A 246466-nucleotide genomic window follows, 5' to 3' on the forward strand; every position below is an offset into this window, starting at 1 on the left:
CTCTCTCTCTCTCTCTCTGTCTCTCTCTCTCTCTCTCTCTCTCTCTGTCTCTGTCTCTGTCTCTGTCTCTGTCTCTCTCTCTCTGTCTCTCTGTCTCTGTCTCTCTGTCTCTCTGTCTCTCTCTCTCTCTCTCTCTGTCTCTGTCTCTGTCTCTCTCTCTCTGTCTCTCTCTCTCTGTCTCTCTCTCTCTGTCTCTCTGTCTCTGTCTCTGTCTCTCTCTGTCTCTCTGTCTCTCTGTCTCTCTCTCTCTCTGTCTCTGTCTCTGTCTCTGTCTGTCTCTGTCTCTCTGTCTCTCTGTCTCTCTCTGTCTCTCTTCTCTCTCTCCTCTCTGTCTCTCTGTCTCTCTGTCTCTCTGTCTCTCTCTCTCTCTCTCTCTCTCTCTCTCTCTCTCTCTCTCTCTCTCTCTCTCTCTCTCTGTCTCTCTGTCTCTCTCTCTCTGTCTCTCTGTCTCTCTCTCTCTCTCTCTCTCTCTCTCTCTCTCTCTCTCTCTCTCTCTCTCTCTCTCTCTCTTTCTCCCTGTAAGACTCTCTTTTGAAATTCATATATATCAGTTAACTAACCAGGTTTCTAGTTTTGGATATGCTATATAGAATTGCATCTTGAAATTCAGACATGTGTGTATATATAATTTCATCTTGAAATTCACTTCTTTATAAAACAACAACAACAAAACCAAAACAGAAAAAACAGGTCCCAACAATACTGGCCCTCCCTCCTTCAAAGGGCCAAATGAGTCAGAGAGGTGGAAGTATGAGATTGCTGGACTTAAACTCAGGAGATCTAGCCTTGAATCTTGGCTCACCACTTTCCCAACTTTGGGCATATAACCTTAGTCTCAGTCTTCTCATCTGCAAAATGGGAATAAATACTATTTGCACCTACTTATTCCATAGAATTGGTGAAAAAGTAATGTCTTCGCCAACCTTATAGGACTATATAAATGTGAGTCATAATGGAGGTAAAATCGATTTTTTAAACCTCATGCCATGTAGATGTAAAGGTTTTTGCTTGTTTTGAAAGCCTGGTATGGTAGCTAGAAAGCCTTGAAGTGTGGAAAATCTGGGCCACAGCCACATCTGACAACTTATTCAAGTATTCAGTGCACTGGCTGCTCTCAAACTATAAATTGTCAACTTGTTTTGGGAGGAATCTCTTCACTAGGGAGTTCTTGAGTATCATTGAAACCATAGGTCCAGAGAAATTCAGGGGCTATGCCCCAGAAGGCAAATATCAAGAGAAGGTCTCTTAAAAACTCTTTCTTCAATGAAGTTGTCTTCATTTTTCTCCTTATCCTTTCTTAGCAGGAACCTGGAATCCTGTTACATGCCTCTACATCATGCCAGGTCCCCCATTGCCTTCGAAACTAAGAGTCAGGCATTATCCAGGGAACATGAGCAGTAAGATTTTGATTTGAACTGCTTTGCCTTCCATATGACAAATTCTCACCTTGCACAAAAAGTGGAATTCTGAAAAGGCAAAGTGGACCAGGGAGAGAAGCCTGGCCCAGTTAGTGGAGCTGGAAGGAGATGGTTTGAGGGGGAGAAAGGGGAGGGAGATAACTCCCAGACTCCAGATCTAGGCCAGAAAGAAGACAAACCAGATCAAATAACTCTCAGGTCCTTTCAAATGAGGCTGTTGGATTAGGTAATCCAACTCTGAAATTTTGTCATTCTCAAATAAAGGTAAATAAATTTATTTTAGTTTGGGAATGATTGAAAAATAAAACACTCCAACTGCTTCCATTCCCTTTCTCTCAAAAGAAAAGCATAAACACCAATCCGCAAAGCCTTTATTTGGTTAACTCCTATTCTTCCGAAAGGAAAACTAGAGAGGGAAAGAAAGGGGGAAGCTCCTTTCTTCATGGAGAGTTCTCTCTAAATCTACCTGTTGTAAAAGGAGGGAATTGCAACTATGTCATTTGGTCTTTGTTCTGTTTAAATGAAGAAAGCTACCCTTCTCCACCCATCCAAAACACTAGGCAGGTGGGAGTAAAAATTGGGAGACCTGGTCTTGGTCTTTCCATAGATTTGCTCTGTAACGTTAGGCATCACCTTATTTTTTATTTTTTATTTTTTTGAGACAATCAGGATTACCCAGGGTCACAAAGCTAGTAAGCATCTGAGGTCACATTTGAATTCAGATCCTGCTAACTCCAGGGCTGGTGCTTTATATAGCTGCCCTAGCTTTTGTGCCTCAGTTTTCTGCTCTGTCAAGTAAAGAGATTGGGCTGGATGAGCTTTGAAAACTATCCAATTTTAGCAATCTTTTATCATTATTCTATTTTTATAATTTTTAAATGTTAATATAGGTAACAACCCATAGAATAAAAAATACTAATTGGGGAATCTTAGGCAAGTTGTTTTACATCTCTGAGATTATAAAATATAGATAGAAGGTTCTCAGTATATAACTGGCTAACCAGGACATTTAAATTCAGAGATGTTAGCAATGAAGTTGGAACCAAGGCATGCCTACTTCTAACATTCCATACAGTCTAAAGAGCAGCTTCCAAGGACTTTTCTAATTCTGATATTCCCAGGTTGAGGGATTTGCTAGGATATTCATTAATCTTTCCTTATTTTTGGTAGCTAGAGACAAACTTCCTCCCTGCAATGATTCCCAAATTCTCAACTCCCTCTAACATTAAGAAGTAGATATAGGAAACAGGCAATTCCAGGTTCTCTTTGATTTTCTGAAGAAAAAGATGAAGCTCAGTAGAGGTACTAAAGAGACACTTTCTGTGCTCTTCATTACTTTCCTCCATTTCTAGATCAGTTTTTCATCCTCAAATTTGCTTTCATATTGGAGCTCTCAGGTTGGTTCTAGTGACTGGGTCCTCAGGAGGTCACTGAAGTTCAAGAAAAATTCTTTAAAGAGCCTAGTATTAGCAAGATATTCTGTTAGGCTCTGGGTGCATGGAGAAAGCATTTTGGTATAGCTTTCTCTCAAAATGTTTACAACTCAGTATGGCTTTTGAGGAGAGTGGAGAAAAGATGATGTCATATACTTCTAACATTTTGGGCCAACCATAACTATCATTCATATTTTGTTTCATATAATATAATAGAACAGATATTTATAGTGTTTAATGTTTCAAAGTACTTTCACATTAGCTCACTATTGCTTATACAACTCTATATACACATATCTATGAAGTGACAATAATACTAATGCCTTTATTTACAAAGAACATTAATGAACCTTAGCACTTTGATCCTCCTAATTCTAAGAGGTTGGCAGGGGAAGTATTATGGTCCCCTCTTTACAGATAAGGAAACTGAAACTGATGAAGTGACTGCCTAATGATGGAGTCAGGGCCAGAACTCAAGGCTTAAGTTCATTGCTCTTTCCTCTGCAATCAGGAAAGGCACTCAAGAGGGAAAACTAAATGTGGTATAAATAAATTTTACACACACACACACACCACATACACACCACACACACACACGAATCCTGATTTTTATTACCCAGGATCTTTGGAAAATGTAATCTCTCCTCAGAGCTAGATTCATGGCTGTGGAGGTCAGCTCAGTGGAATTTAGAAATGATTTGATTTTCGCTCCTGGAAAGCACATCATTTTTCTATCCCAATGTGTATTTGTGTATGAAGGAAAATGTGGGACAGTGATTTAAAAACCACACCATCTTCATTCCTTTTCAGAAGACAATCCCAAAAGAGAGCAATTTGGTACCATTGTAGTCCAGGGTGGGAATATATCTACTTCTATGTTCCCACCTCATTTACAGTCATTATTATTACAGTTATTATTTACAGTTATTATTATTTCAGTCAAGTTAAACTTTTTTCAATTTTTTTAAAGGGAAGAAAAGAAACATGTTATTTTAAAAATGATGTACAGTCATATTCTACAACTTCCTCTGTCTCCTTCCTCCTGCCTCAGCCTCTCCCTCCCCATCTCTCCTCTCCTTTCCCCTCTCTTTCCCTCTTCTCCCTCCCCATCTCTTCTCCTCCCCTCTCCTGTTTTCCCCTCTTCTCCCTCCTCATCTCTTCTCCCCCTTCATGTTTTTCCCTCTTCTTCTCTATCCAATCTGATGATTTCCCCCCCCAATCCCAAACCTGGGGGGGGCAGCCACTCCTTCCTTCCCTTTTTCTTCCTCCTTCCCCTCTTTCCTTTTCTTCTAGTCCACTCCAGCTCCAGGCTCAGAGCCTTTTGAAGAACTTGAGTTGCTCCCAAGACTGATTTAGTACTTGAAATGCAACTAGAATAACTTGGAGCAGGGACCTTAGTCTGCCTGCTCCAGCACTGATGGGAGCTATGGGCATCTGAAGCCATTCATTTCTCCATACCTGGGATCACAACTCAAGCTGTGGGTCCACTGGCCAAGTTGGGATCTCAGCTCCCTCTGGCGGCAGAAGCCTGGTATTCACCTTCCAGCCATGATTTATATCTTGTCCAAAACAACTTGGGCCCCTTCTCCTTCACCTGGGCAAACTCCCTATTCTGAGAAAGCAGTGTCACCTGGTCTAAGGAGATCCACCCGAGCTGGGTTCAGGGCTTCATAGGGGTATCGAGGGTCATATCTAGGAAAGCACTGATGCCACAATGCCTGCTACAAAGATTCCTCACTGATGAAAAGGTATTGATTTCAGATTATAGACATGACTGCCTCCAATTTATGGGCATTAAGCCTATCAGTGTAGCTCTAAAAAGTGCTGAGTATTTAACCAATTTTAGGTGAGAAAAGGGAGAAAATAAATTCTGGCAAAGCTAAGAAGGGCGTGAAGTGGAGAGGACTATGAAGTATGACATGCTATGTAAATGTAAACTATCATATGTAAATATTTATAATATCTATATTTAAATAAATAAAATATATTTATATATTAATGTATTTGACATGTATTTCTATATAACATATATTTTAATATATGATGTAAATATATTTATAATATGTATATAATATGTTTATGTACGTTAAAATATATATTATATATATATTTAAATGATCCATTTTCTTTCCAATCTTCCCCCTTATTTTCTCTCCTTTGACTTTGCTTCCTAATTGATAATTAATGAAATCAAAAGGAAAAACTACAAATGAACCAGCAAATAATACCCACAGCTGCCATCATAGCCATTGCTTCTTTATCCACCTTCCACAATCATTGCATAGTTAGTTTAATATTTGAGAAATTAAAGCTAAGTCAAGGCTAGGACAGGATTAATTGTTCTCCAGACATCATCACTGGTGAGAAAACCTACTGCTTGTGTCTGGCACAGAATACACCTCAATCTTTTTGCTGGTTGCTCCCCATGTCTAGAATGCAGTCTCTCACCTCCATCTGCTTCCTGTCTTGTCTAATTTCCTGTAAGTCTCAGCTCAGATTTCACATGTTCCCAAAGCTTTCTCCTTTTCTCTGAGATTAATTTCCATTTTCAGTGTTGTGTTGTCTCTCCCATTAAAATACGAACCCTGTAAGAACAGAAATCATGTTTTTGACTTTCTTTGTATCCTTAGTATTTAGTATAATGCCTGGAACATAATACTTGTTGACTAACAGGAAAAATTGGTGGTAAAAATTCCCTTGTGGAATCCAAAATACTTTTTAATCTTTTTGGGATGCTTACTTATACTATATAGAATATAAGTTTGCACATACAGCAAAATGCCCTTTATTTAGCAAAATCACATTCCATTAAATGTACTAAAGTTCTAATTAAGTGAAGGATAGAAAACTCTTTCTTGTTTCCTGTCTGGAAGAAAACTTTTGGATATTAAATTAGTCCACTTTTGAACTTAGTAAACGATGAAGACAACATTGTTTAGTGAGAAAGCATGCAATAGCGAAAGATTGTTGGAATGGACAGACAACTTGGATTTTTTGTACCAGTCTTACCACTGCCTAATTTATCTATAAAAGTGAAAAGTCTTGAGCAGATTACAAGCCAAGAACCCTTCCGGTTCTAAAGTTAATTTAGATTAAAGGAGCATTTATTTAGTGCCTATTGTGTGCAAAGGCATGAGGGTTTATCCTTTTAGACTATTGACATTTTGAGGAGAGGGATTAGGAGTGAGAAGAAAGAACTAGATCTTTTATTTCACTGATATTGAGAACTCCCATCAATGAAAATCCTTTTACCAATGTCAATGGACATCTGTTTTGAAATTTTAGTTTTCAAGAGTTGTCTAGAGCATCAGTAGATTAAGTGATTTGCCTAGAGTTCCAAGACAATCCTTCACAATTTTTGGCACTCTTGATCATATTCTAACCCTGGGTATTCTGGCCTCCCTTGGTTTTTGTGACTCCACTCTTTCCTAGTCCTTCTGTTTCTCATTATTTTTATCCCCCATTCCCTAAATTTTGTGATTTCCCCAAACCCTTGTCTTTGGCTCTCTTCTCTCCTCTGCTCATCGATTTCTATAGATTTAATTATTATCTTGATGCAAATTATCCTTAAATCTATTGATCTAGCTTCTCTTCTGAGTTCTGATTTCACACCATAGACTCTGCTGGAAGTCTACACCTGGATGTCCAGATATCTCAAATTCAACATACTCAAAGCCAAAATTCATTATCTTTCTCCCCATGCCTTCAACATATCTCTATTCCCAAACATCTTTATTTCTGTTAAAGATACTACCATCTTATCAGTTACCCAGGTTTATAGTTTAAGGATCATCCTCAATTCTTCCATCTCCTTCTCTCACACAGAAAAAAATCAGTTACCAATCTTATTGATTCTACTTTCATAAAATCTTTCAAATTTGTCCTCTCCTTTGTTTTTGCTACTTCCTTAACTCAGCTATTCATTATCCCTTTCTTAGACTGTTAAAATAGCCTCCTATTTTATTTCCCTGTTTCTAATCTTACCCTTATTCAGTCTATGTTATACAGTTACTAAAATTATATTTAAGTCTAATTCTGATCATATCACTTTTCTGAAAAAAAAAAAAAAAAAGAAAATAAAAACTTCAGTGGAGTGGTTCCCTATTACCTTTATGATAAAATACAACCCTTTCTGCTTAGTATTTAAAGCCTTTGGCAATCTGCTTCCAGGCAGACCATTTCCAGTCTTAATTCTTATTACTTCCTTTCACATGGTCTACATTCTAGCCAAAATGGCTTATTTCCTATTCTTCTAATTGTCTATTCCATCTCCCACCTCCATGCCTTAATATAGGCTTAGCTGCTAGCCTATAAACCACTCTCTTACCTCCATTTCTTAGAATACATATTTTTTTTCAATGCTTAGCTGAGATACTTAATTTACTTAGTTTAATCTCAAGGAAACTTTTCCTCATGCACTTTCCCTTACTTTCCCTCTTCCTTATGTATTTTCCCCATGTTATATTCTTTCTCTCCCCTTGTTACCTCCATATTTTCTTAATCTGTATAATTGTTGCATACTAATTTTCATACTCACCACCAGTAGAGGGACATGAATTCCTTCATGTTGGATACTGGATTTTGTTCATTCTTTAACTTAATTTGTTTCTTTATCTAGGAAATGAAGGGGGAAAGGGTGGACTGGATGATTTCTACCATTCCTTCCAACTCCATACTTCTATGATTTATGATTCAGAATCTTTTCGTCTTTTAGATCCATGACTCTGAATGTGACCCACTATAACTACAGTCAAGAAAGTGACTGGGCTGAATACTGAGTAATTTTAGGATATACTCTAGAATTTAGGTTTTTTTTTTTTCTGTTAAATCCTTGATATTAGCTTATTTTATTGTCATTTGCTTCCATAAAGTGGAGGCTAACTTCTGGCTAATTGATAGTGCTGATAAAATAATTGAGTTTCTGTTAATGGGGGCTTTATTGAGTATTCTTGGTTCTCACCTCTTTTAGGAGATTGGGCTTGTGCACTGGATAATTATTATGTCACTGTCTCATTCTAGATGGTAAGTACCTAACTCACTGAAGCCTTAATGAAGAAAGAGTACCTGGTTGGGAGTCAGTAGACCTGGATTGCTGTCCTTTTCTCAGTGACAGTGTGACCTTGGGGGAAATCCCTTCAACTCTTAGTCTTAGGCTCCTCTTTTATCCTAGGATTTATCCTAGGATTAATAAATTAGCAATAACTTGCTTTGGTAGCTGGCCTTTTCTTAGTCACCTTCAAGGCTGCTATGTCCCTGGGGCTACCAATAATCCTGCAATAACTATGTGTCAAGAGGAGGATGAACCCTTCTTGCCTAGCTCTGTCCTTAGTCACACTTAGCCCATTTTCTTTAAAGCTCTCCTGGAGAAAGCCAAACTGTCCCAGGTCCCAAATGTGGCATTTACACAACAATGGGCCCTGAACACACCTATCAGCAAAGGACCTTGCAGAACTGTGTTTAGGCTTATAAATGGTTCTAACGGGGATCAACAGCCTATAATTAGAATTTAACAATCCAAGTGAGGAGTAATATGCACTCTGCAGGAGAAATTGGAGCCTTTTTCTTTACTTCTGCATATTTGGTGTGTAGATTGGCTTCCAACTTGCCTTCTTCAATGACTGTCCCACTGAGGTAAACATGTCACAAATAGGAACAATGAGATCAACAATAATATAACACTAATACTATAAACAAAAGAAACACCACCTTCTGCTCTAGAGGAATGGAAATCACACTGTAGACAAACTCACATAGCTATTTAAAAAACAAATTACTTGGCGGAATGCTTCCCAGCTCTCCAAAATGCTATTTACCGCTAACTCCATTACATGCTGAAGCCTGTCCCTGAAATGTATCCATCTCTGCCATTTCATGGCACCAGTTGTACAGAGCCAAGGCGCTGGGACAAAGAATGGAAGGCCTCTCTGCGTAGGAAGCTCTGCCTCCTTGTTCATTCACAATGTCTCTTTGATGTGCCAATTCTTTTATATTTTCTCCAAGATCAAGACATTGTTAGGGGCAGATGTTAACATAAATGGAAAACAAAGCTTGTTTATTAGCTCCCCAATCACAGAATTTCCTGACATCTCACATGCCCCTTAGTTCTCTGAGAATGTGACAGACAGTGTGATAAAGTGGATAGAGTACTGAACTTGGAATTGGGAATACCTCAATTTAAATCTCACCTAATGCTGTGTAACTAGCTGTGTAACCTGTGGATGAGTAATCTAATATCAAAGAATATCATTATTAGCAAAGTGAGAGATTTCACTCAGGGACCTCTAAGGTCTAAATCTTTGATCCTATGAGCTTTTCTTTGAAGATTATATTTTTTCTTCTTTTGAAAAGGGGTGTAAATAAAATCAAGGATTTCATGACCAGGAGGTCTCTTAGAGATGTAGTCTCTTCAATATACAGAAGCATAAAAGAGATACACAGAAATAAAGTGACTTGTCCAAATGCAGAGTAAATTAGTCCCCTAACTCTAAGTTTTGTTCTCTTTCCACCATATTACCATGCTTAATGGAATCCATTTGTCATGGTCCATGCTAAGACTTAAGGGATTTGCAGAAGAGTTAGAGCAGTTGGTCAAAGCTGACACTTGTTAGTCCATATTCCATTTGCCATATTCAGGGGAGGGCCCCAAAGAAAAGACCATGGAGACACCCAATGGAGTGGGAAGCAGGGATAAGACAAGAATAGCCCATCACACTGCCCATCTTCACAATGGAGCCAGGATTGACATCTCTCATCTTGGCCAACCAATCTTACTCAGGGACAAGTGCTAAGCCCTCCAAAAAAGGGTTCAAAATGGGGAGGGAAAATGACAAAATGATAAAATCATAACCAGGAAGCCTTGGGTACAATGGTCTCCTGAAGTTCATTATGCTCTAACAAGAGGCTGCTCCTAAAACTTGGTACAAGGTTATATAAAACAAGCTCTTGACAAGACTCTTGAGTCTATCCTTCCAAGAAGTTTAGGTAGTTCTTTGTTTATGGCAGCTCCTTCAACTCTTAAGGTTAGGGTCATTCCAGGATGAGAAAAGTTCATGTATTTTGTAGATAAAGACAGATCCTACTAAAGCAGATCTGATTGGTTTCTCTAGGATCATGGGCAGAGAAAAACCAGTTAGGTTTCTAGCCTGGAATAGAAGATTTGGAGAAAGAAGGAGGGGTAATGGGGGAAGGAAGTCCCAGAAAAAAAGTAAGATAGAAAGAAGAGGATATAACTAGGGATTACAAAAGACTAGGACAGAAAAACTATGACACCATTATTTACTCCTTTCTAGCTGTATGACCTGGCATAAGTAATTTAACCTTTGTAGCCTTCAGTAAGATATATGGATCATCTATACAATGGGAATAATAAATACCTAATAGTGCAGGAACTCTGTCTTCCCAGAAATCAGCTGGAGTCAGGATCACTAAACATCTTTATTCTTGATCTTTTACGGTCAAGGTCAGGGGGTTAGGCCTAGCAACCTCACACACACCTTCCTCTCTCAAATGCCAGGAGAGACTGACTCAGCGTCTGCGTCTCAATTCCTCTTCCTCCTCCTCCTCCTCCCACACATGTCACTTCCCCCTTTTTGTCCCACCAATCAAGTCAGCACAGAACAGCTGGGGAGGGTCAACCTTCAAACAAGTTAATAGGGAACTGTCTAATTGGCAATTAGTCTCACATGCTTCATTATCCAAGTGCATTGCTCAGTTCTAGCCCTTTACATAATAGGATCAATTCTGATGGAAGTGACTGTCTTTGGCAATGAGAGGATCCAAATCAGTTCTGATTGATCAGTGATGAACAGAATCAGCTACACCCAGTGAAAGAACACTGGAAAATGAATGTGGACCACAATATAGCATTTGCACTCTTTCTGTTGTTGTTTGCTTACATTTTTGTTTTTCTTCGCAGGTTATTTTTATCTTCTTTCTAAATCTGAACTTTCATGTGCAACAAGATAACTATATAAATATGTATACATATATTGCATTTAACATATACTTTAACATGTTTAACATGTATGGGACTGCCTGCCATCTAGAGGAGGGGTGGAGGAAAGGAGGGAAAAAGTTGGAACAGAAGTTTTTGCAAGGGTCAGTGTTGAAAAATTACCCATGCATATGTTTTGTCAATAAAAAGCTATAATAATAATAAAATTCTAAACAAATAAACAAGCAATCAATCAAACAAACAAATAAATAAATACCTCATCTACCTGAAGCAGTCTAGACCATGTGATGCTTGAGCTTGTTGTGAGTTCAAATTTATGATTTTATATATCACATATTTGAGTGACCAAAAAGGTTTAGGAAAAATGTCAACCAGATGTGTAGATCTTGGGCATCTTTCGAATGAGGAGTTTAAATTAGATAACTTTTGAGCTTCCATGTAGCTCTAAGTTTAGTTTTTCTTCATGATTCCAGTATAAAAGATGAACTTGACAGATCACTCACTGACTTCCCAGAGATCACAAAAGGACAGATCCAGTGACAAAGCTTTTTGATCAGAGATGAAAACAATTTAGATATAATAAAGTAAACTTGTGCAATATTGATTGTGTGTGTGAGCTTGGAGAAAAGCAGATTAGTATTTATTTGGTAAACTTTGCTTGCTAAACAAATTTTCATGAACATAGGTGGTCTACTGGAATTTTACAGTTGTCTCTTGGTGTAATTTATAAGTAAGTTTGCTTTGTTCCTTTAACTTGTTATCTGTAAAACCGGGGGGAAATGTCTTTTTTATACTGCATAGAATTATTATTTTAATGAATCTACCATATCATCAATATGAGTATTCCTTTTTGTCAGATAGATCGCAACATATGAATCTCATATTATTTTCACCCATGATATCCTGAAAGTTGTTTGTTTTTTTTTAAGTGGGAGCAATGATCTAATATCCAAAACTTTGCTGGTCAGATTAGTTTTTGGTTTGCTCAGGGGACTAAAAGCTCAGGTTGTTGATATTATTTCCTTATCATAGAGTACAAAATAGCCATGAGGAGTTCTGGGTTCTTTGATGCATGGCTCCTATAAAATGATGAGCAATTCAGACAAAGGAGTCTTGCCTAACGAAATCAGCTCAAGATCCTCCATGCCTGTCCTTATTGAATATTCTCCTGTTATGGCTAGGTAAATCTCCTTTTGTTAACTATTGAATGACTTAGGAGTGTTTCGCTTTGTTTCATGATTGAACATGAAGTAACAGGGAACTGACTGGCTTAAGTCAGACTCAGTTCAGAACATCTTTCAAAAAATATCAGTCCAGTTTTCTAGAGGTCTTCCTCTAGGTCTTATTTTTTAAAATTGTATGTTTTGTTTTCATCTGATTGATAGTTTCCAACGGATTCCTTCCCCTCTGCCTCCTAAAGAACTAATTCTCATGATAAATTAAACAAAGCAAAATTAACACATATATTGAAAAAGTCTGGTACCACATGCAATGTTTCATCTTCATTGTCTCCTACTTCTGTTAAAAAAAAAAAACCCAGGGAATAAAGTTGTACTTTACAACCATCAGAGAGAAAAATTGCACAAAAAAGAAAAATGACAAATGTTAGAGGGGCTGTGAAAAAAAGTATGTTAATATATTATTAGTGGAGCTATGAACCATTCTCACCATTTTGGGAAAAAATTGGAATTATGTTCCTAAAGCTACTAAACTTTGCATATCTTTTGACCCAGTGATTCTACTACAAAGAGAGTACAAACTGAGTTAGTTTTGAGGGAGCATGGCTAATGTAGATAATTATTTTGAATAACTGTATTTGTGTTTTTTTCTTCAGCGATTGGTCAGGGAGACAGAAGGAAGAGAATGTAGATATGGAAATAAATTAAAATTTAATTTAAAAAAAAAGAAGAAGCCAGAGATTCCTTTTAGTAACTTTTCTTTGGGGCCAAATTTGGTTAGTTACAATTGCAAGGTATTCAAGTTGGGTAGCTAAATGACACAGTGGATAGAGCACTGAGCCTAGAGTTGGAAAGACCTGAGTTCAAATTCAGTCTTGGATACTCATTAACTATGTGACCTTAGGCAAGTCATTTATCCCTGCTTACCTCATTTTTTTTCCAATCTGGAGAAGGAAATGGCAAACCACTTGAGCATCTTTGCCAAGAAAATTCCAAATTGAGATCTTGAAGAACTGCATACATTTTATTTTAGATTGTTTTATTGTTGTTATTTCCTTTTACATTGTTGTAGTCATTGTTTATATATTGTTTTCCTAGTTCTACTTCACTTTTCATTAATTTATATCACTCTATGAATCTATCACTGTATGAATCAAATTCATTGTTTCTTGTACTTTCTTATGCTGTATGTAGTATATGTTCAGGGACAACTTGCTTAGTCATTCTACAATTGAGGGACATCTACTTCATTTCCAATTCTTTGCAACTACAGAAAGTTTCTATGAATATTTTGGTGTCTATGGGGCATTTATTTGTCATTGATTTCTTTGGAGGGGGGGTCTACACCTTGATATAGAATCTCTAAATTAGAAAATAACTTTCTACACGTAATTCCAAATCACTTTTTAGAATGGTCAGATCAACTTAAAGCTCTATCTCTAAAGATCTCTTAACATGTCTTAGTTACTCACACAGAACTTAAGCTTTCTGTCTGTTATCCCTTGATGTTCTATTCTCATCATATATTTCCTTAATGATATGTTTTTATACTCCTTCATAAATGCAAGTTGACATTACTGTCATGTACTTATACTCACTATGCTCTCTGAGTCAACCACAATTTCTCTGATTTTTATTCTTAGGCAATTATAGTACTTTATAGTTATATCACACTACTAGGGAAATATTGATGTATTCAAATAATATGTGTGTATGTGAGAGAGAGAGAGAGAGAGAGAGAGAGAGAGAGAGAGAGAGAGAGAGAGAGAGAGAGAGAGAGAGAGAGAAGTTAAGAGAAATAAACAAGAAAAAGAAAAACAATTTGGGAACATTGAAAACAGCACGGTTTCCTAAATCCAACCTAATCTTTTTTCTCATTCAATTCTGAAACTAGGCACAGTAAACTAGGCACTAAGATGTGTTTTGATGGAATAAGTCACTGCACTGTCCATCTGCCTGTATTTTAAAATTTGGGCAATAGTAATCCATCCTTTCTCATAGTTTGTGCTGTTTGAAATATTATGTTAGTCTCTATTAAATGGTAGTGAATTTCTCTGAAAAGGATCTGTAGTATTTTGGGGCTCGATATCATCAACACAATGCTATCTTGAGAAGAGAAACATCTGGTGGATCTTAAAAGCTGTAAAGATTCTCTTTTCCATTTGATTTAAGGATTTAGGACTATATTTCTCAATCCTCTGTTCCTAAATTCTTCAAAGTGTCTAAATACCTCAGAGTTTGTTGTCATTACCTTATACTGTTGTGTTGAAAGAATGGCTAAATTTGTTTCATCTAACATGCAAGATACATAGTCTTAACCATCTCCTATAAATTGTTAATCTCTGGGTCTAATTTCTGGTAATGGAAGTAAAAGTACTGTGATGACCTCCCTGCATGTAGGTATGAAGCCTCATGGGTTGTCATGGATTCAGATAACTGCACCAAGTTGTGAATTTAATAACTTCATCTTAGGACAAATAAGGAAAGTATCAGATCACATGGAGGGCAACAGCTCCCCACTGACTAGACTGTGAAGAAAGTCTAGCCATGTTGTTTGGTCCAACCCTAAGTGGTACAGAAAATGCATTATGTTTGACCAACCAAAGGTCAGAGTAGAGGGCAGAGAGGTAAACCAGATATGCTTTTCAGTCAGACAAAACCTTTTCCAGAGGAAAGGGAACACCAGGAGTTTGTTTTCATATGCCTTGATTAACTGTATCTATAGCAAGGTGCTTTTTAAAAGCAAAAGTTAATGCCTGGGTACTCTAGCTTTTCAAACATTTTTCACGGCTCTGGTCTCATGTGTACAAGGAGAGAGCAGAGTGTCTTTCCTTCAAAGCAAGTTATCTTCACTTGTCTTCTAGCTTGCACTCCCAAAATTGATTTGTGCTGAATGTTGAACCCAGAAAGTCCCCCCTGGAGAATTGCTGCTGAACATTTCTACCAAGTCATCTATCAACTAAAAAGCAAAATAAAATAAAACAAAACAACGAAACCAAAGACTAAAATATTGCAGGATATCTTACTGAATTCTACTTTTTCACATCACCATCATGTACTCTAGAGCCTGAAAAACAAATATTCTTAAATACTATAATGATGATGATAAAATTATAGTAGTTATGTAATTTAGCAAAATTTTATTATCTATATATAATTTTTAAAGCACTGTCTTATCTACTGGGGGATTTAAAAGTAATAACCTTAAGTTTACATTCTACTAGATGGGAATACAACTTATACACAAATAAAGAAATGGAAGATGGCTTGATTTGGTCACACAAAATATTATGTGGGAAAAATTCCAGACCTTCTCTTCTTGTTTGCCAAGTGCATCTTTTGGTGGGGTGGGAGACCTCATTTTAGTTTGCAGAAATACTCAGTTTTGGTGAAATAACTTTATATTATTGTAAAATTTTCACTTGATGACTTTCATATTTATGGATTATTCCTGAACCTCAAACCTTTATTCCATTATTTTAGGACATTAAAAAGCAGAAATATTCCTTCTCTAAAGATATTCTTTGTTATTACAATTTCTGCTTAAGAAACAACTAAATGGACCAAGAAATCCTAACATCAGTTATCTTCAATGATCTGTCCTTAGAGCACCCTCTTGTGGCAGTTGGTGAAAACAATCTAGTTTTTAAGAATTGTCCTTACATTTAAGCACTAGACTAGATAGCCGAGGGTCATCTCCAGTCGTGCAACTCTGTAAATCATCACTGGACCCAGGTAGTTCTAGAGGAGAAAGTGAGGCAGATGACCTTGCACAGCCTTCCTTCACTTAAATCCGATTCACTTGCAAATCATGATATCAATTCCCTGTTGTCATAGTTGTCTTTGAGAACACAGCTTGAATCGTTCCTTTCTCTCTTGCTCCCTCATTTCTTCCCTTCTTCCTCTTTCCTTTCTTCTGTCCCTCTCTCCTTTCCTTTCCTTCCTTCCTTCCTTCCTTCCTCCCTCCCTTCCTTCCTTCCTTCCTTCCTTCCTTCCTTCCTTCCTTCCTTCCTTCCTTCCTTCCTTCCTTCCTTCCTTCCTTCCTCCCTCCCTCCCTCCCTTCCTTCCTTCCTTCCTTCCTCCCTCCCTTCCTTCCTTCCTTCCTTCTTTCCTCCCTCCCTCCCTTCCTTCCTTACTTCTTTCCTTCCTTCCTTCCTTCCTCCCTCCCTCCCTCCCTCCCTTCCTTCCTTCCTTCCTTCCTTCCTTCCTTCCTCCCTCCCTTCCTCCCTTCCTTCCTTCCTTCCTTCCTTCCTTCCTTCCTTCCTTCCTTCCTTCCTTCCTTCCTTCCTTCCTTCCTTCCTTCCTTCCTTCCTTCCTTCCTTCCTTCTTTCCTCCCTCCCTCCCTTCCTTCCTTACTTCTTTCCTTCCTTCCTTCCTTCCTTCCTTCCTTCCTTCCTTCCTTCCTTCCTTCCTTCCTTCCTTCCTTCCTTCCTTCCTTCCTTCCTTCCTTCCTTCCTTCCTTCCTTCCTTCCTTCCTTCCTTCCTTCCTTCCTTCCTTCCTTCCTTCCTTCTTTTTTCTTCCTCTCTTCTTTCTCTTTTGTTAGGATTACTAGGTGAGAACTCAGGTTGTCTTTCTCTTGCTGATATTCTACCCAAAGGAATATAAATTTTTATCTCTGAAACCTTTAAATATACCTTTGGGTTCATGAGCTAGATTTCTCTCTTAAGAACCATGTCTTAAACCCAAATCATTCTGGCTGTCATTGATTAACCAACAAATGGTTCCTGATCAAGCCCACTTTTGGTCTTTCTTTAGGTCCTGGTCCCTTATAATGAAAGTAAAAAACATTTGTTTTATTTTGACCAGAAACCTTGAGGAACTTTCCTCTCAGATTGATTTCAGAATCATCTCTAGTCATCCAGATCTATATCTGGCCACTGGACCCAGATGGCTTCAGAGGAGAAAGTGAGGCAGGTGACCTTGCATAACCCTTTCTCATTCAAATCCAATTCATTTGCATATCATGATATCACCTCCCTGATGCAATAGTTGTCTTTGAGAGCTAAGGACAAATAACAACAGGACTACATAGCTTCTATCATCCCTTTCAACTCTGACATTCAGAACTTGAAGTTGATGAACTCCTGATGAGTCCCCTTGCATGATGCCATGCCTTGATAAATGCAACCAAGTCAAAAGTGAGTGCACAGCAAATCCCTCCTCTGACCATGAAAGAAACAGTATCTAGGAACATGATCTGTCCATAAAAAGAAAATTTTAGGAAAATATGTTGAATTTTGGCTCTGCTCCTGACTTGGAAACTATGACTCAATTGCCATTTCATCTTGGGACTTCCCATAACCTCTGTAGTCTCACCTTATAACATCTTTCTGCCAAGTGGGCCCCCTTCTCCAAATAGACAGTACTCCAAGGGCTTCCATTTGGGGGGAAGATCAAGCTGGCCAACCCTCATTCCCCACTAGACTTTACTTCTGACGTCCTTGTATATTGTCTTCTCCCCATTGGAATGTACACTCCTTAGGGCAAGGACTGACTTTCTTTTTGTTTCTATTGATATTAACCAGCACCTAACAAGATGTCTGGTATGTGATAAACGTTTAATGAATGCTTATTGCTTTATATCTTGAGCTATATGGGACTTTAGAGACCATTTAATCTTATAAATGTAAGATTACATTACAAAATGTAATTTATCATTTTGCAGATGAGGAAATTGAGTCTCAGAGAAGTTAAGTGTCATATATGTACTTTGAGTCATACAGCAACTAAATATCTGAAGTAGAATTTGAACTTGTCTTCCTGACTGCAAGCTCAATGCCTTATCCATTCTTTTATCTCTTGGTGTTTTCCTACTTCTGACCCTGATTTCTTGGCTTGAGAATCTTTGACCAATAGTTTGCCCACATATTTTGAGTCTTTGGATTTCATTGTGTCAGACACCTACCAATCTGACTTTATTTTTCAGGTTATACTTATTTTTCCAACTGGGTCCTATTGCTTCTACCCAGAAGTAGAATTCTTCTTGTTCAAATTGAGTATTTGCCTCATTATCCACATTGGGGATATGATAGTTCCATAAACAGAGTATTTTATAATTTGATAAAGGGAGAAGTCCCTCCCTTGACTGCAAGCAGAGGATTCCAAAGTTCTTCACAAAACTGCAACAACGACAGACCAAAGCCACTAAGAACTTAACAATGACTTTGGTGCTCAAAATGAAACAAATTCTGGGTGAGTGGCCAGTAGAATCATTCTAAACCTCAAACCTTTGCTAATCAGGCATATGACTTTTTAGGATTTCCATCTAGTTTTTACTTTTTTATAGAGCCCCTCTCACGAGAACTCCTCACAGTCTCTGAGAACATCACCTTCTTGATATCTCAAGTAAACTCCTCACTAAAACAATTCCCTACTGGACAGTGTAGAAAGGTTTTGTGGGAACCTCAGAAGAATTTCTTTTCCATTCAAAGAATAAGCACTCTCCCCTAGATTAAAAGTTGAGAGGGCTAACTAATCATTTTCTAGTTCCAGCAAGGATTTGTGACAGGAAGAAGGAATCCATAAACTCAAAGTCAGGACTTGATATGAAATATCCATGACCTAAAAATATCATTTTTGGGAGGATCAATGCCATTCATCTATAATGAATTAATCTGGGTGGATGTAGCTAGGATAAGTACTGTAGAAAAACTGTCTCATCTTCAGTCTTGAAGAAGTATAGTTTATGTAAAGTTAGACTAGAATTAGGACAGGAAAGACTGGGAATAAATTGTTGTACAGCACCTATTATATGCCAGGCACTGTGCTAAGTACTTTCTCATAGATTTTCATAATAACTTTGCAAGGTGAATACTATTACCATGCCATTTTGAAGAAACTGAGGCAAGTTGAGGTTAAGTAACTTGCCTGAGGTCATATAGTTAAAGTGTATAAAGCAGAATCTGAACTCAGGACTTGTGCTGCCACTTGTCTCCAGAAAGAGTTGTGTTTTAATCCAGCCTCAAACTCTTACTAGCTGTATGTTAAATAGATACCTATATCATTACCTTGACAAAATTGTTGTGAGGTTTAAATGAGATCAAATATGTTGAGTGCTTTTCAAACCTTAAAGTACTCTATCAACCACTGTTATTTTTGAAATTTTATTTATTTCATTTGGAACTTAAAACAAGCATATACATAACATAGAATAGAAGAAAAGATGATTGCACATGAAACTTCTAATCTATTTTATACAACTTGTCATTTCTTTTAAATATAAAAGAGCATCATGTAATTTTCTTTTCTTTTTTTGTTTTTTTTTTCTCCCCTTTAGAGATAGTTACCATCAAATTCAAATTTGCATTAATATGTAAAACTATTCTCTACATACTTCTATTAGCTTTTTCCTCTGGATGCAGCTAATGTCTTCCTTCATATGTACTTTTTAGTTAATTTGGGTATTTATAATAATCAGAATGACTTAGCCACTCAAAGTTGTTCTTAAAACAATATTGTTGTTACTGTATATAATATTCTATCGGTTCTGCTCATTTCACTCTTCATTATTTCATGCAAATCTATCCATGTTTTTCCCTAACATCATTGAACTCATCATTTCTTCTAGCACAGTAGTATTCCGTTACAATCATCTACCAAAACTTATTCAGCCATTCTTCAATTGATGTCATATTCTCAATTTCCAGTTCTTTACAACCACAAAAAGAGCTGCTAAAATTATTTTAGAACATATAAGTTCTTGATGCTGAATGAAATGAGCAGGACTAGGAGATCATATATATTTCAACAACAATACTATATGATGATCAATTCTGATGGACGTGGCCATTTTCAATAAAGAGATGAACCAAATCAGTTCCAATAGAGCAGTAATGAACTGAACCAGCTACACCCAGCAAAAGAACTCTGGGTGACGACTATGAACCATTACATAGAATTCCCAATCCCTCTATTTTTGTCCTCCTGCATGTTTGATTTCCTTCACAGGCTAATTGTACACTATTTCAAAGTCCGATTCCTTTTGTACAGCAAAATAACTGTTTGGACATGTATACATATATTGTATTTAATTTATACTTTAATATATGTAACATGTATTTGGTCAACCTGACATCTGGGGGAGGGGAATGGGGGGAAAGAGGGGAAACATTGGAACAAAAGACTTGGCAATTGTCAGTGTTGTAAAATTACCCATACATATATCTTGTAAATAAAAAGCTATAATAATAAAAAAAGAACATATAAGTTCTTTTCCTTTTTCTCTAGTCATCTTTGGAAATAGAGCTAGTAGTGATATTGCAGAGTCAAAGGTATAGGTAGTTTAATCATTCTTTGATCATTATAAATATACAAACTTCTCTATGGATTATGAACTCTTTGGGTTCCACATGCATGTTTACTTCTCTTAGGTTTGTTTTGGCAAGTATGTTATCAGGTATTTCATACCGTCTCAAGCTATTTTAAATAGGGTATCTCTTACTATCTCTTCTTGAAACGTTTTATGATGTACATGGGAATACTCATGATTTATGTGGATTTATTTTAATATTGTGCCACTTTGTTAAAATTACTGTTACAGCTAACTTTTTGGTTGAGTCCCTGGGATTTTCCAAGTATAACATCATGTCATTTGCAAAAAGAGATTGTTTTATTGCCTCATTGTCCATTTTGATTCCTTCTACTTCTTTTTCTTCTGTTACTGCTATTGCTAGGACTTCTAATACAATATAGAATAATATGGGTGATAGTAGAAATCTTTGTTTTATACCTGATCTTACTGGGAAGACTTCTAGCTTATCCCTATTACAAAAAATGCTAGCTGATGGTCTTATGTAAGTTTTTTTGAACAATTTAAGGAAAATGCATTTATACTTATTCTTTCAATTCTTTTTAAAATAAAAATGAACATTGTATTTTATCAAGAGTTTTATCTGCATTTATTGATCTAATTATCTGATTTAAAAAATTTTATTGTTGATATAATCAATTATGTTAGTAATTTTCCTTACCTGCATTCCCAGCCTAGATTCTACTTGGTCATAATGTATAATCTTGGTAATACATTGTTATAATCTTTAGCTAATATTTATTTAGTATTAGCTAGTATGGAGGAGAGGATTCAAAATGTGTAACAATAAATTTTTATTTCAAGAAAGTATATAATAAAAGTTATTTCTGAAAAATTGTCCATCTTTTTTCTATTTCCTTGTAGATTTTCTTTTGTTCTTGCCTATGTACTTTTTACTTTATTTTTTTCTCCTCTCCTCATTATTTAGGATTTTTTGCATCCATATTCATTAATGAAATTGGGCTATAATTTTCTTTTCCTGTTCTTATTCTTTATGGTTTAGATATCAAATTTGTATTTGTTTCATAAAAAGAGTTTGGTGGGATCACTTCCTTGCCTATTATTCCAAATAATTTATTTAATACTAGAATTAGTTTATCTTTAAATGTTTGTTAAAATTCACTTGAAAATCCATCTGATCCTGCTGGTTTTTTGTTTTTAGGAAGCTCATTTATAACCTATTCAATTTCTTTTTCTAAAATAAGTCTCTTTATATTTTTTATATTCTCTGTTGTATATCTAGATAATTTATAATTTTGTAAATATTCTTCTATTTCACTTAAATTGTTAAATTTATTGGCAACTACTTTGGAAGATTTGGCAAAAACACCTTATAAGTACTTTAATTTCATCTTCATTATATTATATTATATTCCCCCTTTTCATTTTTAAATACTAGTGATTTAGTTTTCTTATTTCTCTTTCTTAATCAAATTAATCAAGTTTAATCTTCCTTTTTCATAAAACAAACTCTTAGTTTTATCTTTAATTTAATGGTTTTCAACACTCAGTTTTCATATGACCTTAAATTTCTAAGACTTCCAATTCAGTGTTTAATTGAGAATTTTTAATTTTTTCTTTCCCTAGTTTTTAAAAATTGCATGCCCAATTCATTGACCTGCTCTTTCTCTATTTCATTAATGTATGTATTTAGAGATAGGATAGGAACTAGGGTTCTTTGGCACTGAAAATTAAAAATTTGCTGGCACTTGCATTTTAGAGCCTGGTTTCCTTGACACTGGTAGTTCAGAACTGCTTTCAGTTTGGTGTTTTGGGGTCATAGTCTCCAGCCAACTTTGCTCCTGAAAGGCATTGGTTAAGATGGTTGTCAAAATCTGAGATAACTTTAATAGTCTAGAGCCAGAAACTCTAGAGACCTGAGAGGAAGAAAGGACCAAAAGATGGATTTTGATGAAAGCCTATGTTATATCCTTGGATCTGCTAGTGTAACTTCAATGTTGGTGTAGCATGGAAGAGCTGGATTTTGATGGTTTTTTAAAAAAAACATTTTTAAAATTTTATTTTTGATGTCCTAGATCATAGAAAGAACTAAAATTCTCAAGATGACATGAGAAGTCATAGGATATGTCCATCATTTTGTTGCTCACATGAACTGAAAGAACCATGGAAAAGAGAAGAGAATTATAATATGAGAGAACTTAATAGCATAAAGCATAGCAATTATCTAATTCAAACTTCTCATTTTATAGTTGAGGGAAAAAACCAACTCAGAGATATGAATTATCCTGTTCAAGAACATGCAACTGATTATTGGTAGAGCTGGGATTTGAATCCAATTTTCTTGATTTCCCATTTTATATATTCATCAAATTGTTACCATTCTATTGAAAATCCTTTTAGTTGGTTCTCCTGTTTTGTTAAGTAAAATGGAGTAAATGTGATTCCAATTAATTGAATTTCCCAATTAGTGGGACTCTAGTCAATCAACTTTTCCTTAGATATGCTGTACCTGGGCTAAGAACAACTCCAAAAAAATCAGGCTTCCCTCACAGAGACAATTCAGACATTGTGAAACACTTTTGAGGTTACCATGACCTGCTAGAATGTTACAAAAAAATGAAAACCATTTATCTTGAAAAAGTTCAATTAGATATAAAGATGTTAGATATTCATTTACCACCAGCTGTGTACTATCAGCTACCAATAGTTAATGGAACCCCTGCCCAATGCAATATTTGATTCAGGAAGTACACAGCATTTTTAGCTCAGTTCTAATAAATAGTAAGTAGACTTACCTTCTGCTACTCTGCCCTTTGAGTTCTAGGAAGGAATTGGTTTTAAATTCTATGACAGACTTAATTGTAAAAATTCAGAAAAAAAATTGTAAACACTCATTCATTTTCTTATCTTCCACTTCTGACTATTCCATTGTAAACTCCTTGAAGGCAGGAACTATCTTTTGCTTCTTTTTGTATCCCCAGTACTTAGTAGAGAATCTGGCACATAATAACCATTTATAAATGTTTATTGAATTGAATTAAGTAAAAAATTTGTTAAATGAGCCACAAACAAGATATATCGATTGTATGCTTTAGAGTTGCTCGAAGGAAAGTGTTAAGGGACAGGTCAATTCTCCAAGAGCCTCCATAGCTGTGGATCATAACATCTAAAGGAGTTGCAGGGCAGCCTTTGCTGCTATTGCAGGTGTTGCAGACTGGGAATGAAATAAATTAGAGGCAGAGGGAAGAGGAGAGAGGTCAGACAATGCAATGGCCTCTCAGTGAGAGAGGTAAGGGTACAGTAACTGCTCCTCAATCTCTTCGTATCATCCTCTATCAAGAGGAGATCCATTCTGTAGGTATGGGTTGGATCTCCAGCAGCCACTGTCAGGTGACTCTCATGACACAACAGGAAAGACTCCTTGAGTAATAGTCATTTGGTGTCAGAGACAAAAGATTCTCAGAATTTAATTAGTTCAATGTCTTAAGCAAGACACACATGAAAAACTAAGTATCAAATTTTTTAAAAATGTTCCAAAATCTTCAGTTGAGGATGAACATCCATTCAGGAATTTTATGAAATAAACTCATACTTATCTATGTTTCCTAGAGAGCTTGGGAATATTAGCTTGATGAATATTTATTGAATGAAGACATACTTTTTTCTAGAGATGCTCTAGGCACTACACATACTAACAGCTGGTCTATTGGGAATCACCTTTTCTCTCACCTCTGTTTTTTTGTTGCCATTAACATAAAAATGAAGCAATACTTTACATTTTCTAAAGCTCTCAATCCCATTTAGCAGAATACTAGGGGGTGCATATAATTTGCCAGTGTTGATTTTCTCATAAGATTTCTTCCACAAAACCTAATATGGAGAGTCTATGAAGTTGGGTGATCACTTCAGTTCTGCCATTCACTCTTAGGAAAACTTTGGTCAAGCTTCTTTATATCTGTTGTCCTTGATATTCCCACCTGAGCAATGAGAGTATTGGCCTAGACCAATTCTTAATGTGGAGACCACTTATTTGGGGCAACGTGGGATTATATATTTTTATAACGCTACATCAGTATAATTGGTTTCCTTTGTAGTCCTATGTACTTTATTTTATTCATTTAAAAACATTATTCTAAGGTGGGATCCTTAGGTTTCACCAGACCACCAAAAAGATCTGTAACACACACAAAAAAGATTAAAAATCTTTTGGACTGGATTGTTTTTAGCATCTTCTAACTCTAGTTCTGTGATTTTTATAGACAGTGGCAGAAGAAGTTCAAGTCAGATATATTTGTTGGAACCATTGTTCCAACCTAACTGGGTCCTTGAGCTTTAAAAAAATATCTAATGAATAAAACGTGATACCCTCATCATTATGTCAATAAAATAAAAAATTGATTGCACAATTTTGCCTATAATACTTTTAGTACTTCTGAATGCAACAACAAATACAGAGCTAGACTAGGATGCTGAGGAATAGTGTAGTTTAATGCACAGAGAGAGACATATTAGAAATCACAGACTTTAGGAATGAGTGTTGCCAGGTGACAGCTGTGTCTTAGTGCAATTCACATCCCTAACAATGCAAAGTCTATGAGGTCACTATGCTATTCTGTGTTAGGTGTAATGACACTTTCTAATACATCATTTCTGCTGGCATCTCTAGTGGTCTCATGGTCATTGACATACCCAACTCCCCTCTTCTTGGATATAATAATTTTGGAACTTTTTTCCTGATAAAGTAAGTATAAAGCTCATTTAGAGCCAAGTCCAGGAGTATGATTTCAACAAACTAATTCAGACAACCAGAAAAGGATAGCTAAGGAAGATTAAGTTCATTATTTTGAGTGATTTTCTTCTGGTGCTATCTCAAGGTCCCTGCCTGTTGCCACTTAACTTGGGGTAAGAATACTCTTTCTGACTCCTATCAGATCCCTGATAATTAGACTTCATCTCCAAAATCCATGGAGAGGACTTTCTTTAATAAAAATTCATAGTAGTTGTGAAAGGGCTGGAGTAAAAAGGTTCCCTTTAGGTAAATTGATACTCTCCGATTGACATGCAAATGGACCTAGGGACAAGAACAAAAGGGGTAAGCAGAACTATGTTTTTGCTTTTATTATGAATACATGCAAGCAACAAAATCAATGATTTTGGTCATTTTTGGCCAATACAAAATATTCTCAAGAAAATGGATCTTTTTATATACAACCACGAAAGTTACTCCTCCACAAATTTGGGAGATTATTTCATCTCAAATAAAAGAGGTTTTAAATATACCTACAAAGCTTTTTCATGATTGGCAATATTTCTGGCACATTATTCCATTCTCTTTAAGAAGTTTTGACTGAACCTTATCCCACAAATGTGGCCATGATCAATCAAGAGGTCAAAATAATCCAAAGCTTAGAAATGGTGACAAAAAAGAAAACATCTCATGCTTTAAACGCTGGAAAATCCAAAGCAAAGATTGAAAAGCAGGTCTTCCAGAGAGACCTTCCAAATAGAAAAAGAAATAACAGAAATTCATAGTTAGACTTGTTGCCTTTATATTCATAATTAAAGTAACCTACACCAGCTGGCCTACAAAGGCACCAATACACACACACAAAGTATACACAGTTTACTAGGGCCAGTATGCTGTGGAATTGTGTGTCCTTTGTGTGGTTTACAAGATGAAACAAAGGGCATGAAAGTAAATTCATAAGAGGTATGACTAAAGGAAGCATTGTGTTTCAGTCTTTAGTTGATCTCAAAGAGACTGATTGCACTATTTACCTAGATAAATCTTGACATGGTGATTGACCATTTCTTAGATGTTATGTCACCACTCCAAAACAATATTTTATCATCAATTATCAAGTCCTTTCAATGATAGCTAATCAATTTTCCTCATTCCCAGTTGCTACCACCCTCATCTAGTTCCTTATAATCTGTTGCCTAGACTAGAATAGTAAACTTCCTGTTTTCCCTGCCTCCAGATCCCACTCCAATCTGTTCTTCATATGATTTCCAGGTACAATCTTATTAATGTATAAATGTGATCTTATCACCCTTCTGCTCAAAATCTTTCCATGGTTCCCTATTGCCTGCTGAATAAAGTCCAAGATTCTTCAGTTTATCTCCAATCTTATCTCCTCCTCCTCCCCTTCATACACTTTTCCTTTAGCCAAACTGCTAATCCTCAAATGACTTTTGGGCTTTCAATCTTCAGTCTCTTAGGTTTATGCTTATTTCTGGTATTCCTAGGAAATTGTTTTATTTTGCTTTGCTTTTCTCCCACTCTTATTTTAGAGCTGAACTTTTCTGACATGTTGTTCCTGTGACCTTTGATGCTTTACAGTATTTTTCATCTATCTTTTCCCTTTATTCCCTGGTGAGAAAGTCACTCATTTCTTCATAATATAAAAAACATTTATAATCCTTTCCCTGTAGGGTGCCAACCTTAGTTTCCAGTAAACAGGCAGAGATGGTCCCAATTAATTTCCAAGTTATCATAAGGACCCTATCAAATCCCTACTTTGAGGTCGAGCTCCAATCCTTTCTTTGTTAAGCTTTCCTAGGCCTCCCCAAGCATAAGGTGCTCTATTGTCCCCTGAATTCCTCCAGCACTTGTTAACTTTATCAACCAAGCCAAGTCAACAATCATGTATTACTACTTGACATATTATTAAACCAGGGACTGTACACAGAATTGGATGACTTTGCAGTATTGATCATTCTGTGATTTATCAGGCATGGCCTGATGACACCTTTTGTCTTGATTAGTTTTTCATATGCTTGTAGCCTTTCTTCCCAACTGAACTATAAGCTCCAGTGACTCTGATGCCATCTGAATGAGCTTGGGATAAGACATTTAACACTGTGGGCTTCAGTCTGTTCTATCAAATAAAAGGATTGGACTAGATAGACCTCTGAAGTTCCTTCAACTGAGAATCTAGGATTCTAGCTTCTTAAAGGATAAGAGACTATGTCTTATGCTTCTTAATATTTCTCTTCGTGGCCCTGTTCCTTTGTCTGGACTTCAAAATAGTGCGTCTATGCTAAGTACCTTTGGTCTCCCCTCCAACTTCTCCCCCAGCCCCACACTTTTTAGTTCCCCTTTTTTATGTGCTGTATTCTATTAGAATGTAAGTTCCTTGAAGCATAAAGAGGTCACCAGGAAAAGGAAATCATAAGGAACTTAATAAAATTTATTTGTTTACATTCCTACATGAAAGAATGATACTTGTAACTCACAAGAACTTTCTTATTATGGCAGTGAGAAGGCAAATAAATATGTATATATTTAGAGAGAATGTACTGGGAGGAAAGGAGAGAGGTGGAATCATGTAAAATATCTGCCATAAAAAAGGCAAGAAAAAACTTTTACAATGGAGGGGAAAGAGATGGGGGGAAGGAGTGAATCTTATTCTCATCTGAATTGGCTTAAAAAGGAAAAAAAATACATGCTCAATATGGATATATAAATCTATCTTATTCTGCAGGAAAGTAGAGGGGAAAGGGATAGGAGAAGGGGGCAAGAGTGGTAGAAGGGAGGGCAGATTTGGGAAAGGGATGGTCAGAAGCAAAACACTTTTGAGGAGGGACAGGGTGAAAGGAAAAGAGAGAAGACAATAAGAATTGATTGGGGATTACAATTAGTAATAGTAATTGTGAAAAGAAATTTGAAACAAGTTTCTCTGATGGCCTTTTTTCTTAAATGTATAAGAAACTAAGTCAAATTTATTAAAAAAAAAAAAAGAACCATTTTCTAATTGATAAATGATCAAGATATGAACTATGTCCAGAAGACTTTAAAATCATGCATCCCCTTTGACCTAACAATAACATTACTAGGCATGTATCTCAAAAGATTTTTTTAAAAAGAAATAGAATCTTTATTACAAAAATATTTATAGCATCTCTTTTCTCAGGGCAAAGAATTGAAGACTGAGAGGATGCCCCCCATCAACTGGGGAAATGGCTGAATAAATTATGATATGTGATTATGGAAATGATGAGCAGGATGCTATCAGAAAAAAACTGGAAAATACTCCATGACCTCATGCAAAATGAAATGTACTATGTACAAAATAATAGCAATATTGTAAGAGGATCAGCTTTGAGAATATAAGCTCCTTGAGGGCAAGAACTCTTTTTGTTTTTATCTGAATTGTACTATTGTACCCCCAGCATTTAGTACATAATATGTTGTTATTGTTCAGTCATGGCTAATGTCCAATGTTCATTGTTCAATGAATAATAATCTATGTATTGATCAATTTGATCCCCTTGCTATGCAAGGGAGTCTCAATAGTCTTCTTTTATACTATAATTCAAAAGTATCAGTTTTGTGGAGATTAGTTTTCCTTATATTCCAGCTCTCAGAGTCATCCATTATTACTTCTGAAAGAACTATAGCTTTAACTATATGGCCCTTTGTGGCAAGGTGATATCTCTGCTTTTTAGTATGCTATCCAGATTTGCAATTGCTTTTCTTCCAATGAGAAATTATCTACTGATTTCATGATTGCAATATTTGTCTGCAATTATCTTTGAGCCCAAGAATATAAAATTTGACCCTGTTTCCATTTTTTCTTCTATTTTCCAGAAAGTTATGGGACTAAGTGTTATGACCATAGAGTTTTTTTTTTCATATTACTCTCCTCTTTCAACCCTCATCAAGAGATTTCTTAATTCTTCTCCATTTTCTGCCATCAGAGTGGTATCATCTGTATATTTGAAATTGTATTTCTCTTAGGGAACCTTAATTCTGACTTTTGATTCATCCAACCTGGCATTTTGCATGATGTACTCTCTATATAAATTAAATAAATAAGGTAACAATATACAGCTTTGTCATAATCCTTTCCAAATAAGTTTCTCGTATTTGATTCTAAATTTTTCTTCTTGATCCATATACCGATTTCTCAGAAGACAAGTAAGATGATTGTGATTTCTTTGAAGGCCTGTCACATTTGTTATGATCCACGTAGTTAAAGGCTCTCAGTATAGTCAATTAAGCAGAAGTAGACTTTTTTAAAACTCTTGTTCTTTCTCTGCCAGTGAATTCATGCCACTGAATGTTGGCAATTTGGTCACTAGTTCCTCTACCTTCTTAAAAACCAACCTGTTCTGGGAACTGTCAATTCACATGTTACTGAAACTAGCTTGCAGAATATTAAGTATAACATTGTTAGTGATTGAAATGAGCATAATTCAATAATTTGAAAATTCTTTGGCATTGCCCTTTTTTAGAATTTGGGATGTAAAATGATCTTTTCTAATCTAGTGATTGCTATTGAGTTTTCCAAATTTACTGGCATATTACATACTGCACTTTGCTAGCATCATCTTTTAATTTAAATATTTCAGTTTAAGTGTTCATCAGAACCATTTTGCTTTCTTGCTCTTCTTTTTCTTTGGGATTATTTTTATTGCTGTTATATAACTTCTGTTCATAGTTCTTCAGGCACTCAGATCTAAATTCTGTAATCTATTTATCATCTCTAAATTAATAACAGATGTTATGTTGATACCTATATGGTTTAATGGTTTTCTCTACTTTCTTCAATATGTCTAAATTTTTCAACAAAAAGCTCATGATCCAAGCAATAGTCAGCTTCAGATATTGTTTTAACTGAATGTATGAAGTTTCTCTGCCTTTGGTTGCAAAGTGTCTAATCACATTGATTTCAGTATTTGACTATCTGGTGATGTCCATGTGTAGAGTTGCCTTTTGGCTTGTTGAAAAAGAGTATTTGTGAAGACTAGCAAGTTATCCTGATAAAACTCCATTAGACTCTTCCCTGCTTCATTTTGTACACCAAGGCCAAACTTATCCATTATTCCAATTATTTTCTTTTCCATTTTAACTTTCCAATCCTTTATGAAGGATGTGACATTTGGGGGGGGGGGAGTGGAGAGTTATTTCTAAAAAATGTTATAGGTCTTCATAGAACTGAGCAACTTTGATCTCTCAGCATCAGGGGTTGGAACACAGATTTATATTACTATGATGGTCTGCCATGAATTCAAACATATCATTCTGTCATTTTTGAGATTCTATTCCCATACTGCTTTTCTCGTTCTTTTATTGACTATGAGGGCTTTAAATTTCTTCTTAGGGATTCTTTCCCACAGTAGTGTATGTAATGATTGCCTGAATTAAATTCACCCATTTTAATCCATTTAAGTTCACAGACACCCAAGACACCAATGTTTAAACTTTCCATCTCCTGTTTGATCATGTCTAACTTGGTTGGTTCATAGATACTACTAGGTTCCTATGCAATACTGATTTTTATAGCATCAGATTTTCCTTTTGTTGTCACACACATCCACAGCTGAACTTCCTTTTAACTTTAGTTCATTCATTTCATTCTTTCTAGATTTAATTGTCTTCTGCTCTTCCCCAGAAATGTTTTAGACAAGTTCAAAACTGAGGGGCTCATCTTCCAATGTCATATCAATTATCAGTTTAGTGTTGTCCATGGATCATTCTTAGCAAAGATTCTGAAGTGATTTATCATTTCCTTGTAGAGTTGGTCACCTTTTATCAGAACACTCTATTATGACTTGTCCATCTTGAGTAATCCTACATGGTACACTTAATAGTTTCAATGAGTTATGTAAGCCCCTTTGCTACAACAAAGCAGTGATCTAGGAGGGGAAATAGTAAGGACTTAATAAATGTTTGTTTCTTTACTTTGTTCCTTCTTTAAATTTTCCTTAGTGCTGGGCATATAGAACCTACTCAATAAATACTTGTTGGTTGCTATTTTGAAGGATGTCATTAGGTGTGATTAGGATAGAGTATCAGAAACAGCCTGCTCAGGAGGAGCTCTTATTTGTCTTCCATTCTCTTAAAAATGGTCAGGATGTCCCACAGGTCTTTAACCTAAAAATGCCAACTATCAAGGCTGATTCTGTTTTAACCAGCCTGGTTTAGGTTTCGAAGATCTTTAACTCATAGAAGATCTGGTGCTTGATTTGTTAGGCCACCATGCATGATGACTGAATGTTAATAATAGAGTTCTTAGATGGAAAGTTGAACAAATTATGTCTACCTTCAAAGAGGGCCCTATGTAAAGTGAAGGCTGGTAAAGCATTATAAATAATAATAAGCATACATTTATTATGCACCTATTAAATTCCAAATTCTTTACACATATTATTTCATTTATTCTTTACAACATCCCTGGGAAGTAAGTTCTAGTAATATTCTCATTTTACAGTTAAAACTGAGATTAAGTGGCTTGTTTAAGATTACAAAACCAATTAAAGTATCTGAGGCAAGATTTGAATTCAAGTCTTCTTAACTCAAACCAAGGCACTCTGTACATTCCCCTACCTAGCTGTCCAGATGTTGCCAACAGAGAAAGGTATAAAATAGATAAACACAATGTCTGCACTGTCCCTCAACTTAATGCCAGAGGCCTGAATTGAAGACAGTGTCCCAACCATTGATAATCTGTAAATAATAGTAATCCCACTGAACATTTTGAGAGTTGAATTATAGACACCACCAATTAGAAGTTAAAGCTGAAAAAAAAAGCAAACCAAAAAACACACCAGACTAAGCCTATCCTTCTCAAGTCACAGCTGTTAGCTATAAAATGTCAGCATGATAGCTGCTAAAATAAATAGCAATCTGAGTCTGTGGGTCATGGGGGGCTGGGGAGATAAGTGACCAAATCTTCTTGATCTAATTAGTTGCCAGAAGCTTCCTGATTTCTCTGGGATATTCTCAAGCAATCTATGAAAGTGGAAAACTCCCTCATTCTCCTTCATCTTTGAAGATGGCATCACAAGAGGAACAGCCTGCTGCCAAACGCTTTTCTTGGACTCTGGTCCCTGACAAGAGGAAAATCAGTATTGTAACTGAGGAACAGGCTGCCAAACGACAAATTTCCCACTCTCCTAGCTTTGACCTTAGAGTGTTATTCAACCCTAACAAGAAGACATCAAAAAAGCATTTCTGCCACAAATGCTTGGGGAGAACCTTCCCACATCTCTTTTTCATCTCTTGCTTGGTAATCTATGCCTTGCTGGGAGCAGCCCTCTTTTCTTTTATTGAGGGCAATAGGGATGACAGAAATGGTGAATTCGAGGCATTTTTGATCAAACTCTGGCATAACTGTGACAGCAATGAAAAAGGTATGTGAAATTCTGCACTGAGAAATGATTTCTAACCATAATGAACTGGTTAAGTAACACTTGAGTTTTTAAAAGGTATCTAAAGCCATGGTATTTAGAAGATTTTTAGTTGATTTTTTTAAAGATACATTTTTTTGTTTTCTTTTGAAGAGTTTGGCTTAAACCTCCAAAAGGAGATTAGCTTCTCATTGCCTTTAAATCAAGTGACTACTGTGGCATTCAGCTGGTAGGATCCCTCAGGGATCCAGTCTTGGAAATGTTGCCAGTCTCATCTAGTAGACACAACTTGAAGGAAGTGGGACTACTCCTTTAGAAGTGGGGAGTTGCAGCTCCTCAACTGCTACTTGCTTAACTTCTTGACATGAGAATTTATTAACTATTAAATTATCTCAAGGATTTTGCAAATGTCAATGCTGAAAAATTACCCATGCATATATTTTGTAAATAAAAAGCTATAATAATTTTAAAAAACAAAAAAAAAGTAGATTATCTCAAGAAGAGTTGGAATGGATCCCAGGAAAAGATGATGTTCTGAATGAGCAGCCAGCTTCTGGAGGGAATAACCTAATGAGGCTGACATCTTGAAATCTCAAAGAATTTATGTGCTGAGGTTTTGGTGGGTAGTTATAGCTAGTGATTCTGGTGCCCATAAACAATCCATTTAGTGGTGTACTTGAAGAGATCTTCCAGATTGTTAGAATTCAGTTTTGTAAAGACTTCTAGTCCTCTAGAAAATCTACCTTGGAACCCCTCCTGTCTACCCCAATTCTGGACAGTAACCCTTGACTGCCAGCTCTTGAAATGAGGCAAAGTGCAGGGAGGGAGAGAGGAGAAGGCAGCAAGCAGAGATGATGACAGTGGAAAAAATCAGATCTTTTCCAATTGCACTCTTAACCAGGGCCAAGCAAAAGAGTGATTATTATAAGAATAGAGGATGTCAGGTAGAGGATCTCAAAATATAGCATCAGAGGGCCTATATAGGGATAAAGCTCCTCTAATTTCTGCTTTAGTTAGGGTGCTGAATTTTGGTGTAAAGAAACTGATCAGAAATGTTTTTCCCTTGCTTAAAGTGTTCTACCCTTTTTTCTTTGTTGAGTTCAAGGAAAGATTTCATGATGAAATAAGAAGGCAGTCCTAGTTCCATTACTGATTTGCTAATGACTTATGAATCAGCTTTTTTGTTGATTTTGTTGTTGTTGTTTTTTGGTGGGTGGTTTTGGTTTTCTTGATCATAGTTCCCATTAAATACTTTGGATTCAGAAAAGATAGCATTGTGTGACAGAAACAAAACAAAACAAAACAAAACAAAACAAAACAAAACAAAACAAACAAACAAACAAACAAAATGTTCTAATCTTATATCTGCCGTGATGGCCAGGACAATAGTTCCCAAAGTGGTAAGGTCTTTACAGAAGTCTCTCCCACCCATCCTTCCCCTTTACTATGACTCCATTTTACAGATGAGGAAACTGAGACCTAAAGAGAATTTAAATGGTCTTACCTACAGTCATACAGATAGTAAGTAGCAGAATTAGGAATCATAACCAAAGTCTCTGATTCCAGATGCGGGACTGGTATGTTTGTTTATTTGTTTTTCATGTTGATTTCTTTTTTATGTTATATCTCCTGCCTCTAACTAGCATTCTATAACTTAAAATACTCCCTGAGCCTCCTTACCCCAATCTGTCAAATGAAGAGTTTGAACCAGAGGGTTTCTTTGGACCCTTTCCTTTTCATGTATCTACAATGTATGTAAAAGAACTTGGAATAGGACTGCTCTACAGATCTCAGTTCTTGTCAGAGTTACTACACAAACAAATCTTTAGAGTGCTTCAGTAATGCTTTTTTGTCCCCCTTGGGAAAATAATTGATATCCTTTTCTCTAAGAGCAGGACTGAATAGCCTCAGGTCACATGATCCAAGCTGTGACCTTCCCCTTTCGGAATAGGGGAGTGGTAAAAGTGCCTTGGGAAAGAGTTGGGGAATGAATACTGCTTCTGGATTTAGATGATGGGTTGAAATTCAGCTCTGTGATGCTTGGGAAAGACCCTAAGTCTCGATTTCCTAATCTGGTCAATGAGGAAGGCTGGCCTAGAAATAGGTCCTTCCAAGTTATGATAACAATGATCTCCCTAGGGCAGAAAAAAGAATCTGCTTAGAGATAGTAATGACCCTTGGGGGATCCAGTTTTGTCTTGAATCTACACTAATTGGGTGTCCTTGGTACATTTTAGCTGACCAACAAATGTTCAGGAGAGTAGAAGTAGCCTAATTAATAAACTCCAGTTTTCTAATGTATATTTTCAATTCTTCAGCAGCTTGTAGGCTAAAAAAAGTGCTTGGAGGTACTATAAAATTAAATAATTTGCTTAGGATCACACACTTAGTGTATATCCAAGACAGTACTCAACTCATCCCAATTCTAAAATTTTCTTGTTTTGTTTTTGTCAGTATTATATATTGTCTGTTTCTGTTAATTATATTCATTCTTTGTAAATGATCATTTTTTGCATCGCAATTCCAGGCCTCTACCCTCAGTCCTATTCTAACTGCTTAAATGAGATGGGAATCATTGACTCTGGATACATAAGCAATTGACTTTGCCATCTATCATTGCTATCCTAAGGTCATCCAGCCCTTGCCATCTGACCTGACTCTTTGAGCCCAAACACAATTATCTGACTGACCCTACCTATCTAGACCTTTCCACTATCCTTGCAGCTGGACTTTCATATATGGTCTCCCTCATATAGTGTATGAGCTCCATAAGAGCAGACAGTGATTTTGTGTGTGTATGTGTATGTGTGTGTGTGTGTGTGTGTGTGTGTGTGCGTGCGTGTGTGTGTGTGTGTGTGTGTGTGTGTGTGCTTGTTTTTATAGCTTTTACTTCTTTTAGGTGCTTAATGTTATTCCCCAATCATTCCTTCATTCATTGAGGCTGGTAGGTGGTACAATGAATATAGTGTTCAGAAAGACCCAAGTTCAAAACCCAGACAGTTACTAACTAAAAAAATAAATCTAACTGTGTGACCCTGGGCAAGATACTTTATCTTAATAAGGATGATAATAGAACCTGCCACAAAGGGATGTGGTGAGAACCAAGTGAGATAATACATATAAAAACACTATTTGGTATATGGTAGAAGCTTAGTCAATCTTTCTCTCTCATTTGCAGAAATTATAGAATTTGGTGATATATATGAATATATATGTGAATATGTTCACATATATATTAATAAATGTTTGCATATGTGTGAATATCACCCTTCCTCATTTTTAGAAATGCAAGGGACTTGATTTTTTTTGATCCTAACAACCTCATTGAGGAAAGGAGAAACTGTGTTCAGAACAGGCTTCCCTTAAGGTTCCTTAAGGTCATATAGCAATGTCGTGGCAAGGCAGGGATTAGAATTTATTCTCCTGATTTTGACCAATGCTCTTGACATTAATCCTTGGGATGATTCAAAAGTCAAGAACAACATAAATTGTGTTACCATTTTCCCAGAGTCTCAGGGAACTGCAATGTATGGTCATTGTGTTGTCACTAAGGTTTGAGTCTCAGGCAAGTGGAACATATTTTCTCAAATCGAGGCAACAAACTTCTGTCCTGCTGCTGTTAATAACTGTTACGGTACATTTCCCAGTTCAGTAGCTAGGAAACAAGCATTTAACTGTCCTGAGGAGGAGGAAAAACTCATTAGGAAAATAATCTGCTTCTTTTCTTAAAGTAGATCATAAGTTGACTGTTTCATTTCACTTGTCCCATTATTTCCTTTATAGAAACAGAGACAGAGAAAAAATTGCACTTCATAATGATGACCAGAAGAATGCTAAAGAGTGAACTGCAGCATGAATGGCTTCTCTCCTCTGCAGAGTGGTCATTTCTAGGATCCTTGTTTTTCTGCTGTACGGTATTTACCACAGTGGGTAAGACTAAAGGCCCTGGGTTATATCTTCTTGGCTCAGCTCTCACTTTTGAAAAAGAAAAAGGGAAAAAAAAACCTCATAAAACTAGGATTTCTCCTTGGGAGATGGCTAGGTAGCATTTATTCAGTCCTTATTATATTCTAGACATTGGAATGAATGTAAAGATGAATAGAAACTGAATTTGCCTTTTAAAAGCTTATATTTTTAATGGAGAAACTTATACTTAAATAAGTTTTTAATTCTTGTTTTGTGGCCAATATTTGTGATGACATTGATGTAGGGGATACCCAGAGAGGAAAAATTTCTTTATCAGAGCAGTTCAACAAAATATAGACTTAGAAAGTTTCATGAAGGAGGCCCTGAGAGATTAAGGGATTCATCCAGAGATATATAGCCAGTGTGTGTCAGAGATAGGACTTTGAAATCAACTCTTTCTGACTCTGAGGACATAGATCCATTATACTCTGTTACTTAAAATTTTATTGTTAGTGCTGAATTCCTTTAGCTAAAAAATGTGATTCTTATTTAAAAATAAATGTTCCCCTTTTTGTTAGCCATTTATATTCTAGTGTCAATGTGTTTCTGACCCTCTCTTAAGAAGAGTTTTCTTATTGCTGGGAAAACTGGAAAATAGTATGGTCAAAACTAGGCATTGACCAACATCTAACATCCTATAGCAAGATAGGATTGAAATTTGTTCATGATTTAGATACAAAAGAGAACAAGCGATTGTCTATTCGGATCTGTGAAGGAAGGAATTTATGACCAAAGAAGAATGAGAGGACTAGAGAATATTATGAAATGCAAAGTGGATAATTTTGATTATATGAAATTAAAAAGGGTACAAACAAAACTAATGCAAGCAAAATTAGAATCAAAGCAAAAAGCTGGGAAAAAAATTTTGCATCCAATGTTTTTTCTGATAAAGCACTTAGTAAGAACCTAACAGATAAAGGCCTTACTTCTAAAATATATAGAGAATTGACTCAAGTTTATAAGAATATAAGTCATTCCTCAATTGATAAATGGTCAAAGGATATGAACATTTTTAGTCATATGAAAAATGCAAATCACTATTGATTAGAGAAATGCAAATTAAAACAACTCAGAGGTACCACTTCACTCATCTCAAATTGGCTAAGATGAGAGAAAAAGATGATAAATATTGGAGGGGCTGTGGGAAATTGGAACATTGTTGGTGGAGTTGTGCACTTAACCAACGATTCTGGAGAGCAATTTGGAACTATGCCCGAAAGACTATCAAACTATATAATCTTTGATTCAGCAAACTCCAACAGTAGGTCTGTACCCCAAAAGATAATAAAAAGAGGGAAAGGACTCACATATGCAAAAATGTTTGTAGCAGCCCTTTTTGTGGTGACAAAAAACTGGAAACTGAGTAGATGCCCATCAGTTGGGTTATGTCTGAATAAATTGTGATCTATGAATGCAATGGAATATTATTATTTTATAAGAAATGATAAGCAGGCTGATTTCAGAAAATCCTGGAAAGATTTAAATGAACTGATGGTAAGTGAAATGAATAGAACTAAGAGAACATTGTACACAGCAACAAGATTATGTGATGATCAATTATGAGGGACTTGGTTCTTCAACAATGAGGTGATTCAAGGCAATTCCAATAGATTTGTGATGGAAAGATACAATACAGAGGGAGGATTATGGAGTGAATGTGGATCACAGCATAGTATTTTCACTTGTGTTATTGTTTTGCTGTTTGCTTGCTTTTTTTCCAGTTGGTTTGATTTTTCTTGTGCAATATGGTAAATGTGGAAATATATTTAGAAGAATTGAAAATGTTTAACCTATATTGGATTACTTGTTATCTAGGAGAAGAAGGTGAGAAGAGAGGATAAAAATTTGGAACATAAGGTGAATGTTGAAAACTGTCTTTGTGTGTATTTTGAAAAACAAAAAGCTATTATTATTTTTTAAAAGAGCAGTTTTCTGGAATGAAAAAGTCCTATCAGGGAAATAAAAAGACAAAATTAGAAATCTGAGGGACCTAAAGATAAACTTGAACTGTGAACTTGAAATTTCAAAATCAGATGTCATCAAATTAGGCCTTGGATTTGTTCCTGTATTTATAAATTATTTTAATACTGGGTGAAATATTTGAAAACTTGTTAAAGTAATGTTAGGGAGGCCTGAATTTTTAATCCCAATTCAGGTATCTTCTTCTTGTGCAATCTTTTGTTAATCTGGTCCCTTCTCTAGGATTCTTTTCACTTCCAGTTCTGGAGACTATGTTCCTGGAGCCATTTTGTGGCTCTACTTGATATCCTTAGCTCTTTTTTTTTTCTCTATTTGGTATCCTTAGCTATCTTCTGAATTAATCTGACCCTACTCACAGAATCATACTGTGCTTTTCACTTTTCACTTTCCATTCTCATTTTTTTCTTCTTCATGGCTGGTCCTAAATTCCTTCCCCTCCCACATAACCCTGACACCATCTCCACCTCCCATTTTTTCAGTAACTGGGAATGTTTTGATAGACTGCTATCTAACCTTGCCTTCAACTTGGGGGAAAAATTATGTTCAATTTTGGAATGCAACTTCAGCTTTGGAAACCTCAGCCAAACTCCTACAATGCTGGGAATCATTAGAGAATTTCAAGAAACATGAACAAAATTTTGAAGATGACATAGCTTGTCTTTGTCATCCATTGATTTATGACTTTCAAGATCAGTGCCATCTTTTCACTGATATGTCCTCTGCCTCTCCCAGAAGACATTTGCTGAATCCCATCAGCAGTTGATCCAAGTGTTTTAAGTCAGGCAGCCTCCTAAGGGTGTTTACATTTTAAAAGGAGACTATTAAAGATGAAAAGTTTTTTAAGACCCCAAACTAATAACTGGCAATCCCTAGTCAGGAAATTGATGTTTGGGGGTTGAAGTTCCCCCTATCATGGATATGACAAATACTCTTCAATGGTTATCTGTTCTGCCTGTTTGGAGAGTGGAAGTATAAGACAGTCAGATTTGTCCTCACTTGTTGAAAGTATAGACTTTACAATTTTCTTCTAAGTTACCAATCACTAGAATGTTGCTCAATTCAATACTGAGACAATATGAGCCCATTTCCTTCTTCTCTTTCTGTTAAATATAAAATCATAGAGCCACAGAATCTCAAAACTGGAAGGATTCTTAGATATTATCTAGACCAAACCTCTCATTTAATGGTTAAGGATCTAAGACTTCGAAAGATGGAAAATCACTTTTTGAAAGTTATTTGGTTAGTTAGCTTAAGAACTGAAGCCCAAGGTTTTTGATCCACAGTCTAGGAGTTAATTTAGGACTTCCTTTGAGCTGCTACTCTTATTTTTCAAAAGCACTTATTAGTTAGATCCCTAGATAAACCCTGCAACTCTCATGTTCTGGGAGTATATAGTATATATACCTTCCTTAAACTGTAACACTTGACCACCACCCCCCAATCAATGTGCTTTCCTTTAATATTCTACTAGTAGGAACAATCAACTTATAGCAGAGACAGCAAAAACAGTATCTATAAAACATGCCTGCCATAAACCTACATTATACTTTTCCACAAATATAGTATCTATAGGAAGAGTGGATGCAATATTATATTACAATAGTGATGAGGCATACAAATGAGGAACTCACATAGTCCAGACAACTCGGGTACCTGGTCCCGCAAAGTTTTGATATGTCCTTTATTTTCTTGTAACATCCTCATATAATCTATGTGTTGGGCAGATTGCTAAACTGGGATTCCAGGATCTGCTTCTCTATTGCTTTTTATTTGACTCTTAATTGCTAGGTTCAGTTCTCTCTCAAATCCACCATTCTCTTTTTTACTGAAAAGGTCACAATTCCAGAAATTGCTACCGCTTTTGAGTTTGCTTCTGTAAGTCCAGATCTAGAGAGTGTATCTCCTCCAAAATGAATTGTATCTTTTATTGGTTGAGTAGTTTTTCTTCAAAGCATAATGACTGATGAAGATAGGTGAAGAAGTGAAAATTTTCTTCTGCCTATACCTCTAACCTGGACATAGCAATCATATTCTATCACAAACCCTGCTCTTTTCTCAACACATCCCCCCAAATAGTGAACATAGCTTTTTAGGGACTATCATGGATGTGACAAATCCTCTTCCTGTCATTCCTTGTTCTTTCTAATACAATCAAAGAAAAAATTCCTACTTCCCAAGGGTTTGATTGGACATTGATTTCATCTACTCTTCTAATTGCATCAAAAAGAAACATTTTTTCAAATTTCATAAAGGATTGATAAGGAATTTTATATCTTTTAGCCTATCAATGATTCATTACCTTTGGTATCTGCTCCTTCATTTCTACAATTATATTAACTGTATAAAAAGGAAGTAAGGAGGAATCAGTTATACACTCTATATTATTAACTATGTACCCTATACTAACCATACAACTTATGTGCCCTATACTAATCAACTATGTACCCTGTACTAATGTACAAAGGGTCATAGAAGATATTTGCTTTTTAAGGGCCTAAAATTGTTTTGAAATGATAGTACTCCCAAAAGCCATTTCTTGGTAGGCTAATTTTCTTGCTCATCTATTCACCTAGCAGAGGCTTTGGGGGAGGCTCAATAGCTGTGAAGAACATGGCCAATTGTGGGCAGGGTTGTAGTACTTGGGATGGGTGAACTCCTAGTAAGTCACTAAACAGAGATAAAGAGGACATAAGCCTTATAGTCAAGAAAAACAAATGATAAGAATAAGAAGATTTATATAACAAATATTATGTGCTAAGCATTATACTATAAAGTATTATTCCATTTATATATTGCAATAACCCTGAAATATGTAGGAGCTATTATAATTATTATTTTATAGGTGAGGAAACTGGGGCAGACAGAAGTGAACTAACTTTACAGTGGATCCAGGTTGTATTCTTGTCTAGCACTAGTGGTTTACTCTTTCTTTTAACCAATAAAAAGTGCCCAGGTATCTTTAATGAGTGGGCTTGAGAGAGTATTAAAGTGATCCTGACCCTCGGAGAAAGATGAGGCCTTTCAGAGGCAAAGTCTACTAAAGAATTATGGAGTTTTCAAGATTTGACCTCTTTCTCTCTATTTTCACCCCTGTGTCCATGATAGAGAACCTCATTATCTTTATTCCTATGTTTCCTAGCCTGCCTCTCTCACTATAGTCTCTCCCTACTCCACACTGCATACATATTGTTGACAAATTAAACTTTTTAAAACATGGACTTTTTCATGTTATTCCTCCTTATGTCAGAATATTTTAACTGTTCTTCATTACCAAGGACATCAAGTCCAGGTATCCCAGGCTATTTTTCAAGGCTCTCCCAAATATGGCTCCTACTTCTTCCATCTAGCTTGATTCTCTATTTCTCACTCCCCCACACACTCCACTGCAGTTAGCTATCTTACATAAACTCATTCTTCTCCTCACTTTTGCTCATGCAAATATCTCTCACCAGCCCCAACCCATTTGGAAGGTTTTCTCTATCCATTTCACTTACCTGTCTTTCAGGTAAGTGTCAGTTCTACTTATACCTTCTCCAAGTATTCAACAGGAAGAATGTTGATTGGCTACAATGCCTGGGTGACTTTAAAAGTTAATTTAATGAGCCCATGCAAAATTCAGCCTCAAAATGAGATTCAGTTTCCTTGTGAAAAACATGGAGTTGGAGAAGAGGAAGCTATGAAAAGCTATGTGATGCCATCATCACAAAGGCAAGGGGCCAAGACTCAGGAAAGGAGCAAGGCTCTAGCACTGGAGAGTGTCAGGACAGAAAAATCTCCTACTTCAGACTACAGGCGCCCAAGATGGTAATCCTAAATCTCCTTTTCCTGCCTTAGGATCCCTCATGAAAATTTATTTCACTGGGCTCCAGAAAAGTTTGTTCATCTTTCCTAATTTACTTAGCATATAATTATCTTTGTAGGTAATATTAAGTGTAGGCCTTTGATAATCTGGGCATATCTATTGGAAATGTAAGTGAAAAGACACAAATGTATAAAAACTTCTGAGAAGTTATCTTCTGAGAAGAGATGGAAAGAAATCTAACATAGAGCTGTTTTGCCAGAAGCTCTGTCTGTGGGTGGGGGCCCAGAGATAAAGAGAGATAGAAATAGACAGAGAAAATTACAGATATTTTGATACAACTTTCTACCATAGATGAGCTTTTATAGACAATATCCATATAGAAAATGAGTTAGTCATAAGGTGAGTGGCAAGAAAATAGGAGAGATTAAACAACACTGCTCTCTACCACTCCCTACCACTGCTATATTATTAGGCTTTAGAATTAGGAGAGACCCTATCAATTACCTAAAAACGAATGCCTTTACTTTATATACAGAAAACAAAATTGAGTTTCAAGTCAAAATTGATTTGCTTGAGATCATATAGTTAGTTCCAGAAAGAAGGAGAGAGAGACAAGGTTCAAATCTGGATTCTTCCTGACTTCAAGTATAGCCCTCTTTCCATTAAATTGTACTGTTTTAAATGAATTTATATTGGTACATAATAATCATCACTTCTGTGATAAAGTATTTTATTATTTTTTATTATAGCTTTTTATTTACAAAACATATGCATGGGTAATTTTTCAGCATTGATCCTTGCAAAATCTTCAGTTCCCACTTTTCCCCTCCTTCCCATCCCCTTCCCTAGATGGCAGGTAGACCAATACATGTTAAATATGTTAAAGTATATGTTAAATACAATATATGTATGTATACATATATATATATTTATACAGTTATCTTGCTGCACAAGAAAATAGACAAGCCCTTAGTAAACCTGATTAAAAAAAGGAAAGAGAAAAAGCAAATTGTTAGTCTTGAAAATGAAAAGGGTGAACTCACCACTAATGAAGAGGAAATTAGAACAATAGTTAGGAGCTACTTTGCTCAACTGTATGCTGATAAATTCGATAACTTAAATGAAATGGAAGAATACCTTCAAAAATATAGCTTGCCCAGATTAACAGAGGAAGAAGTAAGTAGTCTAAATAGTCCCATCTCAGAAAAAGAAATAGATCAAGCTATTAACCAACTTCCTAAGAAAAAGTCCTCAGGACCAGATGGATTTACATGTGAATTTTACCAAACATTTAAAGAACAACTAACTCCAATGCTATGTAAACTGTTTGAAAAAATAAGGATTGAAGGAGTCCTACCAAATTCCTTCTATGACACAGACATGGTACTGATACCTAAACCAGGTAGATCGAAAACTGAGAAAGAAAACTATAGACCAATTTCCTTAATGAATATTGATGCTAAAATCTTAAATAAGATATTAGCAAATAGACTTCAGAAAATCATCCCCAGGATAATACACTATGACCAAGTGGGATTTATACCAGGAATGCAGGGCTGGTTTAATATTAGGAAAACTATTAGTATAATTGACCACATTAATAATCAAATTAATAAAAACCATATGATCATCTCAATAGATGCAGAAAAAGCATTTGATAAAATCCAACATCCATTCCTACTAAAAACGCTTGAGAGTATAGGAATAAATGGACTATTCCTTAAAATAATAACAAGCATATATTTAAAACCTTCAGTAAACATCATATGTAATGGCGATAAACTAGAACCTTTCCCTGTAAGATCAGGAGTGAAACAAGGTTGCCCACTATCACCATTACTTTTCAATATAGTACTAGAAACTCTAGCCTCAGCAATAAGAGCTGAGAAAGAGATTCAAGGAATTAGAGTAGGAAATGAGGAAATCAAATTATCACTTTTCGCAGATGACATGATGGTATACTTAGAGAACCCCAAAGACTCTGCTAAAAAGCTATTAGAAATAATTCAGAATTTTAGCAAAGTCGCAGGATACAAAATAAATCCACATAAATCCTCAGCATCCTCATACATTACCAACACAATCCAACAGCAAGAGATACAAAGAGAAATTCCATTCAAAATAATGGTCGATAGTATAAAATATTTGGGAATATATCTACCAAAAGAGAGTCAGGAATTATATGAGCAAAATTACAAAACACTTGCCACAAAAATAAAGTCAGATTTAAATAATTGGAAAGACATTCAGTGCTCTTGGATAGGCCGAGCGAATATAATCAAAATTGCAATATTCCCTAAACTAATCTATTTATTTAGTGCTATACCAATCAGACTTCCAAGAAACTATTTTAATAACCTAGAAAAAATAACAACAGAATTCATATGGAACAACAAAAGGTCGAGAATTTCAAGGGAAGTAATGAAAAAAAAAATTAAGTGAAGGTGGTCTATCGGTACCTGATCTAGAACTGTATTATAAAGCAACAGTCACCAAAACCATTTGGTATTGGCTAAGAAATAGACTAGTTGATCAGTGGCATAGGTTAGGTTCACAGGGCAAGATAGTGAATAAAAATAGCAATCTAGTGTTTGACAAACCCAAAGATCCCAAATTTTGGGATAAGAATTCATTATTTGACAAAAACTGCTGGGAAAACTGGAAATTAGTATGGCAGAAACTAGGCATGGACCCACATTTAACACCACATACTAAGATTAGATCAAAATGGGTCCAAGATTTAGGCATAAAGAATGAAATCATAAATAAATTGGAGGAACAGGGGATGGTTTACCTCTCAGACTTGTGGAGGAGGAAGGAGTTTGTGTCCAAGGGAGAACTAGAGACCATTATTGATCACAAAATAGAAAATTTTGATTACACCAAATTAAAAAGTTTCTGCACAAACAAAACTAATGCAAACAAGATTAGAAGGGAAGTAACAAATTGGGAAAACATTTTTACAGTTAAAGGTTCTGATAAAGGCCTCATCTCCAAAATATACAGAGAATTGACTTTAATTTATAAGAAATCAAGCCATTCTCCAATTGATAAATGGTCAAAGGATATGAACAGACAATTTTCAGATGATGAAATTAAAACTATTTCCACTCATATGAAAGAGTGTTCCAAATCACTATTGATCAGAGAAATGCAAATTAAGACAACTCTGAGATATCATTACACACCTGTCAGATTGGCTAAGATGACAGGAACAAATAACGATGAATGTTGGAGGGGCTGTGGGAAAACTGGACACTGATGCATTGTTGGTGGAGTTGTGAAAGAATCCAACCATTCTGGAGAGAAATCTGGAATTATGCCCAAAAGGTTATCAAAATGTGCATACCCTTTGACCCAGCCATACTACTACTGGGCTTATACCCCAAGGAAATACTAAAGAAGGGAAAGGGACCTGTATGTGCCAAAATGTTTGTGGCAGCCCTTTTCATAGTGGCTAGAAGCTGGAAGATGAATGGATGTCCATCAATTGGAGAATGGTTGGGTAAATTATGGTATATGAATGTTATGGAATATTATTGTTCTGTAAGAAATGACCAACAGGAGAAATACAGAGAGGCTTGGAGAGACTTACATCAACTGATGCTAAATGAAACGAGCAGAACCAGAAGATCATTATACACTTCAACAATGATACTGTATGAGGATGTATTCTGATGGAAGTGAATATCTTCAACATAGAGAAGAGCTAATCCAATTCCAATTGACCAATGATGGACAGAATCAGCTACATCCAGAAAAGGAATACTTGGAAATGAGTGTAAACTGTAATTTTTACCTTCTGAATCCAATTCTTCCTGTGCAACAAGAAATTTGGTTCTACACACATATATTGTATCTAGAATATATTGTAATATATTTAACATGTATAAGACTGCCTGCCATCTGGGGGAGGGGGTTGGGGGAGGAAGGGAAAAAATCTGAACAGAAGTAAGTGCAAGGGATAATGTTATAAAAAAATTACCCATGCATATGTACTGTCAAAAAAAAGTTATAATTATAAAATAAAATAAAAATTAAATTTAAATAAATAAATAAATATATAAATATGTTAAAGTATATGTTAAATACAATATATGTATGTATACATATATATGTATATATATTTATACAGTTGTCTTGCTGCACAAGAAAAATCAGATTTAGAAATAAGGTAAAAATAACCTGAGAAGGAAAACAAAAATGCAAGTGGACAAAAACAGAAGGAATGGAAATGTTATGTTGTGGTCCACACTCATTTCCCATAGTCCTTTTGCCAGGTGTGGCTGGTTCTCTTCATTATTGAACAATTGAAACTGATTTGTTCTCATTGTCCAAGAGAGCCACATCCATCAGAATTGATCATCATATAGTATTGCTGTTGAAGTGTAAAATGATCTCCTGGTTCTGCTTACATCACTCGGCATCAGTTCATGTAAGTCTCTCCAGGCCTTTCTGAAATCATTCTGTTGGTCATTTCTAATAGAACAATAATATTCCATAACATTTATATACAACAACCTATTCAGCTATTCTCCAATTGATGGACATCTATTCAATTTCTAGTTTCTAGGCACTATGAAAAGGGCCGCCACAAACATTCTTGCACATACAGGTCCCTTTCCCTTCTTTAAGATCTCTTTGGGATATAAGCCCAGTAGAAACACATGACAAAGTATTTTAATAATGAGGTCTAAAACATTGACTTGAATGGTCCCATTTATTTGTGTTTGTCAAAAATCATTGATTCTTGTTTCAGCAGGCATGGGATGGTTGTGATCCTTTTTATTGGAAGGAGTACCTATAACAATGAGATCATGCATCTATTAGAGTCTTAGATTACTGGACCTTTAGGAATCATATATTTTTAGAGTTGGAAGCAACTTGGCCAATATTACATGGCTAATAAATCTCAGAGGCAATCTATCTTCTGTCAAATTTCATTGATACATCAGTATATCATGGGATAACTAATTTAAGAGCTACAAGATATAGATCTGGTCCCAGTTCCATTTATTTGCTATACTGCTTATAGCAAGCCACTTACTGACTTTATTGTTGTTCAGTCATATTAGTCATGTCTGATATTTTGGGAGGACTTCTTGGCAAAGATATCGATTGTGGTTTGCCATTTCCTTTTCCAGTTAATTTTACAGTTGAGAAAACTGAGGCAAAACAATTGAGGAAAATTGAGGTAAGTGAGAAAGTGTAAACAATGATTATGGAGAGTTTTTCATGAAGTTAGGGAGCATTGCATGGGTGATGATCCAGTAAAGGGGGCTAGGAATGAGCAGTTAGGTAGAAGGAAAACCAAGACAGAACAATGTCAAGGAAACTCAGAAATGAGAGAATATTTTTCAAAGAGAAGAGGGGTAATCAAAAGATAAAGGTCAGAAAAGATGAATGAGAAGAAGCCATTAGATTCACCAATTGAAAGGTCATTTCTAACTGAAGAAATAATTTCATCTGCCTAATGAGACAGGAGCCAGATTTCAGAAGATTTGAAATAGAATTAAAAGAGAAAAAGTGTAGACAACAAGTTGTGTGATTTCAGTTGTTTATAATTCTTTTTTTAAAACTACATTTGGGTGTTTTCTTGGTTAAAAAAGACCAAAGCAATTAGGTTAGTTTTTTCAAGGAATTTGGCTGAGAAGAGATAGAACTATAGGACAATAGCTAATAGGGATGAGAGAATCTAATGAAGGTTTTGATTTTTTTAAGGATGGAGGAGGAGATATAGTTGTGTTTATAGGAAGTAGTATATAGGAACCAGTATATAGGGAGAAATTAAAGGTGCGTGAGATGGGAGTGGGGAAGGAAAGGGGAAAAGATAAAGCAGGGGAGAAAGAAAGAGGGAGGGAAAATGGAGAGAGGAAAGGGAGGAGTGAAGAAGAAGGAAGGAAGAAAGAGAGGGGGAGAGAAAAAAGAAAGAAAGAAAGAAAGAAAGAGAGAGAGAGAGAGAGAGAGAGAGAGAGAGAGAGAGAGAGAGAGAGAGGGAGGAGATGGAATAATAGTTACACAGCAGCTTCACAGTCTAGGACTCAACCTCAGCCTGTTTTTCCTCTCCTTTATTTTATCCCCAATATCCACTCAATGACCAAATCATGCTAATTGTACCTCTATAAGATCTCTTACATCCATTTCCTTCTCTATGATGATGTGACCTCTACCCTAGTACAGGGCCTTATCTACTCTTGCCTGGACCATGGCAATAATTCTCCTAATCTTTGTTTCTAGTCTCTCTTCTATATAATTCATTCTGTTTGCTACAGAAAGCTCTTCCTTAGCTTTAAGCTATCTTTTCAGGTTGGTTACACGTCACTCACCATAACACACTACATTACAGCCAAAATGTTACCTATATTCAACATTCCATCTCTCAGCTTCCTGACAGTCTCCTTCCATACCTAAAATGTTGCTCTTCCTCTCTCTCCATCTCTTGAAATCATAACTTCCTTAAAAGTTGAATTCAAGTGCCACCTCTTAAAAGAAGCCTTTTCTGATTCCCCTTGTTATTAGTTTGTTCTCCCTACCGCATCCCACATAAATATTTTATTTCATATATACTTATATTTAATTATCTGAGAACATCATGTGTTTTCTTAATGAAATGTAAGCTTCTAGGATTGTCTTGCTCTTTTGCTTTTGTATCTGAAGTGTCCACCTCAGTGTCTGGTACAACATACATCATGTATACTTATTGAATGTCAATTACCAACATAAGATATTATTTATGATCCTGAAAGGATTTCTTTTGAGTTCAGGGCTCATTCAGCTGATACTAATACAGATCCAAACTTTTGTCCTTGGGTCTCCTTCTCTTCATTCTTGGCTTTCCATAACTCCATTCATTCCCATAGTTTCAAGTGAATTGCATACTTGAATGCAGAAACTCTTGCTTTCTTCAATAAAGTTCAAACTCTTTTTTACCCAGTGCCTTTCTTCTCAACTATTTTGTCTTTATTCTTTATATATTCTAATTTTTAAAATGTCCCAAAAGTCTTAATGTAATTTTAAACTAAAGCTTGAATATATGATTAATATAATATAATTATGTATATTATTAGTGTGGCATTATAACATTATGTAATATTTGATGGAATGATATGTAATAATAATTACATGATAAGTGTATCAATACTTTAAAGTTTAAAGCTGCACTGAGACTTTTTGATATATCCAGTACACATACGAGTGGTCTACCTCTAATAGAATATAAACTCCTTGAGAGTGGGAACTATTTCATTTTTGTCTTTAGCTCTCTAGGACCTAGCACAATACCTGGTATATAGTCAGTGGTTAGTAAATACTTGTTGATTTATTAACAAATACAAGATTTATATTTTCATCCTTGTCTTTTATACTATAGATTCATCTCCCCAAGTGCTTCCAGCACCTCTAGGCCTGGAGGTCCCACAATATCTCCAACTCAACATATTTAAAGCTGAGCATTGTTTCCTTCTGCACAAAGCTGCTCCTCTTGCTTTTCCTGTGCTCCCTTCCCTTTTCTCTCTCTTTCCTTCTGTTTCCATCTCCATTCCTATTCCGGACACAGACACTCTCTATCAGTCTCTCTTTGGGTGTCTCTTTGTCTCTGTCTCTCTCTCTATGTCTCTCTCTCTCTCTCTCTCTCTCTCTCTCTCTCTCTCTCTCTCTCTCTCTCTCTCTTTCTCTCTCTCTCTTTCTCTCTCTCTCTAGGTTGGTCTCTCTCTCTCTCTCTCTCTCTCTCTCTCTCTCTCTCTCTCTCTCTCTCTCTCTCTCTCTAGGTTGGTCTCTCTTTCCTTTTTCTCTCCCAGTCTCTTTCTCCCTTCCTTGCTCCTATGGCAAAGAGAGTTTTGTTACCTGGGAGTTCTCCTACACCAATGAAATCAGAGGTCCATCCCTATTCCTTATATTATAATACTTTGTAGTTTTTGATATTGGTCTCTCACATCTCTATTTAACTATAAACTCCATGAGGGCAAAGACTATATCTTGCTAAATTTTGTATCTTCTCTAGCACATAGCACAGTCCGTTGTACACAGAATATTAAATGCTGAATTTTTCAGTGAAACCTATATCCTTAATGGAGAGGATTGCACATTGGCTAAAGAAAGAATGATTGTTTAACAATGATTATTTCAAAACAACCCACTCAAAAAGCAAAGGTCATGTAGATGGGAAAGGGGATGCATATATGCATTTCTTTTCTCAAAAATAAAAGAACACAAGATCGAAACTAATTTTCCTCTTCCCTCTAATGGAAATGCATGAGTGTTCATCTTAGTTTAAAATATCAGAATTAATGATACATCTTATTGTAAATTCAACTAAGATATATAACTTAACATCTAGTAATCATCCAAAACCAGATGATGTGGATCATTTCCTGTAGTGCTTAACTAAAAATCAATATTTGTCCTTTTAAAATCTCTCTGATACTTCCTCCTTTTATGCTTTGGACCACATTTCAAGATTGCTGAGATATAGTACTGACATTAGTTTGCAGACAGAAGTCCCTGACAGGTATAGGAATAGTCAATTACTATTTATTCCCTGGTTCTGAAGCCGCTTTGCATTAGGAAATTGTTTTCTGGATCCAGTCAACTGTAAAGGCAATAGTGAACAGGAGCAGTCTAAGTGGGGTGGAGAAAGTGAAAACTCTGGAATGCATCCATACATTCAAAGAAATTATCTAATTTTCTTTTATGCACTTTTGCATCTAGCAGTTAATTATGTAGCTCTTTCCAAAACTTCCTGCTGAATTTTTAGGACTTTAGCCAGGGATTTTGAAAAACAAAGCCTTATTAAAAACCTGTTTATTTAAAATAAACTATATCTTCCATCACTTAGGGTTGAGTGACAAGTCCAGGCAGTGGTGTCAAACAGGACTGCTCAGTGTTCCAGAACTAGATTAAAATGTATTCGGGAAATACTTAACAAAATAAATAAAAATACAATAATATGTCAATATTGTTCACATGTGATTTTCAAAGTCAATATGTACCTTCAGAGATCCTTATGTACAGTTTAGAATCCTCTATTTATACATGAGTTTGATGTCTCTGGTGCAGTGAAAAGAAATAGAATTTACTGTTAGAAAATCTGAGTATTAGTCCCAGCTCCAGCTTTTACTATCTGTGGGTCTAGGTGCATATAACCTTATATGAGATAATGTATATAATGTACATGAAACTCTTTACAAATTGTAAAGTGCTATATAAATATGAGTTTATTGTTATTATCATCATTATCCTTTGAGGCTCAGTTTTCCTTACCATAAAACAAGGATAAAAAAGACTTAAAATGCTATTTGGGGGGAAAAAAAAAAACCTGCTTTGTAAAGCTGGATAAATTGAGATAATGTTGTTTATATTGTTATTTAAATTTCAGCCTGGTAGAAAGAGCATGGATAAATTGAGATAATGTTGTTTATATTGTTATTTAAATTTCAGCCTGGTAGAAAGAGCATGGAAAAAGTTGTTGGTACAGCAGATAGAATACCAGCCTGAAGTTGGGAAGGTCTGAGTTCAAATTTGGCCTCAGACACTGGATAAGTCTCTAAATTTCTATGTGCCTTATTTCTTCATATGTAAAATGGGGACCAACTGGAGAAGGAAGTGTCAGGCTACTCTAGGTTCTTTACGGAGAAAAGCCTATGGACAGTGTCTGTGGAATCATGCAGAATCAGACATGATTCAATGGCTGAACAGCAACAGGAAGACTAGGTGTGGGTCAACTTTAACTTCATCCCATCTCATCCCACCCCTTTACATTATACCTGTATACTAGTTAATTAAGTGCTTTCCTATCCATTATTTCATTTGCTTCTCATGACAACCCTATAATATAGATAGAGAAGAGATTATTCCAATCCAGAGAATGAATGGATGTATATATTAACTACATACTATCTACTGATCAGTAAACACTAGTGTGGACACAAATAAAAATGCAAGACATTCCTATTCTAATAGGAAGAGATAGCATACGTGGGGAATGAATGGTGAGCAGAGAAAGGAGATTTGGTTGAGAAAATCTAAAGAATGTTAAGGTGAACATTAGTCTTTACATCTTTTTCAGAATCAATGGGAATGTTGATTGATAATAGTTCCCAGAGCAAAAAGTGAAAAAAAGAGGTTGGAAGAAGGCACAAAATGGAAAAAGATCAGGGTGGTGAAGACTGGTAGAAACTGTGGCCTGCTAGAGAGAGAGGGCTTTCACCAATCAGAACAGCACTCCTTCAGAATTCAAGTTCTAGACACAGCAGCAACATAAATAATGGGGGGGGGGGGCTGAAGATGGCTGGAGTTAAATATTTTTATGCATCCCTACTCATTCCAATGTACTAAGCCTTGGTGATACAAGCAATAAAATGAAACAGTCCCTGCAGCTAGGTGGTGTAATGGATGTAATAGCTGACTTGGAGTCAGCAAGACCCTGAATTCAAGTATGACTTCAGGTACTTACTGTCTGTGTAATTCTGGACAAATCACTAAATTCTTTTTGCCTCAGTTTCCTCATCTATCAAATGAACTGGAAAAGGAAATGACAAATCACCCCAGTATCTTTGCCCAAAAAATCCCAAATGGGAGTCATAAAGTCTCAGATATATTGTCAAGAAACCTCTAGCCTACTGAGAAGATATAACATAGGCTCATAATATTATAGATTTATAGCTGAATAAATATATTCATATTTATATATTTACATCCTACCTTAGAAGCCTTCCAGTCCCCTAATTTTATATATGAAAAAAATTGAAGCACATAAAGATTTTAAGTGTCTTGTCCAGGGGTCACAGAATTAGTAAATGAGGTGAAGTTTAAATTGAAGTCGTCCTGATTCATACACTCTTACCTGCTGCTTCTCTATATAGATAGCATATGAGTAGGGATGATGTACTAAACATGGAGCAGTATCAGTAAAGACTTCCTAATGGAAGTAGCACATGACCTGACCCTTGAAGGAAGCCTGATGATCCTGGTTCACTTATCTCTTTCACCCTCATTGATATAATATGTCCATACCTTGTCATCCTGATTTGTAAGCTCCTTGAGATCAAATGATGGCATCTTATTTTTCCTTGTATCTCCTCCAACTTAGCCCCACATAGAACCTAACACAAGGCTTCACACATGTAGACACCAGTAAGCAGAGGCTACATAAATGACTCAACTGTAATCACTGGTCTGGATTCCAAGATTTGTTTCACATGGGAAACAAATTTTTTAAGTTTAAATTAAGTTTCTTCCAATATATTTTATAGAAAATAATTGGATACATTTTCCATGAACCCCCCCTTTTCCTCTCCTCCTCATAATCTATCACTCAAGTGCTTTCTTCCACTATCTCCTTCAAATTTGTTCTGTTTAATGAAGTGACTACTTCTACCACACTACCACACTAAGACCAACCCATCAGCTTGTTCATGTAATCCTACTCCAATCCCATTCGTCCACCAAATTGTTCCCTCTCTCCTCCCCATATATATAATATGTAATTTTATATGTGAATATATATGTTTGCACATGTGTGTGTAGTTGTGTGTGTGAGTATGTGTGTAGATCTATCGATCTATCATTGGCCTGGGAAATAATTGAGAGGTGGAGAGATTGAAGAATGAGTTTAGGAATAGGAGGAGATAGAAAGAAATAGCATGTCCAATTAACATCCAAGTAACAAAGCCCAGAAGACAACTAAGCGATATAGAACTGAAGCTAAGGAAAGAGATCGCTAAGAATTATTTAGATTTGGGAGTCATCTGTGTAAAGATGATCATTACACCTATGGGAGCTTATGATCTCAACACTGAGAGAGAGAATAGGGAGAAGAGGCGGCCCATAACAGAACCATGTCTACAATAAGGAAATTGGGTTGCTTGGGATAAGAAAATTGAATAAGAAATGTTTAATCTGTCAGAAGGGATCACAATGGCTTCTCCTAAAATATCCTTGCACATCTGCCAGAGATTGTACTGGAGAGAGGGACAGAGAACAGCCCAATGTGGCAGGTCTTAGATTTTTATATTACTAAATCATTCTAGTACTGTTCTCCTTATTCTGTCCAGGACAACCTGTTAATATATAAAGACTTTTTCCTGTCTTAGGCTGTAAAATAGCAACTAACTTTTGAACTATAATTATCTTTACCAAAGTGCTCATTGGCTGAGAAATTCCAAATTTGTAGATCTGAGCAAACCTATTAAAAATAGCATGCATGTCCCTGGAAGTAGCACTAATGAATGCCATCATCTTTGAAGTTTTAGAACTTATATCTTCAAGGTGGTCATCTTTTATGTAATGAAAGGAGGTTGAGGAAATGGTAAAGGATTCTCTTAGACATTTTGTAAGATAAGTTTCATATCTCTTCTGTTTTTAGGTTACGGCCAAATGTATCCCATAACAGCACTTGGAAAAGCTCTGTGTATCCTGTATGCTCTCTTTGGGATACCTTTAATGTTCATAGTTATGACAGCCCTTGGTGACATCCTAGCTTCCATACTATCTACAATTTACAATAATTACAAAAATCTTCAGTTCCCTCGCCTTAGACTAGCACAAATCCGAAGGCGTAGTCCGAAATGCACAGACTCTGATCTTGTCAATAAGTCCTTACCTCATATTGTGGTAAGAAAATCAAGCCATAAAGTCGCCATACAAAAAGACAGTAATACAAATTATAATTACTCGACGGAACAAAGCCAAAATCTGGAAACATTTGAAAAAACTGCAATGAAAGAACGGAAAAATACATTGTTTATTCCTTCACAAATGCAAAGAAGCCATTCATGTCCTGAGCTGGAGCATGGGAAATCACAACGCTTATACAACCACAGAAGCTTAAGAGATTTAGGAAGAATAGTTGAAAACTTTGATGTTCCCATCATAATAATTGCATTGGTTGTACTTGCCTACATCTCTTTTGGAGCAGCAATTCTACCACTTTGGGAAACTCATTTGGACTTTGGGACTGCATTTTATTTTTGTTTTATAACATTTACCACAATTGGGTTTGGGGATATCAAGTTGGACCGTACCGTTTTATTTCTCTTTTGCTCCATGTATATTGTCGTTGGCATGGAAATTGTCTTCATCGCTTTCAAACTGCTCCAGGACAGATTGTTCCATGCTTACCAAACCATCATATTGTTTGTCACAAAATGGGATGTAGAGTAGCCAATGGAAGAGTGCTGGGGTTTATTTGCATAAGTCTATAAGGAATTTGCTGTTCATTAAATCCCAGAACTGAAAGGGACTTTAGAAATTGTCTTCATTGCTTTCAAACTGTCTCAGGATGGATTATCCCATGCTTACCAAACCATCATATTGTTTGTCACAAAATGGGAAGTAAAGTAGCAACCGAAAAGTGAAGATGAGGCTGGTTCATTTGCATAAATCTATAAGGATTTTGATATTTATCAAATCTCAGAGTTGGAAGGAAATTTAAAAGTTATCTAGACTCACTCCCTGCCTAATGGAATAATACTCCTCCATAGTACCTCAAGAAGTACTAATAACCTTTGTTTGAAAACTGTATTGAGTTGCTAGTTACCTCACCAGCTAGTCAGGCCATTCTATTTCAGATAGTGTTATGAGAAAGTCCATACGACGACTATTTCCTACAGAATTAGTTTTATCTGTCCTGTAATATGATTCAAATGTTTGAAGCCAATGATACTGTCTCCCTCAAATCTTCTTTTCAAATAAACCTCCCTTGCAGCTAATTATTCATCATACAGCATAGTTCTTTATCTGGCAAGATTGTGGTTTCCAGTTTACAATATGCCAATATACAATACAACAACTTACAATGCACCAATATATACGGTATCCCAGCTTACATTTTGTTTGGATCTATGTTGATTCAGTGGTATTGTAGAGTGACATACCCTCTCATAAACAACAGATGGTGTGTCTTAAACTAATATTTGTGTCTTTGTGTCTCAGAAATTTGGAAAATAACATGCTTACAGTAGTGAAAACAATCAAATTAGAGTTAGAATATGTGGATTCAAATCCCAGCTCTTTTATTTTCTCTCTGTATGGCTTTGAACAATTAATTTTCCTCTACAGTTTTTCTTACCTTATGTGTGAAATAAGGGACCTCTAAGGTCACACTCAAATCTAAATTCATGACCTCATGATCCCTGTTTATCAGGATATATTAATGATTATGAACTCAAAAGACCACTCTTCATTCTCTAAAATTTAGTTGGTTTCCTCCTTTCAGAAACCATTAGATGAAATTACCTTTACCCTTTTGCCTTTAATATGAAGGAAATATTTTCCCTATTAATTCACTTGGATTATGAACTTTCATTTAAATTAAAATTTATGTAAGTAATTTTCTGTCTGTCTTTTTAAAAATTAACATAACCAGTTAAGGAAATGTCTTCTTTTGAATGACCTGCATAAATGCATGTAATAAACCTAGCACCAATTGTATCATTTATAGGCTATCACTGATTTCACTGAGTAGAATTATTATTTCCCAAATTAATACATAGATTTCATACAAATCAATAGTCAGGGTATATTAATAGCACTGAGATATGTTTTGACATTGAGGACAAATATTATGCTTGAAAAATTAAGAGAAAAGCACTTTTTAAAACAATTTTTAAACATATCTTTTGATTTGCTCATTTTTCAAAAGAATGAAGAGAAATTGGCACTTTTCAAAGATACACTCCTTATATATTATGAGACTATTAATAATCTTGAATACAATACTTCACATGATATCATGCTTCAAAGAGCTCAAAACACATAGTCACCAAACTCAATAATGCAGCATAGGCATCTGGGGCCAAAGGCACAGTCTTCCATTTTTTTATTCAAATAGTCTTGGTCTATGTTACAAAGCATTTCCTGTCTCTGAGATAACATTTTTCAGACTTCATTCCCGCCCCCCCCCCCCCATTTTGTTGCTGAGTTTCACATATGTACTTTGCATTATTAGGGAATTGTTAGCTTACCCTTATCTTTTTGGGTATTGAATCCTGAGGGAATCCTGCAATGACTGAACTTCGCTGCTATCATAAGTGAAAAGAAAAACCCTATGAACAACATACATGGGTTTGTCAAATTGGCCAATGCATGGGTAAGTACTGATCTTTGCCCTGAATTTAAAATAAAATTACATGTATAAATGCCAATAAAAAATACCCAGTTTAGGAAAGAAAAAGCAACAACCTTTCTATATTCTTTCTTTGTTGATCTCTTTCTATTCTAGGCCTTATTAGTAAATATATACATAAATATATATATATATATATATATATATATACACACATATGACTATTAATTTAATATTTAATACATTGAAAGATAAATGATTTCATACATATGGGTTTCTCCTGTAATGATGCAGTTTGCCACCTTTATTTGACCTAATACCTAAACTCCCAAAGAGTTGCTGTGACTAAGAAAATTAAAACATTAATGTTGAACCTTTCTGAAACTAGCTAAACTGATTCTTAGACAAAGAGTTATAATGCAAAATCCTGATCCTCAGAGCAGCATCATGACACATTTACTAAAAAAAACCAATTTTATCCATAACTGGCATTCACTAGAAACAGAGTTCATAGCAGATACTGAGGAACTGGGAGGCCATAGGATTCTAAGAGGACAAGGATTGGGGTGGAGAAAACAATGGTAAGTCAGAATATAAATGTATTGACAAGAGAAAGTAACCTGAATATTCGATGATTCTGACAAAGTGAATCTGGGCAGAAGACAGTGAACCTCACAATTACTCTGTAACCTTCCTCCCTCATTTGTTAATCTGTTGTTAGTCCGGGGGAGCAAAGCAAGGCAACTTAATTTTGTTCTCTGATTGTTAAAGCAGAGTAAATGGGGATGAACTAAGACATAAAAATGATGGTAGTGGTGTGTGGGGCTGCTTATTTTATAATGATATGGAAATTGGCTTAAATATAATCACTTTGTCAATAGAGGATAGATAGATAGATAGATAGATAGATAGATAGATAGATAGATAGATAGATGGATACATTTCTTTTCCCTCACGCTCCCATACTTCCCTTAACACCTCAATTCTGTATCTTTACTAACATACACATTAAATTACCTCCTTCCTTTAAACCATTTTTACAATGATTTGCATGCTGTCTTGAGTTATAATTGACTGCATAGCAATGAGAATGGATTGCCAAAAGAAACACTAGAGATTATTTTCAGGGAGATCTTAAAAACTTAAAAAACATTTTTTTCTCTTATAGTGAATGATACTATTTAAATCAAAGGTATATCACCTTTTTGTGTCGTAGATCCTTTTTACTATCTGAAACAGACTCATCAAATATTTTTTTAAAAAAGTTCATGGACCCTAATTTAAGAACTTTGACTTAAATTGAGTCCTGCTTTGACTTAATGAATTCTAGAATTAATATGTACCATAAGGGAGTCAGCTTTTAAAGTTAATTAGTTTTCCTATTCATTACCAGGCCCATACTTTAATTATTCCCAGGTTAATAAGCCTGTCAGGTCTTGTCTTCTGCTGGTGAAGCTTTTAAGAACCAAGGGGCACCTCCATACTATGGCGAGATATCAAAATAAGACTTGACTGTTCCAGCTCAGTGATGGATTATACATCTGCTATTTGAGAACCATTCTAGCAAAGTCCAGAGAGAGTTATAACAGGGCACTGAATTTATTCTTTACAATAACTCTCAAAGTCTATCCAGTATGTTGTACAGAAGTTGCGGTCCAAGAACGTGGCGAGAGTATGCACACTAATGAAATTGCACATTCTTAAAGTGTCAAAGTTTTGTCTTTGTAATTCTTAACCTCCAGCACAGTACCTAGCATATAACAAGGACATAATAAATGCTTGTTGAATGAATAAATTTCCATTACTCATTGGCACAACTGCAGCTTTCTATTCCCATGGCCTAAAGTCTTACTCGTGAACACAACTTTAAGAAATTTGAAATAATGAAAAAGAAGTGCAGAATTAGATAAAGACAGCCTAATGAACTCTAAACTCTAAACTTTGGAAGAGAAAGTCCTCATTGTCCCATGCACCTTTCCAGTCCGCTTTTCTCAAGATTTGCATGAGACTCATCTTCCATTTTATATGCTATTGATAATAAACAATGGGATTGATTAGTCACTTCTCTGTCAATTTCTATTTCTTTACTGGTATTAGTGGGATAACTTTATTTCATATTGTAAGTGACCTATCCAAGTAAGGTGTGAATGTTCATATAAATTGTGTAAATATATAGGCAAGTAGCTCAAGAGGCGATAGTGATATATCTAGAATCTTGCCTAACTTCTAAGAGAGACACTGATTCCTGTGGCTTAAGAGGGGCAGCTTATTAGAGAGGGGAGGAAGGGAGGGATAGAGAAAGATGGAGAAAGAAAAAGGGAGGAGAAAGAGAGAAAAAAGAGAGATCAGAAAACATTTTTGTCTATTTTCTACATAATGCTGGTAGAGGAGTAAATTACATCTAACATAAAAAGTCACAAGTTTCCCTGGCACTATCTTTTGAAAGATAGAAGGTAGCCCTTAACTTACACTTACAAATGTAGCTACTTCCCACTGAATGCTAGTTATACAAAGGATCACTACAAATAGTGAGGAACACATAAACCTATTTATCCAAGCAAACAACTCAAAGTTATACAAATCAGAATATAGATGAAAACACACAAATTGAATGAGCTCTTTCTTTCTCTCTGGAAGATAGATACCTCAGATAAATCATAAAGAGGCTTAGAACTCACACAAGCAGAAAGTCCTTGAAGCCTTTAGAGAAGCAAACTGGAAATCAGGGATAAGTTAAGGAGATACTTTTAGTAACATCTTCAAACATGGCTTTCTATTGCTCATTCCTGAAATAAGTCCTAAAGATAAGCTGTAAACCATATGTTTCTCTCTTGAAGAAATTAAGAATGTATCCTCTTTCCAAAATGTCTTGTGTAAACCCTATCCCTCACACAGGTATACAGTATTGTTTCAACATTCTCTCAATAAATTATAGGGCAATCTTAAGCACAATGCTTGGCTGGAAACCTGGATTACAACATTCTTTGTAAATACAGTAAGAAATTAACATTTACTTGCATAGTGTTTTATTATATATCAATTTTAATTCATGCAAACAAAATTTAGAGCTGGAAGAGACCTTAAAGGTCATCTAGTCCAAATCTTATATTTTTAAAAAGAAACTGAGATTCAGTGAAGGTGATTTGCCCATGATCACATAAGTAGTAAGTGATACAGCAAGACTTTGAACCCAACCCCTCTAATTTCAATTCCTGCCTCTCATCAAAGATTTATTGAGCACCTACTAGGTACAAGTCTTTCTTCAGTTTACAATTGTATAGAGAAGATTTCAGGATAGAAACCAATAAAAGACAAGAGGAGCTGTGCCAAGTGCTCCACAAAAACATTTGCTTCATTAGGGTCAGGATCATTAACAGAGGCTGAACTGAGACTAGATGTTCTAAGCTTAAATTTAATGATCTAACTGCACAATATTAACTAAATGCAGTTATCACTCTGGATATCTGTTTTCTCATCACTCAAATGCATGGGTTAGTTTCAATGATCTCAGAGGTTCATTTGTATACTACAAGAATATTTGTCATTTAGGAAAATGAATAACTACTATCCTATTAGGGTAATTGAAGTCCCACCTATCATAAATTCTGGTTGTGGGATTTTCAGGCAAACCACTTAATGACTCAGTGATCAGGGCAAGTCCCAGAGAATATAAATTCTGAATATAAATATAAATTCTGGAAAGGTTTTGCTTTTTTTTTTTGCTTAAGCAGAGAGAAATTCCTCACTTGGATCTCCTTATGACAATTCAATTACAGTTCCAATTTTTATCTTATTTTTTAAATTAAAGCTTTTTTATTTTCAAAACATATGCATGGATAATTTTTCAACATTGACCCTTGCAAAACCTTGAGTTCCAAAATTTCCCTTCCTTTCATATAGCTGGAAAACCAACAAAATTGAATTTAACAAGTGGTACTCTAAATGTGAGCTTCTTATATAATGGCTAACTAATGAAGATATTGTGGGAGGAACTGAATTATATTAATCTCCACATTCTTGCCAAACATTAAACCAAAAGAAAAAAATGGAAGGTGCAGCTATAATGAAGCTATAATATATAATATATAATATACCATGTAAAGAATAAAAAATGCATTTTAACAGACAGGGAAAGAAAGACTTATTAAAAGTCAACTATCTTCACATAGTGAGACCATCAACTTGTCAGAATTAAACTTGGAATAAAAGACTGGTTATTTTTAAAAGCTTTTTATTTTCAAAACATACACATATATATTTTAAACATTCACCCTTGCAAAACCTTTTGTTCCAAATTCTTTTCTCCCTCCCTTCCACCCACTCTCTCCCCTAGACAACAAGTAATCCAATGTATAAGATTAGAGATTTAAAAAAAAATACATGACATGCAATTAAGGCCATTTAATCCTGAATTACTTGAAAATGTTATTGGAAAGTTGGAAATGGGCAACAGAAACAACATCAATACTGACTATAATAATATCCAGAAACTAAGCCAATGTTAATTAATTGCTAAAATAAGGAGATCAAAAAGAGCCCCCAAAGTACCTTAGAAATAGTTATCTTGCTTGCAAAATGTAGAAATTTGGTGGCCAAAGAAACATAAGCTTAGAATATAAACTCATCTGTAAAAGAAGGATGATAGGTAACTATGAGCAGTATCATATCATAAAACAGGGAGGAAAAAAATGGAGGAAAAACCAGCCTAAAGAAAATGTGACAAGGGGGCAAAGATAAGATGGCAGAGTAAAGGTAGGGATTTGCAGGAGTTCTCACCAAGCCCTTCCAAATATCTTTAAGCAATGACTCTAAATCCAAAATGCACAATAAGGTGGAGTGAAACAATTTTCCAACTTAGGACATACTTGGAAGGTCAGCAGGAAAGGTATGTCATACCTGGGCAAAAATGGAGTACAGTCTAGCACAGGCTGCACCAACACAGCTCAGGCTTCAGTAAACCAGGAGCAGGCCTTGAGAACCACTGAATTATCAATGACAGCAGCAGCTTTATGGTAAAGAGGCTGAACAACTATCAGACGGAGATTTTCAGGAGTCTCTTTGCTAGCACTGAGGCAAAACTCTGTTGCTTTGTCCATACTTGGATTGGGGTTATAGTCCTAGGTGAAAGTCCCAGGGCAACTAGCACACCAGAGCTTGCAGCCAGAATGATACCTGGTATCTTCCTCTTAGTTCCAGGACAGAAAAGAATATTTATGGTCACTCATAGACCAGAGCACAGGCCAAGAGAGTAGTAAAGGCACTTGTCCTTAGATCATATCACCTTGGAAGAACTGAAAACTTATAGGCTCCTAAAATTTCTTTAAAAAAACACAGTTGCACAAAAACTCTAATGCTTGGGACAATGCACTCTCCACCCTGGAGGCAAAGAGTGAAAAACCAATTAATAGGCTGGGGAAATGAGTAAACAACAGAAAAGAAAAAAGATTCTGACCATAGAAAATCGCTAAAGATTAAAAAACACACTCAGAAGGTAACAAAGTCAAAGCTCCTAAATCCAAAGTCTCCAAGAAAAATATTAGTTTTAGATCATGTAAGAGGTCAAGAAGGATTTTGAAAATCAAGTAAGAAAGGTAGAGAGAAAATTGGGAAGAGAAATGAGAGTGATAAAAGAAATATGAAAAATGAGTCAATGGCAAATTGGCAAACTTGCCATTTGGCAAAATTGCCCCCAAAAAGGCAAACTATAATAAGAAAAAAAAATCTAAAGAAAATAACACCTTAAGAAACAGACTAGATCAGCTATGCCAAATCTAAAACGATATTATAAAGCAGTGGTCATCAAAACCAGTTGATACTGGCTAAGAAATAGAATAGTTGATCAGTGGAAGAGGTTAGGCTCACAGGACAAAATAGTCAATGACTATTGTAATCTAGTGTTTGACAAACCCAAAGACTCCAGCTTTTGAAATAAGAACTCACTATTTGATGAAAAACTGCTGAGAAAATTGGAAATTAGTATAGCAAAAACTAGGCAATGACCCACATCTAACACTGTACACCAAGATAAAGTTGAAATGGGTTCTAGATCATAGATCTAGACATAAAGAGTGATATTATAAGCAAATTAGAAAAACATAGGATAGTTTACCTCTTAGATTTGTGGACGAGGAAGGAATTTGTGACCTAAGAAGAACTAGAGGTCATTACTGATTACAAAATAGATAATTTTGATTATATTAACCTAAAAAGTTTTTGTGCAAACAAAACTAATGCAGACAAGATTAGAAGGGAAGCAATAAACTGGGAAATATTTTTACTTCCAATGATTCTGATAAAGGCCTCATTTCTAAAATATATAGAGAACTGACTCAAATTTATAAGAATTCAAGCCATTCTCCAATTGATAAATGGTCAAAGGATATGAACAGACAGTTTTCAGATGAAGAAAATGAAACCATTTCTAATCATATGAACAGGTGCTCTAAATCACTATTGATCAGAGAAATGCAAAGTAAGACAGCTCTGAGATACCACTACACACCTCTCAGACTGGTTAAGATGATAAGAAAACAATGATGAATTTTGGAGGGAGTGTGTTGGTAGAATTGTGAATGGATCCAACCTTGGAAAACAAGTTGGAACTATGCCCAAAGAGTTATCAAACTGCACACCTTTGACCTAGCATTGTTTTTACTGGGCTTATATCCCAAAGAGATCTTAAAGGAGGAAAAAGGACCCATAGGTGCAAAATTGTTTGTGGCAGCCCCTTTTATAGTGTCAAGAAACTGGAAACTGAATGGATGCCCATCAGTTGGAGAATTGCTGAATAAGTTATGGAATATTATTGTTCGATAGGAAACAATCAGCAAGATGAATTCAGAGAAGCCTGGAGAGAATTACCTGACCTGATGCTAAATGATTAGATCCAGGAGATCATTCTAAACTGCAACAACAAGATTATACAATGATCAATTCTGATGGACATGTCTCTCTTCAACAATGAGATTTTTCAGACCAGTTACAATGATCATGTGATGAAGGGAGCCATCCACACCCAGAGAGGGGACTGTGGGAAATGAATGTAGTTCATAACATAACATTTTCACTCTTTTTGTTGTTGTTTGCTTGCATTTCATTTTCTTTCTCATTTTTTTCCCTGTTTGATTAGATTTTTCTTGTGCAGCAAGATTATTGTATAAATGTGTATGCATATATTAGATTTAACATATATTTCTACCATGTTTAACATATATTGGATTACTTGCCATCTAGGGGAGGGAGTGGGGAAAGGGAGGGAATTGGAGCACAAGGTTTTGTAAGGGTTAATGTTGAAAAATTATCCATGCATATATTTTGAAAACAAAAAGCTTTAATTAAAAAAAATTTTTTTGAGAACCAAGTAAAGAGATATATTGCTGATCCTCCCCACCAAAAACAAACAAACAAACAAACAAACAAATAAATAAATAAACAAAACAGACTAGGCCAAATGGCAAAGAAAGAACAAAAAGAAGAATCAGGAAAATGGGAAAAAATTCATTGAAAAAAAACCAGCTCCTTTAAAAGTAGAATTAGACAAAGATGTAGTGTTCTTATTTGGTTTTCTGGAGGTCTTGGAGCAGTCTTCTTTTCAGTAGATTAATCACCACAAGAATATCCAGGTGCTAAAGTCCAAATCCTTTATTATCTCCTTCACCATCTAGTTTCCTTGCCTGGGCCCCAGCTAGCTTTCTTGAGAGCCTTTCAAACTGGCCTTGGTCTCAGTGGAGGAAATGCAAGAGGCCAGGCCAGCCATCACAAGCTGATGAAGATGGTGTGAATCTGGCTCCTTGGCTCCCAGAGCTTATGCTCCTGCCTCCAGTGCATTTGTCTTCTCTGATTCTGAATCCCCGTTTATATGCTCTATACTGAGTATAAATCAATCATTATATCACTAGGAAACCATTATTTGTTTTAAGATTAAATCAATCATACTGAACTAGAGAACTATTAATCACCATGCTAAACTAGATAACCATTGTCTCATCAATTCCACTGAGTTAACAATTTATAAGAATCGTTGTTTTAGATATAGAGTTCTGGCCCATAACACAAAGGAAAAAGGAGGTACAAAAACTCACTGAAGAATACAATTCCTTAAAAATTAGAATTGAACAAATGGAAGCTAATGAATTTGTGAGAAATTAAAAATGAATAAAACAAAACCAAAAAAAATGAAAAAAATATAAGAACTTGAAATATCTCATAGGAAAAGCAACTTCGCTGGAAAATAAATCCAGCAGATAGCATTTTAAAATTATTTGGACTATTTGAAAGCCATGATAAAAAAAAAAGCCTAGACATCATCTTTTAAGAAACTGTCAAGGAAAACTGTCCTGATAGTCTAGAAACAGAGGGAAAAATAGAAATTGAATGGATTCACTGATCACTTCTTGAAAACTCCCAGGAATGTTATAGCCAAATCCCAGAGCTCCCAGGTAAAGTAGAAATTATTGCAAGCTGCCAGAGATAGAGAATTCAAGTATCAAGGAACCACACTCAGTATAATACAAGCTTTAGCAGTTTCTATATTGAAGGATTGGAGGTCTTAGAATTAGAATATGATATTCTGGAGGGGGAGCTAGGATTGCAACTCAGAATCACCTATACAGAAAAACTAAGTATAAGCCTTCAGCAAGAAAAGCTGGATATTTAATAAAATAAAGGATTTTCCAGCATTCTGGAAAAAAAAGATTAGAGCAGAATAGAAAATTTGAGGCTTTTAAATGTAAGACTCAAGAGAAGCATAAAAAATGTAAACAGGAAAGGGAAATCCTAAGGGACTTAATAATGTTAAACTGTTTCCATTTCTACATGGGAAAATGATACTTGTAACTAAGGTAATATGAGGTAAATTATCCCACATAGAGGCTAGAACAAGTTTTCATAGTGGAATGAAAGACTGGATATTAAGTGGGAGTGACTCATTTTCTAATATGATGTTTCACCTCTTCATTTAAAGGTAAGTGGGGGGGGAGGGATGGGATAAAAGAAGGTGATAGAAGAGAAGGCAGATTGGAGAAGGGGCTAGTCAGAAGCAAAATACTTTTGAAGAGGTGTAATATTCTGTTTCTCTTTAAATTGTAATCTTTCTCTTGGGGGCAGGTTTCTTGGGGAGCTTCTGGAGGCAGCCTTAGTTTCAGTTCAGTTCAACAATCCCAAAATGCAGCCAGGAGTTAAAGTCCAGATCCTTTATTGTCTCTTCCAAAATCTTATCTCCTTCACTTGGAGTTCGGCTAGTTTTCTGGAGGCCTTCCTCTCTCTTTGGTTCCTGAGAGCTCTTGTGCAAGTGTCTCTAGCCAGCACGAAGGTTGAAGTGAGAATGAATCAGGTTCTGCCTTCAAGAATGTGGGATTGTGGGTTTCTGCCTTGTGAATCTCCCAAAGTCCCTGAAGTTCTCTCCTTGACTGAATCCTGACTCTGCATCTCCTCCCAGAGAGTGGGCTTGTACTTTTATATGCTCTCTAAAGGTATGAAGTCTTATGTGTGAACCAATGAGTGAACTCCTTTAAAAGTGTGAACTAAGTACATAAGTACCTTCTCTCAAGTTTTGGCCCATAACATCTCCTTGTAGGATCAGATCAACCATGCTAAATTAAATAATTATTGTCTCTTATCCATTCCAGTGACTTAGCACCATGTAAGAATTCTAACAAAGAAGTACAGAATATAAGGAGAAGAATAGAATAAATGGGGGGATACACTTAGCAAGAGTAATCGTGAAAACTAATTTTTTTTTTTGCTGAGGCAATTGGGGTTAAGTGACTTGCCTAGAGTCACATGGCCAGGAATGTGAAAACAAGTTTTGAAGCAAATATCTCTGACAATGGCCTCATTTCTGAAAATATAGAGAAATGGGTCAAATTTATAAAAATAAGATATTGATAAATGATCAAAAGATATGAACAGTTTTCAGAGAAAGTAATCATGATTATTTTGGAGGAAAACAAATTAAAGCAATTCTGAAACATACAACATAGTTATTGGATTGGTTAATAGGACAGAAAAAGAAAATGACAAATGTTGAAGGGGATGTATGAAAAATGATACATTAATGCACAACTGGCAGAATTGTGAACTGATTCAACAATTCTGCAGAGTAATTTGAAACTGTGTCCAAAGGGTTATACTTTTTGACCTAAAATACAACTACTAGGTCTGTTTTTATGGACCAGAACTCTGAACCTGAAACAAAGGATTTTACAAGGTAATAAGTCAGTGGAACTGATAGAGACAATGGTTATCTAGTTTAGCATGGTTCAATATGATTAATTTAATCTTACAACAAATAATGGTTTCTTAGTGATGTAATGATTGGTTTATACTCAGTATGGAGCATATAATCTAGAGGCCTTAGCCAGGATTCATTCAGAGAGATTCAGAGAGCAGAGAAGACAGGTGGCAGCTCAAGCTCTCAGAATCAAGGAGAGAGATAGGCCTCTAAGAAAGCTAGCCGGGCCCCAGGAAAGGAGACAAGACTTTTAAAGAGATAATAAAGGATTTGAACTTTACCCCTGGTTACTTCTGTGGTGATTACTGAATTTCAATGAAGGCTGCCTTCAGCCAATCAAAACCAAACAAAAGAACATTACAGTCTGTGTTTCAAAGAAGTTTAAAAAAAGGAAAAAGATCCATAGTATAAAATATTCATAGCAGTCTTTTTTGGGGAACAAAATTGGAAATTGAAGGGGTGCTCATCAATCGGGGAATGGCTGAAAAATTGTGTTATGCGATTATGATGGAATGTTATTGTGTCATAAGAAATAATGAGCAAGATGCTCTTAGGAAAATGACCATGAGCTGTTGCAAAGTGAAATGTACTGTGTACAAAGTAATATCAATATTGTAAGCTCATCAGCTGTGAATAGTATAATTATTCTCAACAATTCAATAATCCAAGACAACATGAGGGATTTGTGATGAAAAATCCTATCTATACTCAGAGAAAGAACTAAGGGGGTATAAATGCATATTGAAGCATACATTTTTTTACTTTTTTCCTTGAGAGATTTTTTTTTTTGGGGGGAGAGGGAGATCTATGTTTTCTTGAAGGGTGTCTTTTTTAATCTTTTTCACAACATAATTACACTTGCATAATCTTTATTGAATTGCTTGTATTCTCAATGGGGAGGATGGAGATGGAGGAAAGGACAGAATCTGGAATTCAGAATTTTAAAAACTAAAAGTAAACATTGTTTTTACATGTAACTGGGGAAAATATAATTTTTTAAAAAAGAAAGCTTGGCAAAATATTCAATTCAATCTGGTACTCCAAAGTCATTTAAGGATGAAAACAGAAATAAGAATACAAATTAAAGTGATTTACAAAATCTAGTACAACAAACTTTTTTTTTCAATCAAGAATGATGGAGCCACTCCCTGGGCCCTAACTTCCCAGTCTCTCAAGTGCAGAAAGAGGCAGAAAAAATAGTAGTATAAAGAACAATGATGGGGAAAGCAAACAGAATCAAATATTATTAGAGTGGAGATCTGTGAATGAGGTGATATAATTGTGGGGATAAACAGATCTGTTTTTAAAAGTCTATTGACAGATTTCACCATATATCTGAATGGATATCCTAAAAAAACTTGTCTGTTAATAGGCATATCTGGGAGAAGCAATATGGATGGATAACCAATTGGTCACAGAGTTGAAAAAATGGAGAATGAGTCTTATGGACGCTTTGGCTTTCAAGAAATTAAAAAGTACTATATATGCACATTTATATATTTGTAAGAAACATAAGGACCCTCTGTTTATTTTTTTAAAGTTTGAAAGCATTTGTCAGTGATATAAAATACAGTCTTAAAATCATTCTCAAATAAGATGTCTTCAGTACATGTATTAAACTCATACTAAAATCTTAGATTAAAAAATAACCATAAAAATAACTATTTGGTTATCCTTTTTTGATGTTTATTTTATTTAATTTTTTTTTCAATTTTTTAAAAAAGCTTTTATTTTGAAAAATACTTTAAAAGACATCACTTTGAAGAAGATTTTGAGAGGATGGCAAAACAAAACATGAAATACGCTCCCTAAATTTCTGTCACAAATAAGATGAAATATTGCCTCAAAATGAAATATGAACAGCAGAAATAATTAAAAGCCAGGGTAAAGCAGTTGTCCTCCTGGGACAATTTAGAAGGACCTCAGAAAAGACATGACCTTCAGAGGCAGAGATTTGGCTAGACTGAAATGCAAATTCCTCCTTGCTGACTTGACTCAGCTGAATCAACAAACAACAAGCCCCAAAAAGCCAGCAGCAGCGTTGGCTCCGAAACTTTCACCTCATGGACAGTGTGGAGATTGTGCAGCTGAATTGGGGAAGATTAAAGGACCCTCTTTGTCATGGAACACTGAGTTGACCAGACATGGTCCTAGGATGCAGCAGTAGGGAAGAAGGAGAAAGCACTGGCTTGTTAAGTGTGGTAACAAAATGCAAGGATCTTGTTGGTTGCGGGCACCTGTAGAAAAATAGAATCTCTGGCTTCAGTTCTAGGACTGAGGTGAGGAGAATTAAATTTTGCAGCTGCTAGAGGGAATGAAGTGATTAGGAGCATTTGTTGTTACAATGTGATTAGGGGCGCTAACTGTGGCTCAATGATGGAGAGGAGTAGCTGAAGTTAGGTCATCAAATAAGAATATAACAAAAATCAAAAAAGAATATGACAATAATCTACTAAAATAAAAATAATGAGTAAGACAATTAAGGTACTCATACTTATATTCAGAAGATAATGAGGTTTGATAAAACACTCCTAATTCAAAGAAAAATATCAAATACATACATGCCTAAAAAGAGTCCTTGGAAAAGCTTAAAAAACTTTACAAATCAAATGAGAGGTTGAGGGAAAATTAGAGGGGAAAATTAGGGCAAGCCAAGAAAAACAAGAAAATTGTGAAAAGAAAGTCTACCAATTGGAAAAAGAGATCCAAAAACATATTGGAAAAAAATTTCTAAAAATTTAGAATTAAGTAAGGGGAAACTAATGATATTATAATTTACCAAGAAATAATAAAACAGAGTCAAAAGAGTTTTTTTAAATGAAGAGAAGGTAAAACATCATATTAGAAAAGTAAGTAATCTAGAAAACAGATTAAGGAGAGACAATATAATAATAGTTGGACTATCTGAGAGTTATGCTAAATTGATACATAACAAGAAACCATGTTCAAGAATGAACCGTAAAACAGAAATAGGAAAAAAATATCCATAAATCACCACCTGAAAGAGATCCCAAGATGAAATTCACAGGAACATTATAGCCCACTTTTGAAATGCCCAGGTTAAAAAGAAAATATTATCACCAACAAGGAGAAAGTAATTTAAATATTGTTGAGCCACAGTCAGGATAACTCAGGATTTAGCAGCTTATATATTAAAAGACCAAAGGGCTTTCCAAAGCAAAGAGCAAGGACCTGAGTTTGCAAGTGAGAATAAATTATTCAGCAAAGCTGAATGTAATCCTCAATGAAAAAAATGGGCATTTAATGAATTGAAAAAATGTTTAGGTAATTGTGACAAAAAGATCAGAACTCAATGGAAAATTTTATATATAAATTCCAAGAGTAAAGGTAAATATTAAAGACCAATTATAAAAGATTCAATAAGATCAAATTATTTACTTCTTAGAAGGAAAAAAAATTGCAATTTGAAAGAGCCAAAATAGATAAAAGGCTTGGAGTTGAGTTGATATTAAATCCAATATATGTATATATATATATATATATATATATATATATATATATATATATATATATATTTATATTTATACAATTATCTTGCTGCATAAGAAAATCAGATCAAAAAGGAAAAAATGAGAAAGAAAACAAAATGCAAGCAAACAAGAAAAAGAGTTTTTGTGTTGTGATCCACACTCAGTTCCCACAGTTCTCTCTCTGGGTGTAGATGGCTTTTTTCATCACAAGATCATTGGAACTGGTTTCAATCATCTCACTGTTGAAAAGAGCCACATCCATCAGAATTGATCATCATATAATATTGTTGTTGCCATGTACAATGATCTCTTAGTTCTGCTCATTTCACTTATTCATCAGTTCATGTAAGTCTCTCTAGGCCTCTCTAAAATCAGCCTGCTGATAGTGAAGAAGGAATTATTTAAAATGGTGCAAACTGGGGAGGGGGTAATGAAATGTAAACCAGACTTTGAGGAGGGATAGCATTAAAAGAGGGTAAGAAGGATAAAAGGAGAGGGGAAAAATAGGATAGAAGAAAGTGCATCGCTAGAAATTAGAACTTTAAATATAAGTGGGGGGGGGGGGGGTAGCTAGATGGCTCAGTGGATAGAGCACCAGCCCTGAAGTCAGGAGGACCTGAGTTCAAATCTGGTCTTAGACACATAACACTTCCTAGGTGTGTGATCCTGGGCAAGTCACCTGACCCCAATTTCAGATCTCAATCTGAAACATTCTGAACAATCTGAAAACATTCAAAAAGGGACTATGGAAATGTTAAAAACTAATTGGAGAATAAACAACTTAATATTAAATAATAACTAGATTGAAGAACAAATCAAAAAATAATCATTTCATTAAAGAGAATAAAATAATGAGACAACATATCAAAACTTATGGATATCAGCAAAAACAGTAATCAGGAAATTTTGGATCTCCAAATGTCAATAGAATAGAGAAAAAGTAGACCAATGAATTGTATGCAATTTAAAAAATCACAAAAAATAACAAATTAAAAATCCCCAATTAAATGACAAATTGGAACTCTTAAAAATTAGAGGCGAAATTAATAAAATTGAGTGTAAAAATTAAATTAATAAATAAAACAAGAGTTGATCTTATTAAGAAAATGAAATAAATTGGTTAACATGATTTTTTTTAAAAAGAGAGAAAGCCAAATTACTAATATTAAAAATGAAAAGGGTGAATATACCACTATTAAAGGTGAAATCAAAGCAATTAAAAGAAGTTATTTAGTCAAATAGTATGCCAATAAATTTAACATTTAATTTTTCTGATCATTTCTTATAGAACAATAATATTCCTTTACATCCATATATTATAACTTAGTCAGCCATTCTCCAACATGAGCATATATAACATGTAAAGTGGATAATTTCAATTACATTAAATTAAAAAGGGTTTGTAATAGTAAAAGAAATGTAGTCATGATTAGAAGAAAAGCAAAAAATTAGAAGAAAAATTTATAGACAGTTTCTCAGATTAGGGTCTCAAATATAAAGAAGCTTTTGAAATCTATAAGAAAATGAGTAATTCCCTAATTGGCAAATGGTCAAAATGTATTAACATCCAGTTTTTCAATAAAGAAATAAAAACAATTCATAGTCAATATAAAAATGTTCTAAATCATCATTGATTAGAGAAACACAAATTAAAATAACCTTGAGATATCATTTTACACCTATCAGACTAGATTAAATGATCGAAGGGGAAAGTGACAAATGTTGGAGGGAATATGGAAAAATTGTAACATTAATTCATTGTTGCTGAAATTGTGATCTGATTCAACTATTTTGGAGAGGAATTATGCCCAAAGTGGTTTTAAATTGGCTAAACACCCTTTGACTTAGCAATGCTAGTACTAAGTCTATTTCCAACAATTATTAAATAAAAAGGAAAAGAAACTACATATTCCAAAATGTTTATAGTAGCTTTCTTTCTAGTGGCAAAGAACTAGAAATTTCAGAGATGCCCATCAATTGGGGAATGGCTAAACAAGTTGTAGTATATGATTGTGATGGAGTAGTACCATGCTATAAAAAATGATGAGCTCAATGATCTTAGAAAAACATGGATAAGTTGATCAATGATGGACAGAAACAACTACACCCAGAGAAGGAACACAGGGAAGTGAATGTAAATTGTTAGCGCTACTGTCTATCTACCCAGGTTACTTATACCTTCGGAATCTAATACTTAATGTGCAACAAGAAAATTGGATTTACACACATATATTGTATCTAGGTTATACTGTAACACATGTAAAATGTATGGGATTGCCTGTCATCAAGGGGAGGGAGTAGAGGGAGGGGGGGATAATTTGGAAAAATGAATACAAGGGATAATATTATAAAAAAAATTACTCATGCATATATACTGTGAAAAAAATTATAAAATTAAAATTAAAAATAATAAAAAAAGAAAAACATGGATAGACTTGCATGAAATAATGAAGAGTGAAGTGAGGAGAACCAAGAGAATGTTGTATATATTAACAGCAATATTAACTGAAGAACAACTTCAAATGAATAAGTAATTTTGGTTATAAAACTACAAATGAACTACAAAGGACATATGAGAGAAGACATTACCAGCATCCATAAAAAAACTAATAATTAGAAGTAGGTATAGAATGATTTTGCATAAATGTATGTATGTTATGAATATATATTATATATGTGTGTGTGTTTGCATCGAATGGTACCCATCTGTAGAGCAGAGGGGAGAACAGGAAAAGAAAAAAAAAAAAAAAGAGAGAGAGAAAAATGTTATACGATAACTTTATTATATATTTTAAAGGAAGATTTGTACTTTCATGTGAAATCAGCATTTTATTATACTGAATTACGTGAAAGCTTGTTTTATTCCACAAATTAAAAAAAATAAGAAAATCTTCAAATCTTATTGAGATGGGGTTAAACAATATTTTTACTCAGAGCAAACATAGTTGTTATACTCCGAAAGAACCACTAGATGGCAGAGCCAGACCTTTTAGACATGAAATCATAGCTACCACCAGATGGCACTTGGCTGAATCCTTGAAAGAATCACCATCCTTCCCATTGAAATAATCAAAAATAGGGGGAAAAAAAAATCCCTGTTGGCTAAGACAAAATTGTGTCTGACTTTCTGTGCTATATTGTGGAAACAGGAGACTCCGATTGACCATCAATACTGGTGTCTACAAGTACAAACATACTACCTGTCAACAAATCCATGTGTCCCCTCCCCTAATACGAAGCAACCTTCCAGAGAGATGACTGCAAGAGTTGAGCATCAGGAGAAAGAGAAAGTATGAAGGTAGGAAAGCCCACTCCCTGGAGCCCCTAGAGGTGAAACTAGAAGATGTTCTTGCTGAGGAGGAGGGTCTCTGCAGCTTCAGCAGGAAAAGCTATTGCAGAAATCAGTTGTTCTTGACTACCAACATTAGAACACTGGGTATGTGGACAAGAAGACTGAGTTGAAATTTGACCTCAGATATTTGCCAAAAGAGCTAAGTTTCATTGCCTCTTGAGGAGATATCCTAGCTCTATGACACTGGGCAAGTCAGGCAAGTCATTTGACTTCTACTTTCCTTAGTTCCTTATTTGTGAAAGGGAGATATACTGGAGAGGAAATGGCAAATCAAGAATACTTCCTGTACAAGTTTGTGTGTGGTCACATAGAGTCAGACACGACCCAGTAATTGTACCACTGCAATAACCAATATTAAAAACTGGATCTTTGGTGTCTCTAGAAAAGAAAAAAATATTATTTAAAGATTTTGCTGTGTTCTGAAAGATGGTAGGAGGTAGTATGAGGGAGTGGAAAGATAAACAGATTTAGAGTCTGGTTAAAGTCAAAATCAGATTCAAATTCTGGCTCTGGTATTGATTTATTACATGACTGGTAAAAATCACTTAATTTCTCTTCTTCTGTGAAATGACAGGAATGCATTCTATGAGATCTAAGATTCCTCCATGTTCTAAACCTCTTCAGTCAAAACACTAAGAAAAAGTTACCTTCCTACTTAATCCCAAGAATCTGACTTATCTGTTGACATTTGTCTCTAAAGGCCAAAGAAAGCCTTATTTACATGGCAATGGGAATTTTCCTTTTGAGATGTTGTCAGTTTCCTGGCTCTGTTCCTTTAAGATTATTTGCAGTACAATGGAGTGAATGAAACACTGAATGGGAATTGAGACATCTGAATTTTAGTCCCATACCAACTAGCTTGTATGATGCTGGGCAAGTCACCTGATCTCTTGGGCTTTGATTTTCCCATTTATAAAATGTAAGCATTGGGTCAGGTATCTTTCTGTCTCCTGACATGGGACTATAGATTTAAAGGTGAGTCCCTTTTAATGTGAATCCCATCCGTTCATTTTACTGATGAGGAAACTGAGATTTAGTAAAGTTAAAGGACTTGCCCAAAGCCATAAGTTTTGTATACTCTATAGTCATTCATGAAATGAAATTTATTCTTGCCCTCACAAAGCTTGCTTCTGTTCTATTAGCAATTCCTTTAAGGTTAGGGAGGGACCCATTTCTGTATTCTCTATAGCCTTGCACAGTAGAGAAGCATAGAACCAAAAATCTTAGATAACATACAAAACAGGAGTTTTTAATGGATTGCAGAGGGTTCATGGATAGCTACCAGGAGGTCATTCCCATATAAGATGGGAATAACATGATTTCTTTAATTTCACTAACCTCTAGTTTCCTTTGTAATTCTATATATCTTGTTTTATGCATTGAAAAATATTATTCTAAGAAATAATTCCACAAATTTCCCAGACAGCTAGAGGAGTCCATCACAAACACACACACACACACACACACACACACACACACACACAAGAAACACATACACTAAGAACCCCTGATCAGGAAAAGGGACCCATATGTGCAAAAATATTTGTAGCAGCTCTTTCTATGGTAGTAAAGAATTGTAAAATTATTTAAAAAATGTAAAAAAATTTTGTAAAAATAGATGTCCATCAGTTGGGGAATGGTTGAACAAGTTGTAGTATATGAAGATAATGGAATATTATTGTTCTATAAAATAAGATGAACAAGCTGATTTTAGAAAGGACTGGGAAGATTTACATCAACTGATAGAGTGAAACAAGCAAAATCAAGAATACATTGTACATAATAACAGCAAGAATGTGTGATGATCATATATGAAAGACTTGGTTCTTGTTCAGTGATTCAGAGCAATCCCATCTACACTCAGAAAAAGAACTAAGGAGACTGTAAATAAGCATATGCTATGTTCACTTCTTTTTTCTGTTTTTTTTTTTTTATCTCTCCCATAGTTTTCCCCCTTTGCTCTGATTTTTCTCTCCCAACATGATTCATAAAGAAATGTGGGCTAATTAATTAATTAGTTAATTAACAACAAAAATGAACCCCTGATCACGTCCAAACACTATACCTGAACTATGAATCTCCTTCATCCCATTGCCCAGTAAGGTCATCAAGCACTGGTCTAATGATTCTTAGTGATGGAAAACTATTTTTTTAGATTGCACATGCCATTTTAGAATAGGTCTAATTGGTCTTAAGTTCTTTCCCAAGTTGCCCCCAAAATTGTTAGCTCCTGAGCATTTCATGGAGGCTTTTACCAATTTAATTGAGGAAAACTAAATTGTGATTGGCAAAGACTCAGGGCCTGGCTTCTGAAGTACCTGAATGAGCCCTCCCCTAGAATACACACTCTTCCAACTATTGGGATATTTACTGACAAGTCCCCAGTCATGTGCCAGGCTCAACATCAGACAGTGGTTTTTATAAATGAATTGGAGTACCAGAGGAAACAGAAACATCTTCCATCGGCCCCAAATCACCAATCAATGTGACTCTGTTGAGAGCTATAAAACAGATAGAGGAAAGACAGCCCAGAGGGGAAGTCTGTCCAAAATATGTCTTGTTCTGTATTTGCCAAGTTCATCTTGTATGGTCAAAGAATACAAATATATTTCCATTAAATATTGCTCCCTTCCCTCCTTACCCTTATCCCACATACACAAATTAAAATAACATTAGGATAGAGCCATAAAATAATTAGGGAATTAGGAGATACCATGGTAACATTGCACCTTTCTTTTAGTTAAACACACACACACACACACACACACACACACACACACACACACACATGCACATACACAAACACAAAGATTGTTCAGAGATGCTCAAATAAATAGTGACAGATTGTATTAGTACAGCTGCCTTTAGAAAAGGTAGAAGGAACCTGCTGAGAAGTGAATTTACTGTAGACCTCAGGAATAAGAGAATCAGTGCAGGAGGGAACCTAGTAAAAATGGAGGTTGACATTTACAAAGTGCTTTAAGGTTTAACAAAATGCTCTGCTTTCATTATCTCTGTAATGGGGTGCTGTGTGGTCCTGAAGAATAGGGAGGACCTATTTCTCTTATGACATCTCGATCACATTATCTCCTGTTGTTCTCATACAGGAAACTCACCTCAGATCCAACTATGTTAACAAATTGCAGAAAACCCTCAATGAAGCAAAAAAAAAAAACTGAGTAGCTTTGAAAACAATATGTAGTATTTATTATATAGTATATTATATACATATAAACATCTCTGTGTATATACTATCATATATAGTATATTTATTATATAATTTTATGAAATGGAAAGTATTATAGAAATGGAAATGTATTATTTTTTATATTGAATACTCTCATGTTCCACTTCATAAATGGCAATTTTTTCTTTTCTCATTTTGTATTTAAGTTTAAATGAATAAAAATAAAAAAATAAAAATAATTTAATTCCTAATACTTCACATTATAATCAAAAGCAAAAGAATTAGGGAAATGACAGTGATGATGGCAGTGCAAGTAGCAGAAAATCATCTTAATCCCTTGAGCTAACCCTTCTTCTTCATTGATGCCCCTGTAGTCCAGGGAGCTTTTTCCTAGTTTCCTAATCTTCTTTCAGGGAGAGAAATGAAGGAAATTATTTGTTGTCTGTAAAGTTCCCTCCACGGAGGGAAGGAAAGGATGGATGTAGGAGGCATAGGGATGATTTCAATCACTCCTGCCCCCCCTGCAGGATTACTGCACTAGGTACTATGTTTCTTCTCCTGGTTCAGGCAGCTGCCAGATCAAACCATGCACTTTGCCACCCAGAACTACACTCACTTTTTTGAGTAAGGCAATAGCCATAGATAGTCACAGCCACAGAAACCAATTCGAAAGTCACTAGACACAATAATTTAGTTAAGACGATAATAAGGACTATAATAAGGAAATCATCTTCCCCAAACATAAAGGGATAGAAGCACTCTCCTATAGGGTCCCATATCTCTAGTGAAAAAATAGACAACTCATATCTAGGAATGAATCCTTTCCTATCTCTGAAGCTACTGCTTATTGCTTCCTTAAAGAATTGGCCCTCTGGGACCTGTGTGTGCAAGAATGTTTGTGGCAGCCCTCTTTGTAGTGGCCAGAAACTGGAAACTGAGTGGATGCCCATCAATTGGAGAATGGCTGAATAAATTATGGTATATGAATTTATGGAATATTATTGTTCTGTAAGAAATGACCAGCAGGATGATTTCAGAAAGTCCTGGAGAGACTTATATGAACTGATGCTGAGTGGGATGAGCAGGACCAGGAGATCATTATATACTTCCACAACAATACTATATGATGATCATTTCTGATGGATGAGGCCCTCTCCAACAATGAGATGAACCAAATCAGTTCCAATAGAGCAGTAATGAACTGAACCAGCTACACCCAGCGAAAGAACTCTGGGAGATGACTATGAACCACTACATAGAATTCCCAATCCCTCTATTTTTGTCTGCCTACATTTTTGATTTCCTTCACAAGCTAAATGTACACTATTTCAAAGTCCGATTCTTTTCGTACAGCAAAATAACTGTATGGACATGTATACATATATTGTATTTAACTTATACTTTAACATATAAAAAATAATACATTTCCATTTCTATAATACTTTCCATTTCACAAAATTATATAATAAATATACTATATACGATAGTATATGCACAGAGATGTTTATATGTATATAATATACTATATAATAAATACTACATATTGTTTTCAAAGCTACTCAGTTTTTCTTTGCTTCATTGAGGGTTTTCTGCAATTTGTTAACATAGTATTGGTCAATCTGCCATCTGAGGAGAAGAGGGGAAAAGTTGAAACAAAAGGTTTTGCAATTTTCAATGCCGGAAAATTACCAATGCATAAAATTTTTGTAAAAATTAATTTAATTAATTAATTAAAAAAAAAAAAAGAATTGGCCCTCTGCTTCTTTCTTTGTAAAATGAGTGGGTGAGATATCTATGCTGCTGTCCAGCTCTAAATCCCGAGATCCTGTACTCATACCTCTGTCTTCCAGTGGGAACAGTCCATTCAGTTAATAACCTTAGAACAGTAGCAACAGATCAAAGAGGAAAAGATAAGGAAATGATAGGAGTGAAAGCTGGGGCCTTTCAACTTTGACTGTTGACCAAGGGAAGAAGACCCTTAGACCCTAGCAGATAAATACCCTACCCTTCCACCTCCCCTACCCCACCTCTTGTTTTCTCCCATCTTGTTCTCATCACACGCATGTTTTGTTTTCAAGCTATTTGATTTTCATGAACAACTCATGATGTCTTTCACCAGCTGTGGAAGGCTCAATTGGTTGCCATGGCTACAGATGGGCTCTTCTATTCAATCAGCAAACTTTGAAGTTGACTTAGGCTCACCAGCCAGCAAAGATTCAGCCTGATAATTGCAGGGGCTTAGGATGCAAATTAGTCCTTTCTTTTATTCCTAATGAAACCTTTGTCCATCTGCTTTTGTCCTCTTCACTTAGAGAAGGACCCAAAGCCTAGACAGACACTGCATTCTGAAACTCTGGGGAAATGGGTGAACTTTTATGAAGTCCAAACCCCCATTAATTCCACTGAAAAATCAGAAACTGCAATAGATGGAAAGTATAAAGAGAAGTGGCTAAATGAGAACATATCCCAAAGAACACTGGACTGGGAGGAGAGCTGGGTCCAAAGTTGAACATGAGGTAATTGAGTGACTCTGTCTTGATTATTTCCCACCTCTGGATTTTGGCTTCAGACAATTCCAGAAATCATATTCTGAAGCAGAAGGGGACTTTCGAGAGTCCCCGAGCCTAGTGTCTCTTATATTATGGTTGGAAAAAACTGAGGCTCAGAGTCAGGAAGTCACTAACCAGAGAAAATTAATCAGTGGCTGATTGAGGATCAAAAAAGCTGATCCTCCATGACTCTTTTCATTACACCCCATCCAGGTGTGAAATATATCTTTTGGACTGGACAACATCTAAGGCCCTTTCCAGATCAAAACTCTTTAAGCTAATTCCTGTGTTTTCTGTGTCTTGCCAGATCTAAAAGTATGACTTTGGAGATTAAGGGTAAAGTAAATAGAAGAGCAATTCGATGAAATTCAGCAAACGTTTGTTGATTGCTCCTATTAGGAAAAGAAGGAAGAAAGAAAGCAAGGAATTAAGGAAGAAAGGAAGGAAAAGCTAATAAAAGAATGAGAGAAAGAAGAAAGAAGAGAAGGAAAGAAAGAGAAGTGAGAAAGAAGAGAAGAACAAAGGAAGAAAGGAGGAAAGGAGGGAGGGAGAGAGAAAGGAAGGAGAACATCCATTACCTTTAAGGAGTAGCATTCTAGGAGGAAGCTAAATGGTACGCTGGATAAAGCACTGGTCCTCAAGTCAGAAAAACCTGAGTTCAAATCTGACCTCGGACACTTAACACTCACTAGCTGTGTGACATTGGTGAAGTCATTTAACTCCAGTTGCTTTGCCAAAAAAAAAAAAAAAAAAAAAAAAAAAGGAGCATTATTCTATTATAATACTATATATATCAGGGGTTCTCAAACTACGGCCTACAGGCCGCTGAGGATATTTATGTGGCCCGCCAGGTTATAGCAAATGGGCTGAGGGGCGGAGACAGAGTGTGAGGTTTTATTTTTATTATAGTCCGGCCCTCCAACAGTCTGAGGGACAGTGAACTGGCCCCCTTTTTAAAAAGTTTGAGTATAATTAGCCTAAGCTAAAGACCAGGCTGAAGAGTTCAGTTTCCTCAAACATTTTCCTTAGCTCTGTTTCCTCACCTAGGGGACGCCTTCCAATTTCAACCAAAATTGTTCATCTCTAACTCTTTATTCAATTTATCCAGTTTTTTACTTCACTCTTTCCATTGAACTTTAGCATCCTGCTTTCAAAGACTGACTGCATCCAATCACCCGCATTCTTTCTTCTACCACCAGGCTCTAAGACCTAGATTTAGCACTCACTACTTCTTTTCCTTCCTCTGACATATTCTCCACTACACAAGTACTACATATAGTAAGAGTTATTCAGGGCTGTTGGTGGTGCAGTGGATAGAGCACTGCGCCTGCAATTAAGAAGACTTGAGTTCAAATTTGATCTCAGACATTCTGTAGATATGTGATCCTGGGCAAGTCAATCATGTTTGCCTCAGTTTCCTCATCTGAAAAATGGGCCAGAGAAGGAAATGGTAAATCACTTCAGTATCTTTCCCAAGAGAACTCCATATAATGTCTCAAAGAGCTAGGCACAGCTGAAACAACTAAAGAACAACAAAAGAGTTATTTACAAGAGAAAAGAGTAAACTCAGAATATGGGGTAGGCGATGGACAGTAAGAAATTCCTTGACAAGCAGTGGAATAGTCACTGACTCTGAAAGGATTTGGATTTGAATCCCTATTTACTATTTATATCTTTTAGGCAAATCATTTAACTCTTTGGTGCTCAGTCTTCTCAACTAGAAAATGAGAGAGTTGGATTAAATTATTTTGAATTTCCCTTCCATTTCTAGATCTATGATCCTATGCCCTTACATGGAGAAAACATCTTTCCAAGACTGGTCAATTCTTTTCTTACTAATTGATCTAAACTTAGTAACTTAATAAATAAAATCAAATGAAATAGTATTTATGCAGTGCTTCATAAATAAATGCTAACATACTTAAAAATTTCAGCTTTCGTTGTTAATTATTAAATTATTTAATTAGAATCCATGGCTCTGCCATGATTCTCTAGAGCCTGACCATGTGGCCTATAGATTGATTCCCATATAAGCTAAAACAAAATGGTTCTGATTCCATTTTTCCTCCTGTTTTGGGATTGACCCCAGCTGAGTGATCTGGAGGAGCCTATTAATCCATTCCACAATATCAAATTAATCCATAACCATTACTGCTTACTACATCACTGATGAACACAACTCAACTTGAAACAAAAGAAAGAAAAGGCAACAAAGGATGAATCTGTAATAGAAATAAAGGCATCCTAAGTGAATATCATTTCTCCTTCAGTAATATGTCTGATGAGTTCTACAACCTTCCTTCTTCTTTCCTACCTTCTTTCTTTCTTTCTTTCTTTCTTTCTTTCTTTCTTTCTTTCTTTCTTTCTTTCTTTCTTTCTTTCTTTCTTTCTTCCTTCCTTCCTTCCTTCCTTCATTTCTTTCTTCCTTTCTTTCTTTCCTTCCTTCCTTCCTTCCTTCCTTCCTTCCTTCCTTCCTTCCTTTATTTCCCTCCCTCCCTTCCTTCTTTTCTCCCCTCCCTCCTTCCCTCCCTCCTTCCCTCCCTCCTTCCTCCCTTCTTTCTTCTTCCTTCTTTCTTTCTTTCTTTCTTTCTTTCTTTCTTTCTTTCTTTCTTTCTTTCTTTCTTTCTTTCTTTCTTTCTTTCTTTCTTTCTTTCTTTCTTCCCTCTTTCTTCTTTCTTCTTTCTCTTCTTTCTTTCTTTCTTTCTTTCTTTCTTTCTTCCTTCCTTCTTTCTTCCTTTCTTCCTTCCTTTCTTTCTTCCTTCCTTCCTTCCTTCCTTCCTTCCTTCCTTCCTTCCTTCCTTCCTTCCTTCCTTCCTTCCTTCCTTCCTTCCTTCCTTCCTTCCTTCCTTCTTTCCTTCATTTCACCTCTCTCTCTGTGTGTCTGTTTTTTCTCTCTCTCTGTATATGTCTCTGTCTCTCTCTGTCTCTTTGGCTGTCCCTGTGTTTCTGTTTGTCTCTGTGTCTCTGTGTCTTTCCCTCTCCTTCTTCTCTCCTCCAACTATCCCTCTCCTTCTCTCCCCTTCTGTTCATTCTCTCTCTCCCTCCTTCTCTCTCTGTCTCTGTCTCTGTCTCTCTGTCTCTCTGTGTCTCTGTCTTTTTCTGTTTCTGTCTCTCTTTCTCTCATTGTCTGAGACTGGATAAGAGTTCTACAGTTTTTTCAAACGTGCTTTGTACATTTCTGCTGCCCCTTTGTCATAACCTCGACTGCCATAACCTGGAATACCCTTCTTGTTCCTTGCTACCTATCTGAAAAATCTATCCATCATTTAAGTATGATTCAGGCTAGTCTAGTAGTTCATACTCAATATTAGAATGAAGTAAGGCCCTCATAGTCCATCTAATACCCAATGTTTGCTTAGCTATCACTTGGAAAAGACCTTGGGCAACAGTATAGCATTGATTCTATTGGATACAAATTCCTGCTTCTACTTTTCCATGGTGGCATGTAATTGGCAGTATAGTTATGCCTGAGATTGGAACTGACTCCTCTTTCTCTGTGTTTTCGGATTTAGGGGACTAGGATTTAAGCCTTAGTCACAAGGATCAATTTAGGCTCAGTTTAAGCATTAGTTGCAAGGATCAATTTAGGCTCAAGGATGATTCCCTTACATTAATAGGAGAAACTATCCCAGTCTGCATGAATATTGCTCCTGTTGAAAAGCAACATTTCAGTACCTACTATGTGTCAAGCTTTGTGCTAGATATAAGTACAAAGAACAAAACAATACCAATTCACAAAGAGTGTGTAACAAAGGTCATGTCAAATCTTTCCTCCTCTAAGAAATTAATGATCATCTAGCAGCATCTAGCTGTTTCCTTTGCGTTACTACAAATATATTTAATAGTAATAACTCACATTTAATTTACTATTTTTAGGCTTTCCTTATAAGATTCACTCCCATTTTATAGAAAAGAAAACTAAGGTTCTCAGAGGTCAAATAATTTGCCCATAATTATCACATGGCTAGTGTCTGAGGAAGGATTTAAGCCCCATGTGGTAGTCAAACATTGAAAGAATCTATGCCAAAAGAACCTGAATGATAATTACCCCCTCTAAATTTGTACAAAATCAAAGAAAGCCCAAGATTTATGTGCCTTGGGAAAGAGAAAGATAGAGGTTCCAGGATGGGTAGCTTCAAGGAACATAGTACCTTCTGGGGCAAAGCAAACATGCTGCTGGGTGAAAGAAGAAGTTCAAGCCAAGCCAAGGATTGCCAAAGTCATAAGAATTGATGGTACCATGTTAAGTGTTTCAGAACATACAAAGTCACCTTAAGAGAAATGAACATGAACTGAGAGAATGTGTATAAGTGAGAGGAAAATATAAGGGTAATAGATGAAGAAACCATACAGATCCCAGGAAGAAGAGAGTAAATTAAAGCTTGGACCAATCAGCACATAGCATAGCAGTTTGGAAGACAGGAACTTAATTAACTGGTGTTGTTAGATTGTAAGAAGTGTGCAGAATCACTCAGAGGAAGAGAGGTAGTGTTTACTGTAGAGTGTTGGAAAGGAAACGATATTCTACACTCTTGCTACTTTTTTCTTTTAAAAAACCCTAATTTTAACATATCTGGTATTTGCTGCCTTTGTTAGCCTATGTGCTTGCAAAGGATTGGGGGACCCTTGAAACATATGGATGAATGAATAAAAAACATTTATTAAACCAAAAAGCAATTACTCTATGCTAAGTTCTGTGCTAAGCCCTGGGGAGATAAATAGAAAAATAAAGAAGACCTTGATCTATTCCCATTCTAATGGTAGAGACAACACATTTGGGAGGTTTCAGATACAAATCAACTGGGAAAATCCCATGGTACTTAGGATACAGTGGTAAAACAGATGATGATTCATTTTTCTTAGGTTTCCACTGATAAAAAATCATGTCATTTTCTGATGTTGAACAATATGACAGCGTCAAGGTCTCTGGTAACAAGAAGTTTCCTTTCTGGCTCTTTAAGAGAGCTATACCATTTACAGGAGTTGTTGCCAGGCTGCATCTCCACAGTGATTGCTTCCTAGGATGGTGACTGCAGTACTGTCATCAAGGTCTTTGGGTTCAGGATCCTTGATATGTCATCAAGGTCTGATGGGAGATGGAGATCCAAGTGATGAGTGTGGTTTGACTTGCCTTCACATGCTGCCTTCTCCCTCTCCCTCAGGCTGCTTTGTTACTTCATGCTCATAACATGATCCTGAATGGGATGTTTTCATGAAGGAAAAAATGAGCTGACCAAATAATTATTTTATTAGAGAACAATACTATCCCTTCCCAAATTCCACCTGGTCCACCTGTTAGAGACCAGGCGTTACATTTGCATCCCCCAAGGTAGTCTGAATGAATCTAAGCACTCCATGACACAAACCCTTTGAATTCACAAGGATGACCTCCTTTCACATATTCCTAAACCATAGTTGAAAAATTGCTATTTCTTTATTTTTTTTCATCCAGGGTAGGATTTCCAGTGACTAGAGAACATAATTCTAAAGCCATCTAAAGGATATCCCTTATTTCCCACCTGATGTCTTGCTGTTCTAAAATACTTTTAATAAGATCCATGGGAGTTTCTTGAAGAGGGGCTACCTTGGAGTCAGAAGGAGAAAAGACATCATGAATCAGCATTCTCCCCACATCCTCTCCCCATAGTTACCTAAGCAGGCTATGTGCACTTAGCTATACTTTAGGACCAAAGCAAGATCTGGCTTTGAAGTAGCCTTTGTTTTCTCTCTGAGTGGTGTTCTGTTTGCTTTAAATTACCATATGACATTTTTTCCTTCTCTCTCTCCCTCTCTCTTTTTCCAGCCTGGATGATTTGTTCTCTTCCTTTAGTCTCTAACAGAAAGAAGCTCCTAGGACAATGAGGACAAATTGCTTGATTGAATCAAAGTTAATGAGAAGCCAGAAAGACTGATCTATTTTGCCTAAAAAGAAAGTCTTTGAATTGGGAAAATGAAAAAAAAAACTTACTTTTTATAAGGACCTATAGAGGACTTAAGAGAATATAAGCATCCTAATGGGGCCATATAAACTGAAATTTATTAACATTTTGGGATAACTTTAGGCTTCTCTGTTTCTTTTGCTTCTTTGATGGGTCTCAAATACTAAGGAATTTTGGGGGAAATTGAGCCACTAGATGGGTGAGAAGGCAGTGCAGTAGAGAGAACATGACCTGGCTTAAAATTCTGGCTCAGTTACTTATTATTTGTGCAGCCATTAATTAGTTATTTAATCTCCTTGGATCTTGGTTTCTCCATCTATAAAATGCAGGAATTGTATAAGATAGTCTCTAAAGTTCCTTCCAAATCCATATTCTATCATCACCTTATTGCTTCAAAAATCTCCTAGTTGGAAGTACTTTGCACCACTATGATTAAGGGGGGGGATGCTTAACTAAACAAGGAATAGAGTTGATCATAAGAGATAAAGCAGACAATTTTGACTATATGAAATTGAAAAGCTTTTTTGTGCAAGCATAATCAATAAACTTTTAATAATTTCAATTACAAAAAAAATCTCCTCAGCGAGTACTTCTGATGAAAGTCTGGTATAGGTCCAAGATATAAAAGAAATTGATAAATTACATATGAACAAAAGTGGTTTCCCAGAATGATCAAACATGATCAAAGGCTATGAACTTGCAGTTTTCCTGAGAAAAAAATGCAAGATATCATCAATCACATGAAATAATGCTTCAAATCACTAATAAAAAGAGAAATTACCATTTAAACACCTAGAGGATTTATTTCATACTCATTAGATTGGCAAAGATTGCAAGAAAGAAAAATAATAAATGTTGGAGTGTTTTTTCATTCCAAGAATATCCCTTTTGTCCTCCTCCTATTGGAGAGTTCTCAGGGCTTCCATTTTGGGAGGAGACCAGGCTAGCCAGCTTACATTTTCTTCCTATCTGTCTCCTTCCTGATCTCATCCCTTGGATTTCCATTTCCTTTTCTGCATTGTAAGACCATTAAGACCAATGTAAATTCATTTCTAGCAATACAAGGATCCAAGACAAGTCTGAAGGACTTTTGATGAAAAAATGCTATCCACCTCCTGAGAAAGAGTTAATGAAATATGAATACAGATTGAAGCATGCTTTTTTAGAATTTTTCTTTATTTCTTTTGAGGGTTTTTTCATTTGTGTTTTCTTTTACAATGTGACTAAAATGTAAACATGACTGCACATATATAACTATGTTATATATAACACACATATATATATATATATACATATATATGTAAGTATGACTGCACAGATATAACTGTTATAAAAGCTCAATAAGGAGGGAGAGGAAAGGGATCAGCAGAGGATTTGGAACTCAAAATTGTTTTTTTTAAAGGTCAAAAATTGTTTTTATATGCAATTGGAAACATTAAATATTTAAAAATTTTTAAATAAATGTTAGCTCCTCAAGGGCAGACTGCTTTCATTTTCACTTGTATTTGTGCATTTTAGCACACTTCCTGGCACATAATAAATTCTTATTAAATGCTTTTTCTCTGCCTGTGTGCCTGCTTTGGAGAAGCAGAAGGAAAATTGGGACAATAATGAACTGGTAGCTGAGTCACTCATTAGTTTAACCATTCTAGAAACAGTTAGGAATTATATGTATATTTTTTAAAAATACCATTAAACTATATTTTCTTTGTGACATAGGGACACAACCAGTACGTTGTGTCAGAAAAGATCACAGATAATGGTAAAAGTTCCATGTGTGCAAAAATATTTATAGTAGCACTTTTGGCAGTACAAGAGAGTAAATACTCATCCACTGGGGAATGGCTGAACAAATTGTAGTGCATAAATGTTATAAAGTATTACTACACCATAAGAAATTATGAATTTTTTTGAATTCAGAGACATTTGGGAAGATTCTTATGTACTGGTAGAGAGTGAAGTCTTCAGAACTAGGGGAACACTTTATAAGATGACCTGAATAGTATAAAGGAAAAGAACCCTGAAAGCTGTCATTATTTAGGCATTTTCAGATGTGATCAATTGGTTTGTTTATTGGTTTATTTTTTAGTTTGGTTGATTTTTTCTTTTGACCATGCTTATTTGTTACAATGGGCAGCTAGATGGTTCATTGGATAGGGTGCTAGGCCTGAAGGCAGGAAGACTCAAATTTCTTAGTTCAAATCCAGTCTTAGACACATTAGTCATGTGAACCTCATCAAGTCACTTTACTCTGTTTGCCTCAGTTTCCTCATCTGTAAAATGAGGTGGGAAATGAAATGGAGAATCTTTTAAGCATCTTTGCCAATAAAACTTCAAATGGGGTCATGAAGAGTCATATACAACTAAAAAGTAACTGAAAAAAAAAAACCAAAAAATTGATAAGGGAAAGTTTTAGTTGGAGGAGAATCATTTGGAAATGGTAGGTTTTAAATGGAGAATAACAAAAATACTAATAAAAGTTTATTTTTTAAAATAGAGAATAGGATCAATAAGAAAAGTAGAATTAAAACAAACATCTTCTAAGTTGCCCTTCTTAATTTTTGGCTTTTCCTTTTTTAATATTCATCCCTATAACATTAGCAGACTAAATGTTCATGGATACTCCTTTAATCATATTGCTCTCTTGCTCAAGAACTTATTGGTGGCGCTATTTTGAAACCAATTAAATCTAGTCTTCCTTATTTTTGAAGGCCATTTCTGGAGAGTATTTCATAATTTAGCAATTAATCATTTCTAATCATATAATTTATTTATTATTGACTCATGAGATTGCACATTGCTTCTTCCTACAGTTCTTCAAGGGAAAAATTCCTAATTTCATATTTAGGTAAGATGACCTTGGAGATCACTTTCAACTGTGAGATTTCTGTGATTCTATGACTTCTTATTTCTCCCCAACTAGCTTATACTTTTGGGCTCATTCTGCATTATATTGGTAAATGCTTAACTGGTTTTAAGGTTGTATAACTCACATTTAAGTTTAATCTGTATTCACATTTTCTTTATCATTGTCTTAAGTCTAGACAATCAATAAATATCACTTGAGAATTTCTGAAGTATACTCACACTGAATTTAAAATTTTTTTTTATTTTTTATTATAGATTTTTATTTACAAGATATATGCGTGGGTAATTTTTCAGCATTGACAATTGCAAAACCTTTTGTTCCAATTTTTCCCCTCCTTCCCCCCACTCTCTCCCCCAGATGGCAGGTAGACCAATACATGTTAAATATGTTAAAGTATAAGTTAAATACAATATATGTATACATGTCCATACCGTTATTTTGCTGCACAAAAGGAATCGGACTTTGAAATAATGTACAATTAACCTGTGAAGGAAATCAAAAATACAGGTGGACAAAAATAAAGGGATTAGGAATGTTATATAGTGGTTCACACTCTTTTCCCAGAGTACTTTTGCTAGGTGTAGCTGGTTCTATTCATTATTGAACAATTGGAATTGATTTGGTTCATGTCATTGTTGAAGATGGCCACGTCCATCAGAATTGATTATCATATATATTGTTGTTGAAGTATATAATGATCTCCTGGTCCTGCTCATTTCACTCAGCATCAGTTCATGTAAGTCTCTCCAGGCCTTTCTGAAATCATCCTGTTGGTCATTTCTTACAGAGCAATAATATTCCATAATATTCATATACCACAATTTATTCAGCCATTCTCCAATTGATGGACATCCACTCAATTTCCAGTTTCTGGCCACCACAAAGAAGGCTGCCACAAACACTCTTGCACATACAGGTCCCTTTTCCTTCTTTAAAATCTCTTTGGGAATAAGCCCAGTAGTAACACTTCTGGGTCAAAGGGTATGCACAGTTTGATAACTTTTTGAGCATGGTTCCAAATTGCTCTCCAGAATAGCTTTATGTGTTCACAATTCCACCAAGAATGCATCAGTGTCCCAGTTTTCCCACATCCCCTCCAACATTCTGCATTATCTTTCCCTGTCATTCTAGCCAATCTGATAGGTGTGTAGTGGTATCTCAGAGTTGTCTTAATTTGCATTTCTCTGATTAATAATGACTTGGAGCATCTTTTCATATGGCCAAAAATAGTTTCAATTTCTTCATCTGAAAATTGTCTGTTCATATCCTTTGATCATTTATCAATTGGAGAATAACTTGATTTCTTATAAATTAGAGTCAATTCTCTATATATTTTGGAAATGAGGCCCTTATCAGAACCTTTGACTGTAAAAATGTTCTCCCAGTTTATTGCTTACCTTTAATCTTGTCTGCTTTAATTTTATTTGTACAAAAGCTTTTCAATTTGATATAATCAAAATTTTCTTTTTTGTCACACTGAAAATTTTAAAATAGGTTCTGAGACTGTCCATACTGACTTTAGCATACCCCTGGACTCATCTTATACTTCTTTAGCATGAAACTTGGAAAGATTTGTATGAATTGATTCAGGGCAAAGTAGGAAGAACCCCATACTAATTCAGACAATATGAAACATATAATAGTTACATATAGGAAGTCTGAATTCTGGTTCTTACTCTGGCACTACTGAGATGCAAATAAAGCAGCTCAGTTCTCTAGACTCTTGGACAAATCAGATGATGTCTGTGAGCCTCAGTTTCCTTCTTTCTCAAATGAAATGGTTGAGCCATCACAAAATCACAGTCTTGGAATTGAAATAAATCTTAGGGAATATCTAGTCCAAACTTGAAGAAAATCTTTCTCTGTAAAATACCCAATTAACAATCATCTAATCTGTGCTGGATTTCCAGTCATGGAAAGCTCACTGTCTCCCAAGGCAGCCTACTTTACATTTCAGAAAGCTCTCTAATTAATTATTAGAAAGTCTTTTCTACAATAAATCTTAGCCAATTGGCAACTTCTACCCCCTACTTCTAGTTCTGCCCTCAGGGACCAAGCAAAACAAGCCTAATCCCTTTTCTATGTGACAGCCCCATAAATAGGTGAAGACAGCTAAACAATCTCTCAGGTGCTATCTAATTCTGTTATTGATTTTTGTCAGTCTTTAACCATGGCTGAACTAGTAATGACACTTCCCCTACATGGATGGTAGCAAGGACTCACTGTCACAGATTAAAGGTGTTCTATGAAGTCTTGGGAAAACTAGACATTGTCTCTTATTACCAACGCTGGCCCTTTGCTATCCTATCCCAATTGCTATTAAAAAAAATCCCTGCGGCTAAGGACTTTTATTTGGCTAATCAATGGTCCAGTAGGGCTGGCTACAGTGTCCTAAACTTAATTACATTGTTTAGAAACGTGTCTTTAACTAAAAGGTATCCAAGATATTGCCTTCCTTGTCCCTGGAGGGTTGAGGAATCCAAGTCATTCTATTTCAATTGGGTTTGCATTGACTTTGCTGCTGATGGCTGTTGTCTCTCAGTCTGCTGACAGTCAACCCTCTATGCTAGACTAATCCATGGAACAGAGTTGTGGGACAGCCTTTTTCTTTCTAAGAGCACATTGTTTTTGTAAGATCTGTATTTCACCATTTTGACAATGGTTTCCAATTCTCAATGGAAACATTTGCTTAATTGATATTTATTTTAAAGGTAATAATAACAATTCAGACTTATACCAGTCAATTGCCAAGAATCATTGAGAGCCTACTATGTATAAGGTACTGTGATGAAACAAGATTCTTTCAGATGATAGTGATTCACTGATAGAAATGAAACAGTTTTTTCTCTTAATGAGCTAATGTTCTTTCAAGGGAAACAATAGGTGCATTTATAAATATATATGACAAATGAACAAAAATAAATGCAAGGTAATGTGTGGGGGAGGCAAATCAGAAAATAGACTTGTGACTTGAATGTTTTCAGGGCTTCTATGTGCTTTCATCATTACCACCCAGTAAGGTAGTTAGAGAAGTGAGTTTCTTGGGTCACATAACTAGGAAAATTTTGGAGCAAAGATCTGAACTTAGACGTCCTGATTACAAATCCAGGGTTATTTTTAGTACTGTAAAAATTATGATTAACAGTTCAGATTCTATCAGAGTATGCTGAATATGTGTCTTTATTTAACACATTTATTCTTTTCCAAAATTCTTTTGAATTCATTCTATTTTATCCTTACAACAATCCCATGAAGTAGGTAGTCCAGGTATTATTTCCATTTGACAGATGAGGAACCTGAAATGGAGAAATGATTTATTCGGGTAACACCCAATCTTCTCCACCAGCATAATTCCATTTAAAGTTACTCCTGGTTCAAAACATACTGTGGGTCAGAATAGTCTCAAAAACTATAGTTTTGGAGCTCCCATCAATGTGTTTTATTTAATAACAAACCAGAGGATTCATTAGTTCATAACAAACTATATTTAAATAAATAGTATAGTAGAATAAGTAACTTCAGAAAAAAAAAACCCTCATGTCTACTGAGATTCACCATCCCAGAAATGATCATATCAGAAATGATAGAAGGGACACATGTAGAAAATACATATAGGGAAGAAAACATTTATGGAATTACACATTCACAGTGACACCAGGGAATGCATATAGTCTATGACAACCGGTTCCTAACTTCACTAGCTAGAGAAGCTCTTAGTCATTTATCTGTCTTTTTTCATTTTCCCCCCTCCTCCTGTCATATTTTCTCTCTCAGGTCAAACTCTTATCTAACATACAGTTAATGAATCTCCTTTTACTCTTATCACATCTTTAGTTTGGAATCATCTGTAGCCTTACCAATTATTCATGGAACTCTATTTAGTAACTGTAAAAGAGCTAGGTGAATTGTGATAAAGGAAACTTCTAGTTCCTATCATACTCCTTGACCATGCAAATTGACTTAGGAGAAATATTTCCAAAAGTGGAACTAATGAAGCTGGCAACCTTTATCCCATTTCCTCTTAATTCTCCTAAATTCTCCATAAATGAATTCTCTTATGGAATTATATATATATATATATATATATATATATATATATATATATATATATATATATATATATATATATATATATATATATATATACAATGTTGGGATTAGAAGGGACTTTGGAGTCATCTAGTTCAGCCCTCTCATTGACATAAAAAGGGATCTGAAATGTGCAGCATTTTGTCCAAGGTCACTCAGTTAGAAGATCCTGAAGAGAAACTCAAAACTTTCTCACCTCACTGTCACTGAGTACCAAAGACCGAAGGGAGATACAAATATTATACATAGGAGACCGAAAATGTTTTTAAAGTGGGTCCATTTCCTAATTTCATCTTGTGGAAAACCATTAATGTAGTATGACAGGAAAAGAGCTGGGTTTGGACTGAGAAGACTCAGTTATGAGTCTTATCTGTTTCGTACAATTTATGTCATCTTCAATAAGTCATATCACATGCTAGGCTTGTGTTTTTCTCATTTACTATATTAGATTATCTCCAAGATTGCTTCAAGCTCTACATATTCTATGGATCTCATTGACCTTTGAACTTGGCAATGTGACTTAATGGATTGGATGCTGGACCAAATTCACAGAGACCCAAGACACTGTGCTATCTCTGACACATACAAGCTTGTATGATCACAAGTAATCAATGAACCTCAGTTTACCTCTAATACTTATTTCAAAGGTGGTTATGGAGCTTTAGTGAGATAATGTGTGTGAAGTACTTTGGAAACCTTAAAGGCACTATACAAAGGTTAGATTTTCATTGTCATTATTCAAAGTTATCAGCAAATGTCTCTGAGCTTATTATCCTTCCCTTTCTTTCAAGCTTGTTTTATCTGTAGGACTTAAGTCAACACATCCAGGAAAATGTAGAATTAAAAAATGAAGTGTGAACCATAGAAGCTTCTTCTTCACATAAATTTGGATTCCCTGCTGTTTAACATTGGGCAAATCAAATCCGGTAGGATATTTCTTTTTTTATTCATTTTGAACTTAAATATAAAAAGACCAAAAAAAAAAAAAAAAAAAGAACATTTCCATGTATACAGCACAATATAAAGAGAAGATCATTATAAAACCACAAATTTCTATTTCAGACTACCTTAAAAAAAACTATGTAAGTAATACTATACATTGTTTTCAAAGCTACTCTGCTTTTCTGTGCTTTCTTTTAAGTTTTCATTTATTCCCTGCTGTTCACTTTTTATTTTTTTCTCCCTCACTCCCCTCTGTAGAGAAGGCTATAATTAAGCACAAACAAGTGTGTGTGTGTGTATATGTGTGTGTGTGTGTGTGTGTGTGTGTGTGTGTGTGCATATTTACTTCTATTTATCAGTTCTTCCTCTGGAGGTGGATAGCATCTTTCTTCAAAGGCCCTTTGTATATGATTTGAGAATTTATGATAATCACAATAAATTAATTATTCAAAAATGTTTTAGGACAATATTTATGTTACTATATACATTACATATGTATATTGGTGCTGTTCATTTCACTTTTTATTATTTCATGTAAGGCTTTCCATATTTTTCTAAAATCAATCAGCTCATCATTTCTTACAGCACAGGAGTATACCGTCACAATCATTTGCCACAACTTGTTTAGCCATTCCCGAATTGCAGGGAATCTATCATTTTAGCTAATCTGATAGGTGCAAGATGATATCTCAGAGTTATTTTAATTTGCATTTCTCTAATCAATAATGATTTAGAGCATTTTTCATATGATATATAATTTTTATGTCTTCACTGAAAAACTTCCTGTTCATATCCTTTGGTCATTTATCAAGTGAGAAATAACTTATAAACTTGACTAAGTGCTTTATAGATTTGAGAAATGAGCTCTTTATCTAATAGACTGTCTATAAAATTCCCTCCCCCTCCAATATACTGCCTTCCTTCTAATCCTGACTACAAGGGATTTGTTTGTACAAAACTGTAATGTTCTCTTCTTTAATATATAATCGTTCTCTTGAAGCAGGTTTGTTGGGGAGCTTCTGGAGGCAGCCTTAGCTTCAGTTCAGTTCAATAATCCCAAATGCAGCCAGGAGTTAAAGTCCAGATGCTTTATTTTCTCCTTCAAATATTGTCTCCTTCAAAATATCCCGGTTAGCTTTAATAGAGGCCTATCTCTCTCCTTGGTTCCAAGAGCTCCCTCCAAGTCTCCAAATCCAAAGGTTTGTCCTTCAGCCTCCAGACAGCTTCAGCCTCTCATCCTCCCATGTCTCCAGCCAGCATAAAAGGTGGAAATTGGGATGAATCTCGACTCTGAATCTCCCACAGTCCCCCCGAAATCCTCCCAAAGTTCTCTTTGGCCCTGAGAGCTTCTTGCTTATATGCTGCACACTGAGTATACACCAATCATTACATCACTAGGAAACCATTGTTTGCTGTAGGATTAAATCAATGCTAAACTAGATTTAACCACTGTCTCCTCAGTTCCACTCAGTACCTTGTTTCAAGTTCTGGCCCATAACATCTCCTTGTAGGATCAGATCAATCATACTGAACCATGCTAAATTAGATAATTATTGTCTCTATCTATTCCAGGGACTTAGCACCTTATTAATTCCAGGGACAAAACCTTATTAATTGAATGTAATCCAAATTATCCATTTTATACTTCACAAAGCTCTTTCTCTCTCTAGTTTATTTATATATGATTCTCTTCTTCATAAGTCTGATAAGTAATATGCTTCATGTTTTACTTTTCTTGTGATATTTCTCTTTATATTTAGGTCATATATTCATTTTGATCTTGTCTTAATAAATGGTTTAAGTAAGATATTAGTCTTTGTCTAATTTCTGCCAGACTTGCTTCCCTGATTTCCCAACAATTTTTTATCAAATAATGATTCTTTTCTCTAAAACTTAAATCTTTGTATTTGTCAAATACAAGTTTACTATGATTATTTACTACTGTTTACTTCTTGTCTACTCTGTTCCATTCAGCAGAATATATTCAAAGACCACATTCAAGTTCATGAAATGATTCCAGGTTCTTCTCAGAGACTAACAGATATAGATCTGTCAGTCTGGAAAAATTTCAGACCACTCAGGTAATCAGTAAATAAAGTTAGGCATTTATTCAGGAGTTGCCTAAAATTCAGGAATTTATTCAAGATGTTCAGGACAATACATACATTATTCAGACAATGAGGAAAGGGAAAGGGAGATTCTTGTAGACATTGTTGTGTCTTTGCACAGTAGGAAGGGGTTTGGTTTGGATATACACAAGAGCTGAGCTACAAGAAGATGTAGAGGGATTCCAAAAACAAGGTCAAAGAAATGTACTTGTGATTATCTCTACCATGGAACAGGCAAAGTTAAAAATGCTTGTCAGAACAAAGTAGAAGCCCAGAATTTTCTAGGGGTTAATAGGCTCTCAGCCCCCCACTTTGGAGGCAGGACTTCCATAGGCTGATCTTCTTAGATCAGGAGTGAAATTTGTTACTAACAATATCAAAAACAACTCGAATTTGTAGGATATTCTGTTTACCTCTCAAAGCCCCCCCTTTTTTAAACTATAACCAATCTAATGAGGTCCTGAAGAGTTCCCCAAGATTCCAATTTGGTGAACAAAAAAGCAGTTATAGCATCAGTGGTTTTTCTAAGGTGAGCAGCAGCCACTAGAGGGCCTTGATTTTTTTCTAGTTGCATCAAAACATTTGGATGTTATTTTACTTCAGAAAGAAAATTTATAAGTAATTTTATTTAATATAAAGTTTTAAACATAGTATAAGTAGTAAATAAATATGAAATTTGCAAAATAGACAAATTTGACTGTTTACCCACATGAACAACCACAAAATACAGATTTTGAATTTGGGAAGAAACCAACAAAAACCGGGCTATTTTGAAGGAGACAATATTTGAAGGAGAAAATAAAGCATCTGGACTTTAACTCCTGGCTGCATTTGGGATTATTGAACTGAACTGAAGCTAAAACTGAAGGCTGCATATATATATTCAAGAGAATCACAAAAAGAAAAGCAAATCCAGAGGGAAATAGACCTTGTTTCCTGATACTTTAATGATTTCTATGTAACTCTCAACAAATCATCTCCCATTTTCTATTTCAATACTTAGCGATTCCATCTCACTATCTTTTAAGAGGGTCTGTATCATGACTGGATAGTTCTAATTGCTCCCTTCTGATTCTTAACCCAGTATAATGTAAACTTTTTGAAGGCGGAATTCATTTCATTTTTGTTTTTTTTGTTTTTTTAAATCCTAACATTTGTTGGCACATAATAGAGATGCCTATTGAACTGAAATTAATCAATTGGTCCTAGTTATCTCTTCTGGAGCCAATCAAAATAATCCATAGAGTTTGGGGACTAGATAGGACCTTAGAGATAATTATCTTGTTTTGCAGTTTACAAGGTCACACAGTCAGTGCTGGAACCAAGACTTAATGGTGGATTTATCTCCAAATCTGGTCTTCTTTCCCCTTCATCATGCTATCTATCTATACATACATGCATACATGCATATATATATATATATATATATATATATATACATACATACACTATCTTTTATACAATCTTAAACTTTTTCTATTTGCAATCCCTTTTTACCTGAGAATTTTTTTCAACTTTTAATAATAGCTTTTTATTTTCAAAATATATGCAAAAATAGTTTTTAACATTCACCCTTGAAAAATCTTGTATTCCAAATTTTTCTTCCTTCCTTCCTCCCAACCTTCCCCAAGACAGCAAGTAATCCAATATATGTTAAACATATGCAAATCTTCTATACATATTTCCACAATTATCATGCTGCACAAGAAAAATCAGATCAAAAAGGAAAAAATGAGAAAGAAAACAAAAAGCAAGCAAACAACAACAAAAAAATAAAAATACCATGTTGTAATCCACATTCAGTCCCCACAGTTCTCTCTCTGGAAGTGAATGGTTCTCTCCATTACAAGTCTATTGGAACTGATCAGAATCACCTCATTGTTGAAAAGAGTCATGTCCATCAGAGATGATCATCACATAATCTAATTGTTGCTGTTATAATGTTCTTTTGGTTCTACTTACTTGACATAGCATTAATTCATATAAGTTCAAGAAAGTCCAGGCCTTTCTGAAATAAGCTTGCTAGTTATTTCTTATAGAACAATAGTATTCCATTACATTCATATACCATTACCATAACTTATTTAGCCATTTCCCAACTTATGGACATCTACTCAGTTTCCAGTTACTTACCACTACAAAAAGGGCTGCAGAAAACATTTTTGCACATGTGGGTCCTTTTCCTTTTTTTATGATTTCTTTGGGATACAGACCCAGTAGAGACTTTGCTAGATCAAAGAGTACACACAGTTTTGGGCATAGTTCCAAATTGTTTACCTGAGAAAATTTTCCACAACCCTAAGCATATAAGTATATAAAATAGGTATCCAAATCAAACATCTGCTAGTAAAAGAATCATAATTTCACAATCTCCACAGTCAGTTATATGGCCATATATAGAATGGTGACCCATAGTTTAGGAAATTTTGCTTTATACAATGGAGATGCATTATTTGCAAATTTACCTCTGCACCCTTGGGAGAAATTAAAAAAAAAAAAGAAGAAATAAAAACACATTTTAAATAGTGTGGACAATTCCACTCATCTTTCACCAGTCATTCACCATTCTATTTAATGAGTTTGTGCCTCAGAATGAGAATAAGATGGTGACTGAGAGATAGGAGATGTGATCTATTGCTCCTTTAATCAGGTCTCAGTTCCAATGTGCATCTCATAATGTGAACATCTTGTAGTCCTAAATTTGATTCTGCAATCTCTCTTTATCATATCCACAGACAGTCTATTCATTATGCTTTTATATAAGTAATGCTTTACAGATATTATCTTATTTTATCCTTACAACAATCCTGAGATGCTTTTATTATCCCCGTTTTATAGAAGAGAAAACTAAAGAAGCAGTAAGTTACTTGCCATATAACTGGTAAATGTCTTGAGGCAAAAGTTTGTTAGTATCTTTCTTAGAACATTATGCTAAGATTTGAACATTGTGTGAGGGAGAACAGCCTAGCCTAGAAGTGGGGATAGAAAAGAATCATGAGGAATGGGGGCAGAATAATAGAGTGGTACAATGAAAAGTAAACTAGATTTAGAGTTAGGGGTCTTGAATTCAAATCCTAGTTCTGTGTGACCTTGCATTAATCAGGGCCTCAGTTTCCTCATCTGTATTAGAAAATTACCCTCTAAGGTCCCTTCTTGCTTTATGGTACTCTTATAAACAAAGGGATCATGGTGGGAAATTTAGAATAAAGTCCTGAACTATAGCCCTTTCCAGGTGACAGGGCAGGCCAAGTAGCATGGTATAGGTTAATTTAATACTGCTTTTTTGCTCCTGTGCCTGGTACCTAGCAGCTTTCAATTACAGTAAATGTTCTCAGAAAGGTTAGTAATGCTATTAAAGTAGCCAAACCTTAAAACTAACATTTAGTAAATACTGCTGCATGAGAACTGTTATCTCAATGATTGAGTTATTAAGTCAGAGCATCTACATCTTAATTTCCCTGGAAGTCAGGAAGGCATTGTGTAGTTGACATTTGTTTTCCTATTAGTTCAGTTTTGTTATGAACATAGAACAGTATAATTCAGGTTAGGGAAAGGTCCCTTTTTGCAGTAAAGAAATTGAATAAAAAAGATCTGGAAGACAAGACCTTGAAACACACTTGTCCTATCATTGTCCAGAGAAAATCAAATTGATTATCTTTCCTTTTACACCTTCTTTCCATCTGTTTTCACTATTTTTCCCTTTGGCACTATAATTCACCAAAGTCCTCAAGGTTCGGACCTCTGGGCTTTGATTCCTTCTCTCTCTCTCTCTCTCTCTCTCTCTCTCTCTCTCTCTCTCTCTCTCTCTCTCTCTCTCTCTCTCTCTCTTTCCTCTCTCTCTCTCTCTCTCTCTCATATTCAATTAGTTACCATCTCCTAGGGATTGAGTATTGACAACACCTCTCACTTTTCCATCTTACCCTATTCTCCCATCTCAATGTTCAAGTACTCGCTATTACTCTGTTGGGGTATAGAGGGTGTTTAGAGGAGGACTAGAATTTCTTACATGAGATCTTAGCCCTTTTCAGGGCTGTTTTGTCTATGTGGCACTTATCTCTCACACATGATTCCACCACCTTAGCAGATGGGCTAAACCAGATTAAGGGCAACCAATGGGCCTCAAACCCATCAATGAGTTAGTGAGTATCTACTCCAAGTATTTGAAGAATTCTCCAGATGAAATGAGCAGGTGAGAACAACTTGTTCCAAGAGCCAATGAAGATGGCTAAAGCAGGTACTGTGGAGTGCTTAGTGCTTGGAGACCTTAGTGCCAAGGTCATCCATTGCATCCCAGGCCATCGCCAGTCACCTTGACTTTTATCTCGCTACTGGACATCAGGAGACAGAGTGAGGCTGACAACTTTGTGTAACTTTGCCTCACACATCTAATTCATCCGTGAGTCACATACTCCCTGATGTCATTGGACCTCTACGAACTCAAAGGATAAACAACAGCTACTCTGTGCTATCATAATGTAGGCTACTTAGGATAAAATAAATTATTGACTTCTACATTAAACCTTATAAATTTTTACATTTTAAAAACATTTGGATAAACAATATTCTCTTTTTGTTGTTCGTTTCACTGCAATCTCTTGTTTTATACTACTTGTCTCAAGATTTTGCCACATGTTCTTTAATTCTTCATGGTGAAAGAATATGAGGCAGTTTTCAAAAGAAGAAATTAACTCCATGATAGTCACATGAAAAGTGCTCTAAATCACCAATAATTAGAGAAAAGCACATTAGAACAACTCTGAGGTATCAACCTACACTATCAAATTGGCAAACAGGACAAAAAAAGGAAAATGGCAAATGCTGGAGATAATATGGGAAAATGAGTGCACTATTGGTGAAGTTGTGAAGTAGTCCACCTGTTCCGGAAAACTATTTGGAACTTTGCTCAAAGGGCTGTAAAACTACACATTTGATCCAATAATATAACTATTAGGACTATATTTCAAGAAATCAAAGAAAAAAGGAAAAAGACCCATATGTAAAAAAAAATTATAGCTAGTCTTTTTGTGATGGTAAAAAATTAGAAATTAAAGGTATGCACATCAATTTGAAAATGACTGAACAAGTTGAGATATATGATCGTGATTTAATACTATTGTGCTAAAAGAAATGATAAAGAGGATGGTTTCAAATTCTTTCATAGTAAGAATTAGCTATATTTTTTGCATTAATATTCTCTTTCTTTTTGGACTTCAAAGAACCTTTGTCAGTATCATATGATTATCAAAATCGAGGACTAGACTTTTATCCAATACTAGGCTTATATTCCAAGACAGTATATTGATAAGGAGGCCATTGATAAGAAAAAAGTTTTATATACACCAAAATATTTATAGTAGAAATTTTTGTGTAGTAAAGAATTGTAAACAAAGACAATGCTATTGAGTAGAAAATGACAAAACAAATCATAGTACACATATATAACAGAATATTACTGTGATGTAAGAAATGATGAATGTGCTAAATACAGTGAAACATGAAAAGATATACATGAACTTATGCAGTGAATTAATCAGAATAAAAACAAACCCAATATATACAATGATTACAATAATGTAAATGAAAGAACAATCATAAAAAATTTTAAAGTGAATAATAAAAAATTATAAAGAATAAGTAAGGCTCCAAAGAAAAAGTGAGAAGACATATCTACCCCTTTTTAAAGGTGTTACATTGCAAATATTTCCAGATTTTTTGATGTAATGATTAATTTTGATGATTTTTCTTTTTTCTTTTTTATGTTCAAAGATATTACTTGTCTGTATTGGGAGATTGCTGGCAGGGGGAGGAGAGAATGCTGGGGAAATCTAGGATTTTTAAAAAAAGACTTTCTAAAGTATTGAAAATAAGAAACCTATGTCAAGCTGTTGAGGAATCAATAACAATTCTCCAATTTCCTGGCACCTTTAAAAGGCTTTGCTCATTTTCTGAGAACTAACTATCTATTTTACGAAATAGTTTTTCAATTCTTGACATTATTTTTGACCACATTATTTTGAGTTTTGCTGTAATTGATCATTTTTTGTAAGCTTTAATATTTAGTGTTTGACTTCTAGCTATAGCTGCTTTAATATTTTAAAAATATTATAAATTATTTAAAATGAAGGGAATTTACATTCAACTAATGAAGAACTAACAAAAATTAAAGAAACCTGCTCAATCTGGTTTTATCTGTTGAAGGTCAGATTTTTTGAAGCAACTTAGTGTCACTATGATCATCAATGACACAAAATGAAACCATATTCCAATTACTGCTTGCTTATAGTAATTTTCTTACCAGTTTAGGGTACAACCCAGCTAACCACCTGACTAGATTATTGAAATATCTTTTAAAAATTAGATACTTATTTTTCCAATTATATGTAAAAACAATTTTTAGCATTCATGTTTTGAAATTTTGAGTCCCAAGTTCCCTCCTTTCTTCTCTTTCCCCCCCCCCACCATTGAGAAGGTAAGCAATATGAGACATGTGAAGTCATATAAAACATATTTCCATATTAATCAGGTTGTGAAAGAAAACAAACAAAAAGAAACATACACACACACAAATAAAAACAGTGTGCTTTGATATGCATTCAGACACTATAAGTTCTTTCTCTGGAAGTTGATAGCATTTTCCATCATAAGTCCTTTGGAATTATTTTAGATCTTTGTATTGCTGAGAATAATTTAATCTCAATTGATTATTTTTTTCCATATTACTATATAGCTTTAATTTCTTCATCTGAAAACTGCCTCTTCATTTTCTTCGACCATTTGTATCAACCAGGAAGTGACTTACATTCTTATAAATTTGAATCAGTTCTCTAAATATTTAAGAAATAAAGCCTTCAGTTCCAATGATATTGTGATGAAGAGAGCCATCTACACCCAAAGAGAGAACAGTGGGAACTGAGCATGGATCACAACATAGCATTTTCACCCTTTTTGTTATGGTTTGCTTGTATTTTGTTTTCTTTCTCTTTTTCTTTCCTTTCTGATCTGATTTTTCTTGTGCAGCATGATAGTTGTAGAAATATGTATAGAAGAATTGCACATATTTAACATATATTGGATTACTTGCCATCTAGGGGAGGGAGTGGAGTAAAGAGAAATTTTAAAACACAAGGTTTTGCAATGGTCAATGTTAAAAAATTATCCACGGTCATGTTTCGAAAAAAAAAAAGTTGTAAATAAATAAAGCCTTTTTCACATAACTTGTTATAAGTAATTTTCCCCAGTTTTCTGTTTTCCTTTTAATATTGACTGCATTGGTTTTGTTGGTATAAAAACTTTTAAATTTAATATAATAAAAATTATCAATTTTATAGCCCATAATGTTCAATTTATTTGGTCATATATTCTTCCCTTATGCATGGATCTGACAGGTAAACTATTCCATACTAAATGATATCACCTTTTGAAATCACTTCTTAATGGAACTTTCTGCTTATATTCTCATCTCCCATCCCAATCCATATTTCCTACCACTGCCAGAATAATATTTCTTAGACACAGATCTAATCATGACAATTCCTTGCTCAAAACTCTTCCATATATTTCTATTGTCTCTTAAGTAAAGCTCAAACTCCTTTCCTGGCATTTCAGTTCACCCATCTCTTTATATTACTTTCTCCTTTGCACTCCATATTCTAGACCTTCTGTGGACTACTCCCTTTACTCCATATTTGTACTATGCTTTCTTATCATCATATCTTTGCTCACACTATTCCTCATGAATGTTCTCCTCTTTCATCTCTTCCTTCAAAGTCTAAGTCAAATGTCATCTTCTTTATTAAAACTTCTTTGATCTCTAAGCCACTAATAACTTTCTTCCTAGACCTCAGGTAGCAATTTTTTTTCACATTTCTCTAATTCACTTAATCATGTGATGTAATTTATTAGAAATATCTATCATATCTTTCATACACACACACACACACATATATATATATATATATATATATGTATGTATTAGCCTGTAAACTCCATCAAAGTAAACACTTTGCTAAAAGCTAGGTATACAAAGAAATGCAAAAACACTATCCCTGACTGCCAAGAGCTCATATCTAATAGGGGAAACTATGCAAACAACTATGTACATACAAATATACATAGATAGATATAGTTACATATGTGTCTGAATGTATGTATATTTATGCATATAGATAGATATACATGTATGTAAAGAGAGAGAAGAGATTGAGAGAGGGAGAGAGAGATTTTAATCTTGGGCAAGTCACTTAACTCTGTTTGTCTGTTTCCTACACTGTAAAATGAGCTGGAGAAGGAAATGGCAAACGCCTCCAGTATCTATGCTAAGAAAATCTCAAAAGGGGTCATGAAGAATGGGACACAATTAAAAATGAGGAAACAACTACCACACACACACACACACACACACACACACACACACACACACACACACGGAGACACATATATGTGGAAGATGGAAGGTAGTCTCAAAAGGAAGGCACAGCAAGGAAAAGGACCAGGAAAGAATTCTTGAAGAAGACAAGATTTGAACTGTTTCTTGAAGGAACCAAGTACATTATTAGGAAGAGGTGAGGCAGGAAAACACTGAAAAGCACAAAGTTAGGAGATGGAATTTCCTGTGTGAGAAGTAGCAAGGAGGTTGGTGCTAGATCACAGTATGTGGAAGGAGTAAAGTATAGTATACTGCAAAGATAGGAGGAAGGTTGGAAAAGGCTTTAAATGCCAGGTGAAGAATTTATATTTTATTCTGTGGGTACCAAGAAATTCTGTTTAAAAATCCTGGATAGCAGTACTTGCACCTTTAAGTGCTATATAAATTTCAGTTCATTGTTATTCACTCCCATGAATGAAAACAACAGCAGTGATTTCTAGTTATTCTTCTTATTGCCTTGACCTGAACCTAACATTAAATCTCATGTATTCTAGAACATCTTAGAATTGCTGCATGTCTTGCTGCACTGACCTAGTTATCCAACCATCTTCCTCCAAATCAGCAGTAGTAATTATAGGCAAATGGCATCCCAGAGGGAGAAAGAGGAGCACATAGAGTTGCTGAAGTGAGCTATGATCTTTTTGCCTTAAGTAGCCTCAATCTCCAAAGAGATCTCAGTGTCTGACCTTCTTCTGTTTATGAGCTTTGACATACAAGCCAGGAAATGACACAGACTAAGAAAATAACTCCTCTTCCTCCAGGCTGGCATATCTGCAAGCCAATCTTAAACTTGGGTCCTGTTTTTGCTTCACAGAACTGTCCCCAGAACAAGCTACCATTTGGACTTAGATTGGAAGTGCTGAGGAATCATCACGCTTATGTATTCAAATGTGAGGAGTGGATGGGGAGAAGCACAGAAACCCAGAGATTTGCTTTTTATTTGCTAAACTCAAAAGTAAAATTCTAATGTTTTTTAAACTAAACATGGCCAAAGAAATAGACCAAAATATGGAAAAATACTGACAATCAGTCCCTCTGGTGACTATTTACTCTATCTCTGCTTTCTCATCTATCTAGACATATTCTCTAAGCTCAGTTGCATCTACTGTATTGTAGAGTACATTGACTTCTTTGAGTATCTCATAAGCTCAGATCTGATTTGAAGAGCCTAGAAGGCCAGATACCCCACCTCTGTAAGCATGTCCTAGTTGTTAATCGTCTGATGTAGTACTTTCTATTTAAATAAAACTCAGGTTTACACAGAGCTCTCCAATTTTCCTCACAGAAAGCCTTGTGGAGTGGGTGGTATAAGTATTATTGCTCCTTTTATACAGAGGAGGAAACTGAGGCTTAATGATATAAAATACATCCTAAATAGCACAATCATGAAATGGCAAAGCCTAGATTCAAATCCTGCTCTTCTGATGTAAAGTTTCTGTAGACTTCTTCCTTACAGAAATAAATAGATGAATGAGTGAATAAATAAATAAATAGAAACTAAAAAATTAAACAACTGACAGTTATGAGTCATTCTAGTGGAATGAGTATTGGGCTGAGAGGCAGAAGACCCGAATTCTCCCTATGTCCAAGTGTAAGCTGCTTTACTCTATCTGGATCTTAGTTTACACATCTGTAAAATGAAATTAAACTACTTGATTTCTTGGTTTTGGTCTTCTTGTAACATTATTATGATTCTATATGGTGCTGAAAGAATCTACCTGACTAAATTCTTAATAGCTTGTACCAGACTTTTTGTCCTCACTTCTAAATTAATTGCAGAAATGGATTTTTTTTTTGTCATTTTCTCTCAATTTTCAAGGCATCAATTTTTCCCCCCTGTGTTTCCAGGGGAAACTTATCAAGCCTGATTTTTATTCCAGGAGTCACTTAAGAAGGCAGAGGCCCCAGCATCCTTTTCAGGGAGATTGGAATATAGAACAGGAAAGCTGCCCAGGGACTGATTGGCTACTTGAAAGATTGATTATCCTAAGACAGATGTATTAGGAGCCCTTTATCCTTTTAAACCTCTTCCAGATGCATATATTTCCCTTATCACAATTATCTCTGAGAGGCAGGGCAGGTGGTATTGAGACCATTTCATAGAACAGTAACCCAGAGGCATTTGGCTAAGGGCATTGAAATAACCCTGCTGGAGGGTATCTACATGTCAGGCAGGTCTGTGGTCTTTTCCAGCCCCCTGTTTTTGTTTTTTTTTTTTTTTGTTTTTTTTTTCTTTTCTGATTCTCCCTCCCCTTCTCCAGAGGTCTTGCCTATCAGAAACACAAAAGAAGGCAGGACAGTGGAAACCAATTAAAGAAACTCAAAGCTGTATTCCACAGCTCCTAGTCAGAGTGAACAGACTGCAAGTGTTAAAGGACTTGCTCCCCAAATTCTCTATCTCTTTTTCTCTCTTTGTCTCTCTGTTACTCTCTGTCTCGATCTCTTTCTCTCTTCCTCTTCCCTCTCCTCTTCTCTTCCCCCTCTCCTCTCTGTCTCTGTCTCCTCTGTCTTCTCTCTGTCTCTCTTTCTCTCTTCTTCCTCCCTTCCTCTCTTTTTTCTCCCTTTCCCTTCCCCATCTCTGTCTCTCTCTATCCCTCTCTATCTTTCGGTCTCTCTGTCTCTGTCTTGTCTCTCTCCTTTTTCTCTCCCCTTCTCTCCTTCTCTCTCCTGTCTGTCTCTCTTTTTTCTCTGCTTCTCTTCCTCTCTCTCTCTCTCTCCCTCTCCCTCCCTCTTCTGTCTCTCTATCTCTGTCCCCCCTCCCTCTCTCCTCCCCTCCTTTCTGTCTTTCTGTTTCTGTCACACACACACACACACACACACACACACACACACACACACACACACACACACACACTCACACATCATCATCCAAGAATTAGTAAGCAAAGGCAGCTCAATTGATGTCTGGAGAGCTGTCCACGAAGAGTGGTGATGGAGGAGACGGGGCGCGGGGGAGGCGGGGGGGGGGGGCGAGGAGAGGGAGGGAGGGAGGCCGAGGAGGTGGGGTGAGAGCACCATCCAGGCTTTGGGCCGCCTAGGTGGGAGAGGACTGCTTTCTCCTCCTCACCCCCCTCCTCTCATGCTCGGGTCAGGTTGGTTGGCAGAGCAAGGGTGATAAGGATCGAGCCGTGACGTCAAAGGAGCAGACCCGCTAAAGCCGAGCCTCTGGAGGGCATCGTTGAGAGGTGGAGACACAGACTCCGACCCAGACCCGGACGGAACCCGAGAGCACAGCAGCCGCGGGCTGGTGCTGCTACAGACCGATCCAACTCACTGGGACAGCTCCCTGCTGGGACTTGCGCTCGGAACTCAGCCCCAGCACAGTCCCTAGGTAAGGCGCACGGAAGAAGTGCCTCACCACCTCCCCTCAAACACTCCGCAAGCTTGGCTTGCCTAATTTGAGAGCTCCCTCCGCCCATATAAGGCGGGGGTGGAGTTGTAGGGTGAGACCTGGGCATAGAAGAGATGGTGGGGAGACCAAATGGAAGGAAGGGTTAGTTAGGGCAGAGGATATGAGAAAAGACTCAGAGAATTGGGGGATTAAGTCGGGAGTGGGATGGGCTGGAAGAGGAAAGGGTTTAGGATCAATTTTCCCCAAATGACAGCTCAAATCCATGTATTCCCTGGGTTTCTCCCGAAAGCGGAGACTGAATGAAGCCTTTTATCAACCTTGGCGAAGACATTAAAAAAAAAAACAAAAAAAAAAAACTGAAGTCACATACATGCTTTCCCTCCTAATCAGGACCAGAGATAGAGGCAGGTTGCACAGTGGGTTAGTCTTTGTAAACAAAGTGAGTCCCGCCGCTTCTGGGCTTCTCTCAAAGAAATATTGCTGGAATTAGACTCACTCCATCGCTTTTCGTTTTCATTTTATTTTCAAAAAGTCAATCTTGTCTTGTTAGCGAGAGCTCAAACGAGGTCGACTTGGAAGGGATGCAATTGAAAAGGGATGAAGATTCAATTAGTTCACTAACATCTCTCATTTCCTGGGTTATAAGATGGAAATGGAGTAAGAAGCAGGGATGTTTGAGGCTGAACAGAGCAAGAGTTTAACTATTTATCCTTTGTATTTACAGCAACAGTCACGCCCAAAGGGTCGAGGAGTCATGGCTCTGGCTGAATTTGGTCTCCTCACTTGGCTTCGGGAGAGCCGGCAGTCGAGGAAACTAATCCTTTTTATAGTATTTCTTGCTCTCCTCTTGGACAATATGCTGCTCACTGTTGTGGGTAAGTGGAAGTCTCTTTTCTTAGCTTTTAGCTTTTTCTTTAGCATTTTATGTGACCTAGCTACCCCATGCTTTTCTGGTAACCCTGACCCTTGAGATTTGCTTCTAAATAAATTATAGGAATTTGACATGTTCCTCAAAAGCACATGGTTAGAAGTTGGGACTCAGAATCATAAGCTTTTGTTTCTGCTACTGAGACATTTGTGGCTTCATTTTCCCTGGTGGTAACATAAGACTCTCCAGATAAGCAGCAGAACTTATGTTTCCTCTTGATAGTACATCCCCTCCCCATTTCATTGTGGTGGAAAAGATTTCTGTTGCAGAAAAGAAATAATATCTAAAGTTCTAATAGTTTTCTGGCTTTCAAAAAAATTCAGCATCAAAGAAGATGCACTTTATTGTAGGGTCAACCCTACAACAATGAGAAAAAGTAACATTTCTCCCCAGCTCCAAACCAAGGAATGAGTTGAAATTATACCATTGAATGTGTTGTGCCAGGAACATTTGCTGACCAGCTTCCAAGGTAATTTTGACAGGATGTCAACTTCAGACTCAGACTTTATTAGATTACCTCATTTGAAAAATGGAAAACTAAGCCTCCTGAATTAACCCCATTAGTTTAAAAAAAAAAAAACAACTAACATCTGATAGGTTTTCTTTTCCCTGAAATGCTTTAATTTTAAGTGGATCTAAGTGACAATTATTACAGAGGGTTGGTTGGTTCAGTATGAGGTGGCTTCTGTTATTTCCGTTTGCAGACTTGCCGGACACATCTTCTGAACCGCAGATAGATCAGATTCTTGTATAAGAGAGGACAGAGGATGCGGTCTCTAATTTGATCTTGGTTAGAAACTATCCTGGCTCTTTTATACTGATGGTCTAACTGGATATATTTTACCTGGAACTTCAGTGGAATCATGAATGTTGCTTGTACTCTCTGAAACCCTTTGGAATTGTGAATTGACTAGATTATATAATAAATGCAAAATCCAAGTTTTAAGCTTATTTCAAAATTGTAATTTCCTGTGCTGTTTTGCATTTTAGATTTCTATTTTCTTGTTTTATTTACTTAAATGTCCTTAAAGCTGAATACATTCTATGTTTGGAGAAACACTGAAAATTCTGGATAAATACTGACCACATTTTGCCTTTTAACTAGCCTTCTTCTTGGAAATGATGGCTTATGGTGAACCACTACGAATTAAAGGGCTTTATGGAGAGAGTAAAGGATATAAATTGCGATTCACTTTCTTAACTGTCCTTGAGTAGATTGAATATTAATAAGATAGGTTAAATAAAGTAAACTTGTTTTAGTAAATTACTTTTCCCACTCAATTTGAAGAGAACTAGTTGGTTATGGCCAACCACTTCTCTGTTTTGCTTGTGTTTCTAGTGCCCATCATTCCCAGTTACTTATACAGCATTAAGCATGATAATAATGCCACAGAAATACAAACTGCCAAACCAGAAACTGGGTCTCCCACCTTCAGCAGCATCTTTTCCTATTATGATAACTCCACAATGATCACTGGAAATACCACTAGAGCACGTGGACAAGGACAGTCCTATAAAACAGTGACACAGCAAATGGTGGTCAATGCAACCAGCATCCCATCTGACTGCCCCAAGGAAGACAAAGACCTGCTTAATGAAAATGTTCAAGTCGGCTTATTATTTGCTTCCAAAGCGACCATACAACTCCTCACTAACCCTTTCATAGGGCCAATGACTAACAGGTAGGTCATTCCTTGGTGAAATCATGTGTTACCAATTCCTGTCAAGAAATATCTGCTGAACTAACTTCTTACCTTTTACTGTATCTTGCTACTATTTTTCTTAGGATCTATCATTCTTTTCATCATGAGATAATTTCAATGGAAGTCAAATGGACAAGCCAACTGCTACCATATCTTTTACCTGTTATCTTTACCCATGATCTCTTCTCTCATGTCAAATTAAAGATGCATTCCTATATTTGTCTTTTTTTCTTATCCTCCAAAATAACTTTAGGAGATTTTTTAAGGTGAGAGTAACCAGCATCTTTGATCTGCCATTCTGATTTCAATCCTGGGTTTGAACAGTGAACAGCTGCAAAAATAGCCTTTGTTTAGTCAGCACTCCACAGTAACCACTGCCTGTCCAGAATTTCTAAGTGTCATTTAGTTTTGTTTCTTCCTCCTTTTCCCACACCCTGGCTTCATACCTCTTTTTGAGAACTTCTTTTTGGATTACATGACTAAGAGGGAAGAAATGTGAAAAATATGAAAAAATGACACATCTATGAGGCTTGCTTATAGATAGCATTTTAAAGGCAACTTTGGAGCAATGTGGTAAGTCCTTCCATTTTCTTAGTTGCTAGGCTTATGTTTACAGATAGGAGATTAAATGGCAAATTAAGGGAATCATTCAATCTCTATCCCCTTAAAGACATCCCTGATTTTAAGACCTATTATCTGGACATTACTAGCAAAAAGTGTTTTCTTGAATTAAATTTTCTAGATAATAAAATCAGCTCTTTACTTTTTATGTGAATTGATAAATCAAGTATTTAGTGGACAGTAAACATTTGTCCAATATGATTCCAGGTGCTACGGGATACAAAGTCATAAACTTCACCTATAATTAGTTTATCATTTTGGTGGGGTGATAGGACTCAGTTTCCTCATCTGCCTAATAATTCAGATGTCTCAGATTCTAATAATTTATAATTTTAACAAGATATATGCATAAGAAACAATGAATAAGTAAGATTGTTTTATATACATGCATTTATGGACATCTATAGTCATACATGTCAGAATTTTAATTTCAACTGATTTCATTTCATTTCAATAAGATTTCAATTGTCCTATCTGATAAAGGACTAGAATAATATATTATAAACATATATGAGCATTACCAGAGATGTAGAGATCTGGCTAAGCCATTTATCATCTTTGGGTAACTTAAATTTTTTGGACTTGGTTTCCTTATATACAAAGTCAGACATCATTCTATTGTAGATAGCCTCTAACATGTCTCCCGTTCAAAATTATGATGCTACAAGCCTGATATAAATTGAGGTCATAATGGAAGGCTCTACTGAGGATGCTGGTCTTGAGCTGAATCATTGATAGAAGTGTAAGATGGGATTGGATGATGGAAGATATTTTATATGACCGTAACAGTGTGAACAAAGGCACAGAGAAGGAAATGAATATGGTAGTGAGTGAGAGGGATGATTAAAGGAGAACTGTCTGGTAGTTGGGGTAGGTTATGGAAGGTCTGGAAAACTCAGAAGAATAATTTAGACCCCAAAAAGCAGGCAGTAGGGGGGATCCTTACAAATTCTTGCTCAAAGCAAGAAAGAAAAGACACCAGAGTATTAAGCCCATATTAGTGTGCAAATGAATTAGAGCTGGGGAAATCAAGCAGCCTAATGATGCCGGATATAAAGGGAGGAGATGCACAAGTGGTAGCATTAGGAATGAAGAAGAGATGAAAAAGACGTTCCGAGAGTACCAGGGAAAGACTAGAAGATCTTATATGTTATGAAATGCTTTTTGTCTAAAGCAATGGTCTTCAAACTTTTTTGGCTACATACCCCTACCAGTGAAAAACAAATAAATGTGAGTATTTATTTATAAAATATACATGTCCCATTGTACTTATAGTTATGTAAATTAAGAACTTGCCCCAAAATAGAAATGAAAAAGAGGAAGTTGAAATAACATTTTATTGATTAACAATACAAACCCTTTTTTATTCTCACTAAACTATTATTATTAATAATTGTATTTAGTGAAAGCAACATTATTGAATATGCTTTGCTATTTTTAAAAATCTTGGCTTAATGCCTTTTTGTTACATTGATTCAAAGATCTGGTTCTGAATTCAGTTTATTACAATATTTGATATTAATGGTTGTCATTGCTGAAAAAAATCTGACACAAAGATATTTGGCTCTAAATGGAGGAAGTTCATTGTTACCCATTATTAAATCATGCTATTCAGTTTTTCAATCCTATCTGGCAATGAGGTAAAGATTTTCATTGAAATTTAGCTAGTAAATATCCATCTTCAAGGTAGCTAAGTGGCATAGCCGATAGGACACCAGCCATGGAGTCAGGAGGACCTGAGTTCAAATTCATCCTCAGACACCTAATATTTCCTAGCTGTGTGACTCTAGAAAAGCCACTTAACCTCAATTGCCTTGCAAAAAAGGTGAAATTTCCATCTCCTTTGATGTTTATCAGTTGTTAGAAATTTTTCAGAGGGAGTTGACTTTTTGTATTTTAACAAATGTATTAAAACTCACTTAAGCCTTTTATTTGGTAGGTTTTTAACAAGGTAAGAAAATTCTGCTCCTAAGTTTTTATATGTAGATATAAGAGACATCTTTCTAGGCGACCCTTGTCATTTTCAGCATCCCAAAGAGAAGGGAATAAGTATTGCACAAAAGCACAATCCACAGCATCAAACTCAGCACTAGTTAAGGAGGATTGAAAAAAAAAAGCTGTTGAAGAAAACAGTTCTAATTGAGTGACATTCAAAATAAGGAGGGAAGTTGAGAACCTGGAAGACAAGGAGGCTAACAGTACCCTCTATGGAAATAGAAAAGTTCAAAAAAGAGATGGGATTTGGAGCAAAAAATAATGTATGGCCATTGCCCAACACCTTTTGCAGCTGTCACAAATGGAAGAGTGAAGGACAATACAGGGGTAAAGGACAGAGAGTCTTATCTGAATGGGTATTTGGGTTGAAGTTGATGTTATAAAAAGAAGGGATTCAGAGGGTATCTAACTGGTGCAATGGTTAGAGTCACCTCCTGAATCATCTCCTGAATTCAAATCTGGCTCCAGACACTTAGTACTGTACAATCCTGGGCAAGTCACTTAACCTTGTTTGCCTCAGTTTTTTCATCTGTAAAATAAGTTGGAGAAGAAAATGCCAAACCACTCTAGTATCTTTGCCAAGAAAACCCCAATTTGGGTTTCTTCTAAATAAAACCTTCAAAATAAAAGTTTTTTTGAATCCATTAAATATATATATATATAATATATTTAAATATATTTATTATATTTATATATTATATATATTTACATATTAAATATAAAAAGTGAACAACTGATAACATCAAAGAAGAAGAAAATTTACTGTAAGCTGAATTTTAATGAAAACACTTGTCTAACTGGTAGATAGGGTTGAAAAACTGAATATCATGATTTACTAATAGCCAACAATGCACTTCCTCCATTTAGAGCTAAGTATCTTTGTGACAGATCTGTTTTCCCAAACAAAGAGATTCATGCCAGCTGAAAAGTTGGACTTAATCCATCTTCCCAGTGTTTGTTTGATTGATCACATATACATTGTGGGATCGTACTATTAGGAAACCATAGATCTAGAAAAATGGCATTGCTGACCCACAGTCAGGAAGACTTTATTCACATTTATAACTTGTCTCCATTCATTTCCTAGACTTCTAAGTGGCAGACTGCTAGGTCATATTAGAGTCATGATAATGGCCCTGAACCACATCCTGCCCCTATTCTTGTTAATTAGTCAGAAAACTATTTTTAGTGGTAGGGGGCAAAATATACTCACAAAACTAATCCAAGGCTGGTTTGAGATTATGACCCCACTAAGATGTATCATTATAAATACGACAACTCATCTTCTTGTCAGTAAAAAAAAAATCAAATAAATTTAACTAGTAATGGTTTCAAATATGTTTGAGTCTCTATGTGTGGGAAGACCAAGTAAGAGCACTTCTCGAAAATACATCTAACATAATTATAGAAAACTGCTTAGGGTTTTGTGTTCTGAGAAAGCAAAGAGCTCATCTAGCACACAGCAAATTGGAAGACATTATCATAATAATGCCCTTGCCAGACACCTGGTGGGAGTGGTGTTAAGACACTGTGCAGTTCTAGGAGACTCAGGAATCGAAATGATTGAAGCTTCAACAATTCTCCAAATGCAAATGGAAAATGAATGAGTTTTTAAAGCTGGTTCATATTGTAATGTTTTGCTTTTGTCAAGGGAAGCAGCTTGTTTAAACACAGTGGTTTTTTCACTATTAAACATTCAGCATGAGACTAATGCTTTAGTTGCCTATGGTTGGGGTTTTATACATACACTGCATGTAATATACATGGCATATATACATATTTCTGTGTGTTCTCATGCAAATACAAGCATAAATATATGTACATAAACATGTGCATGTGTACATGTCTATACCCATAGATACATTTTTCTCCAGAGAGAAGCCTTGTTTAACTTTGCTGTTTTTTAAAATAGGATTAATTGATCATTCCATTAGCAGGCTTTTATGAAATACCTAACTAGTACTTTTCAGGCATTTTGCTGATTGATGAGGGATGCAAAGACAGAAATGTAATAGTTCCTGCCTTCTAAGAGCTTATATGTAGATATATACAAAAATTTTAAAAAGATAATCTTGGTAGGGGATAGGATGATGGGTAAGAAAAGTACTTACCACTGAAGGAATCAGAAAGAGCTTGATGTTGAAGGTAGCATTTCCAGATACATTGGCTACTAGAGACAGTCAGGTAACACAATGGAGTTAATGCCAAACCTGGAATCAGGAAGACCCAAATTTAATCAAAACCCAATTTCCCTACTGGTAAAATAGCATGACAATAATAGCACCTATCTCTTAGAGTTGTTATGAGAATAACATGAGATAATATCTGTAAAGTTCTTTGCAAACCTTAATACTATATAAATACTAGCTTTTAAAATATTGCTCCCAATTATCTATAAGAGGTTCATAGAAACCTAGAGAGGATAGGAAGGGTTTGAGACCATTTGCTCTATCTCCTCCTTGAACCTTATATTCGCTTTACAACACTCTCAGTTTGCCAAGGAACACCGCTTCAAACCTGGACTTTGATAGGGAATTTTCTACCCCAGAAGTCCAGTTCATTGATGTGATTTATCCTTCAACAAAATTTCTTATACCAAACTGGTTTCTTTCAGACATCTAGTATCTCCAGAGGTTACCTCCCTCTTCTAAAACTTTATGTGTGATCGGGGATCATAGGATCACCAAATAATAAAAGTAGAGTGAGGAGGACCTCAGATGTCATCATAATGGTGTCAAAATCAAATAGAAATGAACCTGTGGGGCATATATTAACTTAGGAAAGCACAACTCAACATTATCTATGGTGTATTGTATTTATATTTGTTTTATTAAACATTTGCCAATTATGTTTTAATATAATTCTTGTAACACACAACCTCAGAATTTCAAGACTAATTCAGGTAGATAGTGCTTACTTTCTGCCTTCAACATCTTTCCTTTTTCCACATATAAGCACTTAATTTCATAGAATTTTAGGACTAGTCTAATCTCCCATTTGACACATGAGAAAATGGAGGCCTGGGAGAGGAAAGCATCTTGCCTTCAGTGAAAAAATATTTGCAGAGATGGTAATATAGCAATAAATAATAATACTATTTATAGTAACATTTAATATATAAGTAAAATCTCATCCTCATAACAACCAAAGAAATTAGGTACTATTATTATCTATATCTTATTGATGAAAAAGTGAGGCAGATAACAGGTTAAGTAATTTGCCCAGGATGATACAACCAATAAGTTTTTGAGGTGGGATGAGAATTCAGGTCTTTGGAGCTGTGGGTTGAGCACTCTAAGCCCATGCTGCTTGGTTACCTTTACATTAGGACATAGGTCTTTTGGGCTGTCTTCTTTCCACTATACCATACTGCCTTTCCTTTTCCTTATTTTCCTTACTATGTTGTGTATTCATATCCTTTATCATGATGACAGACTTTTCTGCATCTGAGCAGGGTTCTCCTTGTTTGTACCAGGTTGAATTGAACAAAATCAAGACTGCAATTGTTTGTCTGTTGCTAACTATTGTAGTATTGGTATTATTATATGTAAATCAGTACAGGTTAGTTCTTGAAGGTTGTTCAAACATGAAAAGTAATATGGCTTATCACAAAGTATTTTATTATCATGAGTTTTGGCTAGCTTAACTAAGAGATTCCTAAATATTGTGGGAAGAATGAGGCTTGGAGGTATGACTTGCACACAGATTCAACCATTTTATGCTCTTAAGTGATGTACTATTTGGAGCAAAATAGTCAACTTTGTAGAATGTTAGAATCAGAGTTGTCATAGGATTAAAAGAAAGAAAGATCCTTAGAAATCATTTGTAACTGAGTTCTGAGCCTTTTTTGTGTGTCTCATGAAGTCATGGGAATCTCCTAAAGACCATGACCCCCTTCCTAGAATGATAATTTTTAGATGCATAAAATAAAATATAGAATATGGCAAAGGAAGCCAATGGAAACAGTTCTCAACATATAGAATAAGTTCGTATACCCCAGGTTACAAACTCTTTAGACTACCATGTTCATTTATCAAAGGTGGAAAATATAGAATTCAAGAGAATTGTCTAAAGTCATTGGACTAGGCTTATGATTTCCATAGTGTAGGAAACTCTTGGAAAAGAGATTTCCTCTACCAATGCTGATAGGCAACTGTTTTCCAAAGAGTTGCCTAGGATATAGAGAGATTAAATAAGTCTCTCATGCAGCCTTAGCACTTGAATTCTTGATTTTGTGATCTGTTTTCCACTAAGTCCAGTTTCCCAATATCATATATGTAATAAATAACAGAGCCAGAATTCGAACTTAGAACCTTTGGGTTGCATTGTTTCCAAAATAAGAATGAAAATTTCTTCCCATGAGACTAAGCTTCTTGAGGACAAATGAACTTGGATAAGTTCTAGGCAGATTGAAAATTGCCTTCCCTCTGTGGCACTGGCTGGCAGAGGATTTGTGCCTTCATGATAATGCATGATTTTAATCTATCAAAAATTTAATTCCTATGGGTTATGAATGGAGAATTGAATTTTATGACATGAACAGTATGTGCATTTATAAAGAGTCATATTTTTAAATGACTCTTGTTGACTCTGCCCTAATATGCCCTCCTCCCCTTGTCTACCTTTGATTCTGGGTCAGTGGTGGGGGCAGGAAGAGATGGGAGTGGAGCAAAAAATGTGTTTTTCATCTTTGTATTTCCCACTGTGCCTAACACAGAACTTTGTAGATAGCAGGCTTTTAATAAATTAGGAAGATTTTAGTCTGACTTCCAGTTTGGACACTTACAAGTTATTTCACCTAACCCCTGAAGTCGCTTAATTTCTTTTGGTCTGAGTTTCTTCCTCAATGAAATAGAAATTATAATGACACTGACTTCACAGGGTTGTATCAAAGAGCATTTGAGATAATGTATATAAAAAGTATTTGCAAACTTTAACATACTAAATCATTGTGAATTATTATTATTATTGTAAAGTTTGTTCAATAAATAAATGGGTGTGATCAAGTGTCCAGATTTGAATCTCTCAACCTTCTCTTTTTATCATATAGTAGGTTCAGAAACAATCCGTGAACCTACCAAAGCCAGAGAATGCCTTTAGTCATTTGAATTATATTTCTAAGAGACAAGTAACCAGCTTCATAGTAGGTTTCATTCAACTAGAATGTGAAAATGAAAAGTATAGTAGGTTTTTTCAGCATTTAGTTACAAAGATGAATTTCTTGAATAAAAACACAGAAAAAATATTTCTTGGCAAGACATTGTGAAAAATCTCTTTTCTGTCTTTTCATATTGAAGTTAAGTTGCTATTGTTAAAAGTGACAATGGATATAGTGAATAGAGCAGATTTCATTTGACAAGTGTGAGAGTCAATATTACCAGAATTTTTAGAACAGGAATATATCCTAAGGAGTCCAGACTCAGTTTGATTTCTCAGTTATTTCCAGGAATGGGGCATCTCCTCCAATTTCATCTTAGGCTTCTCAGTGTCTCAAAATTCTGTTTTTACCAAATCCATATCAGTAACTAGGCTACTATTCTGGTCCATGTTAAATAATGATTTAGCATTTTCTCATATAACTTGAAATTCAGGGACTTTTCCCAGAGAAACATACAATGTACACTGAAAGGAGGATTTCAGAACTCATCTACTTTGACCTTTTGATTTTATCAAATTCTGAAATAGGTAAATGAAAGTAAATGGAAGAACCAGCACTAGGCCAAAGGTCTCCTGACTTCTGCTCCAGTGATTTGGACAGCCCAAACACTGTCATTTTAGCTAACATCAGGCTAACAAAAACAAATTTATTTTAAAAGATTTTGTACGTAGGATATAGAGGTTTTCTATTCACTGTCAGTTGGTCTGAAGTGAGCCTTCTGGTAATAAGCAATGACCTTTTCAGTTTCACACTTGGCAGGAAAAGCAGCTGTTTGAGGAAAGCCTCTCTAGTTGGAAATGTTGTTAACTAAAGTATGCAGAAAAGTCAGAAGATAATGGTTAGAAGATTAGGGGTTTCTTTACCCACTGAATGATCAAGATAATGTATTTTCAGAGAATAAAGTCAGTGTTAACAGAAGAAGCAATCTGCACTCCAGTGACCTATAGGACACTTAATATGTCACTTGAAAAAAAAACTGATATGTGGAAATATGGATTTATAATACAAATAACTAACTAACTTGTAATGAATCTTTTCATAATGAGAGTGAGAGAAAAGTCACAAAATAGGATGCCCTCTAAAAGCAAGCTTCCCTGGTGCATTTACAGATGAATTTATAGAAATTCATTGTATATGCTACCTGTTTGCATATTTATTTCTGTAGTGAGATCTATCTGCCTTCTTAGGAAAGAATCTAGAATTAAGATCATTTTGTGAGTATTCCAGACATTTAGCCTATATTTAGGCCTTTCATGTCATGGAGGCTAATCGATCACATTATAGCAGGGTTTCAAGATTTTTTTTTAAATTGCTCTCCACAAACTGAACTAATAGTAAATAAAAGGGACTGACAGCAAGGAAAGCAGGCCACATCTCCTGGACAGCCTTCCACAGAAGTAACATAGGACAGAGTCCTAAGTCTCTATCAGTCTGTATGATAAGAATGACGTCCTTTGCTAAGATGACCAAAATTGCACATTCATAGACTTTGATGATTCACTGCCTTCTAGTATAATTGTGTTAATAAGCATCTTCTCTGACAACCAGTCCCACTGGATTCACTGGGTCCCTGGCTCTGAGCAATTGATATATAAACACTTCCTCTTTTTCAGGCTATTTTAGGCATTTTTAATCTCAAGTTGATGCTTTTGTTATGTGTAAAGCCCCTTGGATGTAGACTGGATCTCTTGGCTACCTCACAATCTAGAAGTGGGATTCTTAACCTGGAATCCATGGACTCTCAGGAGGACTATGGATAGATATCAAAGGTTTCATTTAAACAACTATATTAATATATACAATTCACATGTATATGATTAATGATACTGATACAAATAATATACTTACAAATATATCAATGTATACTTATATATGATATAAATTTTCATATTCTATGATAACTTACGTGGGAAATTTTCCTTTTTATTTTCACTCATTTCTAACTAAACTTGTATTTTATTCAATTATGAAGATAAGCAGCAAAACAGTCTTTTTTAAAAAATTATTATGGCTTTTTTTTCTTTTACAAAATATATGCATGGGTAATTTTTCAACTTGACCCTTGCAAAACCTTCTGTTTCAAATTTTCCCTTCCTACTCCCCACTCCCTTCCCTAGAAGGCAGGTAGTCCAATACATGTTAAATATGTTAAAATATATGTTAAATCCAATATATGTATGCATATTTATAGTTATCTGCAGCAAAACATTCTTAAGAAAAAGGAGTCCATAGACTTTACCAAAAGAGTTGATAATATTAAACAGGTTAAGAATTCATAGAATAAGAATAAGAAATTACCTTCCCCACCCTGGAAAGAATTTAAAAAAGAGCGAGTCACCAGGATTCAGAGTGCAGGTCTGTATAATCAGCAATAATCAGCTTGTTCTGTGATTTTTGAAAAGGGCAAAGGAAAATATGGCATGAGCAAGTATGAGAAAAGAGATTCAGATTTTTGTTAAATGTCAAAGTTTATTAGCATTTGATAAAATTACCATACTCTAAAGACCATTAAATATTGGAAAGAGGAAAAATATTAGGGGTTTGTATGTGTGTGGATCTTAAAAAAAATCTATTTGGACTAGCATCAATGCAAATACAAGGACTGTCAGAACCAGAAGGATCCTAATCTACCCTTTTATTTCACTGATATGGAAACAGACTCTCAAGCATATTAATGCTTTCCCCAAGATCATAAATTGGAAAATGGCAGAACCAGGACTGAAACTCAGTTCATCTCTTAAAAAAAGAAAAAGATTTTTGGTTTTGTTTATTTTTACAATGTCTACATTTCCCACTGGAATCCTCTCCCAATTCCTTTTAAAAAGTTATCTTTCATTGCAAGAGTTCTTAACTTTTTTGAATCTTGGATATCTTTAGCAATCTAGTAAAGCTTCTGGATCCTCCTCAGAATAATGTTTTGTTCCCTATCTTTTATCTAAAAGCTAAATTTCAGTTAAAAGTTAGTGAAAACAAAAATAATTTTTTTCCCTTTCCAGTTCACAGATCCCCTGAAGTCTAAGCTTTGAGGGCCTATAGACCCCAGTTCAGAATCCTGATATAAAAAAGAATTGTAAAAAAAAACCAAAGGGTTATACAAACTAATTGGCATATCAGAAAAGTCTGACATTGTACAAAGTGTTCCATACCCATGTTCCCTCACCACTCTGACTAAGTAGGGAAATAATTTTTTACATATCTTTGGGTTTAGTCTTGGTTAATTATATTATATTGGTTATATTATATTATATTATATTATATTATATTATATTATATTATATTGTAGTTTCATAGCACTCAATTTCTATCAGTCTGTGATTCTTCCTATTTACATTGCTGTTCTATTTATAATGTTGTGCACATTGTTATTGTTGTATATATCATTTCCCTAATTTTTCTTCCTTTATTCTGAATGCATTTTTACATTTTCTTTGCTTCTTTGTATTCTCATATTCATCATTTCTTACATCACAATACAATCCTATTACAGTTACGTATCATAATTTTCAGTCATTCTCTAATCAATGAATATCTACTTTGTTCTCAGTTCTTTTTTACTACAAAAAGTGCTGCTATAAATATTTGATGTCTATGGGATTTTTTTGTCATTGACTTTCTTATAGTATATGCCTCACTGTAGAATCTTTTTAGTCACTTTTTTTAGTTATTCTGTTAGCATAATTTCAAGTTGATTTCCAGAATGGTTGGAATAGTTCACAGCTCTACCAACAATGTATATAATGTATACATTTTGGCACAACTTCTCCATTCCCATCTTTAGTCAACCTTTGTGATTTACTGATGCTACTCTAAGTGTAATATCCTGATCCAGGAATGGATAAATTAATTCTATAAATTTTGATATCATTACTAAATGAAACCAAAATTCAAAAGGAACTTGTGGATAAATGGAAGGATGAGTCACAGCTTCTGGTTACTTATATTTTTAAATCTGCTGTTTGTATACTGTCAGGTCCCCAATTTGCTAGAACAAAGATCAAAATCAATAATAAATTAGAGGAAAGGATGTGAATATGAGGTACAAAACTCAGCCTATTGAGATAATCAGTTGAAACTGAAAAATGGACAGAGCTACAGCTATTGACATAGACTGTTATCATTTCTTAAGAAAGTGTAACCATTATATATAATTTGTCACAGTAATGATACCAAAAAAGCCTTAGACACTCAGTCATCAGATATGTTATTTCTTGGTCATGCAGAAAGAGATGGCAGACTGTAAGGGAAGCATTAGTTTAGGATATAAGTTCATTTATAATCTCTTACAAAAGGAGGATGCCATAATATTAAAGCAATAACATATATAAAATGTCAATAAAACAGTATAAGGCAAGTCATCCTGAGGTTGTTAAGGTAAAGATTAAGGTAAAACTGGATGTAAAATACAAAAAAAAATTGAATGGGAAAGATTTAGAAACATTTTTATAATAAATTTATCTAGTCACTATTAACTAACATCACAGTTCCCAAGGTACTCCATGAGGCAGTAGAGTTGACACTAAAAAAATAAAGGGAAGAGTCAGTTATGCACAGAGTGGGACTGTACTGTAAAGTTTCAAAGAAATTAAGAAATTAGTTCCCAAAGTATCTGAAATAAGGGAAGATGCTAAAGTTCTGGGAAAATCATGGATGTTATTGTTGCCAAAAAAGAGAGATTCAAAGAATATCAGTTAATAATGACTCATATGCTAACTTCTCCATTTCTACAAACTTTTTTTAGGAAAATAATATCTACAAACATTGAAGACATACTTGATGAGGGTAGGGGAAGGAAGTAGATAGGCTTCTATACATATGATATTCTATAGCAAACAATGTTTTTAGTCATGCTTTTGATCAAAAGATAAAGAGATAATGAAAAGTATTTTATTCAGAAAAACAAAATATTACCTTAAAGGTTTTCTTTTGACAAGATGTCTCCCATGTATATTTTCAAATAAGAAAAAGTTATTTGAAAGATACAAATATAGAGAACTGTTAGATAATCTCCTGATTACTAATATCAAATGCGACTTAATAAAAAGAAGATGGGTCCTCACTGCCAACATGGAGGTTGTTCATTATACAGTCAAAATAGAAGACAAAATTTAATCTGGGCCCCATGATCTTATTTTAAAATATTTTTATAACTTTTCCCAATATAATTAATTTCACTTATAATCCCATGTATTTTATTTCATTTAAAAACATTATTCTGAAAATGGGTTCATAGTCTTCATTGGGCTGTCAAAGAAGTTGTATACAAAAGGTTAAAGGTTAAGAACTCCTGCTATAAGTGAATGATGAAGTCCTTCTGTTTGCATTGTATTGGTTGCATCAGATACCTGAACATTTCAGAGCTTCTATAATTCTATAATCATTTAAAATAATTCACCCTAACTATCCATGGTGCATAAATCAAATAGATAAAGATTGGCCATTATTCAGGGCAATTGGATGGACAAATAAAAAAAGTGGTCTTTCAGTTACAAATACCTTGAGCTGATATTACATATTGATAATGAGTTTGATTGGGAATTGATCAGAAGCAGAAGATGAATTGCTTTTGGAAAACATCATAATTCTTTTTATTACTCCAAGTTTCTCCCTGAAATAAAGGTTCCTCTTCTTAATAACAATAGTCTTTAGATAATTCCATATAATTCTGAATCATGGAATGCACAATCCCCAAAGAATTTAAGTTAGTCACCCAAGAGAGGTGGAAAAACTTATGCTATGTGCTAGTAGGCACATACTGCAAACTAAAAATTGAGCAAAAGGAACATAATGAATGCCCAGAGAAGTGTATGACTTCAAAAGAAGCCAGGAATAGAAAAGAGATTTTTTAAACTTAAGTATAAGATAACATTTATCCCTAGTATAGTTCATCTCATTGGAGTTGATTCAGTGTTCTAATTAGCCATGGACTAGAAGCTAGGTTGATTTTTATAATAAATGAATGATATTATTCTTTATAGTTAAGGTAAGTCAAAAATTATTTGCTACTCTGATTTTGGTACACAAGTGGGAGAAGAGAGGAGGGAGAAAAGAGAGAGGAAGGAAATGGAGGAGAGAAAAACAGAAAAGAGAGAGAGGGAGAAATAGAGAGGGAGACAGATAATCAGAGAAAGAGCCACAGAGAGAACAATGGATACCTTTTGTACTTCATTGGTACCCAGTGTGGAAGTGTAAAAAGGTCACTAATACAAAGGAGGACCTTCTATGGAGGATTTTAAAAGTTTCATAGATTTTAGATACAGAAAGAGACTTAGAGATCATCTTATCTAATTACTTCATTTTAACAGATAAATAAACCTAAAAAAATTAATTCATACATGGGGTACCAAAGCTCAATTTTTCTGACTTGAAGACCCTTCTCTTTGCACCATTGCAAGATGAAAGGGCATGGATGGACTGTAATTTTCATTGTGAGAGGAACCTCCCATCTTAAGGAGAGCACAGATCCATTAAAATATCAAAGTGGTCAGCCAGCATTACTAGTGCTGAAATACAAATGGACAACCCAACAGATGGTAGAGCCACAGTTGGACTAGTGGGAATTTTTGAAGGAAAGTAGCAAACTGTTCTGTGATGGTGAATAGTGTCATTTTGAAACCAATGCTACCCCCTTAAACTTCAGACCACTTAGGGGAACACTGATGTTTCATTTGGTTGCAGAAATGCTAAATGCTTTTAGGGTTGAGAGGGGTTGATTTACAACCAACATAAAGGATTAGTGGAATTGGAGTTATACCAATAATTCCAACAGCTTTGAAAAATATATTAGCTCTCCAGCTACTGAATTTTTCAATGTGGATGCTGAAAGGAAGGAAGTTTATTTTGTTCTGTGGAGCTAGAGGCAATTTCAGTCCTCACATAACCATCCATTCTTGCAACATATCCTAGTCAAGTGGTAATATACCATGCAAGTCTTTACTTAATGTTGAATCCAACCAGCAGAGAAACCAGTAACAATTTTCACATGAGAAATGCTTCTTTGTTACTGTCTTGGATACAACCAACATGTTTTGGATCCACAATTACATAGTATTGAAATTAATTGTTTTTAAATGTTTAGTATAGAATTAACTTATAAATCCATCTTGTCCTGGAGATTTTTTTTCCTTAGGGAGTTCATTAATGGCTTGTTCAATTTCTTTTTCTAAAATGGAACTTTTGTGCATTTGTGAGGTTTTTATTACTTAATAAATGAGCAGTTTTTGTGTAGATGCCACATATTGGATGAAGGGAGGGACATATTTTATTAAAATTTTCAATTAAAAACTTTTTTTCTCTCTTGTCTAGCCTCCATCCCATGGCAGGGAGGAGCAAGATTCTTGTAAGAAGCATACAAACACATTATCTTTGGTCATGTCTAGATGACTAGATGGCCAGAGCGCCAGAATCGGAGTCAGGAAGACATCTTCCTGAATTCAAATATGGCCTCAGACACTCACTAGCTATGTGAGTTTGAGCAAATCCTGTTTGCCTCGGTTTTCTGATTTGTAAAATTATCTGAAGAAAGAAATGAAAAACAAATTCCAATATCTGCCAAAAGAGCCCCCAATGGGAAAAAATTTCAGCTACTGCTAAATGACTGAACAACAACAAAAAACATATGGCTCATTCTGTACCTTGTGTCCATTCCTTCCTTGTCAGGAAGGCGGGTAGCATGCTTCATCATCTGTCTTATGGAATAATGATTGAACTTTAAATTAATCAGCTTTCTTAAGGCTTTCAGGAGGGCATCTTGATGTACAGTAGATAGAGTATTAGGCCTGGATATTAATCTTCGTGAGTTCAAACTAGTTTCAGATATTGACTGTGTGACCCTGGGAAAGTTACTTAATCCTATTTACCTCACTTTACTGATCTGAAAAATGAGCTGGAGAAGCAAATGGCAAACTACTTCATTATCTTTGCCAAGAAAACCCTAAATAGGTTTCAGAACTGTCTGAAATGACTGAACAATGTAAAAAGACTTTCATAGTTTTTTATATTTGAAATATTGTATAAATTGTTTTGTTTTGTTTTGTTTTGTTTTTGCTTCTGCTCAATTCAATTAGTATCAGTTCATACTAGGATTCTCGGGTGTTCTCTGAAACTGCACTGTATTCTTATTGCATTCCATTATCTTTATATGCTATAACTTGTTCAGTTATTACCCAGGTGATAGGTATCTGCTTAGTTTCAAGTTCTTGCTACTACGAAAAAGCTGCTATAAATATTTTTGTGCACACAGGTCTTTTTCATTTTTCTTTGATCTTTGAGGCATATGTCTATGATGTATCAAAAGCCATGTGTGTTTAAGGTGTATGAAGTAGAACTTTGGAATTTATTTTATGTTGCATTTCTCTAATTATTAATGATGTAAAGCATTTTTTCATATGGTGATTGGTGACTTGGAATTTTTTCTTAGAAATTTGACAATTCATATTTTTCAGTCACTTATTGATCGAGGAATGGTTCTTATTCCTATAGATTTAAAACATTCTTTATATATCTTAGTTTTTTTTAAAAAATATATCTTTGAAAGAGACACTTAGCAGGGAAATGTGATGCAAAGATGTTTTTCCCTTCTAAAGTTAATTGCATTCATTTATGTATGTGTCCAAAAAACATTTAATTTTATGTAATAAAAATTATTTGTTTCCTCCTCTGGGATCCTCCTTATCCCTTGTTTGCTCAGGAGCTCTTCTCCTATCCATAGATCTGACAGGTAATTTCTTCCGTGCTCCTCTAATTTATTTATAAAGTCATCTTTTATGTCAAAATCAGTAGTAATTTATCTTGGTGTGTGCAATGAGACGTTGGTCTTTAACTAGTTCCTACCAGATTGCTTCCTAGTTGTGACAGTGGTTTTTGGCAGACAAAGAGTGTTATCCTGGTAGAATAGGCCTAGTCTGTTCCACTGAATGATTCATCTGTTTCTTAATCAGTACCAAATCATTTTGATGATTACCACTTTGTAGTTTGAGATCTGCTAGGCTTCCTACTTTCACTATTTTTCATTATTTCCCTTGAGAGACTTGACCTTTTATTCCTACAGATGAATTTTATTATTTTTTCAAGATATATTTGATACATGTTTGCTAAATTTAATTGAATCCTTGGGAAAAGACAAGGCTAAAAAAAAGTTTAATCACCTAGTCACATTTGGCTTCTAGAAGAGCTACCTACTGTGGTCCTTAGAATGAAGAGCAGTATCCTACTTTCTCTCACCTCCATCCTACACACAATGGCAATGCTACAAGGTCTACTTCTGGCTATAGGGGTGACAGAAAGAGAGGGAGGGAGAGAGGGAGGGAGGGAAGGAGGGAGGGAGAGAGACAGAGACAGAGACAGAGACACAGAGACAGAGACAGAGACAGACAGAAAGAGAGAGAAACAGAGACAGGGACAAAGACAGAGACAGAGACAGAAAGAGGAGAGACAGATAGGCCAAAGTGTAAAACATGGGGCAGAAAAATTCAGTCCAATGATAGGATTGAAGACTTGGAGATGGGGCAGAGCAGGGGGTGGGGATTTGGGAGATAATCTAGTTCAACCCCCTCATTTTACAGATGAGGAAATCAAGGCCCAGAGAGTTGAAAAGATTTCCCAGATAAGTAGGTAGCAAAACTAAGATTTTAATCCAGAGCCTTTGATTCCAAATTCAGTATTCTTTCCATTATACCACACTATCACCTAATTCAATAAAGCCAAGCCACCATCTAAAAGTACTGGGCAGCATCCCAAGGAGAATTAAAATCGATAAACATTTATTAAATACTAGCTATTGGCAAAGCCTAGTATTAGAACTTCAAAGGTAAGGGAGCCACCATCTCTGCCCTCAAGGAGTTTACAATCTAGTAAGGGAAAGTGCACAGATAAGACAAATGAGAATTTCTAAGTGAATAAGAAGTACAAAGTCCTTTGAAAGCAGATGGGGGGGGATCATTTTCAGTTGGTGAGGATGCATGAGGACTTCACTGAATGAAGCTGTTGGTATTTGAATTGGACCCTAAACAGTGGGTAGGATGCTGGTAAGCAGAGAAGGGGGTGACATGCAGTTAGGGAAGTTCCAAGTACTATAAGAAACATGGCTTGGTAAAGGTGGGAAATTTGAGACTGTATTTTTTTAATGCATCAAATAAATAGTATCATTGTGCATTCCATAGATATAACACACACACACACACACACACACACATCCCTACACACCTGAACATATTATTATGACAAAAAGATACATTTATCTCTCAACTCCTTGTCTCATTTTCTTCATCTGTAAAGTTGGGATTACCATCACAGAATCTCAGAACTGGAAGACAATTCACACATCATATAATAGAACCCATTCATTTGACAGATGAGGAAACAGAGACCCAAAGAAGTGATTTACTCAGTAATAGATTAGGACAAGAATGCAGGTGGTCTTCTGATTCTTAATCTACAGCTTGTTTCTTTTATTATTGTTTCCTTTAATAGGAGCTAAAGGGAGGGATAGATCAATTTTTCACCTCTTAGGTACAAACTTAGTTCTTAAAATTAAACAGATTTCAGGGGGTTTTTATATGGTTATATTCCTTCTAATAACATAATAGTCATTGTGTTTATTTTTTTAATATGTCTGGATCTCTATTACTATATACCATTGTGTATATTGTCTTTCTGGGTTTAATGTCTATTTTCTTTCTTTTTAACATTGTTTTAGTTATTGTGTATATTGTTTTCTTACACTATTCTGTATTGATTCATATGTCTTCCCATGTTTGGCTGAATTCTCCATGTCTGTTATTTCTTTTGAAATAGTAATATTCCATTTTACATTATATAGTCATTATATGTCTTATATAACCACTGCCCATCTGATAGACTTCTATAGCACCTGTTAGTTTGCTAGGCACTGACAATACAAAGGCAAAAAAGGAAGCAGTTCTTACCATCAGGAAGTTTACATTTTCTTGGAGCAAACATTGCTTTTATATTTATGCCAAAGAACATTAGCCACAAATGAATGAATGTATACTTGAAGACAGTTAAACATGGAAAGATCAAATGCTATGTCAAGTAAGGTATGTTAGTGACTGATTATTTTTCCCTTCCCTTCATCCAAAAGAAAATTAACTGGAGATAATGTTGGGTTGCATTTATCAAGGAGTCTTACATGATTTAAATATTTAAGTGTAAGACACTTTGTTACTGATAAGTTTTTAATGGCTGCATTTTGCCCTAATGAATCAAATGCTTTAAAAAACAGTTAACAATGAATTTCTTCTTCTTTTCTCTTTCTCTCTTCCCCCCTCCAAAAAAGAGCACAATTGAGTAGCCCTGAATGTTTCTATGGCTTTTGTTTTACAGAATAGGTTACCAGATCCCAATGTTTGCAGGATTCTGTATAATGTTTGTGTCCACTATAAGTAAGTATATGCTTTTTTTTTTTTTTTTTTTTTTTTGGTACTGGGTCGGGGTTAAACAACGGAAGCTGGGCTGGAGGCAGAAATTTTGTATTTGTAGGAGACCCAGAAATAAAGGACTACTCCTTCTCCGAGTGTCTTTCCAACCCTTACTCAACTGAGCTCTTAATTAGCACCAAATCATCCAGAGATGGTTTTAATTGGCCCTTTGCCATCTATAGCTGGCCTAATGCTAACTGACAGCCCAGTCAGTCAGTAACAGGAAACTCAGAAGAATGGAGGATATTAAAGGAATTCTGTTATCCAACCATGCACTGAGTCCATAAAAGAAGAGTTTCTGGGCAGCCAACTATCTGAGGGAAAAATGTTATTTTAGAAAGCATGCTGGAAATCTGAGTTCTAATCTCACTTCTGACATTTACTAACTGTGTGATCACGGTGAATCATTTAATCTTTTTGAAATTAAGGATCTCTACAAAGTTAGGTATCAGAAGATTTATATCACCTGTCTCACAAGGTTGTCATGGGGAGGAAATGTGTATCGCAAACAATAAGTAAATATGAGCTAATATGATTAGGGCTTCTATTACTGCTGTAGAAATGTTAGCATAACAAGATGCTATTGAATCCTTAGGTTGTTGCTCAGTGTCTTCCTTCCCACCTTATAAGTAACCCAGGAATAGGGTTTGAGGTGAAGGACTTTAGCTGGTGTTCCGCTATCCCCAGCATCTCCCTTTGGTCCCATGGACCTCTTGCGCAGTGTAGTAAAGCCTAATGTCCCTTTCTCAGAATTATTTTAATGCATAAAATAAAATATGTAGGATTCCAAAGGAAACCAATTACACTGAAATAGGTATCAATTTTTTTTTTAAAGAATTCATGGACTCCAGGTTAAGTGCTCCTGTTCTATACAGATTTAGCAATTACAGAAGAAAATCAACATCCCTAAATGCAAGCAAATGAAACCGTGTTATTATTAGCACCAAGCATGACAACCATCATGCTTATTCATTACTTTGAGAAATTATCTCAGTTTAGACCATTTTAATTCCCAGGGCAATGAGACTAGAATTGGTTTATTTTGTGCCTCCCCTCTGCTCTCTTGGCAGTGTTTGCTTTTTCTAGGAGTTACACATTACTCCTCATAGCAAGATCCTTGCAAGGAGTGGGTTCTTCTTGTTCTTCTGTAGCTGGTGAGTATGGAAACATCCTCTTAATTTAATGAACTACAGTGTGTGTTCAAACCTCTTCTCCCACCCTCTCCCAATGATTCTCATGTTCCTACTTTCTGCTTGCTTATTTAATTAGTGAGGAATAATTCAATTCACTGTGGCATTAGATACAAGGTGTCTAAAGGCTACTCTGACATGGTACCAGGAATGCTATTTAATTTCAAGATCTAATTCATTGGGCTGTTTCTAAAAGGCCTCAGATCTTGCTTATCATAAGCATATAGAAAGAACCTAGGACCTCAGAGAATTCAGGATCAACGATGTAAAGCTGGCAGGGGACTTAATGCTGTATTTATCACATAGTAAAGCCTTAATAAATTCTTATTGACTTGTTTATAGACCAAGGCAAAGCTTCCTAATTGTGAGTCATAATCCCTTCTGGGGGTCTCATAACTGAATGTGGAGAGTGTGAAATTATGATTTATTTTCAGTAAATGTTTGATTTGGATATCTATTTTATGTACTTATATATACCTGAAAAAATGCAAAAAAATTTTTTTCAGGTCAAAAAGGGTCATGAGTGAAAAAAATTTAAAAAGCTCTAAAACTAGGTCACCCCCTTCAGTTTACAGAAAGGCCACACAGGTAGCAACTGACAGATCCTTGTTGTACACTCAGTTCCTCTGACTCTCAGCAAAGTCCTCTTTCTATCTCATTCCATCTAAATATACCAGATCAGTAAATCAACCAATCAATCACAAACATTTATTAATCACTTACTTTGTACCAGGCACTCCACTAGGTGCTGAAGACATAAAGTCAAACAAAGCATGCTGACTAAAGGGGGAAAAAATCCCCTTAATACATTGCATTAAATATTTTTTTAAAATTATTTAGGGATGGGTATGCTGGCCAGTGTTTACACGGATGATGAAGAAAGAGGCAATGCCATAGGAATTGCCTTGGGAGGACTTGCCTTGGGAGTGCTAGGTAGGTGAAACTAAAGTATTTAAGTGATCAAGAGGAAAATGCTTGAATGGATTGTATGGAGCTTTCCTTTCCTCCTCTCTTTTTCTGATAATCATGATGCCTTAACCAGCTAGAGGTATGATACCTTCCCCAAATCTATCTCTAGGGAGGAGTCATTGGACTAGAGCTAGCTGGGTGCACATCAACTGAGTGCATGATTTCAGGACCAAGTGAAATCAAAGGCTGTATATGCTGTTAATACTGGCTCTAGAAATGAGCTTCCCCGAATATTCACTGGGTTGCATGGAGGTTGAAGGACAAAAAATAGGGGAACATTGTTAGACTATGAAGTGGAGCTCAAGGAGAGAAATCCCTTTTCCTGGTTGATTGGGAGGTAGACCTCCACTGGCATGTGAAGAAAAGGTCCACCACGAAAATCATGTTGCTCCTTCGAGTCACAGTATACCAAGTCATCCCTTTGTTGCTCAGCACTTGTTACTAGCAAGCTAACTCCTATAAAGAGAAAGAGAATGCAGAGATTTGCCTCTAACAAGAACTGACTGGTGTAACCCAGTAGATATAACTCACATTGACAGTGTGGTTCTTACAACCCTTCCTCTTCCTATCTCATCTGTAAGGAGCTTACTAGTGTCTGGGTGGGGATAATGGGGAGGGTGTGTGTGTGTATATGTGTGTGTGTGTGTGTGTGTGTGTGTGTGTGTGTGTGTGTGTGTGTGTGTGTGTAGAGAGAGACAGAGACAGACACAGACAGAGACAGAGAAACAGAAACAGAGAGATCCAGAGACAAAGACAGAGAGACAGAGACAGAGAGAGAGAGACAGAGAGAGAGAGATAGACAGAGAGAGAGAGAGAAAGAGACAGAGAGAGACAGAGAGAGAGAGAGACAGAGAGAGACAGAGAGACAGAGACAGAGACAGAGAGAGACAGAGAGAGAAAGAGACAGAGAGAGACAGAGACAGAGAGAGAGAGAGAGACAGAGAGAGAGAGACAGAGAAAGAGACAGAGAGAGAGAGATAGACAGAGAGAGAGAGAGAAAGAGACAGAGAGAGACAGAGAGAGAGAGAGACAGAGAGACAGAGACAGAGACAGAGAGAGACAGAGAGAGAAAGAGACAGAGAGAGACAGAGACAGAGAGAGAGAGAGACAGAGAGAGAGACAGAGAAAGAGACAGAGAGAGACAGAGAGAGAGAGAGACAGAGACAGAGACAGAGACAAAGACAGACAGAGACAGAGAAACAGAAACAGAGAGAGAGACAGAGACAAAGACAGAGAGACAGAGACAGCGAGAGAGACACAGAGAGAGAGACAGAGACAAAGACAGAGAGACAGAGACAGAGGTAGACAGCGCCAGAGATAGACACACATACACAGAGAGTATCACTTGCTGGCTTTCATGAACAGGAAATTCAGGATTTCAATTTCTTTAACTCCTCTCTTTTCTTTTGAATTTAGAAATCTAAAAGGCACACCCTTGTCTATTTCTTTCATATATTCCCTTGTGCTCACTAGATCTGCTTTTCCAAGTCCACATTCCTAGTTTAATATCTGAGATACTGATTCTCTCTGACTGACCATCCCTTTCAGGATTAGGCTTTTAAAACTGTTTACAGTTTTTGCATGTATTAGTCTTATCCCCAGAAAAAATCGATCACTAAGACAACTTAAACTTATAAATGAATAGGACCAGTCTGTGTCCACCCTGGCTCAATCAGTTCATGGAGATTAGGACTCTTCCATTTCTTATTTCTCTTTCTCACAGTGGGGCCACCCTTTGGCAGTGTGATGTATGAATTTGTGGGGAAGACCGCTCCTTTCCTGGTTCTGGCTGCCTTAACTCTGCTGGATGGAGGTTAGTAGAGATAATAGCAAAAACTATAGGGCCAGGAATCTTCAAAGCTTTCTTTCCTAAAATGCTGTTTGCCTTTTTCTTTTCTTTGCAGCTATTCAGCTGTTTGTTTTTCAACCATCCAGAGTTCAACCAGAAGTAAGTCATGCTACAACAGCTTATTGGGAATAAACCTGAAATGTGCCTTCTTGTAACCTTGCGTTCTCTCTTTGGCAGAGTCAGAAAGGAACTTCGCTAGTCACCCTGTTGAAGGATCCCTACATCTTAATTGCTGCAGGTAATTAATTAATTAATTGAGGTTTTTCATAATGATTCTTCTCCTTATCAAAAGTGCATTTTACAAACATATATATATATATGCACATGTGTATGCATGTGGACATGTGTGTATGCATGTGTGTGTGATATACAGAGAAAGTGATATTGTAGTCTGAGGGTCATCTTTGGAGTCAGAAACACCTGCTTTAAAGTCCTGTTGCTGACACATAGATAGCAGCTGTATGACTGGCCAAGCCATGTGATCTCTGAAGGACCCCAAGCAACACTAAGACTCTAAGCTACTAATTGCAGATCTGTATCCTCAGAGAGAGTTTCTGCATTAGAAATTCCCTTAACTAACTACATCAGTTTCCTTAACTATATATGGAAAAACAAATGGAGAAACACACACACACACACACACACACACACACATACACACACACACACATAGAGATAGAGGTACAGAAAAAGAGAGGGAGAGAGATTGAAAGGGGGAGGGAAGAAATATGTATACTCCTATATACACACAGATATATGCATTAAATGTATATGTTACATATATATAAAACAGCTTTAATAATTTTAAAGTACACTAAGACATTTGAGAAGCTATATAAATATATATATATAAATATATATATATATATATATATATATATTGACAGATATGTACACAGAGATAAAGACAGAGGGAGAAAGGGAGAGGGAAAGAGACAGCTAATGGTATAACAAATGAAGATCTACACTAAGAATCAAAACGACTTGGATTCAAATATTGCCTCTTACACAGTGGCTATGTGATCTTGAGCAAATCACTGAACTAGCCTCATTTTACCAAGCAATTCTCTAAAACTGTAAATTGCAAAGCCAAAAGCCATTGCTGTCTATCCCTGGAACTTTCGGGAAATGAGCAGTCAGACTAACTGCAGACATCTTGGCTAGTCAACCTAATTTATCTTGACATATTTGAACCAAGGCAGACAGCAATCCCTGAGAATGCTGAATGGTACGGTGAGAGGAGGGATTTTCTAAGGGAAATAAGATATCTAAGAAACAGCAGAAAGGATGGACCTTTTTTTTTTTTTTTTTTTCCCCTTAAGGTAGACACTGGTTAACTTACTCCCTTGTACCTCTGAAACAAGAAGACTAAAAACAAACAAACAAACAAACAAAACCTTAGGGACTTTATGATTCCTGCAAATAGTAGTGGGTTTCATATTTTCCGAATGGTTGAAAGTTGGCTTCTTTTAGTTGGTCCCAGGTATGACCAAAAAAATAAATAAATAAAATAGGCTGATTATCTTATATAGGAACAAGTAGAGCCAGAAGATGGAAATTATAAGGAGACAGTTTTAGGCTTTAAGAAAAAAGCTTATTGATAATTAGAGCTGTTAAAAAAAAAAAAAAGAAAGAAATGATTGCCTTAGATGGTAGTGAGCTCCCCACCAAATGATCCTTAATTGAAGAGAGAATTCATGTTTTAGGTTAAGGGTTGGACTAGATGTTTAATGTAACTTCTCCTACTGGATCAAGTTGATGGCCCATCCTTTCCAAAATTTTATAGCCAAGAGGAGACACAAAAGCTATGCTCCTGGCAGCCTGGTTGTATTCCCTGAGGTCAACCTTAAAGCACTGTCCAGTTTCTCAGTAGCCATTCCTGCATCTGCTATGCATAAAATTAGTCCAAATCCTTTAAAACTTTGTTTAGTTCTCTTGTCATTACTTCTTGTAGGTAACAAGTTCCATAAAATCATCACCAGCCATATATGAAGTAAGGTTTTGCTTTTATGATGATTTTCTGCAATGATTATTCTGTATAAGGATTACCAGGATAGGGGGCAGCTAGGTGGTGCAGTGGATAGAGCACCAGCCTTGAAGTCAGGAGGACCCAAGTTCAAATCTGGTCTCAGACATTAACACTTCCTAGCTGTGTGACCCTGGGCAAGTCACTTAACCCCAGCCTCAGGTAGGGGAAAAAAAAAAAAAAAAAGGATAACCAGCAACTAGAATGCTTCTTCCTTATTTGTCCATAAACTATTCTAGGGATATTAAGGAAGTTCCTTGGACCTTGGTTTTTCCATCTGTGAAATAGGGATATGGAATAATTTCATTTCTTACAGGAGGAACAGACAGGCCTTGAAAATAAACAGACCAATGAATGCTTTGTGAAACATAGAAAATCCTTGCTAGGGACAGCAGTTAGGCACAGTGAACATAACTGAGGCTGACACAAGAGACTTGGGGCAGAACTCCAGGCAGAAAGGAGGTACTTTGAGCAGATGCTGGGGAAGCTTTTGTGCATGGGGTCTTCTACATTATTTTCTCCTTTCTTCCAGCCACAGAAAGGGAAAACAATGGGAATCAACACTAAATGTCAAACTGTTGATTACTCCAGGTGCTGCAGCTTCCACATGGTCAAGAGAAGGGAGATACATCTGTATTTTTATGTTTGAGCATTGTTTGTACAGATGGCCTTTAAATGTCATGAGAGTGACAAAATCCTTTCTTTCTCCATTATGTAAATATTATAATCTTTACCACAGTGGTTCTATGAACACTGAAGTCTAGCAGATAGAGAGTGGATGGTAGTGCTGACTGAGGCAATCAATATTCTTTGCCCATCTAATCAGGTTCAAAGACTAGTACAGGAAGCTCCTATTTACTCGAAATGATTAGGGAATGAATGGGGTGTTCTGTTTAAATGAATATTTTGATTCCCTGAGGGTTACCATAGTGACCCAATAGAATTAGAACTTCAAAGCATTTAGCATTAAGATGATTTTATTATTATTTTATTTATTCTGTGTTTGCCCAATAACCTCTCATAGAGGTTTTACCCAAAACATTGGGAATTTTCCCTCTGTTCTTTGAACATCTGACAAGCCTCAGAACAGGTGGTGTTGTCAATATGATGTTTTTCTTCCTGTTAGATTATAAATTGATTAAGAGCAATCTTTTGCCTCTTTTTTTATCCCCATTGTTCAACATAGTGCCTGGCACATAGTAGGTGCTTAATAAATGTTTACTGATTGATTCTTCTTCCATAACTAGCAGAGGAGATTGATGTGCACTGTACTGATTGAAAAAAATATTCTCTGGACATTACTTTAAAGAAAAAAATAATTAATTATTGGAATCATCTCAGGGGATAGGGATGGAAATTGGGATGTCATTGTTAAAAGAGAACTCCCAGGGGAAGAAATACATATCAACCAAAGCACATTATCATCTTTCCTGAAACTTTGAATGTAAAAGAATTGTCTATGACTTAGCCAGGGTCACACAGCCAGTATGGGGCAGAGTCAGATTTTGAACAAGTATCATCCTGATCCTGAGGCAGCTATTCTGGCTCTCTGATTACAATTTACTTATCTCTTTTTCAGAATAGTGTGGGAAAGAAGGAATTTGGCCTGATGGTTCTGAATCTGTTTGAAGACAGTTTTTGTTATTCAGAAACACTGGACCTTTCAAAGCTCAGCTTATATGCCATTTCATTTCAATTCAACAAGTATTTATAAAGCACCTATTATGCACAGTTAGCTTCAGAGATATCAAAATACATGTCAAATAGATACTGTTCTCAAGAACTTGATCATCTAGTGAAGAAAAAGGCGCATACATTCATAATTAAAAGGCAAAGTACCAGGGGATAAGTACAAAGGGAAGTCTCAGGCAAAGTGCTATGAGAATTTGAATAGGTGATCACTGCTGGCTGGGGCAGGGGGTGTGGGAAAAGGAGGATACCAAAAAAGGAAATCTTCATAGGATGGGTAGCATCTGAATTAGATCTCAAAGAGATAGAGAAACTCCAACAGAGAAATATTAGAATATTGTCTAAAGGCATGGATGACTGAGAGGGGTATAATTTGATGGAACCATAAAGAAAGTCAGTTGGAGCCAATTTGTGAAAGGCCTCGAATGCCAGGATCAGGAGGCTATGCTTTGCTCTGCTGCTGTTGCTTGTTCATTTTCAAAGTCCATTTCATCGGGGAGGGGATGCCATGGCAGGCAAGTGAAGAAGGGCTGGGCAAAGTCACCTGCCTTAGTTTCCCCATTAGAGCTCGGGGTTTAAAGGCCAGATCTAGGTCAGCACTGGATGCAGTGGGAAATTTTGGCCTTTTTAATTTAAGCTCTTTAACCGGTCTCAGTTTGCCTGAGGCAATACCCATTCAGTGAGAAGGTATCACTCTTAAGGTTCTGCATATCAGATTAATACATTAAAAAGATTATATGGGACAATAATTTATAAGATGGATAGTGGGTAGACTAAGAACAAGAAGATATCACCTGGAAGTGATATTTTTCTCATCTGATCACAGAACATTTAATGTTTATTTTACATACAAATGGAATCACAGTCCATTTGTATAATAGTTATTGTATACATGTCTTGTCGCACATTTGAGATTGGAAACTCCTGGAAGGTATTAACTGACTTATCTTTTTCATCCTCCCAGAACAATAACAAATAATTAATAAAAATTTGTTAAATGAAGAAGTAGAGACTCCAAAGTCCAAATGAAAGCGAAGTAAATTCTCTTCTTTATTAAAGGGTCAATCTGCTTTGCAAACATGGCTATTGCAATGCTTGAACCGGCATTACCAATCTGGATGATGGAGACCATGTGTTCCAAGAAGTGGCAGCTGGGTAATGTACTAGAATCAGCTTTTCTGTGACCCAAGGCTTTATACTGGACTTTCTCCCTTAAGGTAGTCACGGAGGGTTTCTCACATGAAAATGAAAGCTATTTTTGTTATCCTAAGAAATAAGAAGTTATTTAAGCAAAGAGGTTTTGGTAGTATTTACCTGCTCATTCTTCTCTGGACAAGCTAGATTTGAACCAGAAGTTCATACAATAATGGATGAGTTAATATTTTCTCTATACTTCTGGAGTTACCAGAAAAGTGGTCATCTAATCTCTCCTTGAAGATCTCTAAGGCCATGATGGGATCTGAGGGGTGATAGGAAAGAAGGGGCAGCTACAACCTTTTCAGACAGCCTACTACATTTTTGAAAGTCAAAAGGCCTAGGTTTTAAACTCAATTCTTCCACAAATTAGCAATGCAGTCTCTGCCCAATCATTCCAACTCCTGGGGGCTTCCATTTCCTCCTCTGTTAAAAAAGGGGCAGCTAAGTGGTACAGTGGATAGAGCACTGCACCTGAAGTCAGGAAAGCCCGAGGCTCAACCACTTGAGTACCAACTGTGCCACTTTGGACAAGTCACTTAATCCTGGCTTTTCTTGGTTTCCTCATCTGTTGAATGTACTGGAGAAGAAAATGACTACTCACTCTAGAATCTTTGCCAAGAAAATCCGAAATGTGGACAAGACTGAAACAACAACAAACAAACAACAGGGTTGGGTTATATAAACTGTCAAGTCCCCTTCAGATTTAAATTTCTCTGATATCCATGAGAGCTTTCCTGATATAATGGGAAGAACACTGGATCAAAAGGCAGGAAAAGTCCAAAGGTCTTGTCTAACTTATGCGACCTTAGGCAAGTGACTTAAATTCACAGAGCCTTAGGTTTCTCATGTGTGAAATGGGACTAATAATTCTTACCCTTCCCAACTCACAGGGTTGTTCTGAAGAACAAATATTTGTAAAGGAGTTTTACAATTTAAACAGTGGTCTTCAGGGCTTCAATCCAAAGAAATGTCACCCCTTGCACAATAGTGGACTAAGTGCTTTTAATCTTTCTTTTGTTATGGTGGCATTTACAGTATCCTGTAGACTGCTTCTCAGAATAATTCTTCATTGCCTACATTCATAATTGAAGGAAATGCTAAGTAAGAGATTGGTGGAAATATAGATGTAACATTTTCCCCAGACACCCTGAAATCTTTCCATGAACCCTGGGGAAGTGGGAATAGACTTCTGTAGAAGACATTTAATATTTGTTAAGTGAATTTGAATGAACGCTAGGAAGGGCCCTATGGTAATGCTTTTGGGAACTATGCGAGGGCAGTGGGTGAGGTATTTTATGGAGAAGGATGTCTTACTCTTTCACATCACAAATCCTCTGATAGTCATCGGATCAGCCTTGATTAGGCTCCGTTAAGCATTCATAAAGCAAAGTTTATGTGTTTCAGTAGGTCTACAAAAGAAGACAGGAAAAAGTAGGCTATGGTCTAAGAAAACAGGCCTCTGTATAGACTGCAGGCTATCATAGACTTGACTTAAAAGCCTTCCTGGGTTGAAATGGTTTGGGGACATTTCTGATGACTCCACCTAAATGATTTAATAATCTCACTAATTGAATGTATCCCAGTCAGCTGCAAAAACCAGCTACTCAAGCAGGCTTGCTTCCCCACCTCCCCCTCCCATACTCTGACTTGGGGCTTTCAATAAAATAGTCATTAAAGCTCTCAGGAAAAAAAGGGGGGGATAATATGGTATAGACATTAGGCAGGCAGGTGGGCTGCTTGGATTTATCAAGAACAGAACCATGTAGGGAAGTTAAGAGGTCAGATGTAAATCTGTGAAGCAAGCAGAAGGAAGATTTATATATAAGTGGAAATGTGTACAAAATGCCATAAAGGCAAAATCAGAGTCCCCATTGGGAAATAAATCCAATAAATCTATTTTTTTATTTATTATCCATAAGGCTTTGGGAAATGCCTTGATTCATGCTTTTGGATTCAATAGGACTTGATTGAACTCTACTATTCTATTCAGCTAAATTTCCACTAAATCTTTCTGCTCTTTCATTCTATTATTAAAATCAGCAAACACATATGTACCAAGCATTGTGCTTGGAACTGGGACAGGTGTATGTGATATAAAGATTGTATACCTTAAGTTGGAAGAGACCTTATCTAGTGCAACCACCTCATTTTACAGATGAGAAAGCCGAGGCACAGGGAGTTTGTGACTTACCCAAAACTGAGCGTAAACATGATACATAGGATTCAAACTTAGGACTTTCTATCACCGAATCCAACATATTGAGTTCCATATGACTTTTATCATCTTGATACTAATCACATGACACAGATGGTAATGACTTGCATTATAATCAGATCAATACAATGCTAATAGCATTTCATTTGACCCTAATAACTACTAGCTCCAGCTCTAATTTGGCAATATTATCACTGTAGGGAACTCTTGGTGAGGAATTTCTGCTATCATTACAGACTGGATTTTTCCTTGCAATTTATGATATGAAGCTGCTCAGGAACTAAGAAATTCAATGGCTTAACCAGGCTGACAGACCATATCAGAGAATCCAGGTCTTCTTGATACTTCTATCCAACACATTGCATTGCTTCTCTGGCTTATTTTGCAGATGAGGAACAGCTAAAAAAAAATTGTCCAAATTTATAATTACAGTACGCAAAAGAATAGAGGCTTGGATCTAGGTTTTCTAAGTCTTTTCTTAATATACCACACTGCCCTTCATATATTGCATCTTGTTGAATGTGGGGAAATATTTCTCGAAGCATGAAATTACATTTCATGTTTTGGTTCCTCTGAGCTCCCAAGTCTTGTATGATGATGTTTAAAAATTTAACTTGGACTTAAACTTTTGGTCTATGTTAAAATGGCCAGTGGCTTCCTTGGGATATTCCGTAGTAAATGACTAAAAATATTTTAAAAGAATCCAGTAGAACACAAGCTCCTTGAGGACAGGGAATTGTTAATTTGTCTTTTTATTCCTCATGTCTAACACAGTGGAGACACATACCAAGTTCTTCAAGAATTATGTATTGAACTAACTTGAAATGGCAAACTTCATTTATATGTGTGCTTATAAAGCCCTAGCAAGGAAAGACAAAGTTTTAGTAATTTGATGTTGGGCAGCACACCAGGAACTTTAGGTTATACATTTAAATTTTTTATTGTCTTTGGGAAGATTTTGTCAGATCTTATTTTTTTTTGGCCCATAAATTATATCAGAATGGATGGAGACCCACCCTATCTTTAAGGAAGCATTATCAGAGACAAAGCTGGGTAGACACCAGTGCCCATGGGCAAAATCAGGGTGGGACTTGACTAATGCAGTGTTTTTAATGAAGCCTTTGAAGTCCTCACTAGTCAAAATGCAAGACTCCAGAGGAGGATAACTAATGTCTTTTCTCCTCAGAGTATTATTCTGAAATTTTCCAAATGACATGGGTTCCCATTAATATTTCTGTAACTAGCATACAGAGCCAGACATTCTGCACTCAGCTCTCAGATCTCGATAATCCAGAGCTGCCCATTTTGACCCTCTGTGTAAAACTTACTTCCTTTAGTAGACCTAAATATAAAAATTTCAGAGAGAGATTATTCAGTTGATAGTGAAATAAATGTCTTTCATTTCTATAGCATCACAAGAGTTTGTATTTGATGGATAAATGGTGTGGAGCCCAGGCTAGATGTGTAACAGACCGGATATTAGATGCTTGGGTGCAAGGCTACAGGGTTTCATGTGATATGCTCTAATCAGAACAGCTGTGCTACATTTATTAGTTTTTCTAACATTTGACTGAAATCAGTACTGATAAGGTGTCCCTTTCATAAATTTTCAGGCGTTGCTTTCCTACCGGCTAGTATCTCTTATCTTATTGGAACCAATATTTTTGGGATACTTGCACACAAAATGGGAAGGTAAGATTAATTTTTTAAAAACCCAATGCACTTCTAAAGGAGTTCCTTACATTTGTTTTTAAGCATTTCTAGCTGATCCCAAAATGTAAAAAAATTTAAGTCTAAGACCTTTTAGAAATCTCAAATAATAGCTTTTGAAAAAGCAGAAAACAATCTTTCATTGATCTCTTTGGGCTTTTTTCCTTTGACAGGTGGCTTTGTGCTCTCTTGGGGATGATCATTGTTGGAATCAGTATTTTATGTGTGAGTAAGATAAGACGTTTTTAATAAGAAAATTCAGTTCTGTAAATAAAATATGAAGCCTTCAGCTTTGGGCAAATGTAACCCATTGCCACCAAATATTTTTGCTTAATGCTACATATTCAAGCCAGCCAATTTCAACATTTTCCAATGAGTTTATTTTCATGGACTTAGTCATTCTCTCTGTGCAGATGACACCTAGATAAGCTACTTTACCTAATTCCTCATTGTATCCTTATCACCAACTATTAGCCATTTCAACCTGGACATCCTATTGGCATCTCAAACTTAACTTTTTTTTTTCAGAAAAGAACTAATTATGTTTTTTCTAAACTTATTCCCTATTCCTACTATTATTGTTCAATTGTTTCTCAGTTGTGTTCAACTCCTCATGATCCCATTGTTTTTCTTTGCAAAGTATTACAGAACTTTGCCACTTCCTTCTCTACCTCATTTTGCAGATGAGAAAACTAAGGCAAACAGGATTAGGTGACTTGCCCAGGGTCACATAGCTAATGTGTCTGAGGCCAGATTTGTATTTAGAAAGAGGCACGTCTCAAAACCCAATGCTCAAAATCCATTGTACCACCTGGCTACTCAGCATTCCTGTTCAAAATGTTATTTTTCTGACCTCCCAGGAATGCAATCATAGAGGCAACTATTTGGTTCAGGCCCTCAAATCCTGGCACCTGGACTGTAAAAGGTCTTCTAATTGGTCTCACTGCTTCAAGTCTCCCTTCTCCAATCTATCCTCCATAGCTGCCACAAATTCTTTTAAGCACAGATCTACATAAATTCTAGTGGCTCCCTATTGCTTGGGATATCTGTTTGGCATTTAAAATTCTTCACAACATAATCCCATCAAATCTTTCCAGACTTAGTTTACATTACTACCCTGCATATTGTTTCAGCCAAATTGGTCATTTTATTCCTCACACAGAACAATCCATTTCCCATAACCATACCTTTGCTCTTACCATCCCCTATGGGTAGAAACACACTTTTCTTCACTTTTGTCCTTAGACTCTCCTTTGACACTCAGCTTAAGCACTTTCTTCCACATGAAAATCTTGACTCTACTGCCCCAGCTGCTAGTGCAACTTCCTCCCAAATCTACTTTGTATTGATTTCATAAGAGTAATGCCTGTGTTACCATAGAAATGAAAGATTTCATATTCTGTATTATCACATAATCATGCTGCCTACCTAAATAGAAAATAAGGTCCTTTAGGTCAGTAATTATTTTTGTGCCAGGGGCAGTTTACTATCTGGTACCTAGATGTTTAATGTTTATTGATATGAGTATACTTTTTCTGTTAAAGTATAACATTAAGCTATCCTCCCTTTGTAGGATAAAAGTTACTAATATTACTAACACAGAGTTTAAATGCTCTTGTTAGAAAACTAGAATTAAGTTGATCTTTTAAATCTTGCTTTCTATATTTAAACAGCTGAAAAGTGTCTTATTTATAAGGCTTTTTCTAGCTCTCAACTGCTATGATTAGGAATTTGATAACTATGTGATCTTGGGCAACTAATTTTACCTGAATGGATTTTAATGGACTTATCTGTAAAATGAGGAAGGTAAGCTAAAAGACTAATATTCAGATCAGTACTAGGATTCTTATTCTTTCATAATTGCCTTATAAGTAAATAAACATATCAAATTTCAAAAGAAATGTCAATATCTCACTAAAATAAGCATAATGGTATAGAATGAAATTGGATGATTTAAAAAAATGTAACCAAATTTTTTTTCTTTGGAGGTACCATTTGCAAAAAACATTTATGGACTGATCGCACCAAATTTTGGAGTTGGTTTTGCAATCGGTAAGTCACATAAGCTTTGCGCTCAAATATGACATTTACTGGTTACCTGTGCTTGGAAATATTTGTTCTCTGATAGCAGCCTGAAACATTATAGAAGCTTAAGATTAGATGAGCAGCAGCTTATGGCTCAAATATAATGTGTAGCTTACCCATATTAAAAGGCCCTACTTCCAGATTTTAGTCATTTTCTTTGTGAAAACCAATTTTTGCAAAAGCTGATATTTACAGAAGGCAAACTGACTCTACTGTTGACTCTAGGCAAACAGGCTAATATCCTCCACAGAGTATATGTATACACTGCATATCTGTGAACAAGCTTACTTTTATGACTCCAGGTATCAAAATTGTGTGTTTCATGGAAAGATTTAGAACTAAAAACAGTATTACCTCATAGAGAACCTAGTCAATGAATATCTTCATGACCAAAGACATCCAATTTTTGTAGCATTAACATTACAAAATATTAACTGAAATATTAGGGAATTTCTGACACCAATAATTTGGAAGAATTTTATACTCAGTGGGCATAATCATATAGAACATTCATGACAACTGCACAGAAAAAAACAAAAATCCTGGGACAAGAGCAAAAAGATCTGGACTATATTGTAGTTTCATTTTCTATAGGAGTGATATGAAAATTCATTACTAACAACCTGGCATCTATCATATAGTCTAAGTGCCACACAAGGGTGAGGATGGGAGAAAGTTGAGGGAACCCCTTACAGAGCTGAGACGAGGCGAGCAGGGTATGTGCACAAAATGAAATTCAGAAATGAAGAAAACTGAGGAATGAGGACATCCATCTGAAAAATTCATTCAACATCAGAGGCAATGAGGGAAATGGGGAAATATAGAACAAATCAAAGACAAGACAGAATAATAGTTGTGTTTTAAGCTCTCCAAAGCACAATTCCAGACATTATTCTCATTTGATGCTTATGAAAACCTTTTGGAATGGGTAATCTTATCAGATGCATTTTACAGATCAAGAGAAATAGGACCACAAAGATGTCTTAATTACTCAGGATCACAGGTCTTCCAAGCTCTAAGCTCAAGACTCTTATTGCCTCAATTAGCTTCCTCCTGAGGTTAAAATCCGAGAGAGAAGATTCTTTGTATAATGCATTTCTCTGAATTATTGGCAGGAATGGTGGATTCCTCAATGATGCCCATTATGGGCTACCTGGTAGACTTACGCCATGTCTCTGTCTACGGAAGTGTATATGCCATTGCAGATGTTGCCTTTTGCATGGGCTTTGCATTGGGTAAGGATATACCTTTGTCCTAAGTATTTAAGATGGCCTAAATTATTTAATAGTTTAAGATATAACTTTTAAAATTGTACTTCTCATTGAGTACATTTTTAGGGAGCTAATTTTTTTATTTCCTAAAAGGTCCTTCTGTTGGTGGGGCCATTGCAAAAGCAATTGGGTTCCCTTGGCTCATGACAATTATTGGGATCATTGACATTCTCTTTGCCCCTCTCTGCTTTTTCCTTCGGAGTCCACCTGCCAAGGAAGAAAAAATGGTAAGAAATTTCCATTAGAATGTGATCAAATATTTTCTAATTGTTAGCATGAAACTATAATGGAAGATATGCTATAGGAGTTGTGAGAATTGGGTGATAGTTCTGTTCCGTAGCTCTTTGTAAGAAAGAGCTTTTCTCAAAAAAGGTTTAAGATAGCATTCGCACTATTTTTTATTTTTATAATTCATATACAGAGATTGACACAACCATAGTCCAATGCTTTCTACTGGATCATACTTATTTCCAGCTTTGGTGACTATGGGCAAGCCCATAGCCTCTATGTCAATGTTTTCTTCATCTGAAAATAAAAGGACAAACTTGAATAATGATCCTAAAAGGCAGTTCTCCACTGCAATCTCTTGACTCAAATGTAAAGCGCATTCCATTTCCTTTAGAATGGAAACCTCCATAACATGAATTGGCCTTCCTGCCTTCATGTAGGATCCAAAAGCTGAAAGTTCCAAGGGAAATCTCATTTTAATGTTGTATCTTACCGGAACAGTTCCCAATTATTCAATCACTTGTATCCCACAAGAATGTCATTTAGACCTCAGTAGTAGGAGCATTGAATAAAAAGTAGGATACAGTTTTCATCCTCATATAAAGAAAAAACAACCAACTACTTCTTAGCAGGTAAAGCTGAATAAGTAGACTTGTTCTGAAAGTAAAAAGGGAAGACTTGGAAATGGTTTCCATGTGTATATTATTTAAATTCTTTTTGTTCCTTCACAAAAGACTTTGAGGGCATGGATAGGTTTTGTGTGTTTTTTGCAGGGGAAGATCTTTATGCACTTAGCACAATATCTGGCATATACAAAGCACTTAATGTTTAATGACAAGAACTCGGGAACGGAGGCTAGTGCTTTCTACCACACTGCCAGCTACCATCAACAAACCTTACGGCACTATGTGCATGGTAGCAATTATTCTTCCTGTATTCTTTCTCTTAGATTTTGTAACGATTCATTTTAATCCTGAACATCTAAATTTGACATTGGATTTTTTCAAGTGTTTTAATAATCAATTTTTCTGTGGCACTGCCGTCTCCTCCTCATTGCCCAAGATCATTATTTCCTGTCATTCTCTACTCCATCCCTTCCTGCCGAGATGCAAGTTAGCAGCTGTTGAGTGTGGACCCAAAGCTATTATACTAGATCCAATTATGGGCAGTAAGTGGCACACCTCCAGTCTTGCTAAGCATTTATTTAGATTTTTGACAGATTAAACTGAAAAGGGCTTTTTGGGAACACTAATGCCATTTCTCCCCCTCCCCCTTTGATGTTATTGTCTTCTGCCTCCAAAAATCTATTTTTAAAAAAAATGAAATATGATATTGGCCCTCCATGAGAAAATGGGGCATAGCAGACATAGCCCTGGCTTTCTGGAGTCAGAAAGACCTGGACTCGCTCTGCCTGGCAAATGCAATCCATGTGACCTCTAAGAGCCTCTCAATTCCCCTGGATAACTTCTTACAGCTAAGTTACAGATGAATTGCTTGATGGGGAAAGTTTCCATACCACTAGTAGCTAGCATTAAGGAAATCACAGGTGGAATGAAAAATAAAAATGGTAATGGTCCCAATATATGGTAGCTGGATATGCAGGTTAGTCATCTACAGCCGGAAATTGGCAGTGTGATGGAAACTAGCCTCCAGAAATTTCTGGGTTGTCATTAAGGATCTCCTCTGTCACACTGTGAAATGCTTTAAATTTATTTTCTCATTTGATCCTCACAGTGACCCTGTGAAAGTTACTATTATTCCCATTTTACAGAGAAGTAAACTGAAGCTGATTAGATGAGTGACATGCTCATGAATGATTGTTTGAGGCAGTATCCAACCTAAGATCTAACTTGAAGACCAGCACTAAAATTACTATGCCATGCTGGACTTACAAAATCACAAGTCATCTTGCTAACATTCAGTGTGTATTTAAAGCAGCAAATCACTGCCCTTTTTGGACTTTGGTTTCCTCCAAGATTTCACATTTCATGATGGCTGTTCAATCATTTCTGACTTCATAACAATTTTTTTTTTTTTTTTTGACAAAGATACAGGAGAGGTTTGTCATTTCCTTCTCCAGTGATTTAAGGCAAACAGGCTGAGACTTGTTCAGGGTCACATAGCTGGTGCCTGAGGCCCAAATTGAACTCAAAATGAATCTACTGATTGCATCACCTAGTTGCTTCTCTAATTCTACCATTCTAAGTAAACACATCTACTTACCTTAACTCATATTGCTAAGTTATCTTACTGTTTTATTGAGTTGTTGACCATCAACCCTCATCTTGATGAGTCATATGAAAAGCTTTTTCTGGCTCAAGAAACTTGTCTAGTCTTTGAACTACTTTTGGAGTGCACTTATTAGAGCATTAGACTAGGGATAAGGAAGACAAATTTGAATCCTGTCTCACCTAATCATTAGTTTCCTTTCCAATAAAAATGGGGATATCATGTAATCTCACAGACTATCATGAGGAACAACTGAGTTAATATCAGTGCATTACAACCTTAAAAGTCTAAATGAATGCTATTATTTAGGGCACATCCTTGATTTGAGCATTCACTGACTGCTAGAGCCACTATCTAGCTGGTTACTAAAAATAATTTGCAAATGTGAAGTACTTGTAAAAATCATAATTAAAATAGCAAAAACTGGTCTACAGAACAAAGTAACCCCCAAAATTAACACTACATACTTTTTTTAGGCAATACTCATGGATCATAACTGCCCAATAAAAACAAAAATGTACACACAGAACAACATTCAGTCATATCCTACAGTGGATGATGAAGAATCTGAAAGTGACTGACAACTTCAAAAGCCATAATAAACATTCTGTGGTATACAAAGCAGTGTTTCCTGTGAAACAGCTCATCAAAAAAAAATTTTAGTTGTACTGTATGCTAATGGTGTAGTAAAGAAACCAAAGGTTAAATACATTTCCCTCCCAATGTTATGAAAGATTGCTAACAGCCTTATAAAGAAGATGATTTTCTAGGGGTTTGTATAATGTTGAGAAGTTTATTTTATGTATTTAATTTTATTAAATATTACACAATATATTTTTATTAAGCTGTAGTATAAATCTGTAAAGTTGATTCAAGTCTAATTTTTTAAACTTACATTCCTGAACACTTAGAAAAAAATTCTCTATTTTTTCTGAACCATTATTGACAATGTGTATGAACATATGGCACATTATCTAGTTGCAAAAACTATTCAATGGCCAAAGAATAGAACCAATCCAACAATTATTCCAAAAAGATACCCTAAATGATAGTGAGTGCTGAATTATACTCGAACTTGTAATATACACATACAAGTTAAAAACTGGTTGGGGAAAATAAAGTGAAAATTATTTATATGTCATTTTTGAAGCTAAGGTTGTTACCAGAACTTGTGAATCACTTTTTGGGCATATATGTGAAGTGACATTGTCATTACTTTCTTATGTAACTAGCATTTGGAGAAAGAGGTATTAAGGTAAAGTTTTTTATTCAGTAAGATTTTGATGGTAATCATAAGACAACTAAAAAATTGTTAGAGGCGCAAAAAAAAAAAAAATCAGCAAACATACACTGGCATTTAAAAACTTCTGTTAATGCTTATTGAACTTTTGTTGGATAAAGACTTCATGGAGGGTATTGTTATGTATGTACTCAACTTACACAGTTCAGATTGTTCATCCATGCACTGACCGATGAATTTTTGGTCCAAAATACTTAAAAACAAAACAAAAACAAAAACAAAAACCAAAAAAAAAAAAAAAAAACAAAAAAAACAAAAAAAAAAAACCCTAACAACAACTTCAAAACTAGCCAAAATCTCAGATATCTTCAATCTCTTTAGAATAATACTGTCTTGTAGCAGCAGGATGTTAAATCTTGGGTTGCTTATAACTTTAGTAATTTCTATATACACAGAAATGTTTACATTACTGATTTGTTTTTTTGGGGGGAAAACCGAAGTAATTTAAAATGAAGGTGAAATAAAAATAGAAATGATCTATATCCAAAACTCCATTGTAATGAAGCAAGCACAATTAGGTGCAGATTAGATTCTAGTCATATATCCATTCACACAACTGTAAGAAACAAAACCAAGCTGTCTAATAAGATTCAACAAGTATTGACATTCATTTCATGTAGTGTAATGTGGAATTTCATGTGTGAACTCAATTATGTGCCTTTTTTTCAAAGTAACAGCACATTTTGTGTAGCAGTGGAGACTTGTTTACATAAGGTTTTGTAAAATGTGCAAAATGTATTTAGAGCACTGTATAACAATGTTATGGTATACATCTGAAATGAGGGTGGTGGGAAATTTTATAGTTTTGTGATTATAAAAACAAAAATATCCAAATCTTAAATTATGGATTGCTATAAAACATGTGGTAGAGACATATCAAAGGGCAAGTAGTTAAAAATAAAAATTTAAGTCTGATCTCATCATTTCTTATTCTGTAGATGGGCAATTACACTCATTGCCATATTTCTTATGGAGATCTTATAAAGGTGGTTCCATAAACTAAAAGTTCAGTTTCAATCCAAGTACGCACTGCCAAAGGGCTATCCATGTCATTTCTGATATTGTATAAGATAGCCCTGGCAAACTTTAGTTAGGGCTAAAACAAAAGGTCATCATAAACTCTCTAACTGTACATGTGTAAATGGCAAAGAATGGATCAAAAAAACCCATAAACTTTCATAGATTATGTAAAAAGCAGCACAAAGACAAGGAATGATACTTTTCTTAACAAAACAGGTCTACTAGGGGCAGAAGATGGTCATTTGAGAATATGAAAATTTTCAACTAAGAAAGCAAAAGAATTCAGTTAATTTAAAATAATTCTATTTCAGGTTAAGACCTAAAATTTACCCCCCATGATTCTAATTGTTTATCAAAACAAAACAAAACTGCACCAAATACACATTTAAGCATAACATATCCATGTTAATTAAACAAAATATTTCTCTCCCTCTGACTCTATTTGGAACAAAAATAGCTATCATGACTGTAACTGATTAAAAAAAATCATGTTAACCAAAGTACAAGAAGCTTACATTGAGGCAGTAGAGCATGTGTCTTTTGAGGGACAAGTATACATGTGAAATTCATGTTTCATTCAACAAGAAATAAATGGGCTCTGAATTCCATATCATGCTTGTTTGTATTTGTTTTGGATACTGAAACAACTGAAGATTTTTTTTAATGAGTAACTTCATCATATTTCCTTCTGGGATCTCTCCTGCATGTGGGTGTTTTTGGTTTACTTCATTATTTTAGGTTTTATACAGTCTGATCATTAAAATTTGATCCAGTTAATAAGCAGCACAATAAAGGCAAAAGTTGAAGCAAAGGACAGTTACTCATCTGACCATATTGAAGGATTGTTGTCAATACAGACCTGGTAGAAAACATTTATTAGTTGTTAAATGATTTTGTGATCATACTATCTTTTAATAAAGGGGAATGCTAATCTGAGGGGGAGATGGCAATAGGTTTTAATTAGGAATAGGACATTTCTTATGATTATCATGATATAATAACATTAAAAATGAACATTAGGGCTAGGCAGAATGACACAAAGCTTTTGAGATCTTTTGGATAAATTCTTTAGATACTAACATTCAGAATAGAAAGGAAAAAAATAAAATCCAGATTATTTGTAGCCAAATATCCAGTACTTAGAGGAGTCCGTCCTCTGCTGTAAAATGTTTTTATCTTGGAACCACAGGAGCCTATTTACACACCTCAAGTAGAGTTAAGGAATATAAATACTATGCAAAATTAGTATTTGGAAGCCAAGCAAATGAACAATTAAATTACAAAAGCTTTGAATCCAAAGATAATGTGATTTATCTGAAAATGTAGTTAAAATTTCATTGTTGTTACTTGGATTAAATAATACCTTAGAAAAATTAAGCTAAATATTCTCCTCACTTGTATATAGTGGAGGTATACATAAATCCTCCAGTATTTCCGGATTTAGATAGTAATATATTGTACATATTAAAAAACAAAAACAAAAAAAAAAAAAACTTAAGCAGCTTAAAAATGATAGCTTTATTTAAAGAAACAAAGAAATGCTTGTTTTCATGATAAAATTTTAGTAAGAAGCGATCTCTGAAATATGTAACACCTACCAACTCTCTAGATGTCACGAAATTAAAATATTCTTGTTTTCTGTGGTAGTCTTTATTATTATTATTTTTAGCTATAGATAACATAGCACAGCAGCAAAGATTACACATCAGTAATGTAATGTATTATAAGTTTTCCCTCTGGAGCCTTGTATTATATGATAGATTAACTGGATTGTTGCTTTACCCTCTTCTCTTCTATATAACAACAGTCCCCTTTATCCAGTGTATATTAAAAAAAATTCAACTACATTGAATCTATATCTTACACCTATCATAAGCAGCATTATATAAATAAGGTTTTATTGAGGCTTTCCATAGTCACCATTCTAAATGATTAAATACTTTCAAAACCTGAATATATTTTCAGGGAATCCAAAGTTTTCTGTTATTCCTAGAGCTCTCTTAAAGCAGGCAGAGATCTGATGAAGCTTTTAGTATTACAATAATCAGTCACTAAAAAGACCCACAACCTTCTTGGTTATCAGTGATTTTAAACTATATAAACCCCAAACTTGCTAACTATGTAGGATAAAATTTCATTTTAAATGAATTACTGAGTAATTTATGTTATATGTGACCTTTTAAGAAAATTTGTTTCTGCAATTTATTTTTTTAAAGAACAGGACTTTTAAAAAAATTGGGATTTTTTTCCACACAATTGGCTAACAAAGAATTTCTTGCCCTAAACACCTTGCAATTATTAAAAATTTTGTGAATGGTACCAATTGTTCACTGTGAGAGCAAAGTAGCAGTCTATAAATTCCCTCCCCCAGATTTCTGCCTTAGGTTAACAATAACCATCTTGCATTTGTATACTTTACTTTTAAATATTCTTCTAAACACAAAATTTTCCTCACAACAATCCTGTGAGGTAGATGGGTTTTATAAACCCATTTTACAGATGGGAAAACTGAGGCACAGAAAGCTTATGTGACTTGCCTAAGGTCACAGAACTTACTAGTTGAAATAATTGGACGAAAACTCAGATTTCAACTTCTCTGCCAGTGATTTTCCATTAGGCCATGCCCAATTTCCTCCATACTTAAGCTATCATAAATAAACTATTTGTAAATTATTAACCTGCTTTATACTTGGTTTAATTTTCAATATGCCCTAAAAAACAATTCTTTTATAAAGTACCTATTGACAGGAAATAAAATATGCATATAATTTCTAGGTATGCAAAAAGCTAAAATATTCAAAATATTTTAAGAGAGAGAAAGGGAAAGGTAGGGAGGAAAAGGAAGAGAGAAAGAGCGAGAATATAATACATCTCTCATTAATTACATGATAGTAAGAATGGATAATCTGAATCCAGGATCATCTCAGATTTATGTTTTTTGAAAGTGGCCCCCTTTTTATCTGTCTCTATATTACCTAAAAGTTTTCATTCATTCTGAATGAAAACACCCATTCCACTGGTCTAAAAGCAAATTTGTAATAAGGGAGACAAACAATGAATCAAACATTTTTATACAATGCTCTTATCATCAATACAAACCTGTTTCTAAAACAAAACACAATTACCAACCCAACTGCTTTACAATCTTCTGAAATTTGATATCCTTTCATATATTTCCGCAGGATAAGTATTTTTAAGTGTCTAAATGTTTAGAATTTTAAATGCTTTTTTAGCGGATACACCAAAGGTTAAATACCAAGGATCTACTGGTTATATTTTTTATAATTTTAAAATTCTTAAATTTGCAGGCAAAAATATGTTAAGTGGTCTGGCTAGAATTTCTTAACTCAATACAGCAAACTATATCTGTTGCTTTCTGTATTTCAACAGTGCAAGCTCTTCAAAAGAGGCACTGAATTGGGTCTTAACACTTCCAGAATTCAATTGAGCAACTTTTGAAATGAACATTTTTTTAAACAAAAGCATAGAAAGCAAGCATCATCATATGTAACATTTTTACTAAACCATCATAGACAAAATAAAAGCCACAGTACTTGCTTTCATGTAATTTTTGGCTGCCCTCTTCCTCCCCAAAAACCCCCAATCCAAACCCACTTTCAACAAATATAACCCATTGTTCCCCTACCCACCCCTGCCAAGAAAACATCCTACAACCAATTTGAGACAAAAATCAATGCAACATGATCAAACATTTCAAAACCTGTTTCCTCAATGATTGCTGTATTGTCAGTTTGGGCATGCAGCAAAGTTCATAACTATCACCATGATGTAAATTAAAACAATTTTAAGAATTTTTGACAGTATAATACTATTTAACACTAATTCAAAAGCAAGAAAAGAAAACAACATTAAATGTTAATTTCCATTAATAGAAATAAATTAAAAATAAATTAGTAAAAATAAATTCCCAGTATTAACCCCAAAAGCATGTTATAATACAATCCAAATCAACCAAGTTAGCTAAGTCAAATGATCATACTTTCTGCTGGAAAAAAAAAAAAGCAACTTTTTTTTCTTTTTCCTTTTTTTTTTTTTTTCTCTTAAGATGGGCAAATAAATGTGGAGAAGCAGGCCATACATATTATAAGGGGGGTTTAAATGGGGGTGTATCTGATGTATTTTAGTAAGTATAATTTCTTTCCTGCAATTGTTTAGAAGGTTAAATAGGCAGTTTGCTACAGAGGTTCAGGTTGGTCAAATATTTCCTCTGACAGACTGTCAAAAGGTTGAGCCTCCATTAGTTCGCATATTTCATTATCGAGTTCTTCTTCTGTATCTTCTGTAGTCACTTTTTTGGTTTGATATAAAGATAGAGTTTCTAGTTCTAGATCTTCAATACCTGCTCTGTAGTGTATCATAAGAAGTGTTAGAGCTTGTAGTCTTTCACCTGATTTAGTCAAAGCGGTTGAAAGAAGTGTTTTTTTCTTTGAATCAGTTGCCTCTTTCTCTTCCCTGACAATTGAATTGTTGTGTTCCAGCTCCTGATCAATTTCATTCTGCAATTTATCTAACATGAATTCTAGCTTCTGGAATCTTTCCTCATTAGGCAAACCCCTATAAAGGTCACGACCAATTTCTTTAACTGCAATGAAGACACTGTCATCGAGTCCTCCTTCTCTCCTTGCCAATTTGATTCCTGCAATGTTTCGCCGTCTGGAAGGGCTTGGAACACCAGCCTCTGAATCACTGCCTTCATTATCAGAAGTATTTGGTGTTGGCTTGGGTGAGGGTTCTGCCAATTCAGCAATCTGTTCAGCTTGGCTTCTTCTAGTGCCTTGACGCAAGTTTAAGATCCGAGAGCTAGTGTTCCATAAATGTCTTGTTATACCTGTACTTTTACCACCTGATTTGTTAGAAGGCATTCCTAGAATATTTTCTTGTCCTTCTATGCGTAAGTTTTTCAAGATTCGGTCCACTCGCTTTTCAGGTCCTACACAAAGTGGTGTTTCAGCAAAGCATTTTTCTTGACATTTTTTGTGGCAAACATAAGCACAAAACATGCACTGGGAAGCGGCCTTAGTCCAAACTTTCTTCTTACAGTAGTCACACCATGTTGGATTCTGAAACTGAGTATCTTGGAAACTATGTTTATTTTCTGTCAAATTCATCTGTCCAACAAAATACTCCTCTTTATTAGGGGGAGGGATGTCCTCTATCACATTGCTTTCTTTTTCCTTCTCCATAAGATTCATGTATTGTTCCTGTTCTCCTTCCTTCAAATACTTGAAATGTATAGTAATATCACCAAAGCAAAATTTTTCATTGAACCCTTTTTGCACACTGATATTTCGCAATGCAGTTCTAGTAACCATAGCTTTTGGTTTCGGAGCATTTAATCTGAATTTTGTGAGATATTCTAAGTTTGAAGTAGCTAAACACCCTAAAGCAATCTCTTCAAGTTTTATACTAATATGCCCTAAGCAGATAAGACTGCCCACCTTGAAAGGATCTCTACACCACAACGCAATATTCAAGTACCTATGAGAGCCTTCTATGTTAAATATACAAGTTCCCTTCACTCTTGTCCATTTACCTACTCTATGATGATAAGGAATTTCTGCTGATTCCCATGTTTGGTCATCTGCACTGTCCTTATTAGCACTTTCTGAAATTAAGTCTTTTGCCACTTCTTGCTTTGCCACATTTGGCTTTGACAAAGATGTATCTTCTGTTTGATTAATATTTGTTACTACCTTTTCTGAGGATTTTTCTGTTTGAGGAAGAGAAACTGATTTCTCTGTTTTTTCAACAGTTGTATCAGTTTCTGCTTGGCTTTGAGTATCAGTAGATGGTACAGGTTTCATTTGTGGCCTTGGTGGCACAGGTGGCTTCAAAAGATTTGTTTGGGATGTTTTTGTTAACTGTTGTCCTTGGTCTGAAACTTCAGCAACCTTAGTTGTCACTGCTTTGGCTGAATCTTTGTTTACAGAATTTCGTGGTGCTACATAACTTACTGATTTTCGATTTACGAGTGGTGAGGCAGGTCCATAAGGCTTAAGATTATGTATTGAATTGCGCTTGGGACTCTGACTCAGTGATGGAATCTCATCTCTGGACTCATTTTGTATCTTGATATCACATGCCAAATCTTCAAATTCTAAATCTAAATCTTTGTTATCAATATCCACTAAAAGGCCAGTTATGTCCTCTTCAAAATTTGTTTGACTTGTGTTTCCCAGAAATGCACTATCTTCCAATTGTGTAAAACTATCCTGTAGTATTGGCCCTTGATTACTCTGACCAACAGGCCTTTCATAATACACCATCACTCTGTCACCTGCTTGCTTGATGAGCTTTAACACTTGGATTGTAGATGTGATTTTAACTCCTATAAAATAAAAACAAACAAATAAACAAAAAATACAGTAAATTATTGCCACAATAATCATTTAAATCTGTTGTAAATGCTATAGTCAAATTTTGACTACTTGCACTGATGGAGGGATTCATAGGCTGGGATAATAATAATAATAATAAAAAAAACTTAATTGGCTTTGGAGTAGATTTTTTTGAAATCATAAAACTGAGTGCCATGCCAAATACCAATAAGTCAATAGTTGAGAATTTATACTCTTTCAAACCAAAAAAAAAAACAAAAACAAAAGAACAAAACAAAACAAAACAAAAAAAAACACTCAGAATTATTTTACTAGTTAAATTGGAATTGAGAAAAAGGGATAAGTGATCAAAGGATGTAAACAAAAAGTTATCAAAAAAAAAAAATTACACACTATTTATTATACACCATATAAAAGATTGCTTTACATCACTAGTAATAAGAAAACAGCAAATCAAAATATCTCTTGAGGTTTTATCCAACATTCAGAATACTGATAAACATCACAAAAGATGGTTGAGAGTCAGTATTGAAGAGGCTGTGGGAAGATAAGCACACTAATCCAGTATGGTAGAGCAATGAATTGGTGTGATCATTTTAGAAAGAAGCGTGAAATAGAGAGTTGGATGGAATAGGAGATCTGGCCACTGAATCTGAGAGGCTTAAGTTCAAATCTTACCTCTGACAGATGCTAGTTATGTGGCCCTCCACAAGTCACTTAAGCTCCCAGTACCTCAGACAATGCTCTAAAACTGTAATTGGAAGAGCAGAATCTTTGGTAACTGGTTATGCTAAGGAAATCACAGGTCTCTTCTAAAAACAGAAATTGGAATTATGCCTTAAAAATGTGATGAAACTGACCCAATGATCCCACTGGGGATGAACAGGAGGTCAAAGACAGAAAGAAATGTGTCACAAACAAGAAAGGATCTATATCAGAGCTTTTAGGAGTAACAAAGAATTGGATACCAAGTAGGTGCCATGATAAATTGGTAAATAAATTGCGGTGCATTAAAAAATGGTATATGTATAAGAAATAATTAACATGAAGCATTGAGAAAAACATGAGATAGCATATAAACTAATAGAGTAAACAGAACTGAACAAGCAACATATAGACAATGACTACAATAAAGAACAACAAAAAAAGAAGAAACTGAATATATAATTGTAATGACCAAGACTGTTCCTTGAAGAGATGGGAAAACATTCCCTTATTTGAAGATATGAAGGATTATGAGTGTTGAATATTGTATTAGTCAGAGCAAGATGACCTGTGGGTTAGTACTGCTGAGAGAGGACAAGGTGGGGAAGATAGAGTCCAAAAGACTGAGCTCCTGATAGTAAGTTACCATCTATGTAGTCTAAGAGAAGGTAGTTAAATAAACTTTAATCTGAAAGGAGATTTTTTATTCAAGTCAGTATGGGAAAAGGACAAGAAGCCCACACTGTGAATGGGTACAATGGATACCTCATGGATTATGGAAGAGATAAAAACTAATTTACCTGGAAATAAAAGGATTAATAAGGTACTATGGAAAACAAAAGTATCATGACTGTATTTAACTTTTAAAACTAATTTACTGGAGTCAAAAAAACATACATTAAAATAAGGTGTAGTTTTCTTGACCAATTTGTTCCTGCTTGTCATTAGGTCTTACTCTGCTAAGTACCATTGTTTAAGCAAAATAATTTATTATCTTTCTTAGAAAGAGAAAAGTGGTAGAAAGGTTTTTGAAAATTGGGTATACTTTTGGTACTTGACCAAAGTAATACCTTCTTCCTCTTAGCTTGTTGTTTTATCCTGATGTCTCAGGGCTATTCTGAATAGGCCACAAGAATAGAGCACCCATTTAGCATGTAGGGAGTAGAGAATACAGAATGGGTTTCAATTTCAGCTATCATTTGTGACCTTGTTGTTTGTCCTTCGTTTTCAAAGAGTTATCATGACATCAGGGAGGAGATGCCATGACATGCACATGAATTGGATTTAAGTGAGGGAGGCTGTGCCAGCTCACCTGCCTCACTTTCCCCTCCAGAGCCATCTGGGTCTTATAAATCAGGACGATTGAAAATGACCCTGGATGCAGTGGGAGATTTTGGCCTTTTAAAAGCTAAGATCTTCAACAGGTCTCAGTGTGATTGAAACCATACCTAGTCAGTGATTTAGGCTAGATAGCAACTGAGGCAGCACCTAGTCAGAAAAAAAAAAAAAAAAAAAAAAAAAATTTCCAAGTAACTGACTTTGAAAGGCAAGTTCCTGGATTCCTCTGAACTTCAGTTTTCTCATGTATAAATTGAGGGAGCTGGATTTGATGATCCATATGTTGTAGGCTATAAAATATGGTCACCAGAGATCTTCAAATAAGCTATACTCAAGAACTTTTAATTGTCAAGCTCAAGTTGCATACTTTAGGTCTTTAGCTGATGTTTTCATATAAAAATACGGGCTAAACATTCTTTCTTACATAAAAATTCAATAGGATGATTTATAGAATGGTCACTGAATAGGATTATAAATAAGGAAAATGAAATAATTTCTAAATTAGATAACTTGATCTTTCCAATATAGACAATATTGATTGGCATTCCTTTACTGTTTTGGTAAATACAAAAAAAAAAAAAAAAAAAAAAAAAAAAAAAAAAAAAGTTTAATGTTTAAACATGAATGAATGTTTATCAACATACACAGACCACATGGTACTCTCAGATAACCTATGTGAATGTTATCCCACTGTATTCAACAGCATCTTTTGCTACATGGTCAGCCATTTAGTTAAGGCCTGTAGCCAAGTAGTATTATATCCATTTATTCTCCTTATCCCCCCATATAGTAGTAGTGATGGGAGTGGGGTAGTGATAGCAGCAAGCAGCAATAGCAATTATGATACCTTGTAATTATATAGCATTTTTATATTAAGAATTGGATATATTCCCATTAACTTTATTGGCAGGAGGGGAGTTAATTTTGGGGGAAGGAACCAGAGTCTCTGGGGGCAGGGAGAAAGAGAATGGGAGAAAATGATACTGCAGGGAAAGAAAGAACTGTGCAGTCAAAAGCTGATGAGGTGCAAAGGGGAGAGAGAAAGGAGTTGTAATATTTTGGATATAAATCCAGTATTGGATTGTTGGATATCCATATCCATGGATATCAAACCATGCACTAGTTTAAAAAGTTGTTTTTCCTAGTCAAAATCATTTAAGTTTACTGTAAAGAGCAATAGCAGAAATTACCTCCAATGGCTATAAGTCTGTCCCCCCGCTGAAGATCTGCAAGTGCGGCTGGGGAATTTGGGGCCACGGTCTCAATTACGACGTGTCCACCATATCCATCAGATGACTGAACCAGGCGAAGTGTAAGTCCAACACTTTGTAAGTTTCCTTTTACTAACTCAGCCTTGATAAAGAGAAAATGTTCAAGAATGAATATTGATACAATGGATTTGTTAATAACAACAGTTCATGTTTTGCAGCAGTTAAAACAACGGTAATCATCTTCATTTGCAGATGAAGAAACTGAGACTAAATACAAAGCTTTAAATAACTGGGATTTAAACTTATGCATTTCCAATTGTAACTATTATTTTTTCCATTACACTTTTTAAATAAATTTAATTTATATTAAATTAAGGGCATGGAGGGGGGTGTGGAAAGACAATGAGCAGAGCTTGTCTTCAACTGAAGAAATAGAATTCTGGATGAGACACGTTGCAACAAACATTGGGGCTGAAGGTGAGAGGAGAAAAGACTTTACTGTAGCAAGACAAATGAGCCTTGACTTATGAGATAAAATAAGTGGGCCCAGAGTAATCTGCACAAACTATCAAATTACTTTTTGATCAAATTATCTTCAATGAACCATCTCAACCTAAACAAGAGAAGATTTGGAAAGGCACCAAGGATGTCTATTTTATTGTTTGGGGGAGAGATGTATAGGAGTATGTATATATCTAAATAGATGTGAGCATATTTAGTCTCTGTGAAAGGTTATTTGGCATCATGTCAACTGAAATTTTAAAGAAAACTAGCTGTAAAAATAAACTATCAATTTATAATTGAAAGGTATAATGATAAATTCTTCATATCTGTAGATTGTGTAACAAAAGACACGTATCTTAACTTTAACAAAAGTAGTCCTTTAATTTCCCTTAGTACCGGTAGCCTGACACCATGGCTTGGAGGGATGGCCCTGTCACACATTAGCACTATGATTTTAGATAAGTTAGTTAACATATAGCAGTTTCCTCATTTTTAAAATGTGGAAAAGACTGACCTTGCCATCTTCCCAAGACCACAGTGAAGATGAAATAAGATAATGGATATAAAGTACTTTGAATTATCAACAAGTGGTCCACTTTTTTCAAATTAAAGGCTAATAAAAATGTGGTATGTATGTGAACTTCTATATTTAGGGATACTTTTAAATAAGTTATGGTATATGAACATAATGGGATAATATTGTTCTATCAGAAATGAGTAGGCTGATTTCAGAAAAACCAGGAATGACTTACATGAACTAATGCTGAGTGAAGCAGAACAAAGAAAACATGGTACAAGATTATTTGATGATCAACTGTGATAAGACTTGGCTTTTTTCAACAAGATAGTGATTGAAGACAATTCCAATAGACTTAAGATGGAAAAGTGCCATTCGTATCCAGAAAAAGAACTATGAAAACTGAATGTGTATTAAAGCATAGTATTTCCACTTTTTGTTGCAGGTTGTTTGCTTGATTTTTTTTCTTGTGATTTTTACTTTCTTGATCTGATTTTTCTTGCATACCATGACGAATGTGGAAATATGTTTAGAATTGTACATGTTTAACCTATATTGGATTGCTTGCTGTCTTGGGAAGGGGAGAAGAAGGGAAAAAAATTTGGAACACAAGGTTTTGTAAAGATAAATGTTGAAAATCATCTTTGCATGTATTTACACTATTAAAAAAAAAAAGTAAACAACAACAACAACAACAACAAAACCCATTCTTTTAAAGAGCTAAATAAATCAATGCTCCTGGACTAAGAATCTAGAAGAACTGAGTTCAAATCCTTTTTCAAAGGACTTACCTGTATAACCCAGGGCAAGTCATTTATCCTCTCATCCAACATTTTCTGAAGTGTAAACTTTTAGGGAATAAAAAGAGCTTGTACTTCACAAAGTTGTTGTGAGGATCAAATGAGATAAAAAATGTAAAATGTTTTACAAACCTTAAAGTGCCATGAACTGTTAATTAGTATTATTATCATTTTTAAAATTCAATCTTAACAGAATTCTACTTTTTAAAAATCACCCTCAAATGCAATTTAAAAAAATTATCCAGTTTCAAATGATTTTAACACAAATGTTAGCTGAAAAATTTCAAGAATAAAGTTTTCCAGAACAGTGATTCAGTTAAAAGGAAATAATAAATGAAATTGCTTTTGTATCAATTTTTATTAGATACTACTAGTAAATTCTCTAAAGCAAAACTTGAAAAAAAATTAGTTATATACAGACTATACATTACAACCTCTAATTATACATACTATACTACTGTTAGATTGTTATCTTTATTTTGTTTCCATTTGTCATAGGTGAATTCACACATTAATCTAAGAATCAATAGCACTACTAAGATCATAATTATAAAAAGGCAAACAAATCATAGCTGAAGGCTAGCTAACATGACCTCTTTCCAGGACAGAAAACACCAGATTTATGTCACCACCTCCTAAAAGATGGAGGAGGAAAAAGACTAATAAACAAAGTAGTCCTAATTAAAACCTTATTTGGTCTCTCAAACATTTTCTGCATTAAAAAGGCTTACTTAAAATAATATGGTATAGTTCTTATCTGCTGGCCAGCTCCTCTCTCACATTCATAATAGAAGATAAATAATGGATGGCATATATTCAATAGAGAATGAAGATACAAGAAGCCATTCCTACTCTCAAGGAGTTTGCATTCTACTTGGGAGACATAATATGCCCACCAATTTAAATATATAAACAAAATGATTTCAAGAAGGAAAAGATACTAACAATCAGGAAAGGTCTGTGAAAGGCCTTTTGTGGAAGCCTTTAATGAAGCTAGGGATTCTTGAAAAGATAACTTCAGGAGCAGAGATTGCATTCCAAACATGGAAGATGACTTATATAAAGGACTAGAAGTGGCAGGAATTAATGTCACATAGAAAATACTGCTAAGTAGAATGATCCAATTAATATAGAGATTGTGAAGAGAATAATAAGAAAGATGACTAAAAAGGCAGAAATGAACTACTATATTATGGAAGTCTTTAAATTCCAGGGAATTTGAGAATAATAACCTAGTCAGATCTGTGTTTACTGAATACAAGGTACAAAGTGGATTTGAGAGACCTGAAGAATGAGGGTACCAAATAGTACATAAATGCTATTATCCAAAGAAGAGGTAATGAGGGCCTAAACTAAGATGAGAAGAGCTATACAGATAGAAGACAGATGATATGAAAGATGCTGTAGAGGCACAAGCAACAATACCTAAAATGTGATTCAATTATGTGATGTTTCCAGGACATTCAGGTAGATATACTAAGTAGATGGTTAGTAATGTGGTGCTGGAGTTTTAAATAGAAATGAAGGTTGAATATATAGACCTAGGAATCCTGGTATACAAATGCCCCATGGCAACTCAAACTCCATATATCTCAAATTGAAATCATTATTCTCCTCTCCTCTCAACTTTCCTATTTCTAATAAAGGTTCCAGTGAACTAAAGTGACCTAGATTCAAGGTCCATGGTTAATCTTTTACTCTTCACTTTCATTTACTAACCACGTATCATCAGTTCCCAAATCTTATACACCTTTCCCCCACAATAGCTCTTTCCATGTCCCATCATCTCTTCTTTTCTACTTACAACTACAACTATTCTTCTCAAGGCCTTCATTAACTCTTTCCATTTTAGGTAATTGCACTAGTTTCTTAAATGGACTGACAGCATCTAGCTCATCTCCCATCTATTCTCCACCCAACTGCAAGGTTGATATTCCTTAAAAAAAAGATCTACACATGATACTCGCCTGGTTTGAGAAATTCAAGGAGCTTTTTATTTTTTTACTTCAAAGAGAAAAGATGAATTTTTCTAGTTTGCTAATCTAGTTTTCAGGTGTAGTCAGACTTGTGGCTTGCCTTTCCAAGTTTTCTTCCATGTACTCCATTCTAATCAAAACTGGCCCAACTCTTGTTTTTTGCACAACATATTCTACATCATAACCCGACTCCTACCCCTATGCTTTGGAATATGTTGGGATCAATCTAGAATGTTTTCTTTCTTTGCTGCTACCTCTTGAATTCTATAACTCAGTTAAAAAAGTTGCATCCTATATAAAGCCTTTCCTATTTCAGCATATGATAGGGACAACTAGGTGTCACATTGGATACAGCACCAGGCCTGAAGTCAGGAAGGACGCATATTCCTGAGTTCTTGAATTCAAACACTAGTTATGTGATCTTGGACAAGTCAATAAAACTTGTTTGAGATAGAGAAGGAAATGGCAAACCATTCCAGTCTCCTCTCTGCCAAGAAAACCCCAAATAGGGTCATGAATTGGACAAAGCTGAAATAATTGAACAACAAAAAAATTTTATCAGGCAATGGTACCATATCATCTGAAATTACTTTATATGCATTTTACATTTATTTCCCTCCATATATGTCTTTTTAGTTAAATGGTAAGGTGGGAATTCAGCCTGCAGGGAATGGAGAAATGAATGAGAGGTGAATAGTGGATGAAAAATTGGACACAGAGGCAGGAAGACCTGGGTTCCAATCCTACTGCAAACACTTAGTAGCTGGTAATTTCTAGTTAGTAATATTAGCTAATTTCCTCCATCTCTACCTGAAAATCTCTCTGTAAATGAAGAGGATGTATTGGATAAGCTCTCAAAGTCCCTTCCAGCTCAAAAATCTAATACCTTGTAATCTCAAAAGAAAGATTAGTACTAATGATTCCAAAGATAACAATATGAATTGAACATACCTGCTTTTGTGTGTACATTATTAATCTTAAAGGAAAAAAAAACATTGGAAACATGATTTAAGGAAATATTAAATCTTGATTCAAATGAACATGTATGTAAAGGGAAGTCAGTAATCACCTTTTCTCCCTTCCTGACTCCTGACTTCTCCCCACAACTTTTTATTACTCTTTTAAGTTGGAAAAATGCATTTGTTAAGCACCTAACTATATGCAATGTACTAAACAAGGATTGGGAGACTATAAGGGAGAAAAATATCCCATAATCCTTGCCCTCAAGGAGTTTAAAATCATTACAGTCTAGTAAACTTTCAAAATACAAATCGGAATACAAGAGCATGAAACCATAAGTTTAGAAACCAAGAAGTACTTCTAGTTAAGATAATTAGAGAAAGCTTAGAGTTTATCACTTAGATTGGGTTTTAAGGACAGAATTTCAGTAAGCAGAAATTGGAGAGAGGAAGAATGTTCTGTATTTTCCCGGAATATTCTGGGCATGGGTTAAAAAAGGGTTAAGAAAAAAACAGAGATTCAAAAGAATGGAATAAAAAGTAGCCTTATTTACCTGAACTGTATAGTGTATTTGGAGAATTAGGGAGAAATTTGACTGAAATGAAAAAGTTAACTTAGAGCAAGACTGAACTGGCTAAGCAAGGAGTTTGGACTTCAGTTTATAAGCAATGGTAATCACTGAGTTTTGACATATAAAGTGACAAACACAATTACATGTTCTTAAAAATAATGATAGCTGATATTTATATAGTGCTATAAAGAATATAGAAGAATGAAGGATAGAGAAGATGACACTGGAGGCATAGAAACTGGTTTGGGAACGATTTTAATAGTCCAGATAGAAAGAATAAGGTCCAGATTTAAGATGGTTGCAAAAGAACAGAAAAGAGATAATATTGATTCAGAATTCACTCTAAAGGACTGGCTGAAGTTGGGGAGAGAAAGAGTCAAAGACAACTCTTAAGTTCAGGACATGCATGCCTTGCAGGAAAATGGAATCACAGACAAAGAAACAGAGACACAGGAGCAATAGCCGGGGACAGAGTTGGGGGGTTAGGTTTAAGGATAGATAAATGGATCATGGGAGTGACTGTTTAGTTTTAGATAAAATGGGACATCCAGGTAGGAAATAGAAATCAGATTGAAAAAGGTTGATATTGAGGTAAAAGTAAAAATTATAAAATATACTCTCTGAAGTAGTTTGACAGTTATTGTTGTCTGTCCTTTGTTCTCAGAAAACATCATGACATCAGGGAAGAGATGCCATGACATGTAAGTGAACTGGATTTAAATGAGGGAAGCTGGGTAAGGTCACCTGCCTCACTTTCCCCTCCAGAGTCATATAGACTAAGATGCACTGGGAGTACCTTGGCCTTTTAAAGCTAAGGTCTTTGAACAGTTCTCAGTTTCACTAAGGCCACACCCAATCAATGATTTAGGTTAGGTAAGCAACTGAGCCAAAGAGTTTCCTCTTTCATCTAGTCAAAAAAGGAAAAAAAAAAAAAAAAAAAAATCCAAATAAATCTGGGAGGGGAAAACTCTCAGGGTTTCTAGCCAAAGTAGAGATGATTACTATTTATATTCAATCTGATTCAATCAATATTCAAACAATGACCAAGTGGGGCTTTGCATGGGTCCTAAAGTGGCCAATCAATAAAAGTCAGAGACGTTTTAGTTTAAGGCATGGTTTTTAAGAAAGAAATCTAGCCCATAAATCCCAAGATATCTTAAGAAGATTCAGAGATCCAAAAGCCAAAAAAAAAAAAAAAAAAAGCTTTTTAGAGTATCTGTATATAAGAGTTTGATACCCTATGTGGACAAAGGGACAGAGAGAGGGAAGAAAAGGATTACTTACCTTGACTAAGAAACAGAATCACATTTTCACATTTTTCTCTCAAACAGGAATTGAGTTTTAAAGGATAGGTAAGAAGACAGCTTCATGTTCCCAGAGTCCTTTGTAGCTTTGAGGTAGGATCTGAATCAGAGTTCAAGCTAAATAGCCTTAATATGCTAAATAAAATAGGCAGTTAGGTCATCTGCAGAGAACAGGAGATCATGTATGCATAACTGAGGCAACATATAAAGGTCAGCAAAGAGGGCTATAGAACAATCAATTAGTAAACTCACGAGATAAAGAGGCGATCCTCAATAGGCACCAGACCAAGAGAAAAGTGGAGAGAGGAAGACAGAAAATAAAGGGGATCACTTTCTATTTGTCAGTACCAGACACCCTGATTCAGCAATCAATTATATCTAATTTGCATATAATTTTCTGTATACATGGATTCTGCTATTGATCATCTCCAGAATATATTCAATGAGAATGGAAAGTGTGGCCGGTAATTGTTTTTACCTTTTTTGACAAAGAACAGTTGTCTTTCACTGAGACTTATTACCTAACAAGGAAACCCAGAACTATACATGAATTCTGACACTCGAGGGCTAAACGGTTCCTTCAGTCAACTTTTTTTTACTAGGAAAACACAGCACATGCTGGGTCTTTCCTTCCTAGTCTATGCAAAGTCTGATTTCAATCCCAATCCCCTGATGACTTTTCTCTAGGCAAGACATGGTTACCTGAGTAACTCCATTTTGAAGTATTTACCTGCTTTCCTTTTGAATTCCCCATCTGTATAAAAGCTCTTTTATAATACTAATGCTAACAATATATAATTAGCTTCACTTGTACAACTCCTGAGGTTTTCAAAACTGGCTTTCTGCTGGTAGAAATTATTTCTTTCACATGTTTTTCCAAGTTTTCACTCTTTCTAAATCACTGAAATATGTTTTTCAATGTAAATTAGAAACTACTCATAGCTTCCTCAAACTACTCCACAGAATTTACAAGTCCATATATGACAGATACATGTCCAGCCAGAAAGCAACCAAAAAAAAAAAAAAAAAAAAAAAAAAAAAGAAAAGAAAAAGAAAAGAAAGACAAGCATTCCAACAAGACTGTCAAAAATTTCCTGTAGCTTCTAATAATGTCAAGGAACTTTTCAAAACGAATTCCTATTTGTCCAATTACTTCTTCCTAGAATGAGAGGCAGCATGTTATAGTTCAAAGAACATGGCATTAAGTATCAAAGGAGATGGATCCCAGTTCAGCCACTTGCTATCTTCATCTCCTTGGAAAGGCAATTAAAGCTTCTGGAGCTCTTTCTTCATCTGAAAATCAAGGATGTTGGCTCAAGAAGTCCCTGCTAGTACTAAACCTATGATCCTAAGGCCTTGTTTTGAATATTACCTACTTGTGACCTTGCAGAAGCTATTAATCCTTACTTAACTTTGGTGAGACTGTCATCTTCTAAAATAAGGTGAGATTAAATGATTTCTAAAGTTCCCCAAGGTAGCACAATAGGCCTGGAGTCAAAAACTCATCTTTCTTGAGTTCTAAAGTGGCCTCACATACTGGTGGTATGGCTCTGGGGAAGTCACTTCACTATTTGCCCGTTTCCTCTTTAGTAAAATGAGTTGGAGAAGTAAATAGTGAACTATGCCTCTATCTCTTCTAAGAAAACTCCAAATGGAGACAGAAAGAATCCCACAAGAATAAAAGTTCTCTTTAAGCTTAAAATCTCATGATTCTAAAAGATAGGGGGAGGGGAGTATGGAATGTGGAGAGCAAAGAATACCTTTATTCTTGTTAAACAGACTATCGAGTCCAAGAAACCTTGTATATAGCTAAGGGAGATGAGGGGAAATGCCTAACTAAAAAATCTATGTGGTTCAACAAATGGAAAAGGATGTTCAAAATCAAAGGCTGGTAAAGCTGAATTCAACTGATGGGAAATTACAAGTAGGGATGTGAAGTTCAGGACTTATTACTGAGAGCTGTGTGGGTGTAGGTAGAGATAAATCAATTTCACTAGAACAAGGGAAATGGGGGAGTTAATCCAAGAAATTAACACATAGGTAAAAGGTGGTACGTGAAAATCAAAGGTTTTATTTGTTGTGATAATGTTCTGGGAATTTGAGGTCAGAATTCTGAACAAAAACCCAAATTTTGAGACAACTGTCTTAAGGATGCTAAAAATACAGACATGAGAATAATTTAAGCACAAAATAGCTCTACTTAAGCAAATTCAGGAAGCTTTATTTCTTAAATCTTTACCCTTTGTTCATACAGATTAAAAAATAAACATGTCAGCTAGCAGAATGATTATTTAGATATGAAAACAGATAAAAAAATTTTTCTATGCTAAAGTACCTAACTTTATATGTATGATTTGGTTTTATTATAGACATGCCATCTATAATCCAGCAAGAACTTTTCCTGAAATAAAGGGAAAGCCTAAATATAGCTATTTCATAACAATGGTATTTTATGTGGGGATTTTGGAAAGTTTGAAAGCTTCTATAAATGATACCTGTATCTTCTTGAATTCAATTAAGTTAGGAAAATAATTAAAGAATCAATGGACATGAAGGAGCCATGACCAATACTTATGTTCCCCTGAGACATAAACTATCTGGTGAGAAGATGCTTTATAAACATTAAATAAAATTAAATAAAAACATTATGCTGTCTAAAAACTAGAGACATGTAACAGAGGAAGTCATTCATTTTTACTCTTAAAAACAAATAAAAAAAGCCTTGTGAGAAAGCTTTTTCTTCATTATCCTGATAAGCTGATCCCAAACCAGCTTTTAAAAAAGGCTATTTTAGTATTTTTCTCATTTTCTCTTTTTTTCAAAGCAAAGTCTAATTTCATCTACAAAACTAAACCTGAAAGGTGACAAAATTTTATAAATCAATTAACTCTTCCCCCATTCTTTTTACTTATCAGTTAAATTCAGATAAATCCAACTCAAATAGGAACTTTTAAAAAATTATTTCTTTTAAGCCAATGAAATTTGATGCCTAACTATGGGGACTTACTATAATTTAGAAGTAATGATAATTTACCTTTGTCACTACTTACCCAGCTGCCTTTTCCATAATATGTCACTGGCTCAGGGCTACTAAGTATAGCTTCAGGGGAAGAGGTCTGAAATAGTCAAGAATTTTTGTTTTAATCCATTAGATTTGAAGAATGGGGGGGAAATAGGGACTAGATCTCTAATTTTACTGGCATAGGGAACTATTTTATAACTTATAGCCATAGAAAGTCACCTTGCAATACTGGTAAGTTGACCACACATTCTAATGTGTGTCAGAGGTAAAATATGAATTCAGTCCTAAGTGTTTCTTCCTGACTGCAAAACTATCATATTGCCTCTTATTCTATAATTGTGTTGAATAATTTAATGGAAGATATCTAACAAGCTTATAATATAATTATCTTCACTATCAATAAAGAGAGAGTTTATACTTGAAAATCATTAAATGACTATCTTGTGGACACCATTCTCTTTGAGTGAGTGGGCCATTTTTTTAATGGGATGGATAACTGGAGAACAATATAGACAATTATGTACAATGACTAGATCTGTGATCGTTCCTCACCAGGCTGTATTCTGGACTTCACAATGCTTCAGAAATCTCTTCATACTTCAGCCCTGAAATTCACATCTCTCACCCATTCAATCCCTCCCACTGATTGGGATGCTCCTTCTAGAGCCTCCTTTTGGGGATGGAGCCCAGGCTAACCACCACTTTATTTCTCTTCAGGTTGTTTGAATTTCTTCATGTTGTATTATTTGCTTTCATTATAAGGTAAGTTCCTTGAAGGTGAGAAGTATCTTTCTGCTAGTAATGTGATTTACTGTTTTATCTCTAGTTACTAAGTCAGTCAGTGAGTCAGTGAATATCATTGAACTGCTAGATGAAGGCTGGCCATTGGTGATACTAAGGTAACAATAATGTAGTGATCCTCAAGTTGGTGATCATTTCCCCTCCCCCCCAATAACTCAGATTCTAGCAATAGTGCTTTTTATATTCTGTATAATGATTGATTTATAATCCTGCAGAGAATGTGTGGTCTAAGTCTTCTTATCCTCCCTCCTCACAAAGGAGGCATGGCTACCTTGGAAAGGCTAACTTACCCAGAGTCACACAAAGAGGAGAAGAGTGAAAACTGGAACAACTGTCTCTAGAGAAGAATGGGTAAAGCAAGAAGAGTGATTAAAGTGCAAATGATCAAGTGAATGTAAAAGATATCATGGAAGCATAAAAGGAAGTGTTTCTCAAGCTTTTTTTTAGTCATAACACATTAGATAGCCAGTTGTCATTTTTGCCCTGTGTTGTTTCAGTCACAGTGAACTCTGTGTGATCCATGGGACCTCTGTCCATGGGGTTTCCTTGGCAAAGATGTTGGAGAAGTTTGCCATTTCCTTCCTCAGTGTTGGAGGTTAAGTGACTTGCTGGAGGTCACACAGCTAGGAAGTTTCTGAGACTGCATTGGAACTCAGGTCTTCCAGATTGCAAATCCAGTGCTCTAGCCATCGAACCACCCAGCTGTCCCAGTTAGCTATTATTTCTAAAGTTCTTTTCTTATCCTTCACTCACAAAAAGCTCACCAAAAAATCTACTTGCAGAAACCTATTGCCAAGGACAGGCCTAGCAATATTTGGGAAGGATTTCTGCTAAGAAAGGAATAAAATTTGTGCCCAAAGCAATTATCCAAGACTATCTACCAACTCTTAGCTGACTACTAATCTTCTTCAAAGAAGAAGCCCACCAGATCCTAGTCTGACCTACCTCTCTAAACTGTTGCTTTAAGTGGCACAGTCAGAGATTGTCCGAGAAGGTAATTGCATACTGGCTTGTATCTGGTATCTGTTCTGTTTTTCCTATTCAGTGCCTCCCTTTTCCTCCTTTGCCAGCAAGTTTAACAAAAGACAGCTTACTAGAGTGTGTTCAGAGTACCACTGAACTTGTTTGGAGTCATGAAACCCAAGTTTCCTGACCATCCCCAACATTACATTTTTATTGTAACCATAAGACTTTACCTCCTTGAGACATTGAGTAGTCTCATATAAAGGGGGAATGGTATTCCTGGGACTACTTCATCAGTGGGTTATGAGGATCAAATGATAAAAGGCACCTTAAAGCACTCTATGTTTATTACCATTTCTTGTGACATCAAAGATCTGAATGCTTAAACTCTATCAATATCTAAATCTTAGGTAATTATTTAAAAATTGTCATTTTTAAAGCAAATTATCTCAGTATCTTTATAATAACTTTTGACTGTAGTTATGCAACAATACTGGTTACCCATACAAGGGTTCTTCAGAATAGCCTGTGATTCAATTTTCTTAGCTATAAAATAGACTGACCTCTATGTTCCGTTTTGACCCTAAATCTCTGATATGTAACTGTGAAATATTATAGCAAGAATGATGTTCTTTTTCCTCTAGATACAACTCCACATTTTTATGTGACATGCTTTCTATTAAAACACTTTTAAGACCCAAGTAAATTAAGTACTCCAAAAAAGAATGTAAATTCCTTGATGACATGGACTGGTACAGTTGTTTTTTGTTTGTTGTTTGTTTTTTAGCATCCCAGAAAACTACTACAGTAGGTGCTGTAATTGCTTATGTAATTAAACTGAAAACCTGACAATAACCTGAGGCAGTGTCACACCAGGAAATGACAAGTCAGGATTCAAACTTAGGTCTTCCTGATCTGAGAGCCTAGTCATTGAACCATGCTGTTCCTCCACATACAGTACCACTATAGCAAATACAAAAAGTTTGGCTCAAAAATACTAAATAATGGGTTTATACAATGTAAACTACATCATAGTATGAAAATTATGGTGGCAAAAAGTATTTCCTATAACTGAGTCAGTCCTTTTTTTCTGAAATGCTAGAATAAGAAGAAAAGAAAGAAAAGTGTTTAGCAATTGTCAAGAAGTGCTAATACAAGTTAACTAAATAGCAATTATATGAGCTGAAGAGTAGTGTTAACTACGCAGAGGAAAGTGGACAGCCTGCATTTAACTTCAACAATAATGTCAAAAGCAGGTAGAACCATTTCCAATTTTACGTGCATCTCTCCTAAGGAGAGCAATTTTGTAAAGATACCAGTGTTAAAAGATTGGCTTTGAGTACTCTTACACACTGACAGGCTAACTTTTTAGCCTTTACTCGAACTGACTGTGAAGCTATATTTTAATTTAGAAAAAATAAATTTTTGAACATTGATTTTTATCCCTTTCTAAATTGACATCAATTTATACAGTGGATGGGAAGATGATGCATTTTAATGCCAGTGCTGTATGACTCAGCTTTATTTTTCAAAAAGTTATCATGTCAAGATTGGTTTACAAATAAAAACAAAAAGCCACCAGAGTAAGGTTTTCAAAAAAGAAAATATTCTAAATTGGCCAAACCTGGATTTCAATTTTTAGTGTCCCTTTATCAATTAATTTTTCACCAAAGAATATCATTTTCTAATTTTTGTGGTCAGGTGGATAGGCAAAGAAAAAAGTGACAAAATACTTATTTTTTAGTAATTGACACATAGTATATAATCCGAGAATAAACTTTAAAAAAGCCTCTTAAAGGCAGACAATTATCCTTTTCTCTCAAAGAACAGAATATAAATTCTTTAGCTCACCAGCTTTTTAATAACATAATAACTTTAAAAACTGTTTGATGAGTGTTGTACAAATCTGATATAATCTATAATGCACGGGTACACTACACTAGAACAACAGAATCACACATAGGTCTAACGTAGGTGGCACCTTATCTGAAACAGTTTTAGAACACTGCCCAAAGTACTGCACAAGCCACAGCTGAGTGACTTGCCCCAAGTAATAGAGGCAGTCAGACAAACCAGTCAACAAGTCACCATGAGGTACCATGTGACAGAGACTGTGCTAAATATTGAAGATTACCACCCTCCCAAAAAAGCCAAAAGAGCCTCAAGAAGCTCACATTCCAATAGGGAAGACAGAATATAACTAACTAGCTATATAACATAAATCCAGAATAGATGGGAGGTGACCTGAAAGGAGGATTAGCAATTAAGATATTGGAAAAGGGGTACAGAGTATAGAAGTAGGGCATGAACAAAGCAATGAAGACGCAGATAGAAGGAGAAAAAGCATTCCAACTTTAAGGTGGCACTTAGTGTAATAGCATGGAAATGGAAAATGGAGCATCATATGTGAATAACAATAGGTAAGGTCAATACTATTGGGCTACAGAGAAAAATGGAAAATATAAAGAGGAATAAGTTTATAAACATCATTAAATGTCAAACAGAGGATCTTCTATTTGATCCAGGAGATATGGTAGTAGGAAGATGACAAAGATAGATATACACTCAAGGAAATATTGCTTACTGAAAAATGGATTGGAATGGAAAAGACATACAAATCAATTAGAAAGGTACTGCAACAATCTGGGTGATCATTTCTTGCACTAGGGTGGTAATTGTGTGAGTAAAGAGAAGATACATATAAGGGACACAATAAAGGTAGAAGTGAGAAGACTATTCAGTAGACTAGATGTATGGAGTCATTCAAAGTGAAGAGTTGAGGATGATACTAAGTTTGTCAGCTGGGTGGGAAGATACTGATGGCTTCAGAAGTAACAGAGAAGTTGTAAAGAAATTTTTTAATTTCCTGGGGAAAGAAAATAAGCTCTGCATTAGACATGCTAAGTTTCAGATAATCATAACAGTTTAACATTTATATAGTACTAAGTTTTTTTTTTTACAATTATTATATCATTTAATCTTCACAACTCTGGGACATAGTAGCTATAATTATCCCTATGTTACAGACAAGAAAACTGAGGTAAATAGAAGCTATCCAGTGATTTGTCTATGATCACAAGCTAGTAAATGCTGAGACAGGAAGCGTGCTTAGATCTTTCTTACACCCAGTCTGGTGCTTTATATACCACCGAGCTACCCTAGAAACCTACAGGATGTTCAAGACATTTAAAAGGCAATTAATGAAATGTTTGACTATACCTTAGGAGAAAAGTTTGAGCTTGGTGGAATAGAAACACACAAACTCACAAAGGATTATCTTCAAAAAGAAAGATGATAACTGAATCTATGGGAGCTGATAAAACCACAAAGTAATATAGTAGAGAGCAAAAAAGAGAAGGGAGCCTACACAGAGCCTTGGAGACAGAGAAAACAGATACGTGAATCAGTAGAGAACAAGGTCATTAAAGGATAAAAGGATTGAATATTAGGAAGAAGGATGATCAATAGAGCCAAATATAGAGAATATGGGGGAAAGGGGACAGAGTAGTCTTGAATTCAGAGAAATTCTATCTACTATGTTGCCTCTCTCTGTAACCTATGATAAAATAAACACGATGTTGACAATTTTTAGGATAATGTCCATATTATGACAATTTTAGAAATACAATGCTTGCTATATATATATATATATATATATATATACACACACACATATACATATGTGTTTGTGTGTGTCTTAATTACAGAATTTCTCTGAATTCAGGTGATGTGGTTAAAATGAGTACCTTTTTGAATGGAAAAAAGTATATAAGAATGCTTTTTTTTTGGGGGGGGGAGGGAGGGTTCCAGACTTGTCATATTTTTGATACAGGAATGCAGATGGGCAAGTGTTCTGTAATTTCCAGCTATCTAAGACACTGAGAATTAAAGAGACTTGCCCAGAGAGAGCAATCTGTACAAATTAAAAAGAAAATTTGATCCCAGACATGCCTGACTCGAGATCCACTTTCTGTCCACTATTGCTAAATGGCCTCACCGAGTTAGAAAACAGTAACATCAATTATGGATCACTCCTAGGTGAAGAGTAGCTGAAACAATATTTGTGTCTAGTTTTGATTGGTATGAAGAGGAGAGTTATCTGTGCCTAAAAGGGAGACTCAAAAAGAAACTCAACTAAGATGAAACCAACCTCTGACTTAGTATTTAAGCTGCCTAGATGATTCTTTCATCAACTGACTATTGTTAAGCAACTGTATATGAAAAGAGATTTTATACAGGAGATAGCAAGTTCCAAGTCTAAGTTATCTTTTCTGTATTTAAGGAATTCCCCTCAAGTCCTAACTCACTGCCTCATTATATGCCAAGATGACACAAGCCCTGGAAGGCCTTACAATATATGTCTGATGACTATTTTTTGTTTAAATCCATGGTAACTCTGAAAGATGGTCTGCTTAAATCTAGAGGGTTTATAATTCATATTGCTGACAGAATCACGAACATCTGAAGTATCTCTAATGTATACTTACTTGATATATTCAATCCACTTACAGTCCTTTAAAAAATTCAATTTTTTAAAAGTTATAATTAAATTGAAATGAACTTAAGATAATGGATTATCTCACTAAAGAGCAAATAAATTCCTATACTTCTTCAGCTTAGATAGCTTCATGTTGCCCTTCTCCCCTCCACACATCATTATAACATGAAGGCCAATAAATTGAGATAATTATCCAACCATAATTATGCTTTACTTAACCCTCAATTCTTTAAACTCTTTTCTGGGTAAGGGGACCCCATAAATGTTCCTGGCCTTGTTCTATACCACACTGAAATAATTTGAATGGAAAGATACATTGGAGAGCAGATAAGCTGGGGACTCTAGGAAAATAATTAGAAGCACAGAACTAGTAGATCTGGGTTTGGAATAAAAAAATTAGCACTGAACAACTGAACTTTCAAATTCAAACTAGTGTTTCTGCCATATTGACTATAGAGAAAAAAAGATGCCTTGGACAAAGTCTTTCCATATATGCTCAAGCACTAGAATCTTGGAATTATCAATATCATATATATATATATATATATATATATATATATATATATATATATATATATATATATGTATATATACACACACACACATGTATATATATATATGTATATACACACACACACACACACACATATATATATATATATATATATATACACACACACACACACACACACACATATATCAATCTTCAGATGATGAAACAGAAAACCATAACCTTTTTGGATTCAATTTTGGTTTTTATTCTGCTAAATCTCATATTGTAACAGCTCTATTTTGTATTATAGTCCTATGTAAAGAAAATATTTTAGGTATGTTATGATCCATAATTGGAATATATATATTCCTCTATAAATTGCAGGCAAATAAAACTTCCCAGGGGCTCTCTATTCAAAGTAATTTAGAATTACCATTCTCCTAGATGGAAGAACTAAATTTATCCATTACATGACAGTCTGATTTTCATTTTTGGGAGCTGGGAATAAAGGTGAAAGGCTAATGAATTCTAGAGCTAATGATTTTGGGCACATTAGGAAGAAAAGCAGATGTGATCACATTGTTAAATATGTGAAGACTAGAATTTAGAGCTTAAGGGAATCTTAGAAATAACCTTGTCTGATTCCTTCACTTTATAGATGATTTTTTGCCTCTTAAGTAATTATAAGTGAAAAGCAAGGACTTATAATAAAGACAACTTTATATCATTAAAAAAGAGCTTCATAAGACCCTCAGTTGCTCGAAAAGTTGGCATTGTGTGCATAATATACTAATAATAAATTTATTATTTGATGACTGTGACTTTGTAGTCATTTCACTAAATACCTTGTGTCAGATCTAGTTGTGTATAGTTATAGGGCACAAGTTGCTACCAGGCATTAAAACAGTAGCTTGCTATCACTCTCAATTAGATTCAGATATAAACGGTATACCTAAGGCCAGAGTTTCACATTGTTACCATTTATTATGTATAAAAGTTCTGCCATGTATATGAAGACATTTAACTGAATTAGTGTAACAGTGAAATTTGGAACACAAGAAGAAAAGGCAAGTATAACTTATTCAACCTCCCTTTTTCTACTCTATATTCCTCATTCCTATGCCTTCAGCAGGACTAAGAATCCAGAATGATTTTATCAGTGCTCTCATTATGAATTAAAATTAAATGAATCACTAATTTTAGAGGATTTCTTGAGACAGGGAACACACAATGTAAACTGGGAACTTCACTATCATTTAAAATGTTTTTTTTTTCCTAAATATATCTCTAATTCTAAACATGTCAGTCTATATGAATGCAGCATTTTTTTGAAACTATAATCATAAACTAGGAATCACAGCATTGGCTTCCCCCCACTTCAAAAGAGAAGTAACTGATTAAAAAGTATGATGCTGAACTTTTATCAAATCATACAAACTCAATTTTCTTAAGGGATATAAGAAAAATCAAACCATTACTCTCTTAAAATAACAACAAAAATTATGAGGAAAATGAAAGTCTCTAAATTATTATGCTATAATACACTCTTATTATAAGGAACACTCATACTAACATACTCATACACACATTGATAATCATAGTAATTTTAATGGTTTCCATTTGTTTTTGGTTTTGAAGTAATTTAAAGCAAAAAAATTTTTAAAAGACTATCTAATGGTGAATCAAATATTGTAAATTTCTATTTTTAAAAGTTCAATAATGAGAGTTTATATATGATTATTATGTTAATTATCTTCCAAGTTGTACTTACTTCACTAAAATGTTATTTATATTTATTAAGATTTGTAAAATAAATTTAATACAAAGTCTTATAGATCTTCTTGGATTACTTCTTTTAATTTTTATGGAATGTCCTACATTATTTTTAAATGTTAAGGGACAAATCAATTCTCCGAGAGCCTCTACAGCTGTGAATCATAGCATCAGAAGGAGTTGCAAGGCAGCCTTTGCTGACACAGGTGTTGCAGACTGGGAATGAAATAAATTGGAGGCAGAAGGAAGAGGAGAGAGGTCAGACAATGCAACGGCCTCTCGGTCAGAGAGGTCACAGAACAGCAACTGCCTCTCAGTCTCCTTGTATCATCCTCTCACAAAAGGAGATCCATTCTGCAGATCTGGGTTGGATCTCCAGTAGCAACTGTCAGGTGGCTCCCATGTATTTTAATATTTAAATATTCACAACTATTTTATAATTAAGGTTGTATAATTTTATACTTGAATTGTTATAAAAACAAGTAAAATTTTGTATTTCATAATTATTCATGTAAATGCAGTAAATGCAGAATATTGTGAGAACTATTAAGTTACTCTGGAGATTCACAACATATTTTTTTGTTACTGTTGAGAGGTCTTTATAGAGAACAAAAACCAGTGGAAACCAACAGCTTAGAGCACTGAAAGGTTCAGCGACTTGCCCAAGGACACACAGCCAGTATTTTTCAGAAGTAGAACAAAAGTTACTATTTATATATTATAGTATCTATTTGATTTTTTTTTTACTTATTTTAAAATTTATTTATTTATTTTATTTTTCATTTAGGAAATAAAACAAACATTTCCATAATAGCATAAGAAAAAAAAAAAAAGATGATTACACATAAAATGCAAATCAATTATGAACAACTTGCTATTTCTTTTAAATATAGTAATCATGGAAATGTCTTTTTCCTTTCTTTTCCCCCTACCCACCACCACCCTAGAAATGGACATCATTAGACATGCGTGCAGGAGTGTGTGTGTGTGTGTGTGTGTGTGTGTGTGTGTGTGTGTGTGTGTGTGTGTATAATTCTAAATATATTATTTCTCTGGATGCAGATAGTGTCTTTCTTCATACATTTTCTGAAGTGAATTTGAGCATTTATAAGTCAATATTACTTATTCATGCCAAAGTTGTTCTTAAAACAATACTGAGGTTACTATATACAACATTCTCTTGGATCTCCTAATTTCATACTTCATTATCTTGTGCAAGTCTATCCATGTTTTTCTAGGATCACCAAGCTCATCATTTCTCATATCACAGTAGTTTTCCATCACAATCTAACAATATAATTTGTTCAGCCACTCCTCAATTGATGGGTATTCCTGAAACTTGTAAGTCCTTGCCACTACAAAGAGAGCTGCTACAAATATTTTAGAATACATAGGTGCTTCTCCTTTTTCTCTAATTATGTTTGGAATAGATCTGGTACTAAAAGATCAAAGAATATAGGCAGCTTAAAAACTCTGAGAACAATCCTAGAATGCTCTTCAAATTGGTTGGACCAGTTCTCATTTCACTATCAATGAATTGGTGTCCCAATTTTTCCATATCTCCTCCAAAATTTGTCATGTTTCTTTTCAATTATTTTTAGCCAGATTTTTAATTTGCAGTTCTCTAATCAATAATGATTTAGAGAATTTTTTCATATGACTATAAATTATTTTGATTTCTTCATTAGAAAACTGCCTATTCATATCCTCTGACCACTGATCAATTGGGGAATGATTCATATTCCTAAAGATTTGACAAAGTTCTATGTATCAGAGCTATGAGATCTTAATTTAAATTATTTTTAATTATATCAACAATATGGACCTGGCTTTACTTTTTGGATGATGATCCAGAGATAGTTCAAATTTTATACATGTGAAGAAAAAGTTTTACCTACAATATATAGTCTTTTATGACACCTGGCCAACAGATCTAAACCCATCTGTCTTTCCATAAAGAATCTGGCTTTCCCCCTCTAAAACTACTACAAGATGCATTTTTGTCTAGAATACTGATAATTTAAAACTTCATTAGGAATCTGTGTTTTGACTTGCTAATAATGAAATAACCAAGTATCATCTTGCCATTCTTAAAATTGTCTCACTAGATCCCATATCACTCCTTCCAATGAAAACTATGATTTCTGATTAACATTAAAAGAGTCTGTGTAAAATCCCTCTTCCTCTCTCTTTCTTTCCCTCTCTCCCTCCTTTCCTCCCTCCTCTGTCTCTCAGTCTTCCCCCTTCTCTCTCTCTCCTCCCCCCTCTGTCATTTTGTCTCTCTCTGTCTCTCCTTCTTCCCTCCCTCCCTTTTTAGAAATCTACAGTCTATGTTCTAAGACAACATACTGATGATTACATCATTACACCAATGTTTATATTACCTGAAAATAGCTATGAGAACAAATCCAGCTTTTTATATTGGCTTTTGATAGCATTCAAACCATGACCTAACACTTTCTCAATCATAGATAGCATATGTAATCAATTACTGTGTATAATGATTAACTTAAAATAATTTTTTTTTTAACCTTACTGGTTGTCTTAAGATGAAGCAACCTTTTTTTCTTTTTTTTTTTAATGTTCGTAAGTTTTATTATCTAAAGGAGTAATTCATTCTCTTAATGGTGACTTTGCTGATTATTCAAAAAAAAATTATCAAATGCTCAACTTAGCAGGTTTCCTATGTTAAGCTTCTAACAAATTTTTAAGAAACAAGTGTGTTCATCAGCTGAAAATTATATATGCATCAGACTAGACAATCTTCCATATTCTTAAAATCTTCAGTGATCAACTGAAGAAGCATAATGAATTACCCAAAAATTATTTTGTAGATGGTGATTAATAAAGATCTCTTACCAATTCTACCTTAGGATATATATTGTTTATAAAGTTTAACATTCATATATTTTTCTAATAAAATCCATTATTAAAATAAATCAACTTGGTCACAAATAAAAAGTATAATTCAAAACCCAGCTTTGTCACTTCCTGTGACTCCAAGGCTCAAGTTCTCCTAAGACCCAAAGACTTTTCAATCTTTAATATGAAGCTACAATCCTTTCACTCAAGAATTATTTATTATGGACATACTCAGTGCTAAGTACATTGCTAAGACCAGGGGATAAGTTAAAAAAAAAAAAAAAAAAAAAAGTTTCTGTTCTAGACTATTAGGTGAAATATGTAAACGTTACAATAACTTAAAAAATAAAATCAGTAGAAGATAATGGGGGGTAGAATGGGGATAGTGACAGCAATTAGGAATTATGTCCAGTAGGATCTGTGCTTTGTAAGAGACTAGGAATTCTAAGAGGCAGAGGTAAAAAGGAAACATATTCCGGGTGAGAAGAGCCTCCACAAATGCACAAAAATCAGATTACATGGGATAAAATGTAGTGGGAAAAAATGGCAAGTTGGAAAGTTTGGCTGATCGATGGAGACTGTGGAGAGTAATGTGTAATACTGGAGAAGCAAAGGAAAGACACAGTCAGTTCTGTGTTTTAGGAATATCCCCCTTAGCTGACTTTGTGTAGGATATGAGGTTGGACAGAATCTACCTTTAATCTGAGATAGGAAGAATAAATAGGATGTTATTGCAATAATTCAGAAGGTAGTAAAGGCCTAAACTAGGATAGTGGCCTTGACAGGGAAATAAGGACAGGTCTAAGAGATATTAAGAAGACAGAATAAATGGCAAGTGATGGGATAAGTTGGATAAAGAAGAATGAAGAATCTAGAATGATTATGAGGTTATGAAACTACATGATTAAAGAGACTGGCAATGTCCTTGAGAGGGAAGTTCTGAAGACAAATGGTCTAAAAAGGAGAAAAGATGATAACCTCTGCTTTGGAAATATTGGGTTTGTGATGCCTGTGGTTCATCTAGTATGAAATGTTAAATAAGCAGTTTGGGATTAGAATTCAAGAGTCATCTGAAAAGGGATGCTAATTGAATCTATGGATGCTAATAAAATCACTGGAAGTACTCACTGAAAAATGAACTTAAGGCAGAGACTTGGGGTACACTCACAGTGAATATATATTGTGATGCCAAAAAAAAATTATATTGAAAAGGAACTATGAGATAGGCAAAAAGGATCAAAAGAAATCAGTGTCATGAAAACCCAGAGTATCCAGGGAGAGCAGTCAACACTGCTAAATGAAGCAAAAAGGTAAGAAAGGCCTAAGAAAAGATATATCCTCAGACTATATGTTTTCTAGGTTCTATATTTTTGTTTATGCTGCTCATTATGACTGATATTTCCTCTCCTATCCCCATCCTCCTGCCTTCCTATTGATGTCTAAGCCTAATTTCTTCATCTTTTCCTATCTATAAAGCACCCACACAAGTCCAATTCCACAACAACCTAACAAGTATTCAAAAAGTCATTAAAATAACTCTGTGTTGGACCCTTGCTAATGATGGATAAATAGGCAAAAAAGAGAAAAAAAATAGCACCTGCTCTCAAGGAATTCATATTGTTCTGAAAAAGAACAAGATTATTATATAATAAAGACTATACTGAGATACTCTATCCATAGAAAGAGTTTTTAAATACTGGTGACTAGGACTACAACCAAGAATCACCTGAGTAATTCAGGAGAAAAAAAGTGGATACAGGGGAAATGAAATGAAATAGAAGACTTTCAAGACTTCTAGAAAGAACCAGAGTCAGACAGAAAATCTGACTTTCAAATACAAGATGCAAAAAAAAAGCATAAAAAGCTAAATGGTAAAGAATCAAAAAGGTAACTTGTTTATATTCCTACAAGAGATTGAGGACCCAAGATAAAATAATATTAGGGAAAGCAGAGGTTAGACTATGGAGTGCATGGAGAAAAGTCACAAATGGGCAAGAGGGGCTGTAAAGGTAAGAGGGAACCAGGTGGTGAAGAATTTGCATTGACCTTAAGAAACTCATAACACTCATAACACTGTTTCACCTAATATTTTCTCCTAACACAACCCAAACTTCTTTGGTTCTTTTTTGAATTAGCTTCTTTGGCTACAATATCACATTGCTGGCTTATTTAGCAGTCATTCAACATTCTCCAGAACATTTTCACCCAAAATCTTTCCAACCTTGCATTTATTTATTTTTTTTTTTGCAGTTGATTTTTTGAAGCCAAGTTCCAGAATTCAAAATGACATTTATAACTCCTAAAAACTTTCTCATTATTAGGACAACTACAAAGAATATGTACATAGACAGAAGAGAAAGGTATGAGTTGAATGTGATTTATGACTATCTAAAAAATAATAATAAGAGATGAGGAAGAAGAATGCAATGAAGAGTAAAGGGAGCAGTAGAATAGGATAAATTATTTGTCATAAAAAAGGCCTGAAAATATTTTAGAGTTGGGGGGAAATATCTTGCTTAAAACACAGATATTTTCAGAGAAAGTAAATAAAACATCCTTTTCCAAACAATACCAAAAAAAGATAGTAGCAAAGAATTGGAAATTTTAAGGATATCCACCAATTGGGGAATGGCTGAATAATTGTCATATAATACTATTGTGTTTTAAGAAATAACAAGGAAGGATTCTGGGAATGTAGGTAAATTTCAAGCTCTCCAGATTACCCACATGAATAGAACAAATTTGAGCCTCAGAGTGAACATAGACTGGTGAAAAAGCAAGAAGACTTGAGGCAAAACAGGTTTTCTCTAGGTTCAAAATGAGAAGACATGGGCCCATCATGATTAATCTGTGTGAAGTACAAACACCTCACACTACCTCCCTGGAAATACCAAATGCTGGGACTAGCTGGATTAAGCTGGAGCTGCAGCAGGAACCATAGAAACTTTCACCTCTCAGACTATTTGTGGAGTCAGAGTCTGAGTCCAGGAAGACTGAGTGAACCTTGTCTGATTAGGAATGATAGTCCCAGCTGTGCTACAGAGCAGCAGCCCAGGGCAAGAAGGAACCACCACACCCATAAGTACAGAAGCATTGGGGCAGGGATGCTGAACTTGCTAGAGTTCTCTTAATTTGGGGTTCCAGGTCAGAGGGAAGAACTGAAGTGAAGCTTGAGGTACCACCCCACCCCCCTCAATTAGAGGTGCTTATAATAACTATTCTTATTTTTAAAAAATGAACTAGAAAAGAAGAACCTCACCCTAGAAACTTACTATGGGAAGAAGGAAAATCAGGATTCATCTTCAGAGGACACTGGAATTTTAAAAAGCTTCAATTTAAATTCTATTTAAAAATCAAATGAGAGACATTTAAGAAAAACTAAAAATAAATGAAAACCATCCAAGAAAAACAAGATTATGAAAAAAATTAATCAACTAGAATTTCAAAGATGAAAAAAACTTTTTGAAAATTAGAATTGAACAAGGGGAAACCAGCAAAGTATGAGAAACCAAAAAATAACAAAAGAGATTATAAGGAATACAAAAATAGAACAGAATGTGAAACATCTTATAAGAAAAAAAGCAACAGATCTGGAGAACAGATCAAGAAGAGAAAATATAAGAATAATTGAACTGTTTGAAAGCTGTTACCAAAAAACAAACCCTGACACAATAATGCAAGAAATAATCTAAGAAAATTGTCCTGGTATAGTGATAGAACTTGAGGGGAAAGTAAAAATAGAAAAATTCACAAAAGAACAATTTACAAGGAAGTAAAGATGGACACTGGTGAACATAATTTATTTTACATACACATACACACACATACTTTCTTGAACTGGTACTGAATATAAAAAAAAAATGAACAGGATGCTCTCAGAACATGGAAAAATGTACATGAACTGATGCAAAATGAAATGAGAAGAACTAAAAGAACATTTTACACAGTAAGAGCAATATTGCATGATGATCTATTATGAATAACTTAACTATTTTCAACAATGCAATGATTCAAGATAATTCAGTAGGACTTATGAAAAGTACTGTTTATCTCCAGAAAGATCTGGTACAGTCTGAATATAGGTCAAAGATTTTTTTTTTAATTTTATTTTGCATGGGTTTTTTTATCTGTGTTTTCTTTAATAGAATGACTTACATGAAAATGTGTTTTGCTACACTACACGTCAAATTGCTTGACTTCTCAATGGGGAGGGAAGAGGGAAGGAAAGAATTTGGAATTCAAAATTTGAAGGAATAAAGAATCTTAAAACGTTTTACATGTAACTGGGAAAAATAAAATACTAAATTAAAAAAAAAAAAAAAAAAAAAGCTAGTGCTTCTCAGTGCCAAGCATGGTGCTTTGCATACAGCAGACATTTATGAAATGTTCTTGAACTTAATTGTACATATCTATTCAGATAAAATGTAAGTTTTTTGATTCATTTTTCTCTGTATTTACAATGCCTAGCACATTTCTGGCACATATTAAGTGCTTATTGAGTGTCTGAATGAAGTAATATAAGAGTTTACTGAACTCTCAGTGCATATGTGAAAGAGCTATAGTATCTCAAACATTTTTACAAGTTAGTGAACAATTAAGTTCCCATCTAACATGTTCTTCACCCAAATTTATGTTCCAACCAAAAATTGGCTCTTCTGCCTTTATCACTTACTGATGACACCACAATTCTTTGAGTCAACCACATATTAAAAATAAACCTTAGTAAACTCCTGCTATATACTCTTTCAATTAATTAGCTGCAAAATCATGTTGATTTTGCCTTCAAAACTATTCTTACTTCTCTGTTCCCTTCCCATTCCCATTATTACTACCCTAATTTAATCTCTCACTACCAGATATTGCATCCCTTATTCTCTGCTTACAGTTTCTCCTAGAAGCAAGACATCTTATATAGTACTACTTAGATTAATGTTTCTAAGGAACAATTATGACCCAGATCCTAATCCTCCATTAAAAACTCTTTCATGATTCTTTATGATTTACCAAATAAAGTTCGCACTCCAAGACTCTTTTCAACTCAAATCACAACCTCTTGTTCTAGTTTCATTCCTTCTAACCAATGACCTGCATTACACAAAGTTTCTTCAATAGTTTCAGTGATTCTATATTCTGAGCAATTACTCTAAAGCAGGAATGAGATTCCCTTCCCTACTTCAGTAAAAATGCTACACACCCTTTAAGGTAAAGCTTGGAAAATTTGACCTCTGATTATATTCTCCTACATCTTTAAGCCTTAAATGAGTTTTTGGCCCTGATAAAGTAATCATCACATCACAACTTATACAGAGGTTATCTGAATACTTCCCCTTATTTACAAATGCAAATTCATTTTTAAACCAAGCTCCATAAGACCTCTCTTTCCCCAATATTTCTTGTGAATTATGTTATCAGTTATTACTATAAAAATCTTCCCTTATAACATCACTGAAAGTAAATTACATATGTATCTTTATATCACCAGTGCCTAATGTGATAGGTACTTGATAAATATTTGTTGAATACTAAATTATTCAAAATAAACTTATGATATGGACAGGCCAGTTAAAATGCATATTTTGCAGAGGAAGAATCTGGTGCTTAGTGATCTTAAATGATGTATTCAAAGTTACACAGCTTTAAGTAGGAAAATCAGGATTCAAATACAGGTCTCAGATTACTATATTTTCCATTTAGCCTTAGTGCTTCTTCTAGAAGCAAGAGTAAGCTTTTGGGATGCTTAGGAACAAGGTTTTTGTACCTAACTATATATATCATACCTAAATGCCTAACTCAAGTTCCCAATATACACAAAATAAATAACTGTTAAATTAATTCAAGTTTTCATCATTTAGCAAAAGTTGCTTAATCTTTCAACATTACAAACATCTGAACTTAGAACCATAGTTCAATTTTTAACCAAAAATTTTAATGATAAAAGCAGAAATGCTATATAGGATTTACTATTAAAATTCGGGGACCTTCAATTTATTCATAAAAATGATTATAGACTATTATATGTGGTTAAAATCTCAATACTTCTAATGTATTTGCAAATATTATCAAATTGAAGAAGACCAGGGTTTTCATAAAAAGTGACATTTTCCAAAATCTTTATTTGCTTTAATCTTTCTTTTTCCTTTTCATAGGATTAAGCTTGTAAATGGCAAAACTGTTCAGTAAGAACTCCAAAATGCTAACTCTGAGGCATTTGGCTTTAGGTAGTAGCTAAATAAATTAGCCATCAAAATGCCAACTGGAAAACATTTATAGTCTACATTTAATGTACTCATAAATTAAGTCTCTCAGATTCTTCTGATTTTATGTTACTGCAAAGAGTATTTTCTATTAACTTTTTTGAAGGCTGTGAATTTATTGTACATTAGACTTGCTACTAAAAAGAAAATTTCACAGTCACAGAATTTTGCAATTGGATGAGACCTCATTAAACTAATCATACCTAATTTCTACCTTCCCCCCCAAAATTCAATCTATATACTGGGTTGGTTTTGCTGAACTGTTTTGCTGTTGTTTTTAACCTCTAATTAAAGGGCAAGTTTCATAGGTAGAAGGATGAATACATTTAGAAATTAAAATGAATAAAAATAAAAGGCATGTTTCAATGAAGAGTAATTTTTAAAATTTAGAAAATCCTTTGAAATCTGTAATTAGTAAAAATGAACAGAATTTCAAAGTGCAAATTCCAACTTTGATCTAAAGACTTTACTTTTTAAAAATAATTCTAATATTAAATCATGTTCCGAACAGGTAAATTAAATCTATATGCACACCAAGCACTGTTTTGCTGTCATCTTACTGTCATTATGCACTTTCTCAATCAATAATAATAGTACATTTTTATAAGAGCAGTCAAGGATTTTTACATATTAAGAGTTCTCAGACTTAAAATGCTAAGTATTGCAGCTAGTATTTCATCAAATGTTCTTCTTTATACTAGAAGATTTGCTCTTCTAATGCTATTTTCAAAAGCCTATTTGAAGTTATCATATTCATAAACCCATCAAAAACTATACTATTACACATTAGTGATGTCATAGTTTCTGCATATAAAGTATTTCAATTCACTTAAGATTATGAAATCCAATCGCAGCTGGCATTTGAAGCTTTGAAGAAACATGTTATTGCTGACATTTTCAGAACTACATCTAATTAATAACTGAGATTCATTTTTCATGTCTAATTTTGACACTTATTAATATCTCAAAGAATGGTTTCTGATTATAACAAATGTTAGAAAGATCTCCAAGTATTAAAGTAGTTGATTCATTTCACTTTTACAAATAATATAAAGGAGACTAAAAATGCCTACAGCTTTATCCAAGGTATGAAGTTTTTAAAAATCATAGATTTCTCTACTTAAAATTGTATGCTACTTGTTGAGATGATTATATTTCAAAATAAATTCTCAAATTAATGATTTTTCTGGAAAGTTAATTAAATGGTATAGTTTAAAGTGCCTCTTAAAGGGTGATAGATTATTTTCTCTCCCACCCAAGGATACTGACAACTGGGGAAAAAAGAATGAAAAAACAAGGAAATACAAAGGGTCCAGAGAAGAGTAACGAGGATGGTAAAGGGGCTTGAGTCTAAGACATTTTAGGATCATTTGGAGGAAATGGAGAAAAGACAGAGAATATGAAAGTTATATGACAGCATGTGAAGGTGCTTAATGAGGAAAAGATTTATTAGACTTATTTTGTTCAGACCAAGAAGGCTGAATCAAGAGCAAAGTTTGAGAGTTACAAAGAAGGAAATGCCAGTTAGAAAAACCTTCCCAACAATTAGAGCCAAAAAGAGATTCATGAGTAGAGTGACCTGCCTTCAGAGGTGATACTTTCCTCCTCTTCTGCCTAGTATCTTTAAGCAGAGACTAGATGATTTTGTCTAAGGATTGAACCAGATGTTCACTGAGACAGGCATCTTTCAACACAAATCGTGTGGCTCTGCAAACTGAATCTTCCTAAATATATTCTCTTGCTCAAAACCCTTCAAAGCCATAAATCTTCAAATATGGATTTCTGGTCCCTCTTAATTCAGTGTTCAGTGAGAAATGCATGCCCCAACAAAACTGTAAACTTTACTTCCTGGTGTAGTACAAAGCTCACTAAAAGCATAATGAGATCTGATATCGTGGGATCAACAATTTAGAGCTGAAAGACATGCTGAGAGGACATCTAGCACAATTTCCTCATTTTATATAGGCCCAGACAAGGATGAATTGTCTAATGTCACACATGTTGTAAACAGATCTGGGATTTGCAAAAGGGTCCCCTGCTCTGACTCCAAATCCACTGATCTGAATGAGAAAATTCTAATTTCTTTTATTTATTATTTTATTTTTGATAAATGAATCCTGAGTTGCACATTACCTCTAAGGTCCCAGTACTAAATTTCTCTGATCAATTCTCTGATTCATCCCTCTATAGACTCATTAATCACCCATAGCTCTTAGCTTTTCCTCTCTGTCTCCCCTTATTCTTTTAACATTTAACCTTTTCATTTCTTAATCTGCTTTAACTACAATAGCCAATTTGTATTACAAATTTGACTGTTGCTTTATAACACTTTAAATTGTATTCTTGAAGTCATTTAAATCTGTTCTTTGTAATTATTGTTAACATGAATGCACTGTCCTATTTTCCAAATAAGATTTCAAGCTTCATAAAGTCTAGGATCATGTCTTATATTTCTCTGAATCTCATCTTCCCCACAATTCTCCTGATATATAAAAATATATCAGATGCCAATAGTAGTACTTGATACATATCCCAAAGAGATCAAAGAAGTTAAAGGAACCATATGTACAAAAATATTTATAATAAGTCTAGGGTGGCAAAGAATTGAAAATTGAAGGGATAACCATCAAATGGGATGAATGATGGAATACTATTTATTATGCTATAAGATTATGATGAGTAGAGTGGACCCAAGATTGAAGAGGAGAAGCATCAAGCCAGCTAGCCAGCTAATGAACATTTTCATCCAAACAACTTTAAAATAACTCTCCAAGTCAAATTTTGGAGCAGCAGAGCCAACAAATGACTAGGGTATGCCATGTTTCTAGCCTAAAATAATTTAAGAGATTGGCAGGAGATGTCTGGCCCAGATTACCCTCAGTAGGAGCACCAGTGGTGGATCCAATGATGGATCTGAGAGGCACCTGTGACAGCACCAGCAACAGTAGCTTAGGGTGCTTTCACACTAGAGACAGTAATGGAGTCAGACAACTGGTCAGAAACAGAATATGGAGGACCCTTTGCTAGCACTAATTGATTGCTCTGCTGCCCATATACAGTTCTTGATAACAGTTCCAGGACAAAGGGGAGCATTTATGACCAGTCCCAAAGGGCCACTAGGGCCAAAAAAAGTACTAGTACTTGTGGTTGCAGAGAAACAAAAGCCCCTTCCTTTACCCTTCTGGGTAAAGCCAATGAAGACCAGGAGAACACTAACCTCGGAAATACTAAAAACTTGAAGATCCCTAGAACTATCTCTGAAATCAGAAGTATAAAAAAACTAAAGCTTAGAACAGTGCCTCTCTACTGCCAGTTGAACAGAGCCCAAAACTTTAACATGAAGTTCAAAAATCAAGAAAAAAACTGAAGGAGGATTCTGGGAAGATGATGGAATAGGTCAGTAAATAGTCCCCCCACAAACAGAACAAATTTGCAGCCTCACTGCAAACAAAGATTGGTAAAAAATCAAGGAGATTTGGGATAAAACAGGATTTCTCCAGGAATCCAAGAAGATCCTAAAAAATACTCTGGATCCAACAAATATGCAGTACAAACACCTCCAGGCTTACTCCACATAAACACCAAGTGGGGACTCTTGGTGCTAACTGGGTTTGGCTGGAGCATCTGTAGAAAGCACAGAAACATTCACTACTTAGCAATTGGAGTTGGGGGTCTGAATTGGGAAGACTGAGGGAGCCTCAGCTGATTAGAAATGCCAGGCCCAGAGTGTACTTCACAGAGTAGCCCCAAGTAAGAAACAAACAGCACACCTGGTAAATACAGAGGGAGTGGGGCCAGCACTTGCAGGAGGGTTGAGTTTTTAGTTTGGAATTCCAGGTAAGAGGGGAGAGCTGAAGTGAAACTAGAGGCACCATCCCCCCACCTCATATTTAGAGGTGCTCACATTAATACTTCACATTAAAACAAAAACAAAAACAAAACAAAACAAGAAAAACTGGCAAAGAAAAAAAGAACCTAACCACAGAAACTTACTATATGAATAGGAAAGACCAAGGTTCATCTTCAGAGAACACAGAAATTTAAAAAACAAACAAAAAAAACCTTCAATCCCAAAGAGTAACATGCAATGGTTCCCTGCCCAGAGACAATTTATAGGAGAACTCAAAAAAGAATTTAAAAATCAAATGAGACATATTGAGGAAAAAGTAAAATAAATAAATAAATAAAAACTATCCAAGAAAAAAAGGTTAACTAGAAATGGAGATACAAAGTCATAAAGATGAAATTTTAACTCTTTGAAAATTAGAATTGGGGGGCAGCTAGTTGGTGCAGTAGATAGAGCACCAGCCCTGAAGTCAGGAAAACCTGAGTTCAAATCTGACCTCAGACACTGAACATTTCTTAGCTATGTGACTATGGATGCAAAAAAAAAAAAAAAAAAAAAAAAAATTAAAATTAGAATTAGAATTAGATAAAAGGAAGCTAGTGAAGCTATAAAACAAAACAGAATAAAAAGAATGAAAACAAAACAAAACAGAACAGAATGTGAATTCTTATAAGAAAAACAACAGCTCTGGAGAACAGATTGAGAAGAGAAAATACAAGAGTAATTGAACTACCTGAAAGCTGTGACCAAAGAAAAAAAAGAGCCTTAACACAATAATGCAAGAAATAATCCAATAATTGTACTGGAGAGATAGAACATGAAGGGAAAATAGAAATAGAAAAAAATCCACTGATCACCACACCTCAACGAGATCCTTTGTGAAAAACACATAGGAATATTACTGCCAAATTTCAAAACTCCCAGATCAAAGAGAAAATTTTGAAAGAAAATATTTTAGCCAAGAAAAAAATCAATTCAAATATGTTGGAGCTACAATTAGATTTGTATAGGACTTAGCAGCAGCCACAATAAAGGACCACAGATCCTGGAATCATATATGCCAGCAATCAAAAGAACTAAGTGGCCAAAAATATCATAACCAGCAAAATTATCCATAATATTGAATGAAAAAAGAAAAGAAAAGGAAAAAAAAAAAAAAGGACATTCAACAAAGTTGCACATTTTCAGGATTTACTTTCAACCAAACCTGAACTCAATAGAAAATTTAATATTTAAGAACCAATATCAAAGTTTAATTTCAAGGAATTTAACATGGACAAATTGTTTGTTTTTTAAATGGAAATGTATACCTTAAGTTTAAGATAGACTCAGAAGTTGGATAACTCAAAAGAAAGATTGAGGCTGAGCTGAGTATGATCTTGCTTTGCTTAAAAAGCAAAACCTCCTAGTTATGTTATTAAAAAAAAAAAAATGAAGTACAGAGGAAGAGTAGACACAGAGGCATTAGAGGGGGGAGGGCTTCTAGTTCTAAAAACTTACTCACAAGTGGGAATGAGTTAAATAGACAACATTACATATCTACTATGAAAGGGAAAGCAATCTCCGAAATCTGTAAAGAAATATGGAGGGAAGGGATGGGCAGAGAAGGAAGCAAAGGGTGGGGAAGAAAATAAGGAAGGGATCCATGGGTGGGGGGAGGTTAAGCAATAGCAAGGCAAATAAAGGAGCAGAATTAAAACAGAAAAGTTAGCACAGATAGGAAAGAAGAGATATACACAAACACTAGAAAAAGGATCAGAAGTAGAATTTATTAAGAAAAAAAAAACTAATAATAACTGATCTTAAACAAAAATCAAACTTAAGATTCATCTGAGATAGAAATCTACATTATATGCCAGCTATAGTAATAGTTTTTAAACACATGTTTACATATGGGTAAATGTGGGCATATTAGTATACATGTCTAAGTATACATAGATGTGTATGCATGTTGCTCTATGTATGTGCATGCATATATATATATATATATATATATATATATAGAGAGAGAGAGAGAGAGAGAGAGAGAGAGAGAGAGAGAGAGAGAGAGAGAGAGAGAGAGAGGTGTATATGTATGTATACATGTGTGTATGTATAATAAATATATATGTGCTTAACTATAGCCTGCTTGGGGGATGTGAGGGAGGGATTAAAAGAAGGAAAAGAATAAAGTTAGTGCAACAGAAAATAAAAGAAGAATTTACAAGAAAATAAAGAAAAGATAATTCACTCATGAGTATGATTTCTACTATAATTTTATATATATATATATATATATATATATATACACACACACACACACACACACACACACACACACATATATATGTATTGTTTCCCTAAACTGGAAATTTAATGTTATATATTTTGAATCCCCCTTGACGTTCTGCCGGGCATATAACAATGTTTTTTTTTGTTGTTGTTGTATTTTCCTTTTCTGTTTTTCTTTTTCAATAAAAGAAAAAAAGACTAAGAGAAAAAGCAAACAGCAAAAAATGAAATAAAATTATAATAAAAAGGTATTGTAGCCACAGGGAAGATCAAGGCAAAAATACAAATGAAAACAAATAATTGAAACTAAAAAAACAATGAAAATAACTATAATACAGCTCTTTTTGTAGTGGCAAGAAATTGGAAACTGAGTGGATGCCCATCAGTTGGGGAATGGCTGAATAAGTTATATGTTAATGTTATGGAATATTATTATTCTTTAAGAAATGATCGGCATGATGATTTCAGAAAGGCCTGGAGAGACTTACATGAACTGATGCTTAGTGAAGTGAGTAGAACCAAGAGATCATTGCACACGGCAACACAAGATTATACGATTATATTCTATTATATTATTATTCTGATGGACGTGGCTCTTTTCAACAATGAGATGATTCAGGCCGATTCCAATATACTTGTGATGGAAAGAGCCAAATGCATGCAGAAAGAGTTCTGTTGCGACTGAATGTGATCACAACATATTTTTTTCACCTTTTTTGTTGTTTACTTGCTTTGAGTTTTCTCTCATTTTTTTCACCCTTTTTGATTGATTTTTCTTGTGCAGCATGACAAATGTGGAAATATGTACAGAAGAATTGCACATGTTTAACATATACTGGATTACCTATTATCTAGGGGAGAGGGTAAAGGATGAAAGAAAAATTTGGAACACAAGATTTTGCAAAGGTGAATGTTGAAAACTCTTTGCATATATTATGAAAATTAAATGTTATTTTTTAAAAAAAGAAATAGCTACAAACAAATTCTCAAAGAAAATGATGTTAATTGAACCCAAACCCAACCCAAAAATTCCTGAAAGAGTTAAAGAAAGAAATAAGAATGATAGAGGGAAAAAAATGAGAAAAAAATGAGTGATGCCATAAAATCATGAAAAGGAATTAACAGCTTGATAAAAGAGATAACAACAAAAAAATACTAAAAAAAAAAAAAATAACACCTTAAAAAATAGAAGGGGTGATCCATGATGGACGGAATTGGCTGTACCAGAAAGGAATTCTGGGAAATGAATGTGGACTACTTGCATATCTGTTTTTCTTCCTAGATTAATTTTATCTTCTGAACCCAATTTTTCTTGTGCAACAAGAGAACTTTATAAATCTGCACACATATATTGTATCTAGGATATACTTTAACATATTTAGCATGTATAAGACAGCCTGCCATCTAGGGAAGAGCGTGGAGGGAAGGAAGGGAAAAGTTGGAAGAGAAGTGAATGCAAGGGACAATGTTGTAAAAATTACCCATGCATAATATGTTCTGTCAATAAAAAGCTATTATTTAAAAAAAAAAAAGAAAAAAATTAGAAGTGGTCTGCTGGTTTAAATAAAAGGGCACAAAAATTCACTGAATAAAATAATTCCTTTAAAAGCAGAATTGGCCAATGAGAAAGGAGGTTCAAAAATTACTTAAGAACTCCCTAAAAAGAATTAGCCAAATGGAAAAAGAGATACAAAAGCTCACTGGGAGAACTTTCAATTCAATTAAATGATCTCCTGAGTTAGGCAAATAGATGCTAAAGACTCCAGAAGATGACAAGAAACAATCAAAGTCAGAAGAATGAAAAAAAAAAAAACATTAGATATCTCTTCAGAAAATAAATGCCCTAGTAAATAGAAGAGATAATTTGAGAATATCTGAATTGTTGAAAGCTATATTCAAAAATAGAGCCTAGACAACAAAAGTAATAAAATCAGAAAGGAAATCTTAGATTAGAAATTAGAGAGGGTAAAATGGAAATTGAAAAGAAAACACTGATCACCTCTTGAAAGAAATCCCAAAATGAAAAGTCCCAGGAACGTTATCACCAAATTTCAGAATTTCCAGGTCAAGAAGAAAACACTTCAAACCTACAATTGTGGCTTAAAGAGGGAAAAGAGTGTGGAGGTTGGGCCCAGGACAAAGCTCAAAAGATAAAGTAAGAAGGATACAAGATTAGAAGCACCATTCTCTATACCTCAGGACAAGATATGGTTATAACAATAAATTGCCATTAAAAAAAAAAAAATGAGGAGGCAAAGGAGAAAGCACCCAACCATAGACAATATAGGAATAGACCAGGGTTCATCTTCAGAAGATAATAAAGAAAAAAAAAAAAAAAAAAAAAAAAAAAAAGCCTCACCTGCCCCAAAGAATATAGTCAAAAGGTCATAGACCCAAAAAGAATATAGACAAACTCAAAAAAAGACTTTAAATAACAAATAAGACTTGTAACAAATATTTTTAAAATCCACCAAAAAACAAGAAAACTACGAAAAGAAAGCTAACCAACTGAAAAAAGAATCCAGAATTTTGGGGTGGGGGTGCTGCAGGGGAAGTCATGAGGCAATCAGGGTTAAGTAACTAGCCCAGGGTCACACAGCTAGTATCAAGGGTTCAGAAGTGAACTCAGGGTTTTCTGACTTCAAGGTGGATGCTTTATACATTGTTTCACCTACTTGCTCCAAAATCCTAAATCTTAAAGAAAACAACTCCTTGAAAATTAGAATTGGACAAGGGGAAGCCGGTAAAGCTATAAAAGACTAAGAAATTACAAAACAAAATGAAAAACAACTGATCTGGATAACAGATCAAGAAAACATAAGATTAATTTGTAACTTGAAAGTTACAATCAAAAAAAATCTTGATACAATAATGCAAGAAAAAGAAAATTGTTCTAAAGTATTAGAACAAGAGGGGAAAGCAGACATTAAAAAATCCACCAAAAAGTGGTTATCTTCAACATAAGAAGATTCAACTGACTTCCAGTTGATCAATGATGGACAGAAACAACTACACCCAGAGAAGGAACACTGGGAAGTGAATGTAAATTGTTAGCACTACTGTCTATCTACCCAGGTTACTTATACCTTTGGAATCTAATACTTAACGTGCAACAAGAAAATTGGATTTACACACATATTGTATCTAGATTATACTGTAACACATGTAAAATGTATGGGATTGCCTGTCATCTAGGGGAGGGAGTAGAGGAGGGGAGGGAGTAGAGGGAGGGAGGGAGGGGAAAATTTGGAAAAATGAATACAAGGGATAATGTTATAAAAAAAAAAAATGCTCGTGCATTTATACTGTCAAAAAAAGTTATAATTATAAAATATATATATATATATATAAATATGTATTTATATATATATATATAAAATATATATAATTATAAAATTTTTTTTAAATGATAAAAAAAAAATATCCAAAGACCCCTTGAAAGAGAGCCAAAGACAAAAACTTATAGAGTATCATAGTCAAATTCTGAAACTCTCAGGTTAAGGAGAAAATATTATAAAGAAGAAAAAATAATTCAAATATGGTGCAATCACATTTAGAATTATACAAGTTATGCTAAAAGACTGCAGATCTTCGAACAATATTGGAACTGAGGATGCAGCCTAAAATATCATATTCAACATAATATTGAATGGGGGAAAAAAAGTATTAATTGAATTTCCAGGCTTTCAGAATTTTGTTGCAAAAAGACTTGAACTTGATAGAAAATTTTGCATAAAAGATTCTAGAGAACATAAGTTGAATATCAAAGACTAATTATTACAAGGAATGCAATAAAGACAAATTATTTTTTTATACATGGAAATGTAAACTACATGTCTAAAATTGTTATTAGTGAATGGGTAGCTTGAAAGAAAGACTGGGGTGAAGGTATGATGTGATTCTAAAAAGCAAAGCTATGTAAGAAAAAGTAAAAAGAACAAGTATCTCCTACAAATGAGGTAGAAGAGGAAGAACTGACACCAAAAAATTAAATGGGGGAGAAGAGTTGAAGTTCTAGAGCATTTCTCTCAGTGAGAATGAATGAGAGACAGAACAACATATATATTTAGACAGGTATAAAAGTCTTTTAAAATTCAGATAGAAATAAAAGGGCAAGGGAGAAAGATTAGGGGAAGAGAATAAGGAAAGAATTTTTCAAAGAGGGAGAGTTAAGTAATAGGAGGGCAAGACAGGAGGTAGAAGAAAAATAGAGGAGCCAGGATGGGAATAATAGGTGAGAATCTGAATTGGATGAATTCACCCATAAAACAGAGAGTAGATTAAAAATCTAAACTCAACAATATGCAACAAGACCACTTTCCAATCAACACAGTATATCATAAAGTCTCTCACTGTGGTTACAATAAAGGAATTTCTTTTTAATTACTAATTTGAAATATCTCCAAATGACATGATACTATGATATTAACAATGATGTTACAAAGTAATTCTCTTGACTACTTTCCTCTATTTGCAAATGATATTTTCTACTTTTAAAATATAATCATAGGTTTGGTGATACTGCCACCAATTGTTAAAAATATGAACCACACTGGAGTTTTAAGAGAGAAACAAAAGGAATGTTTTTTTAAGACAGTCTTTTCCTAAGCCCTCAAAGTCATTTAAGATGTTAAGTATTCTTTTTATCTATACAGAATCCATAATTAATTTAACATATCAAAATCATCACATGATACAAGAACTAAATTAGTTTTAATATGAATTCCTAGATTTATATTTTAAGTATTTCCTCTATTTCTAAGCAATTTCTCCTATTTCCAATATAAAACTCTGAAGGATTTTTAGAAAAGAAACCACAAGGCGATGAAGAGGGAATCTGAAAGTTAATTTTTTTTTTAAATTAATGTTAAAAAATCTTGTTGGCATGTAACTGAGGGGAAAAAAAATAAAAATTAGCCACACACACAAAATGAAACCACATAAGTCTGTAAACAACAGTCTAATAAATAGTGCTATCCTTTGGTTTTAATGGGCTATATGAAGTATCAAGAAACACATAGACATTACACAATATACAGGTGTGTTCATTCAAAATAATAGCAATTAGGCTACTAGAACAAGACAAATAATTATTGATTACTTTGATAAATGGCTAACAAGATACACGCATAAAAACAAAAGGCTTAAGATTTCTCTTATTTTTACAAAGTTTGAAATCCTATACCATAAGACAATAAAGCGTAGTGCTATATGACACACAAGCAGTTAAGGAACAAAAGCCTGCCACTGTATTTTATGAGCCAGCATTCGATTTTGGAGGACCCTAGATGATAATTTCTTCTTGTCCAATTTCTCCATTTAAATACTAAAAACAGCATCACTAAACTTTACACTTTGAGATATCTTGTAAAAGATGTCTGTCATATAAGCAACCAAATAATATGTATTCATATAGTTCATTTTGAATAGAATTACTGTTATACAATAATAACTAATATTTATATAAAACACTTGATATATTTATACACACACACATATATATACACATATATCTCATTTGATCCTCACAACAACCCTGAACGACAGAAATATATAATCATAGTTGATCCTCATAACAATCCTGTGAAGTAGATGTTGGTATTACCCCCATTTTACAACTAAGACTGAAAGAAATTAAGTGATTTCCCCAAGGTCACAACTCTACTAAATATCCCTGGGCAGATTTGAGGCCTGGTCTTGCCAATTTCATATCCTAAGTCATCTTCTCTGCTTTTATGCATGTACCTCCACATATATTATCTAAATACATTTAAAATTACCAAGAGAATAAAAGCATAAAGGAAAAAATGAATTAACTTGAAGGCTGAGTTTCTAATCAATTTATTTTAGTGATCCATAGCAACATTTGACATTAAAAGTAGGTCTATATAAAGATATTTTACCGTCTTAATAGAACTCCTTTGTTTTTCTTCCCAAACACCACTGCTCAACTCCATCGTGCAATGAACATTTGTTTCTCTTTCATAGGATCCCAAAATCAATAACCTACAATAAAAAAATGGAAAAAAAAAAAAAAAAAAAGGCATTGAGTTATTAGGACAGACATGCTCATTTTTACATTTATCTTTCACCTAGTCATACACTACTCAACACAGTGACAACAATTTTACTCTTTATTTCCAGGGTAGGTACACAGAAAATAAAATTCAAATCAAGTTCTTGCTGCACCCTCTAGTGGAAAAAAGATATATAACCAAACTAGGCAAAATTCTTACTTCAAATCATGTACTTATAAGGAAGCTGAATTGGATCAAAATGTATTATCTACTTTTATAGCTAAGGCAGTGACTCCAATTAAGCTGAGTCAATCAATTAGTCATTGATTCAATAAACATGCACTTATTATGTGACTACTATGTTTAAAAAAGCTACTATGACAGACATTAAACATATTTACAAAGGCAAAAATTAAATAGGTTTACCTTTCCTGGAGTACTGGGAGATTATTTTTTTTTTCACTTAAAAAAAATTAAAAGCAATGAAAATTGGATTTTTTGGGGGGTGTAGGATTAAAATTCTTCATGAAAACAGTATCTGAGATTAGTACTGTCTAGTAGCATCTTTAAATTAGTGTTCCTTTTTGCTGTTTTTACACAGAAATCACAGCAGCTTGTATACCGTGGAGAACTAAATAAATATTTAAATTTTTATGTCATTCAGGGATACTGTGTTTCCTTTATAGAAACTAGAATGTCTGCACTGAAAAGGTAACAATGTAATAATTACAATGTTTTTGGCATTAAAGGAAATAAAATTATGGAAAATGAAAAAACTGCTAATCTAATAACGTCTATGCTATCTTTGAAATCACATGGAATTTCATCACAAGATTCAAGAATTAATCAGAGTAATATGGATTTCTATATTAGCTCATAGTTTCTGTGATTATTTTGCTACTACAAAACAGCTTGAGAAAATAAAACATACTAGAGAAATAAGTGTTAGAAACTTAAAAAAAAGAAACTATTTTTGTGATCTAACTAAATGCTAAAATAGATAAATGTTATTGAATGAAATGAGATAACACTTAAAAATCACAAGAAGTCTGTGAAACTAGTGCTTCAGGTTTATGATCAACATAGTGGCTGGTTTTTTAATATGCCCACAATAGTCACCATTTTCCATCTAAATACAAAATACCAAGAATTGCCCAACCTCCTTTTTTTTTTTTTTTTTTTAATTTACTCAGCTAGGCTCTACTGCTGCTCTCTGGTAAAAAAATTAGTTAGCTATCAAATGAATTACACAATGCAATTTTCTATATATTAGCCAGGTAGAGAAATCATGAAATCATTCTAGCTAATGAAGAATTCAAATTAACTCCTAATATGAAAAGAAACATCCTATAAATTTCTGTAAAATTTATTTTACTTTAGGAAAATAAATAAAACAAAGCCTTGTGGGGAGAACCTAATTCCTGACAATCCTTTAAGCCTCAATTCAAATGTCAGCTCCTCTGTGAAACCTTCACTGATTCCCAGACAAAAGTCAATTTCATATAATAGATACTTTATTAAGTACCTACTATGTGTATCATGCATTGCTGACACTAAGCAAGAATTACAATAAGTCTATGTCTTCAAAGAGCTCATGTTTTGTAGAGGGATAAATAAACACAAAAATAAACTAAATTAAAAGCAATTTCAGGAGGGAAGAATATGCAAACAATTGGGCAGGGGAGGTGGGATTGAGAGACCTAATTTTAGGAAATGGAAGTTGAACATAAACTTAAAATGGAGGTTAGAGATTCCTAGAGACATTATATGATAAGAACATTCTAGTTAATAAGATAGAGAGACATACATAGGCAAGTTAGCCAATTTGACTGGATCATTTGTATCTCAAATTATCTCCTTTTACCCCTCCTCAGACAAGAACTATCTCTTTTTTTGACCTTAATCACCATGAACTAAAAATAGATTGGAATAAGATCATGAAAAGCTTTAAATGCTAAAGGGAAGGGTTTGTTTTACCCTTGACTCTCTCAATCTTCTTAGGCAATTGCTGAACCCCCTTCTCACTTTAACAACATGCCAAATTTCAATAAGAAGTTAGTATAAAATACAGATACATTTTTCCCCCTATCCTTACTCACAAATCCCTTATCTAGGGACTCTTAAGTTAAGAAGCTCTGTACTAAAGGTAATAACGAGCAACTGACTTCCTGAATAGGGAAATATGGGCCGACCCATTTTTAGGAATATCAATTTTGCAGTTATGTGGAAGATATATCAAAAAGAGAGACCAATTAGGAGGCTATGTAAGTGAAAAGAAAGGGACAGATACAAGTAGAACTAAAAAGACTTACCAGGGAGCTGGAGTCAAGGAAATAAAGAGCAAAAGAAAAGTTAAGGAAGATTCTGAGGTTCTTGAGTTGGCTGATTAGACCAATAGTGGTACTTAATAAACTATGGGGAACTTAAGAAAAAGAGTTCTTCAGGGGAGAAAATGATAAGTTCTATTTTAGACACAACTTTGAGAAGCCTATGGAATATCTAGTTTGATGTGACTAATTGAGTCAAGTATGTGGGAGGAAAGACCCAGGCTACATTCAGTTTAAGAGTCATTTACATAAAGATGAAATCTGTACCTTTGAAAGTAGATGAGATCACCTGAAGTGTGGAGTAAGGACCCTAGATACAGCCTGGGGGTACATTCAAGCATGGGATGGGTCATAATTGAGGAATAGTCAGTCGGGTATGGAGGAGAATCACAATGGAACAATATCATGAAAAACCATGGAAGAAAAAATATCCAGAAATAGAGGTGATTGACAATGTCTAATGCTGTAAAGAGCTGAAGGATTAAACAAAACAAAACAACCAAAACAACAACAACAACAACAAAAAAAACAACAACAACAACAAACAAACAAAAAAAACCCCAAGGCTTTTGACGGTTATAATTAAGAGATCATTGGTAAAAACAATTTCAGTCAAATGGTGGGGTAGAAGGTCATACTGCAAAGGGACCTCTGATGTTACCTAAGTCAATCAGTACTATACAGGTTCAGGAAACCTTCTCTACAATATCCCTAGCAAGTAATTCTCCAATCTTCACTTGAACACTTCTGGCAAGGGGAAAAAAACTCATCATCTCCAGAGTCAGGCCATTCTCACTATAACAGCTGTTGGGAAATAGTATGATATTGGATTTGGAGAAAGGAGGACCTGGCTTCAAACTCCATGATATTTTATTACTTATAGAACACTGGACAAGTCCCTGGGCCTCAGTTTCTTCATTAGCAAAATGACTAGGTGAAAAGCAAAGCAAAAAAAAAGATGAAAGCAAAATGACTCCTGAATTCCTTCTCTGTTCTCAACCTATGATCCTAAGGTCATCTAAATGTCAGCTGCACTCACTGTCATACTCTTCCTGGCTCCTGGCTGCCCTACACTTTTTTTTTTAAAAATGTTTCCAAATATATGCAAAAATAGTCCTCAACATTCACCCTTGCAAAATCTTCTGTTCCGAATTTTTCTCCTTTCTTGTCCTTCCCCAATCCACTAGACAACATAGGCTAAAAGTGCAATTCTTCTAAACAAATCTCCATTTTCATCATGCTACTTAAGAAAAATCAGATTAAATGGGGGAAAAACAACAACAAGCAAACCTTAACACAGACACAATAATATGAAAATGTTATACACATTCAGTCTCCACAGTTCTCTCTCTGTCTCTGTCTCTGTCTCTCTCTCTCTGGATTCAGATGGCTCTCTCTATCAAGTCTATTGGAAGTAGCCTGAATCACTGCATTGTTGAAAAGAACCACGCTCATCACAATTGATCATCGTATAATCTTGCTATTCTTATATATAATGTTCTCTTGGTTCTACCCACTTCATTTAGCATCTGTTCACGAAAGTCTCTCCAGGCCTTTCTGAAATCATCCTGCTGATCGAGTTTCTTATAGAACTTAGTTATTTCCCATCTGATCACTACATAAGTTTGTCTATACTTTTTTCAAATGTGCCAAGTAAAATCTCTTTCCTCTCAAAACCTTTCTTACAGAATTTTTAATTTACCATATCTTTTTCAGAACGACAGACTTTTGCTTATATTTTTACCTCCAAAATATTTTGTTCTGTGCTTTACATTCGAAATATGAATAAATGCCAGAGTTAACAAAAAATCAATATATCAAACAGCAATCTGGTATGAAGCATGTAGAAGGTATAATGATGCACTGATTAGAAGGGCTCTTGGACAGTGGAACCCTGGCAATAAGCCTATGAAATACAGGTTAAAACTTGGATGAAGACATATGAGCTTATGAAAAAACTTGGAGTGCAAGGATATAAGGCAGCTTAGTAACATACACTGAACATATCATGAAGGTAAGGCAATACAAAGAATGAGGGAAATACACATGTATACATATGTAATTTATATGTTTGTGTGTATTGGTATAGCTTTATTTTTATTGATAATGATAGGAGAGTTTTGATTACCTTACTGAGGAAAGATCCTGATGGATTTTTTTTTAAACTATTCTTACTATTTATTGTATCACTTTATATATGAAAAATTTTAAAGAGGCTGGAAAAAACAGCTGGTATAATTAATCTGCAAGTACAAATAAACCAGATCCACAGTCCTGGACAGAATTTTGAGATGATAACTAAGGCATATTGAAATGTGTGCATTTATGTTATCTTTAAAGAGAAGATTTATAAGATTATAAAAGATGTCAAAATTTTTCTAGGTAATCTATACCATGGATCAAATGTCCAGGGCTTAAACCAGATACAAATGTAATTGGAAATGTTTAACAAAACTAATAAAAATGCAATAAAATATAATATTAATTTGTGTTTTTCTAAATCAATATGGTCCATTGGGATCCATTTCAACTTAAGTTTGAAACCACTGATTTTGAATTTTTGAACAACCTGCACTGCTATATTCTCATTTCTAGCTTTTGTTTCTTGTTGATCTAAAAAAACTGATGGTCTAGCTATGCTCTATAACTTACTCAGGAATAAAGAAACCTCTTCTAATCTAATAAGACCTTTCAAATTAAACTGTCCATGACTAAAATCAACTTCTTACTAATTCTCATACTGAAGAAAAATTCAAATCCTCATTATCAGTTACATATTTTATACTATATGCACTCCAAGAATATGAAAAAAAGTTAAATCATTTAACAAATAAGTTACCAGTTACTTGGGTCTTTTCAATTTCAGAACCAAAAAAAGTATAAGTGCTTGTCTCTAAATGTTATATATAACCAAATATTCATCCAGCTAAGGCTGCATAAGAGTATTAAAATTGAAGATGGAATCCCATCTTGGCTGTGTCAACCCCTAGACAAATCACTTAAGCTCTCTCCATATCAGTTTCCCAATCTGCAAAATGTGATAATGAAATCATCTACACTTGAGTGAGGTTGTGACAATAAAATAAAAATATATGTAAAGCATTTTGCAAACTTTAAAACAGGGGTTCTCAAACTGCAGTCCGCTGAGGATGTTTCTGCAGCCCGCCAGGTTATGGCGAATGGGCTGAGGGGCAGAGAGAAGAGCGTGAGTTTTTGTTTTTACTATAATCTGGCCCTCCAACAGTCTGAGGAACAGTGAACTGGCCCCCTATTTTAAAAGTCTGAGGATCACTGCTTTAAAATATTACATAAGTAATAGAAGTGGCAATAGTAGAAGCAACAGCAGCAGCAATAGTATCATTATATGTTTGTTTTAAAATCGTCCTTTGAGAATTCTGAAGAAAGAAGAAATTAAGGAGACTTAGAATTATCAATGCGAGCTGCTATGATTAACTTGGTTATCTCTTTGGCCATACTAACCTATAAAATAAAGGAAAAAAGGCTCTTATTTCTCTCTAAGGTATTAAGAAATAGATAAACTTATCCTTATGAAAGATAACTTATTTTAAAAGATAACTTCAGAGAAAAGTGATAATAAAAAAGGATCCTATTCCTCCTTTATAGTTAGCACATATAAGTATTAAAAATAGTCATTGATAAAATAAGGTAGTGACTGTCAAACAGTACTGTTTCTAAAAAATGTATATGTTTATTTACTGTCACAGAAGTCTTTCTTGAATCAGAAGCTTCTTTGTTATTGGGTGATCAATTTTCTAGATTAAAAATAAAAATAAATACAAAGCTAAAAAGAAAAAAAAATTAATTAAAAATATGTGAAGAACAATAAAAAACAACTCGACCTACTAAAACAAGTTGTTCACTCCAAAAAGTAGAGAATGGAGAACAAAAAAGACAATGACAACTAAAATAAGATGTACAGAAGTTTAATGAACATATATCAACTGTCATAATTAAGGAACCACCCTCACCCCTCAAAAAACCCTGAAAAGTCCTCCTCAGTTAAGAAATACCTGTTCTACCTGTTAATAATGGAGAAAAGGCAAACAAGATATAGACAATTTTAGAATACAAATTCATTAGGAAAAAAATCTCATGGAATAAGATTACAAGGAGGGGAAACTCACCACCTGGAGACAGGTCATATTATCTTAAATAGTTATTATCTTAAATATCCTGACAATAGTCAGGAAATTTTTCCTGACATTAAAATTAAATCTATCCCTGAAATTTTCACTCAATGCCAAAAGAAAGTGATCAAGACCCTAGAAATTTGGGGGGAGTCTTTGTGTTATATGTATGGGAGGACATTGAAAAGAAGTCAAAGGACATAAACAGGGAGAGATTAATTATAATCTACACTGTTAAATGGAATGACAACATAGATGAGATCACAGATCAATTGCAGTGTGGGAATAGCTGTTCGGTTATTTCACTTATGTCCAATTCTTCATGATCCCATTGAGGTTTTCTTGGAAACAATACTGCAGTGGTTTGCCATCTCCTTCTCCAGCTCATTTTATGATGAAGAAATTGAAGCAAGCAGGATCAAGTGTCCCAGAGTCACACAGCAAGTAAACGTCTGAGGCAAGTTTGAACTCAGGTCTGACTCCAGGCTAGCGTGCTATCCATTGTGCCACCTCGCTATCCCCTAGTGGGAATACTACCAGAAATTAAACAATATTATAAAACAATCATCAAAACTTGGCTGAAAATTAGAAAAGTAAAATTAAGATTAGATCTGCAAAACTGAAATGTAAACAGACCAGTGTTCAATAAATCCAAGATTAACTTCTTTAATATAATCAAAAAGTACCACTAATCTCCATAACATGCACAAAAAGCTCCAAATGAATAATCAACCTAAACATAAATATCACATTATGCATTTTTTTTAAAATGTTGTTTTATTCAGAAGAACTGATCAATATTCTAATAACATTCTTTAATATGTAATCACTTATTTTGTTCACTGATATTTTTAACATCAGAAGTATTTAAAAAAAAAAAAAAAATCGGAAGTACAGCAAAACTAATTTAACACAACTTAATCCTCCAGCCCCTCCACTGTCCCCACAAAAACACCTCAAAATATATGTTCTAGCATTTGTGTTATGATTCTATAATTAAAAAAATAAGAGGCTTAAAACATCAATTCTACCTTCTCAATATCAATATAAAATAGTTTAATGTAACTTATTCATGGACAAGAAAAACAAATTTTTTAGCCAATCAAAACAGAGCTACAGATATGAGATAAAATCTCAACTATAAGAGGTGTTTCAACTGATTTAAACTAGCAGGGTTGTTTTTTTTTTTTTTAATGTCTTTTTTTTAATGTCTTTAGTATTTTACATACTCAACAGTTTTTCCTAGGAAAATCTCCTTCCTCTCCCAGGGAGCTATTCCATACAATGGGAAAAAAAGAGAAAAAAACTGGCACAACCATTCAATACATTGAAAAAATATGAAATATGCGATGAACAATTCTTGTGAACCTGCCAACTCCATGAACAGATAGATCATGGGTGTCCTCTCACCTTCCTTTTTTTGAGTCATGCTAGATTGTTAACATCTTGCTACATTCAGTTTTAGGTTTTTGGTGTGGTTTTCTCTTCATCTATATATACTGTGGCAGTCACTGGCTGTTTTCTTTTTAACTTCACTGTGCATCAATTCATGCAGATCTCCATGCTTCTCTAGCCATATTCATAATTTCTTACAAAACAATAGCATTCCATTGTTGTTGTTCAGTCATATCTGACTCTATGTGACCCCATTTGGAGTTTTCTTGGCAAAGACACTGGAGTGTTTTACCACTTCTTTTTTTCCAGCTCATTCTAAAGATGAGGCAATTAAGACAAATAGGGTTATTAAGGGACTTGCCTAGAGTCACACAGCTAATAAGTGTCTAAGGTGAGATTTGAACTGAGGAAGATAAAGCATGCTGATTGCTGGACTCTATTCCTCACACCCCCCAGTTACCCACAGAAATCCATTACATATCATAATTTGTTTAGCTATTCTCAGGGCATCTGTTTTGTTTTCAATCCTTTGTTTTCATTAAAAAGAAGTGCTGCTATAAATTTCGAATATATATGGGTACGGCTTTCTTGAGATAGGAGTGCAGAGAGACTGAGTCAAAAAGTCTGGATGTTTTAATCACTTATTTGCATAATTCCAAATTGCTTTTCAAAATGATTATACCAATTCAGAGCTCTATCAATGATGTTATTAGTGTCTGCATTGCTGGTGGAGTCTTGAACTAAGAGAGCAATTTGGAACTATGACCAAAGGGCTATAAAACCCTATATGTCCTTGAATCTAGCAGTCGCACTACGGAGTCTGTATCTCAGAGTCATAAAAGAGGAAAATAGACCCACATGTACAAAAATGTTTGTAGCAGACTTTTTGTAGTGGCAAGAAACTAAAAATTGAGTGGATGCCTATCAGTTGGAAAATAAATTAGAATAAACTATGGTAAATGAATGTAATGGAATATTATTGTTTTATAAGAAATGATGAGCAGGATGATTTCAGAAAAGCCTGGAAAGATTACATGAACTGATGCCAGGTAAAGTGACCAAAACCAGGAGAACACTGAATCCAGTAAGAGCAAAATTATATGAGGATCAACTGTGATGGACTTGGCTTTTCTTAGCAATGCAGTGATTCAAGACAATTTCAATTGATGTGGGAAGGAAAATGACATCTGCATCCAGAGAGAGAAGTATGGAGACTAAATGTGGATCAAAGCACAGTATTTTCACCTTTTTGTTTGCTTTTTTCTTTCTAATGGGAGAACACTGAATCCAGTAAGAGCAAAATTATATGAGGATCAACTGTGATGGACTTGGCTTTTCTTAGCAATGCAGTGATTCAAGACAATTTCAATTGATGTGGGAAGGAAAATGACATCCGCATCCAGAGAGAGAAGTATGGAGACTAAATGTGGATCAAAGCACAGTATTTTCACCTTTTTGTTTGCTTTTTTCTTTCTAATGGTTTTTCCTTTTTGCTCTGATTTTTTGGTACATGACTAATATGGAAATAAATTTAAAAGGATTGCAAATGCTTAATTAATCTATATTGGATTGCTTGCTATCTCGGGGAAGAGAGAGAAGGGAGAGAGGGAGAAAAAATTTGGAACATAAAGTTTTACAAAAATGAATGTTGAAAACTATCTTTATATATTTTTGGAAAAAATACCACTGAGGAAAACAAACAAACAATAAAAAATATCCTGTCAACCCACAATCCTCCCAATATTAAGTATTGTCATTTTTTGGTAATTTTTGACACTTTGCAAGGTGGGAAGTGAAACAACTTCATGGTATTGTGATTTGCATTTTTCCAATTACTAGTGATTTGGAACATTCTTTCATTGGTTGTCAATACCACGCAATTTTCATTTTTCTTTTAAAAATTATATATTCCTATCCTTTAACCACTTATCTACTAGACATAAATTAATTTAACATATCAAGTCAACATTTTAAAGAACCAATTTCTATGAAGAAAATAATCTACATTTCCCAAAACCTATTATTTACTATAAATTTTTAAAATGTTAAAATTTTAAGCATTCAATGGTGACAGAACTTTTCAGTGCTTAAAAGGTTTTTAAATTTTATATCCCTTTACTGATGCGGTTTAATTCAAATAAAGATATCCCTGCATCTACACAATGACTTGAAAAATGACAAATTAACATTACCTATGTTATACTGTATTTTTACATATTTTGCTAAATATTTCTCAATTACATTTTAATCTGGTTGGGTCTTTAATTTGACAGCTATGGTTGTGAAGACTGAATATAGTTATGGCATATTATCACCAAGATGATAAAAACTTTCTGAACTGGTTAGGCTGGTTTTCTACATATAATTTATCAAATGGAAACATGTTATATAGTAATTTAAATAGAAAAAAAAAATAGTTTAATCTTAAAATTTCAATTTTCCCCAGCAATTCAAAGTGGGTTTGACCTCCATAAAACAATATTATAACAATTATATCAAAGCATAATTCATTAACATTCAGTTGAAAAGATATATATTACTGCTCATATTTGAGATTATAAAAAAAATGTTTAAAACTAGCTTTGGCCACAATAAGCATGAAAAAAAGATCTATTTATAACAGTCATTTACATTATTAAATTTGGGACAGTGAATTATTTTATATTTCTTCTAATGCCAAAATCTGTACTCAAGTTGTAAAAACAACTCAGTAAGTGTGTGTGTGAGTGCCATACATAGAAGTACATTGTAAAATTGCTGCTGACAAAAATATTCAATTTATTTTTGCAGGACATATAACAAAGACTTTGGAAGTTTAAAAAAAAAAAAAAAGCATTAAAATACAAATTATTTGCTCCATATTTTATTCACAAGACTTTCTAAACATCACAAAATGAGACATTCATAGAAAATCCCACGATAACAAAAGTAAATTGATCTATGTACCATTCTGACAAAGTTTTAAATAGGCCTTTGTTCAAAGAGGAGAAAATGAATTATGAAAATGTATATTTAAAAATTAATAACCGAGAAATCAATAGTCCATTCAATATAAGATTTTCTTCAATTTTTTTTTGCATTTGACCAATTGTATATTAAAAGAAATTATTTTCTTCAGTCAATCTTCCTGTTTCTGTCCTTCTCTCCCTCCCTCTGTGTGTGTGTGTGTGTGTCTCCCTCCCTCCATCTACCTGTGTATATGGGTGTCTGTTTCTCCCTCTGTCTGCCTGTGTGTGTGTCTGTCTCTCCCTCTGTCTGCCTGTGTGTGTGTGTGTGTGTGTGTGTGTGTGTGTGTGTGTGTGTGTGTGTGTGTGTCTCTCCCTTCCTCCATCTACTTGTGTATATGGGTGTCTGTCTCTCCCTCCCTCTGTCTGCTGTGTCCCTGTGTCTCCCCCTCCATCCTTCTGTCCCTCCCTTTGCCCATCTCTCTGCCCATTCCTCTGTCCATCTCTATCTGTCTGCCTATCCTTCTATCTGGCTCTCATGTTTCCTAATCCCTAATCTTAGCTATTAATTCCATATCTCTATTTTAAGGTATTTTGAATTAAAAAAAAAAAAAAAGAAAAAAAAAAAAAAGAAATACCCCATTCATCAAATCAAATAACAGTAATTAACAATCATTCATTTAGCAGGAGGTAGTCTCAAACTGTACCAATAGGGTTTCATAACTTTAAAAATTCTAATGATTACTCCTGTAGAACTATTTTCTTTTCAGATCGTATTTTTTCTTCCTCCCTACCCCCATCTTTGTCTAAAATCAGTGAATATAAGTTATAAAGACTGCTGCTTGATATAAAGAAAACACTTCTTAACAATTAGAGCTGTCCAAAAGTCAAATTAGTTCTTGGAAGCAAATGCTATCTTTTTCCCCCCAGAATATTTTTAACATATTTAAACATAACATATAATACAAATCAATTTTCCTCCTGGGTTAGTATCTTAAATAAGCAGTTGTGTTTTCAGATGTGTCAAGGATAATGTTTTCTAATCCCTAATCTTAGCTATTAGTTCCCCATCTCTATTCCAGGGTATTTTGAATTATTAAAAAAACACAAAAACAAAAACAAAACATTAGATACCCTATAATGTTCTGGTTAGTTTTCTGGAGGTCTCTGGACCAGCCTTCCATAATCAACATGAGAATAGCCAGGGATAAAGTCCAAAATTTTTATTATCTCCTTCACCGTCTAATTTCCTTGCCTGGGGCCCGGGACAGCTTTCTGGAGGTTCTCCGGAATGTGTCTTGGTTTCTGTGGGGGAAGCAGGAGGGCCACCAAGACAGTCTCTATCTTGAAGTCTCCCTGAGTCTGGGTGCTTGTGCTCCAGCCACCAGTCCCCTGTTATCCCCGAGTCTGTTCCAGTCCCCCACAGTGATAGGAGATGGAATGAATGTCTCTGGCTGAGTTTGTCCCAGCTTATATAATCTATTATAATTATATTATCATAGGTGTGAATTTTGTAGAACTATATTAAAAGCTAAATACATGTAGTCAACTAGAGAACTATTAATCACCATTAATAGACTAGATAACCATTGTTTTATCAATTCCACTGAGTTAACATCTTTCTCCATAATTCTTGTTTCAATTACAGAGTTCTGGCTCATTACAATACTCCACTCATCAAATTAAATAACAAGAATTAATATTCATATTTGTTTAGTAGGAAGTAGTCTCAGACTATACCAATAGGGTTTCATAATTTTTAAAATGCTGAAGATTGGGACAGTGGATAATGCAGTAGATAGAGTGCTAGGCCTGAAGTTAGGAGGACCTGAGCTCACATCCAGCCTCAGACACTTAATACTCCCTAGCTATGTGATCCTGGGCAAGTCACTTAACTTTAGCAAATTACTTTAGCAAAAAAAAAAAAAAAAAAAAAAAAATCTGAAAAACCCCTCTAGAATTATTTTCTTTTTAGAACCTATTTTCTGGGAAGTCATGTTATCTTAACATGAGATAAAATTTAAGATTATAGCAATGTGACTGATGAAACAAAAAATTATCACAAAAGAATGTTAAGTAAAGATGTTACTTAAACATTATTTACTTTGTTTATCTTAACTGAAATATAACAATGAGAGAAGAAACATACCTGCTACATTCTACTAGAGTAATTTTAAGGCGGCCTTCTGTAAGTCCATATTGTTGTATATACAAATATTGTTCATTTTCCTCCTTTGAAGTTTGTGAGAGTTGAAATGAGAAAAACGGCTTGAATCTGACAAAAGTTAAAAGGAAAAAGTCATAAGTTTCTTTGTTTTCAAAAACCTTGGAAATAAAACAAAATACGCTAATCTTAAGCAACTGCAATAAAAGACCAGGCAATCCATCTTTTTAGGTCATGCTCATATAATTTTTTTTTATTCAACTGGGTCGATTAAATTCAGAATGCTAAAATGTATCTTTTGCTGGAAAATATTTGCCTTTCCTAACCCAAACAAATCAATACTAATGTCAAAAATAGAACAAATATTCTTTCTACTAATTCCATAAAATTCCACAAAAACTCCTGGAAATGCTTGAAAGAAATCTGGTAGAAATTAGGTATAAACACCTCACTATATTTATCAAAATAAGCTCTAAATGAATATAAGTTGACATAGATGGCGACATTATAAAAAAATTAGAGATATCAAGAAAAAATTATTTTTCACATAAGGATCTAATAATAAATAATTTCTCAATTAGTAGTGAGGGATCTATGGATATGAACAATTTTCTAAAGAAATCTAAGCTATCAATAGCCAAAATCAAGATGTCAATAGGTATGACAAAACGTGTCAAATCATAAATAATTAGAAAAATGTAAATTAAAGCAATTCTGAGGTTGTATCCATCCAACATATTAGCAAAATGAAAGATTGTGGGGAAAAATGGACACATGAATGTATTGTTGGGGGAGCTGTGAATTAAGACAACTACTATACAAAGAAATTCAGAACCACACCCCAAAATTTAGCCCAAACTATGTATAGCCTTTTAGACCCAGTAAATGACAATTAGGGCTATAACCCAGAGACCAAATAAAGAAGAAAAACCTCTTCTCTGTGGTGGTAAAAAAACAAAACAAAACAAAACAAACAAAAAAAAACAAACTAGAAGTTAAGATGACACATCAATTAGGGAATGGCTGAACAAACTATGGTTTATGAAATTAACAGAATAGTACTGTGATGGAACTAATGCTAAAAGGGAAGGAGAAAATCCTAGTGTACTGATGCATATTGGTAATCCCTTCTTCTGAGGGAAGGACTAAAGCTGATAAATCATTCAAGTTTGTTAGTTCTGAGTACAGTAGGGCCATAGTCATTTGGGTTTCCAAAATCCAACACTTATCTAATAATTCCTATGGAATAAAGGCCTAAGGAGGAAGAACATACTAAATTTTAAGTATTCTTATACAGCTCACTACATGAATGAGATAACATGATAATGTTCCTATGATGCACCTGACCTGCTGAGTATATCTCTAAAATTAAGGGTTGATATGGAGTTGAGCTTCAGAAATATATAAAGAACTCTATATTTGTTATTATAAGGCATTCTATGATTATTATATCTTCAAAGTTGGCTAATTTTAAAAATAAGAGTTAATTATACATTAATTAGTTTGTAGGCCGATATGAACTAAGATATAAAATGTGAAACTTCTTTGAAACCAATTTCACTAATTAAGTAATAGAATATAATAGGAAGGGAAACTTGAGTATCACATATATATAAACAAACATTGTTTATCCAACTGACTAGCAGAGTTGTATGCCTCTACACCAGGGGTTCTCAAACTATGGCGGGCAGGCCAGATGCAGGTCATTGAGGAAGTTTATGTGGCCTGCCAGGTTATGGCAAATAGGCTGGGGGGTGGAGAAAGAGTGTGAGGTTTTTTGTTTTTTTTTTTTTGTTTTTTTTTTAACTATAGTCCAGCCCTCCCACAGTCTGAGGGACAGTGAACTGGCCCCTATTTAAAAAGTTTAAGGACCACTGTTCTAGACTATAGGTCATAAGGGGATTGTGTGGAAATTGAGTTGTTGCAGTTCAAATGCCTTTTTACTTGTGGTTCAAGACCCAGACATAAAAGAAAGTTTTACAGTAGTTCTGAATTCCTGATTTAAAAAAAAAAAAAAAAAAATCTTTATCCCTCAGAAGAAAAGCAAGTGTGAATAGAAGCTGATGCCACTAGAAGCTTTAATTTCTCTCCATAAGGAATTAAGCAGCAGTGATGACAGTGGATCAGAAGCAGTAAGGACCAAAAAATAAAAATGCTTCTTAAGGTCTACAAAAAGCATGAATAAATTAAAAGACTTTTACCGTCAGAAGCAAAATAATCATAGACAAGGGCATGAAAAAAGACAACGTAGTTTAACAAAAAGGAGGGCAAGAGATTATATTTTTGCTCAAGAATTGGTTTAATTTGAAAGATAAAGTAAACTTAATAAAAAGACCCAAGTTTAAAGAATTTATTTATTTAAGAAAGGTTTATGGGCATGAACTTTTGCTTTTTATCATTATTTTCAAAATAAAGTGTTCTAGTTTGGCTTATTAAAAAAAATTTCCAAAATATTTATATTAAAAATAAAAACTTCCTTAGAAAAATTCCTTAAAAAACTATATATTTAGTAAGCAATGTCTAGAAAATAATTTCACTGCTTTCAAGGCTCTGGGGCTTTACATGGGCCACTGTTAAGTAGAAAGCTTTATTTCTTTTACCATAAATATAGGATTATATGGGATTATAAAATGAGCATTAATAATAACTAACATTTATATAGAGCTTTAACAACCTTGTGAGTTATTACAATTATTATTATTCCATTTTACATATGAGTAAACTGGATCTTCAAAATGTAAACTGAAGCAGCAAGAAACCCTTCCTAGGGCTTCTTCATCCTTGTACCTTTTCTCTGAGATTGCTCTTAATCTATCTTAGCTACATCTTGGTTGTACAGTCCTTTGCATATCATGTTCCCCAACTGCGTATGAGCTCCTTAAGAGCAGGTTCTGGTTCCCCACCCCACCCCTTTTTTTTGTATTTGCAGTGCTCAGAACAGTGCCATGCACCTAGCCATCTGTAATAAGTGCTAGCTGACTGGTTTATCCAGATGCTGCATTGCTAGAAAGGGTCAGAGGCAATATTTGCTCAGGTCTTTGTGACCCCAAATCCAATGTTCTTCTCTATACCCTCTATCTTCATAAGAATTTGCTCTAAATTATCCCAAGAATTCAGAAATCCTTTCTACAGCACTGGTGATGCTCATCTTTTACACTTTTTCTGACAATTGTTCTCATTTTTAGGGAGCCAGAAGCTCTAGAGGGTACATCATTTAACCAAGACCACATAAGAAGTTAGTGGTAAAGTCAGAAATAAAAGGAAACTTTCCAATTATTTCAAGATTTCACTAAATGTTTCCCCTCTCGAAAAATCAATGTTTGTGAACCTTTTTATCTTTGAGATGAGGATTCTACGATGCAGCAATTAGGATACTTATTTAGGAATCCAAAAAAAAAGAAAGAAAAAAAAAAAGGCTTTTAATCACAGCAAAAATTGTCTTTTAATTTTAAAAATATTTTTATAGTGCCAAATGTAGGTGAATATTTTTTAAAAATTTTGTTTCTATTTCAGTTTACTTTCTTTTAAGGGAGATATTGCAAAATACTGATCCTGAGGAGTTAGGGTACCTAGCTATTAATTTTACATGTTATCAGGATCAGAAGCTAGAAGTAGGGAGATTATGTTTTTTAAAAATTGCACATATTTAACCTATCTCAAATTTCTTACTGTCTCAGGAAGGGAGAAAGTAAGGAAAGGAACATCAAGTAAAAAAATGAATGTTGAAAACTATCTTTTACATGTATTTGGAAAAATAAAATACTATTGAAACAGAAGTAGGAATACCATTAGGAAATTCCATAAGGAATGAAGAAGGCAGAATGAGATATTTTGTTGGGGTCTTTAAAAGAATTAATGAAAATAAGACAAAGAGACAGAGAATTCAAAAGACAAGCACGAAGCTGAACACGTTAATTCTAGGGTTAGTACTTTGAAAAAAAAGAAAAAGCAGAGCAGGGATGATGGGATTGGGAAAATTGAAAGGATTTCAGTGACTAGAGCTTATAGAAAAGATAAAGAATAAATTTTAAGAGGGGTGAGGTAACAGACATTTCTGAGTTTTGGATTATGAGGGTAGAATATTTGGAGTGGCGTAATCATAGATATGACTGACTTTCTATGTGACTGAAATGAAAGAAAGATCATGGGAATTGAAGGGATTGATAAACTAGATGAGGATGTCAACATGTATAGTGAAGTCACCAAGGGTTGTTTTTTGTTATTGTTGTTCTGTTTGGGAGATTGGAGTAGTAAGTATGAGGATTAGAAACTATATTCGGACATCTTTCCAAAAAGAGGTGGAAATGACTAAGGGCTTGTAGATAACCAGCAAGAAAATGTAGCTAGGATAAATTGCATGGAATGAACCATCAAGGAAGAGAGATGGCCGAGTGACAGCAGAAAGGTGAAAGTCTGGAAGTGATGGTTAAGAAAGAGAACTAGGGGGCAGACAGTTGGTACTGTGGAAAGAGCACTGGCACTAGAGTCAGTAGGGACCTGATTTCAAATCTGGCCTCAGACATTTAACATGTCCTAGCTGTGTGACCCTGGGCACTTAACCCCAATTGCCTTGCAAAAAAAAAAAAAAAAAAAAATATATATATATATATATATATATATATATATATATATATATATAAATAATATAAAGAAAGAAAGAGAGCTAGGTTTCCTCTGTCACAGCATTTTGAGCAATGTCAGAGAAGAATTACCTAGTTCTAAAAAGGGCTAGCCAGATGCATACTCTAATATGAAGAAAGCTAAGTTTTTATAAACTCAAGACAAGAATGTAAAAGAGAGATTTAAAAAGGAGGTTAGCTTGCTAATATGGACTTTCAGAGGGCATGAGAAAAGCCAGAGCAGCTGAGGTGGGAAAGGAATTTTTGTTTAACCTAGCTAAGATTTCCCCAATTCCAGGAGGAGAACCTTTTCTAACTACATTTGCTAACTACAGAATTCTTACAAAAGTAGTTTGGTGTAGTGAAAGAAGAACAGATGATGAAATTAACCATAGTTTCATATTTCTGCTCAGCATAGCTTGAAATACCCTAGTAGGAAACTTTGTTGCCATAGTCATGATAGATAATCATAGGCACGATTATCTATAAATAACAGATTAAGTGGACCATACACAAAAGCAGAAGGATAACTCAAATCTGTATAAACTATAGACAATATGAACAAAAACAGTGATGGGGTAAGCATCAGTAGAGAAAATCGTGAAATTGATTAATCTTCAAAAGCAAGACTTTGAAAATATAAACAACATAATCAATCATAAAACTTAAGATAGTCATCTCAATCTTCCAAAAAATCTAAGCTAAGTAAAGAACAAATCTGAAGTCATGACATGTTTATAGAATAAGCTTTTGTTTTTAAATCCACACTGGTGGATAATTTATAGTTTTTTCCCCGATTTGATCAAGATTAATAAATTTTAAAATATAGATTAAACATGTGCAATTCTTCTAAACATATTTCCACATTTATCATGTAATTCAAGAAAAATCAGAAAAAGAAAAAGAAAAAGAAAAAAAAAATACCAAGTAACAACAACAACAACAACAAAGGTGAAAATCTTTGTTGTGATCTATATTCAGTTCTGATAGTCCTCTCTCTGGTAATTATGTCTTTTATGGCATTTGTGACTGTCACAATTGCTACAATCTATTACAAATCTTATCACAATTCCTTGGAATACCTATAAATATGATTCTTCAAATGTCACATGGGATTACATTATTCCAATCATAAAGTAAATGAAAGAATATTAGTGTTAAACAGAAAGGCTTCAGATAGATAAAGGCTGGACTAATTGGTTGCTAAAGTTCTTTATACTTTATACTTCTTTATACTGTAGGTTCCCCAAACAGTATAATCAAGATTATAAAGAATGCAGAAGGAACTGGTCATTTTCAGAACCAAGCTTTTAACACCACCAATCCTGTTTTAAAATTTTAATTAATTAGAACTCTAATATACCATACACCTCTTTTAAATAACACTGCACATAATTTGACTTCTGGATTATTCAAGAATCATCAAAAACCAGAATCTTCAACTAGTCCCACATATATATGCAATAGAAGTGTCTTTTATATTCAAAATTATGATATTTATAAAATTGATATTAAAATGTTTATAAATTATTAAATATACCTCACTATATTGAGGTACAAGAAGATGGTTATTCATCTTCCAAAACTAGAGCACTGAATCACCTCTCAACTATCTTTCTAATTCTATTCTAATTGTAACTGTTATTATCACCACCAACTTCACTATTATTAATTATGATGAGACTAATGTACTAAAAATTTAAAGAAAGGCACAAATAGTCCTCTTTATGAAATTCCTTTCTGTGGCTGATAATGATGAAATCTGCTTTTTAAAGATTATATTGTCTGAATTCCACAGATGGAAAAAAAAGACTTTTGAATATACTTGCAGAGATAGCTAGAGTCTGTTTTTCTTACTCTCTATCTATAAACTTAGCCTATGCTGTAATCTAAATTAGATTTCAACCAGGTCACTATCATTGAAGCCCATAATTCTGTAAGCAAAAACCACAATGACTAATAAGAATTGGATGAATAAAAACCAAATTCCCAAATGCTTCATAATTTATCTAAGTAATTTCAGAAACACTGAACAAAAAGGATAACAAGTTAAGTCAAGAAGTTCATAAGAGAATGCTTAACATCCTTTGACTCCAAGATAGCTGATACCCATATACACCAAGATAAGGGATTCAATAAGATGAACTGCTCAGAGAATAAAAATAATTCTCTAGTTCTTTATCTGATAAACTTCTCATCTCTAGATTCATCACAATTACAATATGAAGACCCCCTTTTTGAACCTTACATCTGTCTAATTTAAATTTCTCAAATTCTCAGATCTCTGCCACTATGCCATGGTCAAAAACCACAGCACAACTGCCAAAACTATAGCAATTGTTTTATGGGGGGAGGAAAAAAAAAAATAGAAACACAGACACACACAAGTGGGATGAAATGGAAAAACAAACTTGGAAAGAGTGAAAAATGACTTGTACAAGGTCATATCAAGGAAACAAACAGTAAAATCAGGAATGGAACAGAGATGCTGTCTTTCAATCTCATGGTCCACTGCAATAGACCAAACTGTTTCAAGAAAAAAACTTTAAAAGATTATATTATCCCAAAGGTTCCAGAATTAGTATCATATCAGCTTTAATATACCTCAAGATTATTAAATAAGTTTAATAATTTTTCAATCAACAAAAATTTATCTGATCTCCCTGCAGTCTACTCCCATTAGAAAAACAAAACTATAGTGGTATAGACCCATGTACAATATGTGTGTGTGTGTGTGTGTATGTACATGTGCAAATATAAATACACATAAATGTATCTGCATTTTGACAAGTGTTATAGCCAGTCTTTGTCTCCCTGTGCTGATGTGGCCTGGAAAAAATGACTATGACTTTTTCCTTAGACTTTCCCATCAAGATTCAATTTACTGTGTTTTGAGATCTATTTGGAGCAATTGAGATCAAGAGGGTGAGCTCATTTAATTTCTTAATGCTTTTGTACCACCAAATTCATATAAATGAAGTTGAATGCAACAGAATTGCTCTTATGTCAAATCAAACTACAAAGAAAATATTTTAAAAATAAATTTATCTGTTCATTAAACTAGATATATATGGAATCAGTATTCACATCACCCTCAAAAATATCGACCAATACAACCTAGTAAACATTCTAACAATGAATGATGAATAGAAAGGACAGAAATTTTGTACATAACAAATAAAGAGAAATTCATTATTTACTAAGTAGTGAGTTCTTCCTGGGATGCAAGTACCTAAAAGAACCAATAGTAAAACAAATACAAAATATACTTTTAAAAAAATGCTTCTTGAGAGCCATCTGTGCCCAGAGAGAAACTGAATGTGGATCATAACAACATTCTCACTTTTGTTGTCAGTGTCTTCTAAATTTCAGCACTTTAAGAACATCAGATGCCATGCTATAGGTAAGAGTTAAGTTTTCCTCTTTGTTGATTAATCTGATATAATACAACAAACATTATTAATAAACTAACTAATGTATATACATCAATGATAAAAATGCATTAAGGTATTTTCCTACCAAAAATTGGGTCAATACAATTATCCACCCCTCCCTATAAAAATCCTACTAAATTTGAAGAATATAGGCAAAATAACTTATCAATATCTAATTAATGACTGTACTATACTCATTTTATTCAAATTTAAAACACATTAATTATTTGTATTATGTCTACTTTTTGGTACAGGAGATACCTTGAATAAGCATATACAACATACTTTATATGTGTGTGTGTGTATATGTATAGGAATGTAATGTAAATAAATTCTATTTATGACTCAAAAGTACTACATGTATGTCAGATACTAACAGAATTTTGCCTTAAACAATTACCTACAACATTCCTCAAATTCAAAATAGAGATGTACTTGAATATTAGGATCACACCATTAAAAAAAATTAGAAGAAAAATATTATATCAATTCAATGTTATGGATAGGGGAAAAAAATTCTTAACCAAATAAGGAATACAGGCAAAAAATAATGTTGATGGTGTCAAATTGAAACATTTTTACACAAACAAATTTAACACATCTGTGATAACGGAAGTGGTCAACAAGATCTTTTTATCAAGTATTATCAATAAGGGTTTGGATTCCAAGATAGACAGCTGAAATACATGAGACCAAAAATAATTCCCACACAGACAAGATATGAACAAGCAATAAAATAATAATTGCAAACTATTAATAACCATACAAGGGAATGTTCCAAATCACTAATAATAGAAATGCAAATCTAAACCACCCTGAATTTTTATCTTCTATCCAGCACAAATTGACAAAGATGACAAAGGATAGGAATAGTCAGTGTTGGGGAGGAATGTGAAAATACAGGCTGGTTAGTTTAAGTCTTCTGAAAAACAATTTAAATTATGCAAATAACATGACTAAAACACCCATACCCTTGACCTAGAGATTCCATCCTTATATCTCAAGGAGGGCACTGTTAAAAAGGACTGAAATAGTTACAATAGCACAGAACTGGAAACAAAGTAAAAGCCCATGGGGGGGAAGGGGGGGGAAGGATAAACAAAAGGTGGCACATGAATGGAATGAAATATTAGCATGTTCTAATAAGTGACAAATATGATGAACATAAGAATGAAAAAGACTTACATAAAGCAAAGTACACAGGGTGAGGAACATAATACACACATCAACTTTGACAATATAGAAAGAAACACCAAAAAAACCCAAAAATAATTTAGACTAAGCGGGCTCCAAAAAACACATATAATACCTCCTCCAACTCATGTGGAGAGGTGAGGAGTCCATGGGTATGATGTCATATTTATCAATATATGTCATATTTAGGGGGATGTATCTTTCACTTTTGTTAATTTTTTCCCCCTCTTCTTTTTCATTTAAAAAAAAAAATATTTTTTAAAATAAGGAATGATTCTCTGATAGGAAATAAGAAGACAGAAACCAGGGAGGAAAATCAAGACAGTTTAAAAGCAATAATCTTAAAAGCAACTATTTTTTTAATGTAAGCTATTATTATTTGAAATAGTTTGAAATAATACTTAATTGTTTTAAATTATTTTATGACATTTTAGTCACAGTTTTTATTTCTCTTGTGACAAGTGAGAAGTAAAAATAAAAATTAAAAAGCAAAACAAAACAAAACAAAACAAAAAAAAAACCTTTGGGAAAATATAATTCATTTTTACGATACTTATGTTCTTTCTTTAACAATTGTTTCTCTTAATCTACAATACACATCTGCAATGTGTAACTATATCAACATGCTATATTCTGTTTACAGAATCTAGATTCCATAACTTTAATGCAAATGTAAACATCTCAAAAATAAGATATTTATGCTTGTACAAACAGAAATAAAACAAAGTAACATACACTGCAAAAATACAAAATGATACTCTGATAGAATAAACATCATTCAAAAAGAACAGAATAAGACAAAATGGGTCACAGCAGAGGAGCAATTTGCCAAAAACAAAAACTAAGAACAGAAAAAATGAAATTATATCAGAGATTAAAATAAAATTTAAAATTGATGAAAGGGACTTTACACTTAAAAGAAAAAGGGGAAAAAATTTCCAGTAAATTACAAAAGAAGATATCAAAGAAAACTAGTCATAGAACCTATATTAGAGATCTCTACAAAAATATCAATAGAGAGGTAATTAACAAGGTGAACTAGACAAATTTGGGCTAAAAAGTACAGCTGTGATTTGGTGGGATGGAAGTCATGACTCGTATCATAACTAATATAAGATAATGGAAGGGCACATTTATTCAAAAGGAGGCAATAAGATTTTTTTTTTAAGAATAGTAGAGTAACACTGTATATGAAAAAGCCATACTGTATAAGGAAATCTAGGAATCTGAGGGGCAAGACGCATGCAGATTACTTCTATCTATAGAAATAATACTGTCTCAGGTTGTATTGAACATATGTAGAGAAAATGGGGGATTTGATGTATATAAAAAAAAAAAAATCACAAACCCAAGACAAAAGTATGTTATTATAGTAATAGATGACAACTCTCTAAACATGCTGGAATATTCTCTCACAGAAGAGAATATGAGTTTGTGATCTGCCCAAATGATAATTTCATTCTTCAAAAATTGGACACAGTAATCGAGGTTACTGTTCAGAACTCATTTCGATTAATGAGGAAGAACTAAGAAGGAATAGCAGAAAGCACAGGGATAACTCCAATTGTGATGAAATTAATAATTAAGAGATGAAATGGAAAACTAGACACAGCTTTAAACTTAACACAACCTAGATTTAAGTGGGGCAGATTTCATAGGGTTTAGAGAAAGAATAAGTAGGATCCAAAAGCTTAACGTTTCCATAGAGAAGTTAAGCAAGAAGGGTGGGAGAGCTCAGAAATGAAATTCTAAAAATAGAAGAAATCATTCTAAAGAGAAGAGGGACTATATAAAATAAACCGATATTGTCACACAAGAAACTCACTGACCAACGAGAAATTAAAAACAGAGAGACATCCAGACATAAGGGCAAGTGACGGAGGATAAATACTAAACTGTAAAGATATCTTTTAAGAAAATTATCAGGAAAGTTGAAGGCTGAGGAAATCCTAAAAGCTCAGCATAATAAATGTTTTTTAAAAAGCCATTTTGTAGGCAAGGAGATCAAAGAAGTGATAGGATTACAATTTAGGAAGGGATGGGATGATAATTGGATCATGTTGATAAGAATGGAAAACTTATTTTGCTTCTATTTTTTCTTTTAAGGAGAATGCCTGGGAAAAATATCTCACAGAAAGTAGAAATACAACATAATTGAGGAAACACTAAATTCAATAGTTATATGCAGTCCATGAGCAGTAGCCAATCATATTTACTAATGTGATTAAAGTAATCTTTGAAAGATTTTAGGAAACTAAAAAGGAATAAGGCCAAATGTTGTTTCGATATTTACAAAAGAGAAAGGGGATGGGAGCTGGGAGAGGAGTATGAAATATACTAACTATAAACCAATGAGTTTGACCTCTACTTTAATTCTTTTTATTAAAGTTTTTTATTTTCAAAACATATGCATGGATAATTTTTCAGTAACCCTTGCAAAAGCTCTTGTTTAATTTCCCCCCTTCCCCTCATCCCTTCCTTTAGGTAGCAAGTAATTTAATATATATTAAACATGGTAAAAATACATAGAAACCCAATATTTATACAATCATCTTGCTACACAAGAAAAATTTTTTTAAAATGAGAGAAAATAAAATGCAAGCAAACGACAACAAAAAGAGTGAAAATGCTATGTTGTGATGCACACTCAGTTCCCACAGCCCTTTCTCTGGGTATAAATGCTTCTCTCCATCATTAGAATTGGCCTGAATCATCTCATTGTTGAAAAGAGCTATGTTCGCCAGAATTGATTATTGTATAATCTTATTGTTGCCATGTATAATTATCTCCTAGTTCTGTTCATTTCACTTAGCATCAGCTCTCCAGGCCTCTCTGAAATCATCCTGCTGATCATTTCTTATAGAACAATAATATTCCATAACATTCATATAACATAATTTGTTCGGCCATTCTCCAACTGTTGGGCTTCCACTAAGTTTCCAGTTTCTTGCCACTACAAAAAGGTCTGCCACAAACATTTTTTTTGCACATTTGCTGACCTCTATTTTTAGAAAAAAATACATATATTTCTGGTGACCATGAATAAAGAAAAGTAGGTGATATATAAAACAAAAAAATTCCATGAAGAACAGTTTATAGCAATATATGAAGAAGTCTTTAGTTCTAATAGCTATCAATATTAAAAATCCTACAAGCTTAGGTATGACAAGGTCAATATGACCAAAAATATATCTCTAGCATGAATTAATTTGCAAGGAACAAACACTGGAAGCTAAAGCGAGGATGACTCCCTATTATTACTTGACACTCCAATATTATTTGACATTGACTAGAAATCCTAATTATAGCTAACCAACCAGTCCTAAAACAAGAACATAAAATTAAAATTATAAACCTAAACAAAAAGGTTACATTCAAAATAACTAAAAATTCATAATATATCTGGGAAGTAATCTATTAAAAACAGACATAGGATTTACAAAAAATAAAAGTAAAACCACAAAATCTTCTTTTATTGAAATAAGTGATGACAACTAGAATTGAGTGCTTAATTCATTTCCCAACTTACTTGTCTATCAATCAGATCATTAAAAGTATATTTTATAGGGATAATCAGAACAAAATTCAATTGGAGAGAACAAAAGGTCTAGAAGTACAAGAGAAAGAAAAAAGTGGGAGGAATCAGTCATAACATTCTCAGATCTCAAATAATATAATGAAGTAGTAATCCTCATACTAGCTTAAAAATAGAAAAATAGATCAATGGAACAGCCTAGATAAGCAAGAATGAGAAATAACTGAAAACATTAGCTCATTATTTGATAAACACAATATAATATATATATATATTATTTGAAGTGCAAGTCTAATCATATCACTCCCCTAATTCAATAAAACTCCAGTGGCCCCCTACCATCTACAGGATTAAAAATCAAATCCTGTTTGATTTTTAAAGTTCTTCACAACCTGGCCCCTTCCCACCTTTTTTTTTATTTTCTTATACTTTAATCCTCCTTGAAATATTCTATGATCTAATAACATTGGCCTCTTTGCTATTCTTCACACAAGACACTACTATCTCCAATTTTCACTGTTTGCCCACCATGCCTAGAACGCTCTCCTTCCTCATCTCTTATCTCTAGCTTCTTTTAAGTCTCAGATAAAATTCCACATCTATAGGAAGCCTTTCCTAGTCCACCCTAAATTCTGATCTCTTGCCTTTTTTTTTTTTTTTTTTTTAATTTCCTATTAATAGCTTGTTCTACATAGCTGTTTGCTTGTTGTGAGTTCCTTGACAACTGGGACTGTCTTTTTCCATCCTCTGTATCCCTAGTACTTAGCACACCACCTGGCACATTGTAAGCACTTAATAAATGCTTACTGATTAAGGAAGCAAAGACCAAAATCAATACAAAAATAGGAGAGAAAGAAAAAAGATATTTAAAATTCCAAGATGGTCTGTTAAAACGAGTTATTGCTACCAAATATGGAAAAAGGATAGAGAAAAAGACATCAGTATTGTAACAATTTCACATAAAAATTTAACTACTATAAATCAACTGTCATAAAATTAAAAGTGTGAACATGAACATACTGAATGAAGATTCAATACATTCAAACTATTTGCAAAAGTAAATAGACAGCAGCCAAAAATAACATAATTTAGAATAGGAACTTCTTTCTTTATAAAATCTCAGGAATATACTCAAAAATTATAAGCAGTATTGTCCACTGTCAGAAACAGTGGAGAAAAAAGATTTCAATGCATGGAGATAGCTTAGTATGCCATATCCCAAAAACTATCCCACCATAATGAACTATTATAGTGAAGGAATGCTTAAAACACAAATAAAGAGGAAGAGAACATCTCTAAAACATCTTCAAGCAATGCCTCAGAAGAAAACAAAGCTTGAGCATACTCAACTGGAATTTCTAAAAAGAGAAAAAGCAAGAATTAAAAGAAAAAAAGAGAGAGAGTTAAATGTTTTTTACAAATGAAATGAGAACAACTGAGGAAAAATGGGGGGGGGGGAGTGCAGAAATAACTATGGAAGAAAGAACTGGAAAAGGAATAAACAGGTTAGAAGAAAAAATAAAAAAAGCTTGCCCAAACAATATACTTCTTGAAAATTAGAATGGAACAAATAAAAGCCAATTACTGCTTGAGACAATAAGAAATATCAAAATAAAGTCAAAAGACTGAAAAAAAAAATTAGAAAGTGTCAAGAATCTAATAACAAAAACAAATAACCTGGAAACAGATAAAGAGAAAAAACAATTTAAGAATCACTGAACTATCAGAACATCATGAACAACAACAAAAAACAAAAACAAAACAAAACAAAACAAAAAGAAAATAAAACACACACACATACAAACCCAAACAAATCCTAACCATTAACTTTCTAGATCTCATAAGAAGTGTTCAGATCTTTTACGACCAGAGGAAAAAGAGGGAGAAAAAGAAATCTCCAGTCACTCCCTTCAAGAAACCCACAGATGAAAACTCCCATAAATATTACAACCCAAATCCAAACCTTCCAATTCAAAGAAAAAATTACTCCAATCTACACTAAATCCTAATGCTAGATTAATCTTCCTAAAACAGAGTCCTTCTCCCATTCATTTTCCAGCTCAAAAATGTACCTGCTCACAGCCTACAAGAAGTCCAAACTCCCAAACTTCACTTTCTGAGGTCCTATGTTACATATCCCCAATTGCCCAAATATGCGCCTCATTTACCTAAGCACTTTTGCTTATGTTTTTTTTTTTTTTTTTTCTGCCCAGAATGTCATGCTATTGTATGATTAGTTGATAACTCAAAAGCCACTTCTTTTGGTAGGGGCAAAAAAGAAGAGAACCTCTTCTTTATAAAAAGCTTTCTACTTTAAACCTAATTTAGGTCCTTTTGAAACATTTTTCTTGGATTTCAAAATCTAGTAAAGTCTGATGTTAAAACCATAGGTGTTTCTCAAGGTTCTGTCTTGGGTCCTCTTATCTTTTCCCTCTATACTAGAGCAGTTGGTGATCCCAGCTCCCAGGGATTTTTTTTTTTTTTTTAATTGTTTTTTGCTGAGGCAATTGGGGTATACCGCTAGGAAGTATACCGTGTCTGGGGCCATATTTGAACTCAGGTCTTCCTGACTTCAGGGCTGGTGCTCTATCCACTGTACCACCTAGCTGTCTCTGCTCCCAAGGATTTAATTATGATCTCTATGCTGATGACTCTCAAATTTACCTCCTGCCTCAAACTCCCTGCTGAGCTCCAACTTCCTCAAATCTCCAAATGCCTTTCAGATATCTCCAAGTGGATATTCAGTTGAATCTTAATTTCCTCCTATCCAAAACTGAACTCTTTATCTTCCCCCCAAGCCCTTCCCTCCCCCATCTTCAACCTGGTTGGTTGGTTGTCCTTCATTCTCAAAAAGAATCAAAATGATATCATTATGTTAAATTCAAATTAGTGTTCAACTGAAGCTGATCAAACCAATATGAGCTCAGAACTTTGCCAGAGGTGGGGCACAAATAGTCCCTATGAACATTTGGGTAGATTCTTTAATTTTGTGCATTTCGCTTTTCTTTTGGACAAGTCAATTCTTTTTTGCTCATACAGCATAGCCTTCTCTAATGAGGGCATGCCATGCTAGGCAATCCTTTGCCAATGTTTTCCATATCACACAATCAATTCTAAAATCTTAAGAGACCTTCAGTGTCCCTGTGGTACTTTGATCACCTTTTGAGTTTTTGCCCTGTGTGAATTCTCCATAAAATAGCCTTTTTTGGCAAGCATACATTTGACATTCAAACAATGCAGCCAGCCCAATGGAACTACATCTTCTGCAGTAGAGCTGGAATACTTGGCAGTTTAGTTTGAGAAAGGCCCTCAGAGTCTGGTATCTTATCCTGCCAGGTAATCTTTAGAATCTTAAGACAATTCAAATGGAAGTGATTAGTTTCCTGGCAAGGCAGTAGAATACTCCCATTTATCCTAAGGCAACACCATCCTCTTAGTCCCTCAGGCTTCCAACCTAAGGGTCTTCTTGGATTTCTCACAATTTCTCATTTCTCATATCCGATCTGTTGCCCCAAAGCTTGTCTATTTCTTTTTTTAATATCTCCTAAATACAGACATCTCCATTCTCTCTTCTGATACTGCTACCATTCCAGTGTAAGCCTTCAAACCACCTCAAACCTGGATTGCTATGGTAGCCTGGTGGTGACTTTGCTTGTCTCAAAAGTCTTTCCTCACTTCAATCCACCCTCCATTGAGTTACTAAAGTAATTCCCCTAAAGCTCAGGTGAAAGCATTTTGCCTACTCAATCAGTTCCAGTGGCTTCCAGGAAAAATATAAAATACTTTTTAGCATTCAAAACCCTTCATAACCCAGTCCCCCCCTACCTTTCCATCGTCTTATACTTATTCCCTGACACATATTCTTTGATCCAATAACATCCTGGCTGTTCTTCAAACAAGATCCTCTGTCTGTTGGCTGTGAGAATTCTTTCTGGCTATAACCCATGCCTGGAACACTCTCCCTATTCATCTTTGACTGCTTACTTACCTGGCTTCCTTTAAGTTTCAACTAAAATCCTACTTTCTACAAGAAACCGTCGTTAATTCAATTCTAATGTCTTCCTTCTGTTAATTATTTTCTTGTTTTATATGTTTGCATGTTACCTTCCCCATTAAACTGGAAGCTCTTGAAAGCAGGAATTTTTTGTTTCTTTCTGTATCCACAATGCGTAAGTACAGTGCTTGTCATATAGGAGGTGCTTAATAAATGTTTATTGACTGACTAATTAAAGCATCTTCTTGACAATAATCCTGTAAACAGTACAGATTTTCTTCTCCCCTTTGTGCCTATAGTCACATATTTAGCAATTGTTGATTGTGAAATTTGAATCTCAGTCCTCTTATTTCACACTGCCTTTTCATGAATTCTTACGTAAATAAATGAATGTATTTATGTGGGGAGAAAGGAAGTGATAGAAAGAAGAAAGAGAGAAAGAGGTAGAGAATACATGATTGGGAGGGACTAACTCAATTTATTATTATATTGTCCTTTTATGGGGAACAATAATTTTTCCTATCAATTAAAATTTCAAAAATTCTCAAAAGTGCATAGCAATTCATTAAGTAAAAAAGTAATATTGTACAAAAGAAGACATTTATTGTGGAGTTGAAAAATCTGTGCTCAAATTCTAGTGTTAATACTTCAGTACAAAGAAATAAGCATTAAAATATTATGTACTGAGTGTTTGACAACTATTATCTCATTTGATCCTCACAATTTTGAGAGGTAGATACTGTTATTATATGTCCATTTTACAAAGGAATAAACTGAGGCAAACAGGTTAAATGACTTATCCAGGGCCATAAAGCTAGATGTCTGAGGCCAGATTAGATTCAATTCTCCTTGACTCCATCCAGCCCAATGCTTTATCCATTGTACTACTGAATTCACTGCAGCCTGTGATAAACTTTGAAATCCTAGACAAGGTTATTTATTTTACCTCCCTGGATTTCAGTAGCGTCATCTATAAAATGGGAATAATACCAAGTATCTAAAACTGTGCAGAAACTGAAAAAGTCATCTATCCCTAACTTTCATCTACAGATGAGGAACTTCTATTTATTACCCAGTTCTCAACTCAGCTGTGGTGAGAAAAGCAGGTTGTAAACTTTACAGTGAATAGTTTTAGTTATTATTGTTGTTATCAAAGCAAAATAAGTTTGAGGAAAAAATATCTGTAAATTCTACCTGTGTAATCTCTTAAATCTACTTTTAGTTACTGCCTAAAAAGAAATATTTGTGCACTTAACTAATGAGTTTCCTTATGAAAAAGGAGATATCATTTTACTTAGGTATTATGTTTTACTTAGCTCAAGATTTAATGCTCCAAGTCTAGCCAGTTCAAATTGTTATTTAAAGCCACTTTTAAATTAGAAGTACTTGAGCAATTTTGCCATATTTTAAATGGCATGCTTCTTGTTTAAAACAAGTTAACTGACTTGAAGGAAACCTTTAAAGAGTGCCAACTTATTCTGTCTACTCTTTCCAGTCATAATTAATTTATTTGAAATCTATCTAAAAACCAGACTCAGAATATATAAGATTTGTAGACCTTATCTCTGCCAGAAGCTATTTTGAAAAGAATAAAAATAACTAATGGCCCAATTAGCAACCTTTATTTACCTGATAAAGTTTGCCTACTCATATTCTGGAAGAGAAAAAAAAGTAAAACTTGCCTCTTAAGACATTAAGGATTTGAAAGGTGGAAGGACTCAAGAGTTAATCTAGCTTTTCATTTTAGAAAAGACAAAAACAAGTCTTAACTCAAGGATAGGAGAGAGGAGCCAAGAAATTAAGAACTAGGTCTGGGACAAATTAACTTCCCTGGGCCTCAGTTTACTCAATTGTAAATGGGAAGGAGAAGGAAGGGGAGGGAATAGATGACCCCAAGGGTCCCTCCCAAATCTGTATCTATGATCTTGATTCCAAATCTAGGGCCCTTCAACTTAGCTACACAACTTGAAACTCAAAATCTTACTTACATTCTCAGAAGCTACAACTTTCCATGATAAAGATCTTAATGTTTAAACAAAAAACCTGATTAGTAACTGATATAAAGAATAAATTTTTGAAGAACAAAATTTTTCAAGAATCAGATTCCTACAAAATCAATAAGAGCTGAAAAGGGACCATTTGAGAATCACCTATTACAATTTGTTCTACTTCAGGGACGAAGTATGATATAACTCTGCTAATACAGAAAACATTAAATCTTTAATCTAATTAGATTCCACCTGTTATACTTTCATGTTTTCAATTTAATGGCAATATATTCTAGAAAGGAAAAAAATTAACATAAGAACAAAATACAATTGCCAATTTAAAAAGTCCCAAAGCACCAAAATAAGTTCTACATTATCTGTGTCACTATCCCTTTAAATAGTAAATAATTGAGATTTGACCATATTTTCATTATCCTGTTCAGTTTATTAAAATCACTCTAATATGGATAACAGAGCAGCTAGGTGTTCTAGTGGCTAGTGTCCTACCCAAAGTCAACACCACCTGAGTTCAATCCTACCTCAGGAACTAATTGTATGATTGTAAGCAAATCATTTAAGCCTGTTTGCCTCAGTTTACTAATCTATAAAATGAGGGAGAGAAGAAAATGGTAAACTACTAGAGTAGTTTGCCAAGAAAACCCCAAAATAGGGTCCCTAAGAGTTGGACTTGACTGAACAACAGAATGGGAGACAAAGGGCAGTATATATTTCTGGAAAGAACTAAGAAGGATGTTACCCAGAGAATAACCTGTACTATAACATATATTACTAGGCATTATTTTGGCATTCTATGCTATGATTTCTAAAAATTATATATAAAGCTCAAATATGTTGGGGATAAAAAAACTTTAGAAGTAACTTTAAAATAATAACATGAAATCAAAAGCCTCTTTGAATTCCACCCAATAAAGCTAATCTTCCCAGAGTAAACAAATGGGAACATGCATTTTAACCCCTTGTTTTCCCAACAAGTTTATTAAAAGAAAAGGCCATGAATGAGAAAAAAAATGAAACCAAAGATCATATCGCACATAAAACGAGGCAACTGCTAGAAAAGTGCTTGGAAAAGTTACGTTATTGGGCAAAGGTAAAATTACTTGTGTTTGTAGATCATATACTACAGCGACAGAGAAGACACTCTTGGGGAGCTAAGGATGGAGTCCCGCATGTGGACACCAGAAAGACAAGAAGGATGATTACAAAGGTGATTCATTTTGATTGGGCGAGGTGAAGAAATTGCATCCCTAACTGTAACTGTCTGTGCTACTTTCTACAAATGGAAGCAAAGCTGGTTTCAAAGGCTGTTACAAAACACACTTTGGGGACAAGTCAGTTACCCTGTTTGTTTATCCGTCTTTAACACCCAGAAGCCTGTCCTAGTGCAATTCCCCAAAGTGGCCAAAATGAGGTGATGCAGGAGCCGGGGATGCTGCTGCCCTCAAAGCATAATAGCTGCAGGGCAGAGACGGAGCTAACTCCCGAGACAGCGGGACAACTCCGGTGCCCATCTCTGCACAGATCACCCCCCTCGAGCGGCCCGGACTGCGGCCGCGCCAGCACGTCCTTCCAGCTTCAGTGCCCTCGGGCAGCCCGACCTTCTGCCCCGCGGTCCAGCCCTTTCTCACCTGATCTTGTAGTTGGGCAGGGTGTGTTTGCGCTTCAGGATCTTCTTGAGCTGGTTGACGATGATGGAGGTGAGCTGCGGCATGGGGTGACCTTCGAACTGCGATTGCACCTCTAAGTCCATCACCGGGTCCTCCACGAACGAGAAGGCCCAGTGGGTGAAGGGCAAACGGGTGAAGACGAGCCGCAGCCTCCCTGACATGTGCGACAGCTTGACGAACAGGAAGGCGGACTTGCCGAAGACCAGGTCCACGTCGATGGCCAGATGGAAGCCGCCGTTGTACTCCACGTCCACCTCGAATATGAGCTCCTCCGGGCTGGCGGCCGGGGGGTCTTCCGCGCTGTCTGCGCCCTCCGGCTCGGAGGCGAACGAGGGCACCACGGGCTGCAGAAGGCGGACCATCTTGATGAGGGGCACGGCCTGGCCTAGCGACACCTCTCGCAGGCCCAAGCCCTCCAGCAGCCGGCCGGCCGTCTTGCTCTGCAGCAGCTCCTCGAACTCCACCCTGATCTTCTTGGTGATCCAGCGCCTGGCCATGGTCGTGTCCCGCAACTCCCGGAACAGGAACAGCATGATCGCGTTGAGGAAGTAGCAGGTCTCCACGGAGCGCGTCTCCACCTGGATCCCGCCGCCGCGCTCAGGGGGCTTCGACGACCGGCCCGAGGCGCCATAGAGGTAGTCGCCGAGGAGAAGGCCCGGCGACGGGGTGACGTAGGAGACCCCCCAGTCGGGGGCGGACGGCGGGAACGGCTTCGGGGGCTTTCTGTGATAGATCAGGAGGAACTGAGCGAGGAGAGTGAGGAAGCAGCCGACAAGGGCCGACACCGCGATGATCATAAGCAGCTCCATCCCGCCGCCGCCGCCGAGGCACCTGCTCCGGCCCGGACCCGGACACCGCCGCCTCCTTCACGCCGCCGCCGCCCCCGCTGCCTCCATCTTGTGGACATCGGGCGGCGTAGTAAAGTCGGGGAGATCGATTCCCCCGGCCTCCTTTTCAGGCCCGGGCCCCGGTGGTCGAGCCCTGTACGCGGCCCGCGTCTCCCTTTAGTCTCCCCGGGCTGGTGGTGGGGGTGGCCGTGGAGGGGCGGACGGAGGGAGGAGAGGGGGAGGGCGCGGGACGGGTAACCTCCCTCCCGCCCGCGCTCATTGGATGAACGGGACGTTGCGTCGGAAGCCCCGAAGAACGAGCTCGTTCCCCTGGCGTCGCTAGGGACCCGCCCCTTTTCCGCACATGCGCGCGAGAGGGGCACCTTCCTCACCTCCGGAAGGTTGCGTTCCTCGAGCCGCACGGTCCCTCCTCCAACCCCCTGCTCCCGGGTGATCCTTCTCCAGTCCGCAGAGGGTGCGCCCTAAACCGGCTTGCCGCCCCTTAATGGAGCAGGTCTTGAAAGAAGGAGCCAATTAGAAGCACCCAGTGAAAGTGGGTCAGCACTTATTTTAAAAATATATAAACAAACGACTCCTTCCTTTAGCTTGGCGGTGGTCCCTGGTTCCTCCTGGGTATTATCCAGGGTCCGCCGGGATCTGAATGGGTCCAAAAGATTCCGTGCAAATAGATGCATTTTCAGAAATTTTCCAAACACACCAAAGGAGAAGGGTCTCAGGACAAGGAGGAAACCGAATTAAATGAAATAACTAATATTTAAAAAGAATTTTTTTTTTTAACCAGGTGGTCTGGTGAGCTGCCAAGATTGTGGAGTCAGGTGTCCTAGGTTCCCATCCCAGCTTGGCAGCCCAATACCGGCCTGGGGTGACCTTGGGTAAATACGCTTCTCTCTTGGGTCTCAAGCTCCTGCATTTGTCGAGAAAGCTGAGCTAATCTCTCAAAAGTACTTTCTAACTGAATTCTAATCTTTTGTGCTGGGTCCTCCGGAGCAAAAATAAAAATAAAACAAAACCCCTTTCCCCGAAAATAATGTCTGCACTTTAGTTCGTATGACTTACAGCTGCTTGAAGGCGCCCTTAGAGAGCTGTGAGATAAATAAGGGTTTGAACAAGTCTCATACCTCTGAATCTATGATGGCATCCGTCCCATCCCCTACCCCCGGGGAAAAGTCTAGATTAAAAAATAGCCTGTTTACAAATCATAGGTTAGGAAACGAAGGTCCAGAGGAAATGGGCTGCTCAAGATGGCATGTTTTTAAAGGCGGATAGTCAAAAAAAAACTGAACTTCCTTCTCTTTATATTCGAATTGATTTTCTTCAAATCCCCAGTTAGTCTAAATCATTGTTTTCCTAAACCAAAAAGAAAAAACCGTGGATGTAGTTTAAACTAAAAATGTGTTCATATCAACAGAGTAAAACATTCAAATGATAATCATATCCCCCCAAACCCCCTACAAAATACAAATGAAAGGGGGATTTCGTAATTAATTACTGCATGAAAAATACAGACATTAAGTGCTATAGGATTTTAAAAGGGTGAAAAACCAGCAGAAGTTGAGAAGGGTTAAGAAAAGACTTCTTGGAGGAGATGGGATGTGATTTGAATTTTGAAGGATGGGTAGACCTTGATACTAGGAAAGGAGAGAATGTGGGTGTTCAAGATGGTAAATGAAGGGCAAAGTAAAAGTGTAGAGGTAAGGATGGACCTCTAGAAAGACAGACTTACCCAGCCCTGGAATCCTCACTTCTTCTACACCTCACTCCGGTTCTATACTTATTGCATCACAAATGCTATGTCTGAGCAATCCAATCCAATGGGCACCAATAACACTCTTAAGTGACAATAGATTTCAGTAACTCCAGTCATAAAGAGCAGGCCACTTCTAGGCCACCTCTCTAATTCCAGTCATTTTTATTCTCTGACCACAGGTCCATCTCCAGATTAATAGTTGCCTCACTTTTTCAGTCACTTATTTATTCGACAAAGAGATTGATGATTCCAAAACCAATCTGAGAATTAAGGGTCCAGAGTTCTGATTTGTTGTAGGACCCAAATGAACCCAGTTGTGGGTTGTCTGGTTCGATTCAATCATTAATTGAGCCCAGGGTTGATCCAAAGCTATGTCTTCTCTGATCTAGACATGAAATACTACACAACTTATTTTTATCTTTCTAACCAAACATCAACATTTATTAGTACCTAGTACGGGGGTCTTGTACATAGTAGATGATCAATATATTTTTTTTTAATGAATAAACTATTTTCAGGGTACCATACCAAAGAATCCTGACTTGGAATTATCCATAAATAGACAATTTCAATAATCCATTTGGTGGACTATCTTTTTCCCATAGCAGATTTCTTCAGTCTTTAGCCCATTCCTAAATTATCTCCTTTCTGCAGCACCTCCCTACACACCCACCTTCCCTTGGTACATATTTAGGCAATGCAAAACTAATTTTAATAATCAGCTAAGCAAAACTCAATAAAGATAAGTATAGTGGAAAAAATTGTCATTAAACCAAAAAAAAAAAAAATTCAATTTTATCAGGTATTTTGAGTTTTAATTACTCATGTTCCCTCAATTAGCAAGATAAAGGTAAGTGTATATGTGCCAATAACTAGTTTTTTAAAATTAATTAATTTTATTTTTACAGAAATTTTATGCATAGGTAATTTTCGAGCATTGACCATTGCAAAACCTTTTGTTTAACTTTTCCCCTCCTTCCCTCCACCCCTTCCCCTAGATGGCAGATTAACCAATGCATCAATAACTAGTTTTTGAAGTAGAATAACAAAAAGAGCAGAATAAAGATTAATTCTTAACATTTGGCTTAGAATTTATATAATGCCCAAGTTTTTAGAAGCTTGACATGAAATCTTAGAGCTTAAAAAAAAAAATAAATCTTAGAAATTGTCCATTGGTAAATCTGATCAATCACTAAGCATTTATTAAGCAACTACTGGGTGCCAGACATTGTGCTAGGTGTTATGGAAACAGATATAAAATAAAGCGATTGCCTAATCTTTTAATTCAGAAGACAAGATATATCAATGTGTACATAAATACATATTTATGTGTGTACAAGCAGAAAAGTATAAAAAGAGCCAAGTCTCCAGTGGAGACCCAATTGTTAAATTTTCACTGTGAGCATTTATATACCAAATATCATTAAATGATACATATCAAGATTTGATTATTGTTTTGTTGATTGTCTAGTCTTAAGAAAGTGACAGAGAAAATAATGATTACACTTAAAATTGCATCTTTTTCTTTTGAGAAGTGGTTATTAAACATTTACCAGCACAACTCTACATACACATATTTATGCATGAATATGCAAAATAAATATATACAGAAAATTCAAAATCAAGACGGTCTAAGGCACTAGAATTTGGGGGATCAAAAGGCTTCATGAGGAATTGATCTATTTTGAAATTAGGGATTCTTTGAAGTGAAGGTACAGAAGGAGTATAGTAAAGGCAGAAACAGTAGACAGAACTATATTGTTGGGAAGGAAAGTATAGGATTTGGCATGAGACCATTTTGGAGAAGCAGTCTCATTGTTCTGATCCTATGACTTTCCTAGTAATCTGCCTCCCCTCCTAAAAAATATTTTTTTAATTAAAAAAAAAAAGTATAAATTTCTTGAAGGCAAGGGCCATTTTTGTCTTTGTGCTCCCAGCTCTCAGACCTGTATTAACAATCACCACATCTCTAGTTTCATTACTATAGGGAACTCCTGGTGAGAAATATTCATCTACCAATGCAGATCAGCAATTGTTTTGTAATATATAGTTTTAGAGACTCGCCTGGGAGGCACTTTAAGATTAAATGACTTGCTCAGGGTCATATGACCGACATATATCATAATAATGAGAACTTGAGCCCAATAAATGTTGATGTTTGATTAGAAAGATAAATATAAGTTGTGACAAAACTTCTCTAGTATTTCATGTCTGGATCAGAGTTTAAAGTCATTTCTCACTTTACCTCACCTGGAGGTGTGAAACCCTATGGCTTCATTATGTCAGCAACACTGCTGAGTAAGGCCTGAACCAGATTAAAAGGCAAAAGAGAAACACTTAACAAAAAAAAAATAAATATATGATAAAATACAAGTAATGTTAATATGGGTACCTCCAGGGACCCTTATGTACAGTTAGTGGCCCTATATTTATTTCAGTTTAATGCCTATATATACCTTGCTCTCTCTGTATCTTGCACCTGATAGGCACTCAATAAATGCTTATTGGATTGAACTGGATTCTAGTATTTATTCACTTTACCAGCCTGAAAATTCTTATATAAATAAATTCTCACATAAATAATAAACAATAATTTTAATATCAGCACATTTCTTCAACTTCTTTGTTATATGAAATTCTTTTCACATCATTGTTCTTCCTTTAAAGGACAGTGGAAGAGGTTAAATTGATATGGAAATTCATATCAAATTCCCAGAGAATCTGAAATTCCCAGATTTGATTCAGATAATGAAATTGTATATGCTATGCTATAAATATAATTGCATTTCTAGTCAAAGGACTATCTGTTAAATGATTGAACATTTTGTGAAAAAATTACAGGCTTTAACTACCCATCCAATAATATTAAATAAGACAAAGAAAACAAAAAAACTGCTAGTCTTGGCTTTGATCTTGGAGATAGAGTTCCCATCATAATATATGTGTATGTGTATATATATATATATATATATATATATATATATATATATATATATATATATATATGTGTGTGTGTGTGTGTGTGTGTGTGTGTGTGTGTGTGTATATTATACACACACACACACACACACACACACAAACACTGGCACTTCCATACCAAAAACAGCTGCAGAGGCAATTTTGTCATGCAGGTAGCCACTAAAAGTCCTGGGCAAAAATTGCATTTGTTGGTCTTCCCACCTTCTGAATTCCTCTTTCCCTTCACTGGCAGAGGACCACCCAGCATGGCATTTTTTGCATCAAATAAAGTATTTATGTTCTACAAGCAATGCAGAATTGCAATAGCTCAAAAGAAATGTGAGGTACACAGATTTAGAGCCATTTGCACTCCAAATATTCCTATGGATTAGTTGTGTTCAAATTGTGGTTGAATTTTCTGAGTCACAGTTGGATTCACTGTACCTTGATCCAAACATGATGATGCCATTTTGATCCTCATCAAAAACAAAGGTCAACAACCTACCAAGTTCTCCACAAAGATGCTTCCTCCAGTTTCCAATGTCTCTTAATTGCCAAATTGAATGATTTTTTTCTCATATTGTTATCTTTCTTGATCTCTCTGTGGCATTTGATGCTATTGATAACCCCTCTTAGATACTCTCTTCTTCCTAATTCCTTCTGCAACTGCTCTTTTGTGGTTACCCTTCTACATGTCTGACCATTTCTTCTCACTTTCATTTGTTTGTTCTACATCTCTCTTCTCTTTTCAGCTCTGTATCATCTCACTTGGTGATCTCCCCACTCCCCAGTCTCTGAAATCAATTGTGAAATAGAAGGAAAGTATCTGATTAATCAGATATTAATATGATTGAAGTGCTCATGTCAATGGGCATTTGCATTTTAAAAGAGAACCTTAATGAACCTATCATTGATGAAGTGTATATTATGTTTTTGAACTAGAATAGTGTCAGCCTCATATTCCATTTCTGAAAGGTGGGTGACCATAGATACATTTTCCTGTTATGCATAATAGACCTATATGTTGTTAAGAAAAACATCTCTTAATTCTTAATTTCTAGATGGCATTAAATCAGGAAAGTATTTGACAAATAATCTATAATGTTCAATTAATAAATACATCAGAATGAAAGCTAAATGAAGCTAATGGAAAATGATGGAACTGCTTTCAGAAAACACAAAAGCCTATAATGAAAAATGATATCCACCCTCAGAGAAAGAACTGAATATTCTTCTGCATGTACATTGAAGTATTCTGTTATTTTACTTTATTCTCCTTGGATTTGGGGTTTTCCTTTTTCCTTTTTTTTTTTTTGGTCTGTATTTTCTTTCACAACATGATTAATATTTTTATACCACTGCACATGTATAACCTTTATCAAGTTACTTGCCTTTTTAATTATGAGGGAGAAGAGGAAGGACAAAAGAGAATTTGGAACTCAAAATTATAAAAAAAAAAAAAGTAAAAATTATTTTTACCTGTATTTTGGGGGAAACAATAAAATTTGGAGGAAAAAAGAAAATGCAAAAGCTGTTTTTTACAAAACAAGACAAAAGATACCCAAAGGTATTGACAAAAAAAAAATTGCAAAATACCTGAAGAATTGTAGAGGATAATCCTATATAGTGAAATGAAAACATATAACTAGGCAATTCTAATATTGATAAAGAAAATACTATTGAGGTAATTTAGAGAGTATCATTCTTTAGATGGTGGTTCATATTCTCAGCAAATATATATGTGTGGATATACATATAGCTTATACATCCCCCTCACATGTATATATATGTATGCATATATGTGACAATAGACTTATTCTTTAGAATTTATATATACATGTACATATATACATAATGCACACACATGCATATATATGGAAGAAGAGAAATGTTATCTTTTTATATAACTCAGTTGATAAGCAATTCTTTATGTGTTAAATTTTTCATGATACAAAATATTACTCACCGACCTATTCTTTCTCTTGCAGAAGAATTTGACTTTTGATCTTGACCACTTTTTTTTTCTTATTTTGAGGCTAGGGGTAAAGATTAGACCTATGATTTCATTAATATAGAGAAATCATAGAGGGCCTTAAAGAAAAAAAAAGTGTGATAGGACTAAAGAATTTTGTTATTATTGTAGCAAGAGTGAAAGCTTGCCCAAATATTTTTTGACTGTTTCTAATCCAGTCACATAGAAACTTTGAGAAACTGATTTCTAGCCAGTAGTGACTTAAAGATGAGTACTGTGTAATCATAAAAATAACTTGAAATTGCTTTCAGAATCAGAAGAACTGATGCTTCAAAAGTTCTTGAACTAGAAATGGGTCACAAGAGATGTGACCCATTCAGCTCTCAATCTCTTTCTTTAGCAGCTTTGAGTGAGGATTACTTTAAGCTGTGGATAAGGAAAACTGAATTTTTCTTCCTAGACATCATGTGTCAAGAAGCATGTGGTCTTCTGTTTCTATTGTAGTTATTCTTTCTTGATCTTAAGTTTAAAAAAATGTTCTGAGAAAGATATATACAGACTACATGGTAAGTTCAAGAGCTTTTAGAGGTCCCAACACCAGTGACTAAAGTAACAGAATCCAGCAGGCTGGTTAACAATAGACACAGAAGTCAGAAGGTAAGTGAGCAGCATTATGAGAGTAACATGGAAAGTCAACATGGATGGTATGATAAGGTCTGGAGAGATTGCAGGATGACCAGCAGCTAAACCTGGCAAATTTCCCTTCCCATCTCCCAAACAGAAGGCAGGGAGAGGAAAAGCCAGCAGTAATGAAATAGCCAGGCCCAATGACCTATTCAGATCAGCCTGACCCAGGAAAATGATGACCTACCCAGCCTAAAGCTAACATAAGATAATATTATTATATTATAATTAAGTTATAATATTATTATAAATATTACTTAACATAATAATAATAATAATAATATATAAATATTTATTGGCTGACTAACTTATTGGGAATTTCATATAGACTCCACAAAGAGAGAAAAGGTCTTCTAGGGCCAGGAGGTAAGAGGTATACTTTGGCCACTTGTGTTCTCCATTCAGTTTTCTCACTATCATTGTATCATATAATTGAGCCTACTCTCCCCAGGGATCTTGTATATAAACAGTTTAGAAGAAATGTTTTATACCAACAGTACATTCTCAGTTAATCCATCTCTAAAAAGCTAGTGTCAACTAGTTGATAGATTATAAGGAATGACACATCATTGGATATTGATGAGTAATGGTGGTAGAAACATCTCAGGCTTACCCCAATAAAATACCAAGGGGAATAGTAGTTAGCTACCCTTTGAAGTCCCAACCTGTCAATGTAAATGATCATTTGAAAAATGGCCCCAGAGAGGGTACTACATAATCATGGTCTGAAATGGGATTCTGGAGATGGTAAATGGGATTGTATTTCTAAAAAGTAAATTTCATGGGTATACACCTTTCAAATGTTAAATTAAAGTGGGATGAATGCTTATTTGATTTTAATATAATTGGTATTTATAATACTCTATGAAGGAATTTTAGAAATGATGTAATCACCCCATTAATTTTATAGTTGAAGAGACAAAGGCTCAGAAAGATGTTGATCTCACTCCATATCCAGTGAGCTTCATATGACATTATGAGGATACATCTGTGAATCTATGATATACAAGATTTGGCAGGTATTGTTTTAGTTAAGCAATGCATATTACTTAAGCATTGATCCAATAAACCTATCAGTGCCAAATTTCCTCTTTATTTTGTTCACTGTAGAGAAGTCAATGACCTCTCCTTCAAGCTCCAAATCATTACATACTTATACATGTAAAAAGTACTTTCTTAAAATCATGACTTCTAATAGCAGTTGAATCAATAAATTCAAACCTCAGCTACTTCAGATGTAGCTATCATAGTTGGCTCATTTCCTGGTTTGGACCATACTATTTTTGGACCATTGTAAAAATGATGGCCTAAGAAATCAATTCTGCCTTTTATAGAGTATGTTTCTTTTTTATAGTTATTCCAATCATCTTTGGAATAATTAAGATCATCTATAGATTGATAATATTCTTTGCATTTCCAGGAAATCTGCTTAGCTGGTAAAATGCTTCTCCATCTCTTTTCTCAAATTACCTAAGTTCATCCAGACAAAGTGGCAGAGCTAGAGGTAAGAAATCAATGCTATTAACAGATGTATTAGAGTATCTTGTTTTTTTATTTAAAGGGAGGGAAGAGTTGTTTCACAAAACTTGCTGTTTCAAAAACCTACCTAACTTGTTTATTATGCTGAACAAAACAGACCCATGCATTCCCTATATTTTAAACTATCCCTCTTTCAAAAACTATTTTTAATCATAACATTAATCCAATTGGCAATGTCATTTTTTTTCCTCACTCAGTGATTTCAACATTCATTGGTAAGACATAGGAAGAAAAACTGGAAATTAGTATGGCAGAAATTAGATATGGATCCACACTTAACACCATATACCAAGATAAGATCAAAATGGGTCCATGATTTAGGCATAAAGAATGAGATCATAAATAGATTAGAGGAACAGAGAATAGTCTACCTATCAGACCTGTGGAGGAGGAAGGAATTTATGACCAGAGGAGAATTAGAGATCATTATTGATAACAAAATAGAAGATTTTGATTACATCAAACTAAAAAGTTTCTGTACAAACAATACTAATGCAAACAAGATTAGAAGGGAAGTAACAAATTGGGAAAATATTTTTAAAAGTAAAGGTTCTGACAAAGGTCTCATTTCCAAAATATATAGAGAACTGACCCTGATTTATAGGAAACCAAACCATTCTCCAATTGATAAATGGTCAAGGGATACGAACAGACAATTCTCAGATGATGAAATTGAAACTATTTCCACTCATATGAAAGAGTGTTCCAAATCACTACTGATCAGAGAAATGCAAATTAAGACAACTCTGAGATATCACTACACACCTGTCAGATTGACTAAGATGACAGGAACAAATAATGATGAATATTGGAGGGGATGTGGGAAAACTGGGACACTGATGCATTGTTGGTGGAGTTGTGAAAGAATCCAGCCATTCTGGAGAGCAATTTGGAACTATGCCCAAAAAGTTGTCAAACTGTGCATACCCTTTGACCCAGCAGTACTACTACTGGGATTATATCCCAAAGAAATACTGAGGAGGGGAAAGGGACCTGCATGTGCCAAAATGTTTGTGGCAGCTCTTTTTGTTGTAGCTAGAAACTGGAAGTTGAATGGATGTCCATCAATTGGAGAATGGTTGGGTAAATTGTGGTATATGAAGGTTATGGAATATTATTGCTCTGTAAGAAATGACCAGCAGGATGAATTCAAAAGATTTGGAGAGACTTGCATGAACTGATGCTGAGTGAAATGAGCAGAACCAGAAGATCACTATACACTTCAACAACAATACTGTATGAGGATGTATTCTGATGGAAGTGGAAATCTTCAACATAAAGAAGATCCAACTCACTTCCAGTTGATCAATGATGAACAGAAATAGCTATACCCAGAGAAGGAACACTGGGAAGCGAATGTAAATTGTTAGCACTACTGTCTATCTACCCAGGTTACTTATACCTTCGGAAGCTAATAATTAATGTGCAACAAGAAAATGGTATTTACACACATATATTGTATCTAGGTTATATTGTAACACATGTAAAATGTATGGGATTACCTGCCATGGGGGGGGGAGGGAGTGGAGGGAGGGAGAGGATAATTTGGAAAAATGAAAAGAAAAAAAAAAGACATAGGAAGAGTCACTTTAAACCTTAGAGGTGCAGGTTGACTCTGTCCTTAATCCTTTTTTTCCCATCAGATCTTATGGATTTAAATACCATCTCTATGCTGATAACTATCAGATCCACCTATCTAACTCTAAACTCTGCTGATCTCTAGAGTGGTTTGTCCAATGGACTATTGAATATCTCAAAGAGAATGTGTTGTAAGCATCTTAAATTTGATATGGTTAAAACCGAACTCATTATCTTCCTTCCTTCCCTAATCTTCACTTCTTGCTAATCTCTTTATTGCTGATGATACCACTGGTCACTTAGGCTAAAAACCTAGTTGTCATCCTTGACTCTCTCAATTGTTATATCCTATGTTTTGCCTACATCTGTTAATTTTATTTTCATAATATTTCTTACATAGTTTCCTTCTCTTCTCTGACTCTGTAACTCCCCTAATGTGGATCCTGATAATCTTGAGGCCTGCTGGTGGATCTGCCTACCTCAAGTATGGCCCCAGGCCAGTCTGACCTCTACTAAGTTGCCCAGTGAACTTTCTAAAGCTCAGATCTGACTGTCTGTCCCCTACCCAAAAAACTTAAATGACTCCCTTTCATTTTAATATTCAAATACAAAATTCTCTGGTTGATGTTTAAAACCCTTTTCCACCTTTCTAATTGCCTCATTTCTTGCAGGTTCTCTGAAGGTCTCACTTCCAACTCTAGGCATTTTTGTCTGTCTCCCATATGTGGAATGTCTCTCTCCTGGCTTTAAGTCTCAGCTAAAATCCCACCTTGTAAGAGGAGACTTTCTTAATCCTGCTTAATGCTTAATTCTAATGTCCTTTATTTGTGAATTCCAATTCAATTTTTAAATAGCTTGTTATACCTAGATGTTTGCATGTTGTTTCCAGCATTAGACTGTGAGTCCCTTGAGGTCAGGGATTATCTTTTACTTTTCTTTGTATCCCCAGCACTTAGCATAGTTCCTGACCTACATTAAGAACTTAAAAAGCTTATTGATTGACTGACTGGTACGATTCAGAGTTTAAGAAGAGGTAGAACATGGGAACAGTATCTCAAGGTTTAGAAAGTCATGTTTTGTCCAGGATTTCTTTTGAGAGTCACAACAACCTGGGCCCAGGTGCTATTATTATTTCCTAAAGATTACTTTGATAGAATGTAAATTTCTTAAAATCTCATGTACTCAAATGTCCCAGATTTATTTCCATATTTGATGATAAGCACTTCATTCCCATTAAATCTGCCCTATGTTTAATGAGTTTTAAACATGAATGAATCCATTATCTCAGTGAAATACAAAACTTATAAATCTCTTTACAGAAAGTATAAGAAAAAATGGTAGAAAATAGAATTCTTGATTTTTAAAAATGGTATTATTCTGGGCAGATACACAGTAGATATTTAACAAATTGATGTTGATTTATTGATTGTCATTTTAAAAACACCAACTCTTAAGACTGGGTTTTCAAATTTCTTCCAAATTAGCATTGCAGGGACTATTGGAAGACAAAACTTTCAATTTGCCATCATGGAACTTTCAATTGCCCTGTTTCTAATCTGGACCAGTTTGCCTCTAGTTAGGCAACCTGGTAGCCCTGGGGGCTCAACAGATTAACACCAGACAATGTAGATAACCTGGGTGGCTTAAGCCTCCTACAGCTCAGAACTCCTAAAATCAAAAGATCCTTCAGCATCAGCCTCTCTATCAGAGAGAATGATATATATTAGTGCCACAAGCTGATTCCCATTTTAGAGATGAGAAAATTGAGACTCAGAAAGGTTAAGTGACCATGTCTACATTTACCTGTCCAGTAAATGCTAAGAGGCAGTCTTTAAACTTGAGTCCCTCTGACTTCATGTTCAGCTCTTCTTGTTCTATATAATGTTCTCAATTTAGTTAAAAGGTAGCTATTGAGCTTCTTTTAATGAATAAAAGAACTCTGATAAGAAGTGCAGATTATGGTATATATAGTAAAGAGAAGGAAAAATTAGTCCCCTCTCCTCCCTTCTTCAGCTCATTTGATATAACCACACACACACACACACACACACACACACACACACACACACACACACACACACACACACAATGGAACAGGTAACAGAGGGACCAAAA

The 246466-nt window shown here is 34.9% G+C and overlaps 3 protein-coding genes across 5 annotated transcripts; 2 read left to right on the forward strand and 1 right to left on the reverse strand.

The window, feature by feature from the left end:
* The first annotated feature begins 24869 nt into the window (after positions 1–24869).
* KCNK18 (potassium two pore domain channel subfamily K member 18) lies at positions 24870–55854 on the forward strand. Of its 2 annotated transcripts, none has more exons than XM_074295709.1 (4): positions 24870–24994; positions 31951–32394; positions 36174–36320; positions 54500–55854. In XM_074295709.1, the coding sequence occupies exons 2-4, from the start codon at positions 32037–32039 to the stop codon at positions 55294–55296; spliced, it is 1302 nt and encodes a 433-aa protein (XP_074151810.1). In that variant the 5' UTR covers positions 24870–24994; positions 31951–32036; the 3' UTR covers positions 55297–55854. The 2 variants fall into 2 exon arrangements, with proteins under 2 accessions (XP_074151810.1, XP_074151811.1); XM_074295710.1 differs by having other exon boundaries at positions 24912–25155.
* A 51750-nt stretch (positions 55855–107604) lies between these two features.
* SLC18A2 (solute carrier family 18 member A2) lies at positions 107605–149733 on the forward strand. The gene is made up of 16 exons (XM_074295713.1): positions 107605–107712; positions 108458–108608; positions 110001–110343; positions 129479–129537; positions 130644–130727; positions 131604–131696; positions 133456–133545; positions 133637–133680; positions 133759–133819; positions 138356–138451; positions 142322–142400; positions 142592–142643; positions 144407–144470; positions 145619–145738; positions 145868–146001; positions 148708–149733. The coding sequence occupies exons 2-16, from the start codon at positions 108488–108490 to the stop codon at positions 148810–148812; spliced, it is 1545 nt and encodes a 514-aa protein (XP_074151814.1). The 5' UTR covers positions 107605–107712; positions 108458–108487; the 3' UTR covers positions 148813–149733.
* A 4827-nt stretch (positions 149734–154560) lies between these two features.
* PDZD8 (PDZ domain containing 8) lies at positions 154561–234151 on the reverse strand. Of its 2 annotated transcripts, XM_074295711.1 has the most exons (6): positions 232987–234151; positions 212562–212687; positions 199484–199586; positions 169847–169912; positions 160144–160306; positions 154561–156900 (listed from the first exon to the last, which is right to left on the reverse strand). In XM_074295711.1, exons 1-6 carry the CDS (start codon positions 233832–233834, stop codon positions 154748–154750), a joined length of 3459 nt encoding a protein of 1152 aa, XP_074151812.1. In that variant the 5' UTR covers positions 233835–234151; the 3' UTR covers positions 154561–154747. The 2 variants fall into 2 exon arrangements, with proteins under 2 accessions (XP_074151812.1, XP_074151813.1); XM_074295712.1 differs by lacking the exon at positions 169847–169912.
* Between the last annotated feature and the right edge of the window lie 12315 nt (positions 234152–246466).

This window comes from Sminthopsis crassicaudata, chromosome 2, assembly GCF_048593235.1.
Source record: "Sminthopsis crassicaudata isolate SCR6 chromosome 2, ASM4859323v1, whole genome shotgun sequence".
Taxonomy (NCBI): domain Eukaryota; kingdom Metazoa; phylum Chordata; class Mammalia; order Dasyuromorphia; family Dasyuridae; genus Sminthopsis; species Sminthopsis crassicaudata.

Coding starts and splice junctions, on each gene's coding strand:
- KCNK18 (XM_074295709.1), top strand. CDS start 32,037: ATGGCATCACAAGAGGAACAGCCTGCTGCCAAACGCTTTTCTTGGACT. Junction 32,395..36,173: donor CTGTGACAGCAATGAAAAAG/GTATGTGAAATT, acceptor TTTCCTTTATAG/AAACAGAGACAGAGAAAAAA. Junction 36,321..54,499: donor TACGGTATTTACCACAGTGG/GTAAGACTAAAG, acceptor TTCTGTTTTTAG/GTTACGGCCAAATGTATCCC.
- PDZD8 (XM_074295711.1), bottom strand. CDS start 233,834: ATGGAGCTGCTTATGATCATCGCGGTGTCGGCCCTTGTCGGCTGCTTC. Junction 199,587..212,561: donor ACTCTAGTAGAATGTAGCAG/GTATGTTTCTTC, acceptor TTTTTATTGTAG/GTTATTGATTTTGGGATCCT. Junction 156,901..160,143: donor CAGACTTATAGCCATTGGAG/GTAATTTCTGCT, acceptor TTTATTTTATAG/GAGTTAAAATCACATCTACA.
- SLC18A2 (XM_074295713.1), top strand. CDS start 108,488: ATGGCTCTGGCTGAATTTGGTCTCCTCACTTGGCTTCGGGAGAGCCGG. Junction 133,546..133,636: donor CTTAACTCTGCTGGATGGAG/GTTAGTAGAGAT, acceptor TTTTCTTTGCAG/CTATTCAGCTGTTTGTTTTT. Junction 142,644..144,406: donor TTGGAATCAGTATTTTATGT/GTGAGTAAGATA, acceptor TTTTCTTTGGAG/GTACCATTTGCAAAAAACAT.